General features: G+C 44.2%; 1 protein-coding gene across 1 annotated transcript; it reads left to right on the top strand.

The window, feature by feature from the left end:
* Window positions 1–62,180: 62,180 nt before the first annotated feature.
* On the top strand, window positions 62,181–278,066 carry MYO10 (myosin X). Its single transcript, XM_065874870.1, has 41 exons — window positions 62,181–62,404; window positions 109,402–109,500; window positions 158,875–159,033; window positions 173,846–174,033; window positions 183,455–183,589; window positions 185,008–185,132; window positions 185,618–185,631; window positions 185,751–185,835; window positions 186,625–186,728; window positions 195,056–195,185; window positions 196,534–196,652; window positions 197,603–197,749; window positions 198,807–198,907; window positions 199,019–199,085; window positions 199,604–199,696; window positions 200,115–200,183; window positions 201,123–201,205; window positions 203,344–203,452; window positions 205,817–205,897; window positions 241,282–241,406; window positions 241,499–241,613; window positions 247,292–247,398; window positions 248,461–248,694; window positions 249,058–249,103; window positions 249,845–250,711; window positions 251,999–252,122; window positions 255,609–255,852; window positions 258,827–258,922; window positions 261,696–261,789; window positions 262,499–262,554; window positions 264,153–264,295; window positions 264,551–264,745; window positions 265,779–265,936; window positions 267,976–268,099; window positions 268,525–268,822; window positions 269,458–269,665; window positions 270,354–270,490; window positions 271,916–272,036; window positions 272,455–272,907; window positions 274,993–275,184; window positions 276,594–278,066. The coding sequence occupies exons 1-41, from the start codon at window positions 62,384–62,386 to the stop codon at window positions 276,693–276,695; spliced, it is 6,168 nt and encodes a 2,055-aa protein (XP_065730942.1). The 5' UTR covers window positions 62,181–62,383; the 3' UTR covers window positions 276,696–278,066.
* Window positions 278,067–288,358: the final 10,292 nt, after the last annotated feature.

The raw sequence follows: 288,358 nt of genomic DNA, 5'->3' as shown, positions 1-288,358 counted from the left end.
CAACGAAGAGTAGCCCCTGCTCGCCGCAACTAGAGAAAGCCCGCGTGCAGCAACGAAGACCCAACGCAGCCAAAACAAAACAAAACAAAAACCTAAAGTGGGACAATTAGAGAGTAGTTCATTGTCCCTGTTTTTCATTAAATATGTGTTATACAGCTAAAGAAGAATTATGTGCACTGGAACCCTGTTTTTCACCCCCCGGGATGACGGTACACCCCTAAATGAGACATGGCTGATCCTCAGAACTTCAGGAAAAGTGACCGGGGGGAAATAATCAACCTCCCTGCAGAGGGTGATGCAGAAAAGAACAAGACATTTGAGCCAGCAGTCCTGTGATGCCCTCCTAGCCAAACTCCGTGTACTAATTCATAAAATTGGGGTAATAGTCTAGCAGATTTAACAACAAATGAGGAAGAGGGGTTGGAATTTATTTTCCATATGGAAAAAAAGAAACTTCTTTCTTTTTTCTTTCTTACTTTTTTCTTTCTTTCTTTCTCTCTCTTTCCTTTCTTCCTTCCCTCTCCCACCTTTAAATTTTTCTGTGACAACAAGACGAAAACACATATCCTTTGGAGTCTTTGGTTCCTCTGGGAGAATAAGAGATTCACTGGATAGTGGGAGATAATTCCTATGGTTCAATTTTTTTTCATTGCCACTGCTCTGTGATTTGGAGTTATTCTGTAGGCCAATGTTTGTCATTTAGTTTTGCCTCATGGTTTGATTGGACAGATTAAATAAAAGTAATTTAACATGGGAATTTGGTGTTGAGGGCTAATTCTTTTTCTCTTTTAATAAATTTATTTATTTGTTTGTTTTTGGCTGTGTTGGGTCTTCATTGCTGCACGTGGACTTTCTCTAGTTGCGGCAAGCAGGGGCTACTCTTCGTTGTGGTACGTGGCTTTCTCATTGCAGTGGCTTCTCTTGTTGCAGAACACGGGCTCTAGGCACGTAGGCTTCGGTAGTTGTGGCACGTGGGCTCAGTAGTTGTGGCGCACGGGCTTAGCCGCTCCACGGCATGTGGGATTTTCCTGGAGCAAGGCTCGAACCCATGTCCCCTGCATTGGCAGGTGGATTCTTAACCACTGCACCACCAGGGAAATCCCGTTTTCTTTTTTTTTTAATTGAAGTATTAGTTGATTTACAATGTGGTGTTAATTTCTGCCGTTCAGCAAAGTGATTCAGTTATACGTACGTTCTTTTTTTTAATATTCTTTTCATTATGGTTTATCATAGAAAGCTAATTTTAAATCTAGAATCAAGGCACTCAGATGCACTCAAAAAACTCAGTGCCCTGTCTTGCTCTATTTTAGAAGCTTCTCAGGGAGGCATCAAAGGGGCATCTTTTTGAAGGTCATCGGGGGTTAAGAGGTGGAACCTCCTGATTTCCTTGCTCTCAGGAGAAAACCCCGGGGCTAGGGAAGGGGGCCAGATGGGGCTATGTGAACCATGGGCCTTACACGATATTGCACTGATTTCTTCCCCCCCCCCCAACACACACACACACCCAGGGAGGTGGTATATCACAATACTGACTGTCAAGCCTAGTGAGTTATCAGGAAAAAGAACAAAAAACCAGAGGAAGCCGACCTACAGGTGAAGAAATTCAAGGCCCTCCCCCATCCTAAACCCTCTCCTCAAAATTTTTTCAAAAGAAAAACTGAAGTCTACAGGTACTAAAACAGAGCGTTCCCAACAACTACTTTGGGCAAGGGTGCGTTTAGGGTACAGTGTGATTTTTCCTGGCTTCACACTGTCAGATCACCGTGGTTTTAACATGTTTTTGGACTGTTCTGAAGAGTCGTCTTCTGATCTCTGCCACATAGACACTCAATGCTGTCCTGCAGAAGCCTGTACGGAGCAACTCATGAGGACTGAAGGCCGCAGGCTGTAGAGAATTAAGAATTCCAGTTCAAATATGCAGCACTGTCTACAGCTCCAGGACTGGCTTTTTTCAGGCTGTTGACTTTCACGGTTATTAAGGGCGTTGCCGTTTTAGAGATGTGGGAAGAGCCGAGGTTAATATAGCGGTCTTTTTCTTTCCCTTTAGTGTCAAGACCTAACAATTGCAGGAATTGGGATGAGACTTCTAGACTTCCTATTTCATTTTTAGTTTTTAAAATTCATACAGATTTAGCAATTGTAAATTTTTTTAAGCGTCTCACTGTTGTTCTCATTAGAAATGAGATAATTTAAACACACTATTGAGGGCTCTCTCTCTGCTGTTCTCCTGAGATATTCCACGACCTTGTTTAAAAAGGGAGCACTGTATTAAAAGATACCTTTTTGTGTATCACCTTCCCCGAAAGAATATAACTACAGACTCCAAATTAAGCATAACAAGAAGATCAATTAGGTTCGCTTCATCCCTTGAAAATGATTAATCAATTATTTTCACCACGACTTATTCCCAATTGGACTTTTCAATGTCAAAGAAGAATCCTTTGAGACTGTCATCCGTTTATCCTGTCATCCTTACTCACTGCAACGTACAAACCAAGTATGCTCATCCTCTGTGCCATGGATGGGACTATATGCCCCCAAATTATATGCAAAATGTTGTGTGTGGCATCTTTTTCTGGGAAAAGGGTCTATAGTTTCATAAGATACTAAAAAAGCACTGGTAAACCCAAAAAGTTAAGAATTAGTTTGACTGAGAATATCACCACTCACACATAGCCAGAAACAGTATCACTTCTTGGAATTTCCTTTTGGACCTCATCACTCCAAATGGAACAGGGATCAAGGTTTTCTGGGTGAATGATGGTGAGGCCAGCCTGCCAATGTGTCTTATCGGGTTTGAAGCAGGAGACAGATGAGCCCCGAGCTGAGCAGCTGGAGGTTGTCCCCTGTGGACAGATACTCTAAAATAGCAGGAGCGAGAGAAGAGCTGAGCCCCGCCCAGATAACAGACAGAGACCACATATTTCTCATCTCGAGGTCAAGACAACCCTCCTGACTACACACGCGCAAAAAGGCTCCTGGGACGTCAGAAGGGGAGTGACGTCAACCTACCCATAGACCTCTTCACTGGAATCCATCTTGGTTAAGAGACGTGCGCGCGTACATGGGAGGACCCTAAGATAAATCAAATATGGACTCAGAACCAGGTAAAGCAAGATGATTGGCCGAAGGAAACCCGGTAGAAATGCCGCACACAAGCGATTCAAACTACCATGTGGGCGCGACTCTTTTTCTGAGTCCACCTCTGTATCTAACCACACATACCCTTTTTCCTCCTAATAAACACTTTACTTGTTTCACTACTTTCCAGCTCTTTGTGGAAATGTATTTCTACAAGGCTGACAAGGCCTTGTCACTGGCACTGGTCCCTGGTAGTCTAGTGGCTAGGATTCAGCGCTCTCCCTGCTGCCGCCTGGCTTCAGCCTCTGGCCGGGGAACTGAAATCCTGCTTCAAGATGCTGCAGGCTGAGGCCACCCGAGATCAGGTTGGAGCCTCCCCTGAGCAACTTTATTGGTTGGATAACATTTCTCCGTTCAAGCAGCCCTTACTCCAACTAACGGGAAATGAATTGTTCAGAAAAATGAAGTCCCTTAAGACCCCTGACTTGACAGTTTCAGATATAATAAGTCCCATTTCGTGGAGGGTGGATGCCTCAATAAGAAACCACTTAACAGAAGACCGTTCCTTCTAGGAGTTAGGAGTCAGGTCTTAGGGATGAGCTAAGCTTCAATTTCCATCAATCCATGACCCGGACCCATTATTAGTGTGGTGGTATTCCCACCCACTTCTTTCACTATCATGGACCATCACCCTACCCACTCCCCACCCATTAGCCGTGAAAGCTTGGCAGACATCAAAGCCAATCTTGCAGGGGGAAAATGTTCCAAAAGGACCGCTGTAGAAACAGTGACTGAAAGGCAGGACTCAGCACTGGAGATCAGGAATTTGACATGGGTGGTGCGATAGACTGAATGTTTGTGACTCCCAAAATTCTAATGTTGAAACACTAATCCCCGGTGTGATGGTATTTGGGGAGGGGGACTTTGAGAGGTAAATTTGGTCATAAGGACAGAGCCCTCGTGATGAGATTAATGCTTTTATAATAGAATGAGAGTATGAGAGCTCGCTTTTCTCTCTTCACTCCACCACGTAAGGACACAGCAAGAGGACAGCCATCTCCAAACCAGGAAGAGAGTCTTCACCAGACTCAGCCAGGCTGGCACCCTGACCTTGAACTTTCCAGCCTTCAGAACTGTGAGAAATAAATATCTGTGTTTAAGCCACCCAATCTATAGTATTCTGTTATGGCAGCTCAAACTGACAAAGACAGTGGTTTAGAGAAGCACGGAAGTCTCTCTTTTATAGCATCAGCTACTGGAGTCCCAGACTCCAGACGCAGATGGATGGATCCAGGCATGGAGCCTGAGCAAAGGCGCTAAGGCTGGTGCCTCAGATTAAGCATTCCCACCACCTCCTACTCTTTCTTGCCTCTCTTTCTCCCTTTGAAATGTTATAAGTACCATGTGGACTTAAACCTTGGTTCTAATTCTTCTACTTACTGTCATTTAATTTTTCTGGGCCTTTTATTTCTTCAACAGGGAATAATAACATTCCCAGGTGCAATAAAAGATTAAGTGTGACAACGTTCATAAAGCTCTGAGCACACACCTTGGCACTTAGTAAGGGCTCACAAAGGCAATCTATTAAAATTAACTCCCAGCCAATTCAATGAAAATTGGGTACCAAGCTGTTCCTTCCATTTGGACAGCTCCACCCATCCGTCTTCCTACTGCCTTTTTCTTACCTAATTTCAACTCACTTTTCAGACCTGGGTTTACATGTAACTTCCTTGGGAAGCTCTTCTAGGAATTCTAGATAAGGTTGCTCGTGGCACTAATCTATGGCAATGTAATGTCTTGTCATGTTTCTTCTGTAGAACGATAAGAAAAATTATCTGTTGACTGCGGTAAACAAATTTGTTTACTCTCCCTTTCCTCTTCTCTACCATGAGCTCCATGAGGTCAGAGATTAAATCTTCTGAATTGTCTCCCCCGCCGTGAGCAGGGTGTCTAGCATTTATAGTTGATTAATAATCACTGGTTGTCAGAGTGACTGAAGGAATCAATGAATAAATGAATCAGTTCTTCGTGAGGACTTGGCAGTTGTGCGAGCCTTAGTGTATATATTCCAATTACTCCTCCCTTACATTCGCCTAGTGGTGTTGGGGGAAAACATTATTTTCCCATTCGGAGCTGAGAGAGTTTATGCTGAGCACACACCAAAAAATATCATCGCGTTCAACAGAACATTTGTTTCTCTTAAGTCGGTCACCTGTGTTTTATTTTCTTTGTCCTTAAAAAGGGTTGTGTCGGCCGTTATAAATAGGCACAGGTGACGACAGGAGACCTTTATGCGCTCGGTACATGCCATGCAGCTGGGAGCCCCAGGGGCTCGGATGCACCCTGGAGCGCGCCTGCAGGATGTTATGACCCCCATGCTTCCTCCAGGGTGGAGGTTTTTTCCTCCACTGTCTGTGAGCTTGTCTCCTCTCAATATGACCAAATGATCATCTTAGCTTGTGATGGGGGATTCTTCACGGGGTCCAACTCCCAGGGCTGGGACCAGTAGAGGGAAATGTACATGGCTCAAAGCAAACCAGAGCTCCATGTGTTCCATCAGCACGCGGCCCAGACAAGGCAGTAAGCAGACCTCTGCCCCTTTCTCTGTACCCACTTGTTTCTTTTCCCGTTTAAGAATGTACATATTTTTTCTACACAGAAATGTAGAAATACTATGCTAAATGAATTATCCAGCTCCTTACCCTTCCAGAAAGCATCTCCATTGATGATCAATCCACAAACCCCTCAAGAAACAGCCCTCCTCTTTCCTACACAGAGAAGTCATTTTGAAATTTTGCCAAGTAGTAGTTGACTAATTTTGTCCATACAGGTAGAAAGGATAATGTAGATATAAAGAAATCCATCTTGAGTAAGAAATCACTCAGGTTCACTATCATTAATAAAAGTAAACAAATATTCTCTAGCATCTTAGCAGCAAACTAGACGTGTAAGCTTACAAGGAAAAATATTTATTTTCTATTTCTTTGATTTGGTATCTATATGAGATTTTGGATGTTCACTAAAGTTACTGTGATAATCATTTCACGATGTACGTAAGTCAAATCATTATTTTGTACTCAAACTTATGTAGTGCTGAATGTCAATTATATCTCAATAAAGTTGGAAGAAAAAAAAACTAGATATGTAAGCTTAAATAAGGTTTACAACCCATTAAGTCTCAGTCTATCCACCCATAACCTGAGGACAATAATTTAATTAGCATAAAGCAACTTGGTTCAATCAATAATTGATACAAGTTGGCTATTATTATAATTGTCAACATGCTAATCATTGCTAAATACCTACAGCTCCAAGGCCACAGTGCAAACGAGGAATTTGGCTGTTATTTAATCCACAGCATAGAATGAACTTGCAGCTGCCTTAAGTTTTCAACTAAATAAACCACTGTCCATTATTAAATTCCACAAGCTCAAGCTGATCACAGTCTCTAGTGAGGAAATAATTTAACTAGTTGTGCAATATTTAACAAAAAGGCATGGATATTTGTGGGAAGGGGTAGGTGTAGGATTCCAAGAACAGCTCAACAAGTCAACACTTATGATATGAAAATAGCCCCCCAGATTGTCAGTGTTTCGTTCCAGCATAATTTTAGTTCTACAAATTTAGTGCTACAAATATTACCAGATGGTATAGGTTGACACGAAGCCCCCAAAGATCACATTTTTACAAAACATTTTTGAATTACCAGTGGAAGTCATGGCCACTTGAGGCATCTTCATTGACCTACATGGATTTGGTTGACGGCAGATAATAGGCATTTAGAAACTTCCTGTCCAAATGGGGCCGAGTACATCTAGGTTGGAGACAGCTGTCCCATGTTCTAAGTTCTATCAGGAGAAGAAAACAAAGATTTCACTTTGAACCTTATAGGACTTCTGTGATGGTTAATTTTATGTGTCAACTTGATGGACCATAGGGTGCCAGGTATTTCGTCAAACATTGTTCTGACTATTTCTGTGAAGGTATTTTGGGATGAGTTTAACATTTAAATTAGTAGACTGGTTAAAGGAGATTGCCCTCCTTCATGTGGGTAGGCCTCATCCAACCCACTGAAGGCCTGAATAGAATGAAAGTTACCCTGAATAGCACTCTGAATAAGAGGGAATTTCTCCTGTCTGACAGCCATTGAGCTGGGACACCAGTTTTTTCTTGCCTTTAGAACTGAAACACTGGCTCTTGAGAATGCTAGCATTTGGACTGGACCTACAGCATCAGTTCTTGTGGTTTTCAGGTCTTCAGATTTGAACTGGTACCATACCACTGGCTTTCCCAAATCTCTCGCTTACCTACTGAAGGTCTTGAGACTTCTAAGCTTCCATAACTGCACAAGTCAATTCCTTATAAGATACATACAGTATATAGGATATAAGATATATGATACCTTCTAAGATTGGTTTCTTTCTGTCTCTCTCTCTCTCTCTCTCTCTCTCTCTCTCTCTCACACACACACACACACACACACACACACACACACACACAGATCCTACTGGTTCTGTTTCTGTTTCTCTGGAGAACCCTGCCTAATACAACCTCATGCCCTGCTTATCCTATAACAAGACAATTGCTCAAACATGACATGTCAATTCACTGAACAGTCCATGCTCCATGTCTCTCTCTCTGCCTGCGGTGCCTTCCCCCATCTTCCTGTTCTAACAAACATGTACTGACCCTCCAAGACCCAGCTCAAGTGTAAACCCCTCCTACATGCCTTCCACAAGCCCCTCAGCCAAAATTAGTTGCTCCATTCTCATTTCTGTCAAACACTGTATAAATTCCTCTATTTTAAAACTCATGAGAGTTACGTGTATGCCTATCATAAAACTCTGGGCCAGGAGTGTGCTGGAAAATATTTATCACAGAGTTCACCACCCAGCACCCCTCTGTATTCCCAGAAGCTAGCACGGAGCTAGAAAATGGTAGATGCCCAAAACTTCTAGACTGCTCTCATTTTTTCCTAAAGTGGTCCCATTCAGGTTCAGCTTTTGGCCGGTTCATGAGGTAGAGAATAGGATTGTCTTCAGAAAATACTCTACTTTCCGTACTCCTTCTTTGCCTTGATGCTTTTACTCTTCCCAAAGCTCTTCTTGGCAGTAAAACTGATCCAATAAACTAATTCAAAGAAGACATTAATGAAAAGCTAGGTGTTAGCAGTTAAAAATGTACATTAGTGGGGCTTCCCTGGTGGCGCAGTGGTTGAGAGTCCGCCTGCTGATGCAGGGGACACAGGCTCGTGCCCCGTCAGGGAAGATCCCACATGCCGCGGAGCGGCTGGGCCCGTGAGCCATGGCCGCTGAGCCTGCGCGTCCGGAGCCTGTGCTCCACAACGGGAGAGGCCACAACAGTGAGTAGGCCTGCGTACCACAAAAAATAAAAAGAAGAGGGCAAATGAAGATGTTAAAGAGGGCTGTGGCGGGTTGGGACCCAGGCATACTGATCGTGATTGGAAGCTGAGAAAGAAAATAGTTTTATAGTTTCAAGCCTCGATTCCATTTACCCAATTTGGCTCCCTGTCTTAAAGGATCAGATATAAATGGATCCCAAATTGACACTACGGTCTCCCTGAAAGCTCTTCAAACTCTTCCTTTTACTCTCATTCAGCCTAATTGATAAATTACCATACTTTGGATATAGCACAGATGTTCAAAAATAACACAGCCCTGTCAATGCAGCTAAGCCTAAGAAAAGTTCATCAGGCAAGCCTTAAAAATGCAACTAAATGTGGAATATTCTTGTGTGGGAAAGGGTAAATTTAGCGTCTTTGCAAAGCTTGCCCTCTTGGCTGGAGTAGAAACAAGTAAACCAATATCAGCTCTTGAGAGTTCACGTCTTCTTAGTTTTGCCAGTGCTCCCACGAATCAGATAGCATGTACTATTATCCCCATTTGTCCAAATTGAAGTTTTACAGTTTTTCCAGCATCAAACACCAAGGGCCCCAAATTGGAGCCCAGCTGATCAGTAGGAACCAGGAGAAGTCTGGAAGTCTTTTTCTCCTTGATGTGTCTTTTCTTTCTTCTATGTATGTATGTATGTATGCATTATGTATATGTGTATGTATGTGGCTGTGTCGGGTCTTAGTTGCAGCATGCAGGATCTTCGTTGCAGCACGTGGGCTTCTCTCCAGTTGTGGCGCATGGGCTCCAGAGCGCCCGGGCTCAGTAGTTGCGGCACACAGAAACGCACGGACTTAGTTGTCCCACGGCATGTGGGATCTCAGTTCCCCGACCAGGGATCAAACTTGCGTCCCCTGCATTGGAAGGAGGATTCTTAACCACTGGACCACAAGGGGAGCCCTCTCCTTGATGTGTCTTTTCTTGATGACATGTTTATTTAAAAAAAAGTTTCTCTTCATATTTCTTCCTCTTTGATTATTGTCTTAGATGATATTTAGTACTGCAACCATTTTCTTTTAATTACCAAGTAGTACCCATTGCATGAATATATCACAGTTTGCTTATTTATTCTCCTATGGATGAACACCTAGACTGTCTCAAGATTTTGGTTATTATGAAAGGCACTGTGAATATACTTATATAAAATTTTTATAGACATATATTTTCACTTCTCTTGGATAAATATCTAGGCGTGGAATTTTGTTTGTAAATTAGATGTATGCTTAGTGTACAAGAAACTGTCAGATCTTTTCCCACAGTGCTTGTGTCATTTTACATTCCCTTCAACAATGTATGTGAGTTCCAGTTGCTCCACATTCTTTCCCCGACATCTGGCATTGTCAATCTTTTATATTTTAGCCATTGTGGTATATGTATAGTGGGACAGCTGATTTTTTCTTTTTTTTTTTTTTTTGCGGTACGCGGGCCTCTCACTGTTGTGGCCTCTCCCGTTGCGGAGCACAGGCTCCGGACGCGCAGGCTCAGCGGCCATGGCTCACGGGCCCAGCCGCTCTGCGGCATGTGGGATCTTCCCGGACCGGGGCACGAACCCGTGTCCCCCGCATCGGCAGGTGGACTCTCAACCCCTGCGCCACCAGGGAAGCCCTGGGACAGGTGATTTTTAAAAGTGCTCATTTCTGTACTTTTTGTGTGGACCTTATTAACTACCCCATCTTAGTTGCAGGTTTCTGTAAAATTATCACTGGAAACGCTGAACATGGGGAAGAATAGTCCCATTCGAAGACAAGCTCCATGAAAACAGGTATTTACACAGCTAGCACATAATAGGAGCTTAATAATATTTGTTGAGTGATATGAATGAATAAGTGAATGATTGTACATACCCAGACTTACTGAAATAGGGACACAGAAAGACTGTATCTGTGAGCACATCTGTGTAATCCCCTTCCAGGCTCTTCCATGTCATGCTGACAGCTGCTTTTCTTCTCCCTCTGGTGTATTTTTGTTACATCCAAAGGGTATAGTCTAGTGTAAAGACCATTCTCTTCTTTTTTTTTTATTGCCAGTGTCTGAACTGAAGTATCTAGGGGACCCTTCATCTACCTGGGTCTCATCCGCCTAATGTGTAAAACAAAGGGGAAGTTATCTTAAATTTTTCTATCACTAAGGTAGAGTAATTCTGATTCCTTCCTCACTCCATCTAAAGTCAAGATTCCCATGACAGCCTTGCTTGTTTTTTCACCCTTTCCTTTGAGGATCTACACAATAGGGACTGGGACTCAGGATTTGCTAAGAGGTTTCTGCACATTGGGAAATTTATGTTAGAAAATAAATAACATTGGGGACATTTCTAGCTACCAAATAACCTTAACTCATGTTTTCTTTTGAGCTAAGCTCTTTCCTTCTTCATCAAATTTCACAGTTGAATGAAGGATGCCGTTTACTCAATATAAAAGAGGGCTTCCCTGGTGGCGCAGAGGTTGAGAGTCCGTCTGCCGATGCGGGGGACACGGCTTCGTGCCCCGGTCCGGGAAGCGGAGCGGCTGGGCCCGTGAGCCATGGCCGCTGAGCCTGCGCGTCCAGAGCCTGTGCTCCGCAACGGGAGAGGCCACAACAGTGAGAGGCCCACGTACCGCAGAAAACAACAACAACAACAAATATATATATATAAAAGAAAATTACTTCTGGTTTTCTACTGCAATGAATAGATACTGTTATTTCTGGTAAGAGTTAATGGAATAGTAATAAACCTGACATTTATTTTAAATGTTCCCAACGCTCTGCTCATGTCCCACAATTTGCTGCCTAATTCTAACCAGGGCAAAGTTTACAAATCCAATGACCTCATAAACAACGTTCAATTTGTAAGTTATCAGAAACCATCACAAGGGTTAAGTAAAAAAATGTTTTAGGCTTGCAAGTTCAAAGGGTAATATGAAGCAATAAAAGGGGTAGGTGATGTTTTAAAAACTGTGAGAAAAATATTAAGTATGTGAATAACTGCCATAGGCAAATTATCTTCAAAATACGTAAAAATGCTGCTTTAAGATGCATTTTCTTTGCAAAGATGGCAACCCGTGTTCCTGGCAGTTGGTAACAGGATTATTGGAGCTTTGGTTTTGAATGAGAGCCCTCCTGTCTGAATGAGCAGAGCAGAGCCCAAGGGGTAATTCTTATCTTTAAAATCAGAGAATGTGGGCAGTATTATACTAATGCTGTGAAATGTATTAAACCTTGCTTTTGGGCCCAGAAAATGATCAGTTTTTGTAACTTTCCTCTGAGTGATGAAGCAGAATGGGTGGTTTTAATCTTTTTGTATCCATAGGTTCTATTTGTATCCATTGGTTCTATTTGTATCCATTAAAATCAAGCTTGTTAATTGGATTCTCAAATCTTTTTTATCTTTACTGATTCTTTTGTTGCTTGACCAATCAACAATTGTTGAGAGTTCTAATTATTTTATTTAATTATACTTTACTTAATTATAATTAATTTTTAATGTAATTTAATAATTATTGAATTTTTTTGGACAAATTATGGATACATACGTAAGATCCCTAAACATCCATCTTTGGGAAGATGGCTAATTATCTGCCCAAACCTGGGCTTCCTCTCTTCATAACTTTGTTGCTGGGAAGTACTCGGGAACCAGGGGCTAGGTGAAGCTGTACAAATTAGAGCTCACCGACAGAATGTGAGCAGAGATAATATAAGTTTCTTCCTGCCCAAATTGGTAAGAAGCAGTGGACCTTCTCCTACTGCCACCTTCCCAATCTTCCAGCTTGATGGAGCTACGCACAGGGAACTTGGAAGCCACATGATAAAGAAAGCAGAGCTGCAAGATGTAAGGAGTCTAGTTCCCTGAATCATCTTTGGGGGAGAGACATCCACCGATCAGGAACTCCCAATTTGAACTTGACACAAGTGAGGAAGAAACATATCATGACTGCGCCATAGCACATTTTGGAGTTTGTTTGTTATGACAGCTAGCATTATCCTTTCTAAAGCATTACTCCTATTTTAAGCCAAAATACATTACTGTCCCTAAAGGTACGAGCTTAATTTCTGATCCTAAAAGCAAATATTTCAGAACAGCAACAACAAAGCCATTTGTTAATTGCAAAAGTAATCATAAACAAATACATGTCTAATAAAAGAGTATTTATTTTTAAGATAATAACCACTCTGTCTTTCCTGTTGAGTCATCTGTGAGACTCCAGAATGTTCTTTGTTCCCTCAGATTATTTTAGCATGACTTAATCTCACTAGTCATTCAATTCTCTACCATCACCTTTTCCAATATTAATACTCATGCTAAAGATATTCCTAATATGTAGATCTCACAATTCCTCAATTTCCTCTTTAATAATGCTCATCTCCTTTCCATTTAAGATATTGGGTAAGACAGGTAACCACTCATTGCCAAGGGGGAAGGTGGTGGGGGAAGGATGGATTGGGAGTTTGGGATTAATAGATGCAAACTGTTATATATAGAATGGATAAACAGCAAGGTCCTACTGTATAGCACAGGGAACTATATTCAGTATCCTGTGATAAACCATAATGGAAAAGAATATGAAAAAGAATGTGTATATATGTATAAGTGAATCACTTTGTTGTACAGTAGAAATTAACAAAACATTATAAATCAACTATAGTTCAATAAAATAAACTTTTTTAAAAAGGCAGGCAACCACTCAAATCCATCAGTCACCAAGGTATTATACTCTAGTATTCTTTGCCTTCTCTTCTTCCCCTTCATCTTGTCCTGAGTATAGTATGTTCTATCATTATGAATTCTAGTCTTTCACCCCATCATTATTATCCACATCTATGTTTCCAATCATAAATGCCGAGCTTACAGCTCACCCCCATGGATATTTTACTAAATGCTAAGGATGAGATACTGAATACCCTGAGTCACAGGTCTCTAAAGGGGAAAGAGAGTTGCAATAAATATCCAGGATGAAGCAGTATTGGAGAAACGTTTCTATCCCCTTCTCCACCTCTTTCTTTCTTTCTTTCTACACGCAGGGAGGAGAAGTGCTTTATCCAGATGACCCCAAGTCCAGAGTCCTCTCCCCAGTCCTGTTCCCGTGCTGGGGGCATGTATGACTCAGAGCCACAGGCCTGTTGTCTTTCTGGAAACAGACCTGGAGGTCCATGCCCACAGCTCACTGTCTCCGCTATGGAATCAGCATTGCTCCAAATGGGTCTGAGGTCTAGACTCAGGGGGCTGTGTTTACGAAGATTTAGGGTAGGGGTAGTAGGGTTTACTGAATAATTTCCTGAGTCAAGGTGGATCTAGCCTAATGCCCCAACAATGTATACCAGAAGTCTTGTACATGGAGGTAGAAGGTCCCTGATTCTCATCTAAGTCCTTGTCTGCTCAGGACCCCAAGCACAAAGAAGGACAAAGTATAAAACACAGACCCTGGTCTGAATATATAGCCTAGAGCAGATACAGATATAAAAATCAGTAGTTATATTAGCGTGTGTGTGTGTCTGTGTGTTTGTGTTAGATGTGATCATAGCATATGTATTAATTGCTATGGAAACAAAGAAAAAAGAGAGTGGATGAGATAAAACTCCCTTTGCCCAGGGATGAGTGGGAAATAGGAAAGAAGCAAAGATCAAGAGAGATTTCCAAGATGAATAATGTCTGTGATGAATCTTTGGAACATGAAAAAGTTAGCCAGCAAAAAAGTGAGACGGCTTATCCGGCAGAAGAACAGTATGTGCAAAATATGGAACCAAGAGAAATCATAGCACTTTCAGGAATTTTAAGTAGTTTGGATATGACAAGGGCATTAGACAGGGAGTGGTTAAAAAAAAGATCAAGATGAAGCGACAGAGGCCAATTCAGAGAGACCTTTAGGTCTTCCCTGGTGGCACAGTGGTTGAGAGTCCACCTGCCGATGCGGGGGACACGGGTTCGTGCCCCGGTCCGGGAAGATCCCACATGCCGCAGAGCGGCTGGGCCGGTGAGCCATGGCCGCTGAGCCTGCGCGTCCGGAGCCTGTGCTCCGCAACGGGAGAGGCCACAACAGTGAGAGGCCCGCGTACCGCAAAAAAAAAAAAAAACAGAGAGGCCTTTAGAACTAAATTTTTTCAAGTTTTGGTCTTGGATCGTTATTGGACTGTGGAATCAGTTTGGTGAGTCATGACAGTTTTCAAATGGACAACATCAGAATATTTTTGCACTTAGTAAATTTAAATATTTTTTCGTGAAATTTGGGTAGGGAGGTTGGTACCTGTGAGTGTTTACTAACCCATTGTGTGAAATGCATTTGTCACCATACAGTTGTTGCTCTCCTCTGGGGGACCCCCCTCCCCAGTGAAAATGCCCACCGCAGTCCAGAAGTCCTGGTCCAAGACACACAGCTGCCAATCAGCTTGTTTGGTGCCTCATTGTATCTACCTAGCTAGCTAGTGTATAAAAATAGTAATCACTATAATCTCTAGGGTATTTTACATTTTAAAGATAAGCTTCTGTCCCTAATTCTGACTTATAACTCGGGGAGTATCTTTTAGTCACCAATAGATGAGCATCTCATCAATAATAATATCGTTCCTTTTCATAATTACAACCAATCAGTCAGTAGGTTAGCACAGGAAATTATTTAGATAGTGTTTTACTTAGGGACTTTAGTAATTTCTAAATCATTGTGTCTCACAATTGGACATAATTAAGTAGCCAAAGATCATCAGATTTTTGAAGAAAATCTCTAAGACAAAGGCCAATATCAACAAACAAAGGGAAGAAGAAACAGAGACAATCCTGAGAACAGAATGAATTCTGTAGGAAGAGAAGAGAAGCTATTGTAACAGAGAAGAACAAACATGACTCCATACTGGATCTCTAACCCTTGTTCTCTGTTGCCTGCACTTGGTCATTCTTTTGTTAAAGAATGTTGCCTAGAGGCTGAAATATACAGGATTGCTCATTTTCAAGGCTCTGGCCTTTAAAGGTATAACACTTTTCCATTCATGTAGAGATAAAAAGTTGCAGAACAGAGAATAACATTTGTCTTGTTGGAGGTTTATAGGAACATCGTGACCAGACCTATGTGGACAGCTGTAAGAATGAAGGATTCTGGCACCAAGAAGTCTGCAACAACCAGCCACACCCCCTACCCTTTTAGTATAAAAGAAGCCTGAATTCTAATTCAGGTAAAATGGTTCTTTGGGAAACTAGTCCCCAATCTTCTTGGTCTGCTGGCTTTCCAAATAAAGTTGCTATTCCTTGCCCCAGCACCTCATCTCTCAGTTTATTGACCCACCATGAAGCAGGCATTACGAGCTTGGACTCTGTAATGGTATCAATCCATTTTAAAAATAGAATCATTAGAGAAAGAAAAAGACATGTTGGAAATGAAAAAGAGATTGGTGAAAAAACACTCAGGAGATGGGTTGAAAGATAAAGTTAAAAAATATCCCTAAACAAGAGAAATATACCCAAAAGATTAACAATACTGAAACCACTACACATGTATAACTGGGATTGAACAATTAAATAAATGGGTGGCAGATGGTGGGAGCCAGGTTCCTCTCTGTTGGAGTGGGACGTTACAGACAAACAAGGGAAGGAGGCTAGAATAATCCATGTGGTACTGGATTAGAGCTGGAGGCATCAGTATGAACTCATGTTTAACTTCATATAAAGGTGGATACATGCAGAAATACTTATAGATGTACGTATATACAAGGGTTCAAAAATATGCACACACATTTCCTTGCTCTGTTGGCTGAGTGGACCACCTAGAAGCAATGACAGCCCAGTAGAACAAGCACACCTCACATTTCCAGTGCCAAGATAAAAAAAGAATTCTTCAATTTAAAAAAATCATGCCGCTTAGAGAAATGACTGATTCTACGACTAGTACAGGGAATGTACAGGATGAAACTGGAGCATCTTATAGTGCTGGAAAATAGAAAGTGCTTTAAAAAGAACATGAAAAGTGGGGACTTCCCTGGTGGCATAGTGGTTAAGAATCCGCCTGCCAATACAGGGGACACAGGTTTGAGCCCTGGTCCGGGAAGATCCCACATGCCGCAGAGCAACTAAGCCCGTGAGCCACAACTACTGAGCCTGTGCTCTAGAGCCCGAGAGCCACAACTACTGAGCCCACGAGCCACAACCACTGAAACCTGCGTGCCCAGTGCCTGTGCTCCGCAACAAAAGAAGCCACAGCAAAGAGAAGCCCGCGCACTGCAATGAAGAGTAGCCCCCACTCGCCGCAACTAGAGAAAGCCCGTGTGCAGCAACGAAGACCCAACACAGCCAAAAATAAATAAATAAAATTAATTTATTTTTAAAAAGAGAACATGAAAGGGGTATGCCAAAAGGACAGTAGCCAACTGAAAGAGGTCTCAATGACCAAAACTGAAACAATTCAAGTAACAAAATAAAGTAGTATTGGATTATAGTAAATAAATATCCATTAATACATACCGTTATAGATAGATAGATAGATAGATAGATAGATATAAATAGACAGTGGCTAAATCTCTCATGCAAAATTCCAAATAATTTATGTACATATTCCACCCCTTGGTATAGGTGGAGGAACATAATTACCCCTTAAGTTTAGGTGGCACAGAAGAACCTGCTTCCAGAGTATAATATGGAAGGGAGTACATTTTTGTCTGTAGAAATCTTACATAAAAATCCCTCTGGGGCTTCCGTGGTGGCGCAGTGATTGGGAGTCCGCCTGCCGATGCAGAGGACAAGGGTTCGTGCCCCGGTCCGGGAGGATCCCACATGCCGCAGAGCGGCTGGGCCCGTGAGCCATGGCTGCTGAGCCTGCGTGTCCGGAGCCTGTGCTCCGCAACGGGAGAGGCCACAGCAGTGAGAGGCCCGAGTACCACAAAAAAAAAAAAAAAACCCTCTGTCCTTCCTGTCTTGCATCTATGGGTTTCCAGAACATTCTGCCCTACCCCTAATCTGATAACACTATCTCAGCCAGGTGATTAAGGTTAATATCAAGAGTGATAAATCATGTCCCTTCCAAGAACTCATAACTCCAGTCAAATCATGAGAGAAACATCATATGGATCCCAACTAAAGGACATTCTACAAAATATTCGATCAGTCAAGAGTCCTTGAGTGTCAAGAATATCAAAACAAAATAAGAAAATCTGAGAAGCTGTCACAGCCAAAGAGGAGCCTGAGGAGACATGATTTAACGTGATGTGGTGTCCTGGGTGGGACAGAAAAGTAATATTAGATAAAAAGCTAAAAAAATGTGACTCAAGTATGAACTTTAGTTAGTAATACCGACAATATTGGTTAATTAATTTTGACAAATGTACTATACTAACGTAAGATGTTATTGATAGGGCGAACCGAGCATGGAGTCTTTGTAAACTCCTTAGTACTATCTTCAAAACTTTTATGTAAAGCTTAAAAAACCTTAAAATTAAAAGTTTATTTTTTAAAAACTCCTAGAATGGAGCACAAAATGGGAGAAAAACATCAAAGTAAATATTTAATGTTATTTCAAAAATTAAAATACACTGAATTTAAAAAAAGTTATTGGATGTCTTACCCAATGCTTATGTATAATTTAACATTTCCAGTGTCATATTTAAAATATGGGGTCCCTACTTCAGAATTCATATAAAAATTCTGCAATATATTCAGACAGAAGATTATGGGGGAAAAACATATAAAATTTATGAGTTTTTTAAAAATCTAGCTTCCTGCAGAGAAAGCATTAAAATTGAAAGCCTAGGAAAATATGACAACCAAACCCTCTGATCTAAATTAGGTGAGATGCATTAGACAAGGCTCAGGGCTTGGATTCTAGTTTGTGTGATCCTGGCTAACACTCTAGACACTTATAGACCTCAAGTTTCTCCAACAAAATAATGAGTAAGATTATCCTGAACAATCCCTAATGTCCCTTGGCCTTCTGATGGCCCACCAGTCTATCAAGTGTAATGGGAGAACCAAGAAGTACCTTGACCTAGCGCCCAAAGGATTTAGGCTAGAAAGTGAAAAATAATCTACCAACCGTAAGAGTTGATTTGCTTGAATGAGACAATTTTTAAATGTCTTCAGTAATAATCTAGACACTTTATGACTTTGTATCCAAATGTTTTATCGGAAACAGAGAGGATTGGCTGACTGCATACATTGTTTTGCCCCTAAAAGCCCCAAAAGGAAATACATAGCAGAATTTTAGAAGGTTTCCAAACACCCACCCAAACCTTCACTTCTCAAGCAGCATTTGGAATTAGTCTAAAAATATTTACCATTTTTGGGCTTCCCTGGTGGCGCAGTGGTTGAGAGTCCACCTGCCGATGCAAGGGACACGGGTTCATGTCCCGGTCCGGGAAGATCCCACATGCCGCGGAGCGGCTGGGCCCGTGAGCCATGGCCGCTGAGTCTGCGCGTCTGGAGCCTGTGCTCCGCAATGGGAGAGGCCACAACAGTGAGAGGCCCGCGTACCGCAAAAAAAAAAAAAAAAAAAAAAATTAGAAATAAATATAAAAATTAAAATATTTACCATTTTTCACAGTGCCTTTGGTCTTCAATGTAAAGTGACCTGTAATATGGCATCTGACCCCATTTTGATGTTTGACCCCTGACGGCTCTCACGCGCCACCACTCCCACTTTTCCTTCTTCCCCCACTTCCCATCTTGTCTAGCTGATGAGGAAGCCTAGGCGCTCCCCTTTCTGACACCAGTGGGAAGTTCAAACCACACAAGCTCTGGGACGCATGTGGAAATCCTCACCTCTGGCTATCTCCAAATATAGTAAAAAGCCAAGCTGGCCTCCTTCCCCTGCTCTCTGAAGCCCATTTATTTGTTTGTTTGTTTTTGTTTTGTTTTGTTTTTTGCGGTACGCGGGCCTCTCACTGTTGTGGCCTCTCCAGTCGTGGAGCACAGGCTCCGGACGCGCAGGCTCAGTGGCCATGGCTCAGGGGCCCAGCCGCTCCGCGGCATGTGGGATCCTCCCGGACCGGGGCACGAACCCGTGTCCCCTGCATCGGCAGGCGGACTCTCAACCACTGCGCCACCAGGGAAGCCCCTGAATCCCATTTTGAACCTGTTTGGGAGCCTGTCCTGCTCCCCGCAGAAAGCCTCACTATGTGAGTGATCCAACTTTTCCTACCCTCTTGGCGCTTGTGTGGTATCATCAGCTTTGGCCTCCCAACTAAATCTGGGGTGGGATTCCTTCAGGCCTCCACAGGATAAGCACAAGAGAGGGGGACTTTTTCTCTCTGTGCCATCTCACAAATCATCCTGACAGGACTGTGCCTAGAGGTAAAATACGATAGTTAAGTCACGTCTTTAGAAAGACGAGAAGCATCTGTTTGAAGTACCCAGTTGGGTTTTGCACAGGTTTATTTAGTTAGAACAAGAGTAAGATGGCAAGTCCATTTCTATCTGTTAATAAACAAACACTAGAAGGTTCCACAAGGCTTGTGGACAATCTGTTCATAAAGTAGCTTATGATTCGATACAACCCATCCGTCCTGAGTGAAAAAATGTCCAAGGGTCTGATCATTTGACAGAAACTCTGACAAAGAAAGGATTAGATGAGGCTTTAACCCTCAGGATTTTTAAAATAGAAAAGAGCACAGCTGGCTTTTAGATCATCAGAGGGTGTACATTATTTAGCAACTCCTTTTATAACCGTTTGCGCTACAGGTGCAATAAGAGAATGCTAATTTTATCTGCCAGGGTATTTCCATTTTGTATACGTGTGTGTCATATGATTCTTTCTTAAAAGCCTCGCTTGAAAGCTTCAGTCAAGATGGTTCTGACGAGGTAGAACTGGGGCAAAATGCTTTTATTCTATCCCGGCGCGAGTGGGGTGCTCTGCCACGGACAGTAGAGAATTTTCTCATTAATATTTCTAAGCTCTGTAACGCTTCCATTGTCAGCTGGATTAAAAATAAAAGACGTCCTAATAGCCCCAACAAAGTATTTTTATCAGGGTAAGAGTAGTAAGTGGCTGAGGTAGCTCCACTGGGATTACTGTATTACATTCATGGAAAACCACCAACGCAACCCAGGCGACATTCAAGTTTGCCGTTAAAAGTAATATATAGTTGTCTTGTGCTGAGGTCAGACTAATCTGGATAAGAAAGAAAAATGCTCTAAAAAAATAAAAGAAAGAGTGAAAAGAAAGACAATATTCCCCTTGTTGGCTTGTTCCTCAAGCTGGGGCCCGTTCAGTACGCACACCCCACTGCTTCCTGCTGGCATGGTGGGAATCAATCTGTTCTTTGTAGATGTTAAGAAATTGTGGAGGCATTAAAAGGGGAAACACTGAATAGATCTAATGTAGTTGGAGACAAAGGATTTAAGTGATTTGGAGGGAGAGGGCAAGAGGAAAACTGGTCAGGATCTGGGGTGACCGGTCTCCCATTGGAAGGAGTCTGGGACTTTGAGGTCACACAAGGGTCCACCCAACAGCTCAGAGGTTACCCCTGTTTCTGCTACTGTTAATGTTTCATGTCACCAACCAAATGCAAACAACTGATTTCACTTGGGACTAAGTTTAAAAGGGACTTTCGCAAAACACCTAAAATGCAATGCTTCTTAAATGTTTCGTTTTTAATTAGCCTTTGTGTGTGTCTGTCTAATTCACTCATCCTGCAGGCAGTCATGGGAATATATTTTTCCTTTCCCTTTTAGGAAACTCAGGCTCTGTATACATCAGTGCTAAGGTACACGTCTATTTTAGGTCTGAGGTACAAAATTGTTTTAATGATGACTTAACCGCGACTGTTTAAAAGTTTCATTCCATACTAGAGAATAAAACAGAGGATTTTCTTTTCTTTTTGAGTGAATGACCAAAGCATTATTTTGCTAAAGCCATAAACCTCAACTGTAAATCATGCCACGCAGTAAGTAGGTCACTGAAAACTAAAATGATATCAGATGTAGTCTAGGATTTCAGTTCAGCAAGATTATCTTTTTGTAATTGCTGTAAAAAAAAAAAAAAACCTACTTTTACTAAAAGCTTGGGGGAAAGTTAGAGTGTTTTTAAAGCTGTGTTATAAGCAGAAAGTTCTTCTTCTCATGCCAAGTATTTATAGAACCCCATCGGTTCACCTTCCTGCTTTAGTAAAGTTGTTTGCTGAATAGAATTTTACTGACATTAAGGGTTGTGGGTCTTATGGAACCACAGGGCCACTGTTAATATAGATTTTCAACCAGGCACTTGACTTGCCTTTCCTAGACCAACTCTATATACTATTAAGTAAGCAAATAATAAATGAAGGGAAATTACTCTCTGTGGGATTCCAGCCAAAGAAGGAAAGATAGAATTAGAATAGGACCACTTCACAACCTTTATGAATGAATAGCCCTAACCATTGACCATCAATGGCTGCAAACATCTCTAAAAGAGAGACCACCATCGGCCATGTGCCTTCGGAAGGATATGGCCCACACTCTCTGTGAAGTAATCTCGGCCCATCTACCACCCCCCGAAAAAAAAAACTGAACCTGAATCTGAAAAAGCCTTTAAATCTAACACGATATTTATAGGAAATAGAAGGAATAGAGGAAAATGAAGATGCAATTAGCAAAATCCCCCTATGCAATACTCTACAAGATAAACAACCCAGTTTTTTCAGCAAATAGATTATAAGGAATGAGAGAGAGAGAAATGGAGGGGGCACCTAATATAGATTAAGGGACAGTTAAGATTAAGAGACCCATTACAAGATACAACTTTTGCATTCTGATTCATTCAAACCAACTAAAGAATAATGTGACATGAAGAGGACTATTATAATCGACCATGTATTATACTATAGTTAAGCAACCATTATTATTATTTGTAGGGGTAATAACAGTATTTTGTTTATGAGAGAGAGAGAACCCTAACCTTTTAGAGACACAGGTTGAAACACTTACTGATTTTTTTTTTTTTTTTTTTTTTTTTGCGGTACGCGGGCCTTTCACTGCTGTGGCCTCTCCCGTTGCGGAGCATAGGCTCCAGACGCGCAGGCTCAGCGGCCATGGCTCACGGGCCCAGCCGCTCCGCGGCATGTGGGATCTTCCCGGACTGGGGCACGAACCCGTGTCCCCTGCATCGGCAAGTGGACTCTCAACCACTGTGCCACTAGGGAAGCCCTGATTTTTTTTTTTTAAATCAAGTTTTATTTGACCAAACACATACTTGGGGGATTACTTCCAGGAATTTCCCCTGACTATTCCTCCCCACTCTCCCCAGCCCCTCCATCACATCTCAGTGATACCTTGTACATATCTCTATCTTTGCACCTACATATTGCATAGTAATCTCTTCAGGTAAGTGTCTTTGCCACTGGACTGAGCATCACAATAAGTCAAGTGATAATTGACTTGGTATCCCCAATGCCCGGCACATGGTGAATCTATAAGTGAGTGAATGCAGGAATGGTTCATTAAAACCAGTATTTTATTTTTGGCTATACATGTGTATAGCAGCCGCGGAGAGTTTTTTTCCCTTCTTTTCCACTTTATTGAGGTGTAATTGACAATCAAAATTGTAATATATTTAACATGCACTTGATGATTTGATACAGTCACTGAGTTTTGAACTCTCCAATGCAGATACAAAAGGGTCTCTGAACCACAGGCAACAGACCTACCACACCAGCCTTCTCCCTCATTGTTTTAGCCATGTCTTCCTCTAAAGAAGCAATGATTAATGGTAATAACAACTAACTTTTACGGCCTAATTCCCACATGCCAGGCACTGTTCTGAGCACTTTACAGGTTTTAAATCATGTTTCACGGCAACCTATGATGTAAGATCTATTGCAGTCATCCTCCTTTTAGAGATGACAAACCCGAGGCTCAGAGATGTGGGCAAATGCTTGAAGTCTCATCTTGTAAAAGGCAGACACGGGATTATTGCCAGGAAGTCTGGCTCCAGAATATCTTTGCTTGAGTATACTCGGCAGCATCCTTAAGATGACCAGATTCCTGCTAATCTAGTACCACAACTTCACAGAAAACAGCAACTCTTAGCCATGGCAGTTTCAAGCACCTGATTCATAAGTTATCATTTTACCCCAACCAGAAAACACTCAGAAATAAATGCAACCTCAGGAAGATAAATAGTATAGATCCTTATCAGAATAATTTGACTTTCTTCAGGTATTTACTTGAGTCAGTCAAGTTGTTTTACACTTGAGTCCAGATATTTTGCCCAGCTAGTTAAAGAGCATCTTTGCTCAGGGTGAGATCAGAAGTAGCACTGACCGCATTTGTAAGACATCCATCATCTGGCTGGGATCAAAAACAGATTCCCGATTTAGCTCTTCCCTTTCCACCTCTTGCCCCCATAGGGCTTTGCCTCCTTGTTTGGAATAATATCACAGTTAGTCAAGGTTACAAAAACACTGAACATTCCTCCCTCGTTGAAGGAATTGGGGGTTGGTCAAAAAATCATTGTTGAATAAAATACACAAGATAGAGTGGGATAGAATTGACTTGACTCCCTTTTTTTTCCCCCAAGGAAGAAAGAGTCTAACTGACTCCAGGATTCTTGGCTCGGCCATTGCTCAAGCCCCAAAGACTTCAGTTATCCAATGAGTCAGCGGCCTTCACCACACTTTAAATAAAGGCCTTCTATCTGATATTTTTCACATGTGCTTTACTCCCAATTGTGTACCCTATAAATGCTAAGCTGTTGAAATTTCTTTCCTCATTTCTTTCTGCAGAGATAATGCCCCAACAGTAATTTCAGGAGGACAATTGCCTGTTCTCTGCTAAGGCTCAAACAACAAACGTTCCAGTTTATCCAACGGTAACATCCTGTAGCCAGTCCTAGAATTACTCCTTTTTTTTCCTTTCTTTTTTTGCCTTTATTTATTGTGGTAACGTATTCATACATAAAACGTGCCACTGTAGCCATTTTTAACTTTGCAGTTCAGTGGTACTAGTATACTCCCTTTGTTGTGCAACCATCACCAATATCCATCTCCAGAACTTTTCTTATCTTCCCAAATGGAAGCTCTGTGCGCATTAGACACCAACTCCCTACCCCCTGCCAAATCCCTAGCAATCACCAACCCACTTTCTGTCTCTATGAATTTGTCCTTTGCTTTTTTGATGGTTTCGGTAAATGTCATGATCATTGTAAGGGTAATGGGTTACTAGAGCAAGGAAGCCTCTATCTTTTTATACGTAATTTTCCATTTTTTTCAACCTACAATTATTAAATTTGTAAATGCTGTCAGTTCTGATTCTGTGTCAGGCCACTGCCCACCAGACTGCCTGAGGTGCATTTTTATAGTTCTTAATATAATCCAATATTGGACAGGAAAGGGAAAGGGGCTCTGCTTAAAAGTATCCTAGAGAAATAGGTTCCACCACTGGTTTCCCAAAATTTTTTAAATGATGTGTATCTCGATGGCATCTCTCCACATGGACACAGCCATGGAGAATTAAGACTTTTCTGGGAATTCCCTGGCAGTCCAGCGGTTAAGACTCAGTACTTTCACTGCCGTGGGCGGGGGCTCAATCCCCGGTCAAGGAAATAAGATCTCACGAACCACGTGCCCCCCCCCAAAAAAATAGAATTTTCTAAGTTTGAGACAGTTGACTGATTACTCACTTAACAGGTTTTAAATTAAATAACATTTTCTCTTTCTCACGTGTCTTTGAACTAATACATCAGAAAACGGGCAAAATAGTGAACCTCAGAAGGGAAGAATCAGGGAGAAGCCAGTCAGAAATAAGCAACAAGTAAAACAACTTCTCAGCCCCCGAGGGCAAACAGAGAAGCAGAAAAAGAAATCGATTGCTCTGTGTTAAAGGCCAAGTGAACGAACGGAAGGCGGCACCTGGATTCTAAGGCAGAGGGGGCGGGTCCCCGAGTCCATTGGCAGGTGAAGAGGTAGCCGGGTTAACATGTGTGACTTTGGGCTTGAAGAGCAAATTCCGTAAGAGTTATTTTTTTGTTCTCATACAAATAGGGGGTGAAAAAAAAGAGTCTAGATAGTCAAATCTATCCCAATCCCAAATCCCTCAACTCTGTAATAAAGTAGAAATAAAAAGGGGGTCAGGGGACTAGTGAGCAATGGGGAGGGTTCTTCAATGAGTTTTCAAGGCTCTAATTTATTTTTTTTAATTTCTGTTGAAATATAGTTGACTTACAATGTTGTGTTAGTTCCAGACATGCAGCAAAGTGAGTCGGTTATACATATACATATATATCTATTCTTTTTTCAGATTCTTTTCCATTATAGGTTATTGCAAGATATTGAATATAGTTCCCTGTGCTATACAGTAGGTGCTAGTTGGTTATCTATTTTATAGATAGTGGTCTGTATCTGTTAATCCCAAATTCCAAATTTATCCCTCCCACCCCCTTTCCTTTGTGGTAACCATAAGTTTGTTTTCTGTGTCTGTGAGTCTATTTCTGTTTTGTAAATAAGTGCATTTGTATCATTTTCTTAGGTTCCACGTATAAGCGATATCACATGATATTTGTCTTCCTCTGTCTGCCTAACTTCACTTGGTGTGATAATCTCTAGGTCCATCCAAATTGCTGCAGATGGCATTATTTCATTCTTTTTTATGGCTGAGTAATATTCCATTGTGTATATTTACCACATTCAAGGGTCTCATTTAATAAAATGCCTTTTATTATCATTAGTGTCTTGTTTTTGAAAATGTCTCTCACCCCCAAATATCATTGGAGTGATACTACACATATTTTAACATCTTTAAACAACCTTTCTATGTACTGTTTTATTAAACATATTCAATATCATTACATTCAGTATCACTTATACGTGGTGTGTGTGGGTATGAGTGTAGAGAGATCTAAAATGTGGATTAACAAATGAAACACTGCTTTTGGATATTACTCTCCCGGTAGGCAAAGTTATAAAGAAAAGGGATTTTTGCCTTGGTGAGATTCTCCTTAGGATAAAAGGCCAAATATGGATCATTCAGTGGTCCCACAGCCCCTTCAATTTAGTCCTGAGAACATTCCTGATGGGGTAATTACAGAGAACTTTGTATGAGCACAGTTTCTGCTCACCATTCTACACGCTAATTATCCGTCCAGGGAGCAGGGTTTTGCCCAGAGGTTCCTCCGTCTAGACCCCCAGTCACTTTCCCCTGAGGAAAACATTCATCTCTTCCTTCCAGCCCAGGCCTAAACTGTGTTGAATTGTTATGCTAGAGGCTCTTTTTTTTTTTTTTTTTTTTTTTAAACATCTTTATTGGGGTATAATTGCTTTACAATGGTGTGTTAGTTTCTGCTTTATAACAAAGTGAATCAGCTATACATATACATATGATCCCATATGTCTTCCCTCTTGCGTCTCCCTCCCTCCCACTCTCCCCATCCCACCCTTCCAGGCTGTCACAAAGCACCGAGCTAATATCCCTGTGCCTTGCGGCTGCTTCCCCCCAGCTATCTACCTTACTACGTTTGTTAGTGTGTATATGTCCATGACTCTCTCTCGCCCTGTCAAAACTCACCCTTCCCCCTCCCCATATCCTCAAGTCCGTTCTCCAGTAGGTCTGCGTCTTTATTCCTATCTTACCCCTAGGTTCTTCATGACATTTTTTTCCCTTAAATTCCATATATATGTGTTTATGCTAGAGGCTCTTGACGAGTCTACAAACAATTGTATTTGTGATGCGAGTTTATCCCTTGAAGGCAGAGAGAAGAGATTTTCAGAGCTTTCAAACTCCTTTCAGTGACAACCCCCAAAAGCCCTTGGTCTTCAAAAGTGATCAAAATCTCAAAGAGTTTTATAGTAATTCTATCACCCAGAACCACCAAACACTTGCTGAAATAAAGCAGAATCTTGAGAAAAAAACCTACCAAACTAAAGGGATAGAAAGATGTGATGGGGAGGTGAACAAAAGCCTAGAGCCCTTAATTTTTTTAGACAAAACAACTGTAAAGCTCACGTCAAACATTTCCATTTTTCTTACATAGACTGGACACAGCCAGGCTGTTTCTGTCTTCTGGAAGTGTTTTTTCCCTTGCTTATCCTAACATCTAAATGTAACCTCAAAGAGAACACAGTATCTCAAGTCCCAAACATTGTTTCTCTGTTGGATCCACTTCTCTCTCCAGCTGAGAAGTTCATCATATCCTAATTTAGTAGCTATTCTTTTTCAAGTTGCAGTAAACATCATCATAGACACAAACACAAGTGGCAGGTAGTGAGAACATCCCTGCCAATAATATCACAAGCACCCCGCTGGCAAACTTCCTTTCTCTGACTTCCTTCAGCATTTCAGGGATGTGTGAGCGTTTGCCATATGACAAAGCACACTGCCGTCTTTCATGGAGTAACATCCCTCTCGCTTTCCTGCTCCATCGACTGGGTCTGTGTCTGGAGGCTGTGAGCCAGTGACCTGGACCAACAATTGGTTCGGGGATGAGTGTCCATTAGGGGAGAGAAGAGGTCGTTTGTAAAGGAAATCTGCTGGGGTAAGTGCGTTGCTCAGCAAGATGTAATGAGTATCCAATTCACACAGAGATCAATTGTTGTAATAGTTTATTGGCGAACAGAGCATTAACAGCTTTGGAAGGGAGGAGAAAATACGTCCTTTCTCCCTCCCAGCTATCTGGCAGCGAGCATTCTGACTTCTGGTTGGAGAGGATGGGGCACAGCCAAGGATTGTCTCCCATTGTCCTGGGTGTCGCAAAGCCCCCAGCCTGGGCTACAAGACAGAAAAGGGATTTCTAAGCAACACGGTACAAATTTTAAACCTTTTAGATTTTGTTATTCCATTCAACTGAAGCTCTTTAATAAGTAAAATATAACTACTTTTTTAAAGTTCCCTTCATGTGTATCTCAGGACACACGTATAGCTAATTAAGTCTTCCCATATTTTAAAGTCTGATTTCTGCTCTTAACTGTAAATTCTTGGAGATAAGAGAATAAGACTAATTGGTCTGCACGGTCAGGGTCCTGGCAGAATCATTTGCACATAGTCGCCTCTGAATTAATCTATTTTTTGGTTTTGTTTGTTTGTTTGGGTTTGGGTTTTTTTTGGCCTCACGTTGTGGCTTGCGGGATCTTAGTTCCCCAACCAGGGATTGAACCACTGGACTGCCAGGGAATTCCCTTGTTCTTTTTTTGAAAAAGCACATTTGAACCTTTTCATTTTCTTGTCCACTTTGTTCATTCCATTAATTTCTTCTTCAATTCCATAGTTCTCTCCTACCTCTGTTTCCTGATTCCTTCCTCTTCGCACACTTCAACCCATCTCTCCCCTTTTCCTTCCAATATTCATTTCATAGGTGTCTGTCTTGTAGCATTAACTCAGGCTTTCAGAACAGGTCTTGAAGTTATGATAGAACTAGCAGGTGCTTATTGAAGAAATTGATGAATGAATGAAATGGCCATTCCTTCAGGTAATCTGGGTCTGCTCCAGAGACTCAACACAGAAGAGTGAGAGGGGAAATGTAGTGGAAAAGTGAAAGAGAAATGGATTCTGTTGGGAGAGAAGACTGACCACTTCCCCTCTCTCCTGTTCTTCTTGACTAATGGGAAGAAGGGGACAGACTTGTTGAAATAATTGACAAATCATGCCCAGCTGCAGGAAATGAGCAAACACATAAGAAAAAGTCCCTAAAAGAATAATGATGGGAAAAAAAATAGTCACATGCCAAGCAAAACTTACCAGCTCTCCAGGAAAAACTCATTCATAAATCGGAACAAATGAGTGTCTACCTACTTAACAAAATATAAGAGAAAGAGCCTTCCACGTGTAACCTGTACTACAAAGACCACAAACACTGCCATCAGACAAAAGACAGGGGAGGGAACATCTGTGAAACGCCACAGCTAAGCATCAAATCACTTCACACGGCCAAGAGGCCACCACCATACAGGCGCCTCCTGTATACATCCAACTCTCAGAACAACTATCAAAATATCCTATAATAAGAAACGTGAATGGTTCAACAAGGCAGCAGCATTCTATGCTGTACGAGGAAGAACATCTCTCTCCTTTTCCTTTACTTGTCTCATTTGAACACAATGAATTTAATTTCATCATGTTGTCTTCCTGTCCTGGGCAATTCCACGTGTGGACAACACCAATGTAGCAAGGTATCAAGGGTTAGCTCTGTCAGTGTTGCTACATGTTTCAGCACCACACCCCACATTAGTCGTAAAGCTCAACAGAACACAAATCTATGCAGAGGTGACAGGCAAGATTCATTCTACGAGGCTTGATTTTCCCTCCCACCAACCGTTAGCGTCATTGTGGTTCAACTGGCAGTAAGATCATTCCCTTCATCCACATTCCAAAAGAGGTCCATGTAGGGAGGAATGAGGGCAGAGATGGAAAAAGGAAGGGGGAAGGGAAAGAAAGATCATGTATCTCCATTTTTTTTAATGAAGAAACAAATAAGAAAACATAAAGTCCTTTTTTGAAATTCATCAATATAATTTCTTTCTTGGTAAAAAATTTAAAAATCAGTAACCATATGGCATTATACGTACTTTTTTTTTTTTTAACAACTTATTCTTCTGTCATGTCCAAGACTTTGAACCATGGGCTCCATGCAATTCTTCAATTTTTTTTTTTCTGTTTTTTTTCTTTCTTTAAATTTCTTAACCTAACTCAAATCACATCAGCTTCACAGGTTTTCAGCTGATGATATAACTTCCAAAAAACAAACGTTGGTGGAAGGAATACACTTTTATCCACTACATTCATACCCCGGTCTAGACTCTTTACTGCTCTTCTGTTTCCTAAACTGTTGAAAGTAAATCTTAAGAGAAAAGTAAATATTCTCCAGAGCGACCCTACTCAGTCATTGGCGGTTAACTCATACTTTCTAAAACCCAGGTTTCCAAAGAGAAACAAAAGATATTAGTCCCAAACCGTGTGGCTTTATTTTAAATAATTCCATTTTAGGCCGTATTAAGCCCACTCATGGATCATTTTCTCTTCTCAAAATATCAAAGCACTTTATAGAAATGTACTAATTTAGCCTCATAATCTTTTTTGAAGGTGAAAAAAATCACACTTGTTTACAGAAGGACAAAATTTCTGTTTTCTCCCTTTCTTTCTTTCCTTCCTCTTTCTTTCTTTCTTTCTTTCCCTTCCTTCCTTCCTTCATTCCCTCCTTCCTTCCTCCCCTCCCTCCCTCCCTTCCTTTTTTTCCAGTGGTAAAGCAAAGATGACAGCTCCAAACAGTGCGAAGTGTTGGAAACATGGTGATAAGACTACTCTTTACTCTCACTAGGAAATAGCCAGGCTGACCTATACCTTCTCTTCATGGAGAAAAGAGATACAGAAGGTTTCCCGTGAAAACCACTCTGGCGCAGTGGGAGCCCCAGAGACACTGGACTCGCAGACTGAAACTCAAGTCTGTTGGGTTCCCGCAGGACTTTCCTCTTTCTGTAATTGTCCAAATCTCAGCCTGCATTTGGCAATTTGGGGCCTTTCTTGCCATTGTGATTCTGGTAGACTCTATTTTCCTGCAAACTTCCAAGGCTTCCCATGCTTCCCAATTAAATGCAGTGTAACCAGATGGGGAGGGAGTGAATCTTTTAGAAAATAGATCAGTTCTCCCCTTATACCTTCTTTCTCTTTCCTCTACCTCTTGTCCTAAAATAATCCCATTTATTCTTTCGATGTTTTAGTGTCATTAAAATTAAAATGCTCTAATGAGGGGATGGGGGCGTGGGGAGTTGCTGTTCACCAGGTACCAAGTTTCTGTCACGCAGGGTGAAGTTCTAGAGATCGAATGAACGAGATGTGCATGCAGTGAACAGTACTACATGGACACAACAATTTGTTAAGAGACTAGATCTCATGTTATCTGTTCTCACCACAATAAAAGAAAAGAGAGAAATTAATATGAAATGACTCAAAAAAGTTTCAAACAGAAAAAAAAAAATCCTCTAAGAAGAGTTAATATGTTAAAGTGATTGGGGACCTTGGATAAAGGATCTAAGAAACAACAAAATAAGAGGAAATGCAAGCACATCTCATAAATTGTTTCAACATCTATGCTGAGAGATTAAAAGCAGGCAGAAAACAAAAGGCCTTTATGAAGGATTTAAGAGATAAATTGTATCCTGATCTACAACTGCAGTGTTGTTACAAAGGGTTCTTTAAATATTTCTGATGGGAACGAAGTGAATTATGGCTGACAAGTGGGGAAGGAGGAATGGAAAGGGCAGGAGGTTGGGTAAATAAAAACGGTGAATGTCCTTGTCAGCCAGCCATACCTGCCTCACCTCTTCAGTGAGGTTTTTCCTCTTTATTTAAGATTTGGGAGTTAATTATCCTTTGCATAATTTGTTTCTCACCTCAGTAGAATCTAGTTCAGAATTTCTTACGTTCTGATTACCCCTACATTCTAAGCATCGTATTTTGAAAGGTATGAAATTATATGGGATTCTCATATAATTCATTAAAAGACATTACCATCCTCTGAAGTTTATAAAAAGCTCTCACCACTCATCATTCATCCATCCAGTCATTAGATGAGTTTTGATTCGGAACCGAACACAGCACCAGGCAGTGTGCTGTGGGCTGAATTACGTTGTAGACGGAGTCCTTTGTAAGGAGACTTGGGCCGAGTAAAATCCACACTATGTGACTTCTTTCAGACATCAGTGTTGTTCATAACTAACATTTCATGAGAACTAGCTAACTGCCAGGCCTGCATTCTATCATTTAAGCTTCACAAGTCCTCTGGGCAAAGAGCGCCTGTTATTCTACACTAGGAAAGAGGAAACTGAGGCCCTAAGTTGCTGAGTAATTGACCTAGGGCGCCAGAGGAGACTCACCCGCTGTGTCTGGCAGCTGCCACCCACCTCTTGGCAGAAATAGTGGAGAAAGGCTGGATCCCAGTTCTTCAGTTCTGCAATCCAGCTTTTTTTAAAGGCACCAACAGTAAAATATATGTGTAGAAAATCTACTGGACACAAAGCCCCCCTCCCTGGTTCTGCTCCTACATGCTAATCCAGGGGTCAGAAAGCATTTTCTGTAAAGAGCTAACTAGGACCATTTGGGGTTGTCCAGGCTCTATGATCTCTGCTGAAACTATTCAACTCTGTCTTTGGAGCTCCAGAAAGCAGCCATAGACAGTTCATAAATGAACGGGCATGGTTGGGTTCCAGTACCTTTATTTTTAAAACGGCCCATGGGCCTGCTTTAATCCACCCTCTTCTGCCGAGTTGTACTTTCCTACAGGGTCTCCTTCAACGTCAAAATTCTTAACCTGGGGTCCTTAGGCTTCTAAACTCCCTGAAATCAGTGGCAAAAATGTGTTTATAAATCTTTTTGTTTGCATGGGGATTTTTCAGGGGTAGGCTCCATAGCTCTCATCAGATTCTCAAATGTCCTAAGACTCAGAAAAGGTTAAACCTAGGTCCTCAGTTCCAATACTCGCTTCCGCCTACAGGGCCGGCTTCATGGCCTGCGAGGACCCTTACAACCTGCTGTATTTTTACAGTTACTTTTCCCTTCGATTTCTGGGTACCACTCACACTAAACGATTACCTGGGTCCCCAAAACATGTGCACAACTTTCAAGTGTCTGAGCCTTTGCAAATGCTTTTCAATCTGTTGGATGTGGACTTCTGAGATAATTTGATTCAATTCATGAACACTTATTTATGAAGCAGTTTCACACAGCCAGGCCATATGTCCTGGGAATAGAGAAACAGATCTTATGATTGAGTCATTTAGAAAAGCAAACATGCAGTTACCAATTCAGAGTAAAAAGTTGCTGTCTGAACCCTCAAGAGGGGTGCCTACCCCAGATTTGAGGGCATCAGGCCACGTTTCCTGAAGGAAATGCTGGTTAACGGGGACCTAAAGAATGCTTAGGATCCTATCTCTGGAGTCAGAAGTTTTTTGAACAAAGAGAAAGAGGGTGAGTGGAAGAGAAGTTACATGCAAACATTTGTAGACAAAACACAGGTGAGTCTGTGAGAACAGAGTACAGGATGGTAAGGGAAAGATTAGACCAGAGAGGCTGGATCACAAAGGATCTTGTGTGCAGATTAAGTGTTTGTTCTTCCTTACCAAGAAAATGAGAGGCCCTGTGTGGTCGGCTGACCAGCAGCTTCACTGTAACCGGGAGCTGGTTAGACATGAAATCATGGCCCCAGCTCAGAACTACTGAATCAAAATCTGCATTTCAGCACAGCCCTGGGTGATTCCTATGCATACAGAAGTTTGAAAAGCTCTTCTTTATCGCGGGTGAATTCCGTTCCCCATTTCACCTGACCAGCTCCTACTCACCCAAGTTTCCCAAATGGCCCTCGGGTAACAATCCTTTGGTTGCTTTGTAATCAGATTCCTGGGCTTCTCCCTGGACCTTCTCGTTCTTCAGGTCTGGGCTGGAATCAAAGAATCTGTTTTTCCAGAAGTGTTTCAGGATGATTATTACTTTAGGAGAGTTTGGGACCACACGAGCCCTGACCCCAGCTCAGCAAAATGAATTACTTCCAGGTTCCTACGTTGCTTTATCCTCACTTGTATCACAGCATTAATGGGCTACTCTATAATTATTTTGTTTACGTCTCTATTTTCCTTGGTAGACTCTGAAGTCTTCCCTTCTGATTTCCTTTTGTGTTGCCACTTCCTGGCACAGGGCCTTCAACTCAATCACTGTCCAAGTGCATCCACAAATAACAATAACCCCACATGACCCGTCCTCTGGGCAGACCAAAGGTCAAAGGTGGCATTAAAACGAAAGTAGCTTCAGTTTTGTTTTTTTTTTTTTTCCGGTACGCGGGCCTCTCACCGTTGTGGCCTCTCCCGCCGTGGGGCACAGGCTCCGGACGCGCAGGCCCAGCGGCCGTGGCTCACGGGCCCAGCCGCTCCGCGGCATGTGGGATCCTCCCGGACCGGGGCACGAACCCGCGTCCCCTGCATCGGCAGGCGGACTCTCAACCACTGCGCCACCAGGGAAGCCCAGTAGCTTCAGTTTTAATGAGCGATGTATCAGCAGGATCTTGATCTGAATATTCAAACCAAGGTCAGGAGAGCGTTCCTGTTAACAGTTAAGTTGAAACTCTTCTTCGCCCTAAAACTGGACACCTCGTCTTCTCTTAACAAATGATGATCAGGGCAACCCTTGCCTGCCTTCCTCCAGACCCCTGCCCTTCCTGCAGCCATCACACCCTGGAAATGCCTTCCTTCCACTGGCCTTTCAGGTCATCTAACAACTGCATTTGACCATTTGACCTTCTGTGACATCAAATGCCTCTAGGCGACCACAACTGCATGAAGAAGTTATTTCTTTCTATTTGTTCTAAATTTCCTTCTTAGCCAGTTAGCCTAATTTAAGGAATAACTTTTAAAGAAGAAATTAATTCAATCCTTTTGTTGTGGTGGGGATAGGGAGAGGCCAGGAGATATAAATGTTTTTATTTTATTATTATTATCTTTTTTTTTTTTTTTTTTGCTGTGCCGCATGGCATGTGGGATCTTAATTCCCTGACCAGGGATCGAACCCGTGGCCCCTGCATTGGAAGCACGGAGTCTTAACCACTGGACCGCCAGAGAAGTCCCTAAATGTTTTAAAAATCCCCTCAGAATCCCTTATTTAGTTTTAAGTTATACACATATTTTTTTTCTGGGTATATAAATAATATGTGTCCATTTTGCAAATTTTGGAAAATAAAGAAAAATGTAAAGACTATAAATCTTACCACCTAGAATGTTACGGTTATATTATTTATTAATAGGGTTTAGTTTCAAATAGTCACATTAGCATTTTCTCATATGTAAATCATTTTGTCATCTAAGCCTCCTGTAGCTAGATTCAAACGCAGGTCCTTGCAATGCTTCTGACGCCTGAAATATTACTGCTTCCCAGGTAGAAAAGTGATGTGAGGAACCCATACAGCCAAGACAACCTGTGGCCCCAATGGAAGGGAAGAGATGGGAACTACGCTCCCATAAGGAATTCTGACTTTGGCAATGAAATTGCTAGGAGGATTTGTCACTCCAACTCTGGGATTAAGGTATAAGCAGAAACACAGGAAGGACAGTATGAAACATCCAACTCACTTCCCAGATGTGATTGTCCTTGAAACAAATCTGTGTAAGTACTTCTTGGGACCCTTTTTCAACCATTTTCCTCGTTAACCAGTTCTGACTCCGAATTTCTCAAGTCTCTGAAATGTATTGGATTAGGTAAGTGATAGTGTACTCTCTGTTTAGTCTGACAGGGAAGAAAGTTCACAGGGTGATTAATCACTTTAATTAGTCCATGGGAGAGCTAGTTTTTTTTTTTTTTTTTTTTTTTTTGCAGTACGCGGGCCTCTCACTGTCGTGGCCTCTCCCGTTGCGGAGCACAGGCTCCGGACGTGCAGGCTCAGCGGCCATGGCTCACGGGCCCAGCCGCTTCGCGGCATGTGGGATCTTCCCGGACCGGGGCACGAACCCGTGTCCCCTGCATCGGCAGGCAGACTCTCAACCACCGCGCCACCAGGGAAGCCCGAGAGCTAGTTTTTGATTGGCAAGCTGAAATCTCTTCCCTAAGAGGATCCTCGAGAAAAGCCCAAAATGGGCTTTCTCGAGATTGGGTTTCTTAGGGGCTTCTTTCTTTTTCTTTAAGTGTCTGTGACTTTATTGTTTTATTTTTTAAGGGCCTTCATTCATTACAAAACATCTAAGTGATGAAGAATACAAAGATTAAACTATGAAATCATCTAACACCCAACACCTAGGCTCTGCTCTCCTGTCTAAGTTTATATTAAATGTCTATGCCAAGGTTCACTCCATCGAGTCAGGGGTGTAGCCTATGTTCATGAAGGTTCCTGCAGGACTCAGCCCCACAGTTCAGTGATGAGCCCTGGAAAATGGAAAAGCTTGACATATCCTTTGCTCACTGCTACATTCTAGATCAGTAAGGTAGGGCCTTCGCTCCTGCTACCTTTCCCTTATCTTTCCCCTGGACCTACCCCCTCGGTCTTCTTCTCTCCAAATTGGGGAGGCTTGATGAGCATTTTTAGAGGCTGAACGAAACCACACCAGAGTCTTCTGTTCCCCTGCTTGGCATCCAACCCCATATTGTAGGTAATGACATGAGGCTATACCTTTTGCCTTGTTTGGCTACAGCTGAAGCTATAGCGTTGGTTGACATTATTATTCATTCATTTCACAAATATTTTATCTATCCACTACATGCCAGGTGATGAGCTAACAAGGGCATAAAAGAAGAAGGAAGAGATTATCAGGGCAGTATTTCAGAGAGTGTTAGTATTTAAGGTAGTGGATAACTAAGGAGCAAAGGATTCAGCTAGGGAGCTGGCTAAGAACTGAGATTCTCAGGCCCCACCTCCGTGACCCTGGCATTATTAACCAGTCCCCCTGGTGATTATGATGCGTGTGAGGGTCAGAGAAACATGATCTCAAAGGATGGCTGGAGGAGAAGGAGATAGTAAAAGAGACTGCAAAGGCATAGAGGAAAGAAGGAAGTCAGACTGTGAGAAGATCTAGCCTTAACTCTTAAGCTCTACAGTTGACCATGGGATTTAAAAATAGATGGGATAATTCACAGGGCTCACTCCAGAACTCACTGTCCTCCCCTTTGGACCACTTGAACCTCAGTTTACCTAAGGCAAAGTCTTATTCTCTAGGTCTTCTATTTCAGCTCCTCCTTCTAAGACCTCTGAATGGGCACCTTCTTGCCTCCAGACATCTGGATTGACTTCTTTTAATCTAAACTACACATGTTCCCTTTACCAACCAGTAGGCCAATAATGAGCCTCTTATTGGAGTAGTCCCAGGACCGCCCACGCCTGGGAACAACGCTGTGGTCACTCATCCACTAGCTATCAGGACTAGATGCAGGAGAAAAGACAATCATGGAAGGGACGGGAGACGTCATTTATCAAAATCTTCTACCCAAAGCAGGATTCTCTCCGACCACATCCTTGACCAGTGGGTGATCCAGCAGCTTGGAATCTCCATCCAGTGGTACCAAGACAACCTGTTCTAATGTCGAACAAGCTTCACTCGTGTCATGAGCCAAACCCTCTAACTCACTGATCAAGTTCTGGCTTCTGTGTCCTCATAGAGCAGCCCCCACCCATGTCTGCGAGACCACCCTTTTATATGAAAGCCTCTGCTGTATTTTCTTTTTCAGGTTAAACATCCTCAGCAGCTTCGGCCACTCTGAGTATGACGTGCTGTTGAACCTCTTTATTATTCTGATTGTTTCATCTGGAAACAAAGGAACTTTGCTTTAGATTCTGCATTAGTGTTATGGGAGGATGAAATTATATGGATAACCCAGGTAAAGTGCACAGAATAAAGTAAGTGCTCAATAAATGCTTTAATACTATGTAAGATTTCCCCTTGTATAGCAGGGCATGGAGATAAATAATCTATAAATTAATTTGCTGGTCAATAGTACATGAAAAGGGGGCACGTATTTTTTGCTAAACTCTTATGGGAGATAAGATAAACCATGATGAGTTAAGTATAGTCCAGATGTTGTCTAGTCCTTGGGGAATTTGATTGTGACTCCCTCAGACATGTGAGGTTGCGTGCCTTTGTATTTCTTTCTCCCAGACAGATGGCGTAGATTCAACATGACTTAGGTTGTAAAGATTAGACACATCTTGATTACTTTCTGTAGCATCACTTGGCTATCTTAATTGATAGGAGATTAAAAGCGGCAGATCATCAGAGAAACTCGGAGAAAATCACCACTTCTTTTAGTTTTCTCTATCGAGAAGACAAGTTTTCCATGCAAGGATGTATTTAGAATTTCCAAAAGGAAAAAAGAAAAAAAAACTTCTAAGTCACTAATCCAAAATATTTGATATTCTTTTTCGAGTAACTTTTAAAGACAACAAACTTTTAAAATCCGTCAAAGGAGAGCAGGACTGTTATTTCTGTTACTGATATTATGTCTGGTATTTGTTGGCTTACTTGAATTGCCATAAAATATTTATGTGAAAAATATCTAGGGGCTTCCCTGGTGGCGCAGTGGTTGAGAGTCCGCCTGCCGATGCAGGGGTCACAGGTTCGTGCCCTGGTCCGGGAAGATCCCACATGCCGCGGAGCGGCTGGGCCCGTGAGCCATGGCCGCTGAGCCTGCGCGTCCGGAGCCTGTGCTCCGCAACGGGAGAGGCCACAGCAGTGAGAGGCCCGCGTACCGCAAAAAAAAAAAAAAAAAAAATCTAAAAGGCTGAGGCATGACAATTGACTTTATTTTATTGATCAGTTTATCAAAATAAAGTCTTCGTAAATATCTATCAGACTGAAGTTTATACTGATTTTTTTTTTAATATTTATGTAGTTATTTATGGCTGCGTTGGGTCTTCCTTGCTGCACGTGGGCTTTCGCTACTTGCGGCGAACGGGGGCTACTCTTCGTTACGGTGCGCGGGCTTCTCATTGTGGTGGCTTCTCTTGTTGCGGAGCACAGGCACTAGGCACGCGGGCTTCAGTAGTTGTGGCTCGTGGGCTCTAGAGCGCAAGCTCAGTAGTTGTGGCCCACCGGCTTAGTTGCTCCGCGGCATGTGGGATCTTCCCGGACCAAGGCTTGAACCCGTGACCTCTGCGTTGGCAGGCAGATTCTTAACCACTTGCCACCAGGGAAGTCCCTATAATGATTTTTGAATGAACAAAAAAGTTATCTTTCATATGTCCTTCATAACATTATCGATGATATAGAGCCTATTATTATCCTTATTTTCATTTATAAGTCTTTTTTTGTGTGTGATATGTTATATTTAGTGAAAAAGGAAGCTCATCTGACTTGTCTGTCCATGTCTCTCCCTTCCCCCCTTCTCTCTTTCTTTAAAACAGAATATCTGTCATTCATTTGGTTTCGAGAATGCTGAGACAGTGTATAATGAAAGCCTGAGTATCCAGGCTCTTTCATCTGTGTGCTTATTTTCTGAAGTGCATTCCTTCATAAAATCACGGTCAGCTCCACCCTTCCTAAAATAACACCATGGTACTTCAAGCTCTACCTCACCCCTCCCCACTACCCTAATTGCACATAAAACTACTGTTGTAGCATTTGAGAATAGGGGCTGTCAGGGCTGGCTACATAATTTATGGGGCCCGGTGCAAAACAAAAATGCACGACCTTTTGTTCAAAAAGCAAGAAAAAAAGTGCCACTGAAAGCACTAAAATAAAAAGCTTTTTCCTTTCTGTATCTCTCTCTTGACTTGTCATGGTGGTTTTTTATTTGCTAGCTAATGTCATTTAAGTAAAGAAAATTTTTAAATGTACATTATTAGCAGGGATTTCACTGTCCCTCTTTTGACTGTACAATGCCAATCTTAAATAAAATATCAGAGCATTTGACTCATAAGCAGAATCACACAATTCATATTTCATTGCTTGTACGCACATCATATATATTTTATTCTTACAAGAATAGTGGAAATGCACAAAACTCACTGAACCGTTTTAATTTCACTTCTTGCTGCACACGTTTGACCACCACTTTCTGTCTTTGAATTAATGAGTAAGGAAAGTTGAAAGGAAAAGTAACCAGGCTCTGCCCTGTTTTTCCCTTTCCTTCTATACCATCACTCTTAGCATTCGTAGTTGGTGAATAAAGGAAATGACATGAATAAGAAAGGATATGATACAGTTCCTTGGTGGTTGGTTTCTGCGTTCAAAGCAAAAAGAAGTGAGGCCACTTGGGATATCAGCAGCCCCTCACCCATTTTACCCAGTCAGAGAAAGTGAACACACTTACCTGGTGCTCATTTGGAGACTCACTCAAGTCCCTTGCAACCTGGTCCTCCAGAATTCTGTGCTCCTGGGGCAATCCGAACACTTTGCAAATGGAGCAGCAAGGAATGGCTGAGAACAGGGATGCTGGGCATTTCTCCATTGTCCTATCGGTCTTCACTTACAAGACGCAAGTCCAAAGACAGAATCATTAAGAATTTCAAGATGGTGACAGCAGGGGCTTCCCTGGTGGCGCAGTGGTTGGGAGTCCGCCTGCCGATGCAGGAGACACGGGTTCGTGCCCCGGTCCGGGAAGATCCCACATGCCGCGGAGCGGCTGGGCCCGTGAGCCATGGCCGCTGAGCCTGCGCGTCCGGAGCCTGTGCTCCGCAACGGGAGAGGCCACAACAGTGGGAGGCCCGCGTACCGCAAAAAAAAAAAAAGATGGTGACAGCAGAGGATGAACCTACGCATGGATCCCTTCTCAGCACCAGGCCTTTCTGAGGGTGGGCTCCTGAGCATGGGGCCCTGTGAAATGGCACAGGTCATGTGCCCAAGAAGCTGGCTCTATGTGCTGTTATGTTGGAGCCCAGTGGCTGTTCTTGTGTAATAGGTAGCCTGTAGACAGTTAGCAGGGAGTTCAGCAGATGTTCGGAAGGCTAGACATAGAATTACCAAATGACCCAGAAAGTCTACTTCTGGGTCTCTATCCAAAAGAATTGAGAGTAGGGACTCAAACAGATACTTGTACGCCTATGTTCATTGAAGCACTGTTCACTTCAGTGAAAAGCTGGAAACAAACGTCCATTGACGAATGAGTGGCTAAACAAATGTGGTATATATGTACAATGGAATATTATTCAGCCATAAAAATAAAGGAAGTTCTGATATATCACAACATAGATGAAACCTTGAAAACATTATCCTAAGTGAAATAACCCAGTCACACAAGGACAAATAACGTATGATTCTATTTGGACGAAATATCTATAATAGGCAAATTCCTAGAGAAAGTAGCCTAGAGATTACAGGGGCTGGGGGAGGGGGAATGGAAGTTATTGGTTAATTGTTACAGAGTTTCTGTTGGGGAGTGATGAAAACATTTTGGAAACAGAAAATGGTGATAGCTGTACAACATTGTGAAGGTACTTGATGTCAATGAATCGTACACTTAAAACTAGCTAAAATGGCAAATGTTATGTTATATATATTTTTCCACAATAATTTTTTTAAATGAATAGGAGCAAACCCCCAAACAATCCAATAAAAATTAACGGGTGAAGGAACTGGATAATTCTTCTGAAGAAGACCTACAAATGGCCAATAGGCACATGAAGAGGTGCTGAACATCACTAATCACCAGGGAATGCAACTCAAAACAATAAGGTGGTCTCACCTCACAAGTGTGGGTGAGAATGTGGAAAAAAGGGAACCCTTGTGCACTGTTGGTGGGAATAAAAATTGGTGGAGCCATTATGGAAAATAGTATGGAAGTTCCTCAAAAAATTAAAAATAGAACTACTATATGATCCAGAAATTCCACTTCTGGGTATTTAGCCGAAGGAAATGAAAACACTATAGTAAAGAGACATCTGTACCCCCAAGTTCATTGCAGCATTTTTTACAATAGCTAAGATATGGAAACAACATCACTGTCCATTGACAGATGAATGGATAAAGAAGATGTGGCATAAATATATATATATACGTGAATATTACTCAGCCATGAGAAAGAAAGAAATCTGCCATCTGCAACAACATGGATGGATCTTGAGGGCATTATGCTAAGTGAAATAAGCCAGACAGAGAAAGACAAATACTACATGGTATCACTTACATGTGGCATCTTAAGAAAAAAAAAAGGCAAATAACAGAGAGTAGAAAAGTAGATGCCTGGGGTTGGGTGGGGGTGAGGGAACTCGGGAGAGTTTGGTAAAAGGGTACAAAATTTTACCAACAAGTTGGATACAAACCTTCACCTACAAGCTGGATCGTTCCGAGGGGCTAGCATAAAACTTGGTGACTGTTGTTGATAACACCGTATTGTACACTTAAAATTTGCTACAAGAATAGAACTTAAATGTTCTCACACACATGCAAAAAAGATAAATATGTGAGGTGATGGGTGTGTTATTAATTAAGTAGATGATGGGAATCCTTTCACAATATGTGTGTGTATATATATATAAAATGACCATGATGTACACTTTAAATATCTTATAAATATATCGATTATACCTCAATAAAGATGAAAAAACAGTAATAAAAATAAAATAAATACATAAAATTAAAATGAGTAGGAAATGAAGAGCCCAACATCTAACCTTTTTGGTCAATGCCTTTTGGTTTTTTGTTTTTGTTTTGGTTTTGGTCAATGCCTTTTGATCACAATCACCTTACCTCACAGGCTAATCTTCAGCTCTGTTACTACGTCACTCTGCTTGCTCCAAGTTAAACTTCATTCTCTTAATTATAGAGAGTGTGCAACAAATTTGTGAACCTGGATTGGAAGTCAATTTGGGGAGATCATTTCGATAGTTCACAGGATTCTCCGGAAAAGAGACCCAAGTGCCTAAAATAATGCTTTCTTAAATCTAGAGCAAGTTCACCTGTATCTACATACGAATCACCTGAGTAAACTGCTTAAATGTATTTTTAAAAAGCTCACCAGATAGTGCTGCCAAACAAGATACCAATATTGCAATGGGACCTACTCATACTAAAACATTATTTGTTTTTATCTGAAGTTCAAATTAACAGGGCGTCCTATGTTTTTATTTGCTAAATCTGGCAGCCTTATTCCTTGGTGATTTTGAGGCAGATGGGACACATCTGAACTGCCAGGTTTTCCCATGATGAAGCAGTTTTTAAGTCCTGAAAGCCTTTTGATGAGCAGGTGTGAGATTTTTGACAGTAGTGTCTCTCAAGTCCCTGAACATTCTATACTGCCAGTCACTCCCTGCTTGAGAGGGTCCTCTCTCTGACTTCCAAGAATCTTCCTGATTTCTTCCCGTCCTCAAGGCCTTCTCCTCCTCAGCCCTTCTCAGGGGAGGATCCTGGCTTTGTGGGACCCAGAGCTTATGCAACTTGCAGAACTCACTTCATAAAAAATAATACCCAATACGAGTACAACAGGAGGCCAAAAGTGAGAATTATGGAGAATGAACACAGAAATCACCACCAATTGCAAATTTAAAAAAACTTGTTATTAACGAACACTCATCTCTAAATAATGTTTTCCTACATTTTTTGTCGGCCTACCCTTTAATCACTTCTTCCAATGATACGTTGTTTGGTAATAATATTTTGTATAGAGAGACTAAGAAGGGTAATTCAGTCTTTCTCTAGCACGATGAATAGAATTTGCTTTTTATTATTGATAGTGTAGAAGAGTTTCTTTCCACTTCACAAAGAATAAATGGCAATGTCATGTACATTATTAGGATTATTGGAAATTTGGGCAGACACTGTTCAAATTTCTTTTATATCGAGCTGGGAGATTTGGAAGACTTTCCACAGACTTGCTTCATTTATTTCAAACTCAGTATTTCCTCTGCTTCTGGTCCTGGGCAGCATGGGGTCACAGTCACATCTTCATAACACCTCTGGTTTCACGTCCACAGGTTCCATCCCAGCAGAGTCAGCGATGTACAAGGCAGGAGTATTCTCTGAAGCGATTACTGCACTCAGCACGCATTCACTTAAAGACAAACAGAAAACATTCCCAAACACACAAAAATACATCTCATCTGTGATGGTTAATTTTAGGTGTCAACTTGGCTGAGCCATGGTGCCCAGATATTTGGTCAAACATTGTTCGGGGGCTTCCCTGGTGGCGCAGTGGTTGAGAGTCCGCCTGCCGATGCAGGGGACGCGGGTTCGTGCCCCGGTTCGGGACGATCCCACGTGCCGCGGAGCGGCTGGACCCGTGAGCCATGGCCGCTGAGCCTGCGCGTCTGGAGCCTGTGCTCTGCAACGGGAGAGGCCACAACAGTGGGAGGCCCGCGTACCACAAAAACAAAATGAAACAAAACCAAAAAAACGTTGTTCGGGATATTTCTGTGCAGGTGTTTTTTGATCAGATTAACATTTAAATTGGTAGACTGAGTAAATAGGTTACCTTCCATAATGTGGATGGGCAACTGCAACCTCTGAAGACCTTGATAGAATGAAGACTGAACTCCCCTGAGTAAGAAGCAGTTCTGCCAGCAGGCTGCCTTTGGACTCAGACTGCAAGCCTTCCCTGGGTTTCCAGCCTGTAGCCCACCCTGCAGATTTTGCACTTGCCAAGCCTCCACAATCATGTGAGCCAATTCCATAACATAAACCTCTCTCTCTCTCTCCTTGTCTCTTTCTCTCTTTCTCTCTCCCTCCATCTATATATGCACACACACACACACACATAAACACGTGTATGTGTGTGCGTGCGTGTACACATTCTACCGAATCTGTTTCTCCGGAGAACACTGACTAATACACCACTTAACTCCCCCTGACACGCGTTCCAAAAATGCTCCCACCACACCAGTGTCCCAGAATGTACAGCAGTGTGACAGAGTAGTCTCGGAGTGAAAACATACAACAGTCTTCAGGTTATAGCAGAATCGATTACGGTGAAAGTATCTCACGAAATGTTTACAAAACCCTGGAACCACAGGAACAGAGGGCCAAGGTCCCTCCCAGGCCTTAGAAGACACTGTACCAGGGAGAGGCCCTCGAGGTTAAGTTACGTGAGCTCCTTGTTCAATTCCCCCCGGTCCTACCTGCAAGGTGGGGCCTCCACCTCTTCTCTGCAGCCCTCCTTCCTACTCAGCTCTCACTGTACAGTCTGGGTACTAACTCTTCCCCTGCCACCAACGCAAAGACATCTCTCTGACTATACTTCCTCCCCTCTATCACCCTTTCCCTTTCAATGGGGCCATTCCCATCAGTATCCAACCCTGCATGGTTTCTCCATCTTAAAATAAAACCTCTCTTTTGTCTTTACTTTCCTCTCCAGGCACCTCTCCGTTTTTCTGCTTCCCTTTATAACAAAACTCCCAGCAGCTCTTTATTTAATGTCATCCTGTCTTCTTCGTCCACTGTCTCTTAAACCCATTCCAACTAGCTTTATAGAAAATAGAGGAACCAGAAGACCCCAAGAGCCTTGGAACCGCTGCACCAGCTGCAGACCGCTTACTATCTTATTTTAATGAGAGAAACAATAAGCTTCTGTCTTACCAAAGCCCTGATTGTTGGGATTTTCTTTTTTATCATGTGTCCATGTACAGCTGGTCTTCATCAGTGGCAATCCTGACTATGTTGGGATGAGAGTGAATTCTGACCCAGAAGGTTTGCCCTAAAAGGGCTCTACCTACTGTATGTGCTTAAAATGAATTTTTTGCTTGGCTTTTGCTGGGCACTTGGGTAATCTATTAGTTTGCTAGGGCCGCCACAACAAAGTTCCACAGACTGGATGGCTTAAACAACAATAATGGATTTTCTCGTAATTCTGGAAGCTAAAAGTCCATGATCAGGTTGTCACCAAGGTTGGTTTCTTCTGAAGCCTCTCTCCTTGACTTGCAGATGGATGTCTTCTTGCTGTGTCCTCACATGGTCTTTCTTCTGTGTGCCCACCTGTTACTGGTGTCTCGCTGTATCTCTAAGTTTCCTCTTCTTATAAAAACACAAGTCACATTGAATTAGGGCTCACCCTAAGACCTCATTTTACCCTAATCTCCTTTTTAAAGCCCTGTCTCCAAATACAGTCATATTTCAAGATACTGGCAGTTAGGACTTCAACATATGAATTGGTGGTGGGGATGGGTGTCAGTGTTATATAATTCTGCCCATAACAGGGAGCACACATTGAAAGTCTAAACCACCATAAGAGCTGTTTGTGTTTATGAGTTCCCACGAAAGTTCCTATTTTTCACCCCACGTCAAGGCCTTAATTGACACATTTTCTTGTCAGTACCTTTGAAGAGAGTTGGGAAGTTTCAAGGCTGTACATTTCTGAGGGTGTAGCCTTTGAGGAGTCATGTTTTATCCAAAAGTCTCAGCTGTGACTCAAGGCAGCCTTGTCTCCCATCCCTCTTTGGCATGGGGACTCACTTGCCATTGCGGTTTTTACCTTGCCTTTTTTGGACCTTTGTGGATTACCTGTACCTTTAAAATTTTCTTTTAAAAACACCCTTTGGGGTTGGGGGGGAATAATTTTAGATTTATGGAGAAGCTGCAAAGATAGTACAGATTGTTCCCTTTGTGTTAACATCCTATGTTACCTTGTACATTTGTCCAAAATGAAGAAACCAGCATTGGTACATTACTATTAACTAAACTTTAGACTCTCTTTGCATTTCAGTAGTTTTTCCACCAATGTCCCTTTTCTGTTCCAGGATCCCGCGTTACATTTAGTCCTCATGTCTCAGCCTCCTGGGTCTGTGACAGTTTCTGTCTTTCCTTGTTTTTGATGACAGTTTGAGGAATACTCGTCAAGTATTTTTGTAGGATGTCTCTCAGTCTGGATAGACATGAATTTTAAAGGCTGCGCATGGTGTTGTACCCAACATAATAACGTGTTCATGGTGAGAGGTGCTATCTCTTCAACATGGTGCTGAAAGAGGAAGCCTCTGCCCTCTGATCCTACCCTTTAATTCTACAAGCTACCCAATATCCTGCAAATAAATTCCTTTCCCTCTTAAGTTTGCCAGGGCTGGGTTTCTTGCTTAATTCAAAGAGCTCCATGACTAATTCACAAGCCATAATAGATCTCCCTGTCGCTGTTCTCACCCCTCCACCCCATGTTTTTTTCTGGCAACACCAAATTAATATATTTTTAACATATTGAGATTCCTGCAAAACTCTTCATGACTTTCTCCGTTTGCATCATTCTCTGCACTTATTCAGATGCCAGTGTCCAGACCACTGGCATTTCATTTCTTCTGAATATTGCGTTTGGTTGCAATTTCTCTGTTTGCTCTGAGGCAGTGATCCGCATGAGAAAGTAGAGGCAGAAGGCGTCTAAACAGAACTCTGTGTCCCAGAGGCAAAGCAGCTGAAGAGGTGGTGGGATCATCTCCAATCAGGTAAGTGGCCAGGGGCAGAAAGGAGAAAGGTGTCGGGCACAAGGGCTCACAGGTGCTCCAGGCCAGGTCAGGGCTGTCCCCGCTGTGAAAACACAGCTGCCACTGCCTGGACAGGCGGGACAGCGGGCTCAACACGCTCTGGTCCACTGCCAATTGTAAGGTCAAGTGTGGAGCGAATGAAACTTGTCCCATCTGTTGTCTGAAAAAAAAGAGGGAAGGAAGTTAACTTTTTTTTTTTTAAGGGCTTCAAATGCTTGGCTTTTTGTTTATTTATTTTCGGCTTTGTTGGGTTTTCATTTCTGTGCGACGGCTTTCTCTAGTTGTGGCAAGAGGGGGCCACTCTTCATCGCGGTGCACGGGCCTCTCACTATCGCAGCCTCTCTTGTTGCGGAGCACAGGCTCCAGACGCACAGGCTCAGTAGTTGTGGCTCACGGACCTAGTTGCTCCGCGGCATGTGGGATCTTCCCAGACCAGGGCTCGAACCCGTGTCCCCTGCATTAGCAGGCAGATTCTCAACCACTGCGCCACCAGGGAAGCCCGGAAGTTAACATTGTTGAGCACCCACTACGTGTCAGGCATCACTTTCTGCATCTTATTCAATCCCGGGAATTAGGGGGTAATTTCCCATCCTCACACTAAGCAAATTACCAAGTTCAAAGTTGTAGAGAGGTAGGGACTTCTCTACCTGGTGGTCTAGTGGTTAGGACTCTGTGCTTCCACTGCAGCGGGCATGGGTTCCATCCCTGGTGGGGGAACTAAGATCCTGCAGGCCACGTGATGCAGCCCCAAAAATCTAAAAATTAAGAAAAATAAAAATAAAACAAAGTTGTTGAGAGGTAAAGCCTGATTTTGAACTCAGTTCTGTCTTATTCTGAAGTTCATGGTCTTTCCAGGGTAGGACAGAAAAAAAGAGCATAAGCTTGAGAGACCTCACCCAGCTGTGTGCCACTGCTCAACAGTGGGAAGGTGGGCAATGGCTTGAATTCTGAGTCTCAATTTGTTCCTGTCTAAAATGGGTAGAATGAAAGCCCCCTTGCTGATTCGATAATGCAAGCAAAGCATTTAGAGCAGCGCTCTGCACAGACTAGCTCTTGTTAATCTACCTTAGCCCTTAGTGGTAATAAGAATGCTAGTAGCATCGGTGTTATGATTAGGGCGGGCCAATGTTAAAGTGCTTGTGATAACACTGCTATCACTCCTTCGTTATCACCTCTTCACTTATGCGACAGTGACAGACATTCCTCCGGTGCTTGAGATACAGCAGGAGATGAAATAAAGACACACCCCTGCTCTCAGGGAGCTGGCATTCTAACAGAGGAAGGCAGACAACAAAGACGTAAACACAGTAAACAAGGAAAGCAGGGATCAGCATATCTTTTTCTTTTCTTTTCTTTTTTTAAAATTTTCATTGGAGTAGAGTTGATTTACAATGTTGTGTTAGTTTCCGGTGTACAGCAAAGGGATTCAGTTATGCATATACATATATCCAATCTTCTTTTAGATCCTTTTCCCATATAGGCTATTACAGAGTATGGAGTAGAGTTCCCTGTGCTATACAGTAGGTCCTTATTAGTTATCTATGTTTTATATAGTAGTGTGTATATGTCAATCCCAATTTCCCAATTTATCCCTTCCCCCCTTATCCCCTGGTAACCATAAGTTTGTTTTCTACATCTTTTATAGCACTTACTATGTACTAGGCACAGTTCTTGAAAGGGCCAAATCTAAATATTTTAGGCTCTGTGGGCCATAAGGTCTCTTACAACTACTCAATTCTTAGTGCAGAAGCAGCCACGGACAATCTGTCAGTAAATGGAGGTGGCTGGTTCTAATAAAACTGCATTTCAAGAATAGGTTTTGTGCCACGTTTGGCCCATGGACCATAATTTGCTGACCCCTGAGGAAAACAAAGAAAATGTAAGATAATTTCAAAGAGTGATAAAACACTATGAAGCAAGTAGGTGGAGCAACGTGATACAGTGTGACAGGTGTGTCAGTGCACGATTAGATGGGCTGGTCAGAGGACACCTGAGCTGAGCCCTGAACAAGGAGACAAGGCAGCCATGCAGAGTGAATGGGGTGATGTGAAGGTGAAGAGATATTGAAGGTACAGGAAACACACATGCAAAGGCCCTGAGGCAGGATCAAGCTCCAGAAGCCCAGTGTGGTCGCAGGGTCAGTCCTGCAGGGTTTTATCAGCCTGAGAGGCACTGGTATTTGATGCTAGGTGAAAAGGAGTCCCTTGTAGAGTTTAAGTGCAACGTAGTGTAGATTTACATTCTAAGATATCACTCTAGCTTCTGTGGGGCAGAGAAATCACTGGTGACACTGACAGTGGAGAGGAGGGACAGTTGAGGGAGGAGGTGCAAGAAGTCAGTGGGGGGCCCCAGGAGAGAGAATGCCTTGGGTGTGTTTTGCTGTGAAGACCATGGGGTGGTAGCTGGAGGACGATGTGCCTTCACTGAAAGGTTTAGAGATGGGGCTACTAGAGCATGTTGTGAGCTGATCTGAAAGGCGTCGTAGGGAAGATGATGGTGGAGTGAGAAGGATGAGGAGGGTAAGGAAAGATGGGACCAGAGAGCATGAGGGGGAGGTGATGTTGTCTGGTGGGAGCAGAAGGTAAAGTGCAGGTAGAATGGTGGCCTCGAGAGAGAAGAAGGAGTCGTCCCCACCTGTTTGCAGCTGAGACCTCAGCGAGTGTGGGGTCCCCAGCCTAGTTCTTCTGCATCTTCTTCTCTTGATGCCTTCTCACTTGGACCTGACCCTGCGTCACCATGGAGACACTGTCTTTTCTCTCCTAAACCCTCTTGCCCTATGATTTACAGTTGACAGAATCCCTTCATTTCTTGCTCTCTGAAGGCTGCAATACTCTGGCTTTCAAGATAACAATGAGTTAACCCAGTACATTTATCAGATCAAAGGAGCAAATCTCCTGCTCTCCCAGTTTACTAAGGAGCTGAGCCCACGGAGGGCATCTGATTTGAAAACTCCATCCATCCTTCTTTCCATCGCACAATCTCCATCCTTCTTTATCTTCCTCTTGCATTCCCAAAATTCCCTTACCCCTCTTCTTTTTTTTTTTTTTTAATGTTGAGCCTTCTTTTAATTTATTTATTTTTCTTTTTTGCTGTGTTGGGTCTTCGTTTCTGTGCGAGGGCTTTCTCTAGTTGTGGCAAGCGGGGGCCACTCTTCAACGCGGTGCACAGGCCTCTCACTGTCCTGGCCTCTCTTGCTGCGGAGCACAGGCTCCAGACGCGCAGGCTCAGTAGTTGTGGCTCACAGGCCTAGTTGCTCCGCGGCATGTGGGATCTTCCCAGACCAGGGCTCGAACCCGTGTCCCCTGCATTAGCAGGCAGATTCTCAACCACTGCGCCACCAGGGAAGCCCTACCCCTCTTCTTGAAGATTCCAGTGAATACCCTCTCCTCTGTGATGGTTAACTACTGCTACAGCCATGGAGATTCCTCCTCCTGTCTCCCACAAACCTTTACCTTGTTAGCAATTATGCCAAGTTTTTGAACATGTGTGTGTCACCTCCTTAACCCGACGGAGATAATAAAAGCTGTTATGCATTACTTTAGTTTTTGAGTCTTAACACCCCCCCCCAAGGGAAGTGCAATAATTTATGAAATAGTAGATATAAACAGGGCTGTGCTTATCCTGACTCATGAGAGCAAATTGTTAAATTTTCAGAAATGTTGTGAGCCAGTTGTTAAACACAGCCATTAGTCAAAATTAAGTTATATGAACTTACAATTAAATAAATTATATTAAAACCCCAAAGAGTAAATACTCAACACTGACTGCTTACAAATTATTCTAGCACATTTTTACTCTTATCGATGCACTTGAAGTTAGTGATGTCTCTTGTATGGTGGAAATACTGAATAATGAGGCGCTTCTGTGGGGCTCTTCCCAGCTCCACATTCAGTGAATCCCTGAAATCAGACACGGTGTGAGCATTTACACCACAGAAATTGGCAAATGCTGTGGTGTAAATCAGGACTACCCTTTGCATAGATAGGACTAGTCAAACATGGACTAGCAAACTACTAGTTGTAAACTAACTTAGCTTAACAACTACTAAATAGCTGTAAACTAACTTTGCCTCCTATAGCTCTACACATGCACTCTCTGCCCTAACCATCCTTGGTACCCTTTGCTGAACATGCTTTTCATACCTCTGGGCTTTTCCCTTTGCCTGGAATGTGTTTTCCTCTCTTCCTTACCTGGTAGAAGCCTACTCATCCACTGAGCCCTGCTTCCAATGCAGCTCTCCAGGAATTTTCTCCTGATTCCCTGTATTAGTTTGCTAGGGCTGTCATAACAAAATATCGCAGACAGGGTGACTTAAACGACAGAACCGATTTTCTTGCAGTTCTGGAGGCTAGGAGTCCAGATCAGGGTGTTGGCAGGGTTGGTTTCTTCTGAGGCCTCTCTCCTAGACTTGTAGATGGCTGCCTTCTTGCTGTGGCCTCATGTGATCTTTCTTCTGTGCAAGCATCCCTGGTGGCTCTTTTTGTGTCCAAATTTCTTCTTCTCTGAAGACACCAGTCATGCTGAATTAGAGCCCAACCTAATGGCCTCATTTTTTATTAATCACCTTTAAAGGCCCTCTCCAAATATGGTCAAATGCTGAGGTACTGGGAGTTAGCACATCAACATATGAATCTGGGGAGGGGGACATGATTCCGCCCATAACACTCACCCCGGTTTCACTTTTTATTTTAAACGTCCCCTTTAAACTTTGTGTATGCTTCTACTATAGAAATTTCCAGTCATTTCAAAATTCTCTTTTAGTATCTCTCTGCAACTGGTCTATTGATTTCCTTAGAGACCCTGTCTTACTCATCTTTATATCTTCTAATACCTGACACACAGATAAAAAAATGAACATTTAAAAAAAATAATTGAACAGACATAGAAAACAGAATTATGGTTACCAATGGGGAAGGGTACAGGGAGGGATAAATTAGGAGTTTGGGATTAACATATACATACTACTATATATAAAATAGATAACCAACAAGGACCTACTGTATAGCACAGGGAACTATACTGGAGCACAGGGAACTATCTTGTAATAACCTATAATGGAAAAGAATGTAAAAACAGACAAAATAATTGAAAGAAAGGAAGCATAGCACAGGGAACTCTACTCAATATTCTGTGATAAGCTATATGAGAAAAGAACCTGAAAAAGAATGAATATATATATATATATATAACTGAATCACTTTGCTGTACATCTGAAACTAACACAACATTGTAAATCAACTATACTTCCATAAAATTTAAAAAAAAAGGAAGAATAAATGAAGTTCTGCTGTGATAAAAGAAATATACATTTTATTATTTTTCAAAATAAGAATAAATAACCTTATGATTATATAGGTATCAAAAAATTCAGAAAATATAGAAAAGGGTCAATAATAATTTTTGATTGCCCTGCCCTTGTTATCTAGAGATAACATCTATTAAACATTTTTGTTTTTTCTTTCTGTCCCCTAGTATCTATTCATTCCTTCTTCCAAGTAACAGCCCAGAGTAAATATCACATTTCTCAGTAGTCCTCACAGCTGGTAACTAAGTTCTGGCCAACAGTGAGCAGGTGTGCTGTGTGACAACTCCTGGGAATCTGTGTAAGAGATCGTGGGCCTGCTCTCTGCCCCCTCCATCAGTCACTGCCCCCCACGGCCTCTTGCAGCCTAGGAAGCTGAGGCTGCCTTCTTGAACTGCGAGGCTGTGAGCCACCACGGCCCACTTCAGAGAGAGAGCTGGAAGGAGTCGGTGTCCTTGGAGACTTTATGGAACACCCCAACCCTCTGGGCTTTGTTTATGAGAGAAAAACAAACACGTCTGCTTATAGCCACCGTTTGTTTTTCTTAAATTGCTATAGCCTACAGATGAAACATGTTATTTTGTAACTGTTACTTATTCCTATCACCACATCAATAAATACGGATATTATGGTGGATTAAAAATGGCCACAGAGGAGTACGCTTTGGTGGTTCCTAAAAAAGGGAAACCCAGAATTACCATACGGCCCAGCAATTCCATCTCTAGAGATATATCCAAAAGAACTGAAAACAGGTATACAAGTATTCATAGAGCCACTATTCACAATAGCTATAACACGAAAAAACCCAAATGTCCATCAAGTGACAAATGGATACACAAAACGTGGCCTATCCATACAATGGAATATTACTCAGCCATAAAAAGGCATGAAGTACTGGTACAGAGGCTACAACATAGATGAACCTTGACAACATGATGCTAGGCCAGTCACAAAAGGTACGCATGCTTCCATTCATATGAAATTTCCAGAATAGAAAATCCCTGGAGACAGACAGCAAATTAGTGATTGCCAGAAGCTGGGGATGGGTGCAAATCTGAGTGACTGCTTAATGGTGATGAAGTTTCTTTTTGAGGTGATGAAAATATTTTGGAACTAGATAGACAGCTGTAAACATTGTGAATGTATACTAAAAGCCACTGTATACTTTAAAATGGTGAATGTGGTGTTACGTATATTTTAACACTCTCCCCCCCTCCCCACTTCTCTCTCCAAAAAAGAAAAAAAAATAAAGATAAAAAGGCCACAGATGCTTTGCAGCTCCTTCCATCAAGAGAGCCTGGAATCTGGGATGGCCTTAGGTCAGGTTTGACCCAAAAGTGGCAGAAGCAATGTCATGTGACTTCTTTGCAAATCCTCAGAAGGTCTTACAGTTCTGTTCTTGCCTGAATGGAATTCTGAGTCCTCCACAGAGTGAAGAAAGACAAGGAAGAGAGCTGCCCGCTGTCGCAGCTGTCCCAGCGAGGCTCCTGCCCCAGGAGGAAGACCATGTCCCATCATGCAAATGGGCATGGTACCCATTTGCCTGCAGCTGCCTCTGAGAGCCCAGGTGACAGCGGCAGTCAAGCCCAGTCGGGCCAGAGAATTGTGAGAAATAATAAGTCATTGCTGTCTGAAGCCATTCAGTTTTAGGGGGCTTGTCGTGCAGAAGCAGATAACTCACGCCAACAAGATATGTTGCTGGGCATTTACCAAATTTACCATAATTTACTCAACCGATCTCCTGCCAAGGGGCATTTAAGTTGTGTCCAGCTTTGTAACTATTCTAAACAACTCTATCCTGGACTTTTTTTATATAACCAATTTTCTGCACTTATCTGCTTTTTTCCTAATACTCTCAGCAGCTGCATACTTGCATTTAATGGAAACTAAGAAAAATAAATTCCAAAAATATTCTTCACTCATTTAAGAAGCAAAAGCAATAGTGGTGATTTCAGGTGGGGAAATCAAAGCCATGCCAGGTTGCTAAAGAGAATTTATAGAGAGATGGCCCTGGGATGCATCCCATGAATTATACCCTCAAATTTCTCACTTGTAGGCCAGCCTTAGGCTGTTTTTGGTACTGCTCTTCCCTTAGGATGTGGGGACCCCTGTGTATATAAATAATTTGATTTAAAAACATATTACAAAATGCATGAGCCCATGTAATGCACAGTGATTCCTCCATGAAAATTGACAATAATGAATCTTTCAGTATTTGTTTATTCCTCTGAGTGTACATAAAGATTCTTCTAGGGTCCAGGCACCAGCTCTTCCAATTCACATCCAGGAAACATATCCTCACATTCTTGTTGTCAAATGTGCCATCCGTGGCTCATTTCTTATTTCTCATAACGAGAAAAGGATAGGGAAACTTCTTCACAGTGTCACGGCTGTTCAGAACCTGGTTGTTTTAAAACAATATAGAAATTCTGACCTCTGCAGCTTCTTCATGTCATTTATTTAGTGCTGTGGCATCATTGTTTATGACATTACATCATACATCCTGTGCCTGTGAAACTAGCTGCCAGTGACACTCTCAAAGGTCGTCACGGTGCTTTGTTGATGGTGGCCACAAATGCAAGTCCAACCCCAAGTATGCAAGAAAATGTGAATGATAATTCATCTTGGCGTCATGCTACAATAACCACTGAGGATTTTATACCAGAACCATTGAACAACACATCTTCCAATTAAATCTTCTCTTGAGCCCTTCAGGCTGCAATCAAGGCATTCTGAGCACACGGTCGATTTCAACGTTGACTGTACTTTGCTGTCCACACACCAACACCAACTGGGAGGCCAGGGAAGGGGACCATGAGTGCAGTGGGGAGAGTGGTTCCATTCATGCAAGAAATGTCCATCTCTCATCTGGCTCAAGTTAAGGTCCACCTACAGGAGTACAGCGACACCACACGGATTTGAGGCAAGTAAGGACATTGATAGCAAGGGCCGATTGACACTGCAGGGCAGCTGTCTAGAAAATCAAGGAGGAGATGGGTGCAGTTAACCCAGGAAGCCTGCCTGACATGAGAAGCAGCGCCAGCGGAAGGACTACAATGACCCTCCTGCGTGCCAGGGGTGGAACGCACACAGGGCAAAGACGGCTGCCACCTCCCCACTGCCCAACGATGCTGTAGGCTTGGGCAGTACCACTGCCGGTTGGAACACATAGGTGAGACCTGACCCAGGAGTCCACACACAGGCTAAGCCCAAGGTCACTGGGGGACTGTTGGCGAAGAGTACTGCAGTCCTCCTGTGTCCAAGGTGAATGAAAGTCACTCAAATCAGCTTGTCAGCATTATTCTGGTGGCCCAATTGCTCACAATCCTGTGGAAAACACATTGCATTGGCCAGCAGGAAAATCAAGGCGGCTGTCTTCCTGGGACTGAGGTCCAGCCATTAGCTCCACGAACAACCCCATAAATGCCAGCTCTGGACTTCTGGGTGACACCATGTGCATGGTAGAGGGCTGGTGAGTACCCCAAAGGGGAAAGGCAGAGACTGAAGACCACATAGGACCTGATCTGGGTCCTCTCTGGATGGCACTGCTGGCCTCAGCCAATCCCAGGTACCAAATGGGACTTAGACCATTTTGAGAAAAGCACCCCCAAGGACAGGACCCCACTTTCCTCAGTCTAAGGGTGTCACTCCTCCTAAGGTATTGGCAAGTGGTAGAAAACAAAATCCACTTCAGAGAATTTAAGCAAGAGGAGATTATTAAACAGTATTACACAGCTTGCCATATCATTGGAAGGGCTGAAGGAATGAGCTTTAGCCTAAGCTTCCAGAAATAATTCTTAGAACCACAGCACAGAGGAGGCCTGCCTGGTCACAGGCTGCTTCACCTACCAGCTTAAGAGCCCCACTAGGGCAGCCTAGGAGTGATGTCCCCACAGCTGACCACTAAAACATACCTTCTGCCCCCAGCTCTGCCACCAACACTGACGCTCTGAACCTCCCCTGTGTCCTCATGTAGTTTGTTCCCCAGGTTAAACCTTGAGTGGGTGCATCCAGTTGGTAGTACTGAAGTCACATGTTTGGCACAAAGGAAGCTTGAAGATTATCCATTGGGTTGGAGGGATTCCCAATGGGAGGACCCTCTAAGCATGTGGATAGGACCTTCAGAAGATACGGGTCAGCCCTGAATGATGGATATCAACTCCATCAAGATGACTGAATTAGGGTTATTCCATTCATATATATAGGGAAGTTGGTAAAAGTGAATGGAGGGTGAAGAAGGGTTAGTTTGGGAGCATGAGAGATGAGAAGGACCTCACCGGAAGAAATCGAACAGATGGTTGGAAACGTGGGGCTGGGACTTCTTTGAGCTTGAGTTATGGGTTTGGGAATCATTTATGAAGAGATGGCAGCTGAAGTACTGAGAATTAATGGCAAGAATGTGAGAGTGGAGAAGAGAATGCAGGCTTAGGATTGAGCATATTTTGGAGGAGGGAGAGAGGAGGGGAGCCTGTAAAAATGACAGAGGAAGAGGTCAAAGAGGTGGGAGAACCAAACAAATGCAGTGCTTTAAAGCTAGGTAGAACTGGCTACATAAAGCTAGGTAGAATGGGGCTCAATGCAAAATGAAAAAGCAGGGCCCCTGGTTCAAAAATCATTAGAATTTTAAGACAACACAACAGAGTATTAAACCAAGCCCTGGGCCCCTTCTGAGCTTAGGGTCTTGTGCAACTAACTCTATAGCTGCACCCCTGTGAAGCTGGCCCCAAAGCTGAGAAATGAGAATTTCAAAAGAGGGGTGATGTCAAGGAGGATGAAATTTGAGGCTGTGGAATTTGATTATTTCAAGGTCATGGTGATCTTCAAGAGAATGGGGTTATGATCTCCACTCATAAGAAGCTGAAGGGTAAATTGCTTGGGATGAAGTGTAGACAGTGAAAAGCTAGGGGTCTGAAGGGAGATGGCCCAGTAGTTCAGGGAGCAATTGGGTTAAGAAGCAGCCATTCTCAAGTGGAATAGACACAATCACATTTATTGGCTCAGATAATGTGAGCAGGAAAGATTGAAGATGCAGGAAGAGGGGAATATGTGAGGGCACAGGGTCTGGAAGTGGTAAACATGTGATTAACCACAGAGATGGAGAGATGGTAAACTTGAGAAAATCGTCCTGGGAGCTACTCTGTTCTAAGAGAGAGACTGTGAAGACAAAAAGAAATCAAAGAGAAAGGGAGGCGTCAAACGTACTCCAAGTGGGCAGAATATCATCATGGAGGGTTTCATGGATCTTTATACCATTTATTTATCACACCCAACAGGACCAGGACTCCACACTTTAAACGGAAATAGATTCATTTATGAAAACAACTCTGCGTTTGTGTGGGATATCAATTCAGAAAGCATTCTTGCTGTAGTGTGAAGTGATGGGGATTTACTTGGCATTGATTGTCCATTGAGGGCTCTCTGATTAGGTAAATTACATCTTAGCCGTAGCCCATTTTGTTTAGAAAAATGACTGCTAGCAAATCAGTTTTTCAGTATCTTATCCCTGCTTCATTTCGAAGTTTACTTTTTTGTACTTGTTTAATTCTACTACAATGTGAAACATATCAGGTATTTTTCCCCCCGGAGTTTTATTCTTTCACAACTGTTTTAAGTTTCACATGAAAAAACAAAACGAAACAAAACTTCCTCGAGGGTTTTTGAATTGTAAGTTATGAGAAATAAAAGGAACACTTGTTTAAAAATTTAAAGAACACGAAGATTCCCTTAATATTTGCTTGTTCAAAAGGCAAAAACACGTGGATTTTTAAACGTCCAAGACTATAAGTGAACCGAAAGGAACTGCTGTTTAGTTAAGCATGGAAAACAGGATTTTTAGGTGGTGTCAGTTATTATCTTCTAATCTGTGTGAAAGAAACTCCAGAACTTTCTCTTCCCGTAACTGGTTATTAAACCATTAATCTGACTGGAGCAATTAGAGCGAGTGTTTTATAAAAACAAAGGTAATGAAGAAGACTCTATACACTAAGACACATCCAGATTAGGAACTGCCAGGAGCAACACAACAACAACAACAAAGGAACTCAATTCGAAATCACAGAGGAAATTAAGACAAGCTGTGTCAACTGAAAACAGACAAACGTGGTGGAAGCAAAAATGGAAGAGGATCATAGTACTTATTCACATACATACCTGTGCAGAAATCTCCCTTAAAGTGGGGAAATGGTCCCATCTATATACAAATAAATTTCTGTCACTTATGGGTTAAGTTTTGCAGCTAAATAAGAGAATGTAACTTGAGCTTTTTTTGTTTTATTTTGCAAATGTAACACTCAGTGAGCATGTTTGAGAAATAAGTAGAATAATTAAGAAGGAACTTCGGGGCTTCCCTGGTGGCGCAGTGGTTAAGAATCCTCCTGCCAATGCAGGGGACACAGGTTTGAGCCCTTGTCCGGGAAGATCCCACATGCCGCGGAGCAACTAAGCCCGTACGCCACAGCTACTGAGCCCGCGTGTACAACTACTGAAGCCCGTGCTCCACAACAAGAGAAGCCACCGCAATGAGAAGCCCACACACCGCAACGAAGAGTAGCCCCCGCTCAACGTAACTAGAGAAAATCCTGAGCGCAGCAACGGAGACCCAACACAGCCAAAAATAAATAAATAAATTTTAAAAAAATTAAAAAAAGAAGGAACTTGGCTTCGGAGAGATGCGCCCATTCTCGCATTAACATTTGTGAGCCTCTGTCACTTCTCAGAGGGCATGGTTTAATGTTTTAGTCCAAACAGTTTTGACCATTGCGTAACACAGCTGCTTAAAAGGAAGCACTTAACTTTTCATTGCTTCCCCTTCTCTGTCCAATTTTGTCAAAGCCCTTGTAAATTTAACATATTCCTTTTAAACAACTGATTCCACCCCAAATACTTGAAAGTTTGATATCCTGTTTAGAATGCTTAAAACAACATGCGCTTTGCTGTCTGTTCAGCAAATAGAATCTTACTGCTACTGTTTATCTTTACAACTTTTCGAGACTGTACATTTATATGGAAAATCTGATGACTTCTGAAAACATAAAGTGATGACCCTCAAACATAGAACTGTCTACTTGGGTGATTACTAAAATGCAGATTCGTAGGCACCCAGCCCACCCTTGAGCTTCAGGGTCATGTGTTTTTGCTTTTGCTTTTTGACAATTGTCCTAGGGGATTTTGATAAAGTGGTGTAAACTTTTAAAAGAAATATAATTCAGTAAAATTCAACCCTTATGTATTGGATCTGCCTCACAATTCTTTTGAGGCGGGTTGGGGGTATGTAATTATTCACCATATCTTCTTAATCAATAGGGAAGTAACTTTCAAAAATAGTCTATTTTTTTGAGCAGTTCTAACTTTACAGAAAAATTGAGGGTAAAGTGTCCCTATATCCCAGTTCCCTTTATTATTAACATGTTGTATTAGCGTGGTACATTTGTTACAACTGATGAGCCAGTATTGGAAAGTGACTTTGAAATGACCATGGCCAAGGCTGCCAGTGGCTGGGCTGATGCTGGGAACCAAGCCACACCCACATCCCCATTTGAACCGGCTGCCTGTACTTTCTCTCTTGAAAGATGTTCTATACAGATTAACACCATCATGACTGTAATTGCTCTGCGCCAGTATCTGAACACAGATGGCAGCAGGACTCATTTGACCAAGCACTATGGTGCCTGGGATGGTTGGTATTTATCCTGGCTCCATCTTAACTTTCCACGCAACCTGGGACACAATCTTTAATGGCTTACATGTGTAAACCTGTGAAACAGGGCAATCACAGAGCACATCATGAATTAATTTAACCTTGACTCTTTCCAAAGGGGAGTGGAGTGGGTACAACGATATTAACGCTGAAGAACTGCTCTGAGATAGGTTACAAACATGCTTGAATTTTCACACAAGGATTAGGGGGATGATTCATTCATTCATTCATTCAGTCTCTGAAACAGGCTGGGGATACCAATTTGAAAGCACAGTTCCCTCTCAAAGAGCTTCTATTCTCCCAACTGAAGATGAGTAGGACACCAACAAAAAGACCCTTGCAGAATATAGTTTTACCCCAACAAGATATAGTTTCCTCGGTAGTTGTAGGAATAAGCCACGCCCGGTGGTTAGGTGGAGCTGGAAGTGGCATGAGTAGCTGGACATCTCTGGGCAGGCTTCCCATGGAAGAAGATGTGACTTTCTGACTTGAGTCTTAAAGGATGGGAGCAGTTGGCAAATCCCCTAGAGAGAACTTTTCAAACCATTTGTGGTGAAGAACCAGTTGTTTTTGTTTCCAATCTGCCAGGTACCAATAGGAAAACCCTGCTGTGCCAGGTATGAGTCACCACGAGTCTGACAACACCCAAACTGGTTTATACTCGGTTCAAAGAGTCCACAGATCATGTGCTTGTATGTCGTGGCATTTTATAAATTGCTACAAAAGTTTCTAAACCTTTGCTCTCAATTTCTCTACTTGTTACAGACAGGCTCCAAACAGTTTGCAGAACAGCACAAGGCCAGGTGCCATCCTTTGAAGGCACCTGAAACTTGCTGGAAATGCAGATTATCAGCGCTCATCCCACTCAATTCCAGTCTGCATTTTAACAAGATTCCCAGGTGATTCCTGTGCACGCGAAAGTTTGAGGACCTGCCCCAGAGAAACCAGGACTCAGTACCAGGGGGGTTTGATCCTTCATCCATCTCGCTTCCATTTGACTATCTGCTGCTTCCTTTAGGTCCAGGAAAAGTGCAATTGGCCACGTCCTCTTCCAGTTTACAAAACTACATTTTCCCACTGCGATGAAAACGTCTTTTATCCTGGGTGCAGGAGAGAAACTCCACACGGGTAGGCAGCTTCCAGAAATTCTGATTAGCCTCCCTTCTCCGCTTTCATCTGGCCCAACAGCCGGGGCAGCTCCACGGACCGCGCTTCCGTCCCCGGGGTCGCTCATCTGCCGAGCTGCATTAATGAGATCCGCGTTGAGCCGGTTCCAGGGCGTGCTAAAGATCAAAGGCACACACACACACAAATCCCCCAACCCCTCCTCCTTGGTGACTATTTGGTCTTTCTCACCAGAGGGAAGAGTCAACTCCCCCGCCCGCACCTAGGTGGGGAGGCGGGGAGGAGCTGGGAGCCGCTGGGGCCCCGCCTTCCCCGCCCGTCCCGGAGCCTGCGGCGGCGCGAGGCACAGAGTGGGCGGGGCCTGGGCGAAGATGGGGGCGGGGCGCGCCGGCCGCGCGAGGCCGAACCTTGCGGAAGCGCGGGGAGGGGTCGGCTTAGGGCTGGGCTCCTGCAGGGGGGGGCGTGGCGTAGGGGCCGGGTGGGCCGGCTGAGTGGGCGGGGCTAAGCCCTTGGAGGGGCGGGGCGAGGCGAGCGAGTGGGCGGGGCCGGATGAGCGGGCTGGGAGGGCCGTGCTCTCCTGTCCGCAAGTCTCCGTGTGGCCGTGAGCCGGTGAGCCTGGGCGTCCGAATACTCACCGGGGCGGCGCTCGAGCTGGGAGAGCCATTTCGGGCTCGCTTTGTGGCCGTTGTCCCCCTGCCTGCCCCGAGTGCCTCCGGCCGGAGCGCAGAGGGAGGGGGCGCACTCCCCAGCCCCCCGCCTCCCTCCCCCAGCCGGGGGGAAGAATGTGCCACCAGCTGTTCTCCGCTCGCGAGCGCGGCGCCCAGGAGTGAGGAACTTGGAGAAAGAGGAGACAAAGGCTGCAGTTGGGACGGATGAGTTAGAGACTTGGGTTTGGGCAAACAAAAGGTGCGAAAGACGAGAAGGGGAGAAGGAGATGGCAGCGGGGGAGCCCCGCGGGCTCGAGTTTCTGGGAGTCGCGCTGTGACACGCATGGTTTCCCCGGACCTTCTGCTGGGCTGACTTCCGCGAGCTGGGAGCCGGACTCGGGCGAGTTGGGGAGCGCACGGGAACAATGGACAACTTCTTCCCCGAGGTGAGTGCGCTCGGGGCCGGGAGGGCGGGCGCCGGCGTCCCGGGCCGGACTGCTTTCCGTGAGCCGGGCGCGGGCTCTTTTCCTGCCCGGAGGGAGGGAGGTGCTCACCGCGCCGCGCGCACACACGCTACCGCGCGCACTTAGCCCGAGAGGGTGAAACTTTCTGGGAGTCGCCAGAAACCAAGCCCCGGGGAGTCTCCGGCTGAGTAATCCCTGGCGGAATTTATTTTGTCCCGCGCTCCCACTTGGCCCCGGGATGCAGCGAAGGTGAGCGTCCTTTGGCGGGGGTGGCTGGCTCACCGGGTGTCCCCGCGGCGACCCGCGCGAGGTGAGCTGGCGGACGAGGGGCCCGGCGGGGAGATGTGCCTGCCCGGCTGCCTGGGTGCAGGAAGCCCAATAAAACGTTCATCGAGGACTTGCCTTTCTCCAAGAAAGGTCTGGTCTGGAATTTCCTTTGCAAAACGTGCCGGCTTCCTGTGAGAGGGGTGCAAACACTTCCAGAGGAGACGCTTAATGAAGTGTGAGAAGGGAGAGACGAGGGTTTAATCGTTCACTATGTTCTCGGCCTGTCGGACCTTTGGGGTCTAGGTTCTAGTGCTCACCAAGAAGTGCTCTTCTAGGATCTGAGATCATTCCAGAGGGTGAGATCAAAAGATCATGTATTTGTGCTGACTGTCCCTGGCAGATTTGGAATTCGAATTTAAAGAAAATCTTTTAAGAGCGAACATTGGTTAGTTTTGAAAGATTAAACTGATGCTCCTTTTAGGGTCATTGAGGGCGGGACACCACGGTTACTTGAAACCCTTGACTTGAGAACCCTTTTCTCTGGGATCGAGAGTTACCGTGGTTTCTTGGCTCCCTTTCCTTTCTTGGTTGTGTTTATTTAACAAATTCTATTTAAGTTTGAGGTTTGAAGTGGCTCAAAGTAAACTTAGTTGGCTTAATGAGTCTGATGTGTCTTTCATTGAAAGCCAGGGGATGTTTTGTAAATCCAGGACAGTTTTGGAACCTTCCAGCAAATTGGATTGGTGAGGGTTTGCCTCTCTGTTGGCTAACTTGCTTTCTCAGACTTAACTGGATTTATTATTTCAAGTCATTGTGCTTTCCGGATGCCCACTTACTTTAAATAGTCTGATGACTATTTATAGTGGCCAGAGTGGTATATTCTTGTGTAATAGTAATATCCCTTTTTTTTTTTTAAGCGGTGTCTCACAGGTGATATCCACATTCATGGTGAGAGGTGGACTGGAAAGGAATTAATCATTAATACATATTTCTCCTTTTTTAAAAAAAATGAGACCTATAATTGTGAGACTGGCATTTGCTAATCCATAGACCTTCGTTTTCATGCCTGTAAGAAGGCACCAGAACTTTCTGCAGGAGTTGCAGGTTAACCAGTGATAAAAGACCGGTGGGCTAGTTTAATTGCTTTCATCTGTAAGAAAACCTGAGGCTCTGCCTGCGGGACTCTAATTCTTAACTTTTTTTGGCGGGGGGAGGGAGGCCTTTATTTTTCTCTTGTGTTGTGAGTTCTTTAGGAAATTTGATGAGACATAGAATTTGTATTCGATTTGTTGGGGTCCTTGTCCCCATGAAGCCTGTCTGTAGACTGCAGGGGGCCAGTGACCTCCCCTTTGGAAGAACTCTGCCCCCTAGTGGAAGTGGGGAGAACTGCAGGATAACATGGGGCAGCTGCAACCTCCTGCCCTGGTATCCTCCCATTGGACTTCGAAGTACTGTTTCTCCTTACACTATGCCTTGGTTCAGTGTAAGGAGACCTAGTTGTTGGATTTTATATCCATGATTAATATAATATTGAAGTTGGCCTTCAGAGATCTTCTTCTCCATCCCCTGCCTTTCCTAGATGAAGAATCTTAATCCAAAGACGTTAAGTCACTTGCCCAAGGTTGAAGAGGTTGTTATAGAACTCACAGCCTTTCTGCTCTGTTGCTGGTGACTTTAGTATTGGGGGACATTTTTATTCAAAGTTATACTTTTACTCTTGTGATGTATTTCTATTACAATGTTAATTTCTAATCAGAAATTAACTTCTGATTAATTTATTTCTAGTCAGTAGTAATTTCTAAATCAGAGTTCCTCCCCTAACCATAATTACTTTGAATGGGAAGCCAGCAGGGCCAGAGAGGCTATACAGTGCTATCAATTGAAGACATACTCCTAACATAGATCCTGTCTCTATGGATCTCTCTATGGAGTAAGTGTGGAAGTGATATATTTCCAAGGACGGCAAAATTGTAAGGCCTCTTGTATCACGAAGTGGTGTCCTGTTCTTTGGTAACTTTTCCCATTGTGACTTAGGGATAATAACTAATTGCTTGTTGGACAGCAATTTGAAGCTAATGTTAACAATTGAAAAAAAATTGAATGAGGTGTCGCATGTATTAGCTTTATGTGTGAACGGCCAAATAAGAAGGAAATGAGAGCTCCTTGTGACTCGCAGCTGCTATTTAGAGCTAGACCAGAGTTTCTCAATATGGGTACCATTGACATTCTGGGTCAGTCAATTCTTTGGTGTGGGGGAACTGTCCTGTGTAGAGTGGGATGCTAAGCGGCATCCCTGGTCTCTACCCGCTGGATGCTACTGGCACCCCCAAGTTGTGACAACCAAAATGTCTGCAGACATTGCCAAATGGGCCACAGAGGACAAAATCATTCCCAGTTGAGACCCACTGAGTTAGACCCACAAAGCAGTTGCCTCGTGGAATTAATTCCCGTGCGTGTTGCAGGCACAGCTTTCTTGCCTACTTTACGTAGCATCAGGCATCTGACTGCCGATCACCTGGAAGCTTGTGAGGCTTGTGCCCGGAAGCTGATGGCTACTGACCTCAAAATGTACCCGGGGATTGGAGAAACTGAGCGCCCTACACTCCCCGAGTTTCAGTTTATTCACGGCCTTAAATCTTTATGACATCTCTCGAGTGAATTGTGTGCGCACTTCTTGGAAATTTGCTTTTTCAGCATTTAGAGGTAAGTTGTTAAAAAGTTACTTCACAAAGAACCTAAGGTTAGGTATGTCTGTAACCAGAAGCAATTTTTTTTTTTTTTTTGCGTTACGCGGGCCTCTCACTATTGTGGCCTCTCCCGTTGCGGGGCACAGGCTCCGGACGTGCAGGCTCAGCGGCCATGGCTCACGGGCCCAGCCACTCCGCGGCATGTGGGATCTTCCCAGACCGGGGCACGAACCCGTGTCTCCTGCATTGGCAGGTGGACTCGCAACCACTGCGCCACCAGGGAAGCCCGCCAGAAGCAATTTTTAAAACAAACTGAAAAGGCTCAACCAGCAAAGTGGCAAGACGGCTGTGCAAACGTGTTGATGTTTTGAAGTGGCCACTGTTTCCAAGTCCCCAGTGCTGGGTACAGTGCCTAGAATACTGGAGGGGCCAGTCAATGCCAGCTGGACACGTAAACGAGCGCGACTTCTCTGTCTTGTTTTAGGAACAGGAATGGCATGATGGCTGTTCAAGCGAAAGATCTTTTGAGGCTTATTAACTGGACATATATGAACACTTTGATTTTTCAGAAGTGTGTAAAATATACACAAGTAAGATACTCATAAACACATAAATACAAACATAAAGTAGGTATTAATGTTTTAAGCACTAAATTGTTAGTGGACAGCATTCCAGCTGTACCTGTTTCTTACAGCCTGGTTCACCCTGGGCTGGAACAAACGCACCTCTCCAGATGTTAAGTGGAAACACCTTCCTCATTTCCACTTAATTTGGGGTGGTGTCTTAATTTTGGTTGTTACCTGGAGTTCAAATAGTTTTTTAAGCTGGAACAAGTTCTTGAGCCTATTTTTCTCCCCTTTTTATAGTGTTTTGTTTGTTTCACATCTTACTGGTATGTTTTGTCTTGTTAAAAGAAATAAGACTGTTGCTTTTGGCAGCTCCTTCCTCCCCCTCCCCCCAATCATCTCTCAAGGGCAGAAGGCAAGCACTGAGGACTTCCTTGTCCCACCACATCCTGCAGGCCACCCCTTTGACGACTGTAAAATGGAATCATCAGAACATTCCCTGGTGTCCCCTTTTCCCACAGTGGAGTCACAGTGCCTTGCCCTTTCTGCACACCCCGCAAGGATTCCTGTTGTCACTTTTGGGCCCTGCCATGTTGGGTGCGGCAAAGGCACGGAAGCAGCTGGGAGCAGGGAGCCCTGGTCTTCTGGGCGCTCACCTCTCCCCAGATCAGGCCCAGAGCAGTGTGGGTAGAGCCAGCACTGTTTAACCAGAGCTGTGCAGGGAGAGTGCCGAGTGTTTGTTTTTCCAGCTCTGCTGGCTTTTAAGTGAGGTCACCTTTAAGGACACAAGCCTTGAATGCGCTCTTCTATGGAGTGATGGGAAATAGGGTACCTCCTTATAAATGCGTTTCAAAATTTCAGAATAACTTCTACGTAATTCAGTAAGTCCCCTACATAACGAACGAGTCCCGTTCCCAGAGCACGTTCGTTAAGTCCAATTTTGTTTTTAAGTCCAACAAAGTTAGCCTAGGTACCTAACACGATTGGCTCCATAGCACTGTACTGTAATAGGTTTATAATACTTTTCACACAAATAATACATAAAAAAACAAACACAAAAAATAAAGAAAACATGTTTAATCTTACAGTCCAGTACCTTGAAAAGTACAGTAGTACAGCACAGTACAACAGCTGGCATCCAGGGCTGGCATCGGGTGAACAGGCAGGAAGAGTTACTGACTGGAGGAGGGAGAGGAGGTGGGAGATGGTAGAGCTGAAGGATTGTCAGCAATCAGGGACGGAGGGCAAAGCTGCAGTTTCACTCGTGCCTGACATTGATGGAACACACATTGGCATCTTTGAACGTTCGCAACTTGAAGGTTCGTGTGTAGGGGACTTACAGTCTCAGGTCATTGATTTGCAGGGCACGCTCAGGCAGGAGCAGCCAGTGAAGTCTACAGGAAGCTGGGCCACACTTCCCTGGGCCTGAACGCCCCTGGGCGGATTGAGAGCCTCCTCCCTAAGAGTAGAAGAGATGTGGCCTCTGGGAGGCTGGCTGTACCCTCCACACCTGTGGGCTCTCAGCCAGGTTATCTGACTTTCCTGGGCTTCCTTTCTCTGTCTGTAAGCGAGCATAATAGTGTTGACCCTGCATGGTTATTAGAATTCGAGATAAGATTTACAAAGCTCTTGGCACCTGGTAAGTGAGTAATAAAAGGTTAGAGTAACTTAGAAATTAAGAACGAGTGGCCTTTGATGGTGACTGAAATCCCAGTACTCTGTGGTGCAGGGAAATCTTGGTCTTCGAGCTGTTGCCAGTATCATTTCTGGTGCTAGATTGCACTTATTAATTTTCTCCCTTTGGACCAATACACTTCTGGCTGATTTTCCAGAATTCTGTCTAAAGCATGTCTAGATTGCCTATAAAGTCAAGCTCACGTTCTTAGTCCGGTTTCCAAGGCCTCCTGATCTTGCACCTCTCTTTATTCTTTTTCCACGTGTGAATTCTATTCCAGAGGATCTATTACCAGCCCTCCTCCATACTTTCGCATGTGCCCTTCTCTCCGCTGATCGGATGTCCTGCCTGTCTAGCTCCTTTTTGAAACCATCCCCCACAAGTCTAGTCCATGGTCACTTCTCTCTTTCCTATGAACTTGACTCTAATTCTTTCTGTCCTGGTTGTGTTAGGAATTTACCCCTTTTAGCTCGAGGCTTTACTTATTTTGTTTTCCCTTCTCAGATGAACAGAGTCTTGAGAGGTTAAATAATCCGATTTATAAGTTTCATCACCTCGTTTGCACTCAGAGGTCCTTAAGGATGGGCTTCTATCCTTGTGTAGCTGTTATTTTCCTCTCGAGTACAGATTTTTTTGTGGTGGGAGGGGAGATGCTTCTAACTTTCCCCCTTGATTATGAAGCATTTTACAGTTCTTTGAAGACAGTAAAAAATATGTTTGCTGTTTATCGAGTGCTTATTGTGTGCAAGGCATGTTTCTGAGCACTTTCCATTCAGTAATTAAGTTATTTAACAACCCTATGAGTAAGGCTCCATCGATGAGGAAAGTGGGGCAGAGAGAGGTTAAATAACTGGCCCAAGGTCACACAGTTAGAAAGTGATGGCCAGGCTTTGAACCCACACAGGATGTCTCCAGAGGGCCTGTGCTCTTCACTGCCATGCTTTACTCTCCTGTTGGTGACATTTGTCTTATGCTTGCGTCACTGTGTCTTTGATGAAGTGCTTAAGACCTTAGGCAGCTAGTGAATGATTTTTGAGTTGAAAACTGCATGGGGGTTTGGGAAAACAAGTGGCCCACGCCCCAGAAACACTGCAAACCCAGCAGGAAAATGTTTGTCAGCTTTTGAACATGCCTCCAATTTTTATTTGCTGTGCCTTTTACTTAGGAAAGACAATTACCTTCTGTTTCCTTGTAAGATGTGGTGTCTAAGGCTGCCGGCCCCAGCCTCATGAGGATGGTAGGGAGATGTAGGTAATAAGGCACTTAGAAAACTAGATTTTTGAGAAGTAGTTATTTTATTAAAAGAAAGGATAGGACTCATTTGTCTCCCTATTCCAAGTCTCAATTATCAGAGTATTCCTCTTGGAGGTTTTCTGATGGAATCTTCTCTTTCGATTAAAGATTCTGGCTGCCTTTCCAGAGTTTCTCTATATCCGTTGTTTTACTTGTTAGCTTATTAATGCTTGTGGGTGATCTTTGACAGGAGAGCGGAACATTTCTCATAGAGCATTCCTTGAATAAAACATTTTGATACCTCACTAAAAGCTGTTTGGAAAATGTGTACGCCGGGCTTAATATATGAAACTTGAGTCCCCAGTTTAAATCTAGCCCCTCGTGTCACATGACATCACATCATCTGACTCTGCCAGTTACAGGAAAAAGTGTTAGAGTTCTTGTGGCAAAGCCATGCCACATCTCTTGAAGCACAGCCAGAGCAGGGGAGGACCAGATGGCAGTTCGGCATTTCATAGTTCTATCTTCTCCCCAGCTTCAGTATCTACTCTTCAGATTGAAAATTGCCTCTGTAGAAAGGCATTTAAAATTGTGGTAATTAAAAAAAAAAAAGAGAGAGATTTATATTAGAAAAGGTCGGCAATGTTGAATTTTTGTATTTTGTGGTAGGGATGTTTATCTTTATTACCTGTCAGTGATTAAAGGGCAAGGTAAAATGAGATTTGGACGTTGGAATAGAAAGTAGCTTTTTCACTTGGCCTCTTACCTAATACTGGGTCCCAAAAGAACTCCATAATTCTTTTAAGTGTCATTTTTGGGGGTCAGTTAATAACATGTAAGCAGTATCCATTGACAGTGATGTACATTGTGGAGAGAAGTGGACTTACCTCTGGGTAGAGTCTGTTCATGCTATCTACTTTGTGTGTTAAAAGTCTATTTAAAAGTTTTTCTGGTAGACTTCGTGCTCATGTGTGTGGCTACCATTGATTTTTGGGTTTTATCAGCTTCATAGATACTTAAATTGGGTTGCTAGGAATATATGTAGAATTAGGAGTGTTCTTGCTTAAAAACAAAAGCTTTGATAAACATAGATTTACAATATTACTTTTCCACGTCATTCTTACATTTTTTTCTTTCCTTAATCCTGCAAAGAGTATGTGGTAAGTTTAGAAAATTTAGAAAATGCCATAAGCAAAGGACAAAAACTTTCTCAGTCCTCCTCTTAATGTTTTGTGCTATATGCTTTCTTTGCCTCTGTATCTGTTTCTGTGAAAGCGCACCTGTAATGTTTTTCACTTAAGAGTTGCTTAAGAGGGCTTCCCTGGTGGCGCAGCGGTTAAGAATCCGCCTGCCAGTACAGGGGACACGGGTTCGAACCCTGGTCTGGGAAGAGCCCACATGCTGCGGAGCAGCTAAGCCCGTGCGCCACAACTACTGAGCCTGCGAGCCACAATTACTGAGCTCGCGTGCCCGTGTTCTGCAACAAGAGAAGCCACCGCAAGGAGAAGCCTGCATGCTGCAACTAGAGAAGGCCTGCGCTCAGCAACGAAGACCCAATGCAACCAAAAATAAAATAAATAAATTTAAAGGAGTTACTTGAGAAAAGCTTTAAATGGCAAGGATCTTGCATGTATACAGACGGCCCCTGTGATTTTCAGGGCCGGGGACAGGAGTACAAATGCAAGCCCCATATCACATCTGTAAAATATTTAAGTTATAAATCAAGCTTCCAAACCGGTAAATAAGTGTCTTCTATTCTCCTACCTTGATAAATATACCTTCATTAGGACACAATCGAAAAATGTCTAAAGCTATGGGTTTTATTGCCCAAAGTCAGACTATGAAAGATGAACGAAGATAATTATAGTTGCGCATGTGTGGGTGTCCTATTGATGGACCAGTGATGTCTGCGTGAGTAATAGACATATACTCCATAGTAAATTTTCCATAGGTCTACTTTTCTTGCCCATATTTCAGCAGAATCACTAATTATATATGGTTACAGTCAAGATTTTCACAATAATTTATGTGTTACTGACAGTAACGCTAAAGTAAAAAACCTTTCTGGAGTCATTGTGGTTCTTTAATTAATTTCAGTTTGGGGATGCTTTGCTAAGGCAGCCAGTAGTTATTGGCATTGTCAACAAAATTCATACAGCAATATTTAGATTAAAAAAAGGAATAAGATTACATATGATAGGTTATGGATACTGCAGGAAGCACAAAATATTTTAATTTTATTGTATAAGTCATATCATTAATATTGTGAATTTCCACTGTTTCTTAAAATATTCCTCAAACTTTTCAATCCTGTGTATATTATAAAGAAAACTGAAAACAGAAGTTAATTTGTTAAAAATCTGTTTTCAGATGAGACTAAACCTTAATGCATCTCAGCCAGAAAATAGTCGACATATAAAAATGTGTGAATCTTTTTCTTCCTAGTCATGCAGATGTTTTTATTGCCTTATATTTTCTTAAAATACCAATTTTGTTGCCTGTTTCACATGTAGCTCCTGTTTGAAGAAATTTTTCTCTAAAGTTTTTAAAAACACATTTTTTTAAAGTGAAGTGGCCAAATTAGGTTTTTGGGGGGGTTTTGGAAGCTTTTGCTAAGATTAATAGTTTATATCAAATAGTTGCTGCTACTGCAAGTTCAAAATTAATATAATATCATTTTCCACCAAAGACCGTGATTTACGCTTTATTTGAGGAACTTCTGTTTGTTTACCTTCTGTTTTCTTAGTGATGCACAGTGTACTGGTCTGAGTGGCCCTGCGTTCTTCCTGGACATGTATCCCTATTTATGTGTCCATTATAGGTGTTTCTAGGTGTTTGCTATTATAGAAAACAGGACACATACATTCTCGTACCCAGGTCATTGCTGGCTTCTCTGATTATTTCTCGGGGGTAAAATTTTCCAGGAGTGGGGCTGTTTGTTCAAAGGGTTCGCACATTTTTACTTAGACTATTTGGCAGCAAAAGTTTTCTGAGAGGTGTCGGTGCAGATTACAGCAGGCACAGCTGAGACACCCTGTCATGATGTATTTATGGTAGCAGGGATTTTGTAACTTCTTATTAGAGTCTCAATGACATGCATTGTTTCACAGAGGAAACACATAATACTAGATTTCTGTATCCACTTGTTAGGTTCTTCTCTGAACCAGAGTGGAGGAAGGAGGCATTTTTCTCGCTTAATTACGTTGATTGGCATCTGACCCCCAGAAATCCCAGTGCTGGTACCTGATGTTCATTTAAGGCCAAAGCCTACACAAGGGACCTTGCTGTATACTGCCTGGGGAGCCATTGGCCATTTGTTTGGGGAATCGTTTGTATGGATTTTTCTTTTAATTCTTATTCCTTTGCATTGTAAGTATCCCTGTGAGTTAACCCTGGGCTACAACAGTTACTTGGTGGTGGTTCTAACTGTAGGGATTTAGGTAACGTACAACACTGTTGATGGGTGTGTGTTTGTGTCTGTGTGTGACTGGAAGGCTTATTATTTCTATTAATTACCCCTGGGAGATCTTTCCATGGACTTTGAAGTAGAAGTGTTGAGTTCTGGGTGAAAATAACACTCCACCTTTTACAACGTATACCACTGTCATTTAGTACAGGTTTGCTTCTGTTTATCTCTGCCCACATTTTGTTTTTTTAATGATGTGCGCTAAGGGCCAAAGGGTATGTACAACCCTCCTGTACCTTTCAGCCTCAGATTTTCAGAGGTGGGTAAGGGTGCCCTCTTTCTTTTTCTTTTTTTTTTTTTTTCTTTTTGCAGTACGCGGGTCTCTCACTGTTGTGGCCTCTCCCGTCGCGGAGCACAGGCTCCGGACGCGCAGGCTCAGCGGCCATGGCTCACGGGCCTAGCCGCTCCGCGGCACGTGGGATCCTCCCGGACCGGGGCACGAACCCGCGTCCCCTGCATCGGCAGGCGGACTCTCAACCACTGCGCCACCAGGGAAGCCCCTGGTAGTCTTTTAATACCTGTGCTAACATCCATCATCATTCCGAGGCTAGCAGTTATTTGCGTAATACGCTACTCTGTCCCATGGCTGCTGAGAGGTCAGATTCTCGTGGCCCTCCTTGTGTACTTATTGCAGTGCTGCTGTCAAAGAATGTTTTGACTGCGGACTCTGTCTTAAGCAGTTTGAGGTCGATTCAGTCGAACCCGGTGCATTTGAACCCTTGCTCACCATCCTACTTACCAGCAGATTCCTACTCGTGGTCTCTTTCGCCGAGACGGAAGCTGTGTGATATCAGTGACTTTTGATGGCTAGGCTGTCGAGGTCAGAAACATGTGACAGCCCCACCTGGACCAGCCAGGCGGGCAGTGTTGGAGTTCGCTGCAGCCCAGACTTCTTGGGATGCGGAACAAGAATGCTACAGGAGGGCTTCCCTGGTGGCGCAGTGCTTGAGAGTCCGCCTGCCGATGCGGGGGACATGGGTCCGTGCCCCGGTCCGGGAAGATCCCACGTGCCGCGGAGCGGCTGGGCCCGTGAGCCATGGCCGCTGAGCCTGCGCGTCCGGAGCCTGTGCTCTGCAACGGGAGAGGCCACAGCAGTGAGAGGCCCGCGTACCGCAAAAAAAAAAAAAAAAAAAGAAAGAATGCTACAAGATATTCCAGTCATCCACCAGTATCTTGGCAGGCCGGGATGGAAGGGGGTTTCTTTGATGTAAGCCAAGACTTCCACGGCTAGGGAAAGTGTCCTGACTTGTCGGGTATGTGGTCGTGGCCACTGTGAGGGATCGTCTGGGTGGACGGTGGAACAGACAAGGCCCAGCCTCCACCCTGCAGGCTGGGAGCCACAGAGCACAGAGCAGGGACGCACCCTCACTCTGGTCCTGGGTCTGGCCAGTTCGGGAGGAGTGCCCAGTGCAGATGAACCCAGGAGAGAGGGGAGCATTTCCCAGTTATTTCTTACTGGGCTCCTTCTTACAGCCTACTTCTTACTGCTTCTGGTCCCATGATTTGAAAAAAGAGCTTATCAGGTACAGGGGAGCAACATGTAGAGAGGTAAATCCCGTGGAAAGGAACTCCTGTTTGTAATCTCCCCCCCCCCCCCGCAGTGAGGGGCCATGTGACAGCTCCCCCAGTCCAAGGACACGCAGCCTGAACTCCCCTGCCGCCTACTGCCAGCTTCTGAGCCAGCCCTCCACCTAGCTCTGCTGTCTCCACCCAGGACCCCTGACCTTGCTACCCTCTTCCTTTTGTAATTAAAACTTGAGCCGAGAATGAGCGCGAGGTCCTAGAGAGACGCCCTGTGCTCTGCTCTTCGCCACCTAGGTTGTCTGTCACAGGGTTTCTCCACATAGGAATTTTCTGTCATTGTAACTCCTGTTTTATATGAATAATGCCCACCTGCTCTTGTTTTTCTGCCAAGTATGTGTCTAGAGTATGACCAGTGAGTGTTTCAACAGCAAGTAGATGAGCTGTTGCTTCTCAAGTGTAAAAGAGGGATTTTGTTTGTTTAAACTGGTTTATATAAGACATTAATATATCATATATGTACCTGTGTACCTATGCGCATGTGTGAATATCTGTAATATAGATACACATATACGTATGTTACATATTCATATATAAAACATACATGTTCAGTGTAGCATCATGGTTGCTGACCGAGGCAGGCAGAACTGTTGGTGTGCGGACTGAAGTATCTTATACCAAGGTCCTGTTGCCTAAGGGTTTCTGTCCACACCTAGTAGATGTATTGTTTGCTCTCCAGAAGCAGAATCTTTAGGAGGCAGTGTTTATGAACTGCTTAGAGTTTTCTAAGAAGATGAAAGTTACAAGCAGCCTCCCCACTGTTTTAACACCCTACTTGCCTTATTAGAATGGGGTCATCAGAATACCGCCCTGTTAATCCTGATGAGTTTCCATAAATTTTTCATTCCTTTGGGGATTCTCACAAAAGTAGATGCCAAGTTCAACTTCAAGGATATGAAGTCAGGTGCCCACTGTAAATTCTGGCATTAATTTTCAGACCTTGAGAACCACTGAAATTCTTGGATGTCTCTCTTGGGAGTGTAGCTTTTTCAGCTGTAACAATTTCCTTCTTGCCTTTGGGTAGGTCTGGTGGGCTAGCTTACTGTATTTTGGGTTCGAAAACCACATTCACTTAAGGTTCTCTTTGAAAAGGCCAATGTGCCCTTTCTATAAATCTTTTAAAGATGGAATCACCTGTTTTTCAAAGTATATATCAGAATAAAAAACATCTGATAAAATGAGCTCTTGGCTGTGAAGTGAAGACGATTGGCTCTTGCCGTACAGTATTTTGGATAGCAAGTCAGGGACTCTTTGCATACACTGTGAAGGGTAAATTGTGCATCTGTATTTTCACCATAGTTATTATTTTTCAGTATTTTACCATAAAAATTAGAACACGAGTCATCAGTGTTAAGAGTAAAACAGGTAGCAAAAAGTGGTCTAGCTTGGCTGCCTTAGGCCTTGCCCTTTTGTGGATTGTATGCAGTGCTGAGAAAATGTGCTTCTGAAATTAAAATCTCTTTCAAGGAGTTCAGATGGCTCTCACCGGGAATGTAACTTTATATTTATTCACTATTGTCTTTGAGATATCAGGTAGATTCCTCTTCCCTGAGGCACGGAGAACTAGGTTCCTTTACCCAGGGTTTATCACCAAATGATGGGGTCAGAAATATGACTTAGGTTGTGTCCTTTTGAGTCTCTTAAAATCCCCCTGGGCTCTTAAACCTCCACCAGATCCCTAAATGGGGATCTTTAGAGTTGGCCTGTGCACTTGAAACAAGGAAACAGGATATGTCAGAAGAATAAAAGGTCCCTTGAGGGTGTTCTTTTGCATTATTATAAAATGTTTGATGAAGTTGAATAGCTGTTCCCTCAAGGAAAGTAAGTTTTTGGAAGCTAATTTTAAAAAATGTCTTTTTCACACCCAGCTTAGGACAAAATTACCTTTTAAAGAGAAGAAACATGTATATTCTAGCAGTGTATTCCAACTCAAGTCAGTGGTTCATTTGTCCAAGGAGGAAATACGATGTAGATTTAGGATTTAATATAGTGTGGGATTTTGGTGATAATTTGAATACATGGAATCTGCATCGTGGCGTAGCCCTTGTGCTCTTTCCAGCCTTCACGCCGTCTGCATTTTCTTTTGTCCAGTTGTTTAACTTGCAAAAGTGTATTGATCACTCACGTACCTTGGGCTGGGGCTGTGCTAAGTTCTTGACATGGATTAATTCATTTAATCTGCCCCGTAGCCTTATACGGTTGGTACCAGTCTCATCTCCATTTTACATATGAAAATAGAGAGTCTTAGAGAAGTGAAGTAATTTGTTTAAGTTCACACAGCTGGGAAGTGGTGGAACCAGGGTTTGGACCCAAAGATATTCAGCTGTGTATGGAACTAGACATGCAGCTGAACAGTAGTTTGTAGAGAAGGAGGTAAAGACAGAATCCATGTGGAGAGCTTTGGGAATGTGTATTTGCTTCTCCATAGAGAGCAGACCAAAGTCACGAGATACAAGCCCCAGAAGAATTACCTAATTTGCCAGCGACTGCAACAGGGGATAGAAATTTTCCTATAATCAAACAAACCAAAGACATAGTCCTTCCGATTGCTTTTGTGATGGCAGCAACTGAACATTCATCCTGAGTGACAGGCATAGTAGGAGTTGTGTTTGGAGAGAAGATTTCAAAGAATAGCTTCACTGAAATATTTGTAGGTTTCTGGAGAGCATCTCTATGGAAGGCGAAGGTCGCACTGAGTTTCCTGAGTCATTTTTCTTGGCTTTGGTCTGTTTCTGATAAACTCCAGATTCCCATGAAGCAATGTTGAGAGAAGGCGTATTTGCTGTGGAATCTGTGCGCAGTTTGTGAATCTCGCTTGTCATCTGTGGAGCTGATCACTTTGTCTGCCCTGTGTATGTAGGTGGCACTCAGCTGACTGGTCATGGTTTAGGACTGTTCACATCTTCCTCAGCAGAGATAGATGAAAATGCTATTTCATTCAAGTTTAAGGATGCATTTTTTTCTTTTTTTGCTAATAGAGACTTTCTTCTTTTAGAGCAGTTTTAGGTTCACAGCTAGTGCTAAAACTTTAAAAAAACATATTGGACATTGACCTTTCAACGGATGTGAGATTTTCTTTCTTTCTCTTTTTTTTTTTTTTTCCGGTACACGGGCCTCTCACTGTTGTGGCCTCTCCCGTTGTGGAGCACAGGCTCCGGACGCGCAGGCTCAGCGGCCATGGCTCACGGGCCCAGCCGCTCCGCGGCATGTGGGATCTTCCCGGACCGGGGCACGAACCCGTGTCCCCTGCATCGGCAGGCGGACTCTCAACCACTGCGCCACCAGGGAAGCCCATGATGTGAGATTTTTAAAAGATAATGGTTTACATCGAAATCAACTTTTCAAAGCTGTAATTCAGTTAAGGTGGTGATATGGTAGCTGCTAATGTTTTTCATTCCTAAGAAGATACAGATTTTGTAGTTTAAAAAAGAAAGTGCTAGCCTGGTTGAATCAGCAGATATGTTCTTGGTCATAAAGTGTACACTTTGGATGTTGCCAAGGGCTGGGTGCATCATTTGGGATGGAATTAGAAGTCTGTTTTATATAGAATAGTGATTCTTAACAGGGAGCGACTTTGGCTCCCCGGGGACATTTAGCAATGTTCGGAGACATTTTTGGTTGTTACCACTGATGGGAGGAGGGGGCTTACTGGCATCTAGTGGGTAGAAACCAGGGATGCTGCTAAACATCCTAGAAAGCACAGGACAGTCCCACACAACCCGAGTTGATTCAGTCCAAACGTCAACAGTGCCAAGGCTGGGAAATCCTGAGTTAGAAGATTGACTTGATTCTATAACCCTTTTTTATTTTATTTTAATTTTCTGTGTTTTCTAAGTAAAATTCTTCCTGCCAAAGCAGCTTCTGTAGTGTAATTTTTAGGGATATGTGTTTGTGTATGATGCATTCATCTGATTGTTATTTAATTTTCATATCTGAATTCTATTATAGCTTAGTAATCTATCTAGATCGATTGTTATAGCTTAGTTATATTTATTCCAAAATTTTCTAAATAAAACATTTATACATATATATAAATCTGTGTATTTATGTAGTGGGGTATAGAGTAATTTTTCTAGGTCTTCTGAACTATGAGCTTCCACTTATCCTAAAAAGCAAAGGAACAGGCCTTAGGACAAGTTTGGTCACAGAATATCAGGAAATGGTTGTGTATATTTCTGAGATGGAAGAAAGCTAACCAGGGTCAGCACTCAAGATCTGCCCTCTGGCTCTCTGACCTCTCCTGTCGTTTGTCAATTTCCAAGCACTTGGGGTAGCAACCCTGACAATGAAAGAGCCAGCTTCTTTGAACAGGATAAGTGAACCTTTACCAACAAATCCCACGCCACACCTTCTCTTTTCCCGCTTCTCCCAATTTTGATGAGTGTGATTTTTATTTTCTTTCTGCTTAATTTTCACCCAGTATGTTGTTCTGTTGCAAGCCATAGTAATGAATCACTGGAAGCTTGGTAAAGGTAGTTGAATCAGCAGGCAGAACTTTTATTTGCTGAAAATCAGTGGAAGAACACTCACTGCTTCTCACCAAGCCTTTACTGTTCTCACCAAACCTTCAGGCAGGAGGGAAATTAGGTTGGGTTCATCTTACAATTCTTGGATTTAATTTGTGGTGTGGGAGTGAGTTTTTTGTAAATTTTTGGCTTAACGAGGTGTAAATGACATATAAAATTGTAAGATATTTAAAGTGTACATCGTACTAGGAGTGAGTTCTTTCCATGATTCTTCTCACCTTTTTCTCCCCTCTAGCAGGTGGACCAAAAAAGGAAATATTTATTTTCTATTCCTTCGTTGCTTTTTAACCTGTCAATGAGACATCCTTCTAGATGAATTTTAGTGTCATGCATGCTTTCTTTGTTGATTGGGCATCATTTAAATAAAAGGACTCCTCAGGGCTCTAAATGGGATGTTTAATTTGTCAGAACAAGAGTCCATACCACTATCTGCTAACATAACATTAATTTACTAAGTGGATAATTGGTTGCACATTAACTGACCCTGATGTGGAATTAAGGACTCTGGACGTGGTTCAGGATGGAAATCTGAGCTTGATATTGGTAATGAGGTTTCAGCGATGACATCATCACGGAGGCTTGGACTCACCACTCTGGACCGAGCCGTGCCTGGTAAGAGACATGTACCAAGGACTTATTCACCAGCTCGGTTAGTTCAGATTAATGATAAACTCAAGGATGGTGAGTGATTTCTTTGCTTCGGGGATCACTGCTCATTAAAGACCAGTGTTGATGGAATTCAGCCTGATTCAGTTGTGCCAGCAAGCCTGTGACTGACCTGGGATGCTTGTGAGACCAAGGCTGTGCTAAAGCCGGCATCTGGCTGTGGGTGGGATTCCCACCCGTCCTTACTGAGACCAAGACTCAATGGAGAGGGCACCAGAGGACACCAAGGAAATACAGCTGACCAACTGATGCACCTTGAAAGGTCCCTCAGATTTATCTAGAAGCTATAAACCTCTAAAACTGACAATAAGAATAGAGGACATTTATGAGACACTTAGTTGGTGCCATGTGCTCCTCTGAGCCTCTTATATCCATCATCTCATTGAACGCTCTGCGGGTTAGGAACTATTGTTAATTCCACGCAGAGCTGAACAACCTGTGGCTTAGAGAGGTTAAGTAACTAGTCAAGTCACGCAGCTAGTAGATGGGATTCCAGGTCTCTTGTCTGACTCCAGAGCCTGTGTGTTCGTTTCTCCTCTTCCAAGTTGATGTCTTGTGAGCTTATTACAGCTCTCCCAGCCAGGTGGATATTGCCAGTCTGGAAGACTGACTGTGGATTTTATCAAACGTTTGGACTTTTCCCAGGGCAGTAGGATCCCGTGCTTGGCAGCAACTTTATTTCAAGGTTATTGTCATGGCTTGCGTATCTAGTTGAGGGTGTGTTTTGTCTAGGACTCCCTCAAATATAGGACAAGGCTGGGGCTCAGAACTCAATATTTGCAAATTGGCAAAATGAAAATAGTGGACTCGGCAGAAATAACGAGCCTACAGAATTAACAGTGACATAGTGGGCTTGTTGGGATATCACTGGTCCCAACGAGGAGATGGTCATGGACATTTCGATTTGCCCTTTTGCCAGCCACTGTCTGACAGCATAGCTTTACTGATGATGGATATTTAGGTTATCTCAAGAATGGGCCCTGCATGCTCCCTAGAGGATTCCAGCAGAAGCTCATGAAAGACCTTGGAAAGGTTGTCATGGGTCAGAATCACCTGGAGTGGCTGTGTGGCCAGCAGGTGGGATCAGTGGTGAGCCTTCTTGGCCAAGCTGCTCTCACGTTGGCATATTAAGGTCTTTATCCTTTATGTTGAGATCAGACAGAAGTTGCTAGTGTACCTTTGCCTTTCCTGACTTAGCTTACTGCCCATCGTGTTCCAAGGGACCTGCTTTTTTTCCGTAAGGAGCCCAGGCGAGCTGAGTGTGGTGTATTGTTTCTTGCCTTGACTGAGACGATATAAAAGTTTTCAGCCCTGAGGTGCAGAAAGTAACCCACATTATGGAGGTTACTCCTTCTCTGGTGTCTCTTCAGCAGCTGTGTCCCATGGCCTCCACTGCAGGTCTGGGCTTTGCTTTGCCTGTTGTATTTGGAGCTCTGCTTTTTCTGTCCTCATTTTTGAACTTTCATACATACACATGAATTGGAGCTCTAACTTGTCTTCACACACCTGCCCCTGGTTTGGCCACTGCTCAGGATTGATCGTGTTTCTGTGTGGGACCATCCCCTCCTGGTCTCCAGCCCTCGCTCTGACTCGTTGCCCTCTGGGGTGTCTCAGTGATGACAGGTCTCTTCTTCCTCCTTCACCTGGAGTATCCACCCTACAGGTGTGGTTTCTCAAGAGATGACTTCATTCACAGACTTGTAAAGAAGAAGGTTCTCTGACACCAGGGGTGAAACTTGAAATTAGTCATTCAATCTTGAGTTTCAGATGGCTGCGCGAGGAGAAGCAGAAAATCACAGTTTGAAATGTTCACAAGTAATTCATGGCACAAAGACCTGGAGTCCTTCCAGAGTTACCAAGCATACAGCTCCCTGCTCTCTTGCTAGTCAAAGAAGAGTTGATTGTTACCCAAGGTTTGGATCTTTTAAATTAATCGGCAGGAGTGTTAAGAAAATATTGATAACTGCTTGGACCTTTTAAAATTTGTTTTTAGCACCTTTCAATTCTGAATATGAAAACCGTTTGTTTTATAACTGGGAAGAGAGCAGTGACTTTTGAGATTTGGGTTAGGTTATCCAACAGAATGGAAGCACTGTGAGAAACGTAGGCTCCTTTTTGGTGAACTTTATGAAAACCAAAGGGAAGATAGAATCAGTTCTTTATTTTTTGAGGAATAAACAATTTTCTTCCATTCTAGTGTTCACTTGGCAGTTGGCCAGGAAGCGTGCCTACAGCTCAGGAATCATCCCAAACCTAACTAATGGAAAAAGTCTGACTTGCTGGAGGCTGAAATTCAATACTGAGGCGGTGACATGGGGAGGGTGTGTGTTAGTGGTGGGGCAGGGTGGTGGGTAAAAGACGTTGGAAGCCTTAACCCCTGGCAGCTATAAATGAATACTCACTCACTTGGGTGGCTAGAATTCATGCTTTTAAAAAGAGCTTTATTCTGCCATTTGGTCAGAATTAAGATATGATTTAATGTATTATGTCCAAGACTGGTCTAAAAACATACTCCTTTTCTTTTGATTTGAGCCAAGTTTAATTAAGAGCACTGCTCGACAAGCCCGTTAAATAATTGAAACATTTTCCTTCAAAATCTTACCCTTAATGGAGGCATTATGTGCAAAATAATGCGTTTTCTAAAATGTGTATCGAGACCCAGACTACAGGAGGCACTACGTGAAAGGATTGCAGATTAGGGGCCGGCAGGTAAGAAAGTGAGCTATAGGGAGCAGTGGGGACTGTGGTTAGCTGAGCTCACAGACCTGAAAGAATTAAAGCTCCATCTTGCTAGGTCTTCTAGTTTTGTTCTTTTTTTTGCCTTTTCATTTTTTTGAAAATAATTTTGTTGTCGTTGGGGTATAGTTGGTTTACAACGTTGTGTGAGTTTCTGCTGTACAGCCAAGTAGATTTCCCTGTGCCATACAGCAGGTTCTCATTAGTTATCTGTTTGATACATAGTAGTGTATGTATGTCAATCCCAATGTCCCAATTCATCCCAAACCTGCTTTCCCCCCTTGGTGTCCATACATTTGTTCTCTACATCTGTGTCTCTATTTCTGCCTTGCAAACTGGTTCATCTGTACCGTTTTCTAGATCCCACATATATGTGTTAATACACGATATTTGTTTTTCTCTTTCTGACTTACTTCACTCTGTATGACAGTCTCTGGGCCCATCCACGTCTCTACAAATGTAGGTCTTCTAGGTTTTTTTTTTCCATTTTTTTCATTTTATTTTTTTTGGCTGTGTTGGGTCTTAATTGTTGTGCGCTGGCTTTTTCTAGTTGCGGCGAGCGGGGGCTACTCTTCATTGTGGTGCATGGGCTTCTCATTGCAGTGGCTTGTCTTGCTGTGGAGCACAGGCTCTAGGCATGTAGGCTTCAGTAGTTGCAGGATGCAGGCTCAGTAGTTGCAGCATGGTGGCCGTAGAGCACAGGGGCTTCAGTAGTTGTGGTGCGCAGGCTCAGTAGTTGTGGCACACCGGCTTAGTTGCTCTGTGGTATGTGGGATCTTCCCAGACCAGGGATCGAACCCCTGTCCCCTGCATTGGCAGGCAGATACTTAACCACTGTACCACCATGGGGGGTCCAGTCTTCTAGTTTTTAAAGAGAGACCAGATATGTAGATTTCTGTGAATTGTCCCAGTTTGTAAAATGTTGACAAGTAATGCTGTACATTTTGGTTTTCACCGAGTGGGCCAAGCACGACTTGACTGGGGCTTGTGTCCTCTACATAGTGAGGCAGTGATGTTTCTTAACTTTGGAGCAAAAGAAAGGACTAGAATGGCCTCGATTTTCCTTTGGGTTAGTTTTAATTCGCTTCCAAAAAATATTTACTGTGTTGTGAAACCGTTTTGCAAGGGTGGTATCTAGGTTGAATTTCTGCATTTTCGGAATGGATCCCCACGTGATTCAGTGTTTTGGGACTATTCTTTGTTTTACTTGGCTAAGCCAGTGTTAGAAGCCGGATAATCTTGTCTTTTGGGGTAAAACTTTATTTTTCAATTTTAAAAGTTTACTATTCTTTTTTTTTTGCCGAGATGAGAGGTTTGGAGGGTTGGATGCCATACTAAGATTCTGCCCCATCCCTCTTCATCTTTGCATTCATTCACCAAGACTGAGCACCTCCCCACAGAACGTAGTATAGAGGGAAGGCCGTGGAAGCACACCGCCTCGGTTTGGACGCTGTCCTCCTGCTTGCTGGGCGTGTGACCTTGGGCAGGTGCCTCGTGTTCCCACGTATAAACTGGGTTTGACCATCACCATTCAGTGCCTCATGCTCCTATTTGTAAAACGGGTTTGACCATAACTCTACTGTCTTAGCTCGGGCTGCCATCACCAAATACCACAGACTGGGTGGCTTAAACAACAGGCTTTTATTTTCTTATGTTTCTGGAGGCTAGAAGTCCGAGATTAAGGTACTGGCAGGTTTGGTTTCTGGTGAGGACTCTGTTCCCGCCTTGCAGAGGACCACCTTCTGGTTGTGCCCTCACATGGATGTGGGGAGAGAGAAAAAGAGCATGTGGGCATGAGCGAGGTCTCATAGAAAGACACTGATCCTGTTGGCTTCACCCTTATGAGCTAATTTAACCCTCCAATAAAACCCGGAACCCATTAAACATTCATTCCCCGTTCACCCCTCCCCCAGTCCCTGGGAACCACCAATTTGCTTTCTATCTCTATGGATTTGCCTATTCTGGATATGTCATTTAAATGGTATTGTACAATATGTGACCTTTAGTGTCTGACTTTTTTCACTTAGCATGTTTTTGAGTTTCCATTCACTTGGTAGCATGTATCAGTACTTCATTCCATCTTACATCTGAATAATATTCTAGTGTTGGCTCTGGTTTTATATAAATAAATGTGTATAAAACACATTGTATGAAAATGTATATTTATTGATAAATTTTATATATATGTAATATGTATATGTCTATACTTATTTATGTTGCTTTCTGTCTGGCAGGAGGCCTGCATTTAGAGAGAAGGGAATGGATGTACTTCTGTGGCCTTGGAGCAGAGTGTCAGGGTGGCTTTAACACAGGTCCCACTTTGTCCCTCTATTTTCAATTGGTTTAACTAATAAACTTATTTTAAATGGTTTACCCATACCCCACACACCCCTGCCTACATACGCCAGAGGTAAAGGAGTCTTTAGAAAACATAATGGTAGCTTCATTCACAGGAGCCTGAGGCTCATACTTTGACCGTCAGTTTGCTCACATGTGTGATTTCACATGCATGATCACACAGTTGTATGTTGGTTTTATCATTCACCTTAAGTATTGCCAGCTGATAGGAATTTATAGCTTTTTTGCTTGAGATAATATTCAGAGGTGATTTTTGCTTTAGTTTTAAGAGATTCATCAATTTTTTACTCTTTAATAGTAGAGAGGTAAAGGTAAGATTTTATATTGCATTTTATTTATTTTTATTATTTTTAAAATTTATTTTATTTATTTATTTTTGGCTGTGTTGGGTCTTCGTTGCTGCATGCAGGCTTTCTCTAGCTGCAGCAAGTGGAGGCTACTCTTCGTTGCGGTGCACGGGCTTCTCATTGCAGTGGCCTCTCCCGTTGCAGAGCACAGGCTCCAGGCACACGGGCCTCAGTAGTTGCGTCACTTGGGCTCAGTAGCTGTGGCACGCGGGCTCTAGAGCGCAGGCTCAGTAGTTGTGGCGCACGGGCTTAGTTGCTCTGCAGCATGTGGGATCTTCCCAGACCAGGTATTGAACCCATGTCCCCTGCATTGGCAGGCGGATTCTCAATCACTGCGCCACCAGGGAAGCCCCTATATTACATTTTAAAGTAATATTTAAAGCTTAGACAGATGAAGTCACACGGATGTTTGCTGCATCTTCTCAGCAGCTAAGATCTGGAAATGCCAAAGAATGGATTTCCCATATTTCTCCCACGGTAGACGCATTAAAAAGCAAAACCATAGGTATACTTTGCTTGCCTTTATCTACACTGACGTTGTCTATTCTGTGGGTGTTTTTTTAAAAAAGAGGGAGGCTATATCTCCATCTGTAAGCGTTGCAGCATAAAAGTCTTTTGATATTGTCTGCAGAATCCTTTTCGACATAGTGGCAGCACTTGGGCCTTACTTAGGGATGGATGAAATTGTCCTGTGGGTTTTCATTTTTCAGGAAATCACTCTAAATGAAAATACCATCAGCAAGGATCAGATCATCAGGCTGAGTGATCAGTGGTCATTTCTTTAGTCCTCTCCGTAGCAGTTGATACTTTCTCCCTTGGTTTTCCCAGGCTGTTGTGTTTCCTGTGACCAACTCACTCTACTTCCATTTCCTCTGTTGACTCATTTTCTGTCTCCCACTGGAGAGGCAGTGTAGTATACAGTAAGCCCCCTACATACAGATGACTTCCATTCCGAGATTGCGTTCGTAAGTCCAGTTTTGTTTGTAAGTCCGGCAAGGTTTGGCTAGGTACCCAACTAACACAGTCAGCTATATAGGACTGTACTGTAATAGGTTTATAATACGTTTCATACAAATAATACATAAAAAACACACACACACAAAAGAACATGTTTAATCTTACAGTACCTTGAAAAGTACAGTACAACAGCTGGCATACAGGGACTGGCATGGAGTGAACAGGCAAGAAGAGTTACTGACTGGAGCTGGGGGAGAGGAGGTGGGAGAGGGTAGAGCTGAAGTGTCATCAGCAACAGGAGACAGAGGACAAGCTGCAATTTCACTCATACCTGATGTTGATGGAACACACATTCGCATCTTTGAAAGTTCGCAACTTGAAGGTTCGTATGTAGGGGACATCCTGTAATTACAAGAGCACGTGCCCTGGAATGACTTCTGTTTTGAATCCTGGCTCCACCATGTAATAAAGTTAAAAAGAGGCCAAGAGTAGAAGCAGAGGGAGTAAAGTTTAAGTGACTCTCAGAAATCATGATGGGTTCTTTTTTTTCTTTTTAATTAATATATTTATTTATTTTTGGCTGCGTTGAGTCTTCACTGCTGTGCACGGGCTTTCTCTAGTTGCGGCGAGTGGGGGCTACTCTTTGTTGTGGCGTGCCGGCTTCTCATTGCGGTGGCTTCTCTTGTTGTGGAGCACGGGCTCTAGGTGCGCAGGCTTCAGTAGTTGTGGCACAGAGGCTCAGTAGTTGTGGCGCACGGGCTTAGTTGTTCCGCGGCATGTGGGATCTTCCTGGACCAGGGTTCGAGCCCATGTCCCCTGCATCAGTAGGCGGATTCTTAGCCACTGCGCCACCAGGGAAGTACCTCATGGTGGGTTCTTGAATGTAGATAGTTTTCTCCACATTAGCCAAGGGGGTTGAGAGGGGAGGGGGTGAATCAGGAGACATGTCCGTGGAAGGCCTGGCAGGATCTGCAGCTTTCTGGCACTTCTTGGTTTGGGAGATGGGATGGGTGAGGATGTCAGCTTTGCACCTGGTGATGGTAGAGACCTTCAAGCTGGGGGCGGAGAAGGAGAAAGCCTGGAGAGATGATTTGAGGTGGATCGGGCCATGCTGGATTTTGATGTCCAGTCCTTGGTGGTTAACGAGTTAAAACCGCCGTCCGGTGGGATGTCAGTGGGCATTAAACAGTTTTCTTCCCTTTTGACCAGTGACTTTCAGTGGGGGTATTTTGGCCCCAGAGGACATTTGACAATGTTTACAGATCTTTGCTTGTTACAACTGGGGGTCGGGGTTATACAGCGAGTAGAGGCCAGTGATGTTGCTAAACTTCCTACCGTGCACAGGACAACCTCCCACAGTAAAGACTTGTCCGCCTCTGTTGTCAGTGTCGCTGACGTTGGGAAGCCTGCTTTAGGCCCCTCCTGAAGTAAGGGATGCCCGTTCCTTTAGTCCTCAGAGCAACCCGCCAGCTCTTCATCCAAGTCTGTAGTGGGAAGGGTTTGGGGGGGGGGTCCATTTGGGACCCTACCCCTCATTCCCACCAGGACGCCCTTTCAGAAGCCTGCCTGTGGCCCCGGGATGGGACAGCAGCGGTTCTGCCAGGCAGTGGGTACCCTCGGGGCCTGTAATGGATATGGGCCGTGTGTGAGAGACACTTAATCACTTCTGTGAAAAATGCCAAGATATCTCTGTTGCTTCTGACAGAGACCGCAGTTGAGGATGTGTCTGTCCTAATCTAAGGGGGCTTTTTTCCCTTTTTTTAAAATTTGCCATGGAAGATATGGAACAGGAAATCGGACTCGACAACGGCTGGATTGTTCTCCCTCCTCAGATGTCACTTTGTTAACAAGTTACTCTTCACTTCCCCCAGCTCTCACCCCGGACCCGTGCATTGTCTGCGTGTGGGTCAGTGCTCAGGGTGATTTGCGTGCGAACGCTCCAGCCGGCCAGTTAATATCTTTGAAATCAGGAGTTAAATTTCTTAGTTCCATCCAGAGAAGGGAGTTTATTCTCTAAAGCAAACAACAAATGATCACTTGGTGTCACTGGGTTCCTGGGAGCCATAAAACATATTTGAAAGTGGGTTGCGTCTAAAGTAATGCTGTCTTTTGCTGTGGGTGACCTCTGCAGAACTTTTGTGCTTGGTGGCCCTTGCCAATCAGTGGACCTGAAATAGGCCTGTGGCCCTGGCAGGTGGGGGGTTTTTGATTGTGGGAGAGCGGCTGGCCTTAGTGCGGGAGACCATTTCCTTTGTCAGCCCTCTTCCCCCTGCCCTCCCTCTCTGTTGAGAGCCCTGGGACTCTGGCTCCAAGGTCAGTAACAGTTTGGGAGAAGAGGGTTTCCAGGTCAGTAAGGGAGGTGATTATCCTCAGAAAACAACAGTGAGCTTTGCGGAATGAGACCAAGCACGTGTATGAGGCTGAATACACTAAATCCGTTCTTGCGAGTGTTTCTTTCGGAGGGTTTGGAAGCCAAGTGTGTGTTGGTTTGCCGAAAGAGTCAAAACCGTCTCTCGAAAAGGGGATTGAGACTGCCCTCCACAGCAAGCGTGATTCATTGCCTCATGTTGTATGTGTCAGATATGCAAGACTCATCTTGTTAACAGAGGCTCTGGGCCGTTCTCCCGGCAGTTTTGTGTTTTGAGTGATGGAGTGATGGTAAACTCAGCGTTCCCAGCTCGGCTGCTCTGTTGTAAATACTTCAGCTCCAGGAATACAGATCCTCCATTTAAACACACAATTCCCCTTTGTGTTTTTATCTGCCCTTCTTGTGTCATTTATCGCTCTCTGCATTTTATTATGGCTATTTTCTCTATTTACTAGTGTTGTTTCTGATTAGATTAAACTCTTGGAGAGCAGACTGTCTTTTATTCATTTTCAGGCTGTTGGGTCATTCTCTGAGCCAGGTACTGGGTGGGCTGCTTTTACTGATTCCCTTATTTAACCCCCTGTTTATCATTGGCATTTTGTAAAGTAGGAAACTGTGGCTCAGGAAAGCTAAGTGACGGGAGACACAGAATTATGTGGGATGCGAGGATGATGGACTTGCTTGGGTGTAAATCCTTTTATGGGACATAAGTTACATGTGAATAAAGCTGTTTTATCAAAAAAGAAAAAGCAAACCCGTTCCACCGCCTCTTAGCTCTGGGACCTCGGGCAGGTGTTTTTAATGGCTCTGTGCCTCGTTTCTCACATCTGTTAAATGAGGCATCATCCGTTGCTCGCTTATAGGGTCGTTGGAGTTAAACCAGTGGGCGCACGTGAAGTGCTTAGAATGGCGGCTGGCACGGGGTCAGGGTGTCCCGTTACTGTTTTTCTCCAAGGTTACGTGGTCAGTGGGGGGATTGGAGTCTGGTCTGCTGGATCCCGAAGCCCACGTCCCCGTCATTGAATCCTGTGACTTCCTGGCCCTGGCGTGGTGCCTTGTCAGCCAAGGGCTAGGTCAACATTTGCAGAGTGAATGAATGCATTTGGAATTTGGGTGGTGGTGGTGGTTCCCCAGGTACAATGAATTTGCTGAAAGGGGGAGAATCTACCTTGGGATTCATGAAGGAAATAGACCCCCAGGTCAGAGTTCTCGAAAGTCCTTTTGCACACCTTCTCCTGGACTGAAAAAGCAAATGGCCTCTCAAATCAGTCATTTTAAATGTGGGGAATATGGCTTCATGATGGTCTGGCTCTAGAAGCTTCCAGGGAGCCAAGACATTGGGCGATGGGAATTCCGAGTGCCCTTCTGTGTCTAGAAAAGGAGTCTGGCCAGCCCTGCGGGGTAGCACCATAGAACCGGTGGTGAACAGGCCAGGATGTGCTGTGTTTTTTAGGGTATAGCTATCACTTTTATTATTGGTTTCTACAAATGTGAACCCCAGAATCTGTATTACAAGCTTTCTCACCTATTTAAATGCTGTAGAGTTACGTTTAGGGCAACTAAGACACAGAAGGTCAAGGTCATCATTAATAAGGCAGGGCTGATAAAAGGCAAACATAACTCTCCTCGCCCAGCGTCAAGATGGGTGGAGTCTGTGCTGAAGTCCACCATGTTCTTGGTCACTGTTAGAAGTCTATGTCCTTCTGTCCTTCCTAGCACAGGTGGTGCCAGTCCTTCCATCTAGCAGGCAGGGCTGGGATCGTGAGTCATTGATTTCTGTACTGATTTCTCAGTCATGGGACAAAGGTGCAGCGAGCAGGCCAGGGCCTCCCAGGGTGGGTGAGGTTGATGCCCAGGCTAAAAGGGTGCATTGCTGGCAGGGCAGCGGGCAGAGACTCAGTGCAAGCTGGGTGGGACCTGAGAAGAATCCAGGCGAGGCTGAAGGGGGAGGAAGCGGCCAGAGTGTGCAATAGGCCATAGGTCGCAGGAGGGATTTTGTCAGCATGGAAGAGGCTTTAAGCAAGACAGGAAGGAGGGTTTGCCAGGATCACGCTGGTTCCAAGGCGGCTTGTAGATGGAAGAGGGCTAGGATTAGGTGTAGGGGACTAGGGCGGGGGTCGAGGTCAGGGTGGAGGTGGACTGGACGTGGGGAAGTAGTGAGAACAAATGGCTTGGCCGGGTTGGACCAATGGCTTGGCTGGAGCGACCCCCCTGGGGTTTGAACAGCCAGTTTGCCTCTCAGAGCTGCTCCCCTCCTTCTCTGCTGGGTATTTGGGGAAATCTGCCAGTTTTTCTGCAGTCAGCCTTCAGATCCCCGCACACTGGGCTCCAGGGTAGTTTTTACCGTTCCTCCAGTACATTCCACTTTCTAACCTATAGCTCATGGAAACCCCAATTAAAAACACAGTTGCTTTGGACAACTCTTATTACATCTGCAAGACATTTTCCTCTTTCTGTTACCACATTCAACGTATCTGGTCATGGATGGGAGCAGAAGAGGGTAGTTTCAGGGTGAAAAGCACATACTTTCTGCTGCTTAATGTATAATTAATTGTCTAGTTTTATTTGTCTTAACTCTAAGCCACCAATAACTCAGATAATGAGCCGACATGTGCAATTAGGAGTTCAAGAATTTAGAAAACGTAGCTGCTAAAATGGCTGTGGGTTTTGTATTACAGTAAACAGATATGTTTTTCTTCCTCCCTTTGGTTAAAAACAAGATGTCACGGGGCAATTTGTGTACCCAGTTCCCCCAAGCTGTTTTAATCATCTTGTATACTGGGTATGTGGAATTCACATTCTTAGAGCACTTCTGACTTATCACATTCTTTTATTGTTATTTCAGAGGTTAGAGACAACGATGGTTCTTTTATCTCCCCCAGGTGAATGTTGAACTAAGGTAGGTGAGGTTGGGGGCAGGTGAGGATGAGTAATTCATATTTACCTTTGCTGGTTGTCACTGGGACGTTGTATATATTCCCAAAAGTGAGAAAAAGCAAATAAAAAGAAGACATTGCGTTCATGCCTTTGTACACACACCACCATCTTAGCTCACAAAGTTACATCTGTAGAGTCTAACAGAACTTCCTGGTCCAGTGCTGTAGCCACTAGCACACGGGGCTAGTGGGCACGTGGAAAATGTTCTGAACGGAGATGTGCATTGAGTGTAAAATATTCACCACACTTTGAGAATTAGTGCAGAAAAAAAGAATATAAAATTCTCCATTTTTATATTGATTATATGTTGAAGTTAAAACATATAATCTCTCTGGGGTTAAGTAACAGATGTTATTTAACAGATATTATTAAAATCTCACCTGTTTCTTTTTCTTTCCCCAAAGGTTCGTGATTGCTAGAAAATTTTAAACCCTATATGTGGCTTGCATCACTTTTGTTGGGGAGCGCTGGGCTAAAGAGACACTTACCCAGGAGGCAAGTAGGGTCCCTAGGGAACTGCCCTCCAGGGAGCAGGGAGCTCCTGGATATCTCTCCCGGGAGTCCTGGGAGCTGATTCTAGCCACTGTTAGCTCCAAGGAGGACAGTACAACTTCCTCTGTGACTGCTCAGCTGCTCCAGACCTCCGCTGCCTGCCAGAAGTGCTTCTTGGAAGAATTCGGCTTATCTCCCAGTCTCTGATTGATGACAGCAAGAGGGCACACATACTTGCAGGTCAGCGCTTTCTTAGAACAACAAGAGTTCAAGGAGTTCTTGAGATGAATGGGGTCTGTGGAGTTGTAGTGACACCTCTTCAAATGCTCAATGGCGTTTGGTGGGTCACCCTGATCGGGCTGAATTCTCAGTTAGCCACCAGGCACCTTTTGTCCTCACTGGTTTTCTATGATCCACTTGCATTTTAAACAAACCTCTTTGGTGGTGGACGGGGCTCCTTTTGCTCTTTCCAGTCAAATGAAGGAGTCTTTGAACCCTTTTGGCTCTGCCCTTCTAAATGATTGGATTTTGGAGCCCAAATATGATGTCCCCAGGAGAGCCATCACCGTCGCCAGGATCAGGGCAGTGGAGATGAGTGGTGATTTCTCTAGATTTCCAGTGTCTGTTGACAAGCTGCTGTGGCATTTGTAGCGGGGACAAAGAAGTTTGGATTGTACGACGTAAGAGGCCTTCGAGTTTGCCTGGTGCTAGTAAGAGAGAGCAGTACCTAGGCATTCTGCGGAAGTCTGGAAGGAAGATGCATTGCCGTTGGTACAGCCGAGTTATGGTTAAACACGGATTTCCGTGGGTTTGTCCAGGATGCTGGTTTCACGCACCAGTATGGCACTTTCAGTAATCTTGGAGTAGGATACTATGGGTGTTTTATTGGTGGGCCAATACAACGGTGGTGGTACTGCAGAGTCCCTAATAATGCTAGTGAAGGACATTTGCTTACAAAGCGTCCATTTTTAGGTAATGTTTAGCAAGCCAGTTTTGTTAGAGGTGCAGTTTTGTGAGAACTTCTCCAATGATTTTTAAATAACATGTTTGGAAATGACGTTCGGCTAAATAATTTCAAGACAAACACTTGGCTTGCAATGAGCGTACATTATTGGGGTAAATAAGAGCGGCGGAGACATACTTCGCGTGCATAGTACATTACTCCTGAGCAGTGCATTCTGCTTTGCGGGCAGGCTGTTCACCTTGTTACCTAACTTCCTTCCTTTGCCTTCCTTTTCTTTTTCTTTCTTCCCTCCCTGCCTCTCTTCCTTCCTGGTTTCGCTTGGATCTAATGCTTTCCCCTCTTGGGGCAGCTGTTCAGGTCAGTGGTTTAAGCTAGGTGTTGGACTCGTTTAAGCTGGAGTTTGCTTTGTGCAGGGGTCTACAAAGGGCATCAGGTGTTTCCTAGGAGTCAGAGGAGGTGTGAGGATGTCTGAATTGGTGAACTTGCGACAGGGGGAGGAAGGAGCCCTCGTTTGTTTGGGTCCACCCCCCGCGGAAGGCCTGGGCCCAGAGTCAGGGTGCGGTCCCACCCTTCCAGCTCTGCCCATCTGGAGTTAGTCCCTGGGTGCTGTGCAAGCTCCCATGGGCATTTGGTTCTGCTGTAAGATCAGGGGACGAGAGCCTCCCTTCTGAACCCTTTCTGTCCCGTGATAGCTTATTGGATATTTGCTCGGCCTGACGTCTGAGTCCCGAGCTCCCTCTCCCGTAGTTGCGCTCCTGCCGGGAAGTAGAGGAGGGCTCCGTCTTGCAGAATGATGTGAGGCCAGGAGGAGGATGGCGGGAGGAGAGGCCGGGAGCTGGGCAGTGACCTGAAGCTGGCCTTAGGGGCAGAGTCCTGCCTCCGTGGAGCTGTTGCCTGGCCCCGCCTACCCCCATCCCGTGTCCACCCTGCTCCACAGGAGGGGCCCCTCTGTGTCAGGGGTTCACCCTAGTGGGTTTGCGTTGCACGCAGGCCCTCGCTGCCAGCCATGAATCGGGCTTTTTACTGAGCGGGGCAGTTGGTGTGTGTGTGTGTGTGGTGAGGCTTCAGGTGTGGCTACAGTGATCTGGGGAGGACGGAGTCGGGCGGGACGGAGGAAGACCGGGCTGCTGGACTCCACTCCTAGGAAATTCCCTTTCGCCCCTCGCTGGGCAAGCAGCTCTTGGCTGGACTGAGCCTGTTGTTCTCACCGCTGGCCTGCGGGTAGTGAGAGGTTTCCTGGGAACGAGAAAGGGGGGCACAGGGCCTTCGCATTGGGCCAGGGCCGCTTTGGTGCCGGTGGGGCCTGGCATCCAGGGGTCCGGGAGGAAGCTCCCTTAGCGTCAGGACTCAGAGCTTCGAGTTACCCGCCCCAGTAGCCCTGGGCCGATTTGTTTGCAGGCTCCAGACTTCACCCATTCCCCTGCCCCCGGGCTTGGCTTATTCTTGTGTCCGCCCCCAGAAGGGTCTTAACTACAGCCCTGGACCCTGCTTCCGCCCACCTATCAGTTCTGCTCGAGGAGATCTTGAGAATTTCCAAGCTTTGAGTGACTCAAGAGTCTTATGGACTGAGGTGGAATTAAAAGTTGATACCTCAAAGACTTGGCTGCTGGGGTTTTTTTTGTGTTTGTTTTCTAACAAATATAGTTGGGAAAAAGTGTACTGCATTGGAAAACAATGTAATTTGGCCCCCATTTTATTGGTAAGTGGGGAGGCTTCAGTGGTCTCTAGAGCCTGGTCGGTTAGAGTTTGAGACTTTTCTTTCTCGGACTAGAGGAAGGTGAATGCCTTCATTTTTCGGTGTGTGGAGCTGTTCATAGTTTACAGATGGTTTACAGAGCAGGTAGGCCAGTTGACAGTGTATCTTCGTCACCGGTCCTCAGCTAATTGGCAGGAAATTGGACCTTTCACCTTGAGACTCCCACTGGCCCGTGGCGGGGGGTCCTGTTCATCCTTCAGAATCCCGCTCCCGTGAGGCCTGGTTCCTTCGCCAGCGCCCCACACGCGGGTGCTCTGTGTGTGTCCCCAGGTGAGCCTCGTGGCGTCAGGTCTGGACCGCAGGTTTCAGGAAGTCAGGTTTGCCTGTTACGAATCTTTGTCCTGTGTCTCTGGCCCAGCGTCATTTTTTTTTTTTTGACATCTTTATTGGAGTATAATTGCTTTACAATGGTGTGTTAGTTTCTGCTTTATAACAAAGTGAATCAGCTATACATATACGTATGTTCCCATATCTCCTCCCTTTTGCGTCTCCCTCCCACCCTCCCTATCCCACCCCTCTAGGTGGTCACAAAGCACCGAGCTGATCTCCCTGTGCTATGCGGCTGCTTCCCACTAGCTATCTACCTTACATTTGGTAGTGCATATATGTCCATGCCTCTCTCTTGCTTTGTCACAGTTTACCCTTCCCCCTCCCCATATCCTCAAGTCCATTATCTAGTAGGTCTGTGTCTTTATTCCTGTCTTACCCCTAGGTTCTTCATGACATTTTCTTTTCTTAAATTCCATATATATGTGTTAGCATTTGTCTTTCTCTTTCTGACTTACTTCACTCTGTATGACAGACTCTAAGTCCATCCACCTCACTGCAAATAACTCAATTTCGTTTCTTTTTATGGCTGAGTAATATTCCATTGTATATATGTGCCACATCTTCTTTATCCATTCATCCGATGATGGACACTTAGGTTGTTTCCATCTCCGGGCTATTGTAAATAGAGCTGCAATGAACATTGTGGTACATGACTCTTTTTGAGTTATGGTTTTCTCGGGGTATATGCCCAGTAGTGGGATTGCTGTGGCCCAGCATCTGTGTTCAGTCAGTCGGTGACCGTGTCTCCCCGTGGAGAATTCCTGACTATCCCCTCACCTTCGTTCTCAGAGTTATAGCCTGTTTAATCTCCACAGTACCCTGGAGGGAGGGAGGGTTTATTTCTATTCTTCTGAAGATGAGGAAACCGAGGGCTGTGGAGGTTAATTTGTCCCAGGCCACGTGGCTAAGGGGCAGTAAAACCAGGATTCCCATTCAGGCAGTTTGACTCCTGGATTTGAACCATCATTGGAAACCACTACACTCCAGGGTAACCTAAGACAGTCCCTGATGGAGGGACATTCTGCGGAATACCTGACCTGTATTCCTCAAAACTGCCAAAGCCTTTAAACACTGTCACAGAGCAGAGAAGCCCTGAGGAGGCGTGAGGACTAAGTAGAATGTGCTGGATGGAATCCTGGGACAGGAAAAGGACGTCAGGGAAACACTGGTGTGAAATCCACATGAAGTGTTGGGTTGCATTCATAGTAATGCACCTGTGTTGGCTCCTTAGCTGTGATGAATGTTAACAGTTGGGGAAGCCCAAGTGGAAGTGTGTGGGGACTGTCTGTATTAGCTTTGCAACTTCTTTGTAAAATCTGGAGCTCTTCAGAAAATGAAAGGTTGACTTAACAACGGCAAAACCACCACAAACCCCACTGCCTTCTGCCGCCGCTCTGGCCTGTCGTGTGCCAGGTGCCTGTGTGTCCTCCTCCATGTCTTATACCTGCCCTCCAACGGAGAGGCCTGTGTCCTTGGAGAAGAATCTCAGATTTCAGCCCAAGTTAGTGATGGAGGCATAACCTGGCATTGCCACTGGGCTGTTGGATACGCTGCCTTTTTAAGACAGTGTCTTTCTCTACCAAGATTTCTCTGGAACCCAAGAAGAGATGGAATGGGTTTTGGCACAGGAGAGAAATAATTTTATTTAGATAAAATCATGGTAGATATCAAATGGAACAAACACAGGCACTTCGGTCACTTAGACTGTTTCCACCACCCTCAGCACCCCCATCAGCTTCCTGATGGGTGTAGCCTGTCTTTGCAAGTTATTTTTAAGTGCTTCGTAGCTGGAAAGCAACTGAAGTTGTAGTTTTGGTGGTTGGGAGGAGAGGTCAGTTCCCGTGGTTATTTAAACTAGGCCTGTGTGTTTTTAGGTTCTGTAGCTTGGCATTCAGAGGAAAGTGAAATGAAAGCCATACGATGGCTGAAAGCCCTCCTGGGTGTGACCTGGGAGGTGCTGGCAGCAAGACCCCAAATATAGATACTGCCACGCTGTGTCAAGGGCCCTGTGCCTTTGGAGCACTTTGGTAAGCTGTCTCGTGTGATCTTGTGCTTGTACAACAGACACGTTAGATGACTCCTCAGTTTGCATGGAGAAGTCTCAAGTAATTTACAGCTGTCCTGAGCTACAGGTAGTAGAGCTGGATTTGAGTCCACACCTTCTGGGGAAGCATCCAATGCGGTTTCTGTGGCCTCTTACTGACATCTTGAGTGACGCTGCATCTCTCTGTGAGCAGCACGGTTCCTGCAGATGCCACCATGTGTTCCCTGGGCAGTGCGCGGGGCCCTGAGATAGGATTTGGGATTCAGAGTGAATGAATACTTATCCCTCATCCAGTGTGTCTGGCCCTGTTCTAGGTGCTGGGAATTCACTGGCTAGTGAAACAAACCCACCACTGCCTCCTATAATACAGGTGATAAAATTCTAGTATAACATACATCACATCGTCAAAGCACTGAAATAACTCATTTTGACGTTCTAGGGAAAACATGTAAAACTTATGGTCGTTGACGTGGGTGAGTGAATTGCATTCTGGACGTCTTCTGAAAGTCATGACATTTGTCTGCTGCAAAAATAATAGCTGCTATTCCTTTGCTTGTAAATGATGGAGACTCAGTAAAAACCAGTGTAAACTGGAAAGAGGAATCTCTTGGACCTGCATAATGAGGGAGGTCAGGGATGAAGATGGCCTTTGGGATAACTGGATCCAGGGAGTGAATGAAGTCAGGTGTGAGCCTGATTTTCTTGTAGCTGTTTGTCTCTCTCCCCCTCTGCTCTTTTCCATTTGTGAGATAATTCACATATAGAAGTGAGCCTTTTAAAGTATCCAATTCAGTGGTTTTTAGTGTATTCACTAAGTATACTACTGGTAGAATATTCTCATATACGAATGCTCATATATACTAATAGCTGTGCAACCATCACCACTATCTAACTCCAGAACGTTTTCGTCACTCCATAAAGGGAACAGCACACCTGTTAGCAGTCACCCCCTGTTCCCAGTCCCTGCCTACACCTGCCCTAAGCTGCCAGCAATCTGCTTTCTGTCTCTTTGGCTTTACCTTCTAGACATTTCATGTACATGGAATCCTACAATATGTGGTCCTTGGTGACTGGCTGCTTTCACCTTGTGTAATGTTTTCAAGGCTCATCCATATTGTAATGTGTATCAGTTCTTCATCCTTTTTTATCGCCGAATAATACTCCATTCTCTGAATATACCACATTTTTTAAAAAGTCTGTTCCTCAGCTTGTTTGTTTCCCTGTTTGAGCTGTTGTGAATAATGCTGCTGGGAACATTTATGTGCCGGTTTTCATGTGGCCATATGTTTTCATTTCTCATGTATATAGCTGGGAGTGGAATTCCTGGGTCGTATAGTAACTATGTTTAACTTTTTGAGGACCTGTCAGACCGTTTCCCAGGGCAGCTGCCCTATTTTACATTCTCACCAGCAGGGTATGAGGGTTCTAGTTTTTTCATGTTCTCAACAACACGTTACCTGTCACTTTGGGGCTGGATGATTTCTCGTGCAACTCTCAATTCAGGAAGTAGGATTTTATGAAAAAGATTAAATGTTTTTGAATGCAATAAAATCCTGCAAAGGAATTAAGGAGGATGTACGCAGCTGAAATGAGAAATAGCCGTTTCAAGTTTATTTACTTCCTACTGTGTTCTTGGGTCATTCGTTTTTATGAAGTAACGACAAACTCCTGAGTAAGTTTGTGTATTTTTTCTAAAAACAGATGGTAGCCAGAATACAGCCAGGATTTCATTAAGATTATCTTACCAGTTTGTGTGTGTGTGTGTGTGTGTGTGTGTGTGTGTTTGAAAGAAAAGTATTCTTGTCAAGAATAGAAAAGGACAGAACTCTAGGAAATAAGAGGTAGAGGACGTCTGGTATTACGTTCCACGAGGAGTGAAAACATCTTGTGATGTTCTTTTATTGTCCCTTCTGTTCTATATCTCCTACTGTTTCCACTAAAAGGAAGAATGGAACGCAGTTCTGAAGCCTTTTGTTTTGTGTCCGTTAGAGAGGATTTCCAGTAGTTTTTGAGAGTTCTTAGAACAGTTGTATTCATTTTATAAAGTCTGCAAGGCCCATTCCCATTTACCTGCTTCTCTTCCTTCTCTTATTCTCCTGCTCTTCCTGTTACCTAATTCCTTTCTTCAGAAGAAAGACTATATAGGAAGAGAGTATTAGAACAGGCATAGTTTTACCTCTAACATATAAATGGTTTAGAGCAGGAACGGTTTTATATACTGGTGAATCTTTTCAGAGTGCCTGGTACGTACGTAGTAGGGGACTCAAAAGATGCTTGCGGAAAGCTGGCCGGGTGGGTGGGTGGATGGATTTATGGGTGAAGTGACTTATAGATTGAATAGATTTTAGGTGTGTTGGCTCATTCTTTGGGTCCATTTTCTGTTTTCTTTTAAACACATATGTGTTGGCTGTGTGATGATTGGTTAACTAAGAGATGGAATAATTTGGTTTTTTGTTCCTTGGATTGTCACATTCCTACACTGTCTGAGATTGTCTCAGAGGCTTGGAGATGTCTCGTTTCTTTCAGTGTCAAATTGTTTCTGGGATTATTTCTAGTCACTGTAGTTTGAAAGAATAACTGAAAAGCTGTTTGGAGGAGTTGTGAGGAAGGTAGGGAAAATTAGAATATAAAGCCGAGATGGAATCAGTTGGCAAGTTGGAACCCCATAATCAGGGGAATAAACTTTCTTTTAAAATTTATTTATTTATTTGTTTTTATTTACTTATTTTTGGCTGCGTTGGGTCTTCGTCGCTGCACGCGGGCTTTCTCTAGTTGTGGTGAGGGGGGGCTACTCTTTGCTGTGGCGCACGGGCTTCTCATTGCGGTGGCTTCTCTTGTTGCGGAGCATGGGCTCTGGGCGCGCGGGCTTCAGCAGTTGTGGCTCGCGGGCTCTAGAGCGCAGGCTCAGTAGTTGTGGCTCACGGGCTCAGTTGCTCCGCGGCATGTGGGATCTTCCCGGACTAGGGCTCAAACCCATGTCCCCTGCATTGGCAGGTGGATTCTTAACCACTGTGCCTCCAGGGAAGTCCGAATAAACTCTTTAAAGAATTACAAGTTCATAAATAAAGTGTCTTGCCCGTTAGCATAATTTGTTTTCGTTTTGATTGGGAGCGGGGGATACCAATGTGTCTTTGTATCTTCACCTGGGCAACAGTGAACAAAGATTAGTTTATTGTTGGCAAAATCTTTTACTGTTTTCTTTCTTCTTTTTTCTGCCTTTCCGTCTCCTACTGCTCATGTACTCTTCATGTTATTTTCTGCATGGAAGCTACAGCTCATAGTGGTGACAGAGTTTGACCTTACAGGCGGACAGCGGGAAAGAATATGGATGCCACACGATCCTTCTCACTGGGAACTCTCCAGGGGCACGGGACAGATTGTGAACTTTATAGTATTGAATGTAGGCAGGCTCAGTTTACAACCGTACTGTTTTTTATGTGTTGATGGTTAGGTGTTTGGGACATGACACATCTTCCTCTGGGAATAGTGCTATAAATGATCTTTAGGCCCATAGGCAGGCCCAAGAAATGATGTTGCCGCTGATGATGACGTAGCTGACAGCTACAAGCGCATTTCAGCTACAGAGAGCTGGAATATATTCCTTATATATATTAAAAAAAAACGGTGCCTTTAAAGACTTCTCTAGGCCAGTCTGGGGAGTTAACGCCACACTTCTCACACAGTCTTTGGGAGTGTTTGTGTGGGAGGGGTTATGCCTACGAGCTCTGAAGATGAGTGTCAGCAGTACATTTTCCCCTGGAATTTCATGGTGGCATCAGCTCTGATGGGTGTAGAACAGTTGTTCTTGGCGTTGCCTATTACAGAAAACAAACACCATCGCTGTTCCATAACCACAGTGAAATGGTACAAACTTGGGATCCTTACGCCGCGTGCTTCTGACATTCTGGGCTGTGTGCTCACAGCCTCCTGTCATTACTTTTCCCTCCTCAGCAGTTGGTGGTGGGCCCGCACTACCTGAATTCTGCATCCTTTGAGCACTGAGCCTGAAACCGCCCAAGTTCCACTGGACGCCAAGCAGTCCAGGGCTCTTTGGCATCTGAGACAGCTGTGCAGAAAGGAGTGCCAGCCTCAGGTCTGAAGCCTCACAGTCACGAGGAGGAAGTGAGTCAGGGGATCACTCGGCCTCGGCGGCCCCATGCTCTGCCTGCTGCGTGGTGAGGAATGCACAGACCACCCGCTGCAGTAGGGATGCTGGGGACGGTGGCTGCCCAGCTGCTTCACTTTTTCCAGGTCCCCTCTCGAGGGGTGGCTGTCTCTGCAGGGGAGATGCCTTGGGCTCCACCTTTTCCTTTCATTTCTAAGTTTGTCTCCAGCCAGCAATGCTCCTTTGTCCCCACTGCTCGTGTTCACGCTGTATTTTTCATACTCACTCTGTATGTGTGATGATGCTTCACTTTGTTCTCACCTGCACCGTTTCCAGACATTCTAACAAGTTGTGCATTGAGGTTTTGCAAGGACTTGGGGTTGAAATCTCCCCTGAGGTGAAAGAGCACAGGGTTTGGAGAGGTTTTGTCTCTGCAGTTCCAGCTGTCTGCATAAAAACATTGTTAGTTCTAAACATGAAAAGTACATTTCAAAAAACCCAAAACAGCACAGTGGAAAGAGAGGAGAAAAAGGAGAGAGTTCCCCTAGTACTGCCGTCCAGCCGTCTGCCTCGAGACCTCCTTCCTTCTGCTCGTCAGCTATTTTGAATCACATTGTACAGGCCCCTCCCTTCCCTGTGTAAGCACCCAGCCAAGGTCACCGGAAATTAGATCTGCCCCAGGTAGACCGTGTCTGGGCTGATCCTACTTTGGGAGGTTGTGGAAATTCCTAGAATTGAGACAGTGGAGTCTGCTTTCAGTTAATGGGTTTGAAAACTCCTTTAATTTGGCTGTGGCTCTAGAACTTTCTGTTACTCTAGACCAGTGGTTCCCAACTAGGACAGTCATCTCCGCTCAGCAAAAAACTACCTCACCCAAAATGTCAGTAGTGATGTGGCGGAAGAACCTGTGTTAGGACTCTGTATGTTATAAATGCCCTGTGTCCTTTGAGGTGGATTTGAGTGATAAGGATTGGAAAAAAATAGCATCGGTTCAGTTGATGAAAAGGTGTTCCTACTTCCAACAGCAACAAAAATGACTATAAAAGAGGAGAGATCTCACTTACATGGGAACATTTCCCCCACCAAAAAAACCCCCCTGAACTCATAGATGGAACAGATTGGTGGTTGCCAGACGTAGGGGGTGGGGGAATTGGGTGAAGGGGGTCAAATGGTACAAACTTACAGATACAAAATAAATCCTGGGGACCTAATGGACAGCATGGTGACTAGGGTTAATAATACCGTATGGTATATTTGCTACTCTCTTAGCAAAGAGAGTAGATCTTAAAAGTTCTCATAGGGCTTCCCCGGTGGCGCAGTGGTTGAGAGTCTGCCTGCCGATGCAGGGGACACGGGTTCGTGCCCCGGTCCGGGAAGATCCCACATGCCGTGGAGCGGCTGGACCCGTGAGCCATGGCCGCTGAGCCTGCGCTTCCGGAGCCTGTGCTCCACAATGGGAGAGGCCACAACAGTGAGAGGCCCGCGTACCGAAAAAAAAAAAAGTTCTGGTAAGAAAAAAAGAATTAACTATGTGCGGTGATGGATGTTGACTAGATTTACTGTGTTGATCACTTCTCAGTATATACAGATACCAAATCGTTATGTTGTACACCTGGAACTAATATGTTACATGTCAGTTACACCTCAGTTTTTAAAATACTGTTTAAATCCTTGTACTAACACATTTTACCCACATCTCGTTTCTGGAATTCAGTATCTTCAAGAGCAGGGACCCTCATGTCCCAGCCTGTTACATTATACATCTTCTAAGCCAGGTTACTTCTTTGCTAAGTCATTGCCGGTAAAAGAGGAGAACTTTCTTTTGGCTGATTAACTTACTGCAGGTTTAAATAACCATATAAATCTTTCCATTACAAATCTATTTGACCTCTTTGTCTTTAAAAAAAAAAAAGAGCAGATCTCATTTCAGGAACAGTTTGTTACTTTATGGTGTAGGTTGTTAGACTCCTGAACCATGGTACTCAATGTGGGCCAAGTAAGCAGTTGTGGGAGAAAAATAAGTGCGGTGCCCCGTTCTGGGTCTAAGACTGAGTTGTGTGTTTGGCTAAAGAATGTTCTCTTTTCTGTGAATCTGTAATTAGAACATGCCACACAGCATGGTATTTAAAGTCCATCATCATTATCTCTTTTTAGGGTTGTTTTCTTACCTTATTTTTAAACTCATTTTTTTCAAAGTTCAGGGAGGAGAATCATTCTTAAAATCAGAAGAGAAATGTAATAGTTTAAAAGAAAAAAACTATTTTTTAGAAATGGGGCAACAGTAAGTTGAAATCTATGGTAGAAGTTTTATCTTCTTAAATGAGGATCAGTAAACTTTCTGTGTAAAGGGTCAGAAGGTAAATATTTTAGGCTTTGCAGAGCTACGTCGTGTTTCCGTGGTAGCGGGGAGGAGATAGGTACAAACTTCTTGCCCAAGGAGGTACTGCAGTCACACACAGTTGGCCGGGGATTTATGATAATCTTCCAGGGAGGGGGGCCAGTGATTGAGACAGGGACGCCCTCTACCACAGCCTCACCTGGAGATGAGTTCAGACATGTCTCCTTGTAGCCTTGTAGTCTCCGAGGCCCCTTTGTCTACCTAATGAAGAGCGGAGAACTTGATGAACCCAACACCCATCTTCAGAGTTTTAACACAGCTCTTCCATGCAGTCATTATGGCTGTGCGTGTGTGTTTCTTGATACTGCAGTTGCTCAGTTATAGAGATATGATTGGGTTTTTCCCATTATGGAGCCGTTAAGAGTGTTCATGTACCATTGAGAAGTACATAGGCTGGGAGACAATTTTTTTAAATGATTTGCAATGACCAAGGTATAATTACATACAATAAAATTCACCCATTGTAGATTCACGGTTGAGTGGATTTTAGTGCATTTACACAGTTGTGCAGTCATCAGCACAGTCCAGTTTTAGAGTAGTTCCATCGACCCCCCAGAGTTCCTTTTTCCACGTGCAGGCAGCGTGCGCACCCCGACACCTAGCTCTGGGCATCTATTCATCTAGTTTCTGCATCGATGGATTTGCCTCTTCTCTACTTTTTTGTGTGTAGCTTCTTTCACTTAGCATAATGTTTTTGAGATTCATCCTTGTTGGTGATTCTGTGATTTGTTTCTTATTACTAAGACTTGTGTAGATTTATCGCCTTATGTTTCTGAACCAGTTGATGGACATCTGAGTGTGCGGACAAAAACATGTTGCCCTCCATTCCCGTAAAAAAGTGAACGTCCCCACCATCAGCCACTGCAGTCGCCCCCAACGGTGCCCTCTGAGGGGAATTCAGGATGGAGAAAAATAGGATCTTGACCCTAGATAGTTAAGATGGATATCTAAGGAATAATTTCAATGAGCCCAGACTCTTGCATCTTCCCACACATAGAAAAACACTAAAATCATTAACTTGAGATGTTGGGTTTTGTGCTTAGCAGTCATCTTTTGATGTTTGACCACTTTTTTTTTTTTTTTTTCCCAGCACAAACCCTATATATCCTGGCTCCTCCCTTACCTGTTTGCAACTGTTAACTCGGAACTGTCCGGGAGGCTGGCTCCCAGGCTGAAGTCCTCCATAAGGTCCCCGAATAAAACGTAACTCACAACTTTTAGGTTCTGCATTTTTTTTCTGTCGACAAGTGATTTCTAGTATATGGCTATTATGAATAATGCCGCTACGAATGTTTGCTTACAAGGCTTTTTAGAATTTTTTTTTTTTTTTTTTTTTTTTGAGAAGGTAGATATCTGGGAGTTGAATTCTTGGGACATACGGTGAGATTATGTTTTGATTTTTAAGAAACCACCAAACCGTTTTCCAAGGTGGACATAACATTTTACATCACCGCCAGTTTCTCCACATTGTCACCAGCACTTGGTATGGTCAGTCTTTTTTTTATTAGAGCCAGGAAATCCTTTGTTGGCAATGGAAACCTTATTTTTGAAGGGATGGTATTTCTCGCCGCCTTATAGGATTGCTCTAAAGATCAAAGAGATGGGAATTTTCTGTGCAAGTGCTTCGTCTTGTAAACCTATTACTGCTGATTATGTGCAGAAAAAGTTTTTAGAAGTTGAATTTAACACATATCTGTCTCAGATTAAGATGGAAACGTCCCAAGTTTTAATAAAACATCTATTTTATGATCAAACTTGTTCCACCTACTTTTAAAGGCATATCTTTGCTCCAATTGTGAGTTTTCTCCATCAGCTAGGAGCTTTCTCCATATGCCTGCATTGTACATTAAATTATCAGTCTTATTTAACAGTGAGAGAATATAATGGTTTGCATATGGTGGGCACATTTTTCTTCCCCACTCAAACTTGGATGGTCTGGTAAATGTCTTTCTGTGATTTCGTTTTCAGATGCTTGTGGGTGGCCTCTTTCCTGGACCTGGGCATATGTGTTCTATTCTAATGGAATGGAAGCAGAAAGTTTGGGGGGGTGAGAGAAACCACCCAGAACAATCTATGTAAAAATATCCATTTCACCAGTTTTACTTTGCAATTCTGATTCTATGAAAATTGCCTGTTTAAACTTTTTCAAAGAACAAAGGGAGTGTTTCGAATGCATTTCCCTTCCTATCTGGGGAAGATACCGCTGTAGGTTTAGGAAAACTGGCCAGTGGGGCTCTAGATTTGAAATCTGGGCCGGATTTTGTAAAACTTGTTTGTTAGCGGCTCTTCACACCTGTTGAGAAAGACCTTTGGACTAAGGAGGTTGAGCTGTGAGCTGTGTGTTTGATCATGTAGGAAGGACTGTGTCAACAAGGGCTTGGTCATACTTTCAAATGAGAAGGTGAAAAGAACCACAAGAAAACTCAAGTAAAAGAAACTGCATGCAGTGTACCCCCTGGGAGTTGGGAGGTTTATATTAATTCTGGTGACAGTTTATATTAATTCAGTAATGTTTCATAACATAATGTTTATTCATACTAAATAGACAGTTTTGATACTTGGTCAACAGGGACATGAAATCCTTTTTGATCAAAGCAAAGGAGATGATGGTCATAGCAAACAGAGCTTTGGATTCAGGATACTGGGATGGAGGTCCACTGTGAATTATTTTATGATTTTACCTAATGAGTAAAAGTTTTTACCTTATGAGTTTGAAAATTTCCATTTAAGTGAGTGTGTGTGTGTGTGTTTATGAGTGTACATGGAGGTATTTGAAAGCTTTCAACGTTGCAGTCTCTGACATGTGAATTTTAAAAAGGATGAAAAAGTAGTTCAGGCACTTGGAAGTCTCTTTCTAGAACATTACAAATACTGCAGTTTTGGTGTGGAATGATATTTGAAAGAGAGCAGTCTTAGAGATGCCTGTAGTAAACGTCCTTTTTGGAAAGGAGCTGTTTGCTAATAAAGAAATCGGGACTGACAAACAGTCGTGTCCTTCTTTCTGGACGTTACCTGTGTCTCAGCCCAAAGTGGGAATCGGAGGTCTGTGACTGACCTGTGCAGGCATGGCAACTCGGCCGTGTTGGTGTTACGTGTGTTCTTTAAATAAGACAGTTCAGGGTTTATAGAGAAACACTTCATACTCATTTTTGATGCTGTTTTCCATCTTTATCATGGAGGATTTCAACCCCTCTACGGAGGGAGGGTTGAAGAAGTTTGCAGTTAACAACTTAAAATTCCCACAATAAAGAGAAAGGGGATACCCATGTGGAGGTGCTTGTATAGAGTTGTAGCTGGGATGCTGGGAGAGTCACAGAACTCATAAGGGAAACAGGAGCCGGTGCCGTTTTAACCTTGGGCTCCAGCCACCTTGATCTTCTTGGCGGAAACGCTTGTGGAACCTCATGCACATGTGGCCCTGCCTCTGGGTCCCTCTCCTTCCAGAGCCCCAAGGTCTAGCTTGCTGACCCCAAATGCTTTCATTGAACTCAAGGGTGACTCACGAGGGATCCTGAGTCACAGTGGTGACAACAAACGATTTAGGTCCTGGCTGGTGTATTTTAAGCAGGATCATCATTGGCACTGAGAGAGTAACTTGTAAGTTGGATTTTTATATATTAAATTTTCCCTTTTAGAAGGAGTTGCGTGTGATAACTGAACACTTAAAGGGACCTTTGTGTGTTAGTTGTTGACTGACCTATTAGTGCATTTTATTTATTTCTGAATTACTTTAAGGAGTCAGTGTGATGTGTGCAAAGAGCATGGAATTAGGAATTGGGAAGATTTGAGACCTGGCTTGGTCACCAGCTGTGTGACATTAGGTAAGGACTTAAGCTCTGAACTTCAGTTTCGGGGCAGGGATTCCTTTCTTACCAAAGATTAGGTTAGTATTAGTATTATTGAGGCTCTTAGCATGTGACTGTGACACCTCATGGGCACTCCATTACTGGAAGCTACTATTTATGCTATTAGTAACACAACTTAAAGTAGCATTAAGTGATGAGTATATTTAGTTTACTTTTATATTGCTTTCCCCCTGCCATCTCTCTGTGTTGAGAGTGACAGTAGTCCCTTAAACTAGAAGTTGAATGTATAACCAGTATATTTTTAATATTTCACTTAACATTTCAAAACGAAACAGAAATTAGGGCCTCCCTGGTGGCGCAGTGGTTGGGAGTCCGCCTGCCGATGCAGGGGACATGGGTTCGCGCCCTGGTCCGGGAAGATCCCACATGCCGCGGAGCGGCTGGGCCCGTGAGCCATGGCCGCTGAGCCTGCGCGTCCGGAGCCTGTGCTCCACAACGGGAGAGGCCACAGCAGTGAGAGGCCCGCATACCGCAAAAAAAAAAAACAAAAAGAAAAAAAAACAGGAATTAAGCAGATCAATGAAATGAGGTTGAAAGTTCTAGAAAAGAAGTTTATGTGCTATTTCAAGTGATAATTTTGGTATTAAATTTCCACTCTTTCATTTTTGTTGGAGTTGATGAGATTGCTGAGCAGAGTAGAAATAACATAATGAGATACTAAAGTGATTTCAGCACATTGGGCATACATGAGTCATAAAGGTAATTCTCTTAAAAATAAGTATTTGTTTATTGAAGTGTAGTTGATTTAGAATATTGTGTTAGTTGCAGGTGTATAGCATAGTGATTTACTAGTTTTGCAGATTATATTCCATTATAGGTTAATGGATATTATGTAAGACAATGGATATGATTCCCTGTGCTATAGAGTGTATCCTTGTTGCTTATCTATTTTATGTATAATAGTTTGTATTTGTTAATCCCATACCCCTAATTTGTCCCTCTCCCCTCCCTTTGGTAACCACTAGTTTGTTTTCTGTATCTGCGAGTCTGTTCCTGTTTTGCGTATACATTCATTTGTGTTATTTTTTTAGATTCCACATATAAGTGATATCATACAGTATTTGTCTTTCTCTGTCTTACTTCACTAAGCATAATTTATCTAGGTCCATCCACGTTGCTGCAAATGGCAGTATTTCATTGTTGTTTATGGCTGAGTAATTTTCACATACACACACACACACATACACACATCTTCTTTATCCAGTTGTCTGTCGGTGGGCACTTGGGTTGCTTCCCTGTCTGGCTGTTGTAAATAGTGCTGCTGTGAACACTGGGGGTGAGTGTTTCTTTTGGAACTAATGTTTTTGTTTTTTCTGGATATATACCCAGGAGTAGAATTGCTAGATCATGTGGTAGTTCAACTTTTAGTTTTTTAAGGAACCTCCGTACTGTTTGCATAGAGGCTGCACCAATTTACATTCCCATCACCATGTACAAGAATTCCCATAAAGATAACTCTTTATAATTTGACCATTGAACACCCAATAATTTCTTCAAACTTTTTTTTTTATCACTTGTCCTTGAAAACAAACAGTTTTCATGTTGTGAAATCAAAGAAAGAGGAAATTCAGCATTGAAAGGCTAAGTATTATGGTTGTCATTTTATTTGCCCAGTGGAGAAATAAAAAAGGGAAATGAAATCAATGCCAAAAAATTGTGCCCCAGGTTAAAACAGTAGGATCTGGAAGTTGTTATCTGTTGGAATATCATTGCAGACTTTGCGGTGCATTTGGTGTCTGGTGGAATCCTACCAAAATTCACACCAGTGGATTGGGTTGTGATATTTACTAAGAAATCATCCCTCTCTTGGAGAGTCTAGTTGACACGTGGATTTGGTCCAAGTAGGAAGTCAGTGGAGTGTCCTGATGCCCTCCAAGTGGACAAGTGCATGGGGCTTGGACCCGGGAAGATGGAGCCTGAAGGTCCCAAAGAGTTCTTGACTTGGGGTGAAGCAGTGTGGTGACCTGGTTAAACTTGTGGTTTCTGGATGTGTGATGCTGGGCAAGTTTCTTTACCTCTAGGCCTCCACTTCTCCATCTGTAAAATGGGATGATAATGGTGCTCGCCTTAAAGCATGTATGTGAAGATATAATCCATATAAATCAATTGCATTTTAATTAATTAATTTTTTGGTTTTGGCTGTGTTGGGTCTTCATCGCTGCACGCGGGCTTCCTCTGTTTGCGGCGAGCGGGGGCTACTTTTCGTTGCAGTGCACGGGCTTCTCATTGCGGTGGCTTCTCTTGTTGCGGAGCACAGGCTCTAGGCACGCAGGCTCAGTAGTTGTGGCGCACGGGCTCAGTTGCTCCGCGGCATGTGGGATCTTCCCGGACCAGGGCTCGAACCCGTGTCCCCTGCATTGGCAGGTGGATTCTTAACTACTGCGCCACCAGGGAAGTCCCTCAGTTGCATTTTAGTACTATTTTCTCTGTCCTTTCTCTGTCTGGTGGGACTCTGTCTCAGTCACACTTGTACATGTGTAAGGCTGTGGGTGCTGCTTTCTTTGAAGATTCATTCCTTGCTTATTTGAGAAAGATGTTTGCTTTTCAAAAGGTGATTTTTAAGGAATGTAGTAGTCATAGTAATTTTAAGAGTGGTGTTTTGCCACAAAATGCAATCCAAACTCATAGTTAAATCCTGTTTGTTTTGTTTACAGGGAACACGGGTCTGGCTGAGAGAAAATGGCCAGCATTTTCCAAGTACCGTAAATTCCTGTGCAGAGGGCATCATTGTCTTCCGGACGGACTATGGTCAGGTGAGCAGAGTCCCTGCAGCTTCGTGACATCCGTGTTCTGCTTCCTTGGATGACCCTACATAAGGGCACGTGTGCTTATTCTCCTCGCCCTTCATACCTTAAACATCTTTTCTAAGTGATACACCAGAATCCCAAAAGGAATGTGTAATGCACACCTCGAGTGTGTGAGCGACACACTAAAAAATTCTCCCAAATCGAAATCAAAGTGTTCTAACTAGTACTGGACAGAAGAGCACTACACTTGGCTGGTTTCCTTCCTGGGGATCAAGAAGAATCAGAAGTATAGGGTGCAAGCAATTTGAGAAAAAATTCAGATATATCAATATTTCCCGATTGGTTTCATGACCACGTTCCCTTAAAATTCATCAACTTTCCTAGTGTTGGAAGTACTGACCTGCCAGTGAGACTGTAGCAGTGTCCTGGTCCCTGTAAGGACAAGATGCACCAAACCACCTAACCTGAGCCTCTTCACCTTGTGAAGCAACTGAAGAAGCTCTTTCTGTTTGTGGGAACCACTGCTCCAGGGTCCCTATTCTTCAGTGTAAAACAAGTGAAAAGCCATATCACTGAAAACAAATACCTGAATCCAGAAACTGGCCCACTGCTTATATTTGGACAGTGGTGAAAGGAGCCCAGTTTCTCCATTTTATAAGGAAACCAATTAAAAATTTTTTTAATTGAAATATAGTTAATTTACAATGTTGTGTTGGTTTCAGTTGTATAGCACAGTGATTCAGTTATATAGAATTTTTTTTTCAGATTCTTTTCCACTATAGGTTATTACAAGATATTGAGTAGAGTTCGCTGTGCTACACAGTAGGTCCTTGTTGGTTACTATATCTTATATATAGTCGTGTGTGTCTTTAATCCCAAGGAATTTTAATTTTAGAAATGGGTACCTCCCACAGAGACACATATTAAAATTGAAGACATAAAGGACTAAAATGACATCATATGCCAGTATTTCAAGCTCTCAGTTGCTGAATTTTGTTTGCAAGTTGTGTTGAGAACAAAATCTTCAAGGTCAGTGTTGTATAGTTGCGGCTGATGGGCTACTTGGTTATCAAAACCTTGAGCAGAGATGATCCTCTTGGTGGTACATTCCTCATTTCTTGACTTAATGAGCACTTATGTTTCTGGGCTATTTTGCAATTTCTCAGTTACTTTTTCATCCGAGAGTCTGGAATGGTGCTTCGGTATTTGTCTGGTGGTGAAGATATAGCTGTGATGTGCAATGGGCAGGGGGGTGGGTGGGTGCAGGGAGAGGGGAGCAAAGAGACCACTGGGAATCCAGTGTCTCCCAGTCACTGATGCCCAGTCTGGTCTCTTTCCCGTCAGCTTCTCGGGTAGTGTGATGTGACCTGTAAACTAAGGACCAAGTGACCCGGCCAGCATTTTTCTTTCTTGCCTTCACTCCTCCCCTCTTGCCGTCTCACTTTCCCCAGATGAGAATTGTTTCTTTCAGGCCTTGTCAAGATGACAATAAAAAAGGGAAAACAATATTTAAACCGTGTACCTGACTTGACAGAACTTAATGGGGAATTCTTTTCTTTTTTTGTCGACTTATTTTTTTGTTTGTTTTTGTCCTCATAACTTTTATTATATTACAATAATTAGGTCGACTTATGTTTTAATCCCAAAGATACTTTACTTTTTTTCCCTTTTTTCCTCTTAAGAAAAACTGTGATAACCACATAACGTTAAAATTCCCATCTTAACCACGTTGAAGTGTATATAGTTCAGTAGTGTTAAGTCCGTTCCCATTGTCGGCCAGTAGATCTCTAGAACTTTTTCGTCTTGTAATACTGAGACTCTGTACCTAGCAAACGCCTAATTCCCCATCTCACCTCCCCCAGCACTTGGTAACCACCTTTCTACTTTCTGTCTCTATGATTTTTGACTCCTTTAGATACTTGTATGAGTGGAATCATAACAGCATTTGTCCTTTTCTGTTACTGGCTTATTTGGCTTAACGGAGTGTCTTGGAGATTCTGAAGACGCTATCAAACTTCGCTTTGCTCCGCAGAGGCGTCACAGCAATTCTAGCAGCCTGTTAGTGCTACTTACTGTCGGTGTCGCGTGGTCAGCAGTCTGTGTCCTGTGACACCATTGCCAGCTGGTCAGTGGGCAGCCCTCCGTGAGGCATGGAAAGGGTTGGTCGGGTCAGCAATTCTCTTCCTTCTTGACGGTACTTATGGATTGTGGCTTTAGAAAGAACTAAACCAGAAAAGCCTATCCTTAAACGTGGAAACAACTCCCAAATTTGACTTCGAGTCTTCAATCGGTCATCAAATTCTTGGTCTTACACTGTCCGCTCTGTCATTCCCAAGTATGACAAGTATAATTAGCTTGGCGACCCATGTAGGAAATACAGGGTTTAAAATGTGACAAAAGTGAGGCAGGTTGGAAAGACATGGATCAGGAGCTGGCAGTGGCCAGAAGACTTTTGTTTCTCTCTTTTCTGACCTACTCCTTCCTCTCTTGACATTACAGATTCCCTGTGGAACATACAGGCGTCGCCACCAAGGGTTAGAAGTTCATTACCTGGTTCTGGTCCCCAGGACAGGCACACCTGCTGTTTATCTGATATAGATTTCTGAAGGAATCAGGGTCAGAGATGTAGAGCATTACCTTGTCCTGATCCAACCCGTGGTAACTTTTCAAAGTATGGGCTAATTTCAGCCCAATTTGGTATGTTGTTAAAGGGTGTTAGGATACTGGTGTTTCTACAGAAAGGGAGAATGGGGAGTTATTTAATGGGTCCAGAGTTTTAGTTTGGGAAGATGACAAAGCTCTGAAGATGCATCACGGTGATGCTTGCACAACGATGTGAGTGTGCTTTGATACCACTGAACTGTACCCTTAAAACTTGCCGTTGTCATCCTGTCATCCTTTTTATGTCAGCGTGTACATCTCACCACCATGGAAAACAGAAGGTATCAGTGTTTGAGGTCAAATGGTAACGGGTAAAAGCTGTCAAGTGGGTATTGTTCTGTATCTTTATAAACAGTTCTAGTACAATTTTTATGTTACCAAAATAGGACCGCTCAGAATCTGTGAACAGCTTCCAAACTAGTAGTTGAACTTCCCTTTGGTTTACTGTACAGGAGTCACCTGGGGGTCTTGTTTCGGATGCAGCTTCTGATCGGCAGGTCTGGGCTGGGGGCTGAGAGTCTGCGCTTCTCACCAGCTACCTGGTGGTATGGATGCTGCGGGTCCGTGTCTGAGTCGGAGAACTGCCTTAGGGTCCTAGTTACTCCAGTGAAGAGCAGGAAGTACTGTCAATCCCCTCCGTGGACCACCCGTGCTACTGTTTCGGACGAAGCAAACGTAAGGAAAAGAGCTTGAGGCAGCGGTGGAAAATTTTCCCTAGGCCCTGAGAAGCTTTCCCTTCCTCTGTGTGCATTCCATCCCTCCCCCCACCCCACCCCCAATTCCAGCAGTCATTTCACCTCAAGCGTGGCCAGGGATTGTGCTGACTGCGGCGAAATAGTGCTCAGGTGGATTAAAAAGCAGTTTTCGAAATCCTGTTTCGTGTCGGAAACCAAGCGGAGCCACAAGTAACTAAAATCCTAAAATGAGGTCACGAGGACAGGGGGTAGATAGGAGATAATGCGGTGTTGTTTTTTGGTGAGAGCCCTAAAGGGCCCATTTTCTTATTTCATTCGGTCTCTGAGGGTTTTGCACATTTGCTCAGCTATTCTTTTTTCGCCAAGGAGATAGTTTTATATTAATCTAAAATTCCATCCCACACCAAAATTTAAACTGCTGTAGGTTGGTCCCAGGAGTGCAGGGGACCAAAACGTTCCCATTTGACTCATAACTTACATTATACTCGCTGTGAAGTATTTGCCGATGGGAAAAGAGAAGTGCGAGTGACATGCTAACACACTTTGAAAAAATGCATAGTTGTGGCTTCTGGAGCACGAAGCACGTGGGTAGGTCAGCACGTGCTCTGCAAGTTAGAAATGACTTGTCTTCTTGCACGTGAAGCCTTGGACAGAGTTGTAGAAGAGCACCATGCTTTTGTGGCTCTGCAGGGTCCATATTTGGCTAAAAGATCGACTCTGGTGAAAAGGGTAGGATGGAAGTTGGCACTGAATGTTTTTGTCTTTTCTAAAACGTTCACCAGGCACGTGGGTGATCACTGAAGCACCCTTTTGGAACATTGTAGAATTGACTAATGAGTTTTAAATTAGATTTTTAACTTTGAGAGTCAACTGTTTTATTATCCTTCCTGAAAAGAGCCTTATTTGCTCGCTCTGAAATAGCTTAGAGTGATATCAATTTACCTAGTGTTATTTTAAGGGGTAGTTTTTTAACTTACCACAGTCTTACTCTCTGCAACCATCCTCTTGGGTTTTCTGTTTGCATTGTCCCTCTGTGGGGTCTTCTGAAATATTTTACTGGCTGGAGAATTAATCATCCCAATCTACAAGTAAATGCCCTCCTCCGTGCCCTTCTCTTATTTGCACCAAGTATAATTAGACTCGGTTTTCAAAGTTATTCTTCTCATTTTATTAATCCACAAGAAGGCCGTTAGATTGCCTGGTTCTTTCAAGTCATCGCCACCCTCCAAGATAGTCAGAATTCCTCAGGCCACACAGGAAACATAACCCTCATTATTTATAATCACATCTCCCATTTAAAGCCATCTCTAACCTTTTGGGTTTGACCTTCACTTTGACTTGTTGGAATTAATACTGTGGCCCCAATTTTGTCGAACTTGATGATGGGTTAGTGTAGTGATTTTTCATTGCATTTTTGGTTATTTTTCATACACTTTCTGCTCTGTCCAGCTGCTTTTCTTTGCTTTTTTTACCCCTTCACTTTGCCCCCATTGATTGGTGTCTTTTTGTGTCCCTTGAATGTCATATGGATGTGGCAGCTTTTTGACCTCTCCGCATCCCGTACGGGTCCACTCCTGGGTCACACAGAAATCTCCCGCAAGCCTGTTGAGTGCTGGAAAATTGACCGTGGCACAGCCCAGAATGTCTCCCATTTCAGAGCTCCGAATGTTACCCTGCAACCCCCCTGATGGTCAGGAATCAGACAACTAGAACTGAGTGATTTCATCTTGCGTTGGGAACAGGTCAGATCTGACTTCTCAAGGGAAGTGTGGAGCCTGGAGCTTTTAACGGAGTTGAGAATGTCATCTGAGAGGAAGCTGACTGCGCACGCTGGCCCCCGAGAGCCCAGGAATGCCAGCCCTTTTCAGCAGCCACAGAAGCTGCCTTCCTGGCTTCACTGCCAAAGCCAGCTGTTGGCAGAGACAGGTGCCGGCGTAAAGAGGTCTCCCCCGCCAGCTCCTTCTCTGTGAGCGGATGCGGAGTGAGCGAGCAGCGGTAGGCATGGCCCCCCAAGTCGTGTAGGGCCCCCCCAGGGCAGCTCCCGTGAATGGTGGTGGCAGGCAGGGGGAAACCAGCAGGGAGACGGCTAAACTTGCAAAGATGGAGGGAAGGAGTTTGAGGGGACGACGTTAATGATGCAGGAGTGGTGTCATTAGGATACTGTGACTCTCAGAGCCCAATTCTTGAACAACAGGACAGAGTCTTTGTAGTCAACTGGCCTGCACATAATTCCCTTGCTTTTATGTTGTTTAAAAAACAAAAAGCAGGGCTTCCCTAGTGGCGCAGTGGTTAAGAATCCGCCTACCAATGGAGGGGACACGGGTTCGAGCCCTGGTCCGGGAAGATCCCATATGCCGCAGAGCAACTGGGCCCGTGTGCCACAACTACTGAAGCCCACGTGCCGCAACTACTGAAGCCCGTGTTCTACAGCTGCTGAAGCCCGCGTGGCTGGAGCCCGTGCTCCGCAACAAGAGAAGCCACCGCAATGAGAAGCCTGTGCACTGCAGCGAAGAGTAGCCCCCGCTCGCCGCAACTAGAGAAAGCCCGCACGCAGCAACGAAGACCCAATGCAGCCAGAAATAAATAAATAAAATAAATAAATTTAAAACAAACAAACAAAAAACCAAAAAGTATATTCTGTCCCCTTTTCAATCTTTCTTCTCCTTTTTGGTAAAGAGAAACAGTCTTATATTAATGCACTTATTTGGGGGAAACTTTACCCATTTTTTCCTCAAAAGGAGAGAAACAAATTATATTTTCGCTCCCTGTAGCCTCTCAAGTGTCAGGTATCCCTGGTGTTGCAGTCGGTGCTTCCAGCCAAATTAACCTCTGGGTTCCGTTGAACCATAGGAAGGTGCCATCTCTGTAGGATGGGGGAGCTGAAAAGGCAGTTTCCTGTGGTTATGCCTAAGAGTATGTTAATGGCCCTCTATTTTAATTGTGTGTTTTAGCTTATCGATATGTGTTTGATTTAAAGGTAGAAGTTTTGGCATACAGTAAAGTTTAACAAAGTAGTTTTTTTTGCAGTCCAGTTGAGAGGCAAAGCATATCCCTAAAATAGTATATACAGCCCTGGCTTTTGGGGTACCACTGCCATATTAAATTCTGTTGTGTGTATGTCTGTGTGTGTGTTAACAGCTATGACATTGTATTCCTTTTGGGGTTTTTAACTTTTTGGATGGGTGTGTAAAATATTTGCTATGATTGATCTCTCCTGCAAAGGTCCAAAAATTTTTTTTAAATTTTAACCATTTTTGGAATGGAAGTATATAGTTAATTTACAATGTTGTGTTAGTTTCAGGTATATAGCAAAGTGATTCAGTTATACATATGTATAAATATCTATTCTTTTTCGGATTCTTTTCCATTATAGGTTATTACAAGATATTGAATGTAGTTCCCTGTGCTATACAGTAGGTCCTTGTTGTCTTTTTTTTTGCGGTACGCGGGCCTCTCACTGTTGTGGCCTCTCCCGTTGCGGAGCACAGGTTCCGGACGTGCAGGCTCAGCGGCCATGGCTCACGGGCCCAGCCGCTCCGCGACATGTGGGATCTTCCCGGACCGGGGCACGAACCCGTGTCCCCTGCATCGGCAGGCGGACTCCCAACCACTGCGCCACCAGGGAAGCCCTCCTTGCTGTCTATTTTATATATAGTACTTTGTTAATGCAAAGCTCCTAATTTATCCCTCTCCTCGCTCCCTTTCCCTTTGGTAACTATAAATTTGTTTTCTATGTCTGTGAGTCTATTTCTGTTTTGTAAATAAGTTCATTTGTGTCATTTTTTTGATTCCACATGTAAGTGATATCACATGATTTTTGTCTTTCTCTGTCTGACTTACTTCAACAAATGTCCAAATTTGAGTTGAAAGAAAAATGAATGGATAAATATACAATTTATCTTTTTGAACTGGAATTTGGACTTTCTTGTGTGTGTTTATTTGTAGTAAATATAAATTACATAGAATTGACTACTTTAAATGTTTTTGAGTGTACAATTCAGTGGCATTAATTACATTCATAATGTGTGCAGCCATCACCACTATTTCCAAAACTTTTTCATCACTCCAAACAGAAACTCTGTAAGCATTAAGCGCTAACTCCCTATGCAATTTGTTGTTAAACTACTTTCTTCTTGGATACCTTTTGTTGTGCTGCTTCTAGGTATACAAGCACGTTAGAAACTCTGGTTTGTATTCTTTGTTAAGGAATAGACACTGTCAAGAAAGAAGTGGTGTAGACCTAGCTCAAGAGTCCAAGGATGGAGAATTGAATGTTGACTTAGATCTGCTGACCACCGATGGGCATTTGGCGCTGACCTTGTGATGTGTGCATGGGGGTGGATGGTGCTGCCCCTGTGGGTGGGTGAAGGGCCCTTCTCAAGAGGAAGGTGGCTGCACAGCCATCCAGAAAGCCAGAGGAAAGAGGGATATGCTTTTGACAAGTGGCAGATAATTTTTAAAAAGATCAGATGTATGCGATTTCCTTTGTTAACTTCAGTATGGGTCCATCTGTTATTCTTGGAATTCACTTCTGTCAAAACAGTGCAGCTGTATTAAGCTGGGAAACTCTTAAATTCCTGTGCTTTTCTCACATTTTGCTATTTCATCCTGGAAACGCCCGTCTCTGAAATGGATATTAAACACCAGCCCGTGGAGTTGCTTAGAGTCAGAAGTCTATACTCTAGAGACTGAACATCACTGGGGCTTTGTCTTGCTATAAAGACCAAGTAGACTGCAGTTTGTCCAACTTCCTTGGTTTAGAGTGAAAAAATTGTTTGTAGGCCTGAAAGCCACGTGATTGACTATCTAGATCTCTTCCAGGAATCTGGTTTGGCATCTAGTGGCTCAAAGATGGAAAGTCAAATAATTTTCACTCTGGGAGTATAGGAAAAAAACAGTCTGATTGTCGGTGCACTAAGCTCCAGGCAAAAACATGTGCATATTTGTAAATCTGCATGTGCGGACACTTGCTTATTGTAACTTGGGAAGAGGTGGTCACTCTAGCCAACTGAGGGCTTGTCTTTCCCTTTCGAGAACTTGGGTCCTGCAGAGATGTGCCTGGCCTTCCCCACCTTCATTCAGGGATGAGTGCCTGGATGAAGACCTTTTCACAGAGGCCTTTTCAACCTCTCCATCCAAGAGGGCCACTACCTTGACATTGTTTCATGTGTAATTATTTGATTTTTTTTTTTTTTTTTTTCCCTGTGTCTCCTCACCAAGCTCTCTGAGAATGGACACATTGCTGTGTCCTTAGCTCCTAGAAGCAGAGCCTGGCCCGTGAAGGCACTTAAATGCTGAATGCGTGGTGAAGCTCCATTTGTAGTCAGCACGGAGCCAAGCAAGTTCTTAGAATGATGTGTACTCTGTTGAGACTGTTATCATATAACGTCTTAATAAAGAAATCACAAGTCTGAACGGACCACAAGGGACAGAAGAAAAAGCTTCCTGTCACAGGAGTCCTGTTGCGAGTTTCGCTGTGTTATTTCTATCCAAACCACCCTTAGGCCATAAGACCAGAGCAAAATAAAGAGCATTGAAGATAATTAAAGGGAATTTCTTTTTCAAAGGAATGATTTCACTTGATAGACTCCAAAAACATACAAACTGCACTTTCATTTTTCAAGGGGGAGTAGGTGGGTGTTGAGTTTGGTGCAGAATATTTTTCCAAAGTTTGGCATTTTGAAACCTGAGATGATAATTCTATATACTTCAACATCTACACTGAAACAGGAAGCAGTTTACAGTGACAAACCCGACAAGATCCACTGGTGTTCTGAGGAGCGTGGGCTGTGTCAGGTGTTGCTGACCTTAGCTTGCCAAGGGTGCACACCACTTCTGTCACCTGCCCTATTCCCAGCACCTCTGAAAAATTCACCGGTGAGACCTTAAGACTCCCCTGTCTCTGGGGCCTGTCTCCCTGCTCCTTTAAGTAAATCCAGCTTAAGTGGATTGGGAATCCAGTTTATTTCTGACCCTTGCTTTCAGGACAGGCTTTTGCCTTCCCACCAAGCCTTTGGACTGGTCAGCTGGGCCCCTCCCTGTCTGGCATCCCCCTGGGCGGGTGGATGGGAGGGAGGGGTTGGATCTCTGTTCACAGTATTTACTGGCCCCAGTGAGCCTCTAGCTGACCACACACACAGTGATTATGCAGGAGAGAACAGATGACTTCTGCCCTGGGTCATGACCTTCTGGGGCTTCCTGCCCTTGGTTGGGCCAACTTGTTGACTTTCTCCTTTGTGGATATGTCTCGACTTTGGCCTCCTCTTTCCTTCCTGGGTCCATTGAATGAGCCTCCTCTTTCCATCCCTTAGGCGTGCCTATTTATTTGGATCCCAGCCTGCCTTTGGCCTGCCTGTGCGTCCCATCTTCAGTCCACTGCTGGATTCCAGGCTCTGGGTAGCTCAGCCGACTTTTGCCTCTGGGAGCCTGTGGTATACCCAGCCTCTTCCTGCAACCCCCAGGAATCCTGGTCCTGCATTGCTAGTGTCCGGGCACAAAGAGAAGGGCTGATGTTTTGTTCCTTTGGACCCGTGGTTGCTTTCAGTTTTGTAGTTAGTTTAGCAAATCCAATTGCTCATACTTGAAGGTAAGCAGGAGACTACCTTGCATTCTCGATACCCGTGAATACTGAAAACAGTCAGTACATTAATGCTGGATACCAAGCTCAGACCAGGTGGTAACTTACTACTGGGGGAGGTGATGCCGAAAACTGATTAAATCAAGACTCAATTTTTCTTTCTTTTTTTTTAAGGCTTTACTACTATACCTTTATTATAAGTGTCATTTTGTGAAAAATGTATGTGAAGACTTTGAAGACAAAAACAGTCCAGAAAATTATCTGTGGGAATCAGACGTGGCACCACTGAATGCTGTGTGCAATTTCAGTAGAAAATGCCGAGGCAATTTATTAGAACAGATTCAGGCAGTCGTTGGGTGTGACTGAGATTCAGCCCATTTCAGAAGTTCAGTTACAGGCCTGTTATTTGGAACCAGTTTTCTGGAAGACTCAGTGATATGCACCGGGAATTGGTTACCCAGTCTGTCTACAAAGACCTATTGGGGTCCCCGCACTGCAAGACTTGGGATGGTGGGAAAGTCCTGTCTTGCCTGATTCCAACTTTAGCTGTATGTTGAGTTCCACCCAGGCTGCCACTATGATGAGACTAGGGAACCACTCTCCCACGGTCACCTCCCTGGGAGCTGTGGGAAAGGGGGGCACCCCATTTCTAAGCTGTGTCTTCCTCACGAGGGTTGGCGTTTAGGATGGGTAAAGGGAAGAGAGTGCCGTTTGCTGGTGACATCTCTGTTCGAGGCACCATGTTGAACCATATTCCTTCCGTTTGTCCTATTTAATCCTCAACTCCCCTAGGAAGGCGTGGTCAGCCGTACTTATTGACACAGAGATTGATCTTCCGTGAAATAGCATTTCCAAGAGCCCACACTTGGTCAGTGATGAGTTAGTAGAGGTGGGGTTTGGATCCAGATTTGATCGACTTTTCACTTGATCATGTTACTTCCTCCAGAGAAGTGTGAGGTAGGACAGGGTGAGGCCAGTGATGGGGGTCGTTGCCTGTTTACCTTCTCAGGCCCGGTGACTGCCCGTCCTGACTGTTTCCCTGAGTTCATTTCTCTTCCCTCTTCAGGCCCCTGGGATTGAGTGTCCTTGTCTCCTTTCTGGTCACGACCTTTGTGCTTTCTCTTGAAGTTACTCTTGAAGATCGGTGGGTTGCACGGGGGGTACCACCTTCCCAGTTTCCTCTTCCTTTGTGATGGCTTTTTGCTTTTATTATGTTTTACTGCTCCAGGGAAATAGATGGATCGGCGAAAATCCCCCTTTTTAAAATTTTAATGTTTCATCGTTTTGTGTTCACCATCTCGTTTCCATGCTGCTGCTTCTGCCGGGGTTAGTTCTCAACCCTGGCTGCACATGAAATTCACTGGGAAGCTTTTACCAAGAGCCTTGGCCCTGCCCCCAGACAATGAAATCAGAATCTCAGCTGGGACTCAGGCCCTGTGTGTTTTTAGAAAGCTTCCTGGGTACCACTTAATAAGCAGTCAAGTTCAGAACTATTTCGTAGACCGAATGAGCATCCTATTGAAATAGTCCATTAAAAGTTGTTGAAAAAGCACAACTTTGGCACACTGGGCTTGGAAAACGCTCATGTTACCCATGATTTCTAGGCCTTCACTTTTTCTTACATAGCTTCTTTTCTGGACACTTAGATGGTTCTGTGGAACATCTCCAATGCCCACAGTATCTTGGAGAACTCAGTTCCCTCTGTCCGTCCAGCTGTCCACTGGGGCCTTGTCTCCAAGGGACCCTGGAGTGCCCCCATCTCCCTCTTTCTCCAGGGAGTTGACCTGTTCTTGGTCTTTCCATCTCCACCTCTCCAGTCCCACCCTCTCTAGTTGGATACTCTGTTTGAGTGGGACATTTGGGTTCAAACGTCCCAAACGCTAGTGCGGTGTTGGTCCGTGTGTGATTCTCCGACTGGCTGCTTCATAATTAGTCATCAGGGCCCTCGTGAAAGATGCAGCTTCCTTGGTCCTCCTTCCCATCTGCCAAGTCCACGTCTCTGTGCAGGTGGTCCAGGGGGCTGTAGTTTAACAAGGTTCCCAGGTGATGCCTTTCATGGTGAAATTGGAGAACCACAGACTCAGCGTGTACTGTGACATGAGATAAATTCTCCCCGTCTCATTTGCTGTTTACTTCAAATTGTGCTGCCCCCTGCCCTGTGAGGCCCGGGGCTCTGGGGAGGACCTGTCCTTCCTGACGCTGTGACCCTGCAGACAGGTTCCGTTCTTTCCTTGTCCGCATCTTCCTCATGCCTGCAGTCCTGCCTCCTTTCCTTTCTGTGTCTGGAACAGAACCTGGTGTTTGGGCACCTCTCCTGGCTGTGAGGCACTGTGAAGGTTTCTCTAATTTGTACTGGGAGAAATCCCAGCGCTAAAGCAGTTTCCTGGAATCCCTCCACTGAGCTCCACGCACGGAGGCTGTCAGTGATGGTCTTTGTGTTCCAACAATTCAGTGAAGTTATATTGGTTTCTGAGGGAACCTTATCTGTTTCTACCTCAAGGCAAGAGGGAGGCGGTTGGGGTCTGAAGGAAGGATAAGGCCCTGGGGTGAAAGCAAGGCCTGGGGAGGGGGAGGGGCGGGGATGTAAAGGCAGAGGCAGTAAGGGGCCTGTTTCCTGCACCCCTCCAGCCCTGCACTCGCCCTGTGGCTTGGACAGCCCCACGTGGGCTGGATGAGATGCAGAGCCAAGGAGGGATGGGTGAGTGGCAAGCAGCTGCCCCACACTGGAGAGGACAGGGGCTTATTTCCAACCAGTGGGTGCCTGCCTTCTGCTAACTTCTGCCTAAGGAGTGTCTGTTACTCAGACCTGCAGCGAAAGCGTGACTGACTTCCAGCTTTTATTTCAGACTGATTGCACTGCCTTTTTAAGGTAAGGATTCAAACTACACAGGCACGTGGGAGGCATGGTGCCCGGGGAGGGGGGCCCCGTGACCTTTCCAAGGTGATGGGTACATTCAGTATACTGCTCTGTGTGGGTCGTCAGGCTGTCTGTTTGTGCTGTGTGCAAATGAAACCTCGGTGTTTTTCTAAAAAGTAGCATCTAGCTTGTTTGAAGGCAGCTGTTTGTATTGAAGTTACATATGTCGTCAACACAGCATGACTGAACTCAGTAAAGCTGATGTAATTACTCCAGTGTTGAACTGAAGCAGCAGTGGCAAACCATGGCCTGTGCCCAATGCCTGTTTCCATACAGCTTACAAGCCAAGGATGGTTTTTCCGTTTTTAAATGTTTGGAGAAACATCAAAAGAATGATATTTTATGACACATGAAAATGATAAGAAAGTCAAATTTAAGGAAGTTTTATTGGACACAGCCATGCCCGTTCATTGGTTAATCTGAGACTGAGTTCAAGCTACAGTGGCACAGTCAGGAGCCAGAAAGCCTCAAGTTAACCATCTGGCCCTTTGCAGAAAATGTTTGCTAAACCTGATCTAAAGGATCATTTTCCCCAGTTACTTCTGATGTGATGTTTAGTGCTGCAGGGGCCCTCCCAGTGCTTCCCAGTCCTGGCTACACATCGGAGTCACTGGAGGGGTTACTAATTGGGATGCTTCGGCCCCTACACCCAGCCCAGTGGTACAGCCTCTCCGGAGGTGAGCCCGGGCCCCAGTGGTACGGCCTCTCCGGAGGTGAGCCCGGGCCCCAGCGGTACGGCCTCTCCGGAGGTGAGCCCGGGCCCCAGCGGTACGGCCTCTCCGGAGGTGAGCCTGGGCCCCAGCGGTACGGCCTCTCCGGAGGTGAGCCCAGGAATCTGTACTTGCTACCAGTGCAGCCAGCCACAGGATTCTGTGCTGTGAACCCCCAGCTAGTAGATGGATTCGTTGCAAAGCTCCATCATTTTGTTTTCCCTAGGAGGGGAAATACCTCCCCCCAGAGGACAAAGATTGACAGTGGCAAAACCCATGTGTCCTGCTTCCAGGAACCCTACCTGTAGGGTAGTGGCCCTCAGAATGGAACAGGCATCAGAATCCCCTGGAGGGGCTTGTTAAACCACTGACTCCTGGGCCTCAACCCAGAGGTTCCGGTTCATCGAGTCTCAGGTGGGGCCTGACCATTTGCATTTCTACAAGCTCCCAGGTGCTACTGATGCTGCTTGGTGTGGTATGCACACTCTGAGGACCAGCGTGTAGGGCTTGGCAGGCTGTACGTGGGGGGTTTCCTTTAAAATCCATGTTCTAAATACAAGCATCTTATACACAGTCTTCCCCCCAAAGCATGTTCTGGAGAAACACAGACGGTCGCAGTCCAAGTACCTTTTTTCGACTGCTGCAGCCATAAAGGACTCATTCTTGAAGTGTCCCGTCAGCAACTGTCTGGTGATCTTAGTTTTAAATACTAACACCTGTCAGTGGTTTAATCTGTAATTGTATTTTTTTCTGTGTCAGTGGAGAGCCACGCCCAGGCACAGCAAAAATAAGAAAAGCCTGTGTTTTGTGTTAGTTACGTCTCATCACATATCTAAGGAAGGTTGACTCACAGAAATATTTCCAAGGATGAAGTGATGGTGCTTACACACTTCCGGAGGTTGCTGTGTAAAGGTGGACACTTAATGCTTATTTTTAATACTGAAGAGTAGTTAAATTGTTAACTTAGTGTTTGCCATGCTAGGCAATCATGTCGCCCTCATTTTCTAAGTGAGGTGTCAAAGCTGGAGAAGGAAGGAGAGCAATTTTCATGTTTAGGAGCTGCTGTTAGAACTCCCAAGCTCTTGATTATTCTTAGGTTTAATATACTGTTTTCTCCCATTGCCTGTGCCATCCTGGACTGACATTGGACTGGTAACCAGAGAGGGGGCCAGGACTAGGGTAAGGCGAGTGGGGTACGGAGGGTACAGATGTAGAGAAGCACCACGCAGGGTCATTGCAGGCGCTGAAGCTGATTTGCACGAGCCCCAGGATTGGTGCATCCTTGAATTGTACATGCCAGGCACCTGCCTCACCCTAGTCCCAGCCCTGATCAGAACCTAGGAGTTTAAGCAAGGCTCCCTAAGAAAGAGGCCCATCTGTAGAATCAAATGCCCTTCTTCCCCTCCCTTTGCTTAAATGATTCATTGATACTTTTAAAATATTCTGAGAAAAGACTCATTTTGAACGGTCCTTTCTTTGATATTTGTTTGCAGACATCTGCGTCCGTACATCTTCGTGAACTGGTTTAAGGTTAAATTACTGCAATACGGACTGCTGTGTGGACTATGATGGTTTTGATCATTCACGTGAATTTTTGAGGGAAAAAATGTCCCCAAAGGGTTTCCTAGATGAAGCCTTTATAGCAGACTTGTGCAGTCTCCCATAAAATTCTAACATTACATTTGTAAATTCAGCACATGGCCTGTATTAGAAGTTCCACATGCAGTGGCTTCATTTCAGAGGTTTGAGTCTGTCATTAATCTAGCTGCTCTTTGGGTGTTCCAAATGGCTCTTGTAATAATTTTGAAATAATTAATAGTATTTCTAAATCTTCCAGTGAGGGTAAGCGAGTAGCTAGCCCTTGAGAACTGAGCAAGTATTTTTGTCTTCTGGAGCGATCCTCTGTTCTGAAATGCATCCATCTTCCTGCCCTGTCAGAGTTCACAGTGGGCTTGCTCTAAGCATCTGCTTTTGCTCTTGCAAAGGGAGATGATGACATGTTTACTGGGTGATGCCGAGAACCCCTCTCTCCTGTGACAATGGGCTAGAGCATATGCTGTCCCCAGTTTCAGGAAGCTTTTGTTAACAGAGGACTCAAAACAGATCAGGCCACCGGGGAATGTTGCCAGCATGCCTTTGTGGAGGGTAAATCCTGTCCGAATAACCTAATTTCCTTTTCTGAGCAGCAGTAAACCAGGGAGATGAAAATTGCAGATTTTTCAACCTTAGCGATTATTTTTTTCTGATTTAAAAACATCCAAAATTTAAAGATTGTTTATTTCAAACATTCAAGGAACTTTATTTTTTTTCCCCCTTCACCAAAGGACCTTAACTTGGCTTAGAAAATAGTACCATGGGTCTCATAAACATTCACTAGAGACAGCACTAGAGAGAGTAGGTGTCAGCACCCCAATCCCCATACTTCTTTTGGATGCCTCTCATTTGGGACACTCTCTGAAATGATAAGATGATGTAAATACCATAGAGAAAGTAATTTCTGCCTTTTGAGGAAAGTCATACTCAGAGATATCCATTATTGGCTCATTGCTGTCTTTGATGGAGATTTTAAAACAGTTCGCAGATGTTACTTTAGCTACAAGAGCAAAAGAGGCTGTAGTCACATTTTAGCACCTAGACTATGATTAGTTAATAACTTTCAGAAGTTTGAGCTGTGGTCTGAAATGGAAAGAATAGACTTTTTTTCTTTTAACAGCTGAATAGGGATAATTCACATCCCATACAATTCACTCACTTAGAGTATACAATTCAGTGCCTTTTATTATATTTATAGAGTTGTTTAACCAACACCACAAACAATTTTGGAACATTTTTATTACCCAGAAAAGAAACCCTGCACCCCTTAGCTGTCGCCCCTAAACCTTCCCACCCCACGTTACCCCCCCACCCAACCCCCTGGCCCTAAGCAACTACAACTACTCTGTCTCTATTATCTGCCTATTCTATACATTTCATTTCAGTGGAATCATGCAATCTTTTATGGCTGGCGTCTTGCACTTAGCGTAATGTTTTCAAGGTTCATGTATGTCATAGCAAATACTTCATTCCTTTTTACTGCTGAATAATATTCCGTGGTATATGGTTATGCCACATTTTATTTAAAAGGAATAGTTTTTTAAAGCTAACTAGAAAAGAAAAATATAAAAGAAAAAGAATGGCTAGCCATATATAGCCACTTTTTGTAGGGTTCATAATGGGTCACATATGAATATTTCTGAAGGTGATATTTTGATGTGTAAGCCCGAAGTCAGAATAATCGTTCAGAGCAGTGAGATAAAAAGGAGAAGTGTTTAAAAAAAAAGTTTAGATGTTGGTACTATTCCTACTTATCGTCTCATATGTGAAAACGGGCACCTCTTTTTCCCCATAGTTGGGAGAAGATGGAAAGATGATTAAAGCTTAGAGAACAGGATTCAGAGAAACAGCCCGGGAAGTGGGTTGTTTAACCCGGAGGAGGCTGGGATCCTTAGGTAGTGTGGACCAGCTTTTCTCTCTCCCCGGCAAGAACGGACCTCAGTTTGGAAGGGAGGACTGATGGCACAGGGACGGACATCCTGAAACTGAGGACCTCAAGGACAGGACGGTCTGCCCCGCAGAAGGTGGCTCACTTAGCCTTTGAGAAAAAAGTGTTGGCCTCTTGTCTGTTTGGAAAAATAGTAATGCCATAGGTCTTGGACCTCGGATTGCCAGGGGTCATTTCCTCCTGCCTCTACCGTCCAAGCAGGTGAGAGATTGTCATGACTGTTTCCTTGTACAGGTGAGACGGTGTCATCATCCTGACCTCAGAGGGGTGGACAGCGGTCACTGCAGGTTGCTCAACATTCAACAGCATCGTCCAAGTGTAGCAGTTTTTCAAGAGAGAAGATGTAACTTTAAGAAATGACTTAGGGCTTCCCTGGTGGCGCAGTGATTCAGAGTCCGCCTGCCGATGCAGGGGACGCGGGTTCGTGCCCCGGTCCAGGAAGATCCCACATGCTGCGGAGCGGCTGGGCCCGTGAGCCATGGCCGCTGAGCCTGCGCATCCGGAGCCTGTGCTCCGCAGCGGGAGAGGCCACAACAGTGAGAGGCCCGCGTACCGCAAAAAAAAAAAAAAAAAAAAAAAAGAAATGACTTAAATAGTGAATCATTTATAATGAGTTTTTGAGATTCCCTTTAAGTGGCATCTCCAGTCATCCCCATTTCATTTCGAGTTCTCCCCTCACTGGTCCCCATGGGTACCATTGTTGTTCTTCAGCTCCTCAGTGGTTGCCTGGCAAAGGCTTTGGAGGAATTCCTGGAAGAAATTCCTAGGGGGCTTACACAGGTCATTTTAACCCAAGCATTTATTGGGTGCCTGCTGAACACGGGAAACTGGGGGAAGGAAAGGACTTAGGGGATCCTCTTGTTTTGGCTGTCATTTTCCGTGTGAGTAGACTTGGCCCAGAGTGCTTTGGATCAAGGTCACCTGAGAGGGAAACAGAAAGCACTGGCAGCAAAGAGGGCCTCTCAGATGTGGTCCAGGCCTCACTTGGTTCTGCGGGCCTGTCTGCTGCTTGAGGGTGGTGAGGCCTGGAGAGCAACAGAACCTGAGGGGTGATGCTAACCGTTCAATAGTTGGCCAGCTGGAATCACAACAGGGATTCACAGACCATTAAGAAATTCGATTAGTGTCTGAAAGCCAGAGGCGAAAAAGTGATTTGATTATTTTTGATACCTGCTGCCCAGTAATGCCTTCTGAATGAATGTATTTAGGATAAACCTGAAAATCAGACCCTAACGAATGAGTTAATTTACATATGCGTGGAGTGAAGGACGGTTTCTGTACATCCATGATTAAGCCAGTGTGCATAGTCATTTGTGGACAGCCGTAAATAAATATCACGTGTGACCTAGAATCTGTATTTTTTGTTACCTGGTGACTTTTAAAATCTATACCCTCAACTGTATTGCCCTTTTAATATGCCTAAAGTTATATGTAGACTTCGTTTATTTTCCTTTTTTTAAATTGAAATATAGTTGATTTACAGTGTCATGTTAGTTTCAGGTGTACAGCTATGTGATTCAGTTATACATATGTGTGTATGTATACGTTCTTTTTCAGATTCTTTTCCCTTACAGCTCATTACAAAATATTGAGTATAGTTCCCTGTGCTATGTAGTAGGTCCTTGATGATTCTCTATTTTTTTTATAAATTTATTTATTTTATTTATTTATTTTTGGCTGCGTTGGGTCTTCGTTGCTGTGCGTGGGCTTTCTCTAGCTGCAGAGAGCAGGGGCTACTCTTCGTTGCGGTGCACGGGCTTCTCATTGCGGTGGCTTCTCTTGTTCCAGAGCACAGACTCTAGGCACGCGGGCTTCAGTAGTTGTGGCTCGTGGGCTGTAGAGCACAGACTCAGTAGTTGTGGTGCACGGGCTTAGTTGCTCCGCGACATGTGCAATCTTCCTGGACCAGGGCTTGAACCCGTGTCCCCTGCATTGGCAGGCGGATTCTTAACGACTGCACCACCGGGGAAGCCCCTGACTCTCTATTTTATATATAGTAGTGTGTATATGTTAATCCCAACCTTCTAGTTTTTCCCTACCCCGACTTCTCCCTTTGGTAACCATAAGTTTGTTTTCTATGTCTGTGGGTTATGTAGACTTTATAGAGCTTGTTCAGTGCATCTATATGCGTGTCTCTGTCCATCCATCCATTCTAACCAACAATTAGCAAATCTTTTCTATTTCCACAACCAAATTAACCAGTAATATCATGTTTATATATTAATTGATACTTCTAATTTTTTCCCTAAGTTCACATTATTTGGTGTGACCTTCCCAGAGGACCCAATTCAGCAAATAGAAGAAAAATCATGATCACAGGTTGCAAATCTGAACAGTCTCTAAAGGTCACTATCTCACATTATTACTGTGAGCACTAAATAATGTGTGGCAGTGTTCTGTAAGATTGATATTTATATAATTCTCTACAGTTTGAATCCTAACTCAATTTGATCCTAACAACCATGTGACCCAGATTTCTAATTTTTAAAGTATCATTCATAAAGATATGTTTGTTGTCACTTCTCTGTTACGTAGACAGAAGCAATTTCGGGGCTTGTCAGTTCCTGGGACCTGAGTTTCCAATACAGAAAGAAGCTAGGCGACTGGAGGTGAGATTCCTAAGGGGCCACCGCCTCTGGGTTTAAGTATATAACTTTTTCTTAAAAAATACGAAGTCATACGGGGAAACAGAAAATCGCCGGGACATAATGACTACTTTTTTATCCTCTCCCTGAAAGACTTCAAGTTCAGAAATGTAAAATTGACCCCAGGGTAGAGATAAAGTTTTTATGCTGTCTACTGTTTAGTGAAAAGCCATTTTTACACGGCAGGAAAAACCCACGGTGAATTATTTACCACCTCACTTCCTTCCAGCAGCTTTTAGAGCGCTTGCTAGAAGGTGTCAGAGTTGCTATTAGGTTGAGCTTACCGATATGGGGCCTTTTCCTCATCTTTCTCCCTGCCAATGTCCATTCCCGTTCTTAGGCTCTTTAACTGAGAATTTATTTTATTTTGCTTTCTAAAATTCTTTAAAAGCAAAAAAACCCCAAAAAACTTAAGCAGCTGGGGGTTGGAGTGTCAGATTTAATACTTCAAGCCAGTACAAATAAGAAATAGCAGAATGAATTCACGCCGCTCTTTGATAAAAACATCTTTCCTACAATTGCTGGGCTAGGCAGAACGGACTCATGCAGAAGGGATATCAGCAGAGAACAATTTTTTACTTGCCTAAAAGCATTTCTCTTTGTCTTATAGAAATTCCGGGTCTAAAATTGCCGTTAGGATCCGACTTGCTGAATAAATAGTTTAAATGTCAGTCTTCTCGGTTACTCTGTATAAAGAGAGTCTGAGCCATCTGGGCTTCTTGTGCTTTTATTATGCTGGCTGTAAAGACAGAGCAAAATGGCTTTTTGTTTTTAGGTTAAGGCAGATGTACACAGCCTGCCATCTTGATTTCTTTTGTATGGGTTGGCATATATTTTAGACGCTTTGAAATGTTGGAAAGATTTCAGACCAAGTTGGGGAAGAAAAAAAATATATTTTTTTTTTTCCCATGACCAAGTTTGCTAGTTCAAATATTTTGTGAACAAGTGTCTTCTGAAGTAGGTACATTTATCTAACACCACTGGATGTTTCTCTAAATTTGCTGTTCATCTGTTTTTTTTTTTGCCAGATGTTTAACTTATGTCTGAAACATGCAACCAGGATTTGGTTTCAGTGTAGACAAGAAAAGGAAGCCAGAACCTGAAATACTTTGGTCTTGTACCAATGTGCCGTGGGATAACGTTTTCCCTCCCAACCACAAACCCTGCAACAGTCTCTAAATGTAGCCTCAAAATTCAGCCTTTTTTCTTTACGGACTTGTGCTTTTATAGGGGTGTGCTTTTTTCTGGTGGCATAGAAAAAGACACTCTTTAATGATACAAATTTAGTTGTAACTGACTTTTCTATGAATGTTTTTCTTAAGACTAGTCTTAAACTTAGAAGCTGTCTTTTGAATTTATTTTAGTTACCCGTGGAAAAGCCATTGTGTTTAAAAAAAAATAGGTGGGGCAGCGGATTGTATCTCTACTGTTGTCCAGCAGCAGATAAGGTTGTAGCAATCAGTAAAGGCACATAATGTGAAGATTATGGCCTGAAGCTATTTTTCAGTTATCAGAATGGAAGGAGAAAACTGCTTTAGAGGTAATGCAAAGACTTTAAGGACTGCAAATAGTTGCTATTTTAACCTTCCTGAGTAATAATCATATTTCTAAATGTAGTTGGAAAACCTCATATGCCTCTAAGATATGCTGATGGCCTAGGCACAACTGAAGAAGAGCCATGGTCTCTACCCTCGAGGACTTACACCTATTTACCTAGTTGCCAAGGTAACTGTGACCGGTAATGTTGGTGATGATGCTGATGTAGACTGGCCTCTTGGGTTGTCTGGAGGAGAGACTGGTCCTTATGTACATAGCTGGTAGGTATCAACTCCTATCAGCAGTATTAGCTACTAGTGTTTCCCAAAGACTTAACTAGGGAACACCAGTCATAAATGATATTGGGAGAAGCAGGTGGGTGGGGGGAGGTTAAAGGTTTGGAAAGGTGACATTATTTTTCAGAAATGAACAGCATGCATTTAATTTTAATTTCTGTAGTAAAGAAATTAAGTGCAGAAAGAAATAAAGACATTAAGAAAGTGTTTCATTCTTTTTTTTTTAATAAATTAATTTTATTTATTTTTTGGCTGCATTGGGCCTTTGTTGCTGTGCGCGAGCTTTCTCTAGTTGCGGCGAGCGGGGGCTGCTCTTTGTTGCGGTGCGTGGGCTTCTCGTTGCGGTGGCTTCTCTTGTTGCGGAGCACGGGCTCTAGGCGCGCAGGCTCAGTAGTTGTGGCTCGCGGGCTCTAGAGCGCAGGCTCATAGTTGTGGCGCACGGGCTTAGTAGCTCCGCGGCATGTGGGATCTTCCTGGACCAGGGCTCGAACTCGTGTCCCCTGCACTGGCAGGTGGATTCTTAACCACTGCGTCACCAGGGAAGCCCCATGAAGACGTGTATTTTAGATTGACTACAAACTTGGTGACAAAGAGCAGAGTTGCAGCTATGACTCTGCCACCAACTGAATGACTTTGGACAGTTAGTAAAATCGTAACACTTAACCTTTCAGGGTTGGTTTGAGGAATAGAGAGGGAGCGTGCGAGTGTTAGGGATGTGCTGACATCATATGTACTTAGTACCTGTCACGTATTAATGAAGCATCACTACAAAGGCAACCCTACACAGTGAAGATGATCTTCCCCACCTTTTAATACCACTGGCTAATTATAAACCTCTTTGTGGCCACCCAACTTCTTGTCATCCTGTTTTAGCTACTTTTGACAGCAAAGAACCAGGATAATACAGGCATGAGAAGATGATCAGTGAAACCTGTGCTCTTTTGTGATGATCAAAATCTGGGAGGGTTTCTTTTTATGATAATGGACTCTCTGGAGCCAGGTGTTAGCCTTTATGGTGAGGTGTGGGAGGGAAGGAAGAAAAGAGACTTGACAGGTCCATCCAGCACATTTTGTCTCACACCCAGAAATGACCATCATCCTTCCATGATTTCAAGGTGGTTTTCAGAGTTGCAAAAAACTTGGTGTGTAGGAAGCTTCATCCAAATCCGGTTGAATCTTATGACACCGCAACTAATGTTATAATTAGTCCTCTAAAAGCCTGACTTTCTGTTTGGCCTCATTTTACTTGGAAAACAAAATCCATATACGACCCACGAAGACTTTGCTATGATTGGTCTGCGTTCTATGTTTCCCAGTGGCCAGATCCAGTAGCTTAGTGGTTCTCAGGCCTTTGGAGTCCTGCATCCAGATATTCTAGGAGACCAGCAAAGAGTTATCCCATCTTTTATATTGTCAGGTAAGGGCACTTAATAACTCTTCGCCCATCATTTTAATTTTGAAAGACAATTTTAACACACCGAAAGCAGGAAGGACAAAATTTCAGGCTAAAAGACAGCAGCTTTTTAAATGGAAGAAATTAAGCTTTATGAAAAACTCATTCCGTTGTCTTATATATCTCACTTGGCTGTTGAAAATTAGCAGCCTCAGTTAAGCGTTTGACATTCCCCACTACAATTAATTCAACAATAGGGGTCTTTCACCTACTGGGAGGAGCTGTACTCCCAACTCCAGGTTTGTAATTTCTGGGCTTTGTCTCAGTGAGAGGTTTAGTGTTGTAGCAGGCACTTTAAATCATTCCCATCCCTTTTGCTTAAAGATGAGGTTTTTGATCATTTTAACATACCTAGTTAAGTCTTCAGTTCTAAGTTTTGTAGGATAATTAATTCAAAGAAGGAAATATATATATATATATATATATATATATATATATATATATATATGGTCCTCTGTTTTGGATGAAAACTTACTGGAGAATTTACAAATTTTACAGACTATGTGAGGAGGGGTCTGCCCCCAATTTCTTAACTGTGGTTTCTGCGAAACTTTCAGAGTTGTGCAGACCTTGATTTAAGAACCATTGATTGAGAGTAACGTAGTCAGTATAACACGTGTTCTTAATGTCGTTATAACTTTCACCTGATTTCACAGTTGGGTTGACATTAGTTTTAAGGACAAAAACTAATACACAAGGTGAAACAGAATTAATGATTGAGTGTGGATTAGATTCTAGGATCCTGTTTATACCGGTTTTGTGTTCTAATAACGCTGTAAGACCACGCATCCTTTTCTTTTCAAAAAAACAACTCGACATTTAGTTCTGGTAGATTAATTTAACCAGCAGAAAGATAAACTGAGTAAATTTTCTTGTTTCATTTTTTAATATTCTGCATTTCATATCATAATTACTTTCATAACTACACATTTGCCTGTTTTGATTGGCTCTTTTTTTTGTAGCACAATTAGACAGAGTTGTTGGAAAAGATGTGTGGATAAGTCTTGGAGTCATTGGATATAATCTTTATTTTCAGGAATCATTTTCTGTTCACTTACATTTTCTGTTCACTTACTCTGAGCACTTACTGTTCACTAAGGTGCTCTGAGACTGGAGAAACAAAACTATGACATTTAAAGATCTGTGTTAATATGTGATGGGGATCTGATAGGAATGAAATGTGTGTTTCTTCAATTTATGTAAAATACTCAGGGCCCAATTGACCAACCCTGAATCAGATAAAGAATTATTCAAATGAAAAAAGTGGATAAAAGTTGCTGGGAAGAAAATGGTTTTCTGGTAATATGATACGAACGAGTCATTTTAAGGATTCAGGGGGAAACCTGGGTGGAAACATGGAACACAGTGGTTTTTTCTTTGAGGGGAGGAGGGAACAGAAAAGTGAGTGGATTGTGATTTGTGACTAGTTTAGTAGCTGATTCATCGAGTGACTTAGGACAACGCACTTTTTCCCTGTTGTGTGTGAGGCTTTTTGTTTGTTGGGATAAATTACAATGAAGTAATATGGGTTATTTGAAGCTCTTATGTAACCAGGTAATTATTATTTACTGGTGTCCTCACTTAACCTTCCTAGCTTAACTTGTTCAAACAAGTTTTGATGCTTTAAATGAACCTCAGAAGACCTAGAAGCTTTTTGGTTAAGTGTTTAACTTCCTATTTCCCGTGACCATTTCACTCCTTTAAAAGAAGAAAATCTGTAATTTTACCCACCACTACGTACTTGATGTGCCAAGTCCAAGTACTTTGCATGGACGTTTTTAAAATACTGTTTCTTTTAAACTTGGTTTTTAGCAATGGGCAGGCGACAGTGACTTTTAATATTATTTAGAAAGTTAGATAAAGGAGTTCTAGGACCTTAGGGAAACAAACGAAACAACATATTTTGAAACAGGAAATTATAACATGCACTGAGGGTACACGAGCCTTACTTGTTTCATAGTCTGACATATTCTGATAGGTGGACCTTCGGCTACCAGCCCTGCCCGTCACATACTAACTGCGTGACTTTAGCCAAGTTAATTGGGATCTCTGGGTCTCAGTTTTCTCATTTATAAAATTGGGGGTAGAATAGCACCTTCCCAGAGGACTGACTGCCAGACAGAATATAAGTACCTGCCTGGTCATCTAGTTAAGAATTGCTGTAATTGTATATGCACGTGTGTATGTGTATTCATGCATATACGTGTGTATAGATGTGCACACACAGGTTGTGGAAATGTTGGGGCTAGGTCATTGCCTTAGAAATTTAAAAGGGGAGGGTGGAGTGGGGAGCACGCTTTAAGCTGGAGCACGGGGGAGGTTTTGTGATGTGTGGAGGTGGGTGCTGCCCTGGGCCAGCTGTGTGTGGTTTCAGCCCACTGCCGGGACTGGAGGCACTGGCCTCATAAATGAGTAGCCGTGGGCTCAGGGTACAAGCGGGACAGGAGGAAGCGGGACAGCGGAACCAGAGTCCACAGCAGGATTTCCAAAGAAACAAGCCTTTGACAGTGCAGGGCTGAGCCGACGGGAGCAGTCAGGATCATCTATTGGCAGCAGTGATGCCTAAGCTCCCAGGTCCTTTCGACCTGTGCGTGGTAGCCACCTGTCTGATGCTCACACAGCCCTATAACAGAGGAGGGGGTGTTTTTACCGACTTTGGACAGATTAGGAAGGTAATGGATTGACTCACGTCAGGTCATATCACCGAAGTGACAGGATCCCTGTGAGGAGGTGATTTCCCTGGTGGAGTTCCTCTCCCTCTGCCTGGAGCCCCTGCACCTTTTAAAGGCACTTTCAGGATAATTTTCCCCACCTGCCCCTTCCCGTGACTGGCTCTCGGCACCCTTTCTCATCCGTCTTTTATCTCCTCGGCTTCCTGCATGGGGCCAGGCATGGAGGCAATGCACTTTGAACAAAAGAGCTTTTTGCAAAAGGCAGGTGAGCAGACGCCTTAGACCCCCATCTCAGTCAACACATGGCATCAGAAACGACGCTTATGGGGTGTCCCTGGTGGCACAGTGGTTAAGAATCCACCTGCCAATGCAGGGGACACAGGTTCGAGCCCTGGTCCAGAAGATCCCACGTGCCGTGGAGCAACTAAGCCCATGCAGCACAACTACTGAGCCCACGAGCCACAACTACTGAAGCCTGCATGCCTAGAGCCCATGCTCCGCAGCAAGAGAAGCCACCGCAATGAGAAGCCCGTGCACCGCAACGAAGAGTAGCCCCTGCTCGCCGCAACTAGAGAAAGCCCGTGTGCAGCAACGAAGACCCAATAAAGCCAAAAATAAATAAATAAAATAAATTTTAAAAAAAGAAAAAGAAATGACACTTATTTACACTTTGACAGGTGTGGGGACACATTTTCGAAAGGGTACAGATACTTGTGAAGGATTTTCTGTAAGACGCTGTTTTCTAAGGGCTTACTTTATACTGTGAAACCAAGAATGTACTGGCCACCTGATCTTCTGTTTATCACGTAGTAATACTGCTACATAGCAATCCGCCAAAAGATTAGTCTCATGGCTTCTCTGATTCAGTCTGCTTTGTCTAGTTATCAGATACTGTGCTCATCTCAGCAGGAAACGTTACGGCTGAGCCTGGGTGTGAACTAATATGTACTGGACCAGTGAAAAACCTCCAAGCCCGAGCCCGCCGGACTCTGGAATAATGAGGCCAGGACAAAGAGATCATGGGCTTTAATTATTAGACACACTTATGAAAAGCTTATTAATGAAAAATAGTTTGTGCGAAGAGTTGGCATAGGATTCAGCTCCCATTGTTAAAAGTTCAAATAGAGCGTGGCTTTGTTGGAGAGTCTGAATTAATGATTAAGTGTCTCAGACCACAAAGCCTCCTCCGTTTCAATGGTCTGTGGAGCTGGTGAATTGTAACTGTCCTTTCTATCTTGGAGAAATCTGAAAATTTAAAATATTTTCCAATGGAAATGAACCTTCAGCTCTGCTATTTCATGCTTACTCACACAGCCCTCAGTGTCAGTAGAAGGAAGGACATTTTAAGCCATTTTTCTAAAATCTGGAAAATCTGTCTTGACTGTTGAGTTTTAACTCGCTTAACAGAACTGTTCACGTTGCTAATAATTTGTTCCTACCTTTTGCACAGAAATATTGTCTCCATTTTAATAGGCTTAGCTCAACCCACAAAATAATTACCCATAATAATTCTCCTAACACACAATGAAAAGACATTAACAACTTTAAAACTGAATTCATTTGAAAACTTGCATTGTTTCTTAATAATATTTTTTTTGCGGGGGTGAGGGGCTGTTTTTAGGGATATGTAAGCACCTTCTAAACATTTTTAAATCACCTCTTTTATTTTTTAAACAAAGATAGCTCTCCCTATGTTGAAACTCTTTCCCCCCCGCCCCCACCCCATATATTGGTTTTAAGTTTATTTGTAGCAGCCAGATCTTTAAAATAAGGGCTTAGAGCCTATTTTTTGTTGTACCATATTGGCAACTTATAACACCTCCTCTGAAGACATGTAAACACTATACATTTGATGTAGTTTACAGTGTGTCAGGAGCAGCTGTCAGGAGCAGCTCTGTCCCTGGAGTGGTAAGTACTAGACCACAGCCTTTTCCACAAGGGCTTCTATGAACAGAAGCAAATGTTGCCAGTGAAACGTAAAGCAAAGGGTCTCTTAGGGCAGGTGCGCTTGCTTAGGCTCTTCTGTTTTAATTTTTCTTTTTAATCACTGGGCCACAGCCTGTCAGTAGGAATCCTGCCCAGAGATTGCCAGAGCTTGCTAGATTGTTCACCCCAGGTCCTTCTCATCTCCTTCATGCATGCACACGTCTGCCCATCTTTTACCTGGCCACCCGGGCTCCTACCTTCTTCCTTCCTTTCCCACTACACTTGGAATTAAAGTACACAGATCACCTCTTGTGACTGTAATGAAGTGGGTTGCCAAAGTGAAGGGCATGGGGGAACAGAGACATGAACCTTGGTCTTACAGGTAATGTTGAACGTGGGGGGTTGTTTGTTTATGTATTTATTTTTTACTACGTAGGTGCTGAATTGCTACCAGCATCTCTGAAATCTTCCTCCTCACATTTAAAAACAAATAAAATTATTTATTTATTCTTGGCTGCATTGGGTCTTTGTTGCTGAGCGCGGGCTTTCTCTTGTTGCAGCAAGCGGAGGCTCACTAGTTGTGGCTCACAGGCCCTAGAGTGCGTGGGCTTCAGTAGTTGTGGCACGTGGGCTCAGTAGTTGTGGCGCACGGGCTTAGTTACTCCGCAGCATGTGGGATCTTTCCGGAGCAGGGCTCGAACCTGTGTCCCCTGTATTAGCAGGTGGATTCTTAACTACTGTGCCACTAGGGAAGTCCCCTCCTCACTTTTTTATTTCCCTAAAGTGTCCTACTAAATCACCCAAGCATGTAAATCCTGAAACCCTTCTTCTTCCCTAATATTCAGCTGGTTAATATCCTATAGATTCTGTCCTGCTGACAGTGCCCTGTCTGTTCATGGTGACTGTTTCATGGGCCCTTTTCCTGGGTTCTCTCTCCCCACCCAGTCACCTGGGGGTGCCTCAGTAGAACATCAGTAATAATGATGTTCAGCACGTGTGGACCATGGCTGGGTGCTGCACCAAGCTCTTTTTAACTGTTATTTCAGTGTCCCAGGAGCCTTCTGGTCCAGGGATCTCCAGGGTCGCGTCAGACACGTGGCATGAGCTTTCAGACTGTGCTCCAGGGTCGAGGAGAGACCGTGGTCTCAGGTGCTCTTCAGTGGTTCTCACTTGTCACCCGTGTGGTTCTCTTCGTAAGCCGATTGCAGAAACCTCCACTGCAAACCTCTACCCAGGCAGACTGTCTGGGGCAGGAGCCAGGTGTACCTGTATCCACCACATACACCTGTATATGCCCCATGTGGCCACAGTGAAGATGCCCATGCTTTATGGAGCTTGAGTGTCTTCCTGACGGGGGCGTTATGGCATTTGGAAGTGTGTGGAGTTCTGTCCTGTTAGCACTGAAACCGAGGCCAGAGGCATTTAGGGGCCGGGGCCTGGGGGACCCAGAATGTGAACAGCAAAGGGCTCTCCTGTCTGAATGGTGGACAGGCACTTTACCTTGGATGAGGTGTGCATGGCAAGGCCCCTTGTTAGTGTTGCAGTGCTCTTACATGAGCAGGTGTAAAACCAGAGAGGGACGGGTTGGTGGCAAGGTGATGATGTGCCTGGAGAACAGCTGGCAGGGAACAGGGGGTGGGAAGGAGCAGGGCGCACCCAGGGACAGTGGCCAGGCCAGTCCGGTGTGAGGGGGACGTGGGCGTCCTCAGCCTGTTCCTTCCTGGCTCCGTCCCTTCCCTCCTCTGCTCTCTTCCTGGCCCTGCTCCTCCAGACTGCCTGGGGCTCAGCTGCGCTGCTCCGTGCTCAGCTCTGAGCCTCTGATTTTTATGGGTTGGGTCCACTTGTCGTGCTCGGGCTGACCTTCCTCATTCCGGGACTGCTGGTTTTACCGAGTTCCAGCCCTTGGTTCCCATTTGGTGCTGGTGGTCAGCATGGTGTCAGAGGGGCTCCAGCTGGTGAGTTTCAGCGTTTGAGGGGGGCTCGGTGTGCCCACGAGGGAAGGGCATCGGTGTATATGGAGTGTCTGCATGTGTCACCGTCGGGGCCAAGTGCTTAACTCAAGTATTTTTTTTTACTTTTTTATTTTTATCTTTATTTTTTAAAATATATAGCTCTATGCTCTTTATGCTTTAAAACACCTCTGTGTGTGATGTATATGCATAGAAAAAAAATCAGGAAAGAGAAAGCTTTCATATTTTATTTTCTTAACTTTTTTGGAAATAATTTCAATCTTAAAGAAAGTTGCAAGAATAACAATAGTACAACGAACACCCACATATCCTTTACATAGCTTCACACGTTAGCATTTTACTCTATTTGCTTTACTGTTTGCTGTTTCTCCTCCATATACATCTAGATCTTCATGTATTCACACAGACACACACAAATGATATATATACATAACATTTTTCTGAACAATTCAAGAGTAAGTTACTTGCATAAAGCCCTTCACCCCCAAATATTTCAGTGAGGATTTCCTCTAAATAATAATATTCTCTTACATTTACACAGTAGTGTTTTCAACTTTAGGAAATTTAATATACAATATTTTTATCCAAACAAACAGCCATAAGCAAATTTTTTAGTTGACCTGATAATTTCCTAGGTAGCATTAATTCTTTTTTTTTTTGAATTCTATTTAATTATTTTTTTATACAGCAGGTTCTTATTAGTTATCCATTTTATACATATTGGTGTATATATGTCAATCCCAATCTCCTAATTCATCTCACCACCACCCTCCCCCTGCTTTCCCCCCTTGGTGTCCATACGTTTGTTCTCTACATCTGTGTCTCAATTTCTGCCCTGCAAACTGTTCATCTGTACCCTTTTTCTATATTCCACATATATATGTTAATATACGATATTTGTTTTTCTCTTTCTGACTGACTTCACTCTGTATGACAGTCTCTAGATCCATCCAGGTCTCTACAAATGACCCAGTTTTGTTCCTTTTTATGGCTGAGTAATATTCCATTGTATGTATGTACCACATCTTCTTTATCCATTCGTCTGTTGATGGACATTTAGGTTGCTTCCATGACCTGGCTATTGTAAATTGTGCTGCAATGAACATTGGGGTGCATGTGTCTTTTTGAATTATGGTTTTCTCAGGCTATATGCCCAGTAGTGGGATTGCTGGGTCGTATGATGGTTCTGTTTTTACCTTTTTAAGGAACCTCCATACTGTTTTCCATAGTGGCTGTATCAATTTATATTCCCACCAACAGTGCAGGAGGGTTCCCTTTTCTCCACACCCTCTCCAGCATTTGTTGTTTGTAGATTCTCTGATGATGCCCATTCTAACTGGTGTGAGGTGATACCTCATTGTAGTTTTGATTTGCATTTCTCTAATAATTACTGATGTTGAGCAGCTTTTCATATGCCTCTTGGCCATCTGTATATCTTCTTTGGAGAAATGTCTACTTAGGTCTTCTGCCCATTTTTGGATTGGGTTGCTTGTTTTTTTAATGTTGAGCTGCATTAGCTGTTTATATATTTTGGAGATTAATCCCTTGTCCGTTGATTCGTTGGCAAATATTTTCTCCCATTCTGAGGGTTGCCTTGTCGTCTTGCTTGTGATTTCCTTTGCTGTGCAAAGGTCTGAAGTTTCATTAGGTCCCATTTGTTTATTTTTGTTTTTATTTCCACTACTTTAGGAGGTGGATCAAAAAAGATCTTGCTGTGATTTATGTCAGAGTGTTCTTCCTGTGTTTTCCTCTAAGAGTTTTATAGTATCCGGTCTTATATTTAGGTCTCTAATACATTTTGAGTTTATTTTTGTGTATGGTGTTAGGGAGTGTTCTAATTTCATTCTTTTACATGTAGCTGTCCAGTTTTCCCAGCACCACTTATTGAAGACACTGTCTTTTCTCCGTTGTATATCCTTGCCTCCTTTGTCATAGATTAGTTGACCATAGGTGCGTGGGTTTCTCTCTGGGCTTTGTATCCTGTTCCATTGATCTATATTTCTGTTTTTGTGCCAGTACCATACTGTCTTGATTACTGTAGCTTTGTAGTATAGTCTGAAGTCTGGGAGCTTGATTGCTCCAGCTCCGTTTTTTTCCCTCAAGATTGCTTTGGCTATTTGGGGTCTTTTGTGTCTCCATACAAATTTTAAGATTTTTTTGTTCTAGTTCTGTAAAAAATGCCATTGGTAATTTGACAGGGATTGCATTGAATCTGTAGATTGTTTTGGGTAGTATAGTCATTTTCACAATGTTGATTCTTCCAATCCAAGAACATGGTATATCTCTCCATCTGTCGGTATCATCTTTAATTTCTTTCATCAGTGTGTTACAGTTTTCTGCATACAGGTCTTTTGTCTCCCTAGGTAGGTTTATTCCTAGGTATTTTATTCTTTTTGTTGCAGTGGCACATGGGGGAGTTTCCTTAATTTCTTTCAGATGTTTCATTATTAGTGTATAGGAATGCAAGAGATTTCTGTGCATTAATTTTGTATCTTGCAGCTTTACCAGATTCATTGATTAGCTCTAGTAGTTTTCTGGTGGCACCTTTAGGATTCTCTATGTATAGTATCATGTCATCTGCAAACAGTGAGAGTTTTACTTCTTCTTTTCCCATTTGTATTCCTTATTTCTTTTTCTTCTCTGATTGTTGTGGCTAGGACTTCCAAAACTATGTTGAATAATAGTGGTGAGAGTGGACATTCTTGTCTTGCTCCTGATCTTAGAAGAAATGCTTTCAATTTTTCACCATTGAGAATGATGTTTGCTGTGGGTTTGTCATATATGGCCTTTGTTATGTTGAGATAGGCTCTCTCTGTGCCCACTTTCTGGAGCGTTTTTATCATAAATGGGTGTTGAATTTTGTCAAAAGCTTTTTCTGCCTCTATTGATATGATCATGTGGTTTTTATTCTTCAGTTTGTTAATATGGTGTATCACATTGATTGATTTGCATATATTGAAGAATGCTTGCATCTCTGGGATAAATCCCACTTGATCATGATCCTTTAAACGTGTTGTCGGATTCTGTTTGCTCTTATTTCCCTGCGGATTTTTGCATCTATATTCATCAGTGATATTGGTCTGTAATTTTCTTTTTTTGTAGTATCTTTGTCTGGTTTTGGTATTAGGGTGATGGTGGCCTCATAGAATGAGTTTGGGAGTGTTCCTTCCTCTGTAATTTTTTGGAAGAGTTTGAGAAGGATGGGTGTTAGCTCGTCTCTAAATGTTTGATAGAATTCACCTGTGAAGCCATCTGGTCCTGGACTTGTTGGAAAATTTTAAATCACAGTTTCAATCTCATTACTTGTGATTGGCCTGTTCATACTTTCTATTTCTTCCTGGTTCAGTCTTGGAAGTTTACACCTTTCTAAGAATTCGTCCATTTCTTCCAGGTTGTCCATTTTATTGGCATGGAGTTGCTTGTAGTAGTCTCTTAGGATGCTTTGTATTTCTGCGATGTCTTTTGTAACTTCTCCTTGTTCATTTCTAATTTTATTGATTTAAGTCCTCTCCCTCTTTTTCTTGATGAGTCTGGCTAATGGTTTATCAATTTTGTTTATCTTCTCAAAGAACCAGCTTTTAATTTTATTGACCTTTGCTATTGTTTTCTTTGTTTCTATTTCATTTATTTCTGCTCTGATCTTTATGATTTCTTTCCTTCTACTAACTTTGGGTTTTGTTTGTCTTCTTTCTCTAGTTCCTTTAGACGTAGCGTTAGATTGTTTATTTGAGATTTTTCTTGTTTCTTGAGGTAGGCTTGTATTGCTCTAAACTTCCCTCTTAGAACTGCTTTTGCTGCATCCCATAGGTTTTGGATTGTGTTTTCATTGTCATTTGTCTCTAGGTATTTTTTGATTTCCTCTTTGATTTCTTCAGTGACCTCTTGGTTATTTAGTAACGTATTGTTTAGCCTCCATGTGTTTGTGTTTTTTACATTTTTTTTCCCTGTAATTGATTTCTAATCTCATAGCATTGTGGTCAGAAAAGGTGCTTGATATGATTTCAGTTTTCTTAAATTTACTGAGACTTGATTTGTGACCCAAGATATGATCTATCCTGGAGAATGCTCCATGCGCACTAGAGAAGAAAGTGTAATCTGCTGTTTTTATCTATCCTGGAGAATGCTCCATGCGCACTAGAGAAGAAAGTGTAATCTGCTGTTTTTGGATGGAATGTCCTATAAATATCAATTAAATCTATCTGGTCTGTTGTGTTATTTAAAGCTTGTATTTCCTTATTAATTTTCTGTTTGAATGATCTGTCCATTGGTGTAAGTGAGGTGTAAAGTCCCCCACTATTATTGTGTTACTGTCAATTTCCTCTTTTATAGCTGTTAGCAGTTGCCTTTTGTATTGAGGTGCTTCTATGTTGGGTGCATATGTATTTATAATTGTTATATCTTCTTCATGGATTGATCCCTTGATCATTATGTAGTGTCCTTCCTTGTCTCTTGTAACATTCTTTATTTTAAAGTCTATTTTACATGATATGAGTATTGCTACTCAGCTTTCTTTTGATTTCCATTTGCATGGAATATCTTTTTCCATCCCCTCACTTTCAGTCTGTGTGTGTCCCTGGGTCTGAAGTGGGTCTCTTGTGGAGAGCATATATATGGGTCTTGTTTTTGTATCCGTTCAGCGAGCCTGTCTCTTTTGGTTGGAGCATTTAATCCATTCACGTTTAAGGTAATTATCGATACGTATATTCCTGTTACCATTTTCTTAATTGTTATGGGTTTGTTTTTGTAGGTCCTTCTCTTGTGTTTCCCACATAGAGAAGTTCCTTTAGCATTTGTTGTAGAGCTGGTTTGGTGGTGCTGAATTCTCTTAGCCTTAGCTTGTCTTTAAAGCTTTTGATTCTCCATCGAATCTGAATGGGATCCTTGCTGGGTAGAGTAATCTTGGTTGCAGGTTCTTCCCTTTCATCACTTTAAGTATGTCCTGCCACTCCCTTCTGGCTTGTAGAGTTTCTGCTGAGAAATCAGCTGTTTACCTTATGGGAGTTCCCTTGTGTGGTTTTTGTTGTTTTTCCCTTGCTGCTTTCAGTAATTTTCCTTTGTCTTTAATTTTTGCCAACTTGATTACTATGTGTCTCAGTGTGTTTCTCCTTTGGTTTATCCTGCCTGGGACTCTGTGCGCTTCATGGACTTGGGTGGCTATTTCCTTTCTCATATTAGGGAAGTTTTCAACTATAATCTCTTCAAATATTTTCTCTGGTCTTTTCTCTCTCTCTTCTCCTGGCACCCCTATAATATGAATGTTGTTGCGTTTAATGTTGTCCCGGTGGACTCTTAGGCTGTCTTCATTTCTTTTCATTCTTTTTTCTTTTTCTGTTCCATAGCAGTGAATTCCACCATTCTTTCTTCCAGGTCACTTATCCGTTCTTCTGCCTCAGTTATTCTGCTATTGATTCCTTCTAGTGTAGTTTTCATTTCAGTTATTGTATTGTTCATCTCTGTTCTTCAGTTCTTCTAGGTCTTTGTTAAACATTTCTTGCATCTTCTCAGTCTTTGCCTCCATTCTTTTTCTGATGTCCTGGATCATCTTCACTCTCATTATTCTGAATTCTTTTTCTGGAAGGTTGCATATCTCCATTTAGTTGTTTTTCTGGGGTTTTATCTTGTTCCTTCATCTGCTACATAGCCCTCTGCCTTTTCATCTTGTCTGTCTTTCTGTGAATGTGGTTTTTGTTCCACAGGCTACAAGATTGTAGTTCTTCTTGCTTCTGCTGTCTGCCCTCTGGTGGATTAGGCTATCTAAGAGGCTTGTGCAGGTTTCCTGTTTGGAGAGACTGGTGGTGGGTAGAGCTGGCTGTTGCTCTGGTGGGCAGAGCTCAGTAAAACTTTAATCCGCTTGTCTGCTGATGGGTGCGGCTGGGTTCCCTCCCTGTTGGTTGGTTGGCCTGATGTGACCCAGCACTGGAAGCTACCTGGGCTCTTTGGTGGGGCTAATGGCAGACTCTGGGAGGGCTCATGCCAAGGAGTACTCCCCAGAACTTCAGCTGCCAGTGTCCTTGTCCCCACGGTGAGACACAGCCACCCCCCACCTCTGCAGGAGACCCACCAACACTAGCAGGTAGGTCTGGCTCAGTCTCCTGTGGGATCACTGCTCCTTCCCCTGGGTCCCAATGTGCAAACTACTTTGTGTGTGCCCTCCAAGAGTGGAGTCTGTGTTTCCCCCAGTCCTGTTGAAGTCCTGTAATCAAATCCCGGTAGCCTTCAAAGTCTGATTCTCTAGGAATTTCTCTTCCTGTTGCCAGATCCCCAGGTTGGGAAGCCTGACATGGGGCTCAGAACCTTCACTCCAGTGCGTGGAGTTCTGTTTTATAACTGTTCTCCAGTTTGTCAAGTATTTTTTTTTTAAAAAACAACAATTTGAGGTATGATTCACCTCCCGTAGATGATACCCATTTAAAGCGTACAGTTCACTGGTTTTAAGTAGATTCCCAGGGTTGTACAGTCATCACCACAATCAGTTTTAGAACATTTTTACCACCCAGAAGGAAACCTCAGACCCATGAGCGGTCACTCCCCATTTCCCCTCCCATCCTCCCCAGTGCCTGGCAACCACTACTCTACTTCCTGTCTCGGGATTTGCTTATTCTGGACATTTGCTATAAATGGGATCATATAACGTGTGGCCTTTTGGGTCTGACCTCTTTCACTTGGCAAAATGCTTTCAAGGTTCACCCGTGTTTGCATTTATCAGTACTTCATCCCTTTTTCTTGCTGAATAGTATTCCATTGTATAGGTATACCACATGGTGTTTACCCACCCATCTGTTGATAAGACATTGGATTGTTTTCACTTTTTGGCGTATAGAAGTAATGCTGCTAGGAACATTTGCGTATAACTTTTTTCCGTGGACATTTGTTTTCATTTCTCTTGGGCCTCTACCTAGGTGTGGAATTGGTGGGACAGGTGGTAACTTTGTCTGCCCTATTGGACAACTCCGAAGCAGCTGTGCCACTTTACACTCCCTCCAGCAGTGTGTTATCTCACACACTTTGAACAGGAGCATATACAGCTATCAAGTCATTTCTAGGGCAAATCTTGGGGCCTTTGAGGGAATTGGCTGCTCTGAGTTTGATGCACCTTCTCAGTTCTCAGATGTCCATGAGGTGAGAGGCTGTCACTTGGTGAATTTTCGTCATCATGTTCTTATCGGTTTCCATCTGCTCTTCTCCACTATCTTAGCCCCTGGAAAGTAGATGAAGGTGGATTGGCATGGATGGGTGAAGCCTGAGTATCGTAGGCGTGTTGTAGTGAAAGGGGGAGTGGGGGTCAAGCTTGCAGTGTTGGGGTCTCTGCATCTGTGAGAAGGAGCTGCTCGCTGATGGGAATATGGACCATTTGGGAGTGAGTGAGACGGGGTGGGGGCCCCTTTGTCTTTGTACTGTGTTTTGAATCTGTAACGTTCTAAAATTGAAACTTGAAGAGATACTAGCTTTTATAAGGATACTGCCAAGGTTTTGTAAGGATATTGCCAGAAAGGAAGGGTGTCCAAACTCTTTTTGGGAGAGCTCAGTGGCGGATGGGAAGCTATACAGAGAGTGATGATATTGACAGAAACATGGCTATGTTTCTCCCGCATAACCTTTGCTCTTCAGATTAAGATTTCAACCAGATTCCCATCATTTTCTGTAAGCCTCAGGTGCTCCGGCTTTTTAGATATTCAGACCACATTTCTAGCAGAAGATGTGCAGGGCTTTTATACCTTTTTGCATTCACAGACATTTACAGAGAAACAAGAATGCCTTGTTGATACTTTTCAGAGGAAGACAAACAAGCACTATTCTTTTTAGCCCCTTATTTTGTTCATGTATTTTAGTACATGGAAAAACACCTCAGTACCTAGTATTAATTTTTCTTATTAATTACACTTTTTAAAAGAGATCCTTGCCATCTTAGTGACCTATATTTTATTCAGTCTTTTTCTGGCCTCTGCCTCTTTGTAATCCTTTCAGTAATTCAAGTAGCATTTTGCTGACATTTCTAGAGATTTCCTTGGTGGTGGTGGGGTTTGGCACAGAGGGAAAGCGTGGGAGTTCACTATTCCATGTTCTAAGCTGTTGTGCTTTGTTTCTGGCCTTTCCTGTTATCTCCTGGATGGTGTGTTTTCTCCTAGTTTTGTACCATCAGTTTGAGCCAAGCTGACCTCTCGCCGCTTCGTAGATATTTTACCAAACCAGCAGCCAAAAATGACTTCTGGTTTCAGTCTAGAACCTGGAGTCATTCCGATTCTATTTTTGTTCACTGGATTAACAAATCCTTTGCATGGTATCTCTTAATTCTTACTTGACACTAGGAAATGAGCGGCACACAAAAAAACAGAATGCTTAAAGACAGGATTCGTAAAATTGATGCTGACTGTGTTTTGAAACTCCAAGATGTATGGGTATTTGGCTCAAATAGGCTTTTTTCATTTCACTTAAGAGCAGCCAAGGAATTACTGTCATATTATTTAGTTTAAAGGCAGTTTCAAGACAGCCAATAAGTGAAAAACGTTCACTTACAACTCAGCATTTGGAGTTAGGTTTTAGGTGACAGACGCAAGGTGCTCAGTATATGACCTCAGCATCCTAGAAGGGCAGCTGGTACTCATCCCTTTAATGGACAGTTAGTAAGTAGCCACTGGTGCCAGATGTTTGACTAGGCAGTGAGGACCCAGAGGTTTTCATGAGGCCCAGTCCAGGTCCAGTACAAGGATGGCAGCTCACTCCCAGCTGCTGTACACATCACGATTTGCCCTCCTTCACTGGCCCATCTGCAGCCCCAGATCCTCAGCATGTTAGCCCAGGAAATCAGTCACTTCCACCCAGGAGCTGAAAGTTTGGCTATGCCCGGTTCCTAGGCAGAGGTAGGAGAGGGGAGATTACAGCATAAAGTGGTGACAGGAGAGGGTTCTGTCCAAGGTGCTGTGGAAGAGAAGGACACTGCAGTCAGGTGGGGCACGGTGGCTGAGGTTGGGAGGAGGGGTGACCTGGAGGAATGCAGGACAGACCCCAAGAGAATTGTCCGCGGTGTGGAAAGCAGGGAAAGGGGGCCAGAGACTGATGCGGCTGGAGAAGCAGCAGGAGCCCCTCAGGAAAGGCATTGTAGGGAAACCACATTAAGATTCTTGCTTATCCTGGAAGTGACTGGGGACAAACCGTGAGAGAGTTTCAATCAGGGTGCGATCAGATTACATCACTGGTAACAGTACCTAACAGCGGAAATATCCAATGCCCATATCCTTTATGGGCATTGTCTGACTCCTTTTTCTCCCGAACACTCTATGAGATGTAGGTATTATTATTATCCTCGTTTTGTAGCTGGTACAGCTGAGGGTGAGAAAGCAGAGTCACCGGAGCAAGTTGAGATTGCTCGGCCAATCGACAGCAGAGTAGGGCTCAAATCCATCCACGTCTATGCTGTTCAGACCTGAGTGGCGTTCCCTTCAAGGTCCTAGTCGATCCCCCAGTTTGGGAAACACCGGCCAAAGAAACCAAAGTTTCATCTCTGGAAGTTTCTTTCCATTCTGAGTTATCAGTGCCTGGAAAAATTGTCATTAAAAGTAGTAAAAACATTTTTTTAATCATTAAAGTTAAAACTCAAAACTTTTCTTAGCCTCCAAATTGAGAACCGCTGGATTCAAACCACGGGAGTCTGGAGGCAGAGAAACTAGTTAGGAAGCAGTTACTGGGGTCCAGGTGGAACGTGAGTGGTGAGAGCTGAGGCAGGAGGAGGGAGTGGAGAGACGATGGAATCCAGGTGGTCTCAGTCAATTGCCAGGACTTGGAAGGTAGGCATGGTGGCCAGCGAAGGGGAGGGATTTTAGGTGGACTTCGGTTTCTCGCTTGGGAGGCCGGCAATGAGAGTGTCATTCCTGACGTGGAGGAGGTCTGTTTATGTTTTGGGGTTTTTTTGAGGTGCTTTTGACACATCAGGGTGGTTTGGAGTTACAGGAATGGAGATTCTATACCAGAGTTCAAGTTAGGGGTCTGGACTTGTAACTGGGGAAAAGGGATCAGAAAGGGGCTCTTGAATTAGAACAAGGACTAGGACATTAGGACAGAAGTAAAGGAACTTCAGAAGCGAGAGCTGGTCAACCATTTGTCTCAAGAATTGGGGTTCCTGGGCTTTCCTCCCTTCCCTGCTTCTTGCTTTGTAGAGTTTCTCTGGGCTGAAACTGACTATGTGTAAAATAGGTGGGTTAGGAAAGCCCTTTCTAATAGCTGGTGACCCTTGGGGGAGGTTGATGATTTCATTTTGGTTTTTGTTGTTGTTTTGAAAGCAGTTCTACAATATTCATTTTTAAAAGATTCATCGAATTAATTATATGTGTCCAGATATGCTCATTGATAATGATTTTGATGGGACTGATTTCTCTTTAAGCCTAGAAATGTTTAAAAACTTTAGAAAACAGGGAAAGTCATAGAAAAGTACAAAAAAACACCTACAAGCTTGTGACCCATTATTGGAGTTCTGATATATTTTCTTCTAGGCTTTTTGCATGTATTTTAAAACTTTTTTTTTTAATTAAGCTTTTTGTTTTGAGACCACTGTAGATCCACGTGCATTTGTAAGCACTAGTTCAGACAGATCCCATGTTACCCTTTTACCTGGTTTCCCTCGATGATAACATGTTGGAAACCTGGACCACAGTATCGCAACCAGGGTATCAGATAGTTGAGGTACAGAGCCTTTGGATCCAGCAGGCTACCCCACGCCCCACCCACCCGTCTTAGCCTCCAGCCGCACCAGTCTGGCCTTCATTTGCTCTAATCGGCTCATTTCAAGAATGCCAACCTGGGATTGGCTTTTTCAGCTTTTGCCTGTTACAGATAAAGCTGCCCTGAACATTCACGTGTAAATTTTTTGTGCCGACGTAAGCTTTCATTTATTCAGAACAAATGCCAAGAGTCCAGTTGCTGGTGTGTGTGTGTGGGTATGTGTATGCCTCTGTGCTTGCCCTCGTGTGTGTTTAAAAAAATAAACCTAGGATTATACCGTACGTGTGAACAGTATAATTTCATCATAAATTTACCTTAGTATACCTCTATCATGAAAACACATTAGAAAATAGTTATCTTTTTCTTAACACTGAATTCAGCGTGGAAAGGCTAGCTTGAGGAACGTGAAGACCGTCCTTTTCAGGGTAGGTTGGGCCCGCCTGGTGGTGGCAACAACGAGAGAGCTTTAGAAGACATAACCTAGCACAGCTGGAACAAGCGTGATTTCACTTTGCACAGAAGATTTTCCTAAACTTTTCTGTTACGGAAAAAAAAAAGTAATAGAGTTTAGCATTTAAAAGAAATCTGTACAGGGACTTCCCTGGCGGCCCAGTGGTTAAGACTCTGCACTGTCAGTGCAGGGGGCATGGGTTCGAGCCCTGGTCGGGGCACTAAGATCCCACATGCTGCATGGTGTAGCCAATAAATAAATGAAATAAATCTGTACATGATTCTTCTATAAAATCACAATTCCTAATGTGTATACGTGCCAATTTGAGATCTTACTTTCCCTAATATGCAGATACTCTAGGATGTTCTTTTGTGTGTGCGTGTTTGTGTACTAGTCATTCCTTCCAACCATGCCAGCTCACTATGACCGTTAACCTTTTTCTTTGCGGTTCGCCAAGGAGGGGTCAGGGCCAGTGTATCGTCTGGGCCTTCCTTCGGGGCTGGTACAAGTGAGCGGGCCGCTTTTCGCACTGCTGGTGGTGTAGTAAGGCCCTGCGGGTCCATGGGCAGATGCGCCGTCCACAGGTTAGCTTCCGGGGTGTCTTAGGCTTCTTGGACCCTTAATCCTCTCCGTCTGCCTGCATGCTCTGCAGTGTCCTCGGGGAGTTCAGGCTCAGTGCTTAAGACTGACCGTTAGTGACTGTTAGCCGGAGCCTCCTGACTTTGTTGGGTTGGACGTATCAGCGCTGATGCTTTTGGCGGTGGTATTTGTGCACGTGAAAGCAGGAAGACACCCTCCATTTGGGGGACGGCAGTGTGTGGAGCGATCGCTCCCAGTGGTGATTCAGACACTGCTTTCAAGTGGCGTTGCTAGAAAGTTGGCCTCCTTGAGTTGCATTTTGTAGTGAGATTGTTCTTTAATCTTCGTCTCTCGAACAGCAGTCTCAGTGTCGCATTTGGTACTGACTTGTCCGTGATGATGCATAGGTACAAGGGTCTGCCCCCCTTAGCTGCTTACGTAGCCCTCGGTCCCTTAGGTCCGAGGCCAAGTGCCACTGCCGCGCACAGAGCCCCCGCCTCAGCCGCCCTCTGCTACGCGGATGCCCTGTGCTGTGTCTCAGCTTTGTATCCGCTCTTGCCTGGCTGTGGTCTGTCCCACGTGGCCAGTTCCCATCCGACCCTGGGACTCTCCTCTGTGACAGACCCCGCCGTGTGGTTAGGATCGTCTGTTGATTTTTCTGATCCCTCGTTGGTCAGTAAGCTGTTTGAAGGAGGCCATTTGACTCATCATTGTATTCCTGGGCTCCAGCTCACAGCCTGGCACGAATAACCGAGGGAGCTGGACAGAGTAAATCAATGAAAAATCACAGAATAAGTGAGGGATTAAACCCAGCACGCTGGGAGGGCGGTACACAGTGTGCTTCCCCCTCCCCCTCTCCACTCCTGCTCTCCTTCAAAGGGCCAGGGTCCTTAACCATTGACTCCATTGCACGTGCCAGGGATTGCCAACCAGTTAGTGGCAGAGCTGGCATTCAAAAGGCTGCCTCTGACCTAGCGTCCCCCTAAAGTGGGATGCACCTTTTCCATGATCCCAAGGAACTGAATGCTAGCTGTGCTGTGTGCTATGGGGTAGGTTTCCTAACTTCTCTGAATCTTCTTGAATTGATTCTTTAAGAAATGAGCAAGGGCGTTTCCTCCCCTGCTGAGGATCAAATGTACCTGACGCATGCAGCCAGTGCTCAATGAGTACCAGTGCCCTCTGTCCACCCCTCTTTGCTATTTTGGTGTTATACCCGAATGTCATGCCATACTGGGCATTGAAAACCCACTGACAATTTAAATGACTTAATCTCACAACCCGTTTGAGTCTCTGAAAAAGAAAATAATCTTTGTTTTATCTATAATTAGAAGTCAGTTATCTCACAAACTCAAGGGGGAGGTTAACGTCACAGAACCTTTATTTATATAATGATCATTTTACCCCCCTGTGCCATGTAATTAAGATGACAAATTTGAGCTGAAAGCAAAGCACTGGTGCCATTTCCCCCCACACACACACTAGGAGAGTACACGTGTAGCATTTTGCCTTTGATTAGATTCTAATGGAAATTTCTAGTGGACTTCACATTTTTGTGTTCCAGATACTTTCTCCAGTCTGCTGGGGCAGCAGCAAAACAGGCCAAGGCAGAGTTTCAGTGAAGTAGGTGGCTTCCTTCTGCAGCCTGTCCTAAGAGTATAGCCAATGAGGGTTGGAGTCCGTGAAGCTTGACATGAGGAAGCTTGTTTTTGGTTTACACGATCGCTCACTTTGGCCACACGTCAGGAGGCAAAGGTCTTAACCCTTCTCGTCGATCACGCTTTAATTTATGAGCCAGTAAACGAAAGAAAGATGGAAAGAAAACTAAGAGAGTCCTCCGCCCTGAAACAATGTGGAGTTCCGGAGAAAATCTAAACAAGACCAGCTAGGTTTGTGCAAAGGGATTAAAATGGAAGAAGAAAGCATCGTGTCAAACAGTTTTCAGCAGATACCGTGCTGATCTTCGTAAAGAACGTAGAACTGAATGAGCCGCTCCCCCTGCCCGCCCTCTCCTGCCCCTCACAGCTGGTGTTCAGGCCCTTGTTTGAAGAGCAGGGGTCCCTCTGTCTCTAAGACTCTGGATTCTTTGCTTAGAGAATGTTCTGCGTCGTTCCTTACACCATGACCCCCTTACAGGAATTGCTCCCTTTTACTAAGCCCTTGTTGGTGCCAATTGCTGTGACTTTTACTTACATTATGTTCTGTAGCTTTCACAGTAATTCTGTGAGTAAGGATTATTATCATCATTTTTCTTTATTAGTGGGGAAAATCATGGGCCAGGGAAGTCAAGCCCATGAGCTTGACTGAGCTATAAAAGCATAGATCTAGGAGAACGGAGTCCAGCCAGGTCTGACTCCAAGGCCATGTTTTGGTCATTACCCGACTCTGCTTCTCCTTGTGTGTATACCCATTTTGAAGGCCAGGATCTTTCATTCAGTATTTACTGAGTCTGTATCGTGGACCGAGGCTGGGCACTGAGGAACAAGATAGGCCTGCTTCCTGCCTTTGTAGAGTTTTCAAACTGAGTTTTCACGATAGTGAGGTGTGAAGTCAGTTCAGAGGGCCACAACTGACATTTAAAAGAAATAGAAAATATTGGGATGCACCAAACATTGTGGTGTCTTACGAAACTCGTATGAAACTCTGCGTATGGTAGTTTACGGTGTAAAACAAATTTTCCTCGGTAGGTTGTGGTCCAAAGAGTTGAAAGATACTGACCAGAGGTCTCAGAGTTGGGAGGGGAGATGGTTTTGAAACGAGGAAGATAATAGGTTAGATGAGTGACTACAAACTGGCATAGGAGCTATGAAGACAGCACACGTGATAGAATAAGGAGGAAGGTGGCAGGGTGTCCTTCAGACCAGACCCCTGGTGCCTTCTGAGAGGGTAACGTTTGGGTGGAGACGTCCAGGAGGAGAGTAATGGGATGTTAGTGGCCCAGAACAGCAGGTACAAGAACCCTGGGTCAGGGAGACAGAGGTGGAAATAGTGTGGACCATATTGTCTGACTATAATGTAGTACAATTAGAAAATAATGACATCTGTAACTCTATAAAACAGAAATAGAGTTGCAGATGTAGAAAATAAACGTACGGTTACCAGAGGGTAAGGGGGGGAGGGGTAAATTGGAGGATCGGGATTGACATATACACACTACTATATATAGAATAAATAACTGATAAGAACCTACTGTATAGCACAGGGAACACTACTCAATACTCTGTAATGGCCTATATGGGAAAAGAATCTAAAAAAGAGTGGATAACAGATTTACTTTGCTATACACCTGAAACTAATATAGCATTGTAAATCAACTATACTCCAATAAAAATTTAAGAGAGAAGAAAATAATAAAAAATATAAGCAAACCCCATTGTCTAGTAACCATCATCATCTTTATCACCATCACCCTTCCTAACTTGGGTCAAATACGAATCAAAAACTAAATTATATAATATTGTCGTGCTGACCTTTGATTTACCTCTATTAATAATGTTTTTATTTTTAAAATTGTTTCCAAAAGATTCATCTTTATTTTATGAAAGGTTTTGCTTATGGCACTGGCTGACTCATCAATTTTTCCTGGTATGTACCTAGACATCTGGTTGGATGGCATACCAGGGCATTCCTAGACTGGGGTATCTCCACCTTGGCTTCCTGACATTTGGGCTGGATAATTCTTTGATGTTTATAGCAGCATTCCTGGCTTTTACTGACTGGATGCCAGCATCCTTTCCCCTCTCCCACAGTTGTGACAACCAAAAATGTTTACAAAACTTGCCAACTGTGCCCTGGGGGGCAAAGTTGAGAACTGCTCTAGAAGAAATGCCAGGCTCGCGGGAGATGAAGTTGCCCAGATTGAGAACACCCTCTATCCCATCCGTCCATCAGGAGAGGACATGATGAGGGTTTTTGGTGTTTTTTTTTTCGTTCTCTTTAATCAGAAAAGTTACATTTTTATGACTGGGGGTTCCTAACGAATTGTAATATGGGAAATCTGTGTGTATCACTATAGACAATAAAAACTCTCATGTGAGCGTGATAGGGGTTTCCTGCCATATTTGTACTATCCTAAGATTAGAATAAAAGGGAAGGGCTTCCCTGGTGGCGCAGCGGTTGAGAGTCCGCCTGGCGATGCAGGGGACATGGGTTCGCGCCCTGGTCCGGGAAGATCCCACATGCCGTGGAGCGGCTGGGCCCGTGAGCCATGGCCGCTGAGCCTGCGCGTCTGGAGACTGTGCTCCGCAACGGGAGAGGCCACGACAGTGAGAGGCCCGCGTACCGCAAAAAAAAATAAAAGGAGATTGATAATGGCTCAGCTGTTTTTTTAATCTAATTAATTGACTTCATGCCTTTTCATTTTTTCATACAGAAGTGGACCCAGCATTGGGCAGACCTTCTCTCAGTTGTTTTTCCAGTCGTGTTGATTGGTGGCCCTTGTTCTGCTGCCAGACTTAATCCAGTCTGTCTTGTGACCAGTGGCTTGTACTTCTATAACAGGAGCTATTTGTTCTGAGGCCCCATTTTTTTCTAAACTGATTTCCTGTCTATTAATCGCCTATATTTTGCTCCTTTGCTTAACCGTACCACCGTTCTTCTAGTATATGTCCCGTCAAAGTCACTCAGTTTATTTTGAGGTGGGCTTTGAGGAATTCATTTTGTTACTGTTTTTGGCTGTTGTTTGTTTCCAAAAATTTCCTGTAAAAAGAATTCCATTCTTTAAACCTAGAAGTTTCTTTTTCGCTGTTTGGGAATTCTCTTGTGCAGCTAGTACGCTGTTCGTCATTGCCTAGGAGTGACTGTTGGTAGTTCGGGGGGCTCTCCTGAAAAATTCTTGAATAAGATTGTGAGTCTTATTAATCCTTTGAAATATTTCCAAATTAGGTGTTTATTCAACCAATATGCTTTAACACAGTGAATGCAGGGGGCTGTCTCCATTCCTTACTTCCTTAGTGTTCCTACTTTGATGTTACGTGATCAGTGAGGTGTCCTCAAACACTTAACATAAAGTAACCCCTCTGGGTGCTTAATCACCTTCCACTCATATATGTCTTCGTAGCTATTCATCACCATCTGCATGATGCTATATATTGTCCATTTCTGATTTTTCCTTCCCTTTACTGGAATGTAAGCTGTATTCCCGATGCTTCGAACATACCAGTAAATAGTTGCTTGAATGTATGGATTTTCTTCGTTAATTTACTGGACGCTTATCAATGTGCCAGGCACCACTGTGAAATCTTTACAGATACTAACCCATCACTGAATGCGTGGTTCTCCCTGCCTTTGCTTCACAAATACATTTTCTCTGCTATCCCATTTTTCTTTGAAATAATCAGTTTCGAGCAGCTGCAGGCCTCTGTCTTGGCATGATGGTTCTATCTTTTCTGTTCCCAGCCTCTTGTTTTTGTAACTGTTATCTTCCGTCATGATTCTGTCTCCCTGAGGTCAGAAGGAATAGTGCAAGTTCTCTTGATTTTCCCATCCCTGGAATGGCCATGTGCCCACATCTGTGTGTGCCTAGAAACATACGAGGAAGTCAAATGTACAAAGGTGGGGACTCTATTTACAGTTTTAGCCATTTTTGCAGAGACCAGGTGCCCAGCTCTGAGTTGCTTACTTGGACTCATGCATTGCCTTGCTGTTCCCAGAGCGTTAAAAAAGACAATGAGGGCTTCCCTGGTGGCGCAGCGGTTGGGAGTCCGCCTGCCGATGCAGGGGACACGGGTTCGTGCCCCGGTCCGCGAAGATCCCACATGCTGCGGAGCGGCTGGGCCCGTGAGCCGTGGCCGCTGAACCTGCGCGTCTGGAGCCTGTGCTCTGCAGCGGGAGAGGCCACAACAGTGAGAGGCCCGGGTACTGCAAAAAAAAAAAAAGAGAGAGACAATGAAATGTTTACATATGACATAAGTATTTAGTCATTATGTAAATCTTTAGTGGCAGTTGTAGGGTGTGTATGGTTATTTCCAAAAAGCAGAATCACTAGAAATACAAACAACAATTGTAATATTCTAAATTATTTCTATCCTCCAATTCTGGAATTCTCAGTATACTCAGAGACAGTGAGTAGGAAAAGCGTTCACGATGGGAAGGACTTGTTGATGTGGAGTGAGTCTGCAGGGGCTTGAGCAGGAGGTAGTTGTGCTGGTGCCCTGTCGTCTTCCCTACAAGAAAATTGTCCTGGGGAACTTGTGGAACTGCCTTGCCCTCGTGTTGGCAGGAGTGCTGAGCCGGCAGGGTGAGGAGGTCCCCCCTGGTGCTGAGTGCAGAGGGTGACACGACACTGCTCTGCACCCCTCAGCTGGCCACGGGCTAGCCTCACGGTCACCGTAGGGGAAAAACCCAAGTACACTGCTCAGTTGTGGTGTTTCTGGAAAACCTGCCCGGATTGGCCCCATAGGCATAGAGCGAGCTGGGGAAGGGCAGAGAGTTTCAGCCGTTCACTTCTGGCAGTTTCCAGGCTACTCTCAGCCTAAATCTGTTTCTTTAATTTTCTTCCATGGTGTTGATGAGTTAAAGTGAAGGGCTGGTGTCCTAAGTGTTCCTACACTCTGGAATTTCCTGCACATTTTTCTTTAATACCTGGTTATCCTGGCTGTGGCACAGCCCACGTTGCACGCACTCCCTCAGTGGCCACAGGCCTGTCCTACCCTGTGGGGCGCTTACGTGGCACAGTGGCCCCCTTGCCGGGAGGCGGGAACCACACATCTCCTGGCGGATGTCTGTGCCCTGGAGGCAGCTGGGGAAAGCGGCTGGGCCTCAGAAGAGATGTCTGGGGTCTGCCCTGGCCTCAAGCAGTTTCTCAGGACTGGTTTTGACTGACTCTTGTGGTTCATGTGGCAGAAACGCCACGGCTGAAGTTTTCATTTTTCTCTGGAAAAATAAAACATGCCACTTTTTGTGGCTTGTGGAAACCATTGGGTTGGTACTTCTGCCTTTCTTAGCGTGTCATTCCCTTTTTCAGTAACATACCGTTTGTTGCCATGAAGGCAACTGGTTGATATTTTAAAATAGAGCTCCCCGACCTGCAGATGGTATTCAAAAAAGTTGTGTTGTGTGTATGTGGACACGTGAGCACGTGTGCTTATGGAGACTGCATTTTTCGTGTTATTTACATCTTGGTGTTTGTATTTCAAGGATGAATATAGTAAAAGTATACAATGAATAAATAGGAGGTAGCCTCCATCACTGAATGATTGTTTTATGTACAGGAGTTTGTAAAACTGGTCAAACTGGTCAGTGGATGGAGCTGACTGGATGTGATTAATCCTCGACCCAACCAGTGGTGATAAAAGAGCCCCGTGTAGATTTTAGAAACACGTGCACATTCTGTGATCAGTCCTACAGTATCAGAGTTGTCTTGTGTACACGCTACGACACGTATGCAACACTCACCACTGGTGTCTGGAATTTAAAGGAATACAGGCTGTTAAATAGGCAAACCGATTGTATTTTACATTTGAGAGGATTTGTTTTGCCTGAAGATCACGTGAATGCTGTATATCTCAGTTGAGAGGGGATCACGTCCAAGGATATTTTTCAGACATTCCTGAGGAGATGTGTTTCAATGTCCGAACACATGTACAGACTATATGGTGAATTTATGTAACACTTAAATTGAAGGGCTTTATTAAGAAGCTTTGAAATATAGCACATGGTCCTTTGAATATATTATATAGTGAAATCAAATTACTTTCTGAAAGCGTGGTCAGCCAGCTTCTTAACTGTTACTGCTTTATGTCAGTGGTACAAAAGTGAACTGAAAATTTATCATTTCTGTGATTCCCGAAGGATGTTTAGTACTTGAACTATTCACGTCTTTTAGGAACATCTAATGTCAATTTTCAAAATAACTGCTACCTTTAAAGATAGGTAGGTGGCATAAAGGAAGTGAAAGAGTTCTCTGCAGTCTGTTTTTTGCTGGTGGATTCTGGATCTTTTTGCTGGTACTGTACTGAGGTCGTATTGTAAGTTGGGCGAAACGTCGTGGAAACTGTTCATCGCTGATAACTAAACCGTTGAATTCCTTCCCCCCCACCAGGTCTTCACATACAAGCAGAGCACAATTACACACCAGAAGGTGATGGCTATGGACCCCATGGATGAGCAGGGCGTGGATGACATGGCCACCTTGACCGAGCTCCACGGGGGTGCCATCATGCATAACCTGTACCAGCGCTACAAGAGAAACCAAATCTATGTAAGTTCCACTTGCATGTCCTTAAAAAATCCCTCCAGTTCGGTTTTTTTTTTTGTTTTTTGGTCCTGCAATGCGGCATGTGGGATCTCAGTTCCCCCAGTTCCCCGACCAGGGATCGAGCCCACACCCCCTGCAGTGGAAGCGTGGAGTCTTAACCACTGGACCACCAGGGAAGTTACCCAGATCCCTCCAGTTTGAGTCAATGTTTATTTTTGTCTTCAGAAAGTATTTTCTTTAGAGAACCTCTAGTTAATCTAAGTAAAATTATGTTTTCAGGTGTTTTGCCAAATTAGAGGCTGGATCCATAAATCATGTTCTCATGTTGATTGCCTTGATTTTATGAGGGAGATAACTTTATGTCAGAGGGTAATGTGACCCCCTTCTTCTTGTGAGTGCATTCTCTCCGTAAGTGTTCTGTTTCATAAAGACGTCACGCAGACTGGTTTGACTTCCTCAATTAAGGGCTGGGGGAAAATGTGGCTTTGCAAACAAGCAGAGCTCAAGCTTTTTTTCTCATTTTCTTGATTTCTGTCCCTTTATGGATTTTCACTTTTTTTTTCTGGCTCTGGAGCCCATCTGGGGGATATTTATTTATTATTTTTATACAGTTTTTAAAGGTTTCTTTCCATTTACGGTTATCACAAAATACTGGCTGTGTTCCCCGTGTTGTACAGTACATCCTTGAGCCTACCTTACACCCAATAGTTTGTACCTTCCACTCCCCCCACCCCTATATTGCCTCTTACCCCCTCCTCACTGGTAACCACTAGTGCTCTATATCTGTGAGTCTGCTTCTTGTATGTTATATTCACTAGTTTGTCGTATTTTTTAGATTCCACATATAAGTGATATCACACAGTATTTGTCTTTCTCTGTCTTATTTCACTTAGCATAATGCCTTCCAAGTCCGTCCATGTTGCTGCAAATGGTAAAATTTCATTCTATTTTATGGCTGAGTAGTATTCCATTGTATGTATGTATGTACCACATCCTCTTTATCCATTCATCTGTTGATGGACACTTAGGTTGCCTCCATATCTTGGCAGTTGTAAATAATGCTATGAACATTGGGGTGCATGTATCTTTTTGAATTAGTGTTTTTGTTTTTTGGGGATTATATACCCAGGAATGGAATTGCTGGGTCATGTGGAAGTTCTGCTTTTAGTTTGTTTTTTTTTTTGAGAAACCACCGTACTGTTTTCCACAGTGGCTGCACCAATTTACATTCCCATCAACAGTGTATGAAGGTTCCGGGCTTCCCTGGTGGCGCAGTGGTTAAGAATCTTCCTGCCAGTGCAGGGGACATGGGTTCGAGCCCTGGTCTGGGAGGATCCCACATGCCGCAGAGCAGCTGGGCCCATGTGCCACGACTGCAGAGCCTGCGCTATAGAGACTGCGAGCCACAACTACCGAGGCCCGTGTGCCTAGAGCCCGTGCTCCGCAGCAAGAGAAGCCACCGCAGTGAGAAGCCCGTGCACAGCGGTGAGGAGTGGCCCCTGCTCACCGCAGCTGGAGAGGGCCCGCTAGCAGCAATGAAGACCCATTGCAGCCAAAAATAAATAAATAAATAAAACAAAACCAAAAAAACCCAGTGTATGAAGGTTCCATCTAGGGGGATATTTGGGTTCAAGGGAACCCGTCTTATTTGTGGGATTGCTATTTTGATTGGAGGCATGTCCTTGTATAAAAGGCAGTCGTGCACATGTTCCCCTTAATTGTTATGAAATGTGACTGTGCTTATCTTATAAAAGTAATACCTAAAAATCACTTCTATGATAATCCCTTTTTGACATTAAAATACATAAATTACTTTATCTGTCAAGAATGATTGACCAACAGATTTTCTCTTTTCCATCTGCCTGTTAGTCTTTATAGTAACCTGGGCAACTGCTTATAGGTGTTTATTTTTCAAGTCACGTTCAAATTCATACAGTTTTTTTTTAAAAAAACACCAAATTTTTATACTGTAAAAACCCTTGATGTTTTAGTAATTTTTGTTCTTCAGGAGTTAATGTTTAATTTTGGCAGTATGCCTGTGATTATGATGAATAACGATATCACCCTTTGCAATAGCTAGCAGGTGCTGAGGCTCAAGGCCCTCTCCGTATCGGGGTTCCTCTCATTTATCCTCCCTTAGACCAGGAGAGGAGAATTGGGAAAGAGGAGGAATTTGATATTTGTGGGTTTAATGTGAAATTTTCCTCAGCTTTAAAGAAAGGATGTTTATTTGCCTTGTTTTTAGATTGGAAAAGTGTCATTTTTGCCAGAGTGACCTAATGTTTGCCAAATGTCTTCAAACAGCCCTGCCTAGAGAAATTCAGTCGCGTTCTAGTCCTCTGACTGGCTGCGCTTATGTTAAGTCCGTATATTACAGCATTTTCCATATGCTCTTCAGAAAAGGTAGCATTCATACACGTTTACGTAAAAATGGCTGTGTATTCCATTCTGCACACGTGCTCACAGAACACACGTGCATTTACTCCCCTCTGTCTGCATCTCAGAAGCCTCCTCCTTTCCACCTCTACCGGTGTCCAGAGATCCGTGTACCGTGCCTGCGTTATTAGCATTAAGTATTTGACACTGCCCTGTAACTTTGTTTACGCAGCAGTTTCCTTGCTTGGTTGGTCAAGGACCTGTTTTGTCTTTTTTGAGCCAAGGACAGTGCAAGGCACCTGGCAGTGGTGCGATAAATGTTTGTAAAACAAATGCCACTCCTAGTAGAAATAACATAGTTGATGATAAAGGTGAAGCTAGATTTAAATTTTCTTTATTGGTATCTGTCCTTTACAAGTGAATATTTCAGAACGCATATTCTTCTGTCTTTAGATGCAAGTTATTGTTACACATTTAGTAGTCAAGAAAAAGTAAGTCAGTTAGCGGGAAAAAAAACTACCGAAGAGGCTTAAAAGGTAGAGAGCCCTTTAAAAGTCTGTTCCCCAGCCCCACCATGATGATGTCGTAAACCTGACAGCTTAAACTGCCCAGTAAACCACGTGAATAGGATCTTGGTCTTTTTTCCTGGGATGAAGACCTTTTCCCTCCCCTTTGAGGGAAAAACACAGGATTTTTTTGTACATTCAGTTTACAGCTAAGTTCAGTTCGTTATACCCTTATATGCCTTCCTTTCAGGACCTAGATAATTGTATTATTATCCATATAGCAGCCACCTCGATTTTCATTGCTGAAGCTGTTTGCAGTGGGTGCTGGTACCTACCAGACTCTGCCCCAACGAGACAAAACTACCACCTTTGAGGAAAGCACAGCCTTTTCACCTCTTATCCCAGCTCTGAGTGGTGCTTGTCCGTATCTTTAAAAGAGGGAAAAAATGACTTATAACAGAGGTGCTGTATTAGTTTTCTTTTGCTGGCTTAACAAATTACCATAACTGTCTTGCAGTTCTGTAGGTCAGTCTGAAGGGGTCTCACCAGACTAAAATCCAGGTGTTCCTTTCTGGAGCCCCTAGGGGAGGGTCTGTTTCCTGCTCTTACCTGGTGTTGGCAGAGTTCAGCTCCTTGTGGTTGTAGGACTGAGGTCCTCATTTTCTTGTTGGCTTTCTGCTGATTGCGAGCTGCTAGAGGCCCCCTTCCTTCACATTCAAAGGCAGCAACCCTGGATCTAGTCCTCATGCTTCAAATCTCTTCCTCCTTTCTCCTCATCTCTGACTGCAGCCAAGAAAGGTTCTCAGGTTTTAAAGATTCGTACGATTAGATTGGGTTCACCTGGATAATCCCCAGTCTCAGAGCTTACAACTTGAACGTATCTTCAGAGTCCCTTTGCCTGCAACATCACGTAGTCTCAGGTTCTGGGAATTAGGTGGACATCTTGGTGGGGCGGAGAGTGGTGCGTTACTCTGCCTGCCATAGGCGCCCTCCTTTGAGTCCTGTTATTGACAAGGGACTCCTGGTCTCTCCCCCGCCACCCTGGATCTTGCATTATTTGTTGGCTTTCTGGTCCGAGCAGCACGGGTTGCTGGTAAGCAGACCCATCTCCAGGTAGAGGAGTCTGTTGTTTTGTGCTGAGAAGGACCATTAACTCTTTTTCTCCTTGAGGGCCACCCTTGTCTGAGGACACTACCGGACCCCAGTAAAATATTTCTTCTAGCCTTTAGCATCCTCCGTTCAAATGTGGGTAGAGAGCTATGAAGGGGTAAAGCACTCAGTAGACAAACCAAAGTTGAGCCCACTTTTCTCTTCTCACCTCCTCTTGGGCTCTATAGTAAGCATTTAATTTTTCTATGGCAATTAAAGAAAAGTTTTTTAAAGGTCAGATATCATAACCACCCCACCCCACCCCCATCTGACAGGGCTGTTTTACAATAAAACGGCAAGTGAAAGCACTTGGGGAACTTAGATGAGAAAGATGGGGAGAGAGGTACAAAGGTCAGCAAATACCACCAGGTCTTTATTTGGAAAGTTCCTGCCTGGGACTTGGCGCTGCTCCTTCCAGGCAGAGGCTGTGCAGACCTCCGTGTCTGTAGATCTCCATGACTCCAGCCTTGCCGCTGGTCCTGTTTGGCTCTCACACCCGGGTTAGAGCAGCTCTGCTCTTTGCCTTGCATGAGCCCCTGCCTCATGCCCTAAATACTGGATTCCCTTCCTAGAACGCCAGGCTCTCATGTCTAACACTCCACCTCGTCAGCTTTTCTCATCCTCTGGCGACTTCCCAGATGAGAACCCTGCTCAACACTTCAGCTCCCGACCTGGGACCCCAGCCCAGACTTCCACCCTGAGCCTCTTATCTGTGAGCTTCCTGGCACCTTGGAGAGGGTCCCGTGAGTCCCACCCTCCTGTGTCTCTTCCCACCATTGATGAGACCTGGTGGAGACAAGTACCCACACCTGTAAGTCCCTAAAGGCTCGGAGAGGAGGGGTATGTGTCGTACAGAGAGATAAGAGATGGGGAGAGGAAACAAATACGTGGGTGAGAAAGCCGGAGCTGGCCGTGCAGAGCCCTGTGGAGGGGGCGGCAATAATGACACTGCAAAGGAGGGATGAGAGTTGATCAGTAGGAAAGGCTGGTGAGACGCCATCCATGAAGGTGGAGAGATGAGGGTGCATTTGGTGCGATGGCCTCACTAAACTGGGAGAAGGTTCCTTTGCTGATGGAATCTGGTGTGTGTTGGGGGAACATGAAATAATTAGTGGGATAGGTAGGCTGGAGTCAGGACACCTTTAAAAGCAGTGGTTCTCAACCAGGTGATGTGACCCCCAGGGGATATTTGGCACTCTCTGGAGGCATTTCCAGTTGCCGTAGTAGAGATGCCGATGGCACCTAGTAGGTAGAGGCCAGGCATCTGCTAAACATCCCAAGGTGCACAGGACGGCCCCACCACAAAGAGTTATCTGGCCCAAGATGTCAGTCATGCCGAGAAACCCTACCTTACTTAAAGCTAGGCAGCAGCGTTTGGGCTTGGTGGTAAAGAGGCTACACTGTCCTTGTTAAAGGCTTTTGAAGAGAGAATTTCCTGAGAAAAAATGTAGAAGGGTTGATAGGGAAGTGATGTGGTATAGTCTATAGAGGGTAGGTTGGCTGAGAGAGTGTGGCAATAGTTCAGAGGTGTAGAGACAAGGGTTTTGGACCAGGGTAGAGATGGCGGTGAGCGAGAGGAAGTTAGATATGAGACGTGTGGCGGAGGAGGTGAAGTAGCAGGGCTGGCGGTGATGACGCCCAGCCTTGTCAAGCCCTGATGGCCCTGAGCGCAGTGCTGGCAGCTCCGGCAGGAGAGGAGAGTGGGAGAGATGAGCTGGCTTCTGGGTGCCTGTTGCATTGTATTCTCTGGAGCCCGGATCATTTCAGATTCTGTACCCAGCATCTATGCACCACGTCGACCAGAGCAGCTGAGGTTTCTGTTGTATTGACTGTCAGCTCCAGGTCCACAGTGGGGGAACAGCCAAGCTGGCTCCGTGGTGTGGCAGTTTTGTTTCCTGCCCAGTGGAAGAGAAACACGTTGTCTCCGTCATAAGGTTCATCCTGCTGTGGGTCAGTTGCATGGGCGAGCCTCCTGTCCCAGCCTCTAAGGAATGGCTGGAAACACATCAGGGTGAGGCCGCAGGGAGCCTTGGGGCTCGGCTGCAATTATGGTCTGGGGGGGGGGCTCCAGAGGAAGCCCTGCTCTGTTCCACCCACCTCATGTGTTCATTTGTTGGTCTTGCCGAACAAACGGGGCAGAGCTGAGAGTCATAAGGGCCCATTTGAAGAAGTGGGGCTGTGTCTAAAGATAACTGCTGGTGTAAAGCACAGAAGATGCTTCACAGCTCATGTATTTTTAGGTGTTTCAAAAATACACTCCTCTGGTTAGGTGGCCTTCCAGACCGAATCTGTAAATGTGTTTGACGTTGTTCCTGAATTAACTTCGAAGCCTGCGAAAGGTGTTGGCAGGCAGCAGCCAGCTGGAGACGACGTGTGGATTGCAAGTGAGTTCACCTGGGCTGCCTGCGGTGTTCACGCCGGGCAGGGCAGGCTGTGGAGTTCACTGTTGCAGGCCTGCAAGTCTAAAGCTGAGATTCATTTCCTTGAGTTCAGTCTTCCCAGAGAAGAGTTTTGGGGGTTGTTTTCCATCCCTTTCCAAAGCCAGTGTCAAGTAACAGCGCGCCTCTCATAGATGGCCCAAAGACCGGATGGCCAGCAGGCTTGGCATTTGTCTCATACCAGGAACAGCGGAATACAGTGTGGTTTGTCAGGGTGTTTTTTTTTCACATGAAATCAAGACTGGTGTTGCCAAAAGATGATTGTAACCATCTGTCTGACTCTGTGTATTTTTAAACTTGACCAAACATTTATGCTGTTGAGTTGCCATTTCTACATCGGCACATGATGGTGGCAATTAGGAACTCTGTTTTTGTTCATTTTTTTTTCCCCTTTCCTGCCTCTTTTGGGTCAGATTCCTTTCAACAAGGAGGGAATATGAGTCAGAAATTCACTCAGATTAAATGGAAATGTCATTTCTAAATATAAGAGCTTGAATTTAGTAACATCTTGAGTTATCGGTTGTGATCAAGTTTTCTTTTCAACCAACTTGCACGCTTAACGGTTTTAATTGTTTCAGCGGACAGGGATGGCAAGTAATTTTGTTAGGGAGAAGGTGGCTGTAGAGCACGAGAATGCAGTTAAAACAGGAACCTGTTGGGTGGATTGGTCGCGAATTTGTGTGCCCCGAATGTATCTATGTTCATTCAGCCCTGCCTGTGTGCCAGGCTGTGTGAGAGATTCCAAGGATGCAAAATTCATCTTGCTTGTGCTAATTGTTCCTTGAAAGATTGAATAAATGAAAGGCACTGTCCCACCAGGATCTCCTAGCTTATTGATGAATGCAGACACAGCAAATCTTTGACAATAGCCCGGGGTGACGATGAGTGTGATAAAAGTGCGGGGAACACAAAGCATGAGCGTCGCAGGAAGAGGTACGAGGGGGTCAGAAAATAATTTCCAGCTGAGGCACTAACCGTGCCGAGTTTTGAAGGAATTCCTAGAGGAATTCATCCAAGGGGGAGGGTGGCTCATTCCTGGCAGAAGCTCAGCACGAGCACAGATTTCAGATAACGTGGTGCATTTGTCCAGCTGCCGGACATCCGAGATGCTGCAGTGAGGGTTGCGTGCAGCTGGCTGGCAAGATGGTCAAGAGCAGGTGGAGAAGGGCACTGTGTGTGAGTCAGTGACCTTGAATTCATTTATGAAGGCTGGTAGGGGACAGTGGCAAAGGTGAGTTTGGGGAAAACTCAGTCTGGCTGCAGGTGACGGATGAGTCCAGCAGGTGTAACCGGTCTAGGAGGAGAGGTGACCGGCAAACCAGATGGGAAATGATGGGATTCCAAACCAATCCTGGGGGAGCTGGAGTACGAAACATACTAAGAGGTAGAATCTAGGTGTTTGATTGGGATTGGGGGCGGGCAGCAGGCTGACGTTTATAGGATGTCTGCTAGGTTTCTGGATCAACCATTTGGGTAGACCGCGGTGCCATCTGCGAAGATGCGACTGTGTGAGAAGAGGCAGGTGTTTGGGGGAGCTCAGCCTTGTCCATGTTGAGTTTGAGCTTAGGGGCATCCAAGTGGAGATGCCCAAGCAGGCCGCTGAGTATACACATCTGCAATTTAAAACTGAAACTGCATTCAAGGTAGAGACCTGGGGAAGTAAGTCATGGCTGTGTTTAGCTGTGATGATCGAGAAAGAAGGAAAAGAGGAGAATGGTGGGTGGGGAGTAAATCTGGCTAGCGGTTCCCGCTTTTTTTTGTTTTTAATTTATTTATTTTATTTTTGGCCGTGTTGGGTCTTCGTTGCTGCACGTGGACTTTTCTCTGGTCGTGGCGAGCGGGGGCTACTCTTCGTTGCGGCGCACAGGCTTCTCATTGCGGTGGCTTCTCTAGTTGAGGAGCACGGGCTCTAGGCGTGCGGGCTTCAGTAGTTGTGGCACACGGGCTCAGTAGTTGTGGCTCACGGGCTCTAGAGCATAGGCTCGGTAGTTGTGGTGCACGGGCTTAGTTGCTCCACGGCACGTGGGATCTTCCTGGCCCAGGGTTCGAACCCGTGTCCCCTGCATTGGCAGGTGGATTCTTAACCACTGTGCCACCAGGGAAGCCTGGTTCCCACTTCTTAACAAGTCCTTCCCTTTAGAAGAGTTGTGGCACTGACTTGAACCAGTTTCCCTAGAGCCTTTCAGATTACTTGATCTCCATCCAGCTTTTCAGACCCACATGACGAAAAGCCATCGTAGTCTTGTTTTCGTTAACAAAAACTGTAATACGTGCCTGTGACTTACGTAATACTTTCACATGGTGATGAGGTGGGGTAACAGAGGACGTGCTATTATTACTGATTGGAATCTCGAGCCTAGAGCGGTTAAGCAGTGTGCCAGGGAAGGTAGGTCCAGGGTGAGGACTTCAAGTCTTCTAACTTGACCAAATCTTGCTGTCTCCATCATTTCTTCCTGTGTTGGAATAGTGACTTCCCAACGGTAACATGGATCCTCCGTTTCTACCAGCAGAGTGCATCTGAGGCCACTGGGTCACTGTTAGTGTTCTTCGTTATACTCAGTTGTTTTTGGTGGGGGACTAGATATAGGTATTATATGCTTATGCCTTTTGAAAACCTTGAATCGGTAGATTCTGCACTGAAGCAATGCAGCGCATTTCTCCCAGTGTTTCATAGCAATAGGCACTGCAGCTGTTCCAGGTTATTAAAATGGGCAAGGAAGTGTATTTTTTTGGTGAGTTATGTGGAACTTTTCTGACTAGAAAAAAATTTTTACGTGCTTCAAAATAGAATATACTTTCTATTTCTGAAAAGCCGTTAAGATGACCAGGAGATTTCTTCTCATGGAATTTGGAATCCGGTGTAAGGAAACCAGCACCCAGCCCCTCCTGGTGTTTGAGAGTTGCACGTATCCAGGGTTCCAAAGTGCATGGCGTTATCGTGGTGGTTTGGGGGGCAGTAATAAAAAATACCTTTTTAGAGAGTGACCAATGGTACGAGCATGGAACACACTGTTGTTGTCTCACAACTCTTAGGATTCCTTACTGCATTGTATCTTTGCCTCACTTGGTACTTAACTTACAGCTCGGCTCTTCTACACCCTCCATTCCCAGTTTCCATACTTACTTACATCACATGTTGAACTTTCCTTATTATTCCGCACGTCTCTTACCCATGCAGCCTTTGTTTTAATGACAAAATAATCCACGCAGAGTGGTATGTTCAGGGGAGGGGGAGAAAAGATAGAGGTGCCCCAGCTGTAATTATTTTTGCTGATAGACCTCAACCATTTCAACTCATCTGAATAAACCATTAGGAACTGTGACTCTTGCTGCCACGTTGTTTTACACATTCCTTTTGGGGAGATTCAGAAGTACCATTTGGCACGAATATGGGCACAAGCAGTGAAAACTCAGTGAGTTAAGGAGCTGAAGCGGTCCCCACTCCTGGAGCTGTTCGGAGAATAATTCATCAGGACTTGAGTGCTCCCTGAAGACTGTGGGAGCTATTTGAAGAGTTTTACGCAGGAGAGTTTTTGTTTTCAGATGTTCATTTGTCACATGTGAAGCTGGGATTGAACATGCAAGACCGAGTGGGAGATCAGTGGGAAAGGAGGCTTTCGGGGACATCTGAGCAAGTGAGGCCAGGGCGGTGGAGATGGAGGAAAAGGGGGTTGATTCTAGAGTTAATTGAAAGTGGGGTGTACAGCACATGGAGACAGTGGCCACTGTCAGCGTGGCTGGAGAGTCTGGGACGATTCCATGCTGTACATAGGTGAGTGGGGAAGGGCGTCATCACAGACCCGAGGGCAGCACCCCGCAACCAGGATCCAGGATCCTGCCCTCACCTTCACTCACTGGCTCTGTTCCTTCCTCTGTCAGATGAGGCAGAAGCGTGGCCTCTGCGCTGCCCACGGGTCAACGTTATGTCGGAGCAAGTGAGGGTGTGCGACAGTGTGTCTGCATAGGTCAGATTGTCCTCTGTGTCCCACAGTTCTGAAATGTCAGTAAAGCTGTTTTGGAAACCTGTAGACTTAATTGTCATTTAAAATCTGGTGACAAGCCTGTTAAGAAACGACTCAGGTCATTAGTGAGAAGGTGAAACAGTAAAACGTGTGCCTTCGTGTTCTAAGAGCCTAATTTTATGTCTGGAACTAAGTGGAGGTGCTTACAGTAGGAGACATTTTTAACTCTAAATGAGGCAAGGTTTCCTATAATCTTAAAAAATAACTATTAAAAAATTGGATTATTTCTCCATACCAGCCAAACACACATTTTATGTATTCTTTAGTTGTTTTTTCTTTTTTAAAGGAGAGATATCAGGTTATTGAGTTTGGGCTCAAATTCAGTCCGGTTTTTTGCTGTCCCTGTTGGCACATGTGAGTCCATTGGTTGAAGTTACTGTCAGCTACAAATTATATAAGATGGCGACTCAACAGTGGAACAGTCTTTAGACGTGTTGGAATGATTTTTGAGCCAGAAACCCTTGCTGGGCATCAGCTCACAGGCCACCAGCTCCCACTGCGCGGCAGTGACCGGGCTCGGGCTGGGAAGGTACGTGATGCGTTAGCGGGTCCACCCGGCGCGACCGCCGGCAGAATCCTTGCCACTCTAGGGGCTGCCTTAGTGCTGACCGTCAGCTGTTCAGAGAGGCCAGCTTCATTCCTCTGGAAGCCCCGGGGAGTGGGTGCGAGGCAGACGTGTGTCATCTGTAACTGCCACGCCACCGACCACATCGTCCTTCTGAAACACCTTCCAGCTACTTCATTGGGCCAAGTGCGATGTGAATTACTCAAAAGCGAAACTAGGCATTAAGACCGTTGTGGATGTTCTGTCTTCATCTTTGCTAACAAGCCTTGAGTGTCCTGCCCCCATACGAAATCCACGTCATGCACGCTGTCAGGGTGAGTGGTACCTTAATAAGCCAGCAGTCCCTCACCTTTTTGGCACCGGGGACCGGTTTCGTGGAAGACAGTTTTTCCCCGGACAGGGATGGGGTGGGGGGTGATGGTGCAGGCGGTAATGTGAGTGATGGGGGTGGTAGATGAAGTTTCACCTGGCACTCACCTCCTGCCGTGTGGCCTGGTTCTTAACAGGCTGCAGACCGGTTTCGGTCCACGGCCCGGGGCTGTGGGACCCCTGCCCTAAGCCATGCTGGGAGACTAGTCCCCCAAACAGGAAGGGGTAGCATGCTTACAAGGTTTTGACCAAAATAATCACTTTCAAAGGAAAGCTTTTAGTAAAAGGTTATGATGTTTTTCATGAGTGAATCAATACATTTTTTAAAAGTCTCATCTCAGAATTTTACAACCACCATACACATAGGTTATGAATGAGGAGTGCAAAACTTTTCACGATTTAGGCATGTTATTTTCTTAAAAAGATATGTTCGTGATGGATTACTCTTCTAACATTATTTAAATTTAATAGTCAAGTTGATGCCCTGACGGGCTTTTCTGTTTTACTTGTAGCTGAGAAAGGAGATCGGCAGCACGCCTACCTATCTGTATAAAGACGGACGGCACTGACTGTCTTGACTTCTGCCAAAGTAGGAAAAAGAACATGTTTCACAGGAAAATGGACAGTCTTGATATTTCACAGAGTAACAATAATATGCATACAACTACTGGAAAGGTAGAAATAGGCCTGACGTTTTAGACCAACCAGAGGAAGTGGCCAGACACCCAGAGCCTCAAGCATCACGTACCTGCCTGCCTCACCTGTGCAAACAGTCGATGTAAAAGAAGCCACGAGCACCTGTGGCCAAGGTGTTGATGGAGGGTGTCTGGCATCCTCCAGGGAACCATGTGGTTCTCTGCTCTCCTTTAGAAGTAGGACCCTTTCCTTCCCCAGAGGAAATAGCTTCCACCTTTCTTTCTGGCCACATCCTCCCCATGGTGCTATGACAGGGAAAAGTGGCCCCTCTAGAGAGTGGAGGTTTCCAAAGACCTGAACATTCATACATGAAAGCTCCACGTCTTTTAATTTTTTTTAAATTGAAGTGGAATTTATATAACAGAAAACTAAACACTTTAAAGTAAATTCAGTGGCATTTAGTACATTCCGTGTTGTACAACCAGCCCCTCTGTCTAGTTCCAAAATGTTCTCATCACCCAAATGGAAACCTTGTACCTGCAAAGCAGTCACCCCCGAGTCCTGCCTCGCCCCACCCTCCCCTCTGCCCATGGTAACTACCACCAAGCTTTCTGTCTCTGTGGATTTACCTGTTCTGGAGGTGTGAACATCTGTATCTCGCTTCTTTGACTTAGTGTCGTGTTTTCAAGGTTCATCTACATTGTAGCCTGTATCAGTACTTCATTTCCTTTGCACAACTGACTAATACTCCATTGTGTGGATGTGCACCGCATCTTGTTTACCCATCTGTCTGATGACGTGCATTTGGGTTGTGTCCACCTTCAGGCTCTTGGGAATGATGCTGCTGTGTATTTGTTGGAGGACCAGTTTTTAATTCTTTTGGGTGTATACCTAGGAGTAGAATTGTTGGGTCATATAGTAATAACTCTTTAACCTTTTTAACCTTGTTTTGGTTCAAAATATTTCCAAAACATGTTATAGACCTCCTTACATTTGAAAACAGTTAAGACGGGACACACGATACTTGATGTTCCTGGCAGTCACTGTGAATATAAATGATTACAAATTGCTATAATGTGGTACAGATGCACTCAGGATGTTTAGACTTTCTGTCCAGTGTTTCTTGCTTTTCTTGTGCTGTGCTGTGTTGCCACCCCCTGCCAGTGAATGTGAAGAGAAGGCTCTGGAATTAGGTTGCCTGCATTCACATCTCACCTCTACCACTTACTGGCTATGTGGCCGAATGCAAAATTTTATCACTCTGCCTCAAATTCCTCCTCTGAAAAGTAGGTGTAATAACACTGTGAACCTCCTAGGGTTATTGTGAGTGGTGAAAGGGTCAGGCCCTGTTTGTTAGTCCGCTCGGGCTGCCATGACAAAAGACCACCGACTGGCTGGCTGAAACAACAGACATTTATTTTCTCACAGGTCTGGAGGCTCAAAAGTTTGAGATCAAGATGTCAGCGGGGTTGGTTTCTCCTGAGGGCTCCTTCCTTGGCTTGCAGACGGCCTCCTTCTTCCTGTTTCTTCACATAGTCTTCCTGTGCACATACATACGTCCCCAGTGTTTCCTGGTGTATCCAAATGCCGTCTTCATATGAGGACGAGATTAGGGCCCACCTGAACAGCCTCATTTTAATTTAATCGTCTCTTTAAAGGTCCTGTCTACAGGTATACTTGCATTTGGAGGTACTGGGGGTTAGGGCTTCAATGTGTGAATTGGGGGAGGGGGCTGAATCAGCCCATAGCTCTCCATCAAGCCCATGGTGCAGTGTATACACCACAGAAGCTGGCAGGTAGGTGGTGGCGGCTGCAGGGTCCTACCCCCACCCCTTCTCATCTGCTGCTTCACTTGTGTCTGACAAGCAAACTTCGTTAGCCTTTCTTGAAGAAGGACAAGTGAGTAGTTTATGTCCATATGGAGGAGGCAGGAGGCATTTTGCTTTACTAACTCTGTAGCCTCTGTTTCGCTGCTCTGAAGATTTTGCTTAATTTCTGGCCTGGATTTGGTTCCAGAAAAGATAAGATTTCCAGTGAGCTATTTTCCAGATAAGTTACATGGCACTTCACGCGGTGTTTGAGATTACTGAAAGAATACCTAGTGCTTCCAAAGTGGTCTTGTTGCTTTTTAAAAGTTGAAGATATGTAACATAGAATTTACCATCGTGACCGTTTTTCAGTGTACCGTTCAAATACATTTGCAATGTTGTGCAACCATAACCACCGTCTACGTCCAGAGCTTTCTCACTGTCCCAAACGGAAACCCTGTACCCATTAAGCAGTAACTCTTCATCCACCACCCCGCCCTGTTTCTCTTATTTCTTTAATCCTGCCATTTCCTAATAGCCACTAGATGAGAATTGGAGTCAGGAGATCACTGGGGAATAGGGATTTGGACCTCACTGTGTCAACCATCCTCTCTCTTGTTTACCTTTCACTGCAGTGCTCTTTGAAATGGCTTCATTTCTTTGCAAAAGATTTGTCCCCAAAGGTAAAGGAAAAACGTGTGAGTGGGGCTCAGGAGTCACCAGTCCCCTCAACGTACACTCGGCGGATTCTGGTAAAGCTCGGACGGCGGCTCTGGTGTGAGAGGTGGCATCTCTTCCCCTCCAGGCGTGGACCACGCTGAGCTGCTTCTGTCTCTGCCCAGTGTGGGTGGGGGTGAGATCCTGTGCCCACCCACTCCCCACCCCCCCCAGCCCCGAGTGCCACCTGTAACCCGGGTCCCTGTGTCTCCACCCCCTGTCCTCGCAGACCTACATCGGCTCCATCATCGCCTCTGTGAACCCCTACAAGACCATCGCCGGCCTGTACTCACGGGACGCCATGGAGCGCTACAGCAGGTGCCACCTGGGCGAGCTGCCCCCGCACGTCTTCGCCATTGCCAACGAGTGCTACCGCTGCCTGTGGAAGCGCCACGACAACCAGTGCGTCCTCATCAGGTAACCCAGCCAGCAGCCACCACAGCCACGGAGGCTGCTTATTAGCGCATCAACCCCCAGATTTCTCAGATGGAGTTTTCCCTTTTGAATAGGCCGACAACTACAGCTTCCAAAAGACACGAGTTATTCTTTGGTTTATTTCAGTGGTCAGACATGGTCCTTCTATTGACTTATGGAAACATTGCATAGTTCTTCCAAATTTTAAGTATTTTATATATTCTAGAGCACTCATCAGAATGCTTGTCTGTTGCAGCAAGGACTTGGTTTTGGCCAGTATGAGAAGATTACCCTAGAATCTCCCAAATTTAAGAATTTTTAATGATTTTAATTGGGTGTTCCTAAAGTTGACCTTTGAATTAGCCACAGAAGTGGCACTTACTATGTTATATGTTGAGGGAATGATAGAAAGGCATTCTTCTCAATCACTGTGCCACCAGGGAAGCCCCTGTGTTCTTCTTATTGGCAATATTTACCCATTACTCTTGTTCGGGGGTCCTTCGTTTGTAATCAATCAGAATTATATGAATATGGAAGGCAGAACACGTTCATATTGTCTCTCCCTGCCTCCCTCTATCACCTACTTTCTTTAAGGGAAGGGAAGCACCTGGGCAGATACATTCTCTCCTCTTTATTACCTTAACGGTGCTCATGCACTGGGCTGTAGAAACAACTTGGGTAGAGGGACTGTCCATTTATGCATTTCAGTAAATATGAATCATTGTAACTTGCAGTTAATCAAAAATGAAGCTAACGCTCAGTATAAAAGCAGAGTTTTTAAGAGTCACCTTCCCGGGCTTCCCTGGTGGCGCAGTGGTTGAGAGTCCGCCTGCCGATGCAGGGGACGCGGGTTCGTGCCCCGGTCCAGGAAGATCCCACATGCCGCAGAGCGGCTGGGTCCGTGAGCCACGGCCACTGAGCCTGCGCGTCCGGAGCCTGTGCTCCGCAACGGGAGAGGCCACAACGGTGAGAGGCCCGCGTACCGCAAAAAAAAAAGAGTCACCTTCCCAATTAACTTGCCTTATGACTAGAGCACTATTTGTGGGCTCTTTTAGATGACTTCACTGAAGTTCAGGAGTTAGAATTTAAGATCACTATTTCAGCATACAGAATATAGTTTGATAAGATTAACAGAAAGAGTTTAATCTATTTTAGGAAGATCAAGTTGTTTTCCACACTTAGGTACCTAAATATTTGCCATCGATAATTGGCTGTGTTTATTACTTACAGTGGAAAAAATGAGAAGCATGACTCATATATCACTTGCTAGACAGAGCAGTTTGGGAAGAAAGTGAAAAATCAAATGAGATCATTGTGCATATATGTGTGTGTGTGTGATAATACGGAAAGGGGTTGGCATGTTCCTGCCAAAGACTATGGCATTTAAAAAGAAGGCGGGGCTAGCCGGGAGTGAGAAGGAAGAGGGGACCCCAAACAAAAAGCTCTCACTGTGTAATGCTGATGTGAAAAGAGTAACTGTATTTATGTAAAGTAACTCAGGAAACAGCGTCTTTAAGAATAGATTTCTCCTTAAAATGTGTTTTGGTTTTTAATAGACCTCTTGCAGTTTTTTTTTAGTGGGGCTTGGGGCTGCGGGAATTAAGAGAAAATTGAGTATAAAAATAGAAATTGTAGGGTACAGTAGCCCTATTGAGATTTCCTCAGGCATGATCTGCCCCCTGGTGGTACCACATGTTACTGCTTCCAAAACTTTCACGCTAATTACCTATGAAACCAGAAAATAAGCCTATTTGGAATTAGGCAGGGACCCCATAGATCAGTTTTTCTCTCACTTTACGAGCCTGTGTCACTGCTAGTCTCGTGGATTCTAGTCCAAGCGTTTTTTGTTGGTCTCACTTTCAAGAGTTTCTCTCTCTTAAGCTCTTGATTTTACCCTTCTTGTGTACGTTTAAGGCAATGCTTATGCTGTTATAGTTTCTAAAATATAAATATATGTTTAAAACTTCCATGAGCTTTTTTAAAATCTAACTGACAAGGTCAGATTTTGATCTAGTACATTTTAAGTGAATATCAATTTGGGGCAGGCAGAGTTTAGTCTATTTTGTTTAGTCTGTTTTTCTCTTTTCAGTATGTATGAACTTTTAATGTAGTGTCGGCAAGGCCTGTGATGAATTCATCTGTGCAACTCATTGCCCAGGACAGTGTCTGATAGGAGGGCCAGCATCCAACAGCTGTCAGTCAAAGGATGGGTGGGCGGAACAGCTGTTGGTTTAGGACCTCTGCTTGCTTTGCAGAAGTTTTGGTTTTCCAAAATTGGAGTGATTTTTTTCCTCAACTATGTCTTTTATATTCTGGAATAATAATTGGGTGTTTGGTCTTTTTCTATCCTAGTAGTATTTTAGAAATAATTGAATGGGAATAGTGAACAGAACTTGCATCCTGTGTCAGAAGGGCACCAGCCAGAATAAGGCATGGGGCCTGCCTCACGCTCATATCAAATGGTAGTTTACCTTGTTAAAAAAGAAAAGACCCAATCACTGCCCTTTAGGAACTTTTGTTCTGATGGGAATAAACTGATATAAATAAGTAATTTCAATACAGCCTGCCTAATGCTAAAATAGAAATGTGTACATGGTTGTTCAGAGAAGATGGCAATAGATGCTCAGCAAGGAATCGAAAATATATCTCAGAGAAAGTGACATGTGATCATGAGTCCATTGGTACGTGGGAACAGCAGCAGGCACAGAGGGGACCCTGGAAGGGCACAGAAGCACTTGCAAAAACGTGTGGAAGATCAAGGAACGTATGCAAATAGAAGGTACGCCTGTAAGGTATGGGATCTGCTAAGGACATGAAGGAACCGGTGTTCTTAAGGCAAGGAGGGAACTGCCATTCATTGAGAAAGACCAGAAGCCTTTTCTGGGGGAGCCGAGGCTCGGAGCTGTTGAGGGACCTGCCAAGGAGACTGAGCGTGAGCTACAGGCACAGGACATGAACTTCTGTCTCCCTGTGTTAGTTTCGGAACAGAGTCCCACTTCCTGGTGCAGGGGCTCACCTTATGGGCTTTTTCCTGGTGCAGGGGCTCATCTTATGGGCTTTGCCCTGCTTGCTAAGACCTGCGGACCGAATCCTCTAGGCAGTAGAGAAGTTTCCAAAGTCTTGTAGCAAGCAGTGGAGTGATTAGTATATATTTTGAGAAAATCACGTGAATCAGGGCACTCTGATTCACAGGATGGAGAATGTCAGGTGTCAGCAGAGGTATCCTGTAAAGGGCCAGGGAGGACATACATATTTTCGGCTCCGTGGCTGAGATCGGCTCCATTACAACTACTCGACTCTGCCCTTGGAGTGCGGAAGTGCTCGTAGATAGAGCGCACATGAACCGCCAGGCTGTGTTCCAATAAAACTTTATTTATAAAAACACACAGAAGGGCAGACTTGGGGGCCACAGTTGGCCGCTACCTGCACTGGAGGGGAGACTAGCCTGCGGGGTGGATAAAGGGTCCTGTTGCCATTGGAGGCCCTTTCCTTCAGGTGTGTTTTGATCCTTCCTGCTTTCCTGGGCACTTTGCTCCATCTTTGAGCCTCACTGCCCCCGATTCTTGGCCTCTTCTTTTCTACTGGATCATTGGCATTATCACTCAAAAATTTCTAGTATGCGTCTGCGTGACTCCCCAGACTTCAGTGCCTCCCCTGCCGACTTCTCCTCTGAGTTCCACACGTGTGTCCAGGCACCCTGAGGCATCATCGCGGAGGTGTCTGATGGGCATCTCGGGGGTGGCACCTCGTCAGTCCATCCTGAGTTTCTCCCAGAAACATGTTCCTCCTCTCATGCTTCTCATTCTTAGCAAGTGGACTCTCCATCCTACCAGGTCCGAAGCCTGAGATCCGGAAGTCATTCTTGGATCTAGAAGGGTCACCCTGCCCCCAACAATTAAGGTCAAATTACCTACGGTAAACTGTACCAATCTCATATATCCAGTTCGATGAGTGTTGATAAACGTGAACCGCTGTGTTACCAGCGCCCATGCAGGGGACCTGGGTTCTGTCCCTGGTCCAGGAAGATCCCACATGCAAGCTTCCTGGGCTCTCCCGAGTCATCCCCCCCGCTTCCCTGTCACTTACCAACCACCCAGACCAGGGCTGTCAGCCGTCCCCTCCCTCCGCCGTCCACCATCTGTTTGGGGGCTGCTGGCTTCTCCTCTTTGCTGCCCCCTCCCCTTACCCTCTGCCCTCACTTCCTGCTTCCTCTCTTGTCTCCCTCGATCCACCCTCCTCACTCCATACTCCTCACTGGGTGATTTGATTCTTTAAAACCTTGACCCCGATCATGACGCTCTCCTGCTTAAAAACTGTCTTGAGACTTTTCCATTCTGCCTACGAAAAATTCTCAGAACTTTTAATATGGCCTCTGAAGCCTCATATCAGTGCTTTGATTATTTTTCTTTCCCTTTTTCATTTTCACGATTTAAAAAGTTTTTTTTTTTTTAACGGTATCAACTCATTTTGGTTCATCTGGGTGAACATGTTTTCTCTGAAGCCCACGTTTGTGTTTGTGGTCATGTTGGCGCCAAGGGTTAAGACTGTAACTTCCACAGGCTAATGAGAAAAATGCAGGACTGGATATGTAGGTGGTGTGTTCACTGTAAGTGAAGGTGAATTAACATCATGATTGCTGTACGAGTTAATGTTTTATCGAGGCTGGAATAAAGGAACCAGGTGGAGTACGTGACTCATCACAGCGCCCGCGGTGGAAGAGCCTACCAGGCTCACAAGAGAAGCAGTGGACAGTCACAGTGCAAGGAGCGCTTCAGTTTGAGCAAAACAGCATTAACCAGGGGGTTAGGTTAGTCTTGTTAATTTGGATTTTATTGGAGTTTTATTTTGTTTGTATTTAATTATGTAATTTATTCTGGCTCTATAGTTCTGTGATATGGTAAGCAAAGGAGCATATACTTAGTCATTATATCATTATAATGCTATAACATACATGCTGTATTATCACGTAGCGTGTATAATCAGGCTCACCAAGCAGTCAACTCAGTTCTGTCACTGTCCACCAGGAGACAGCGTCAGATCCCCCAGGTTGTTAAGGGCTCAGTCCTACAGGACTGCCATTCCCTCCACTTCAGATGCCAGTCGTGTTGTCACCTGTGCTTCTGACCGACCAGCTCTAGGTTGGAGCTTCCAATGACCCCCTCCTTGGGTTTGATTAATCTGCTAGGGCACCACACAGAACTCAAACATTTTTACTTCCTAGATCACCGCTGTACTATAAAAGAATATAACTCAGGAACCACCGGAGGGAAGAGATGCACACGGCATGGTGTGGGAAGGGTGGGGGAGCTTCCCTGCCCCCTCCAGGGAGCCGCTGTTTACCTCCACGTGCGCACCAACCCAGAAGCTCTCTGAACCCTGTCCTTTTGGGGTTTCTGGAGGCTTCATTACCTAGGCTTGACCGATTGATGAAATCACTGGCCATTGGCAATGAAACTCCCTCTGCAGCCTCTCTCCCCTCCCCTGTTGAAAAGAACCAGTTCCATACTTGACTGGAGAACAGTGGCCTCTGAGTGGGACCCCAGCCCCTTCCCTTTCCTTCCCGAATGGCTGTGCAGGCTGCTCTCCCTTCCCCCAAGGCTCCAAGCCCTTTCCTCAAGCAGGAAAGGGAGGGTCTCCCTCCCCTCCCGCCTCCTTTCCCCATCCTTCGGTTTTCACCCACTTAACTCCTGTGCGTGTCTCTGCATTTCAGTCTAAATGTCATTCCCCCAGAAAGGCGTTCGCTGAACCTGAGCCCTCCATCTAAATTATGAATCCTCCCATCTCCTGAGATTTATACTTGACAGCATCAACTGTCATTTGTGATTCTTTGATGTCTCCTGCTGCTGCTGCTGGGTCATAAATACTGTCCGTGACCATTTGTTTCAGGAGTGTGTTCCCAGCCCTCAGTGCAGCCTGACACATAGTAGGCACACGGATACTTAGGGAAGGAAGGAATACCTGCAGAGATGCTCTTTCTTCATTGCTTTAAAGATCACGTTTTGTGACCCTCAGTATATGTTTTCATGAGGAATGTTAAAGTCGCAGGCAGGGGAGGGGAGGAAGAAGAGGAGAGTTAAATAAAAGTGAGGCCTGTTACCTTGACGTTAATGTCTGGGGACATCTGGCATATTTCTGGGTTTTAACGATTTGTGAGTTATTTATATTCTTTGCCTTATTCATGCCACACTTCCACAACCTCGTATATGCAGTCACCTTTTTCATCTCCTGGTGCAGTCCTATCTGAATTATGTGACATTGCTTTCAGGAGTAGTACTTCCCAACCCTGGCCTCATAGTAGAATCATCTGGAAATTTTTAAAAAATACTGATGACTGAATTCTACCCTTACAGGTTCGGATCAGGGAGACAGTGGGTAATTCTCATGTCCAGCCAAGTTTGAGAACTACTGTTGTACAAATCCGAGTTTCATTTTTGTTTCAAGTTTTACTTACGTATCAAAAAAGATGTACTTAAAGAAGATGCTTGGAGGAAATTTGCTACAATGAGAAAAAAAAGTGGGCTGAAGCTGGTGGTGGATCAGTCTCCTTGACGGGTGAAAGACAATGCGAATCTTGGGTTTTCTTCTCCTTGACGAGTCTGTGCTGTCCAATTTGAACAGCTTTTTCTCCACGGCTGTATAATTACCGTGTTCGTCAGAGTAGACTAATTGCTGTGCTAATTGCTGTAACATCCCCCAAATCTCAGAGGCATGACACAGGAGTGGCTTATTTCTTGCTATCTCACAGCCCCACGTGGGAAGGTGATTTTTTTATGCCACACATCGCTTTGTTTTGGAGATGTGCCACCCTGAGGGCACCCAAACGGCAGGCCTGAAAGGCAGGGAGCCCAGAGGACCATGAAGGTGTTTAGCCACCCGACGTGGAAATAGCAGATACCCCCCTTGCTCGGTTAAGCCGCCTTCTGGTTGAGTTGGCCACGTTCGGTCCTGGTTACCGATCGCTGCCCTTCCTGTAAGGGAGGTTGAAATGCCATCCACCTCTGAGTGCTGGAGGATACAGAGGTGTGTTTGGGGACCGTGTAAACCATGACTTCTGCCTCACACGGTATAACTAGAGAACGTCTCCCTTTCAGTTTTGTTTGTTTTAACAAAATTTAACTGCTAGGTAGATGGGATATATATTTTTAAGTATCGAGAGTTATTTAAATCTCTCCTTGCAACTTTCTCTTAGCTTCTGCTACTCATTCAGTGCCCCCTTGCTGAATGTCTCCTCTGCGCCAGCTCCCAGGCTAGGCCGGTGCCAGCTACACAGAGGTGAATGCTCAGCCCTGCCCTGGGAAGATTCTGGTTGCTGATAACAGAAAAGCTCACCAGAGCTGGCGTCACTTGCGTGGGCCTTCATTATCTCAGACGGCAAGGCAGGGGCGGGGTCAGGGCTGTGGGTTCAGCCACTCCCACTGGGCGCTTCTCTGATTGTCTTGCCTTTTGCTTTCCAATCTCAAGGTAGCTGTGGATTCCCAAGTATTTGTCGTCTGCAGCCAGAGGGACGTTCTATCTGGTCTCTTTGTGTGTGTGTGTGTGTGTGTGTGTGTGTGTGTGTGTGTGTGTGTGTGTGCACGCGCGCATACCTCCCCAGGAGCTTCAGCACACTTGACGTTAAGTCTCTTTGGCTGGCATCCTGACACCTGCCCACGGCCAACCACCTTATCACCTGCGCAGGGAATGGAATTACCGTGATTGGCCTCGATCAGTGGAGATTCCCCTGGGCCTGCAGTGGACGGTGTCACCTCTGAGTCATTTCCTCTCCTTTATTACATGTGCTTAATCATTCACCGTGTTATCTGCACAATTCCTCTTTCATAACCTCCTAGCTCTTGACACTCAACGGGGGTGCTGTGTTAGAACTTGTGGAGGCCTCATCTGTTTATCTCCCCACCTTGAGCAGTTATGAACCTGTTACCCTGCGATAGTGTTGGTTTTCACGTACCGTTACTTATGCCGTGGGTTTACTTTTCTCGTAAGTTATTTGCCCTTTTACTACTTCTGTTCTCCCTGTGGTACCGAGCGGGGTGCCTTACACAAAACTGATTGGGTCTCTCCTTCCAGATCTCTCATCTCCATCTCTCCCCTTTCATCTCCAGCCTGGTTGTATTTGCCCACGGCCTGACCACCACATGCCTAGATCATCACAGCAGCTGGTCTCCCTGAGGGACCCGCAGTCCTGGAGCACGACTTCAGAGCTGTGTTCCTCACGGGTGACCTTGATGGGCTTGGCCTTCGCCTTCTGTCTCCTGTGGTGGCCTCAGAACCATCGACCTCGATCCTTTTGCCCTTTCTCTGCCCACTCTGGTCTCGGTCCAGTTGACCAAACCAGAATCCCACCCCTGTAGACCTCCCGCAGCTCCTCTGGCCTCTCTGCTTTCGTTCCCAGGGTCATCTGACCCCGAATCCTTCCGCTTTCCTCTTTGCCCAGCTGACGTTTGCCGGTCCTTTGTGACACAACTCAGATCCCATTAACTCCTCTCATTTGCCCTGCCCCCCACTCTCCCCAGCTCCAGGGCCTCGAGGTTGCTTTGTTCACTTTTCGTTAATCATCGCTGAAGCAGCATCTCTGCAGGACGCTGGATTGCTGACAGACCTGCTGTTCAATTCTGACCCGGGCCCTTAGCCGCTGCCTGCCTCATGGGATTTTTATGGGAATAAAGTGCCCAAGTGTGGGTCGAGTACCTGCAGGTTCATTCCCTTGTCCCCTCAATATTTACGAATGATTGCCTTTTTGTGCGTATTTACCAGAAAGTTACCACTAACATGTTCATTCATTTAACAGATGCTTACTGAGTGTCTGCCACCGGCCAGGCACTGTTGAGGGGTCTGTGACACTTTAGTAAACAAAACCCCAATCCCGGCCTTTGCAGAGCTTACCTGCCACGAAAGGCACCGTCCCCCTTCGTGAAGGTGGTACTTCTGTTTAGCTTGTAGGCTGAGGGAGTCATTGGCAACACAGAGGCCGTGCAGCTGCCAGGAGGAGGGACTCTTCTCTGTAACTCAGCACTTTGAGCTCTTTCCCACTGTTCAGGAGCTGTACAGGGTGAAGTACGTCAGAAAGAGAAAAACAAATAGCGTATAGTAATGCATACATGTGGAACCTAGAAAAATGGCACAGGTGAACCGGTTTGCAGGGCAGAAATAGAGACACAGATGCAGAGAAGAAACGTATGGACACCAAGGGGGGAATGCGGAGGGGGCTGGTGGTGGTGGGATGAACTGGGAGATTGGGATTGACATGTATACACTAATATGTATAAAATGGATAACTAGTAAGAACCTGCTGTGTAAAAAATAAAATAAAATTCAAAAAAATAAAGTTGCCCTGTGGACAAATTGGACTGACACTGGCCAAGCTGGGGTTTTTTGTTGTTGTTGTTGTTTTAATTAGAAGCACAAATTTCTGCATGTTGTCTTTCAGTGGTGAAAGCGGGGCAGGTAAGACCGAAAGCACTAAGTTGATCCTCAAGTTTTTATCAGCCATCAGTCAGCAGTCTCTGGACTTGTCCTCGAAGGAGAAGACATCGTGTGTTGAACAAGCCATTCTTGAGAGCAGGTATTTGGCCATCGCGTTTCTCGTTTCCAACTAATAGGCTTCACTTTCCTCACTGTTTGGCTTATTTAAGGAAGAGTTGAAACTCGGGGCGCTCTCTTCTCTTTTTCTTGACTGGGCTTTCACAATTCCTCAAGGAAAAGTCTCCACACACACACACACACACACAGCGATTTCTAATGACCTGAGCCCCCATCGCTGCACCGTGTTTGAGCTGTTGGCTGAGTGAGTGAGGCACATTCGGCTGCCTCTTACCTGGCAGCCCTTGGCTGGCTGTTGGGAGGCCTCGTTATCGGCAGAAATTCCAGCCTCCGTCCACCACATCACAGAGGGCTTAGCGGTCAAATCTTTGGAGGCATCTTATGAGCACAATGGCACTGTATAGCCTCTCATGTTGCAGAACAATGCCACATCGATGGCAGTGACCTCAGAGCTTTGAAAGAGGGCCATGGTGCAGTAGCGTCTGAAATTCTAATGAAAACGTGTAATTGCCCTGTGCCTGATTGGTGCCTTGTAAGGTTTTAGAACCAGTAGGGACTTTTCAGCTCCTATTACTTAGAAATTAGTCCAGGAGTCAGCAAACTTCAGCCTGACGCTGGTATCCTGCAGCCTGTTTGGGTTTTGTTTTTTTTAGCCTTCAAAATTTATTTTTTAAATTGTGCTAAAATGCACATAACAAAAAATGTATAGCTTTCAATAGTTTTCGGTGCACGGCTTAGTGGCGTGAAGTACACTCACACTGGTGTGTGGCAATCGCCACCATCCGTCTCTAGACCGTTTTCATCTTCCTCCTGCGGCCCATTTTGATAAATAAAACTTTATAGGAACACAGTTACCCTCGTTTGCGTATTGTTTACAGCTGCTTTCGAGCTGTAGCGGCAGAGCTGAGTAGCTGCATCAGAGGCCGCATGGCCCACAAAACCAAAAGTGTTTACTATCTGATCCTCTGCAGAAAAAGATGGCTGACCCCTGACCTAGTCTGACCACATTTTACAGTCGGAGGAGACCCAAGGGAGTTGTATGTTCCCCCCGGGACGTACAACAAATGGGTGAAATTTCCAGGGCTGGGACTTTTTCACTTCCTAGAATTCAAGCGGGGGCTTTTCCTGTGCAACCCCTGGCTCGCATATATAAGCTGATCTGTATGGGGACCAGCCATCGTGGTCTCCTTGACTCTCTGTAGCATCCCCTGCCCGCACACCCAGCTGCGAGTTCTCTGCCCCGAGATGGATGCTCGTTATAAACCCATTTCAGCAAGTGCTGGGAAAATCTGGCTCTTCTGAAATAAACATGATCGCCAGAGGTCCCTTTGATTTCAGATTTTTCTTGCAGTTGTCTGCTTTGCCGTCGGTGAGGACTGTCGTTGCCAGTTTTAGATGGACCCTAATTAACACCGGCTGCTGTCCTGGCTTCTTTCACAGCCCCATCATGGAAGCCTTCGGCAACGCCAAGACTGTGTATAACAACAACTCCAGTCGCTTCGGGAAGTTTGTTCAGCTGAACATCTGCCAGAAGGGAAATATCCAGGGCGGGAGAATCGTAGATTGTATCCTGTTTCGTTTAGCTTTTGGTCTATAGTACTATGACTCTCTAGTGGAAACTGTTCTTGCTTCTCCTGAGGACAGATAACAGGATATGAAACGTTTCTTTCTGGTTCTACCTAGTCACTGCTCCAGTATTACTGTTCCTGACCTGTTAATTATCCTAGGAGATAAGGAACCATCTTTCTTTGGGGAAGTTCTGATATCATGTCCCTAATCTGCAAATTTGGACTCCTAACCAGACATCATATATTCGTTGTTTGAAATCAATGCTTTAACTAGTGTGATACTTCCTGGGTACATGTGTCATGTCTGAAATTGGATTTTGATGAAACAGTCCATATCGTTTGCTTACCTTTTGCACCAGAAGTCTCAATGTCCAAGACACAGGAAATTGTAATTACTTGGGCAACAAAGAATAGAAAACAAAAGACTGAGCCTCGTGTATCCTTGTTTTGTTCCTTGACTTACCATTGCTTATCACATGAAGATTTATTAGAAAAAGTAAGTAAACGTGATTTAATTCACATTATCTCTCACAGTAACTGTTTTCGGCAATTACCGGCTCATGGTCATTAAGCAGAGGAAACATCTCTGAACAGCAATCTGATTTCTCTTCACAGAACCGAGTAGTAAGGCAAAATCCCGGGGAAAGGAATTATCACATATTCTATGCACTGCTGGCAGGGCTAGAGCGTGAAGAGAAAGGTGAGTGATGGGACAGCTGCAGAGACATATGTGCTCACAGCTCATTTTGCCTTTAAACCCATCTGTGGATGAGGAGACATCTGTTTGGACTTTGTTGTTCTTCCACCAATTGAAACGAAAAGTGTGAGATGACCAAAGACACTGAGTTCATTTAGAGCCAGATAACGTAGGGAGAAAATCATCAATAGAGAAATCGGGAATTTTTTTGGTTTGTTTTGGAATCTTAGTTCTTTTCTGATTTAAAGAATATTTGTGAAAAATACATAATGTGGGCTTCCCTGGTGGTACAGTGGTTGGGAGTCTGCCTGCCAATGCAGGGGACGCGGGTTCGTGCCCCAGTCCGGGAGGATACCACATGCAGTGGAGCCGCTGAGCCTGTGCGCCCGGAGCCTGTGCTCCGCAACGGGAGAGGCCACAAGGGTGAGAGGCCCACATACCGAAAAAAAAAAAAAAAAAAAACCATAATGTATTACAACTGGTTTTACTTTTAAGTCACACCCAAATAACGGTAATTTCTAAACATTTGATTTTTAAAAAACCAATCAACACAGGATCCTCATCAGTTACTTTTTTCAGTAACATTTTCTTCCATCCCATAGAATTTAATAATTCTGATTTCCCTAGATGATGATTGAGAGGGAATGTTTTAATCTTAATAGTGGACCATTAGGAGCATAGAATTATTTTTGTACTTTAAAAAATAAAGTTGCAAAGTGAAAACTCTTTTAAATTATGTCTTACCCTGGCCAGTCAAATACTGATGTTGTGTTTTTCTTTTTCTTTTTGTAGAAGAATTTTATTTATCTGTGCCAGAAAACTACCACTACTTGAATCAATCTGGATGTGTAGGAGACAAGACAATCAGTGACCAGGAATCCTTTAGGGAAGTTATTGTAAGTTACTTTCCTATTTTCCTTTATTAAAGGTGACAGAAAAAGTGACAGCTTTCATTTCTGCTTCAGGAACATTTTTTTAATAAAAAAAAGAAATCACATTTGTACCGCTGTGCGAGAATAGGTCCTTTCTTCTTGTTCCAAGTCATGGAAGGGAATCCTCTCTCTTTAGAAGGTGGGTGAATGTCTGACATTCAGGACAGATGGGTGGTTGGCTTGGAATAGCGGTCAGAAAAGCAAAACAAAAAAATCACAGGTTTGGGACTGGAGCAAGCAGATCCTCTGTTTCAGGGCTTACAATTAAAAATTTTTTTGAATAATTGGTTCTACAGTTAAAAAGAAATCTGTCAACAGTTAGACCAGGTGACTGTTTGGGTCTCATCCTGTTCTCATAGCCTCATCCTGGTAACCGATTCTGATCACACAGAAGTAGTCATTTTAAGACTCTGCAGTGTGGACCTGTGCGGTTTCCTGCAGTTCTCAGATTTCCTGGGACTTTGTTATAAAGTGACTGCATTTAGGAAGCCTGGTCATCGAGCATTATTAACAGCCCCACCTGATTGAGTGGGGCTGGTAGATTTCATCAGCGTGGTCTCAGTTCCTTTGCCAGAGTCATTAGTTCAGCATTTGGAGTCAGCGGATCTAGACTTGATCCATCATAAATGCAGCTAACACCGACTGAGGGCCTACTCTGCAGACTTACCATCTCCCTGCTTCTAACGACCCTGTGAGGGTAGAACTATGATTGTGTATGTTCTGTGACTCAGAGAGGTTGGTGACCAGTCTAACCACACACAGCACCTAATAGAGCCTGTATCTAGGCAAAGTCTAACTAACTCCAAATCCCACACTCTAACCAGGAGGCAGGTAGGTAGTCACTGCTTTACGTGCACCCCGATTTGTCTTTCTAGTTGTTGTCGACAACTTGGTTCTATATCCCTATTTACTTTTCTAGATTGTTCATAAGAATGCCTCGTGGAATGGAATCAAAGTATATTTTTAAATGGATATATATCACACATCATTTCCCCACATCTAATGTATGTATCCTTAAACTGAAAATGAAATTAAAAACAGATGAGGCTATAATGTCGTGATCATCTTCCCCTCAGCCTTTCTTTTAAAGATGTCCCATTCTGCCATTTATAACGTAGAGCGGTGTCTCTGTCATCTCTCATTCCTTCATCCTATTAACAAAAAGCCTCCTGCTGACAGCGCCTTTTGCTGTGTACCTACCCTAGGCAGCATGGGATTTGACCCTGCAAATTGGACTTTAAGAGATGTTTAAGTATTTAAAATTTTCTTTCTCAATTTTATTTTGGCATCCTGGACTTCTTTAACTACACGAGCTTTCTCCATTTACTTTGTGATGGAAGGTGTTTTTTTGCAGTGGTAGACAGACTCCCAGTTATTCAAGTTGCAGTGTCGCTGCAGGGCCATACTGACTAGCTCACTGGCCCCAGTGAGCCAGTGGGCAGCGAGGCCCTCCCTCATCCTGGGAGTGACTGGAGAGAGGGTACTCTGATGGCTTCCTCCTGGGGCATTGTCTTCTGATCCAGAATTGTTTGCTCTTTCTGGTAGCTACAGAAAGGAAGCTTGTGGAGCTTGGCCTGTTTTCAGTGATTGCTAACTTTTATTTTTAAATTGAAATGATAGGTTTTGGCGTTTGAAATTTGGTCCTACCATGAAAAGGCGTGTCATCTAGAAAGGAAGAAAAATTTACACATGAAGTTGACATAGTGAATGTACACACCAGACTTATAAGAATTCTATTTATAGATACTTAAATATTTACTTTGCAATTACTTTTTAGTGTCCATATATATAATCCCTACATTCTGCTGAAGAAATAAAGACGATTGAAATAGATTATGCTATGTTGTTTTATCATGTAATTTGTCATTATTTTCTTCCAAAATCAAATACCATTTAAATTTGTATCTTCATACTTTAATTCCATAAAGCTCCTTTTCCCAGAGGTTTTGAGATTAAAGGAAGGGAAGGGACCACATCCTATTGGGACTCAAGGACATTTGTTTGAAGAATGTGTTAAAATGTTAACAGAGAGAGATTATTTCTGTGAATTACATATGAAAATGTCACCTCTGGTATTTTCAGCTACTAAAAAAAAAAATTATTCCTTTTTATCAACTTTAATGTCAGTATACAATGGCAATAGGACCTTTTAAGAATTTTGCTTATTTCATTAAGAATTCGTGTATTTTTAGAATTCCTTATTGATACCAACTGACATTAATATAAATATGTACCTGTGAGGGATCCTGAGCCATTTTAAGCAACCTAGTTTTTCCTGGGGCAGAGATGGTGAACGTATGCTAAATTTCATAGCCATTTTTTTGCAGCCTTCCAAGTTCCGCTATAAACTGTTGAGTCAGGATGAAGCTATTTCAAGTCAGTAACAAGGAATTTATTTTTACTGCCCGTGTTTGACCCACCAGAATGATGGCTGATGAAGTGCGTGGGGGAGTAACAAGAGTCTTTGATGAGTGATAATCTCTTCATTCTTTGACTCCACAAATATTGAATGTTAATGGTGTGCCTGGCCGTGGACCAGGACTGGGGTTTCCTTTTAGATCTTACTGGGTGTCCATTTAGGTCTTACTGGGTGTACCCATCTGGGTCTTACTGGGTGTACCCATGGATTTTTGATGGTGTGAGCCCATGCATCCATAAGTTGACTCCTCGTGAGTCAGATATTATAAAGATTTAAAGGGCTGTCAGCCATAAGAAAGGAACAATATAATGCCATTCGCAGCAACATGGATGGACCTAGAGGTTGTCATACTGAGTGAAGTAAGTCAGACAGAGAAAGACAAATACCACATGATATCGCTTATATGTGGAATCTTTAAAAAGGCTGCAAGTGAACTTATCTACAAAACAGAAATAGAGTTACAGATGTAGAAAATAAACTTATGGTTACCAGGGCGTGTTGGGGGGAGGGATAAATTGGGAGATTGGGATTGACATATACACACCACTATATATAAAATAGATAACTAATAAGGACCTACTGTATAGCACAGGGAACTCTACTCAATACTCTGTCATGGCCTATATGGGAAAAGAATCTAAAAAAGAGTGGGTATATGTATATGTATAACTGATTCACTTTGCTGTACACCTAAACTAACACAACATTGTAAATCAACTATACCCCGGTAAAAATTAAAAATAAATAAATAAAGGGCTGACTTTATACCTCAGTTTTGCCACAGTTAAAAACTTCAGTCTCGGGCTTCCCTGGTGGTGCGGTGGTTAAGAATCCACCTTTGGTGCTTTCCTGGCGGCACAGTGGTTGAGAATCTGCCTGCCAATACAGGGGACATGGATTTGAGCCCTGGTCCAGGAAGATCCCACATGCCGCGGAGCAACTAAGCCCGTGCACCACAATTACTGAGCCTGTGCTCTAGAGCCCACGAGCCACAACTACTGAGCCCATGTGCCACAACCACTGAAGCCTGCGCACCTAGAGCCCATGCTCCACAACAGAGAAGCCACCGCAATGAGAAGCCCGTGTACCGCAACAAAGAGTAGTCCCCGCTCACCTAGAGAAAGTCTGCGTGGAGCAACGAAGACCCAATGCAGCCTAATATAAAATAAATAAAATAAATTTAAAAGATAATAATAAAATTAAAAAAATTTTAAAACCTCAGTCTCGTTCAGTGTTGGAAAATATGAGAGTAGAAGCAAATTTTATATTATAAAATAACATCATCTTGCCTAATATAAAATTACACAATGAATTACCAGAGAACTTAACTTGTGATTTACTGTGCCCAGAACAAGCCTCCTCTCCCCCCATTTTATTCATTTCACTTGTTCGTGACTCACCTGAGGTCCCTTGACTCCCTTGGATGACGATCCCCACCTCACCGCTGAGACCCTGAGTGGATGTACCTTTTGTACCTGAAATCCGTCCCTCTTCCCTGTTTGTTTCTAGCGTCAAAAGCCTGGCTTCCTTTCTTTCATCCTTAGCGGTTGGGATTGTATCATGTATTTGTCGTCACCACCCCACCACACACACAGTCACCTGTTTTCTATGTGCTTAATGCTTAATAAAGACATTATTGAAAACATTTTGTATAACTTTGTGCCAGTTTTATAGCTAAATTGCCATTTAGCGCTTCCGAACTGTGCTGAGAATTTCCCAGGGTTATTTTTTTTTGAGTCTTGAGCCATATTGTTGAGAAAACATAATTATAAGGAGGCTTAACAACAGTGTAAACCAACTATATTTCAATAAAAATTTTTTTTAAAAAAGAAGGCTTAAAGGGGCTACTCTTGCCAAAGGGGTGGAGACTGCTACTAAAAAGACTGTAAAATAGGACAGTAGGAGACAATGAAAGGAGACTCTTGCTGGCGCTGGTGATAATTGTTTGCAGCCATTAAATTACCCCATGGTCTGATTAATGCAGTTGCCACTTGTCACCACACTCCTGACTAATTAACTAATTCACTTAGAGTTAAACTTGAAAGCGAAGAAGTTACACATTGGTTCATACAGTGAGCCCATTTTATTCACTTGCTTTCATATCTCCGTATGAAATCTTTGTATGTATTTTCAGAACTTAACCAAGAATTTTTTTCACAGATTATCGTTTGATATTTTTCATTCTACAGTTTGAAATTGTCTACTACTGGGAACTTATTTTTTGAAGATCTTTTTTTTTTTTTTAACACATATAGAGGAGATTTTTTTTTTTTTAGTTGAAGTGTAGTTGATTTACAATGTTGTGTTAGTTTCTGGTGTACAGCAAAGTGATTCAGTTGTACATATATATTGTTTTTTGTGTTTTCCATTATGGTTTATTACAGGATATTGAAGATGGTTCCCTGTGCTGTACAGTAGGACCTTGTTTATCTATTAGTTTGTATCTACTAATCCCAAGCTCCCACTCCAACCCTCCCCCATGCCCTCCCCCCTTCCCCCGACCCGTGGCAACCACGAGTCTATGGAAGGTCTTACTTCTTTAGTGTTATATAGAGTCCAGGCAGGTGACTTAACAGTGAAAATTTTCATTTCTGTGGTCATCCTAAAATGAGCTTAGAAAATTTTTATAAATTAGTGTTGAATACGTCTTGTGATACATGAGGAAAACTTTAGTCATAGAAAGGGAAAAATATTAACTTTTTCACAGCATAGGTGCTTTATAATTATTTTGCTGAGGTCTGATTTGGTCCTTACCAGTGTTTTAAAAGTCTTGAGCATAATAAATAATCTGTATTTCTTAGCCATATTTCTTTGCTTTTAGAATAAGTAAAATTTTTTTTTTCTTGCGTTACGCGGGCCTCTCACTGCTGTGGCCTCTCCCGTTGCGGAACACAGGCTCCAGATGCGCAGGCTCAGCGGCCATGGCTCACGGGCCCAGCTGCTCCGCGGCACGTGGGATCCTCCCGGACCGGGGCACGAACCCGTGTCCCCTGCATCAGCAGGCGGACTCTCAACCACTGCGCCACCAGGGAAGCCCAGAATAAGTAAATTTGAATAATTCTTTTCCCGTAGGCTTTTAAAGATTGATGCACTAGGCTAATAGTTCCTCTTTGTGTCAGTTTCTGTCTGAACCCATGAAAATGATAGTCTTCTCTACCTTGGTTAAACAATTCATTGTCTTTTAATTTTTTTGTAGGCAATTTTATTGCATTATAATGTACCTATAATAAAATGCCCTCATGGAAAGTGTATAAAGTGAATTTTTAATTTATGCACCCATATACCCACAACCACAGTCAAACCGAAGGACAGTTTTACACCCTAAAAGTTGCTTGTCCCCCTTCCTAGACAATCCCAGCCCCAGCCCCTGCCCTAGGAAACCTAGGAAAGTGTGTCTTTTCTAGAGTTTCCTGTAAATGAAATCATACAGAATCTATTCTCCTGTGTCTAGCTTCTTTCACTCATCCAAACCACACATCACTCAATTATTCTTTTTCTGGTGAGTAGTATTCCGCTGAATAGACAGCAATCTATTTACCCATTGATCCATTAAGAGACTCGGTTGTTACAGTAAAAACATGTCAACAACATTAAAAGACATCATCGAATGCAGTGTCCATTAACCTACCAGCAGTAACATGGCAACCATTTTTAATTTTGTAGATTTTCTTCCCAGATGATTTTCTTGAAAAAATTAGTCACAAAAATAATTTTTTACTTTTTGCATACAGCTATCATAAATATCATTTCTATATAATGTTCATAATTTCCTTTAAAAACTATATCCTGTTCTAACAAGTTCATTGGCTATATTGGACTTGTCTGATTATAGGAGAGCTAGATTTTTTTTTCTCTCTGAAAGTGTTGTTAAGAAAACACCGTAGTGAATATTTTACAAAACTTTCTTTCCTGTTGAGATTTTCCTCAGAACAAATCCCCAGTGTTGCAGTGAAGGGAGATTACACAGGAGATGGGCTTTCTAAGGACGTGAAAAGAAAAAAAGCATAGAGCTGGATAGACAGTAAGTTCCTAGACTTTGGGTTCATCAGGCCTGACTTTGAATCTTGGTTGTGTAACCCTGAGAAAGTTAAGTAACTTCTCTGAACATTATGAGATTATGCACATATGTGGCCCAGCACAATGCTGCCCCATAATCTTGTTTTCCAAAAAGATTATACTAATTTATACTACCAGTGACCAGTGCATATATATATACCTCACTTTCACCCATTTTATCATTCAGAAAAATTTTTGCTAATTTAATAGAAGTTATCTCATTTTCTTCAATTTGTGCATATTGGATTTCTAGGAAGGAAAACATTTCTCTGTGGATTTGCATTTCCTCTTACGAGAAGTGCCTATTTTATTTTCATTGCTCATGTGTCTCTTAATATAGCTATTGCTCCTTGCCTTACAATTTTTTTCTTTTAATTCTGTTTCCCTGTCTGTTGTTTTTACCCTTTGTTTCTGGCTTTGTTTTTTTCCTTGTAAAGAAATTAAACTCTTCACAGTTTAAAATCTCCAGTCATTTCCTTTTGCAGTTTCTATGGCTTCAAAGTGCTGTGTGGCTTCCTTCTTCACATCTCCTGTGGTCATTGTAACAATTATGGGTCCGAGTTCTCTTTGTAGCTTATGTTCATCAGTATAGCCAGCGATTCTGTCCTCAGTTGTGTGTGCCCTCGTGTGTGCGGTGTGTGTGTGTTGGAGGGGGCTATTTAGCTCTTTTTCTGATGGCTCCCAAGTCATAAGAGAAAATGAGCAAATCTTAGATCTGATTCAGAAGATGCCTGGCTTCAGCTTAGATACTTGTTGGGGATCAAAACCCCTGTAGGTGCCTGTTTATTTTTATTTTTCCCAAATCGGCATTATGTTAACTTCCATTTAGTATCCAGAGGCCAAAATAAGACTTGAAAAATCCTTTGGAGAAATGGAAAATAGCGATGTGATGACTTTCCAGGGAAGACAGATCTAGATCCACTCAGGTTTTCCATCAGCATCTCTTATAAAAGGAACAGTAGACTCTCCTATCTGTCCAGCCCCTGATAGAGAATTTCATTCCACCTACTGGCGTCCCTGCTCATTTAAAATTAAGACAAGTCCCCAAAGTTTACACTAGAGGAGTCTCATGAAGTATCCCCCCCACCGTTTTTTATGTGTAGGAAAATAATAAATGTTCCATTACATTTTGATACATATAGAAAAAGTATTTCTTTGTCACCATCATTACTGTGACTCTCTGGGGTAATTCTTTTGTGGCATAAATAGGAGTCTTGTATGTAAGGCAGGTATTTACTTTTATCTTACTGATTGGGTTATTTCTAAGTATTCTACAATTCTTTCTTAATGTCATGCTTTTCTTTTATGTGTACCTGTGTAAAGTCATTTATCATTTAAAAGTGAGGAGGCGGGACTTCCCTGGTGGCGCAGTGGTTAAGAATCCGCCTGCCAATGCAGGGGACACAGGTTCGAGCCCTGGTCCAGGAAGATCTCACGTGCCGCGGAGCAACTAAGCCTGTGCACCACAACTACTGAGCCTGCGCTGTAGAGCCCGCGAGCCACAACTACTGAGCCTGCGTGCCACAACTACTGAAGCCCATGTGCCTAGCTCCCATGCTCCGCAACAAGAGAAGCCACTGCAATGAGAAGCCTGCTTGCTGCAACTAGAGAAAGCCCACGTGCAGCGACAAAGACCCAACGCAGCCAAAAATGAATGAATTAATAAATTTTTTAAAAATCTTAAAAAAAATGAGGGGGCATTCATCTATTTCTTGCTTTCTTGCCTTGAGAATAATACTTAATAACTTTACTGAGAAAGGAGCATTTTTCATTTTCTTTAGTATGAAAACATTAAAAATTAAATATTTTCTTCTAGATGGCAATGGAGGTAATGCAGTTTAGCAAGGAAGAAGTTCGGGAAGTTTTGAGGTTGCTTGCTGGTATATTGCATCTTGGGAACATAGAATTTATCACTGCTGGTGGAGCACAAGTTTCCTTCAAAGCAGGTAAGATTGTTCCTCCCTCCTTTACTTCCTTGACTTTTGCCTCATAGGAAACATAGATCTAAAATCCTTACTATCTGGTCTTTAACAGAAAAAATTTTTCGAGCCCTTGAATAAGAGCTACAGAGCTTTGTATCTGATGTGAACGGTCAGCTAATAAAGGGTCAAAGCATCTGACAAGTGATTACTGGCTGTGTTCTCATGTTTACTAAGAAAGAAGGACAGTGGGCCCAATAAGAGGAAATAGGAGCGACAAGAATTGGATGTAGGAGAAATGTTATGAATCAGGCATAAGTGTTGCCATAGCTGTTCATGGTTATTGAAGGCTGCCATAGTGGAATGGTTAAGACCATTAGTTTTCAAGCCAGAATGATTGGTTCGTAGCCCAGCTCTGCCACAAGCTGTTTCCTTGGGTTACTTACCCCTTCAGTACTTGTGACTTCTCATCTGTGAAGTGCACGACAGAGATGTGTTGTCAAGATTGAGTTAATAGACACATAACAATATCAGTTATCATTTTCCTGGAGTGATTTATTTTTTAAACTTTTCTGATAGATGTAATGGATAAGGGCATGGAGGCTGGGAATTGGATGAGTTGAAGTTGAAAGTAGCCCTAGAGTTGCCCAGGGCTGCAGGCCTGTTGTTCTCAGACGTTTGCTCCCAATGCCTCTTAATAACTTTAAAATCACGGAGAATTCCGAAGAGCTTTTGTTCCTGTGGGTCATATCTGTTGATGTTTACTGCATTAGAAATTAAAACAGAGGCAGTTTAAAAAAAATTAATTTGCTCTAAAATAACCATAATAAACCCATTGCATATAATACAATAAATATCATCATTTTCTTTGAAAGACCATCTTCCAAAACAAACCAAAACAAATCGGTGAAGAGTGACATTGTCTAACGATTTTGTAAATTTTTACAATATCTGATGTAACAGAGGACAAGCTGGATTCTCCTGCTTCTGCCTTCAGTTTGTTGGGCTACCTCATGTCATGTAGCCTCTGGAATATTCTTCTGTATACTGGTGAGGGAATGAGAGTGAAAAATCAAATAACATCTTAGTCTTATTATTGAAATAGTTATGACCTTGCAAACCTCTTGGAGGTCTTGGGGAACCCGCCTCGGGGTCTTTGGACCATACTCGGTCCAAGCACCAGGTTCTTTGCTGTAAACCTAAGACTTATTAAAGGAGTGAATAACCTACCAGAAGAACGTGTGTCCTATAGGTCTTGCCTGAGGGACTTAGGAATATTCTCTGCTTTACTGTGTCGCTCTGTGGAGCTGGCTTTGCACCCATTTGGGGGTCCCATGGCCTGTGTGTCCACATTTGCCTTGTCCTTCCTCCCCAGCCTTGGGCAGGTCTGCAGAGTTACTTGGGCTGGACCCGGCACAGCTCACAGACGCCTTGACCCAGAGATCCATGTCCCTCCGGGGGGAGGAGATCCTGACGCCTCTCAACGTTCAACAGGTAGGCGTGTGGCCCTCAAAGCAACTTTTAAAGATGCTCCTGGGTCTGCAGATCTGTGGCTTTGATTCGAATAAGTAGCTGCAGTGAACCGTTTGAATGAGTTTGGCTCAGGATCAAAATAAAGAAGACATCCACACTGAGGGGGGTACACAAAGTGGTTCAGTTGTCTTCTTAGAGACGGTGTAGCAGAGTCGTTAGGAGAAAGGGGCCTGATGGACATTTCCCGAGTTTGTGTCTTGCCTCTTCAGCTTATTATATTTTGTTCTTGGGAAATTTATTCACTGTGCCTCAGTTTCCTTCTCTGTAAGACAAGGGTAATTGTACCGAATTCATAGGATTCTAGTAAGGATGATAATAAAAATATATATGCTAAATGCCTCATGCCTGGTGCAGAGTAAGAATTACATAAACATTAGCTGTAATAATAATAATAATTATTATTATTAATGAAAACAGTGCAACAGTATGTTGTATTACTTATTTTTGCTTCTGCTACTGCCTTGAGCCTCTTATATGCGCTAGCCCATCTCACAGCTGTTTCTTGACTGGGTAGGTAGAAACGCTAAGCATGCCGTGAAGAAAACTTTTATGTGTACAGAGTGAAATATGAGAAGATGATAATGAGAGAGGTCAGGTCTTAATTATCGTTTGAAACCTGATAAAATTTGTAGCTGTGGGTTCAGATCCTTTCTTACAACTCAGTCTATAAAGTTGAATTCGAAAGCCTGACTTCAAGGACTTCTTGGTGAATCGTGCTGTAAAGTGAATAAGCAGGCTCCAGGTTACCCTTTCTTTAGACAGCTGTGTTATCCTAGACGGTATTGACTTACTTGACGTGGGGTGCACAGATGTTGAGTGAGTGTGTCTCCCGAGTGGGACAGGGATGGACTTGCCTGTCTGGGCTGCCCGGGGTCATCTGGGCACCGTGGCCCTGTCTCCTCTCCCCACAGGCAGCAGACAGCAGGGACTCCTTGGCCATGGCGCTTTACGCACGCTGCTTCGAGTGGGTGATCAAGAAGATCAACGGCAGGATCAAAGGCAAAGATGACTTCAAATCTGTCGGCATCCTTGACATCTTTGGATTTGAAAACTTTGAGGTATGCTTCCAGCGAGTGGGATAATCTTAAGCAAGCCTCTTGAAACGAACATTGATATGTTTCTCTGCAGATTTTTTTTTTTTTTTTCCGGTACGCGCGCCTCTCACTGTTGTGGCCTCTTCCGCTGCGGAGCACAGGCTCCGGACGCGCAGGCTCAGCAGCCATGGCTCACGGGCCCAGCCGCTCCGCGGCACGGAGGATCTTCCCGGACCGGGGCACGAACCCGTGTCCCCTGCATCGACAGGCGGACTCCCAACCACTGCGCCACCAGGGAAGCCCTTTTTTTGCCTTTTTAAAAAAAATGTTTTATTGGAGTATAGTCGATTTACAATGTTTTGTTAGTTTCTGCTGTACAGCAAAGTGAATCAGTTATACATATACATCTATCCACTCTTTCTTAGATTCTTTTCCCATATAGGTCATTACAGAGTGTTGAGTGGTGTTCCCTGTGCTCTACAGTAGGTCCTTACTAGTTGTCTGTTTTATATATAGTAGTGTGTATATGTCAATCCCAATCTCCCAATTTATCCTTCCCCCCCTTTCCCCCATGGTTACCATAAGATTGTTTTCTACATCTATGACTATTTCTGTTTTGTAGATAAGTTCATTTGTACCACTTTTTTTTTAGATTCCACATATAAGTAATATCATGATATTTGTCTTTCTCTGTCTGACTTACTTCACTCAGTATGACAACCTCTAGGTCCATCCATGTTGCTGCAGATGGCATTATTTCTTTTTTTTTATGGCTGAGTAATATTCCGTTGTATATATGTACCACATCTTCTTTATCCATTCCTCTGTTGATGGACGCGTAGGTTGCTTCCATGTCCCGGCTATTATACGTAGTGCTGCAGTGAACATTGGGGTGTGTGTATCTTTTTGAATTACGGTCTTCTCTGGATATGTGCACAGGAGTGGGACTGCAGGATTGTATGGTAGCTCTATTTTTAGTTTTTTAAGGAACATCCATACCTTTCTCCATCGTGGCTTGTTTGGCCTTTTTATGTAATAGTCAGGGCTCTAAAGACACTTGTTGAATGGTTTCCTCCCTTAGGTGAATCACTTTGAGCAGTTCAATATAAACTATGCAAACGAGAAACTTCAGGAGTATTTCAACAAGCATATCTTTTCTTTAGAACAACTGGAATATAGCAGGTAAGCACTCATCAAATTCCATTTCAAATTTTTTAAGAAAATGAGCCCTTCCATTGGATAGTTTTGAAGCTATATTTGACTACAACCTGGCCCTTTTTAATCTTTGCACAGAGAAGGCTTAGTGTGGGAAGACATTGACTGGATAGACAATGGAGAATGCCTGGACTTGATTGAGAAGGTAACACACTGTTGAAGAATTGGTAACAGTCCCAAGGGTGTCCAGCTGGGCTGATTCATATTTATGGGAACAAAACAGCTTGTACTAACACGCACATCAAAGATGTGAATGTTTAGAGCACAGTGGACCGTTTGGAAACATACATGTAAATGTGCAAGGTTGCATTTAAATACTTGGCTGCTTCAAACCCATTGTCTCGTTGAAGTCAATATTTTAAGAATCAACAGTGTGCAAACTGGCTTCCCATAGATTTTAAGTCGTCATCAAAAACTTTGCAGTTCCGATAGTGGATTGGCCAGTTGTAAAAGTTTTGTCCACCAAATTGCAGGGGGTTCAGTTTTTTTAGTGTGGAATGAACTAGATTTCTTAATAGTGTGTCTTTCTGAATTTTTCAATCTGAGAAGTTATTATGCCCTTTTGACCACTTACTTGATAGAGAGTAGAGAGGAAAGGAGCTGTAAAAATAAACAGAGCCAAAAACTTCTAATTCATATTTAACCTTTTTTCCCCTCTTCTAGAAACTTGGTCTCCTAGCCCTTATCAATGAAGAAAGCCATTTTCCTCAAGCCACAGACGGCACCTTATTGGAGAAGTTACACACTCAGCATGCTGTATGTCCAAACCTGCCAATTCCTCCTTGTGTCTGAATTAGCACATCTGTGGATTAAGATGTGACACATGACAGATTTCGGTGCTGTTGACCCTACTGTGCCTCCCACAGTGAATTTTTTTCCCTCAAACGAAAGCTTTTCTCTGCTATAACTAAGTGGAAATAAGCCAAAGGCATAGATTGTAGGCTGCTTGCCAGAATATGCCCATGTTTAGCTAGTGTATAAAATTTAACATTTTTAACCTAATGTAATGACACAGACCAGAATTGCCTGGTTTCGATGAAGTGCATCACACGATGTGTCCTAAACCTCTGATAGGTCATGGGTTTTGCAATTGTTTTCACTGTCAGTTATAGTTATACTGTCAGGAAATCAGTGAGTGAAATTAGGCATTTCTATTTGTTTTGTTTTTTTTTAGAATAACCACTTTTACGTGAAGCCCAGAGTTGCAGTCAACAATTTTGGAGTGAAACACTATGCTGGAGAGGTAACTCCCTTTTTTTTTTTAATTTATTTTATTGATGGATAATTGATTTACAATGTTGTGTTAATTTCCGCTGTACAGCAAAGTGATTCAGTTATTATATTCTTTTTCCTTTATGGTTTATCACAGGATATTGAATATAGTTCTCTGTGCTATACAGTAGGACCTTGTTTATTCATTCTATATATAATAGTTTGCATCTGCTAATCCCAAACTTCCAATGCAACCCTCTCCCCCTGCCCCCCTCCGCTCCCCCTTGGCAACCACAAGTCTGTTCTCTAAGTCTGTGAGTCTGTTTCTGTTCCGTAGATAAGTTCATTTGTGTCATATTTTAGATTCCACATATAAGTGATATCATATGGTATTTGTCTTTCTCTTTGTGACCTCACTTAGTATGATAATCTCTAGGTCCATCCATGTTGCTGCAAGTGGCATTATTTCATTCTTTTACTACAAATAGTTGAGTAGTATTCCATTGTATACATGTACCACATCTTCTTTATCCATTCCTCTGTCAATGAATGTCTAGTTTGCTTGCGTGTCTTGGCTATCGTAAATAGTGCTGCTGTGAACATAGGGGGTGCGTGTATCTTTTGAACTAGAGTTTTGTCCGGATGTGTGCCCAGGAGTGGGATTGCTGGATCACATGGCAACTCTCTTGTTAGTTTTTTGAGGAACCTCCATACTGTTTTGTATAGTGGCTACATCAGCTTAGTGTAGGAGGGTTCCCTTTTCTCCACACCCTTGGAGAGGTAACTTCCTAATCAAGATCCTCGCTGATACTTGCCCATTTGGTATTTAGAGAATAGTAATTTCAGAAGCCAATCATAAATATATTGAGCTAACATCTTGTCGTGGACCCAGCTTTTAAAGGGGATGCTTATGGCCCGAAGTGATTCTTTTGATCCGTTCCGCCTTCTCTTGTTTATTTTGGAAAACCAGGTGCAGTATGACGTGCGGGGCATCTTGGAGAAGAACAGAGATACCTTCAGGGATGATCTTCTCAACTTGCTGAGGGAAAGCCGGTGCGTCAGTCTTCTCCCCGAGATGTCAGACTGATGTTTGTCAGATGCTTCTAATTCACAAATACAGAAAAAATTAATGTGTGGGCAATTGGTTTATCATCTTCTTCCCCGGGCAGTATTTCATCAAGAAAGTGATCCGAGAGATAGAAAATGGTACCAGCGGTAGTGACTACCATTTAATGAGGTAGCGTTGGAATAGTAAATCCATCATGTTATGCAGGTGAGGAAATTAAGACTTAACAGTGATTAAGTGACTTGCCCGAGATCCCTCAACTAGATTTGATCTGGTCTGCTTGGCCCAGGGACCTAAGATTTTAACCAGTAGGACCTACTGTCTTCATAGCAAGCTTAGAGCTGTGCGTTAAATTGACTTCAGCCTCGGGTGTGTAGGACCCTATGTCTCTCATTAGTGTAAGGGGTATCGAGAGAAATAAACAAGTATTATTCAGCTAAAATGATAGATTAATTACCCATTCATTTATTCATTCATGAATTGTAAATTCACATCATTAAATCAGTAGTTAAGGAAAACATGCTGAAAGTTTTAGTGATTAGTTTAGCTATTTGTATGTATTAAACCAGGAGCCTTCCTATTTTTAAGAGCCTTTGTGAGAGAGAAAGGAGGAAAACAACCCTTGCCTTAAAGTTGTCAATACCTGTATCAGATCCAGCGTGAGTCTCTAACACACATATTTAATATCTAAGGAGGGAAAGCACAATTACTAAAAAGCTGGAATACTTTTAGAATGAAAGTATTAGGTGACCACCCTGTCACTTAGAATTGGGGTGAAGGGAACCCCTCTAAAGTGTCAGCTTAGAAGCTCAGGGTGGAAGTGTTTGATCTTTCAACTTGTTTTAACCCTCTTTTATGAGGATTCCCTAATTACAGCCTGGTCAGCTATTTTTATTTTTAGGTAAGTTTTCAGGCCTGTAAAAATGGCGACGTTTTAAAAATACCATAGCAGGTTACCTATCTCTCAAAGCAGATTTAAAGTGATACATTTAAATAAAAGCAGTGTCTTGAGGTTACCTGGAACATTTTGTTGTGAAAAAGAGCACAGGTCTGGAGACCCGCGAGATGGCCTTTCCCTGGTTGCCGCTGTCATGACGTCAAGTGGTTGTGGAAGTGGGGTGAAGAACGTTGTTTCAGCCCCAGGTTTCTCTCTGTAGAAGGAGGGGCTTGGCCTATTTGCTGCACCTGCTCTCTTTTGCCTTTGGCATCTGTGACGTTTTAATGGGTAAAACTCCAAAGCACTCAAAGCACCGAGAAGTTCAAAGAGCGAGAGTGAAACATCACCCTGGGATGCAAGTGAGATAGGGTCAAGCAGAAGAGAAGTGATGAGGGAAGTGCTGGCGTTGTCCCCCTGAGGGGCGTGGATGCCCGACCGCCTCATCCCTGGTCCCCGCGAAGGCACCCCCCCACACACACACCCCACCCCGGTTTTATAGCCCAGAGCATCTTCCGTGCAAGGAAGATAAAAAAAAACTTCTGAGAAGCCTTTTACTGTCAGTAGTGGCAGTAGATTTTACAGAACTTTTAAATAATAATAACAACAAACATCAGCACTTAGGATGTGCCAGGCACCACGCTCAGCCTTTTGCCTTCGTTTCCTCATTTCCTTCTCACCCCAGCTGTACAGAATAAATCCTAAAGTGGCCCCCATTTTCCAGATGAAAAAAACAGGCCTAGAGAGAGGCAAGCATCGTGTCTAAGTCACACAACTAGGAAGTGGCGGTGGGAGGGGGGGCTCACTCCCGAGTTAGCATCTTTCCACCTGTTACCTGGTCGCATCTTCGCCACCCTGCGGTGCACGAGACAAACCCCTCCCTTCCACAGGGCGTGGAGGCTGCAGAAGCTCTGCAGAGCTCAGCGGTCCTAGGTGGCTTGTCGCCCTGAGTCATCTTCATCCCAATCCCCTTCTCTTCTGCAAGACTCTGGTGCTCCGAAGCGGCCACGTCTGTTTTCAGTGCCTAAAGCTCTTTGGGAGTGGTTGGTGTGAAATCTTTGGACACTGTCTTAGCTCTTCCAGGCCTTGGTGTGTTATTTTCAGTGGGGAAATGCATTGTGATTACAGTAATCCAGCACCTAATAACTGGGTGTGCACCCCTCACGGCCCTCCTGCTCTCCGCTCTCACAGATTCGACTTCATCTACGACCTCTTTGAACACGTTTCAAGCCGCACGAACCAGGATACCTTGAAATGTGGAAGCAAACATCGGCGGCCCACGGTCAGCTCGCAATTCAAGGTTAGTCTACGCTACTGGCCTGGACGGATCCATCTTTATTGTGATTTTAAGAATTGAAAATAGGAAATGGGTATCTGTGAGGTCTATGAAAGTGTTTATTATTATTATTTTTTCTATCATCCTTTTAAACCAGTCAGGGTTCTAGGAAGAAAATATACTTTTCTTTTTTTCTGAGCCAGATGAAAAAAAAAATGTAGATTTTTTTTTTTTTTTTTTTTTTGTCAAAAATAAATAGCTACTTATTCTAAGCTTACGAAATAGTAAGTCTTCATAAGAAGGACTGTTTGGTCATTTGGGATCACTCTGATTTGTATTTAAAGACTCATGTGCATATAAAGTATCTTTCTTCCTGTGTCTGGATTGTTTTTATTTTTCCCAGGTATGTTTACAGTATCATAACTAAGAAGAATAACCAAGTGCATGGTTAAACAAGATCAGTGTCATTTACCTTGTCCAGATGTCTAGAATTCAGGGAAAATAAGAAACATTCTTACGTGCATTTTAAGTATGTAAGCCTTTTAGGTAGTTTAGAGGCAGATAACATGAAGACCATTTCTCTAACTTAACTGTTCTGCTTTACCCCCAAATCTTAGCATGAGGGGGAGCTGGAGGCATGTCAGTCAACAGACCTTTATTAAATTTGCCCTCTGGGAGGCTCTCTTCCATTTAGTTAATCAAAGTTGGATGCTTTCGAGGTGGTGGGCGAGTTCTGCGTTAAGGTCTGTTTACAGCATGATTGGGGATGAGCTGGACCCACAGCACCACGGCTGACAGTGCTGGGCAGGTGTGACCCTTACAGGATACAATAATAATAATAGCTGTCGTTTATTATACACCCTCTATGTTCCAGTCATTGGGCTAATCACTTTATATATGCTACCTTGTTCACTTCTCCCATATTCTTAGAAGTACGTATTACTGTCCCCACTTTATAGATGAGGAAGCTGAGGTTTAGAGAATGGAGGCTTGCTCGGTCCCTCTGAGGACTGAAGCTAGGATTTGAATTGAACCTGGGTCGGTCTGACTCTAAACCCTAGGCTCTTAATCGTCCAGCGGCGTTGTTACATTGTCTTTTTCTAGGTCATTGTTGCCTGGAGTTGTCTTGGAAGGCTTTGTGGATGTTTGGGACTTAAATTGGACTAGGAATCAAGGAAATGGAAGAGAGTGGGCAGGGCTTCCAGGCAGAGACAAAGGCAAGAGGCGGACTCCTGAGTCCGGAATGTGAGACCTGTTCCCAGAGGACGGGATACCTTGTAGGAAGTTAAATGGGTACCATACCAGAGTATGAAGGGCCATGAATTCCAGGACATTCTGTCATCTGTGAGAAATCCTAAAGCTTTCTGAGCACAGAAGTAACTAATCAGTGTAGTAGACAACCTAGTTTCTTCAACAGTAAAATTGTAAGAAGAAAGAAACAGACAAATGGAGACGGAGGGAAAACCAACGGATTAAAATAGACTGAATAGATCTAGCAACCAACTACACTACGCCGGGGACCTTATTTGCATTCTGATTTCAAAGAATACGCTATTTTTAACTTATGAAATTCGAGACAGTTGAGTATTTTAAAATGAAACTTGAGCTAGTTGCACCTTTTCACATTGATATTAAGGAATTTGTGTTAAATCTTTTCAGGAATGATATTATGGTTACCTCTGTATGTTTTAAAGTTTTTAGCTTTTGATAATACATAGTGAAATATTGAGGAATGAAATAACACAGTGTCTGGGATTTGCTTCTCTACTAGAAGTGGGCATAATGTGTACGGGGACAGGGATGAGATGAGGTGAGATGAGCCGGCGGCCGAAGCTGATAATGGGTACCCATTACATGCTCTGTCTGCTTTGGTAAATGTTAAAAAATCTTCACAATTAAAAAAAAACCTAAAGAAAAGACAGTAGTGTTACAGAAGATTGATCTGCCTGGTGATTTGAAGGAAGAATGAGAGATTTTAGCTCAAAGACCAGTGAGATACTGGTAGAAGCTGTCATTTTGATGGAAATAATTAATTAAGAGGAACAACCAGTGGAGAGTGGATACTTCTCAGGTTTTCTGTATAAACATTGAAATATCCCAAGGTGGTTTTTTTGCTGGTTAACAGAACAGATTTTTTTCTTTCTTTTTTTTTTTTTAATGATACTGTGTCAAGGAAGTAATAAATGAGTTTTGTATATGTAAAATAACTTCTATGACAATTATAATACCTTTGTTTTATTAGAATGACAGGATTAAAAATGAAAATGCTATTATTCCTCAGATTTATATTGTTTTCTTTTTCTTCTTCCTGATGAGTGCCTAGGGTGCTGAGAAATTTAAAGACATAATAAGAGACTAAATCAACATATACTTTTTCCTTTCTAATAGGACTCCCTGCATTCCTTGATGGCAACGCTAAGCTCCTCTAATCCTTTCTTTGTTCGCTGTATCAAGCCAAACATGCAGAAGGTAAGATACAACCAGACTGACACTGTCTTATTTAAGGACACTGCCTCCTGGTGTGGTGACTCAGAGATTCGGTTTCTCCAAAGTCCTTTCATTATAGATGGTTGGAAATGTATATGACATTATTATAACATAATATTCACTGGAAAAAAAATCCCTTTGTCTTTTGGGCCTATTTGTCTGCTTTTGAATGATGCCATTATGCTTTAGAGAAATCTGGTTTAAAAGAAAACATTGTGAAGCCTTCGCATTTTTATTTTAAGCATTGGTTTGAAATTCTTGGGCAAGCTCCAGAATGGGACATGCCTTCTTTGGAAGGAATGATTGGTGTGTTTTTTGTTGTGGTAGAGCTCTTTTTCATTTTATTTTCTTTTGCTTTATTGTTAAACGTGACAGAGTGTCTGTATTCTAAGTAGTAATGATGGATTTTAAGGACTTTTACTCGTTGTTTGTAACTAACTGGAAGACTCCTGTCGTCGGAGGAAGTTTTTGTGTCTAGGCTCTTGGTTTTAGCTTTTTAATGCCATATCCCGATCAGAAACCATGTGAGTTTTATACAGAGAATCTATCTGAACAAAAAAGATTTAGTATTAGGTGAATGCAGCTGTTGAGTCTAAGGCTAAATGGGCGACTTGCCGTGAAGTGCTGTTAAAAAACTGAAATTATTTCGATTTGGCAAACATCTGCTCTTAGTTACCCCTGTGAAGAAAGGAAATCCCCCAACAAAATAATAATGTCAAGGGCCTCTCATGTGGAAGAACTAGATGCTATCCTCATAAGGATTAAGATAAGTAGTCTGACCTGAACTGTTTCCCATGAGACTGTTAGGTTCCACAATGCCGCTGTCAATAACTTTGCTGATGCTAAATCTTATTTTTATTTTGTTTACCAGTTACCTCTGACTTAATATTACAGCGATTCCTCACTTAGAGTTTAAGGGTTTTTAAATAAGAACCACAGTGTTGAATTCTGTCTTCTAGAAAGGCAAAACTCAATGAGGGGAGTATAATCCGTTTGGTTTGTTACCTCACTCTGAGGTGCGATGGGGAGAGTTTGGCATCTGTGTGGCGTAAAGTAGCTGAGACTGGGGTTCTGTAGATCTGTGATGACTCGGTGTGCATCGGTTCTGGTAGTTGACATAGTAACTCATCATTCCATTTCTCAAATTTATAGTAAAATGTTTTAGGTTATCACAAAAAAACAGCAACTAAGTTAACAATACATAGCTTGTGTTGACATAATGTTGGAGATTAATAGTTAAATCATAACCATGTACTACGTCAGCTGGCTTATATCCACCTGCTGTGCTTTATAAAACCCCAATGGGCAGGATCTACAAGATGATATAAATGGGCTTTGCGTTTGGGGTCTCCATTCACAGGAGCTGTGTAACCTCTGCCAGTGTTTCTTCTTTTTACAACAGGGGTAATAATACCATCACTTAAAGATGCATGTTTTCCCCCAATTTAAGGTCTTGGGTATTGAGATGCATCTTGCAGCTTTTTGGCGAACCACAGTTTAAGTGGGAACTCTCTTCTCTCTTCTTAGTGGTTCAGTAATTGTGCAGTTTTACAGCCACTGGCACCTTAGATTCAAAGAAATGGAGGGGACCTGCCGGTGCTTATTTATAAGGATAGAAATTTGAATTTTAAAATCTCAGCCCTCCATGTTTTTGTTTTCTCTCTTGGATGGCACGGACTTAGTTTTTCCTTTAAATCGTAATCACTTTTGAAATTAGGCCTGCTTGAAAACGCATCAACAGCCAGGATGTTGAAGAAATTGCCTCTTTTTGATGTTTGTTTTTCCTTGCTGGGACTTGGTTGTGCCTAATTGCTTTGGTGTTTGCATTTTAAAAAATGACCCAAGCCCATCTCTGGTTCCATTTGTGTCGGCTCACAGCCCTTTTCACCTCCTGACCCGTGACAGGCACTGATTAATAACCTGCCGGCAGATGGGCTGAAGAAGACTTTGGAAAACGTCTTGGTGCCATTTTCAAGGCACCCAGCAAGTCAGACATGAGAACTGACTTGTCTGAGGCCTAAGATGTAGGTGTGGTATTAAGTGCGAAGGGTCTGATTAGACTATAGAAATAGTGGATTACAACTCGCTTAGCAGTCATTTAGCTCCATTGCAAATACTGGAGTGTTACTGGTGATGGTATATGAAATATATGTAAACAACCCTCATTTAGAGTTTCTTACGACATTTCTTTTGTCCAAAGATAGATGCTTCTAGAAATCTCACAGGGAAAATCTTGCTTGCCTTTACCCAGAGATGGGGAATGTGTATTTCCAGTCTGCACCTCATGCCCTCGTCAGGTCAGATGTTCATCACGGGGGCTTGAGAGGATGTATTCAGATGTACATATATGGAGGTGTTTTGTACATCATTCAGGCATGTAGATCATGGATCTGGGCAGCTTCTAGAGGTTTCTTTTGGCAGTTCTGTGACCCAAAAGGCATAAGAATAAGGGCTGTAAAGCCTGTGGCCTGGAGAACTGGGGCCTTAGAAAAAGTGGAGTAGCGGCTTGGTGCTTTTAGGAGCCTGTACAGCACATCCAAGGCTCCCGTGGTGGCCTGGCGAGTGTGTGCACACGGCCCCCTGGGCCCCAGGCCTGTGGTACAGGCTGCCTCCTCTCCTTGGCGAGTGTGTGAGACTCAGGATGGGCACTCGGGCCCCAAGCATCTAGAAATCCTTTTGTGGGAATATTATGGGTTTTCGTTATTTGGGACTTGTATAATTGCTTTGAAAAGCTGATGTAAGCGGGGAGAACATAACTGACATGCTGGAACAGTTATGTCAATTCAACTGTTATAGTATGTGGACTTTTTCTTTTTGTGAACGATTTGTAGCTAATCTTGAGCGTTGCGAAGAAGACACTTTCACTAACGTTGCTGAGAAGTCCTCCTGGCACTAAGTTATGAAGAAAATAAAGGCATACCTCTTGGTAGGGGCCGGCCTGCAGCCAGTTCTTTGCCTCAGATGGCACTGAAGGATACAGTCCTCCCCTCGGCTTAGAACTTCCAGTTTACAAAGGGCAAGCTTCTCCATCAGACGGTTTTTGGTGGGTGACGTGGCCTCATAACTTTTTTCTGTTGTGGTTTGCTTTAGGCAGTAGTGTTTCTGGCCAGAAGTGCCCAAACCAACCCCAGGAGATTTCTATATCGAAGAAAACCTGCTTTGCCTCCTGAGAATCTCTCCCCAAGGGTGTCCCGTGATCTCTGCCTTCTCTCCCTGCCTGGTGCAAATAACTTCTAGTCAGAGAAGTCTGTTATTAACATTCCTCAGAAAACCCCTGAGGAGCTGCAGGACAGAATGAAAGAAGGGGACAGACGGATAAGTATCAGCAGAGCCGTCGGGGCGTGAGAACTGGTTGCGCTTCCCGGCCCCGAGTGCGAGGCCGGGCCCACTTGCTGCAGGGGCAGAGCAGGGCTGTCGTGTGCAGCTTGCCTGGCTGGCTCTCCTCTCTCTTCTTCTGTGGGTTGGATGTGAGAAGCTCTCGGGTTCTAGGGGGAAGCATCCTTGACTCCTGCAGGGTCATCTTTGAGCTTTGACCCAGCATAAGTGCATCCTCAAAGATTCTGTGAGGTCTTCTCCAAAAAGGCAGGATCTGGGTCCCCTGAGTGGCCCTGACCCTGGGAGCTGCTGGGGGAAGGCTTCTAGCAGAGGTGGCTGCAGGGGGTCAGGTTTATCTAAGGGAAGAGTGAGGAAGAGGGGTGTCCGTGCCGAGGGGAGAGCGGAGACCAGGCCTCCCAGGAGGGAAGCCGTGCGGTCTGTGCGCCGGACTGCAGTGGTGTTTGCCGGAAAATGGAACATCGAGCTTGAGACACAGGACTGGCCTGGCTGTGGGCGTCTTGTCTTAAAGCACTGCCTCCAGGCCCCGAGATGTGAGGGCTGTGAAGCATGTCACACCGAAGTCGTCTTTAAGAGACTTCAGAGGAGGCCAGTGCTTTCCTCTTAAATGACTCCTGCTGACCTGTGTCCGTCTCTTTCATGGGGCCACTGCTGACACCAGACTAGGTCCCTCTTTTACACAACACTCAGGACCACACATGAAGTGAGGACGCTGTGCTGGCATTACGGAAACACGAGCCTTTTGTTTCCAGCGGCATCGTGATTTGATTAATGGCTTCACGAATCGAGCACGTTTAATCCCAGGGACTCATGTTGTGTGCGATCCAGGTGCTGCCTGCCACTTTTTTCCCTGTTTCTTTTTTTTTTTTTAACAGAGGCCAAACATTTCTTTAAGTAATTCTGATGATACTGTAGCATATTTCCTACCTTGAATTATTTTTGTCCGATTTTATTCTTCCTAGATCTTTTTCTCTCATTTAATTCATCTTATTTCTCTTGAGCCTTACTGAAACTTTATTCCAATGACCCTTTACGTTTCTTTTTAGGCTTTGGTGTCTCTACCTCAGTGCTGTTTTCTGAATAAGGTATTCCACAAATACGGAAGACCTTGACCAAGTACAACTTTGCAGGGCCTGCCTCTGCCATCTTTGTGCCCCGCTGTGTAGCTCAGCCGGCATCCAGGCTGTCATATGTGCTCAGTAAACGTTGAATCAAATTGCTCGTAAAAGGACACCATGGAGTTGCTCATGGTGTGTGAGTACTTGACTTTGCCAAAGATGAAGACTTAACGCACTATCTTGAATCCTTACTGCTATGCGTTCCATTTTGGTCTGTTTAATTGTTTTTGGATCATCTTCGATTTGTATAGCTGGAAGTTACCCTAGGGATACACCACTAGGTCAGTATTAGAGTGATGTCCTTACTGTGATCCAGTCTTTCTATGTTAATGTGTTATCTCTCCCTCTCCCAGCTGACCCCCTTCTCAGACATGGTGCCTCCCCCAGCCCCCCGCCAAACCTCCAGGGTTTGGAGCCCTTTTGGAACGGCCAAGCACAGCACTGGAGACTCATTCACAAACACTTTGAGCTGGGCTGGGTGCTTCATACTCAAGCACTCAGATCTCTAAGTGGGGTACCCCTAGGGAATGTGTTCGCTGCCATGATTGGGCAAGGAGGTCTGGATGTGCAAATCTGCCAGATAGCAAGGGTTTAACCTAGAAGGTTAAAGTGGATTTTAGCACTTTGATTGACCTTTCTGGAATTGTACATCATTCAGTCCAAGCATCTATTACTGTATTGAATCGAAGACTCCCATGGTTGTAAAGGGCACCGTTATTTATACATCCCTGTGGAAGCAGAAGCTCTACCTAGTTAACCAGGGCACGATGCTGTCTTATCTCCAGGCACTTGCTTTTTAATTTGCAAGAATGAAGTGGAGGTCATTCGTCCACCACAAATCCTTGCTTCACTGGTAACCCAGTTACACCTTGTCACCCTGTTTCCAGGCCTTTCTGCAGGTAAAATAACTTTCTGTTTCACCGATGACTCTAGAGAGGAGTATTTAGACTACATTTAAAGGACAGCTGGACTCAGTGCAAGTACTTCCAATAGTGCCTGTGATTTTCAAAGACAATGAAAAGCTGTGATGAAATCCATGCACATCCGTGTATGGAATTACAGCATGGTGGTCAGCAAGTCACAGACACATTCAGGCAATTTGAGAGGGGAACATATTTGCGTTAAGAATTGATGAAATATGGTCGGTTTATCCCCTTTCAATGAGACACAAAAGGATCATCCTCCCTCTTCCTAAATAATTCCCAGGAACAGAGAATATACTCTTTCCTTACACCTAAAGGCACCCTGTTGTCTTTTTTAAAGCTCTTACTATTTATGGGAAAGGTTGTACTTGTACTGAATGAAATCTGCATTTCCGCATCTTCCATTCACTGGTTTTCATCAGTGCATAGGTGGCCCTGCGCCACTCCCGCTGAGACATGGGGTGCAAGGTACCCTGGGTCTAGCGAGCTCTGATACACAGAGGCCCCGCCCATGTGGGAAGGCTGTTGCTCAGGTGCAGGGCCCCTGAAGCATTGGGATGAAATCGAAATAGATCAAAGGTGTGTGACTGGGTATCTGTCCAGCCTGTTGTCGCTGAGCAGTTGTGTGACCTTGGGATCGTTTCCTTTTCTCCAAAGTATGTAAAGTCATGGTGCCTGTTGAGGGGAGCAGTTGTAGGTATTAAATGAGGTAACGGGGACATGAAACAGCTACGCTGCAGTGTATGAAGCAGTCCATCCTTGCGTTACGTGTTCGGGTTGGAAAATATGCTCACTTCATCCTCACAAGGTTAACCCCCAGTTTAAGCTGAATCAAGGAAAAGCTAAGACTACTGCCAGACCTTTTCCTTTTTGAGTTTAGTTTTAAATCTCATACCCTTGGCAGATTGTTGTAACGAGGTGCTGCTTTTTTTAATTTCCTTTAGTCTTTTTTTTTTTTTTTTTTCGGTACGCGGGCCTCTCACTGTTGTGGCCATGGCTCATGGGCCCAGCTGCTCCGCGGCATGTGGGATCTTCCCGGACCGGGGCACGAACCCGTGTCCCCTGCATTGGCAGGCAGACTCTCAACCACTGCGCCACCAGGGAAGCCCTCCTTTAGTCTTTGACATGGTTATGGGATGAACATTTTAATTTCATTTTTTAAAAAAACTAATAGACCTTCTTTTTTAGAATATTTTAAAATTTACAGAAAATTTGAGCATAGAGTACAGAGAGTTCCCGTATCACTCTCCCCTCCAACACACACTCACACTTTCCCCTATTATTCACATCTTGCGTTAGTGTGGTACATTTGTTATCATTAGTGAACCAGTATTGATCTATTATTATTAAAATCCGAAGTTAACGTTAAAGTTCACCGTGTCGTATGATTGAGTTTTGACAAATGATACCGTTGTGATGTGTCAAAGTGCTAAACGTTCATAATCTGTTCACAACACAGTGAACGTTTTTTTCAAGTAAAAATTTTTAAGAATAGGATAGTTTCTGATTGCCTGGCCAAAGGGTGAAGATTGAGAATGAAGTTTCCGTGGCACACAACCTGAATGACACTGCTTTATAGAGAAGAGACTGGTGAAAAAGTGGGGGAGGAGAGAGCGCATAGGAGAACCGGGAGCGAGGAGTTTTTAGAACTGTCTGGACTGTCAGACTCTCAGTCCTCCCCAAATATACTTAGTCTTAACAGCCTTTGGAGATGATTCCACTTGCTCTGCATCCTTGCTGGAAAATGCCCACTTGGCATTCAGTAACCTTCCATAATTCTTCCTGGCTTTCTGACTGCCACTCCTGTTGCCTCTTCTCCTGTAACTGGAGCATTCTTTGCCAGCTTCTTTGACTTTTGAGAACATCACCTACCCACAACCTAAAAAAAAGGCAGCTCTGCCTTTCCAGGAAATTTTAGTAGAGGAAGCATTAAAGCTACCATTCTTCTCGCTAAACAAAACAATCCGCTAAACCCCTCAGTGGTCACTTGAATCCTGTTTACCGAGTTGTCATGGCAACTATTCAGGAGCGCTATGCAAAGACCAGGATAAATAGCCAGAAATGAAACTGGGCTCAAGGGAGGGGTGTTGTTCTCAGGGTGGACTTTCCAAGATCACAACTAAATGGCTTGGTTTTGTCCTGGGGCGTTCTTCCTTTTTAATATTAGTCATCTTTGAAAATTCAGGGTCTTTGCACCTTCAAATGACTTTGCACGTTTGTTGGTGCATGCAAGGTGATTCGTTTGCTCCGACGGTCAAAAGTATCTTCGGCAGTTGCCATCCCGCCAGCCTCACCAGGCTGGACTTCTTTCAGAAGAATCAGGAATTAAGCAAGCAGAGCCCAAGACACCACATAAAAGACTGGGAACAGCAGTGAGCTGAAGAAAGCCCGTTTTTGTGTCTGTCGGCTCAGATGCTTGTAGCCCGGACTGCTAAAGATGCAGCCATTTACAGTGGACAAAAGCTGAAGGGGGCAAAAGAAACCCAAGGTAGGGGTTTTTCTCTTATTTGCACTGCTTAAAAGTTTCACAGTGATCGCAGTACTGTAGACTTTTGTAGAGGAGTTTTTTAAGCCTGAGGAAAACAGGTTTTTGCCGTCTCTCTGAGTACCGGAAGTGTTTAGTTTCTAAACAAATGGGTAAGTGCTGATTTTGATTGCATGTACAAGTTTGAACTACTAATGCTTTGTAAAAACAAAAGACATAACCTCTTGGATAAGGCATTGATAACGCAATATCTTTTTTGGTACGGAATTCATCTTGTGTAGGGAAAATCATGCTTAATATTAGGTTGCACGGGGAAATGGTGAGTGGTCGTTTCTTTTGTTTGAATTTGTCATGTCAAAGAATTTCCCTTTAAAAAATGATATGCTACAGTTTTGCAGCTTTTTCTTGCCCTGTGCTTTATACCAACCTTTAAAGAAATCTGCACAAGAATCGCCATCTTTATAAGTTGTATTATAAACTGTTTGATACACAAGTATGGAACTGGGAAAAGTTACAGGAATTGAATGGTGATTTGTTTAATATCATGTGCTTGTTTCACACAAGCATAAACTTGCCGATATTTTGCAATCTGCCCAGGAGAAACCTGATGAGACACATTTTGCTGAGATCCTCTGGTTCCCCAGAGTAGAAGTCCCTGAAGAAAGAACATAATAAAGAGCGTCTGAAATGCTAATCTCTGCTTCTACTGCCACTTGAATGTGTTCAGCTGATTTCTATTCAGTTGCTAAAAGTGCCCTTTAAGGGAATCAGTGTTTTAAATGTGAAGGTGGTCTTTCATATTAAATTGAGTTACATTTAAAAGAAACGAATAATAATGTGGCTGGCTGCCACTTAGCCAGATCTGCTTTCCCCGAAATAAATTTCTAGGGCCAAGGGAAAACCGAATGTTAGAACATTTTATTTTTACCATCAGTTTTTTCAATCTTAAGGGTAATTAATCTGACATAAAATTAATAGCCATCATAAGAGAAAGATGAAGTGTAAGTCATCTTCAGGAAAGTGCCACGTATTTCTGACTCTTTCATCGTGCGGTACTTCTGGGTTTTCTCAACTGTATTTCTGTGCTTAAACATATAGATCCCCAGTTCCAGAATCCTCTTGTTCTTTGCAATGAGGGAATACATCCACTCTCAGATGAGTAATATTTCACTCTCTCTGATGAGCACCATGGCATGGTGAAGGGTATGTTTGCAAAGGCACCCCAGACTGCCCTGCTTGCTTCCCACCTGGGAGGTGGCATCTGCCAAGATGGGTAAATGTTTTCCCTGCACCCACTGTGAAGGGTAGCCACACCACCTCCCTGCAGCCCTCTGGCTGTACGTTTTTTGGCTCACCTTGATGAACTTCTAGAACAGCATCCAGTCAGAACAGCAGCCCAGTCCAACATTTGAGCCATTCCCAGTCCCAGACCACCTATCAGTCATAGGCAAACTGCGATCTTGTGTGTGTGTGTGTGTGTTTTCTAGCCTAAGTGGCTCCGTATTAATGTTTTTGCCGGCAGCCCCCTTAATGTGAGATTTCTGTTTGTGACTTTGCTGTAAAACTCACCACTGCTCACCCAGCATCTGTATGAAGGATCGATTCTAAAAGCTGCGTTTCACCTCAATGACTGGAGCAAAGGGTCCGGGTTTTGGAGACCAGAGAATGGGTACTGGGGGAAGATTGCAGTGTGGTGCTTGGGCTCAGAGTCTGAACGTCCCTGGCTTTTCTCAGACTTGGAGAAAGCTCTCTGCCTTCACCCGCTCCCCAGCATTTCCCTGTGTTGGCCTTTGACCCTGGGGAGTTCCCCTGTTCCTTCCTCAGGCCAGCTCTTTCCCTTGTACTCAAAAATACTACTACAGTGAATAGTAGCTATTTATTAAACATCATTATAATAGTTACTAGGTTTTGCCTGCATCCCTCCCCAGTATAAAGGCAATACTTACTGCTTATAAAAGATTTGGAAAATATGCAAAATACAAAGAAAAAAAACTCTTTAATTTACAGTTACCTATAATTTTACTACCAAGAGACAATCCTGCTTACATTTTGTTGTATATATACCTTTTCCTTTAAATTGGGATCGTAGTCTACCTCAATTATGTAACTTACCTTTTTTTAATCAATATTTTTTATTGAAGTATAGTTGATTTACAGTGTTGTATTAATTTCTGCTGTACAGCAAAGTGATTCAGTTATACACATATATACATTCTGTTTCACATTCTTTTCCATTATGGTTTATCACAGGATATAGAATATAGTTCCCTGTGCTTTACAGTAGGACCCTGTTTATGCATTCTATATATAAAAGCTTACATCTGCTAACCCCAACTTCCCACTCCACCCTTCCCCAAACCCCCTCCCCGTTGGCAAACACCAGTCTGTTCTCTACGTCTGTGATTCTGTTTCTGTTTCATAGAAAGGTTCATTTGTGTCGTATCTTCGATTCCACATAAAAGTGATATGGTATTTGTCTTTCTGTTTCTGCTTTACTTCACTTAGTATGATAATCTCTAGTTGCATCCATGTTGCTGCGAATGGCATTATTTTGTTCTTTTTATGGCTGAGTAGTATTCCATTGTATATATACACTGCATCTTCTTCATTCATTCATCTGTCAACGGACATTTAAGTTGTTCCTGTGTCTTAGCCATTGTTAACAGTGCTGCTATTAACGTAGGGGTAATAGCAGCAGAACGTAGGGGTGCGTGTATCTTTTTGAATTATAGTTTTGTCTGGACATATGCCCGGGAGCGGAATTGCTGGATCATATGGTAATTCTGTTTTTATTAACATATCTTAAAGCATTCCCGTGCTTTTTTTCATGACTGTATACGCTTGTCAGTGGCTGTGCTTTAAGTCAAATTTCTATTATTGTGTTATTTCCTTTATTATTGTAAACAGTGATGCTTACTGTATTATTCATGTGTGTAAATATTTGTGCTCATTGAAGGCTGTTTCCTTAAGGTAAGTTCTCAGAAGTTTATTTGCTAAAATCAGAGTATGCACATTGTTACGACTTTGATGTATACATACACACATGGACAGCTTGGCCTTCATTAAGGCCAACAACAGGAAAAGTTTTTGCAATGTATAACAGGGGATTCAGAGCCTTACTATATAAAGAGCCCTCACAAATCAATAAGGAAATAACAAATATTTTAGTAGAAAAATGGGAAAAACACTTGAACAAGAAATTTGCAAAAGGTGTAATACAAATGAAAAATAACCTGACAACGTCAATAGTATAATCAAAGAAATAAAACTTAAAATAGTGAGATAGTCTTGCCAATGTGAAGATTGGATGAGTTTTTGGTTTTCCGTTTTCAATAACATGTTTCAGGGGTCTGTGAATATTTGAAGAATCTCCCATTCATGTACTTTGCCACTGGGAGTTTAAATTGTTGCAGCCTTTCTGAAGGACAGTCTCATCCTGTCTTCCTGATTTAACTTTTCTTGCCTCCCCTGGGACCATAGTCCATCAGTTCTTCTCTCTTGGGCTGCAAAGGGTTCCTTCTCCCAGGATCCTATCTCCTTGCTGATACTTTCATTGTATTTAAATATATGTATTTATTTATTTATGTAAAAGAAAGGGGAGGTGGGAGTGAATAGGAGCTTGACCGGGTTCCCCTTAGAGCAGTCTTCCTTTCACTGCTGAACATTTCTAAAAAGAGTCCGTACCTGTTTTCTTATTTCTGAGGCTATGCCATCCAAGCTGCCTCTGCCTCTCTCCTGCTGAAAGCTTCCAGGTAGAGTTTTTCTTTGCCCTGCCCTCCTAATCTCCACCTCCCACCCCCAGGGCTGTGGCATCACCTGCCACCTCCTCCTTCCTGGCACTTCTCTGACCAAGCCTCCTCCCCCCTCCCTTTGCCCTCCCCCTCCCTCTCTTGACTGGTTCCCTGGGTGCTGCCCTCACCTCCTCACCTGTGCTGTTCCCAAAGAAACGCTCACTTCTCTCCTACTGCTCTCAGCCCAGGTGAGTACCTTTCTGCTGTGTTCTCCCAGCCTGAAACCCTCCTCTAAGCTTTGGCCTCATAGCCCAGCTTTGTAACCTACTTTTTTCCTGGGTCTGTGCTTGGCCAGCACTTCAAACTGAAATGTGTCCATGAGTAAATTTCACATCCTTTTCCTTCCACCTCCTTGTTTAACTTTTTTAAAATTTATCGGGTTAGGGCAGAGTGTCTCAACCTTGGCACTGTTGACGTTTTGGGCAGGACATTTCTTTGCTGAGGGGCACTGTCCTGTGCATTATAGGGCGTGTAGCAACAGCCCTGCCTTCTCCCCATAGATGCCAGTCCCACCCCCCTCCCCCAAATGTTTATAGACACCTCCAGATGTCCCCCAGAGGGCGAAATTGCCCCTGGTTGGAAATCACTGGGTTAAGGTGTCAACGCTGATTATTTCTTGGGCTTATCCTTATTTTTCCGTTGCTCTTGGTAAAAAATGGCATCTACAACTTAATTTTTATTATAGCACTTGTTACGGCTTTGAACTTTGTTTTAACTGATAAATATACAGTGAAAATAATATCCTTTAACATTTTTCACAGGTATTGAATCATTAAATGAAACATATATTACTGTTTTCTTTCCTAGTAAGTAGTATTAGAAAATTTAAAATTTGGGGGGGTGGGTGGAGTGCCCTGGATATCAGCATATCCTGCAGGATTACGTAATCGCTCTGTGCTATCCACTTTCTCAGATGAATGGATGTCCTAGTTTCAGCCACTGTGAAAGGATAAAACAGCTCATTAAAGTGTGCCAGATGCTTCGTTTGCCAGTATTTCACTAAAAAGGGAATACTGTTTAGCTTTAAGAATTCTGTAATAGACTCAAAAAGTTTGCCATTACGAAATGAAAGTGTCCCTGTTAAAAATGTGTGAAAATTTCACCAGTGAACAATGTTTTAGATACTATTTAACGTTTTTTTCAAAAGTCTCTTTAGATACAAGAAAATGAACTTTGAACATGCACAGTAAGTTTGAGTTACTGAGATTTCAGCCTCTGAGGCACAGGACCAGGGTTTGCATATGAAGTCTGTCAGGCATCCCTTGATGTTGTTTTCAGTGGGACAGTTTAAATAAGGTTGTTACATATATAAGTAGCAGACAGTTTAAATAAGGTTGTTACACTATGTAAGTAGAGGACTGAGGCCAATTTTGCTGAGCTGGAAAGACAAACCCCACCAGATTATTCGAGCCACATGTAAAGAATCTTGAATATGTTGATTGCAGCTTGAGAAATGGCAGAAGGGAAATTAGCCTGACTTGACTTCTTTTCTTTTTTTTCTCTTTTCCTTTTTCTTTTGTTTTGCTATTAACCCTGAAAAGTTGGCCTCTGTATTTGATTCAGTGCCTTCATTACATCAATTCCAATAAAGCTTGGACTGTTCAGTTTACATTGAACCGTGGGTACACACAGTGGCAGCCCTGAGAGCCATTTGGTCGGAGGCACCTTGCAAATTAGGGAAATGAGGTCCTGTGTGGAGGTGGAAGGGCAGGTCGGACCTGGTGGTGGTGTCACGTGATTGGGATTTCCCGGGTTCAGACGCAACCTGTTAGTGCCGGGGCTGGGTATCAAAGGTGCAAAAAGGTACAAAAAACTGCAAATCTCTGTGGAACTGACCATCTCTTGGACCAGCCATTGTCTGTAGCCTCGTTGCATCAGCAGATGGGCCACTTCTGCTCAGGAACGCCTGCTGTGTCTGGAGCTGTGCTCGGGGCATTTCCTGGTTTACACAAACCTGGAGCTCTGCCAGTGTTGACAGAGTTAAAGCCTTTCCCTTCTCGTGATCGATTAAAAAAAAAAAAATTAACTACAATACAATTGCCACTTGTTCTGCATTACTCACCTTGCCTGCTCAGAGCACATCCACTCTCCCTGTTACAACATGTTGGGATAAAGTATTTTAACGATTGAGAAAGCGGTTTGGGAATATTCGAAGGGCCTTTAGCCACTGGCTTGGGTACTCAGGCTTTTCTGTTCTTGGTTCTGCTTTGATAAACTAGCCTAAAACCCGGACTGCACTCTTTTGGGGACTGTAAACTGCCAAGGATGCAGAGCCAGAGAGGGTGTAGGCAGAGACGAACAGACCTAACTGACATATAGGGATAGATGAAGCAACACTCTTTGGTTGACCATTAACTATATTCAGGGCTTGGGTGCAAAAATATAGGAAGAAATGAACTGATGAATAGGTCGTGCCTAAATCATTTCCGTTTCAGTTAATAAATCACGGACTGGCCTCGGATCAGAGTTGACGATGCCAAAACGTTGGTGGGAGGAAAAGGTGGAGACAGACCCAGGAGGACTTTTGAGACCGTTCACCAGTGTACAATGTATCACAGTAGTGTTTCTAAACAACACTGATCCCACCTGGCCTGGTCCCATGGTCTTGTGGCCTAAAGCACAGAATTTAACCTCTAATGCACACCTCATCCCAGCAGCCCAGTGACTCTGTAGCAGTCATTTAACCCGGGCTTGTTTTTCTACATATTCCAAGGCTAATGGCATAAGGTTTCATAGTTCTCAAAGGACAAATTGATTGTATTGCTGTTTGTTAGCGAATACGGCAATCTGTCCTTCAGACACTATATAGTAAACAGATTGATAAAGCAGGTTAATCTTTTCACCATTTCTGGATTAAAATGATTAGCGAAGATGTGTCAGGAGGCCGCGTACTGTGGTGGACTGAGGGGAGTCTTATAGGAAATGCTGGGCTCACTGTCATTCGCCAGCCACATGACATTGGTCTACCAACTCAAGTTCGCTTATTGATGGAGTGAGGACAGAAGTCACCCATTTTTAGCGTGGTTATGAGGCTAACTGTGATCATGTCTGTAAAACTTCTGGCTCAGACTCTGGCGCACACCTGCCACTGATGGTGGTGGTGGCTGATAAGTAATAATGAACATGTTTGTCGCCCTGGAAAGAGGCAGCGTATGTGCGTTGGTGTGGCCCTTCCATTACTGACTGTGACGGTCCCAGCATAAAGAGGCGTTCGTTTCTTCTTGAACTTATTCACCACTTACTAACTCAGCACCACATCCTCCAATAGAATTTATGAAGCATATGCATCCATTTGGGGGTAGATGTGTTTAAAAACAAATTCTTGGAAAATGTATTATCAGAACCCTGAAAAGTATGCTTTAAATCTAAGAATGGGAGACACGGTAAGTGTTAATAAGTAAATTGGATTACTAAAGGATGTGCAGGAAATAATGTTAGTCTAAAGACAGATGAGAAAGAGTGTATTATTGTCATATTTATGTTTTCTGTTTCCTGTGTCTTCCTTGGATCTTCTCATTGGGTCCTTTCCCCAAGTAGAAGACCAAGAGGGGCATCCAGATTTAAGCATCTTGAGTCACATGACTCAGAAGGCTGTGGTCTGCCTCTGCGATGCTGGGGCTCCAGCATGAACCAGTCCTGTCCAGGCCCCAGGGATGGGAATAACCTGGCCTTTGGGCATCGCCTGACCTCCCGTTTCCTAGCAACTTCCAACCGCTCAGCGGAATATTTTGTGGGTTCCTAATTTATACTTAACAGATATTGGCTGTGTCTAAGGCTGGCTAATTTCCCATTATGACTTGTAGACAACCAGTTTAATACATGAATAAGCAAGAGAAAGGACTCCTAGGAAGCTGCACTCCCCATGTCCCCTTCTCACCAGACCCTCATTTTCCTTTGGGAAAGTAGAATTTACCAAGGACATGCCAATACGATGCCACTTCTCTCAGAGAAGACCGTGTGGAACAGTTTTCAAGTAAAGTTCTCCATTTGACTTTTTTCTGTTAGCCCAGCCTGTATTGATGAATATTTATAAATCAGCTACATCCATTATCAAAGAGGTGGCTCTTTGCTTAGTGAATTCTTTTAAGCAAACGTAGACTGGTAGCTTCTGCTCAGTCTCTTCCTGTAGAAATGGGGTGGTGAGATGGGGTGATTTCTCAAACTCCTTCCAGCTCTCAACTAGCATGAATTGGTGAAATCATATTTTTTCTAATATTTGACATTTCTGGGCTTAGGCTCAAATTTTCCCGAGGTGCCATTTTTATTTTCCTACTTTTTATGACAGTTCAAACTCTTTGGTCCCAATATGGCTTTTTATTTATTTGCCTCTAAAAACCATTGTTCTCCTCTGCATCCTCATTTTTTCAAAAGAACAGGTTTTTTTGGAACTAAGTATGGTGAATGACCTCTGGTTTCCAGGGGGTCAGAAGTTTTTTTGTCTCAGAAGTTCAAATACCTTAAAGCAAGAAACCATAGAAGTATATGCTCTGGATTATTATCTGTACACTGAGTAACGCTGCCATGATGGCATGTCTTAGTACCTACTGATGTAGCATTGTAAAAGTCGTAACTCTGGCCGAGTATTACAGCTCTCAGTGTGACACATTTTCCTGGACGTAGGTGACTGTCTGCTTACTGGACACCATCCTCTCTTTCTTTCCTCCTCACCCCCCTGCCGTACATTTTCGTCCTTAGCGTCCTTGTCACATCGACATGACCTTGGTGATGGTATAAACCACTGGGTAAGTTTCACAGCTATTTTAGCATTTTCATGACTGATTTGAGCCTCCTTGCCAGCATCTACAGAGAGCAACAGCTGCCTCCCTAATTTGTATTTCTCAGCATGGTTTTTCACAGCGAGTCTGAATAAAAGGGGACTGTGACCTGTTCAGTAATGGTGGATGGAGAAGTAGAAATAGAACAGCAGTGAATAGAGAGAGATTCAAGTTTAGTTTAGCAAGATAAAAAGCGTTTAATTACATTCGTTAGATAAAATGGCAACAGATTATACCCAAGAGGGAGGCTGTTCTGTGAGGATTTCCAGACGGGGTTTACGCTAAGGTTTGGACCTTCTGTTGTTGGCTTTACCACGGTTTGTGGTCTGATTTAGGACAAACCTTTAGTCCTTCCCTCCCTCCCCACTTTTTCAGTGTTTTTCTGAGGTTGTCTTTCAACACATATTAACTGACAGGGTGATCTTTTTTTTTTTTTTTTTTTTTTTGTGGTACGTGGCCCTCTCACTGCTGTGGCCTCTCCCGTTGCGGAGCACAGGCTCCGGACGCGCAGGCTCAGCGGCCATGGCTCACGGGCCCAGCCGCTCCGCGGCATGTGGGATCTTCCCAGACCGGGGCACGAACCTGCATCGGCAGGCAGACTCTCAACCACTGCACCACCAGGGAAGCCCTCAATTTTTTTTTTAAATCTTGATCTACGAACCCCTAATTTTACATGTATGTGGCTTATTCAGAATTTAAATTTGCCCTCCAACCGGCCGTCTCGTCCGTCCATTATTTTTACTCCCTTGTCGAGTGAACATGTTGCTTTTCTTCGCATAGACCTCAGTCCCTTAGTTTCTCTTGATCGTGAAATCGTGTTGGGATTTCATTATCTTCTTGCCTCAGTTGGATTCGTTGGTGGGCCTTTCGTTGGTGGGCCCACATATTTTAAAGAGTGCTCAAACCATCACATGGCCAGCTTCGAATGATCACAAGCTGAGCCCGGACACAAAACAATGTCCCAGGTCTGGCAGGAGGCGTGAGCCATTTAGTCATGAACTTGTGGCGTCTGTAAGGTCCCTTGGCTCGCCGACCTCGCCTCCCTTCAGATGGACAGCCTCATATTGGGTGATGCTCTTGTCCTCCTCTTTCTCAGACTCCATGGTTTGCCGGACAGTATTGAGAAGAGTGCTCCGGTGGATTCTAGGGCATGTTTGCGCCGGCCTCGGAGGAGGAGACCTCCCTGCTCTCGCCTCCCTCCCTCGAAGCCTTCCCACACCCCTAGCGTGATGTCAGCTTCCCACTTCTGCACGTGACCTCACCTTGAGAACCAGCTGGGGCCTGAGAACATCGGCTCTTAGCCAGCTTGCCCGCCCTCCTCCTCCGCAGCATCCTGTCTCCCCCACTTTGTCAGGTCTTTGCTACATTTTGAGAACCACCTTCCTGGCACCACCCTGTCCCGGGCCTCCTGCCTATTTGGCCGCTTCCAATGAGGCCGCCACCTAGCGGTTCTCACCGTGGCCATGGAACCTGAGTCCATGCATTCTGTCTTTGATTCTGTCTTCCCTGACCTAGATTTGAACTTGACCACAACCCTGGGATGTCTGTCTGGCTTTGACACAACACACCAGCTCATGTCGCCACTGCTGACCACTGCTCCCTTGCTCATTTGCCTTCTGAGTGTTTTTGCGGCTGACGGTATTAACCGCTGTAGAGTATTAAGCCATACATCAGCCTCGCGTTTTCACCATGGATCTTGATCTCTCTGGAGTCTGAGCCCGTTCCTCGCTGGCGCCCCCTCCTTCCTAGGGGTGATCCTTCCCTTCCTCCACAGGACCTCGTCCAACTACCAAGAGACCACACAGGTGTGTCACACACACACACACACATGATACCCTTGATGTCCCTTTGGGCAGACCCCAACTCTTCAGTGACAGGACACAAAATAACTCGGCCAACAGTGACCTACACAGCATACAAATACATAAGGATCACATTTTAGAAGAAGCGTTTGTTTAGAGGCTTCACAATATTACGGCTTCACAGCGATGCATCTGCAATTCCCTTGGTCCTTCCTCAAGGTTGCAAAATGGCTGCCACAGTGGCAGCCATCACATCCTCACAGAACGTCCTTATTCAGTTCTTTCAACAGATGGTTTTTGAGGATCTGTTGTACTCTTGGGATGCGTCTCTGAATAAAGCAAACAAAGGCTTTGGCCTCTCAGAGTAAGCATTACCTCTGAAAGGAATCAGGGCTGGGCCAAAAGGAATGGCTCTCCTTTTATTAGGAAGAAGAAAAAAAATAAATCTCAGTAGATTTACCTCACATCTCCCTGGTGCTGGCTTCTCTGCTTGGTTCTAGGGCCAGCCTGGGGCCTGTGGCTGAGCCTCACTACACGGGAAGTTAAGAGTGAATATCTGGCAAAGGTGAATGGGTTTGCAGAGTTGACTTAGAATGATCTCACTCCCAGGACAGCTGCCCTGAGTACAGTGGGAGTTCCGTTAACAAGGGAGGCTTCACGGGCCCCACTGGAGAATAAAACTTGAGACGAGGAGTGGAGGGGATGAAGCTGGAAATGCAGAAAGACAAATGTTTGGATTTTATCTTGTGTACAGTTCCGAGAACTTTTGTAACAGAGATGTGATATCAGATTTTCTGAATAGGTACTTTATGCTTGTAACAGTTTTGAGAAAGGATTTAGGTAAGTACACTTCCCTTATCTGTTGCGCCTGATTTAATGTTAAACAATAGAAAGGGGAATAAGTCTAGTCCTTCATGCAAAATTGATAAAACTGTAATAACGGCAGGTTTGTGTACATGATTATCAAGAAGTTTCTTAGGATTACCCAAAATTGACATTGGTACCTCCTAAAGCAGCACCTCTCAAATTATATATAGCAAGAGAGAACTTCTCTTTATTCTTGCCAATTCGTTGTGGACTGGTGCCTTTTTTTTTTTTTTTTTTTTTTAAATACCACGCCACGTGGCATGCAGGATCTCAGTTCCCTAGCAGGGATCAAACCCATGCCCCCTGCAGTAGAAATGCAGCATCCCACCCACTGGACCGCCAGGGAAGTCCAGACTGGTACTTTTGAAAAATAGAATAAAAATGATGTGGCCGTGTCATCTTGCTGTAGAAGTTCTTAAATGCTTACTCCCACTTTCCGTGTCCATCTCCTCATGGCCTGGCACCTGTCACAGGCCACACTTGGAGTCATGCCCACCTGGTTTTCCTACAAGAAGGAAGAGCCCAGAATCTAGACAGAGGTCCTAGTGCTCGCCAGTCACGTGACCTTGGGCACAGCACACAAGTTGTATCCGATTCACCTCCTCCATGCATGTGATGGAATAATCTTCCTGGCTTGCCCGCTTGCCTTAATAGGGTTCTTTCAGATTCAATTAAGGTAACGAAGATCCTTTGTACAGAGTCACCCATATTTAAATAATAGATACCATTGTTTGCTGCTTCTCGAGTTTAATTTAGGAGGGAAACCATCTCTTCTTTTCAATGGTGAGAATTGAACGCCAGCTCCACTGTTAGCGATCCAGGGGGGTCTCATTTTTGCAGGAACACACTGCTTTCTGTCTTCCCCACGTGAGTGGCAGAGGGCACCGGGGGGCCTCATCCCCATGAGGGGTCTGATGTGCAGGCACGAAGACCAGGAACTTCCTGCAGGGTTTGCTGGGAATTCATGGCCCAGAGCGAGGCAGAGCGGGGGTGTCTGCCTGCTTCCCTTGTATGCAGGGGAGGAGAGGAAACCCAGCAGTGAGCAATATTCAACATGCACAGCCAGCGGGAGGAAGGGCGGTCAGAGCAGCAGGTGCAGGGCCGGTTGTTAAAGGCAGGAAACCGGAAAGGCATAAGAATGGAAGAAAGAAGCCATGGAGGAGGCCTGTATTCTTGTAACTCAAGGAAGCGCTCGACCAAATGTTAATACGTGTGGTTTTCAGGACATTTATGCGGTTTGGAAACAAGTTTGTGACATGGCCACAATGGCAGCTAAGATTCAAAAGAGGAAGTGTCCCACGGACCCACTTAAGGTGCTCGGGCCAAACATTGGGAGCTGTTAGGCATATAGCCTTTGTAAGCATTTACTTGCCAAGTTTGGGGGAAAAAACATCACAATGTCTGTGTTCCCATTCTGGCCTGTTCAATCTAACTGTTACAACTTCCCCCAGTGGTGCTCTGTTTCTGGGTGCTGAAGATTCTGGGTTCACTGACTTGTTAAAAATAAAACAGGGCTTCCCTGGTGGCGCAGTGGTTGGGAGTCCGCCTGCCGATGCAGGAGACATGGGTTCGCGCCCTGGTCTGGGAAGATCCCACATGCTGCGGAGTGGCTGGGCCCGTGAGCCATGGCCGCTGAGCCTGCGCGTCCGGAGCCTGTGCTCCGCAACGGGAGAGGCCACGACAGTGAGAGGCCAATTAAATAAAACAAATGTGATGCCCCCGGAATATTCTGGAGTGACTTTGGAAACAAAACATAAATTCATTCGGAAAATGAAATTAACATATTTTGTTTGAGAGTCATCGTGTTGATATTTCACACTTTATTTGAAGTTAATGGAAATTCTTTGCATCTCATTTCTTTGTTTAGAGTCATTGGCCTCAGGAAAACTCTTCATGAGGTCTCTTCTGTTTCATGTTATTTGTGGGAGTGTTGGTTTTCACCTTTGAACAATGGGTAATGTTTTCAATGAGAAGAAGTATGTGTTATTTGTCTCTTTAAGCCGTGTATTAAAATAGTCCGACAGTTTGTTTATGTAAAAGATGCTTCAAGTTTCAAACAAATGCAAGTAGAATATGGTATCAAGCTGTCCAAGTCCTTATAGAGCAGAGGTTCAGCCTAATTTATTAGGGCAGCACTACCCAGTAGAAGTAAGATGTGAGTCATGTATGTAATTAAAATTTTTCCAGTAGCCACCCTTAAAAATTTTTTTTGTGAAATTAGGCTTTAGCCCAACAAATCCGAAATGTTATTTCAACAGGTAATAAATTTCACAATTATTGACATATTTTTTATTTTATTTCCATATTGATTTCTCGAAATCTGGTGTATAAAATTACCTTTGGAACACAGTTCAGTTTGTACTATTTGAGTGCGCCATTTCCCTGGCTTTCACTCTCCAGCTCAGGTTGGCAAACTTCTTCTGTAATTGACAAGATAGGAAATATTTTAGGCTTTGCCACTGTCCTGTGAAAGCAGTTACAATGCATGGCAGTGTTCCAATAAAACTTTATTTACAAAACAGATGGCAGCCCAGATGTGGCTCCAAGGCTGTTCTTTGCCAGCCCCTACTCTAACTGAATGTATTGTCTCATTTGTGTTTTAATCTTCAGAAGTTGATTTCTGTTTTGGCTTAAAGTCTGCTACCAAGATAGCTATTGTGATGAATTTCATTCAGGAATATTTAGGGCAAATGTATCAGGAAACAAACTCCATTGTTAAACAATGAATACTCTGGAGCTACAGGAACTTCCCACCCCGCCTCCTGAACTTGCACCTTGCAGAGGAGCAGTGTAGCTAGTGGCTTTAATGCAGACTCAACCCTCACTCTCCCCTGGCTCTGTCTCAGAGGAGCTTCGTGACCCTAGATGAGTTAATTAACCTCTCTGTGCCTCAGGTTATGCATCAGTAAAACGGGAATGAGGATGATCGCTACCTCAGAGTTGCCAAAGTTCAAGAAAAGCTAGCATTACAAAGTAAGCATGGTGCGTGGCACTTAGTCCTTGGCACATGTGAGCCTTCATTCTTACTGCTGCCATGACTGCTGCTGCTACTAGTCTGTTACTACTAATAGCAGTAGTTCTGCTACTACTACCACCACCACCACCCTAGAGATCCATAAACAGTCTAATCCGGGCACCAGAACAGACGCACATCAGCCACCCACAGACGCTCACAGCATCTACTCACACGAAGTCTCTTTGGACTTGAACTTGTGGATAAGTAAAGGAGTTACAGCATTCTAGGGAAGCTTTGGCAGAAGCTGCAGAGATTCTGATGTTGGGAGAAGTAAGTACCTGTTGTTCCTCTGTCTTGGTAACTGCGGTGTGATGTGGCTCAGATCACTCATTCTTTGGACCTGTTTAATGAAGATGCTGATAGCTGCCCTGCCCACCTCACAGGGCGGCAGAGATGAACACACGACATCTGGTCTATACAGTGCTGTGCAAATGTCAGCTGGAACGCAATAGAAAATTGGCAAATTTAAATTTCAAGTTATTCTTCTCGTCAGTAATTAGTTTCTGACTGGTTGATTGAAATGTCAAACCGATGTTGACACAATATAAGCAGGGAGTCCACAGTGTCACCCTTTCATAGAACAAGAGCCTGTCTCACATATAAGGCATCTCAGTCATCACCTTTCCTTAGAGGTAGAGGCTGGGCAGAGATAGAGGAGGTTATAAAGCTTCACACTGCGGTGATCACCTTCCTATTCTGTGGGGGGGCTCCTAACCGTTGGCACCAAAAGTACAGAACTGCATCCACCATGAAACAGAGGGGGTCAGGGATGGAGCCAGGGATGGAAGTGTTGACAGGAAATTTCCTGGTGTGGGGACTCCAGGGTTCCACTTTATTTCCTTTCATTCAGTAAAAGCTGAATAGAAAACAGCAAAGGGTAGAACCAACCTAAATGTCCCTCCCTAGGGAGCTGATTAGACACATTCTAGTAATGACAGTGTGCTGCTGTGAAAAAACACAGGAGATCTGTGTGTCCTCACAGGGAGTTCTCCAGGATGATCTTAGGCAAATAGAGCAAAACGTCAAACATGTCTTTGCTTTTTTTTTAAAAAAAAAAAAATGAAGCTTGTATTTATTTGTATGTGCATGCATGCATCTGTATACATGCACACACAGTCCTACATTTATACATGCATAGAATACGTCTGGAAGAAAACACAGGAAACTGGCAAGGGTGGTTTTCTCCAGGAGAGCTGTGGGGTTTTCATTACATATATTCTCTATATTTTTGATTAAAAAAAAAAAAAACCTTTGCATGCATTATTCTTTCATTTAATGATAATGGAGAAAACAAGGCTTTACTTGTATCTCCCAATGTCTTTTACATCTGTCCTCATTAAATACTATGCTGAAAAGTGCCTTCAGTGCATCTTGACCTGAACTCTTTCCCATAGAAACACATCCCAGTTGTGTCATATGAACAACTGAAAAAAATAGGCGGGTATTGAGCTGTGTTTTCGGCTTGTTCTCTAGAAACACATTCTGAGGACTGCTTGGACCTTGTGACTGGTATGCTTTAGAGTTGAGGCTAAGCCAGCATTAGAGTTGGGTTTTTCTGCTGCTGTTCTCATCAAAGTAAATCAACTCTAGTTGGGTAGAATTAGTTTCCTTAAGGTTTTCTTCCACCATCCATCTATTTAATTGTTCCATTCCAGTATAAACATATAGTGGTATCAGGATCGCGACTCCTTTTGCCTCTAAGTCTTAGACTGAATAGAATCCATGTCCAAAGCTACTTTAGTTGCAGGTTTTCCCCCCAGTCCTTCTCTGTGATGTTGTTTCATACATTTGTAATACATTTAGATTCTTTTGTGACAATCTGAGTTATTTCCTGGCATGATCCTACAGGGTTCATTCTTTTGCTGTAAAGTTGTGCGGATTTTGACAAATGTGTCATGTCACGGAGCCACCGTTATAGTATCATATGGAATAGTTTCCCCAACCTAGAATTTTCCTCTTCTTTATTCAGCCCTCCCCCAGGTCCTGGCAACCACTCATTTTTCTACCATCTCTATAGCTTTGCCTTATTCAGAGTATCATGCAATTGGAATCACATACGTACACTTAGCACTATGTATGTAAGGTTCCTCTGTGTCTTTTGAGGGCTTGACAGCTTTTTTTTTTTTTTAAATCTGAATAATATTCAGTTGAATGAATGTACCCCAGTTTCTTTTTCATTCACCTATGGAAGGACATGATGATTGCTTCCAGCTTTTAATGGCTATGAATAAACCTGTTATAAACATTCACGTGTATGTTTTTGTGTGAATATAAGTGTTCAACTCAGTTGGGTAAATACAGTCAGCCCTCCCGATCCAAGGGTTTCACGTCCGGGAATTCAACCAAGCTCAGATCAAAAATATTCAGGAGAAAAAATTCCAGAAAGTTCCAAAAAGAAAAACATGAATTTGTCACATGCCGGCAACTCTTTACATAGCAGTTACATTATATTTATATAGCTATCTAGGTAGCATTTACATTGTATTAGGTATTATAAGTAACCTAGAAACGAAGTATACAGGAGGATGTGCATAGGTTATATGCATATACTACACCATTTAATATAAGGGACTTGAACATATGTGGATTTTGGTATACATGGAGGGTGGGGTCCTGGATCCAATCCCCTGTAGGTACAGAGGAATGACTGTACCTAGGAGTGTGATTGCTGGATTATATGTTAAGACTATGTCTAGCTTTGTAAGAAACTATCTTCCAAACGGGCTGCATCGTTTTGCATTCAGCCAGCTGTGAGTTAAGGTTCCTGTTGTTCCATATCCTTGTCAGCACTTGGTATTAGTCAGTTTTCTGGATTTTACCATTCTAATAGGTGTGCAGTGGCATGTCATTGTTTTCATTTGCAGTTTCCTGAGATATCTGATGTTGAGTGTGTTTCCATATGCTTCTTAGTCATCCCTATAGATTCTTTGATGGTGTCTCTGATCAGATCTTCTACCTTTTTAAAAAATTGGGTTGTGTTTTTGTATTGTCAACTTGTAAGTGTTCTTTGTGTATTTTGATTACAGTCTTTTTCAGCTATGTATTTTTCAAACATTTTCCCAGTGTATTTCTTGTCTTTTCATTGTCTTAACAATGTCTTTCACAGAGAAGTTGATTTTAATGAAATCTAACTTAGCAGCTTTTCCTTTCTTGTACTGTGCTTTTGATATTGTTTCTAAGTTATCACCAAACAAGTACATTGAAACAGCTGTAAACAGGACCACCCTTTCATTTATGCAATACAGTAGGATAAGTGGGTACCTATCTGAGGTGTCGAGTCCAGTGGTTAGCAATTTAGTGAGAAATTCCTAAGATTCAGCTCCTGCCCAAAGGAATTTATACTCTTATGAAGGTTCTCATGGATACGTCTAATGGATATTTTAAAAAAATTGTGAGAAATAGATTCACAGACATAGGAAACAAACTTATGGTTACTAAAGGGGAAAAGGGAGGGGGATGAATTAGGAGTTTGGGATTAGCCAATACACATGATTATATATAAAATAACGAGGACCTACTGCATAGCATAGGGAACTATATTCAGTGTCTAGTAATAACCTATAATAGAAAAGAATCTGAAAAAGAAATATATATGTAAATATATATATGTAAAACTGAATCACTTCCCTATACAGCTGAAACTAACACAACAGTGTAAATCAACTATACTTCAATTTAAAAAAAAATGTGACACGAGGAACAGCATGGTCAAGGTCACAGATTGCACCAGTTGGATACATCCAGAACAATTTTATTGAGGAGGGAGTATTTGAGAAACCCCTAAAATATCCATGAAACTCAACAGTTAGAGACAACGGGAGGGCATTTCAGGTGGAGAAGTTGGCTTTAGCCAGATGAGACAGGAAGTGAAGGTTTTAGTCAGAAAACAGCTAGAGTTATCTCTAATTTGACTAAAACGTGGAGGGTGTGTGTGGGTGTATTGACTGGAGAGGTAGATTGGAGCTTACTGGGGGGGGGGGCTCCCATGTGAAATTGAAGCCCTTGTCTTAATTTGGGGTGCGCTGTAAGTTCAGGAGCAGGGAGGGGGTATAATAGGGCTAAGGCTGTGCCTTAGGAAGGTTTCATGTACGCATATTTATGTTCAAAGTTTTCTTCCCATTAAGTAGTTGGGGTTTGTGTGGACCTGAGGTGTGGACCACAGTTTCCACCTATAACAGCTTGAAGTTCCTTGCTTTTCAACTGTGCTCGTCTGGGAAGGGTGTGGTTTGAAGGCTGTACTGGGTGAGTGAGAAATTTCCACGCTCTGTAATCTGACCCCCCGGGACTGACCAATAGCTTTAACCAGTTGCGTAACCATGATGCTTCCCCTTCCTCGCCTGGGAGGGGGATGCGTTTGCCTCTTTTCTCAAAACGTGGAACTTAGCTAGTGGCAACAGCTGTGTCGAATGTTGAACTGCCCCAGAGAGAAATGACTGATGTGAGACAAAGACCCTTTGTCTCTAGTTTAATTGGCTTTTGTTTACTTCCTTTTCAAGGTCAGGAAAGTTATACTGCTGCTTTAGTAACCATGCTTTTGAAAACCGTTCAAAGCATGATAAACTCATGCTATTTATTAACTGCTTTTGAGAATTTGATGTAACACAGACAGCAAATAAAGATGGAGAGGCCTCACGTCTTAATTTTTTGTTAAGTTAATTAGTAGGGAGTGAGGACAGGAGTCTTGTCGCCACTCAGTGTAAGGTTGGGCATGATATCTTGTAAGTGTAACATAACTGACTTGGTAAACTCTAATGTAATTTTTAATTCTTAAAGTTGATGAAGGGTTATCAGGCTTCTAAAGGTGTGTTTGCTTGTTTGTGTTTAAAGCTGAATTAGGGTAAAGGCATATCCCATGATCCTAATGCAAATACAAATATTCCTAATATATTAAATAGTCTCTGTAATCCTGGCATCTCTCACTCCACAATGTTTACTTAGCAAAATGAAGAATCATGTAATGGTTTTACCCAGAATCAACTTATTTTACATTTCTTGGGATGCTGGATACTAATCCTCCACGATACGGACTGTGTAATAAGTCCCTCCAATGCAGAGCTAGTATGTAGGTAGATAAAAGTTTACGGTATTTCACAGAGGAAGACAGTCAGGGGCCATTAAAAAACACAATGAGAAAAGTAGAACTCTTTCATTTTAATTAATTTTAGAATGTTATACCACTCACTTTGAGAAACAATCTACCAGTGTTGGGTTGGAGGTAAATCTTATCGATATAAAGTTCTAAAAAATTATTTTTGTATTAGGCTACTAAGGTAGGGCAATAAAACAAGTGTTGGCATAATGCTTAGATCCCATGTCTGGTTACTCTGTGCTCTGAGGACCCGTATGTCCAGGCCCAGGGCTTGCTTCCATATTGCATTCCAAGCAGATTGGAGCCAAAGAGAACCTGCATTTGTCGGGTCAGAGCAGGGGCTGGGTTTGCTCTGGGTCATCCCATACAGTTGCCTCTGGTTGCTCAGTTCATGGAAGGTTCTTCATAAATACTTTTGATTGATGAAAACAGTAAGTAATGTTTACTTTTACCTCATCTCTAAGACATTGAGATCCTATCAAGTGGCTGGTTTTTAGACTTTGAATAAATTAAGCGTCTTCTTAAAAGGGAGAGAAGGACCACTTCTGGAAATAAATTGTAGCCTGTGTTCAGAAGCGCCCGCATGAATTATCAAGTTGCATTTATTATTAAAGCAAAAGCAGTCATCATTAAATACGTTGTCACCTGCGGGCTCCTTCCACGGGATGGAGTTCAACGTGTCTGAGTGTGTTCTTCTGTCCACTGTGGTGTATCGGCTCTTCTCGAGCGCCTGTCCTTGGCAGGTGGTATCCAGGGAGGAGAGGCAGGTGGAGTTGCAACCACAAGTGAGTCAAGGAACATTTGAATTCTGTCAGTCCTCTGACGCTGAGACACAAAGTAACGGTGCTGTCAGCCTTTCGTTGTCTGTGTTAATGGGACCAGTGACTGGAGACGGATTTGCACAGAGTTTGCTATTTGATTTCCCAAAAGGTGTCCTCTGTCCACTAGTTGTTTCTGTGTATAGATATTTGGCTGAACTCAGTGCAGTGTGCCGGTTTCTGTTCTACATTGCCGTGGCCCTTAGAATTGTGATTTTTTATATCACCTGTATTTACACCAGGTCAGCACCTGACAGGTTGTCCCTAAGGCCCCCTCCTTAGTGTTAAAATTTTTAGAAAATGTCTCCATGTGCCCAAAAGACCGAGTGTTCTGGAAATGCTACAGTATAGGGTGCGTTCTCTGCCCGGATTTCATTGCAGTCTTTTCCCGAAAGAAGTTTCTAGCTCACTCCTTTGAGAATTATATCCTCTGGAAATATGCCTCCGGTTTTATAACATGTCAGTAGAAAAATATGGTTCGTATCAAGTTTGATTCACATACTAGTTTTCAGGAATGCAAAGTTCTTTGAGCTTTAATTGTTTGATTTAAGCAAATATTAACTGGTTTGAACAAGTCATTTAGCCTTGCTCACTTCCAGTTTCCTTATCCGCAAAATGCAATAATATTACTCATCTAACCCACCCATCGGGTTTCTGCCTTCGAGTGCTGTATGAGTTGAAGGATTGCTGTGGGCACCTCGCACGTACAAACAAGAGGACTTGGTTCCTGCAAGGCTGCTAAACGAGCATTTGAAATTCTACAAACAAGAGGACTTGGTTCCTGCAAGGCTGCTAAACGAGCATTTGAAATTCTATGTGTATGATCATCAGTAGATCTTTGAGGTTAGAATAATAAAATTCTTCTTTTTAAAAATTATTAATGTTTTTAAGATTATGTATTTTATGGTTGCCGTCTTAGACTATAAAATAATATAGGCTCCTTAAAGGAATTGAGAATCTGTTGATTAACATCTATGAAAAATGATTCAAAAATTAAGGCAAAATAAAATACCTGGTTGACAGAAGTTAGTATTGAGAAGGAAACTTAACTTTGAGCTTCCTGTCAGCCAAGGCAAAAAGGGTAATACAATGCATTTTCTACTGTGTGTTCTCTTTTAATCACTGTATCTATTTTCAGTTTATTTTGTCTTGCCTTAATTCCTCTTTGGCACAAGGTGCGTAAGTAAGTTACCGTGAGTTATAATAGTCATCAGTTTATGAATGTAGAGTCAGACTAAGCATGTTATTTCTTCTAGAGAGAACAGTTTTCTCCCCTGATATCAAATTTTTAAAAAAATTGCTCTCATAGATCCATGTTAAGTGATATTACATAACAGTGGATGACAGCAGAGTGAAATAAGAGTCACTTCTGTGCCAGTCCTGCGTCCTTGTCCAGCTTGTGTCTCTTCTCTTCAGGAGACTCTGAGGCATGGAGAGGGTCTGACCTCAGCAGTAGAGCCGGATTTCCCACCACCCGCTGACTCGGTTTCTAGTCGATGTAATGCTTAATCAGAGTGTGTCTGACTTTGGCCGTCAGAGGATAGCTCCTTCTCTCTGCAGTCCTGGCTGGCCCCTGCCAGTACCCCCTGACCTCGGCGTGGCAGGCTGCATTCCCACCCCACCCCCTGTCCCTGGACTCTTCTCAGGGCTTCTCCATTGGTTTCTGTGAGACCTCAAATGCTGAAAAGCATTAGAACTTAAAGGGTCCACAGGTAATTAACTATTCTATTTCCTTTAATTAAACAAACACAGATTGAATGTCCTCTTACCGTGGACAGGTGACTATTTCCAAGTCCACCATCACACTTCTTATTGTCTCTATGCAGTACTTTTTTTTTTTTTTTTTTTTTTTTTTGCGGTACACGGGCCTCTCACCGCTGCGGCCTCTCCCGCTGCGGAGCACAGGCTCCGGACGCGCAGGCCCAGCGGCCATGGCTCACGGGCCCAGCTGCTCCGCGGCATGTGGGATCCTCCCGGACTGGGGCACGAACCCGCATTCCCTGCATCGGCAGGTGGACTCTCAACCACTGTGGCCACCAGGGAAGCCCTCTATGCAGTATTTTTGAAATTATGGAAGGCTAGGTAATGTTTGGGGTAATCATATTCATTAACACATAAATGCATTTTTCTTTTCTTTGTTGTTGTAAAACACCTCCCCTGTCTTGTGTCCCTGTTTGCCAGCACGTCTGTTGCCCTTTATTTAGATTTTTAGCTGCAGAAGCTTGGGCTTACCCTAATTGATTTTTGTGGAGGGCTTAGCATGCTCTGTTACCAGTCATTTGTTTTGTCTAGGCATTCTGAAATCTTATTTTTTCAGATTGTAGAGGAGAAAGTTCTAATTTTTTTTTTTTTAGAATTAAATTACCTGAAGCTAAAAATATTTAACCCTGTCTCCAGGATACAAACTCTCTTGCATCCGTCTCTCTTCGTCCATTTTAAATGTCTCCATGTCAGTCTGGCTTTTACAATACCTTTTTTCCTAAGCTTTATTGAGCTATAAATCACATACCATGCAACTGACTCATTTGAAGTGTACAATTCAATGGTTTTTCATAGATTCACAGAGATGTGCAACCATCACCACAGACACTTAAAACATTTTCATTACCTCAAAAAGAAATCTCCTTAGGGGACTTCCCTGGTGGCACAGTGGTTGGGAATCCGCCTGCCAATGCAGGGAACACGGTTTGATCCCTGGTCCGAGAAGATCCCACATGCCGTGGAGCAACTAAGCCCGTGCGCCACAACTACTGATCCTGTGCTCTAGAGCCCGCGTGTCACAACTACTGAAGCCCGCATGCCTAGAGCCCATGCTCTGCAACAAGAGAAGCCACCGCAACAAGAAGCCCATGCACCACAGCAAAGAGTAGTCCCCGCTCGCTGCAACTTGAGAAAGCCCACGCAGCAACGAAGACCCAACGCAGCCAAAAATAAAGAAATAAAATAAATAAATTTATAAAAAAAGAAATGCCCTACTTCTTGGCTGTCCCCGCTCTGTCTCCCCATCCCCTCCACCACCCCTTAGCAGCCACCACTCTACCTTCTGTCTCTGTAGATTTCCTGTCCTGGACGTCTCACATGAATGGAATCACGTAACACGTGGTATTTCGTAACTGGCTTCGTTCACTTAGTATAATGTTCTCAAGGCTCATCCATGTTGCAGCATGTAGCAGCGCTTTATTTTTTTACGGCCAGTAATATTCCGTTTTATGGATAGACCATTTTGTTTGTCTTCTCATCGGTTGATGGACATTTGGGTCGTTTGCACTTTAAGGTTCCCTTACAGCAGCTTCGCCCCTGATCTCCCTGCTTCTCTGCCTCTGTGTCCACGCTGTTCAAAGTAGGACCTCTACAATCCATTCTGTACCTGATTTTTTTTTTTTTTTACTTTGTAAAAAAAAAAAAAAAAAGTGTCTTCAAAGATATATAGCCAAATAGAAATTTTTCATATTGTACATACGTGATTATTTCCTTCTTTTAGTGCCGTCTCATTTTCCCCCCTTTTTTCTCAGCTGTCTCTTCTTCCCACCACCCATAGTAGTGCTCCCCACTCAGTAACAGCCTGGCATGTCTCCTCCTATCCTTTTCTGCACATTGTGTATCTAAATGTGTATATTCACACACATGTACATACATAGAGCAGGTGTTTTATTTGATGGGGTCATTGTTATACATACTTTTCTGCATCTTCTTTTTCTCACCTTTCAAAAAGGCTTGAGAGTTAACTGGGGCATCTTTAATTTGGTCTTATTTTGTAATGGCCGCCTAACACTTCATGATGGGCATGATATCAAAATAGACCCAGCCATGCCTCTGGTCTTGTTTCCAGTTTTGCTGCTACCAACACGGGGATCCTTCTACAGCACAGGTCTGCCCCCGGCGGGCAGATCGCGATCCTGGAAACAGTGGCATCAAACTTGAGTGCCGTGTCCACCAACAGCTCAGGTCCCCGTCCACCTCCGCGTTCCATCCTGGACTGAACTATGAACATGCCAGGTTCTCTTTCCACCTCTTGGCTTTGGTTTGTGCTGTGTTCTCTGTGTAGAATGTCCCTTCCCCTCCAGCAGTGAGTGGGAGTTGTGAGAGCCCAAACTCTGGGTCAGACCTGGGTTCAAATTCACGTGACACCCATGCCCCCTCAGTACTTCTCTTTGTCCCGTGTTCCCAAGGAACGTAACTTTAATTTTTAGTATGGTTTTGTAGTAGGCCATCTACCAAATAAGTAGTGATGTTTGGCATACCTGTCACCCTCCTAAATTTCAGGGTCCTTGGAAACAGAATCAGCCCTGTGAGGCTATGCAAGTGAGGGTCAGAGGGTATAAGGGAAATCTCTGTACCTTCCTCTCAATTTTGCTGTGAACCTAAAACCGCTCTTTAAAAAAATTAGTCTTAAAAAAAAAAGCTGTGGAGACAGTAAAAAGATTAGTGGTTGCCAGCTGTTGGGGAGAGGTAGAAGTGAATAGATGAAGCACAGGATTTTTAGGACAGCAAGACCACTCTGTGCGATGCTCTGATGATGGACACGTGTCATTACATAGTCATCAAAACCCATAGAATGTACAGCACCAAGAGTGAACCCTGATGTCAGATATGCACTTGGGGTGATTAGGATGTGTCATGTGGGTTCATCAGTTGTAATGAATGTCCTACTCTGGTGATGGGTTTTGATTTAAGACAAAAAAGAATCCAGCCCCCGCCTTTTGTTTCCCCCGAAAGCATGAATCACAAAACCTTGGCGCATAGTAGGTGTTTAATCATTTAGATTCAGTAAACGGATCAAGACCAGACTCCTGGGACTATAATTGCCCCGGTTTATGACTGTTACTTCCCAAATCCTGCCTTGCTGTCGGTCATCAAAACTTCACAGTTAGGACACTGCCGGCAGTCTTTGGAGGGAGGACCTCCAGTTCTGGAAAAGAGTTACCAGTACAGACTGGAGTGCATTAGCTGAAGTTTTGAAAGGCCACATGCCTTTGAGTTGTGACTTGTCCACCCTCCAGCTGTGTCATCTTTGAACATTAAATTCACCAGAAAGAAAAGGAAGTTGAGACCCACCAATGGAAATACAGGTCTACTCCCCTCGTGATTGCCCTGTGTGTTGCCCAGGGCGACAATCTGCGAACAGATCCCCCTTCCCCCGGTTAAATTTCTGTGAAGGGGCAGAAACACAATCACAATGGGAGCCTGGAAAGAGTGGCCACTCCTGGTGGCTCCCTCCCACCCTCCCTCCCCTCCCGAGGCTGTATGAAATCCTACAACCACACCACACTAATTAGCCCGAGAATGGAAGGGGTTGTCATGGCGACCGAGCACTTTTTAAAGCACAGGAATGGTGTTCATTATTGTTCAGTGTCTTTAGCTGTGGCGAAAAGGTCAGTGTGGCAGTTGTTTTCCATATGAATTTTGGCCTGAGAGCCAAACCGAAGGTGGAATGTTCCTCGGAGGGACTGGAAGATGGTAAGTGCCGCTGGACTTTTTGGATGGGGTGTCCCTTTAGTAATATTTTTCAGAGTGTTTTAATAACTAGTGCCAAACTAAGGAATTGTACGGACTTTGTTAAGTAGAGATTGAAAGAAAAGGAGCAAGGAAAAAAGTATGGGTCAGGAACAGTGAAAGTTTGAGAGAGATTTAGAGAGTTTTTTTTTTTTTTAATTTAACAAGTCTTTGAGCATCAAATGAATAAATATGAAATTCGTAGCTTTCTCTATGAATTAACAAAGTTAACTAAGTCTCATGCCTTATTCAGTGTTTGTTTTATATTAGCTCTACAGGTCGTTGTGGATCGCTACTGTTCAGATTATATTCCCAAATAAATCTAACAGAAGCATTTTAACCAAATACCCTCAGAACAGTTGCCTCTCTCTCTGTGTTTCAATCCGAAGATAAGGGAAAGGAGTTATCAAGGCTAATTTTTTCATGCTTTTATTTTATTCTTTCTTGTCTAGGGATATTTGAAATAATTAAGACCAGAAACCAGTGAGCCCCAGTTCTTTGGATATTCGCCCTTATTTATTGGCTAGACTCCGGTAGAATACTGCTGAGTAGACATCTGACCCCAGTGTTTGTAGGAGAAATTAAATATGAGACGAGTCATCCTGCTGGATATGATGGCAGCTTTTCCATCAAACGCTGCAAGGGAGATTTACAGAGCATTCTTCAGATTTATTTTTTTGCTAGCTTGGAAAGCGTACAGAATAACATGGCTTTCAGCCTGATTTTGTGTTAATGACTGGCTGTGTTTTTAAGGCTCGCAAATTTAAGCCACTTACCGTCTTTGCACTTTTTAACAATGTACTTGTGTTCTATGGCACTATTTTTCAGTCATTTTGTACACAGTTGTGTAAGATAAGAAAATACGAATTAATTAAAGGGAATGGGGTATTTGGATTAAAACACAAATCACTGCCCAAAAAGCTGTGAGTGGGAAATGGCATACTTTTGGGCTTTACCCTGAAAGACTATTGTCCTGTCAGCAACACCAGTTTGTTTGGCAACTGAACAGATAAGAGAATATGGTTCAGAATGTTATGTCTTGGCTTGATTTCCTCTGTCTTTTGTTTGTATGTTCTGGGATTAATTTATTTAGTGACCATAGCATGGAGCTCGATAAATGGGGTTTCTGACTAGAAATTGAGAAAATTAATTTTTTTTCATTTTTGTCTGTTTTCTCCACTTACAAACTCTCCTTTTCCTCCCCAGCCCCTAACCCCGCCCCCAGCCCTCACTAGATCACTGCATTCTTCAGCTAAAAAAAATGCCTGGAAATTGAATTTTGAAAAGTAAATAAAGTGATATTTGCATGACACTTAAGATTCTTTGGAAAACATAGCATTAAAAATGGTGGTCCATTTATGAAATTTGTAAAATAATCAGAAATTTGAACCTGGATATTAATATCAGGGAATTATTGGTATCTTTTAAGATAGTGTTGTGGTTCTATTTTAAAAAATGATACTGGAACACTTCCCTGGCGGTCCAGTGGTCCACACTTCCACTGCAGGGGGCACGGGTTCCATCCCTGGTCAGGGAACTGATCTCACATGCCGCAAAGCACAGCCCAAAAATTAAAAAATAAAAGTGATACTGATATATTTACAAATGAGAGTGTGTACTATCTGGGACTTCAAAAAAAATCCAAGGTCAGGGAGTAAGTGGGCTAAGGATGGGGGTGCAGCATTGACATGGGTGCTGGCTGTTACAGCTAGGCTATGGGTATGTGGGGTGGGGTTTGTTTTCTGTTTTGTATATTTGTGTAGGTTCAAAATGTGTGTGTTTAAAACCATGGCGGGGGGGGGGGGGGTGTGTGCGGTCTTGTTAACGTCATCTTCTCACCTCTTGGCATGTTTTAGATGCCCGACCAGTTTGAACAGGCAGTTGTGGTCAACCAGCTGCGGTACTCCGGGATGCTGGAGACAGTCAGGATCCGGAAAGCTGGGTATGCTGTCCGAAGACCCTTCCAGGATTTTTACAAAAGGCAAGACAGAGCTGCAGAGACCCTCTTTCTTTGCAGAGGGGCTGGGGAACGGATTTTAGCGCAAGGTGACGCTGGGCATTCTTCTTTTGCAGATATAAGGTGCTGGCGAGGAACGTGGCTCTGCCTGAGGACGTGAGGGGCAAGTGCACGGCCCTGCTGCAGCTCTATGACGCCTCCAACAGCGAGTGGCAGCTGGGGAAGACGAAGGTAAAATTTCGGAGAAAGAACGACCGTCCCATCAACCCCCTGAGAGATGTTTGAGTTCGGTGTTCTGTGATGACTGCTAGCCAACTGTTTTTCCAATGTTGGGAAGATACGCATGGTATCATGCTAGCCATACTCTTTGTCCTCCCAACATGAGTCTTTTATCTGAAGTCCTTGATTTTCAGGGACTGTGTTCTTGGGGACACATTGAAGCATCGGATCCTAAGTGCGTGTGTTTTCATTCAGTCAGTCAACAAATGTTGGCTGATGGGCAACTCAGTGCCAGGGAAGAACTGGGCAGCCTCTGGCATCTAAGAAGTGATACCCCAGACCCTTCTAACTTTGCATTATAAGAATAGAATACTGAATGTTCTCCCTGCATCACAGGAGCTGTTGTGTGGGAGACCAGCAAGTAGTCCAAAATCCGGCAGGTTACCCAAAGTCCAGTCTGGAAAGCCAAGTTGAAATCCATTTTTTTAAACATGCAGGTGTGACTGAGGCCTTTACCCCTTAGCTGAGTGATAAGCAGTCTGGCCTCAACAGCAAAACTTAGCCATAAAATTGGCAGTATGACCTCTTCTCCCTGTATCAGGAACTTCCAGAGCTCTCATTTGGGGTTCCATTCTCCTTCTGCCACCTACCTCCAGGGTCTTATCACACAGGAGAGGCAGAAATGCAGGCAGCTGGGGGTTGGCCTTTGAGTGTATGGTTGTCTTCAAAAGTAAGAAGTGTTCCTCAAGCTTCATCCTCCTGACTCTACAAGTAGGAATGGAGCAGCAGAGAAATATTTTAAAGTTTCTGCTTACATTATGTTTTTAACCTAGGAGTTTCTTTGTTTAAAAAAAAGAAAGAGGAGGAAGAGGGAAACAGAGACACATATCTTGCAGTTTGACTGTCTTCATCTCAGAGCTTCTCTGACAAAATACCATAGACAGGGTGGCTTAAGCACAGACATTTATTTCACACAGTTCTGGAGGCTGGAATTCTGAGATCAGGGTGCCAGCATGGTCAGGTTCTGGTGAAGGTCTCCTTCCCGGTTTATAGACAGCTGCCTTCTTACTGTGTCCTGACACGGTGGAGAGTGAGTTCTGGTCTCTCTTCCTCCTCTTATAAGGGCACTAATCCTATCATGGGGCCCCACCCTCCTAAACGTAATTACTTCCTAAAGGCCTGACTTTCAAATACCATCACATTGGGGGTTAGGGCTGCAGCATAAGAATTCAGTCTATAACATTGATGTGAGATTAATGACAAGTATTTAGGCATCACCTGGAGCCCACTTAGCAAAGGAAAGTGTATAATGAACATACTCTTCTGCTCTTGAAGGATTTCAGCTGGCCAGGTATTTAAGATGCAAACATCTAGCAAGGTAGAGATGGCATGCAGAGGTATTGTATTAGTTATCTATTGCTGTGTAACAGACAGCCATAAACTTAGCAGCTTTAACAACACACACCAATTACCTCAATGACCTCTATGGGTCAGGGGTCCAGGCACAGCTTAGCTGGTCCTCTGTCAGGGTGTCAGAGTGTCAGCTGGGGCTGCATTCCCTTCTGGAGCTTGGGGTCCTCTTCCAATCTCACGTGGCTCTAGAATGCCCTTCTTTGCAGTTGTAGGACTGAGGCTGCAGTCCCACTGGACCCTCTTTTCCTGCTGGCTGCCCCCTGGGGCCACTCTCAGCTTCTAGAGGTCCCCCCACAGTTTTTAACCACCTGACCCCCTCCCACGCCCTCCCACTTCTTCAGGGCCAGCAGGAGACACTCCTGCCCCAGTCTCCTAAGGTGGAGTCTTATATGATGTAACATATCCATAAGAGTGATAGCCCATCACCGTTGCCATGTTCTAGAAGAAAGTCACGGGTTCCACCCACACTAATAGGATTAAACAAGGGTGTAACTCATTGGGGGTCACCTTGGGGTGTGTCCTCCCAGGTGTATAGGTCTCTTTACCTGGAATTCTCCACCCTCCCCTCCACCCCGTTTAGCCAACTCCTCCTTCAAGTCTCTGCTTAGATGCAGGCTTTGACAGGAACCCTATTTGACATTCTTCACTGCACCCTGAACCAAAACTCATCCCTAAACTGGGCTAAGCCCCCTTCTCTGTCATTGACATCTTTCTGTTTTCTGCCCTGTTATAACACTTAACATGCTGTCATGTTTTCTTGGTATTACCTGGTGACTTGTCTACAATCACCCAATAGAGAACGTAGAGTTCATTGTTCGTTCTTCTACACAACACAATGCACGTAGTAGGAGTTCACATAGTAGGAGCTCAGTCAGTGTCTGTTAAATGCTAAAAAACTATAAAGTGATGGCACAAGATGTTGTATGTTGAGTCACTCAAAGGACTTTCTAAAGAAGTTGGTTCAAGTGGAGCTCTTGGCAGTATAATATAGTCTGATCTGATTTTTTTAATTAAAAAGGTATTACATTCTCTATAAACTGATATCCGCCTCCTGTCTCACTGCCTTATACCATGGAATAACATCAAAGATTATTGACTCACCCAGCCAATACCGGTCTCTTTTCTGAGCTCTGAAAAAATCAATCCAACTTCATTTACAATTTACGGTGGAAATCAGGCCCCAGCAAGACTTAGAACTGGGTGTAGCACAGGGATACGGAGACATAAAGACATGGGCATTGCCCCCGGTTTACTAAGTTTCTGGGAGATAAGTCATCCCATACAACTGATAAATTATGCAGTGTGATCTCTGGAAGGAATAAGGACACACCTCCAGGAGAGAGCGCACTGTGAATTGACATGATCAGAAGAGTATTCAAGAAAAGGAAATCTTTAAAGAGGAGTTAAATTTTAATTGGTGACACATTGGAAGCAGAAGTGGGATGGAAGCTTATCATTTCACATAAATATTAGGAAATAAATGGAAACATGAGAGCATTTGAATTGTATCCACTAAATAGCCTTGACCTTGACCAACATTTGACTTAATTATACACTTAATTATACTCTAGCAGTGTTTCAGTCAGTGTTGCTGCCAGAGGTCTTTGCATTTAAAACCCTGAACCTCTAACAAATATCTAGATCTTCTGGTAAAGAAGTTTCTGTCAACACTTACATGACAGAGGGAAATGTGGGCAGCGCTGTAGTCAGCAAATTAAACATGGCGCCAGGTCTGAATTCACTGGCTTAAAACACATCTGGTCTTTGGAAGGCAAGGACTCTTATCTGCTGGGGAAGCATCCCTAAAGAAGCTAGGAGGCCTGTCCAAGCCTCTGGAACAGCCCAAGCAGGAGATCCTGCTGTACGCCCCTGCTGAGAAGCCAAGTTTAGGGAGACGGAGGTGAACAGCTGCTCCCCTCTTTCTTCCTGGTTTTGCCTTTCCCCTCTACCTTGTGACTCTGGCACGTTTTACTTTTCTGGTCCGTGGACTACATTGCCAGACCTTATTTCTTCTCTGGCAATAAATCCTGCACGAGGTATTCTATAAAGACATTTTACTGGAATAATCCATAGGCTCTTGAGCTCTCTAAGCAAATGATAGGAAAAGCCATGAGAAACTATTCGTATTGGATATTGAGTCAAGGTTAGCCGAGCAGCCCCCTGAGTGGGCACTGCCCCTTCCTAAGCTGCTTGATGATGCCTGACGAGGCCGGTGCCTCCGCTCACAGCAGCTGGGTCCTGCTGACTCGATCTTGGCTGCATCCTGGGAACATGGCAACGTGGCAGCGGACATCACTGGGCTGGAAGATCTGGCATCACTTTCTGTGTGTTGCATAAATTCAGGGTGGATGTTCTTAATGAAGCCAAGTCAGGTCTCTAAAGCATTTTACTCCGTTTGCCCTTCGGGTTATGGAAGGAATCTATCGATAGATAAAGATGTGGAAGTAAATCTAATAGGCAGAGCATAGAGCTCTCTTTGCTGGGCATGAAACTAAGGCAGGTATTTCTCTGACTCTGATTCCAACCAAGACAGTCCCTTGACTTCTGATAAGGTGTGAAACGCTCTTTCCTTCATAAAGCTTCCTATTTGTTCGTCTGATAAATGTACTGCTCGTTGGCATCGATGCTTTTGTGTTACGATGTCACCACCACCATCACCACTCTTGTTCAAGATTTGACTTCATTACTTTTTCTTTTAAACACTAACCAGAGCAACAGCGTTAGACTAAGATCCTTAATATCAAAAAATCGTCTCAAAGAGAAGTTTAAATATTTCTTTGAAGTCCAGTCTTGATGAAAACTGCTTCCTATTTCTGAAAACTTTTTCTCAATGCTGAACTAACAAGCTTTATGCTCGTAGCTGCTGTTTCTTACATTAAACTTTTTTTTTTTTTGCTCAAGCTGCAGTCTCTTTATGTATCAGCAGAGCATATTAATTGCAGTTATAGGAAGAGCATTGTATGAAAAGCTTTTCCGAGAGAATTATTTGGTGGGAGAGTTTGACAAATGCTCAGGAACCCACAGCAGGAGTAGGTAAGGCTTCTGTGAGTCACATGAAGGTGGGATTCTTTATTTGCTTTTCTGCCCAAATGTCTTGGAAGAGCCAGGGCAGAGAGTCTGGAAAAATGTGCCATCAGGAGGACCTAATGCATCATCATAGGCCAGAGTGACTCACAGAAGCATAAACTGAGAAATCATGAGTGAGGGCGTGTGTCGTTTAACCAGCCCCCGACCAGTGCCTCCAGCTGACTGTTAACAGAAAAGCATAAGAAAAAATTTGTTTGTTTTCAGGAGATAATTCAGAACTTCCTTAGGCATCACATTGGAAATTACAAAATTAAAAGCTACCACGATTGAGGGAGGGTCTCAGTATTTTCATACCTTTTCAAATATTAGGAATTCTGATACGAATGCCAATTACCAGACACACTTAGGCTTAGATAAATGGTAAGCCCAGGATTGAGGTGCCCACGGGCAGAAACAGACCAGCAAATAGTTACAATCTCTTTGTCCCGATTCTACTGATACTTTTCTTGCCGTGGCTGAACCGAGGTAACTTAAATGAGTCAGTTCTAATTGCAAACGGTTTATAGAATTACGTTCTTAAATGTCAGGTTTTTTATGTGCATTATTTTTTGAGGCCAAGACGCTTTGATCGTAATCATTTGACAGGCATGAAGGGAACGTTTCCACGTGACGGCAAAGTAACATTTTACAAATTTCTTGGATTTTTTCCCCCTCCCTTTCTTTCTTTTGTCCTTGCTTTTCTTCTCCTCCTCCTCCCTCTCTTCCCCCCCTTCCCCCCTCCTTCTCCTTCTTAAGGTAGGGAGTCTCTCTAGATATCTTCTTACTTAGACTTACTGTAGTACTGGTGCTGGCCCATGAACTATTTGTCCCAGCCCACAGTGAGATAAGGATTTATAAACGTGATGGCAATTTCACAGCCCTCTTATGCCTGTTGAACTAGTAATTGAAAAAACGGGACTTGGATTTTATATACCCCTTTGGTTTTTTCTTTCCAGTAATCTATTGTTTACTATATTTTACAAAGGTCTTAGTCTGTGACAGATGGGAAGTTTAAAAAAAAAAAATAAAGAAAAAATCCTCTCCCCACCAGGAATTTGAGATTCCCTGTGCTGGACACCATGGCTGTTTGTGTTTGGAGCAAATCAGAGAAAGAAAAAAGCCTTACCCACCAAAGACACAGCTGACTCAGCAGTGCCTTACCGCTGCCTGCCGCATTCTGTGGATGTGACATGTTGCTCTCTCCTGGGCAGGTCTTCCTTCGCGAGTCCTTGGAGCAGAAACTGGAGAAGCGGCGAGAGGAGGAGCTGACGCGGGCGGCCATGGTGATCCGGGCCCACGTCTTGGGCTACTTGGCACGGTAAGAAGTGCGTGGACGGGCTTCCCTGGTGACGCAGTGGTTGAGAGTCCGCCTGCCGATGCAGGGGACACGGGTTCATGCCCCGGTCCGGGAAGATCCCACATGCCGCGGAGCGGCTGGGCCCGTGAGCCATGGCCGCTGAGCCTGCGCGTCCGGAGCCTGTGCTCCGCAACGGGAGAGGCCACAACAGCGACAGGCCCGCGTACCGCAAAAAAAAAGTGCACGGACGGGAGGGGGCGTCCCCCGTGTGTGTCACCAGGTGGGGTGGCCCTGGCCACATGCTTTCATTTAAAATAGACCTGGATGGGTTCGGGTCAGGACCAGGCTAAGGAGAGTCCCAGGGCAGTGCTCGTAACTAGCATTGCCAGCACCAAGTTAGCTTGACCTGGGCAGGAAATGGGAAAAGGGGCTCCTGATGTCTCAGGGCAGCGACATCAGGGGACTGGGCGACATATTTAAACATTTCCCTAGTTCCTCTGGGTCACATACTGAAGCCACAGACAGCTCGCCTGTCGACTTTGGTGTCATCCCATTGGGTCCACAGTGGCCCCCTCTCCAGGGTGTGCCGAATGAGGCGGGTTCTTTTCCTGTGCGTCTGAGTTCTTTCCTCCTCTGCGGACCTGCGGGCCACCCGAACCCTTGCTCGTCACAGTACGTTACATTTTCTCAAGTACACAGCCGTCCTGCTGTGGCAAATCCTTTGCTTTTTTTCCTCATAAGGACAGGAAAATATATCACATCTCTTGGTTCTGTTTACAACCCAACTTCCTGCCAGGACTTTTCAAAGTCAGTATTAGGAGTGATGTGTTTATTTAGCCAACGTGATGATAGGGTCTTGCTTGAGTTTCGTTTGTTGTTATTCTTTTGTTTTTCTTCTGTTTTGTTTTGCCCACAAGGGCCTCCTTGTCGGCTCCCTATAATGAGTCTCTGTTATGAGCGGATCAGCCCCAAACGAGGTCCTGCTGTCTAGTCTTGTAACATTAACGTAAACTCATGTAAAGAGCTGGAAGCCTCATTACCTCCACAGTTATTCTGTTGTGCTGTTTCTGTTCTCATTTTCAGAAAGCAATACAAGAAGGTCCTTTATTGTGTAGTGATTATACAGAAGAATTACAGAGCATTCCTTCTGAGGAGGAGGTTTTTGCACCTGAAAAAGGCGGCCGTGGTTTTCCAGAAGCAACTCCGAGGTCAGATTGCCCGCAGAGTTTACAAACAGCTGCTGGCAGAGAAACGGGCAGAGGAGGAAAAGAAGAAACGGGCGGAAGAAGAAAAGAGGAAGCGGGAGGAGGAGGAAAGGTATGGGACCTTTCTTGGCTTGGATGAAACAGACAGGAGGACACCTCTGGCGTTTTTATGCTCTATATCCAGCTTCGCAGCAGGAATTCCCAGTGGATGCTATGGAACCTGCTGTTTGAAACAGTAACGCTTGGTGGCTCAGATAAAATTTCTTAGCAGCATTGAAGACCCAGTTTTGTGGTATTTTTATTCATGCAGAGAATAGGTATATTGCCAAAGGAAGAGACCCTATCCCTCCTTCACACTTCTAAGTTGTCTTTTGCAAAGCTTCTGTTAAAAAGTTCGCTCTCTGGAAAGCGGGTGTCGGATTTTTTTCATTGCTTTCGTTTATTTTCACTGTCTTTTTTTCTTGACTGTTTTCAGAGAAAGAGAGAGGGAACGAAGAGAAGCTGAGCTCCGCGCCCAACAGGTGAAGAATGCCGCGACAACATGACATCTTGTCTGTTACCTTCCCAGTTCAAACACTTTGCCTCAATGATTTGAAACTAAAGTAAAGATGTAGGGAGAAGGATTCAAAGCTAAAATAAACATACAGGAGGAAGAATTTTAGAGGAGATGTTTATGCTGCAATTTCTAACCCATTACAATTGGGTAAAAGTGTGTGAATGTCTTAAGGTTTCAGTGTGAATCACGACAGCATGATAGCTCTAGACCAGTATAATCACTGTATTAGTTTGCTCGGGCTGCTCTAACAAAAGTAGCACAGCCTGGGCAGATTAAACAACAGAAATTGATTGTCTCACAATTCTGGAGGCTAAAGGTTCAAGATCAAGGTGTTGGCAGGGTTGGTTTCTTCTTAAGCCTCTCTCTGTAACTTGCTGTGTCCTCACGTGGTCTTGCACCTGCGTACCTGCTTCCCCAGTGCCCCGTGTGTATGTCCCAATCCCCTCTTCTTTATAAGGACACCAGTCAGTTGGGTTAGAGCCCTACCTCACGGCTTCATTGTAACTTCATCACCTCTTTAAAGGCCCTGCTCCAAATCCAGACATATCCCGAGGGGACTGGGGGTTGGGGCCACACATAGCGATTTGGGGGAGGGAGGGATGCAGTTCAGCCCCCGGCAAGCACATCTCATCCCAAAGGAGGGTCGCTGCCCGCACTCTCCATAGTGTCACTTCCTGACCTGACCCCTTCCTTCCTCTGTGTCCAGGAGGAAGCAGCGAGGAAGCAGCGGGAACAGGAAGCCTTGCAGAAGAGTCAGAGGGAGGCCGAGCTGACCCGGGAGCTGGAGAAGCAGAAGGAGAACAAGCAGGTAGAAGAGATCCTGCGCCTGGAGAAGGAAATCGAGGACCTGCAGCGCGTGAAGGAACGCCAGGAGCTGTCCTTGACCGAGGCCTCCCTGCAGAAGCTGCAGCAGCTGCGGGACGAGGAGCTGCGGCGGCTGGAGGACGAAGCCTGCCGCGCTGCCCAGGAGTTCCTGGAGTCGCTCAACTTCGACGAGATCGACGAGTGCGTCCGCAACATCGAGCGCTCCCTGTCGGTGGGTAGCGGGTCTGTGGGTGTGCGGGCCGACCTGGCGGAGGGTGCCTGCGGCGAGAAGCCCAGCTTCAACTTCAGCCAGCCCTACCCAGAGGAGGAGGTGGACGAGGGCTTCGAGGCCGACGACGACGCTTTCAAGGACTCGCCCAACCCCAGCGAGCACGGCCACTCGGACCAGCGCACCAGTGGCATCCGGACCAGCGACGAATCCTCGGAGGAGGACCCCTACATGAACGACACCGTGGTGCCCACCAGCCCCGACCCCGACAGCACCGTGCTGCTGGCCCCCTCGGAGCACGACTCCTCCTCCGGGGAGCCCACCTACTGCATGCCCCAGACCCCTGGGGGCCTGCCCTCCCCGGACGGCGACTACAACTACGACCAGGACGACTACGAGGACGGGGCTGTCACCTCCGGCAGCAGCGTGACCTTCTCCAACTCCTACAGCAGCCAGTGGTCCCCAGACTACCGATGCTCCGTGGGCACCTACAACAGCTCGGGGGCCTACCGGTTCAGCTCGGAGGGGGCCCAGTCCTCGGTGAGTATCTGCTGTCCTCCCGGGGCCCCGATTTGCCCGCATTGCGGTGGAAGTTGTCTACCATCCTCGCCCCCGTTGCACTATCCCTTGGATGAAGACATCCCGCCTAGAACGGGCCAGGATTCCAAAGTCAGGCTCTTAAGGCTGGCCTTAAACCCCTCTCTCTTGCCGAAAGCGATCGTCACACAAGTAAGTGGAACTTGGTGCCTGTTGGAGGTTGAACGCAAAACCCAGAACTGCGTCTTGCCCAAAGCCTAAGAAAACTGGCATTTTCAGTGGAGGCTCTGGCTGTGTCTGTGCTGGCTTTGCAGCAGGTTGGGAAATGAGACCCGCCCTAAACGGGAACGAGACTTGCCAGGGGCACTTCAGAGACCTTTCCTGACGGTAGCTTCACCCGCCCGCTGCAGGACGTGATGTATATTTTTCTGGTTGTAAGGGAGGAACCTTTAAGGGCTTGAACGTGCTCTTTCCAGCTTCTGGATTTATTTATAGTTTACTTTTATTTCTTCCCGTTGTCCGTGTGTTAAATACTCCCTTGCCTTTCTAAGGCTTGAAGATATTTGTATTTATTTGTTTATTTATTTAAGGATTTTTTTTTTAACTAATTTATTTAATTTTGGCTGTCTTGGGTCTTCGTTGCTACACGCGGGCTTTCTCTAGTTGTGGCGAGCGGGGTCTACTCTTCGTTGCGGTGCACAGGCTTCTCATCGCAGTGGCTTCTCTTATTGCAGAGCACAGGCTCTAGGCGCACAGGCTTCAGTAGTTGTGGCACACAGTCTCAGTAGTTGTGGCTCACGGGCTCTAGAGCGCAGGCTCAGTAGTTGTGGCGCGCGAGCTTAGTTGCTCCGCAGCCTGTGGGATCTTCCCGGACCAGGGCTCGAACCCGTGTCCCGTACGTTGGCAGGGAGATTCTTACCCGCTTCGCTGCCAGGGAAGTCCTTGAAGACATTTTTAGCACAGTAACTTAAAGGGAATTAACTCTTGGATGGTTTGATTAAAATTGTACGCTTAAACAGCAGCGTTGTACTTTGAATACATAGCCTTGGGATTAAAATATGTCTCACGTGTTACGTATCAAGTCAACTGACGGTTTGACACCAGAAGGCAGTATTTTGTAATTCGGAATTCTTTTGATGACCACACCTCCGTTGCACTGTGACGAAGCAGTGTGTTACTTCTTTGTCTGTTGTTTTTACTTTTTCAGTGTTGACCTGTGCTGGGCATTTCCTTTGCTTGTTTTCTGTCCTTTTTGCTCACTGTTGGCTCTCTCTGTCTCTCCTGGTCCAGTTTGAAGATAGTGAAGAGGACTTCGACTCTCGGTTTGATACGGACGATGAACTTTCATACCGGCGGGACTCTGTGTACAGCTGTGTCACGCTGCCTTACTTCCACAGCTTCCTGTACATGAAAGGTATGACCTGCAGCCACCCTGGTGACTGGGTTAGGGGGTGAAGTGATGGGAAGCTGAGGCTGAAGGAGGGGGGCTGAGAAAGTTATCCCACATACCCCTTACCTGGTGTGAGGTCCTCTTAGGTGGATGGAGGATGCCGTGGTGGTGTGATGTGGGGGACCCTACTGGACCGTATGCAGCATTAGGACAAAGGGTCTGCAACCACTGTCACCGCTTTCAGTCCCTCTCTCCCTGTTGCCTCCATGTGTCTCTCATATCTGTGCTCTTTTCCTTCCTTCTTCCTTCCTTCCTTCCTCCCTCCCTCCCTCCCTCCCTCCCTCCCTTCCTTCCCACATCGTTTCCTCTCTCTCTTTCTCACACATACATACAAACACACATGTATGTTGCTGCTGGGGTTAGTGCAGCCCATTACCATGATGAAGCTGCATTCTTCCCTCCCACAGGAGTATTAGACACCCTTATACATGGGAAAGGAAAGATCTGAGAGAGGATCACCCCTGGCTTAAACTGCCTGTGACGCCTACTGTCTATCTCTTGCTCATGATAAGAATTTTTAATTATATTTTTGCATTGCTGGGAAACTTCGAATGTACTGTACTGAACCTTAATACTTGGGGACCTTGAAGCATCCTCCTTCTGGAAAAGTACTTAATCAGGACCTTGTACCCATGCCTTATTCATGTTCTTGACCTTGACTTCCAAATCAGGGACAGGAATCATGAGAAACCATAATCAGCGCCAATTTTTGGTAGGAGTTTTATGCGGGTCATCTAAAGAGCGGATTGGTTTCTCACACGGCCCTCGACTCCATGAGGGGAAAGAGGCCAAATCTTGGGGATGGGGCAGAGATAACAAGATCCATTGTCCCCAGATGGTTCAAGTTTTTTATGTTTTCTCTGAGCCTTTTCTTCACTTTCTTTTCTGCTGCCATCTTTCTTTCTTCCCTTTTCCTTTTCTTCTTCCCCCATGAAAACCTTTTTATTCTGGGTTCCCTTTCCCTGTTTCTTCTGTTCTTGGCCTTTGCTTCTCTCTTCTGTTGGCATATTTATCTTTTCTCGTATCTCTTTTGCCCTCCTTAACATTGTTTTCTCTTCATCTATGTCTTCTCCTTTTCATTTTTTTTTCTCCTTTTCATTTTTTTCCCCCCGTCTTCAATGTCTGTCTAACTGCTAACATCATTCATTTGCTTTTCAAAGTTCTGCTGTTCTCAGCCTCAGATCCCCCAGGTGCTCACAGAAACCCCTCCAGGTTTATTTTTAGGGGAGAGCTTCCTATTGGCCAGAGTCACTGGTTGATGGGAATTCTTGTAGGAGCGTTGGAATGAAAAAGATTGAGAAATTCTAACCGAATAATCGAGTGTTCATTGGATGAAGGAAAAAATGTAATCACAGATCAGAACCTAATAACCCAATAAGTATCTAATCGTAGCATTTTAAGATTTTCTCATGCATTTCTCAGAATAAAGCTTTTTATTATTCATATATTTTCCTCTCCCCCTAGTTAATCTAGTTCCCTAATTTAGCTCAAAAATTCCCTGTAAATCACTCTTATTTATAATATATGGCATTCTTTTATTGTATAATTGTCTGATTAAAACAAATAAGATTAGGAAAAAGTAAAGATACATTCAGAGCGCTAAAATCCCAAGATTAAAGCATTAAGAGCTCAAGAAGGTAAGCAAGTGAGGTTTTGGCACACTCATCTCTTAATGAAACAAAGAGTTATTGTGTAACTGCGTCACCACTTAATCTCTGATACATTACCGTTTATTGTTTAATAAAGCCTTAAAGTTGTGACCAAAAGTTTCAAAGAAACCAATGATAAGGAAAATCTAACCAACCACCAGATTCTGTTTTGTGAGCGTAGATGAGTTTGCACCAGCCTAGTACTACTAAAGGTGTTTACAGTCACGAAACTAAGAGCGTTGATCAAATTCTCTAGATGAAATACGAAGGGAACACCCGGAATTGGGGGGGGGGCAGGGCTGGGAGTGAGTCCCATCAATAACGTAAGAGCAGCAGAGTGACTGGTGGGTGAGGGCTCTTGGGATGACTGTTGTAATCTGTGTCTTTGAAACAGCTGTGAATAACCTTTATCATCCAAAGACGATAAGATAATAGGATAACTTTGTACTACAGTTTCCTCTTGGCTTGTGTTGAGAAACCGAGATTAAAGCCACAAATCAAGAAAGAAAAAAAAAACAGTTTCCTTCTGGTACCCCCTGGCAAGTTTGCTGTTTGTTAGGAAACAGCTCTGGTACTTGGTGTGATCACAAAGGCTTCTCAGCTAGGTGAGCAGGAAGTGCTGTAGATACGAGAAAGGGCAGCGGTCTGTAAAGGCCAGCAAAGCAAGTGCGCCTTGCACTGCAAAGAGAAACCAGTGTTGTCTTTGCGTCTTCTGTTCCACTGTGAAGTTGAGATCTGTAATCATTGAAGCAACCACTGAAAAAATTAATCTTAGAAGGTCTGTTTTAAATTTATTTCTAATCTGTAAAAGGAAGGCATTTTCTTTATACTTACTTTCAGTATCCACGTTTAAATGTTCTTTATTTTTATTATTGGCTGATCAAAAAAATAACTTGTGGACACTTGATAATTAGTGAAGTAGGTGCAGTATTCTTCAGTGGGTTCGTTGAAGCAGATTTTTGAATCATGGTTGTAAGATGTCACTCTTTGAGCATCCTTGGGGAATCTAGAATAACAAATAAAATTATCCTGCTAGAAGAGTATTAGAGATATATTCTGTATAGAAATAATGTCTGTATAGCCTTGTCTAATCTGTCTCCACCAAAAAAAGTTTTCCACTAAATAAATTACAGCTAAATTCTCATTTTTAAGGTACTGTCACAGTTTGGTTTGGAGTCTTACTTTGTTTCATATTCTAAATTTATATTTATACAAATACAAATTTGTATGATTTATACAAATTTATACCTTATACAAAGAAGCCATTTTCAGATGATAACGCTTTTCTTTTCCGATGTAAGTTAGGGTTTATTGCTAAACTCTGGAGTCACTGATAAATTTTGTTCCTCACACTGACTAAACAAGGAAGGAATGTGTCAACTTTGACACATTTTAAACTCATTTCCCCTTCCTACGGTGTTTGGACAGAAGCATGATCCATCCATATGGAAGCGGTTCTCCCCCGCCTCCCGTCCGTGGTCCTGCCTCAACCCGGGGTTAGAGTATCAGTCCCTGACTGGTCTTGCTTTTAAGCCCCTCACCAGGATTTCTCAGCTAAGTGAGTAGGAGCTGCTTTGGAGAAAAGGAAGCGTTCTTGTGTAATCCAGCCAAGCCAGTGTGACACCTGCCCAGTGCCCCCTGAACACGACCCAGCAGTGCGCTCACCCGTCATCGGTGGGTGTCTGAGGGCGGGTCATTTGGTGCAAAGTTAAGGATGGGCTGGACCTGAAGACCTACTGATCTTATGATCCAATATGACGGATTTTCTTAAACCCCTTCCTACCCAACCCTGGGGAGACAGGTGGCCTCATGAACACCTGGAAACGCCGCTGGTGCGTCCTCAAGGACGAAACCTTCCTGTGGTTCCGCTCCAAGCAGGAGGCCCTCAAGCAAGGCTGGCTGCACAAGAAGGGTGGCGGCTCCTCCACGCTGTCCAGGAGAAACTGGAAGAAGCGCTGGTTCGTCCTCCGCCAGGCCAAGCTGATGTACTTTGAGAATGACAGCGAGGAAAAGCTCAAGGGCACCGTGGAAGTCCGGACAGCCAAGTATGTTGATGAGCCCTGGCCAGGGCTGCTGACCGGGGCTCAGGGCTGCTTCATCAATTAAGTCCCTGCCTAAAAGCTGTCTGGGGCGAGTTCTTTGAAGCAGTAGATTGTAAGAGGTACTCGGTGCGTCCTCATCATTCCTTTCAGTGAGCTGAATTATTAGGAAATCAGGGAAATAAAACTTCGTCTGTGAAATTCACTTTTTGTGAATTTTCAGACATTCAGCTCTGGGTTATAAGATGCTAGCTGGACATAAAACTAGCTCTTTGGAAATGTCATTGGCGGTACACAGGAATCGTGGTGTGGGTATTGAGCCACTGGTTGAGCATCTTGTCATCCTTTTATGGGTCAATCGATCACTTTTAATTCTTCTCCAAGCCCAGCTGTAGCCAACAGATGGCTAAATTGGGAGCAGACAGCCAGTCGGGAGGTGTGTGAAATGAATCATTTGTCTTCCACCTTTGTTGGGTATACTAGCCTCTTCATACCCAACAATGAGAGCAACAGAGCTGGTGTTTGAATCCAACACACCCCCTTTCTCTGCCACTTTTTTTTTTTTTGGCCATGCCGCTCAGCTTGTGGGATCTTAGGTCCGTGGCCTCAGATTGAACCCAGGCCCACGGCAGTGAAAGTGCTGAGTCCTAACCACTGGACCTCTGGGGAATTCCATTCTGCCACCTTCTTATAGAACCAAAGGATTGAACCACTGAGGGCCTATTTGTTAAAAATGGAGTAAGGTTTTCAGAAAATGTTGGGAATTGAGGGGCAGCTTGTTTTCTTGGGTAATTAGATACTAGGCATAGAATTTATTTTGGTGTAGCCACACTCCACTTAAACTGAACAGCCGTACATTTTCAGCACACGGGTTAAAATAAGCTTTGAGAGACCAAGTTAACTCCTGAAGTCGTAGACCTGAAAACGACATACGGTTCCTGCTCAACCAGCATTAGAAACTGTAGAAAATGATGCATTGGAAAGTGGAAAGTTTACTCAAGGGAAGAAAGTCGTCTTTGTATTTAATTTGAAGGCCAAATTGTAAAGTGCAGACAGCAGAGTATTAGACTTTTCAAGGCTGCCCCTCTGAGGTTCCTTAGGAAACCATGCTCAGATGAGTTTGTGGGAGTTTGCATCTGAGCCCTACAAGTTTCAGCAGCATGGCATAGCTCTGAACCTCCTGCAGTCCTCCCCTGGCCCTGCATACCGTGTTGGTCCTCTCTTCACCCTGGAGGAGGGGGGCCACAGATGCCAGGAGGCTGAGAGAGAGAATTGTGATGGTGAATTTCACCCGTGTATTTTTGGATGTCCCTTTTGCTACTCACTCTGTAGCAAACACATGCTTAATGAAGCCCTATTCTCCAGGTGTTCTGTGAAAATTACAGAGGTAAGGAAGTGTTAACCCTTCCTCAGCTGTTGGTCACATTCTGTAGAGAAAAGGCAATGAGTTGTTAAGGTTTCACTGTCGTTAAGAGTTTTTTATTTATTTTATATTTTGAAGTTTATTATAGAAAAAAATATATATTTTTATTATAGAAAATTTCAGTCATAGGCAAGCGTCGGTAGGAGACTGGAATGAGATCTGTGTGTCCATTTCCCATCTTTCAGCGGTTGCCCACCGATGGCCAGTGGTGTTTCATCTGTGACCCTACCCAGCACCGCCCCCCTACAAGCTACATTTTTTAAAGCAAGTCCTGACGTCATATAATCTCACTTGTAAATATTTAGTACACACTGAAGGATCAAGACCTTTTTTAATATATAGTCACAATATCATGATCACATTTAAAAAGGAACATGAGCTCCTTCTACCGTCCAAACTCTGGTCACTGTTCAAATTTCCCCAGTTATCTTACACATGGCGGTGACAGTGTTCTTGTTGGTTTGGGTTGGTTTCTTTTTTCAAATCAGAATCCAAATAAGGTTCATAATTTTTAATTGGATGACAGATTGCTCAAGTCTCTTTCAATTTATACACCACCCCCTTCATCTTTCCTTTCACTCACCATCTATTGTTAAAGCTCCCACCTCCTTTATCCTGTCATTTCCAGACTCTTCGGCGCCCTGGTAGTATCATCACTCCCCCATTTCCAGGGAAGCTTTTTATAAATGCGAGTCCCTGGGCTCCACCCTAGGAAGCCCCACCTGGGTTTTCTGAACGTTTCCCAGGATTCTGATGGACCGCTGCGGTTCAGAGCCACGACACCCCGTCGTTTTACACGCAAGGTAGCTGAGTTCTCAGGAGGCGGAGTGGCTGGTCCAGGATGACGTGGTCTGGACAGTTTTCCCCTGGGGATTATTGTCCTACTCCAGAGGCTCCCGTGCTTATCACCCACCCCCACCGCCAATCGGGGCCACCTCTCTCCTTCCATTCCCAGGAAACATCACAGACTCCTCTCTGAATTTTGATCTTCTTGGTTTTTTAAAAAATATTTTATCTCATCTCAGTGATTCTAGCTAAAAAGTCAGACAATCTTTTTTTTTTTCTAACCAGACTGCTTAATATCGCAGTTGTAAAATAAATGTTTTGCTGTGAACAGCTGTATACTTCAGCTAACAAAGCAAGCTGGCTGTATCCCCAGCACATTTCTTCACAAAATAGATCACCACCTCTGGTCCCATCCGAACAGCTGCTTGTGTTTTACCCTGATCTTAACCTGGTCCCCTGAGTTTAAACCTCCAGTGTTGTTTAGAGAGTGTTAGGATGAGATCAAGATGGGATTGAGATCTAGAAACAGACACGCACACACACACACACACACACACACACACACACACACACAGGGCAGATCGCCTTTCTGGAGAGAGAAAAGCCTGCCTCCCCCTAGAGGCCACAGGGGTCTTCATCGTTTCTAAAAGCAGAAAATCAAGGCGGAAGTGTTGGTATCTGATCTTTCAGTTACGGTGAAATTTCTTTTCTTGCCTCTTATTAAGAATTCTGTGTTCCTGATTTGCGTTTGGTGCTTGTGTCCCTTTGCAGGGAGATCATAGATAACACCAGCAAAGAAAACGGGATTGACATCATTATGACTGATAGGACCTTCCACCTGATCGCTGAATCCCCAGAAGACGCCAGGTGAGGCGCTGTGCTGTCGACTTGGTCATAACTACATCCTCGCTCCTGTGCAGGCCCGGACGTCACAGGGATCACTCTTGAGCCTACTGGTGCTGAAAAGATTTTAGTTGATTTTCTAGTTGGGTTTTTCTCTTAGGATGGTTGAAGAACTGAGAGTCGGAAGAGATGGATGTACTTGTCTCCTGGGGACTCTTTCACTGGGCACTGTGTTCCATACAGTAAGCACACAGATTTCCAGCTTCATGTGCCACTGGAGAGACCCCTTGTTATTTACACTCAGGCTTTTATTGTCACCAGCAGCATATGTAAGTTGTGCTGCTACACACAGTTGAAAGCCACCCTCTGGAAGCTTCTGAGCTTTGAAAGGGAGCAGCTTCTGTTTGCTTAAGGGTTGAAAAAACAGGAACATTAACCCTTGGCCGTTCAAATAAATGCTAGGACTGTGGCGTTGGGAGGGTGCTTAAGGCCTTGATAGTGAAGAATTCCGTCGGCTGGAAGAGATAGTTAACACTTAGGGAACTTACTATATTGCAGGCAGCGTTCCAAAATGCTTCACGTATGTTAACTCATTTCATTCTCACAACAACCCTATAGGGGGTATCGCCGTTATCCAGTTTTACAGAATAGGAGACTGAGGTACAGAGAAAAGGTAGTATAATGTGTAAAGTAACGCACGGTCAATTCTATTGAGTGGAGGCACGAAGCTTCTTAAGGAGCTTAGATTTTTGACTGAGCTCGGAGGACAGTGGTATCCCTCATTGGCTGGGGCAAGTTGTCCGACTTTTCTGGACCTTGGTTTCCATCGTAGTGCTGAGATGTGGTACAAAATTAAGAAGAGCTGGTGTGTGCTTCTCTGTGTGATGCGTGGCAGGGTTACGCAGTGGAGCATCTGTCTCTGTTCCTGCTGCCCTGGGGGTGTATAGGGTCACGTTGGAGATGCCTGTCATCCATTCTGAGCAACGCCAGAAAATACCTTCTGATTTCTGAGGCTGAGATCCTTTGGCCTGTCTTCATCACTTTGCAGCTCAGAAAAATCACTAGAATCTTCTAGTGAGTTCTCGGGGCCTTTACGACCGACCCCTTGCCCTTTGAATGTTTCTGTGTTGATATAACACCATGGTAGCAGCATTAAGGGCAAAGAAAATAATTCTTCCCCTGGGAAAAAACTAAAACCCCACTTGGAACCATAAATTATGACACAAGCTGGAAAAACAAGCAGACCTGGAATTAGAGCCCCGTCATTCCATCTGGGACTCCTAGAGACCACGTGTGGTTTTTTGTGGTCCAGGGAATGCCCACAGCTTTTACTGCTGAATTATAGGCCCAGCTGTCCTGTCTGTTTTGTGCCATAAGGAACCTGCTAGATTTAACATTTGGAATATTTTAGCCAAGGACTTTTTGCCCTGACCAGTGGAACACATTTTTTAAAATTCCTTTTCAGATTTCAAGTTGCACTTGATTTAAGGGGCGAGATTTGTATTAAGGAGGTCACCTGTATAGATGGAAAGCACAGCAGATTTTATGTAGCTGTGTGTGTGTGTCTGATCCCATGTGGCCTGCATTTTGAAGGTTTGTGTTGTTCAGTATCTGATTTTGGATATTTTTGAGCTCTGTAAAGCGATGACTGAAGTCTTGCCTTTGGGTTAACCAGAAGTGATGCACCAATTCACATTAAGATGTTTCCCTTGGTCTCCCTACGAGTCCGTATATGTTGAGTATTTTCAAGCTCTTGGTTACATCTTGCTCCTTCAGGAATCACAGGAGATAGATTTTAGTGCTTTGCTGTAAGTATCTTACGTGACTTACCTTTAAATATAGGTATTAATTTTTTACTTAAATATCCCATTGGGTACCAAGTACTTTCTCCTGTGCCTTAGTTACAGGAGTGTGTGTATGTGTCTGATTAGCCCCCTCCAGGAGAAGGATGTCCTAGCATCTCTCTCACATTTGGTACCTCTCACTTTAGTTGCTTAATAAACGATGGATGGATGAACTGACACAGACGGATGGATATTCATGGTCATTTTCCTCAAGCACGTATTGTGTTTCTAGTTACATCACGACTTTTGTTCTGCTTGACTTTTCTGGAGTTGACATGTTCGCTTTTATTATCTGATTCTAACGCGGCTGCAAGTGAGAAAACTCATTTGAAATGAAGATAGAAGAGTTCTCTGGTCAAAATAATTTTCTACCTTCTACTCCAGGCAGTTGTTTTCTATTTCCAGCTCTCCTGTGGTTTTATTCACTTAAGTGGAAATCCTGTCAGGTGGTTGGAAACCCCACCTGGAAATGAGCAGGGGAAATAGACATCCAGTGGCCACCCCTGAGATGGTGCTCTTACGTTGGGCTTACCTCGGAATTTAAAATTGAGAAGGCACTTGAATGTTCCCTAGGTTATAAATAATATCTTCAGTAAAGACCCTTGATCTAAGTGCGTGGGTAGAACTGAGGATTTCATTTTTTGCTGCCAATTTCTCTAGGAACTTACCATCATCATCATTAAATGTCTACGAAGGTCCTTGGGGCCAGAGGGAACGGGTCTTCCCACTGATCTGAAGTTGCATCAGATGGTACTTAAAGGCACCTGGGCTCTTTCTTCTAACTTCGCTCCTCGGTGTTATGAAACCCACACGTACCCGTGAGGAGTAGACATATTAAAAGAAAGTTGCTCAGAGGGGATGTCGTTTTCCCAGAGGATGTGGAGAAGGGTGTCACTACTGTATTGCATGCAGAGGTTGGCCACCCCTTCACTGTTGCTCTCTCCTCCCCACAGCCAGTGGTTTAGCGTGCTGAGTCAGGTCCACGCATCCACGGACCAGGAGATTCGGGAGATGCACGATGAACAGGCAAATCCGCAGAATGCCGTGGTGCGTGAGCCTGGGTGGGGTGTGGAGGGAGGCGTCCTGCCAGAGGGGACTGGGAATTTGTAGACAGTCTTTTTTTTTTTTTTTTTTTAAATAAGAAATAGTATAATAATTAAAGAGAGAAACGGGAACATCTTGGTTAAAAATCATATAGAAAAACAGAGTAAATTATAGAAGATTGTAAGTAGTAAGAGATTACTATTCTCCCACCTCAAAAAAAATTCCAGTTTTTATGAAACCATGGAAGCCCCGTGACACTTTTCCCCAAAGGCTATAGTGAATTCCAAATTGTATTCTTTCTGACATCACTCTATCCCAGGCACGTAAACAGAGCCACAAAATCATATTTCAGAGATAGTTTGATTTTCTCACAATTATAAAATTTGATGATAGATCATAGTGTAAATCAGAAAAGTTGTATGATTGAAAGAAGTTTGTAAACACCCTTCACTGAAAGTATTTTAGGAACAAGGCAGAAAGATTCGTTTACACTTTATTTAATGAATGGACTGTAGATTTTGCCCTGTCTAGAGGCTGTCTGCGCCGAACGAAGGGGGACGTTTCCTTAGATAACTACTATTTTGCAGTGAACACACAAAGAAGGAGGCTTTTTTGTTCGCCTGTTTAGAGAGTCATCATCTAGGGGTGTTATCATGATGTGTGCTCTACTTGAATGGTTCTCTCAGTGTCTCTGCTTTTCACTTCTTTCCAGGGCACTCTGGATGTGGGGCTAATTGATTCTGTGTGCGCCTCGGACAGCCCTGACAGGTAAGCTCAGGTGTGACTCTTAACAAAAGTAACTGCTGGATACCTGCGTGCGCCCACAGGCTCTATGCTCTGGGCTGGGGAATGACTCTAGGCTGTGTGTTCCCACCTGGTCAACCCCAGCAATCAGAGACTTCCTTCTTGGTACCCAGTTTGACCTCATCCGCAGTCTTCCTCTCTGGGTGTCTTTGGAGTGCGGCGGGTTGGAGGGGTCAGGAGTAGGGGAGACCTTGGAAACCTAATTTAGACAGTCATACAGGGACAGACTTGGGACTCATGCAGGATGAAAATGCCTGTATCCCAGCACAGGGGTGGGTGTAGTTCCCCTTTTTAAAATTTAATAATGAATTTGAAAAGGATTTTGATGGTAATTTATATGTGGAATATTAATAAATTAAACCACAAACATTTATTTTCCTTGACATGCCTACCTTACGTGTGCCCTTAAAATAGCATGTGTTTGGTTCTGTTTTTTGAAGGCAGATCATCCTCGGTGACGGTCTTGGGGGTCTCTGTACCCAGTGACCTTCGTCTTTCCCATCTCTATTTTGCTTTGCAGCTTGGGAATTCTGAGTACGGATCAAAATTGACTTCTGCCTTCAATGACATAGCTTTAGAGAGAGAATAGAAATGTATTCAAATTGACAACAAAAATAGTGTCTCCTGGGCTGAGTGAGAATTCCGGGATGTCCATCGCCCCACCGTTGACAAAGGCTCTCCTGAACCATAGATTCTTTGTTTCTACTAGTCACCCTACACCTTCTCATACCTGGCTCAGGAACCTTTAACACGTGTGTGTCACGTCAGTAATTAAAGCCCAGATGCTTGTTCTGACAGTCAGGTTCTGATCTGCGTCTCTCTCCTCCTAAACCCCTACGTCAGGCGGGCTGGGCACGTGACAATCCATGCGCGAACCTTCCATCCCTACCCAGGCTTTTCTCTCTTCCTCAAGTGCTCACCTTTTTTTCCTTCCCAACTACAGAAAAATCTTGTTTAAGAGCCTATGAGAGACTCAGGGCATTGCCAGCTAAAAAGAGATGCAGGAGGAAGTAAATTTCCATTATTAGGTTATCCCTGCCTGGGAAATGCACCCTTGTCAGACTGCATTGAAGGCATGGACCCAGGTGGCTCTTTGTACCAGGCATAATCAAGCGGATGAGATGTTCCACTTACACCTATTTACTGACCTCCTGTTACTGGTATCTGACATTGCATTACCCACCCACAGAAATATTATCCAAAGCCGTACCCAGAGGCAGGAAGAAATTTACTTTGGAGAGGCATCCAAAAAAAATTTTCCCTCGCGGTCACCTTAGTTAGCCTTCCTGGAACTGAATTTCATCTGGAAAGTTCAGCATTAAGAAATGTTTTCCCTTCCAGGACCTTCAGAATGTGTTGCTCCAGGTTTAAAGGTTAATGAGGCATAAAATAAATCCTACAGAAATGAGCAAGGTTTGCCTTAACGTAAAATACACATAGCACTGCCGTTTTTATCCCTGTGACCCATAAGCTGGGAAAAAGGCATTTTGTCTTGGGTCAGACGGAGGTGGTGATTTCAGTGGAGCTAAGAGGTTTTGCTTCCTTCTCGCCCCACTGCTCAGACCCAACTCATTTGTGATCATCACGGCCAACCGGGTGCTTCACTGCAACGCAGACACGCCGGAGGAGATGCACCACTGGATAACCCTGCTGCAGAGATCCAAGGGGGACACCAGAGTGGAGGGCCAGGAATTTATAGTGAGAGGTGATGCCACCGACACTCTTACTTGGAGTCCTGTTTTCATTTACACGGATATCTGCCACGTTTCCATTTTGAGCCACTTTTCTGAGTAATTTTGCCTCTTGACATGGTTAAAAATCATCCAATAAGAAATGATCGTGGCCGTTTGTAGCAGATATATAGAAATCTGACCCATTTGTAAGCCGGGTGCAAATGGTTACCTGGTTTGTGAAGTTTCTCTTCCTAGTTTTGAGCTGACACTTCATTCTTTCTTTCCAGGGTGGTTGCACAAAGAAGTGAAAAACAGTCCGAAGATGTCTTCACTGAAACTGAAGAAACGGTGGTTTGTGCTAACCCACAACTCCTTGGATTACTACAAGAGCTCGGAGAAGAATGCTCTGAAGTTGGGCACCCTGGTCCTCAACAGCCTCTGTTCAGTCGTCCCGCCCGACGAGAAGATCTTCAAAGAGACAGGTAAGCGGTGTGGTGTGCTCAGGACTGGCTGGGCCTGAGACACGGCCTGTCCAGTCATAGGAGGTGTGGGTTTGCTCGGAGCGAAGGAGTGAGCTTCCTACCTGGGGTGTTTACGTTCCCCGCCCCCCCAAAAAAGTCTCTTTTGCTGATTTATCTTTTGAGGCTGTCCGTGGTTAGCTATGTGAACACTTGATATGTAAACCATAGTAAAGGGGTCCTGATTTATTGGGTTGCAGAAAGATGCTTCTAAGGGCAAGGAGATGTAAACAGACAGAAGTTCTCCTACAGGAAGGCTTATTTTTCTATGCCTGTGTTTTTGTCTTTCTCACCGTTGTACCGTGAGAGTCATAATGCAGCCTAAAAAAGGTAAACCCTGACTGTCGGTGAACATAACCTAGCATAATAAAAAGCGGTCACGTAAGATTTTCTTTTCCCTTTCGGTATTACAAAAGGTGTTTCTAGGTTGTTTACTTTGATTTTTTGTTGCTAGTCGTGATTTTGTGCTTTTGAAATACAGTTCGTCCATGCAAAAAAATACGCATGTATATATTTTTACTGTAGTCACTGCATTCCACTTTCGGCTGGTGTCTGAACACCTGGACTGCTTGCTTGACACAATGGTTTCTTTTGAAGGGAGAATCTAAAGGAAAGGAAGACAAGGAACAGGAAGGGAAAAAGAAAGTCAGCAATCTGAGGGGAGAGTTTTCGCTCTTGTTCCGGAGCCTTGAACTGGACTTTAGTTTACGCCTGTTCCTTCTTTGAGAGCAGGCGTTACTAATTATATATTTATCATAATTCTGGGCTTATCATTTTAATGTTTGTCTTCCCTTCGTAACTGTAAATTCCACGTGTCTTTGGGTACCTAGTGCAGGGCAGGGCACGTGGAGGAAATCAGCAAGTAGCTATTGAATTAATAAAGGGGCTCAGGTGGAGATGGCCTGGGTGCTGGACTTCTGGGACTCCGGTACGGGGACAGTACCCTGGTCCCCCAGGTTCATGCTGCCATGTGCACGCACGCGCGTTGCTGTTGCAGGCTACTGGAACGTCACCGTGTACGGACGCAAGCACTGCTATCGCCTCTATACCAAGCTGCTCAACGAGGCCACCAGGTGGTCCAGCGCCATTCAAAACGTGACGGACACCAAGGCCCCGATCGACACCCCAACCCAGCAACTGATTCAGGATATCAAGGTGAGAGCGAGGGAGCCCAGCTCATAGTGAGTCACACTAGCTCACAGATTCTCACCACGGGAACATCTCTTAGTTAATTTCGTGTTCGTGTGTATCCTGGCTTTTAAAAATCTAAATGCTAGACTGCATTTAGAAAATGCAAAAATTGACGTCAAATTGAAATTTGACACTAAAATTATCTTGTCTCTGGGGCGGTGTTACGGATCGCCACTGAGGCAAACCTGATTGTAGAGCTGTGTAGGCGGAGGGACAGTGGTCTGTAATTTGGGGTGTGGGGCTCCCCAGTCACAGGGACGTGGTGTGATCTGTGTTGGGGACAACCTGCATGTCACAGGTTCCACTTGAGCCCAGGTTGGGAACCTTCTAGAAGTAACACAATAATTCTACTTCCACTGCAGTTTCTAGATCACACAAGTGGATTCACTAAGAGGCCACATGGGTCTAGAAAGCTTGGAATCCTTATCAGGTGCCTCCAGACTCACAGAAGAAGCTCCCAGGTCTCTGGACCAGCACTGAACTTGTTCAGTTGTAACTCCCTGTTTATAAAGATTAGTGGCTGTGAGTGTATATCGAATGAATGAACAAGCAAACGAATGAACCTTAAATGGCAGCCACGAACAAGGACCACGGCGCTCATTTTCCAGGCATGGGAACGGAGACACAGGATACTCTGGTTGCATCGCTCACTTAGCTGGTCAGCCCCTGATGCAGACGCAGGTCAAGGGAATTATTTTTATTCTGTTCCTCCAAGTTATCCATGTAGGCAGGCTCCCTATGCAAAGGAAAGAGCCAGAGCTGTGACAGAAAAGATGCCAGAATGATAGTGAGGCGGGTATTTATTTACTGATGTACATCAAAGGAAGTAAGCTAATTAGATCCAGGAGGCAAACTGCGTCTTTTGTAAAGGTGGGAGAGGGTCTAATACATCGGTAGTATATTATTAACCACCAAATTCAAGTCAGCCTCTTGATTCCAAAATGACATGTTTTCTGGGTGTTTGGAGCCAAATTCCTGCAGGTCAGTTATCCTACAAACTGCAGAGCTGTCCATGGAGCCCGAGGAGCTTGAAACTAATAATGTCATTTCTAGTCTTAAAAAAATGAATCTGTTGAAGCTTTCTTGTGAAAAAGGAGAGAAAAAAAAGCACGTATCAGCTGAACTTCCTCTTCAAAGCTATATCTTATTTACCCGTAGATTTACTAAGTCATTGGAAATCAGACACTAAAGAGTAAATAGAATTTTTGGATATGAAGCAATGCTTCTTAAGAAATGAGACAGGTTGCCCTAAATAAGTCCATACCAGTTTTTTAAGTGATTAAAACGTATTTCTTTCTGGCTTTCAATTGGGTATTATTGAAAAAGTTTCATAGCAGAAATGAACTTGCCATGTTAGAATGATTCATTGCCTCTCCTCCAACTTTTCTGTTGATTTAAAGTTCTAAAAGTAACTTTGGCTTTTTCAGATCCCAAATTAATGCTTTAGGAACATAAATACATGATGAAATTCTCTGAGAGGAGCTCTTAAATTTCAGGAGTGAGAAAGGAGGCCCAAGGAGGAACAGTCTCGCTGATAATGTATTAACGTGTCATTTTCAGGGGGAGGATACAAAAGACCAATGAGAGAGCTAGCAAAATGTATTTTTAAAATGAATTATAGACAAGGGTGACATGATTTGGCCAAATGATTTATGGCTAAATAAATAGCAAGAAAAGTTTAATTTTTTCCAGTATATATAATTTCCAGAGAGAAGATTTTTCAATAACATGGGAAAATGTGCAAATCAAAGAAAGAGAATGAGCTGTGTAAGAAAAATGTGTGTGTGTGTGTGTGAGTGATTTGTCATCAAACGTGGCTTGCGGGTATCTTCGTGCTTGAGATGATTAATGCTGGATTCCCACCTCCATCCCTAGACTACAGGTGTTTTGTGACTTGTGAAAAACATTCTCGTTCAGGAGGATGCAGATGGCTTTGTCCTTTTACATGTACGTTTCTTACGATAAGCTCATGGGCTTTCCCTAACGGCTCTGTTCTTCTCAAGGAGAACTGCCTGAACGCGGACGTGGTGGAGCAGATCTATAAGCGGAACCCTATCCTGCGCCACACCCACCGGCCCCTGCACTCCCCACTCCTGCCCCTGCCCTACGGAGACATCAACCTCAACCGTGAGTCCCGAATTCCTCCTGGGCCCGGGACACCGTGCTGTGGTTTCCCTGTTAACTCTTTAGCTCTGTCATATTAGTGTTAGCTGGTTATACTGATGTCCGTGTTGTTGTATTAAAAAACATGCCAGCACGCCCCAGGAGCGCAGAGTACCCTTAATCTATTGGAGAACCAGATCCTAAACAGTTGTCGTGCATGTCAAATGCGGAACCTGCTTGGCAGCAGACCAGCTTTTCAGTAAGCATTATCACGCAGTAAAATAGTTCAGTTACTTGTGCGCCTCTGTCTGGCTGTTCGAGTGTCCAGAGCAGGTGGTGGGCACTGCATCCTGAAGTAGCTCTGGTCCCCGTGCCTGCCTCTTGTCTGCTGCTCAGACTGTACCTTCTCCAAAGCCTCGTGTGACTCGTGTTTGTTGTGCTTCTCCTAGTGCTCAAAGACAAAGGCTACACGACCCTTCAGGATGAAGCCATCAAGATATTCAATTCCCTGCAGCAGCTGGAGTCCATGTCTGACCCTACTCCCATCATCCAGGGCATCCTGCAGACGGGGCACGACCTCCGCCCTCTGCGAGACGAGCTCTACTGTCAGCTCATCAAACAGACCAACAAGGTGCCCCATCCGGGCAGCGTGGGCAACCTGTGCAGCTGGCAGATCCTAGCCTGCCTGAGCTGTACCTTCCTGCCCAGCCGGGGGATCCTCAAGTACCTCAAGTTCCACCTGAGAAGGTACGAGTGGCCCGGGCGGCGCTGCTCACGTCGGGAGTGCGGTGGACACAGTTCAGACAAGTTGGGCCTGGAACAGAAGACACCTTGTGTGGCTCGGGCTCCTAGGTCACCCGAGCTGACTTACGGGGCACAGACGACCTTTTTCCCTCTAAGGCACACGGGGCTGATCCGGGGACAGGTCCCTTTGGGCGTAGTGTCCTGAAGCGTAGGACGTTGATAAATGTAATTACTACTACTCTGTATGAACAGGGAAAAAAGAAAAGAACCTTGGATGTTTGTTCCAGATCGAACAGGTAGAGGCTGTCTGATTCAGCTTTGATTAACTGTGGAAGAAGAATTTTCATGCAGTAGTATGAGGCACGTGGCCCTTTCAAATCTAATAGCTCTGCAGAGGTCAGCTAGTAGCAGAAGTTGCTCCCGGGCCTACTTGGGCTCTTTGGTCTTTGGATTTTCTCTCTGTCTCCTTTTTCTTTTTGGTCCTGAAACAGCACAGGATGAGCTAGGGAAGCGGCCAGCGTTTGCTCTGCGCTGGGACCCCATTCACCGTGTTGGTCTGCAGCACGTTGAAGCCGCCCGGTTCCCCGTAGCCAGCCGTCCTCAGATCTTGCAATTAACAGTTAGTGTTTGGCTCCTAGGATACGGGAACAGTTTCCAGGAACCGAGATGGAAAAATACGCCCTCTTCATTTACGAATCTCTCAAGAAAACCAAATGCAGAGAGTTTGTGCCTTCCCGAGATGAAATCGAAGCGCTGATCCATCGGCAGGAGATGACGTCCACAGTGTATTGCCACGGCGGTGGCTCCTGCAAGATCACCATCAGCTCCCACACCACAGCCGGGGAGGTGAGGGAGAGGCCCAGCTGCCCACGTGCTTACTTACGTCAGGAAAACTGGGCGCAGTTAGGCTGACTGTCGAGCACAGTTGCGGCTGGCATGGTGCAGCTGTTCAGTAACCAAGGAAACAGACGTAATCCTGCTAATCCAAGAAGCAGTCGATACCTAGTAGAGATTGTGGACCTGACTCAGATACGTCTGCTCTGACAAGGGTTTAGCCTCTCACTTCTGCAGTGTTTTTCTGTTTGCCATACAAATATCTAGCACGTTGGGTGAACATGTTTTCATTCTTCCTTCTTTTTTCAATTTAAACTTAGTACCATAAAACCAATTGGCTAAAAGGAGTAGTGAAGTAAAACCCGGAAAAGCTGGTGTAGCAGAGATGTCAGTGGAAATTGCTGTGAGTTTGTGAATCTATCAGGCAAACGGGCTTTAGTTTTCACGCGCTTACGGGTTTGCAAGAAACCGGCCGGCATCTGCCCCTAGCTGTGGGCAAAATAACCTGTGTTCTCTTTGGCAAGGAAGAGAGAGAACTGATTTCGAGAGAACCAGGGAAAACAGCGCCTTGGAGATTCCGTACACGACAGTGTTGGGAGGTTGCTTGGACCCTCACTTTCGCTGGCAGCTCCCCCTGGGTTCTGATGATGGCATATTCTAGAAGCACAGCTTCGGAAGCTGAAGTCCCCGTGTCTTCCAGGTGGTGGAGAAGCTGATCCGAGGCCTGGCCATGGAGGACAGCAGAAACATGTTTGCGCTCTTTGAGTACAACGGACACGTCGATAAAGCCGTCGAAAGCCGGACCATTGTAGCAGATGTATTAGCAAAGTTTGAAAAGTAAGTTCCTTCTCCCTGAAGTGCCAGCCGATTAGAGGCAGGAGGGTTTGAACTTTGATTCCATTTTTGGCTTCAGGGTACCTTTGAGTTCATCTCATTTTTCCTGTGTGAAAGCATATTTGAGGAAAGACGTTAAGAGCAGGAGGGTTTGAACTTTGATTCCATTTTTGGCTTCAGGGTACCTTTGAGTTCATCTCATTTTACCTGTGTTAAAGCATATATTTAATTTCTCATCTCTCTCTGCTGCCTATTTCCCTTGATTCCTAGATAGAGCTACTGTCTCAAATAGGATTCACCCCGTCATTGATCCTCTACCCCATTCTTCTCTCCGTGTCCTGCTGTCACCCTCATCTTGGAATTTTCTGATTCTCAGATTTTAACTTGTCATTAGCTTTGAAGCTGGACGAGTGGACAGAAGCCAACTTATAAACTCTTCAAACTGCATTTTGTATCTCTTGGACCCACAATATTCACATCCCCCGAGTAACACAAAAGATGTTCCTCCTTTAGCATGATGCCAGTACCAATGACGAGACTCCAGCAGGGCAGGGCCCTGCCCCTCCCCAGCTGCATAAGGGGGCAGGAGTAGCTTTAACTAAGAAATTGGGCTTGCCTGGTGGCGCAGTGTTTGAGAGTCCGCCTGCCGATGCAGGGGACCTGGGTTCGTGCCCCGGTCCGGGAAGATCCCACATGCCGCGGAGCGGCTGGGCCCGTGAGCCATGGCCGCTGAGCCTGCGCGTCTGGAGCCTGTGCTCCGCAACGGGAGAGGCCACAACAGTGAGAGGCCCGCGTACCGCAAAAAAAAAAAAAAAAAAAAAAAAAAAGAAAAGAAAGAAATGTGTCAGGGGACCAAGAGGTTTAGAACAGCCCCAAACTTCCAAGTCCCAGAGGAAGTGACCTCCTCTCCTCAAGGTGGGCCTGGTCTAAGGGCTTTGTTGGAAATAAACCAAAATGCGATGCAGGGGGAGAGGGATATTCCTACTTTCTGTAAACATAGCCTACCAAACGTTCATGTCAATTTTTATAAATATTATTATAGTTTGCGAGTCGGCAAAGGGAATGAAGGAATAGGCTTTGTTTCTTTGCTTTCTGTGTGTAGCTAGGACTAACCAGACTGGGACACTTGGGGAAATACTTGTTAGCTCGGTTTACCTGAAGGCTGCCTGTTTGTTGTCTTAAAGTAAAACTAGGATGAAAGTGTGTTTTTCACCTCGGGAAATAAAATTAGCAGGGAACTCTGGTAAGCTTCACTCTGGCTCTATTTTCTCTCCCACCATCCCCATCTCCACCCTCTCTGCTATCTGAGCACAGACAGGATGTCTGAATCCTTGCCGAGAATACACCATATGCAGTGAACTCCCTGTGGGTCACCCATGGCCCATTTCTCATTTTGCTTTCTGAGTCTCTCTCAACTTCCGTCCGTAGGCTGGCTGCCACGTCAGAGGTGGGTGACCAGCCCTGGAAATTCTACTTCAAACTTTACTGCTTCCTGGACACAGACAACGTGCCAGAAGACAGCGTGGAATTCGCGTTCATGTTTGAACAGGTACACGGAGCTCTTAGGCTCCTTTGCAGACGAGCAGGGGTGAAACCCGTTCGTACCCCTCGTACGTTAACTGCTAGTTCTTGGAAATCACACGTGGCAGTAGAATTCCCAGCGTGGACAGGTTCAGCTGCTCTTTCATTCATTTGTAGAAGGAAACTTCTACACGTATTATATGAACTCCTGGGCCAGGAACTGTTCTAGTTGGGACAGGGGAGAGGGTACGGGGGGAGCAATAAGAAATAAGATAGATATACGTGTTCAGTGGTATCCATGCGACGGAGAACCTTAAGGCGGCACGGGAGGGTTAGGGTACAATTTTAAGGAAGGTGGCCTTTGGTGGAACAAGGGAGCAAGCCAGGCGGGCGTGGTGTCGCACAGCCATGCCTGGCCCATAGCGCCACTGACCGCCTTGTTACAGGCCCACGAAGCCGTCGTCCACGGCCACTACCCGGCCCCCGAGGAAAACCTGCAGGTCCTGGCTGCCCTGCGGCTGCAGTACCTGCAGGGGGATTACACGCCCCACGCCCCAGTGCCGCCCCTGGAGGAGGTCTACTCGCTGCAGAGACTCAAGGCCCGCATCAGCCAGTCCACCAAGAGCTTCACACCGTGTGAGCGGCTGGAGAAGCGCCGCACGAGCTTCTTGGAGGGGACGCTGCGCCGGAGCTTCCGGACGGGGGCGGCGGTGCGGCAGAGGGCAGAGGAGGGGCAGATGCTGGACATGTGGGTCAAGGAGGAGGTCTCGTCTGCGCGGGCCAGCATCGTCGGCAAGTGGAAGAAGTTTCAGGGGATGAGCCAGGAGCAGGCCATGGCCAAGTACATGGCCTTGATCAAGGAGTGGCCTGGATACGGGTCGACGCTCTTTGATGTGGAGGTGAGAGCTGCCTGCCGCTTCTCGGACCGGGTTGCACTGGGGTCTGTGCAACCACCACGGTCAGGCTCCTGGGGAAGGGAGGACCTGGTGGAACACTTGGCTCTCTCACCCTCTCTTTTTAGAGCCCCCAGATTTTACCCTTCACACCCGCCACACACCCAAAGTTTTCTTCCTCCTTTACAGTAAATGCTCTCGTAATGTTAGAAGTGAGTGGAAAATTAAGGTGTCATCTATTCTTAAATAATTTCTGATTCTTTCTTATTCAAGCTATAGCCTCAACGAAAAAGTGCTGGTAAAAATCTGCATTAAAGTTTAAAAAAAAATTTTTTTTAGAACTGTGTCCATAAAATTAGAAATTTTGGATATCCTTGGATTTTACATTTATATCTTTTTCCCATGACTGAAGGGAAGAATTTCTATTTCACAATTTGAATTTGCCTAAACTCACATCAACCCAGTACTGATTCATATCCTTTTTTTTTTTTTAACATCTTTATTAGAGTATAATTGCTTTACAATGGTGTGTTAGTTTCTGCTTTATAACAAAGTGAATCAGCTATACATATACGTATGTTCCCGTATCTCCTCCCTTTTGCGTCTCCCTCCCTCCCACCCTCCCTATCCCACCCCTCTAGGTGGTCACAAAGCACCGAGCTGATCTCCCTGTGCTATGCGGCTGCTTCCAACTAGTTATCTATTTTACGTTTGGTAGTGTATATATGTCCATGCCACTCTCTCACTTCGTCCCAGCTTACCCTTCCCCCTCCCCATATCCTCAAGTCCATGCTCTAGAGTGAAGTAAGTCAGAAAGAGAAAAACATATACCATATGCTAACACATATATATGGAATGTAAGAAGAAAAAAAACGGTCATGAAGAACCTAGGGGTAAAAGGGGAATAAAGACACAGACCTTTTTTTTTTTTTAAGTAGACCATTTACGGAAAGAAAATCTTACTAATGATTGAGATCAAGGCTTGGCAAACTGCAGCCCGTGGGCCAAATCCTGCCTGCCTCCTTTTTTGTAAAAAAAAGTTCTATTGCCACACAGCAGGGCTCACTCCTTTACATGTTTTTCTCTGGCTGCTTTTACACTGAAACGGCAGAGCTGAGTACGTGTGACGGAGACCACAAAGCCTAAAGCATTCACTGTCTGTCCTCTAACAGATAAGCTTGCCAGCGCTTGGTGTAGATAAACCAGCCCTTGGTCTGTTTTTCTGATGATCATAATCATTCAGCATGTTATCTGATGACTTTTAAATGAAGCTCTATAAAAATCTAAATGTTGATCATATATTCCAAGATCCTTTCATGACTTTTCATTGGATGCTATCTTTGGGTCGGTTGGCTGGTTGATTGATTCAGTTACATTTGTTTTTAAGTATAAATCAGATGCTTTGTACAGGTACCTCCTCTTTTTGTGTCACCGGTGTGTATCCCTCCTGATCCCCCTGGCCCTGTGTTGTCATCCCCTACAGCCAGCCCGGCTCTTATTTTCCTCCACTGATCCATGCAGGAAGGTCTGTTGTGAAACCAGTGAGATCGACCACCATACACACTTAAGGTCGTTGCGGCTCCTTGTCACGAGACGTGTTTTTCAAGAGGAGCCCAAACCGCTCAGCACAGATTGGGAGAATTTCCCTCTGTGATCCTAGGTTTTGTATTTGAAGAATAATCATCCGAAACAGGAAGGGGAGGCAGAACTAGAGATGGAAGAGAGCAGCCCTGGCTCGGGCTGCTTGATTCGCTGGGGAGTCGCTGTCAAGTTCCACGGCTACGGCCACCTCCGCGTAGCTAATCCAGATGGCCAGGAGAGTGATGATGTTGAGAGGTGGAGAGTCCAAGCAAGGTGTTGGATTTATCAAGTAGGATTCCCCAAATGCACAGGATTGATCAGCTGGTCAGAAATCCATCAAGGCCGCCAACGAGCCACCGTTTCTCGTATCTTGTATTTCAATGCCCCCAGCATAAGGACACGCTGCGTGCACTCAGCCTTCTTTGCAGAGTGCTGGACTCAAAGCCTCTCTTGTGGTTTCTATGTTCTGTTTCTAACTTATGATCTCTTGCACTAACTCTTGCCCCGCAGTGCAAGGAAGGAGGCTTTCCCCAGGACCTCTGGCTGGGCGTCAGCGCAGACGCCGTGTCTGTCTACAAGCGCGGGGAGGGGAGACCGTTGGAAGTCTTCCAGTACGAGCACATTCTGTCCTTCGGGGCCCCCCTGGCCAACACGTACAAGATCGTCGTCGATGAGAGGGAGCTGCTCTTTGAAACCAGTGAGGTAAGAGGCAAATCTTTCATCCGTGGCCTTGACAAAATAGGAAAACCGCACCCCGTTTCCTGATGCCTTTGACCAAGTAATTTTATTTGGATGTTTCGCTTTTAAGATATAGGAAGATACAGCATGGTGCGCCTTCCCCAGCTGCAGGTTTCTCACAGGCCAAAATCTGACAGCCCCACATTTGTTCTGTGTACCTCTGCAACAGAGAAATCTGGTTCCCTTGTACCCTTGTAGGAAAAGAAGAGAAAGGGAAGTGATGTAGAGGTCCTATATATATATATAGCTTGGCAATAAAGCCTTGTGAAACTTACTAGACGAGGTGGCAGTGGATCACAGCTGTGAGACGTGGGTATGGCAGTGTCCACGGAGCCGGAGGGAGTGAACGGTAGAGCGTCCTGGACAGAGCTAATTCTAGCTGACAGAAAACACCTCTATATATGTGTGCCATCCCGCTCCAAAGCGTAAAATGTAGTGATGATAATAACGATCATCCAAGAAGCCTGTGGAGGCCTCCACCTAGGGAGCTGCTGACAAGCAAAGGTGGGAAATGGGCAGGAGTCACACGCTGCCCGTTTGGCTGTTGGTGTACAGTGATGGAGAGAAGGTGCTGTGCAGGAGGGTGGAAAGAGGTGGGGCTTTGACTGGAGGGCCCCAGGCGCCAGGCTGCCGGGTTTGCACAACTCCGGTAAACAGCGCAGAACTGCCATGGGCTCTTGGTGTGTGATGTGTAACAACAGTGCTTTTACAAACAGTGTGGGGTGGGATTGGAAGGGAAGAGAGATCAGGGAAACGGGAGCCAATTAGGATGCCTTCACAGGGGCTCAGGCCAGCCATCAGGAGGGACAGGCCAGAAGGGGAGGCAGTGAACGCACCATGAAATAGCTACTGCTGGACTCTCAGAGCTGGCAGGGAACAGAACGGGCACACGAGGCTCTGCCAGCGCCTCGGGCCTCAGCTCTGTGTCTCCAGCTGCGTCACGAGGTTTTGACCAGCACGATAGGATGCAATCTGTAAAAGCTGTGACTGTGGGCTCTGTCATGTACCTGTGCCTTCAGTGGGGATGGTGACCCCAGCCCTGATCCTACCCACACACTGTAGTGTCATCTGCTGGGGGGCTTTCTGTCTTGCAAAATCTGACGGTTTTACGTCAGGCAACCACCAGGTGGCACACGTCATACGTGGAAAGGCCACGAGTCCCCCTTCTACCCAACAAGGAATAGGGAAAAGCAGCTCTAACTCTTGGCTTCCTACACAGCCTGCACCGTGGATTCGCACGGCAGGCTGGTGGCTTTTGCTGGGAGGACGGGCCCCCGCCTGCCCGCACTGGGCAGAGGATGTCTGGTTGTTAGCCTGGGTCCCCTGGCCCTTCAGAAACTTGTGACCGTGGGCCAATTCTGCTCTCCCGGCAGGTGGTAGACGTGGCCAAGCTCATGAAAGCCTACATCAGCATGATCGTGAAGAAGCGCTACAGCACCTCACGCTCTGTGAGCAGCCAGGGCAGCTCCAGGTGAAGGTGGCCGTGGGTCCACGTGAATTGAGCATCTCCACGTGCCGCCCCCTCGGCCCCAGCCGGCTCCTGCACCTGCAGCCCAAGGCGAGGCTGCCCAGGCTTTCCAGAAGCCCCTCGTCGGAGGGCGGTGTCTCGGGGGACCTTTCATCCTGTCCACTCCAGTGATCAGTGTCTCAAGCTGTCGACCCAGTTTCCAAAGCTTTACTTCTTTTAGACGACACATGCCTTAAAAAGAGAGGAAATGAAACCCACGCTGCCACCAAAGCAGCCAGAAGTGCCTTAACTTGTGGAACCGACACTAATCCACCTTAACTGTGCTACTGAAGAGAAATGCTTTCCCTCCCTTTTAGGGGAGACTTGCTAAGCTTGAGGCGGGTGGGGGGGGTGGGCGTTGATCCATCTATTCTGCACTAACCTCCCAGCCTGATTTCCCCCGGGAGGGAAGGTGAGGGAGTGGGGAGGGGGGACGGAGGGAGAGCAAGAGGACGACGGTCTATTTTAGTTGGAGCGCTGCTGGCAGCCTTCCTCATTGGACGTATATTAACTTTTTCTGTTTCATCTTTTAAGTGCATGCACCTGCCCGTGCACGCATGTGTCCATAAACCCATCACTTTCATCATTGTTCATGAGCATTGAAAGCAAAGGGAAAGAGGATGTGCAATGGCGTAACGTCTGTATATTTTAATAGTTCAGAGTGAGAGTCGTCAGCTGTTACTTTACAAGGTGGTTTTATTAACAACCCGGAATCCTGGAGTTTCCTGTCTTTGCTGGATTCCGAAAGCCACATTTTGACTCCAGTTTTGTTTCACGTGTAGCAAAGTCTGCAATCTGTGTCTGCTGTGTTACAAACAGATATGCAGCCTACAGATAACTGTATTTATAAACCACTCTTAAACAGCTGGCTCCAAGGCTGTTTTTAGAACCATGTGAAGGCATTTTGGAGTCATTAGTTTCTATGAGATTTAAGTTAAAAAATGTTTCTTGGAAGGTTAGCTCGTATCACTCTGGGTAGGTTGCAACATAACCATGTTGGAATATGGGGGAAAGATGCTACCTTCCTTGAAAGCATAACACATGAGTGGATCTTTAAAGGACCCTGACGTTCAATGCTGAGGTTTTAATAAAATACACACCTATTTTATCCCACGTGTATAATGGTGGTCTGAACAAGGCCCCTGTAAATAAATCAGCATTTATGACCAGAAGAAAAATAATCTGGTCTTGGACTTCTATTTTTATACAGAGAAGTTGTAAAGACTTAGGCCAACTAAGTCTACCCACAAAGAAAAAGGAAAGTTGCCTTACCCCTATGGACAGCCATGCGGAATCATTGTTTGTTGGCTCAAGAAAGTCTGACAATAAAAGATATTAGTTAACATGCAGTGTAATTTCTTCATGGGGCAGCTCTAAATACCATATGGACTTTGTTTTTGCTGGGTTTTGGTTTTAATGCTTTGGGCTTCAAAGGGTTGAAGCTGTATGTTTCATGCACTTGATCACCAGGTCTAAAAGCAAACACGTATAGATATCTCAGCGGCTTTTTTAGACACAGAGCATGACTCCAAGAAAGCTGAGAAGGTAAAAGACCAGGTTCGATGAAATCACAGAAATCTAAGGACTTGAATTGTGGGTGTCGGAGCGCCCCCTGTAGCTGAGCCCCAAGATGCCTGATGGCGAAATCATGGTCCTGCATCCACTGGCAGCCCTGATCGCTGTGAGCACAATACAGGGGGAGCTTGTTTAGCGACCCATTTACCCAAAGAACTAGCCGGGGACGTGGGTCTCACCTGCACGGGCTCCTCGGCCGGACACAGCACGTGAACAGTCCCCTCTGTCCCTCTCTAAGCGCTGTGTGTCCGTGTGTCTGTGTGTCCGGGAGACCCCTCTTCCCACTCCACAGGGACTGGGAGACGAGCTGAAGCCAGGGGCTGCCCCAGCACCTGTGGCCTCGAGGTGACGAGAGGGAAGGTGAGCTAAGACTCAGATATTTTCTTGTCCTTGTTTTCGTTTCAGGCCCTGCGAGCAGCTGGCAGAAGTGCCTTTCCCACTGCCCACCACTCAGGATTCCCTCTGTAACTTCTCACACCCCGCAAGGCTGCCCCGCACCCCCGATTACAGATGAGGAATTAGGCAGAGAAAAGCAAAGCAACTCCACTAAGGCGTTGCAGCAGCGCCAGAGCTAGGACCCAGGTCTCTTTACACAAAGGCCTTCCCTCGTCAGTAGCTTCATTGTAACATTTAGGAACAATTATAGATTCACAGGAAGTTGCTGTGAAAGTAAAGAGAGGCCTGTACACCCTTCACCGGGTGTGTCCCCAGTGGTAACATCTTACACAACCGCAGAAACTACCACAACTAAGAAACGAACACTGACTTTTCTTCCATCCACAGAGTTGATTCTGATTTCACCAGATTGACACGTACTCGTTTGTGGGTGAGATTAATAGGTTTGAACCGGGTCCGTGGAACAATTTTGAGCCCGCTTATCGCAGAGAAAGGCATCAATAAGAAACATGGCATTGCTGCAGACTTAGAAACCTAGTTGTTTTTTCATTTGTCTTCATTTTTAATTCTTTTGAAAGAGGATACACATAGGTGAGGGTTTTTTTAATTCAAACAGTGGGAGTAAAGTGACCTTTCCTCCCAGCCACGATCCCCGGTTTACCCATTTTCCTTCCCCAGAAACAGCTATTTTTACCATTTTCTGGAATATCGTTCCAGAAATGTTTCGAGCATACACTCACATAAATATTCCCATCCCCTTCCCTTTTAAAAAATACATAAAAGCATAAATTCTTTTGCACCTTGCTTTTTTCCCCAGAATATTTTAGATGTGATTCCACGTGATACCTCTAGAGGCGCCTAATCCTTTTTGTGTGCTAGACAGCTTTGGAGAGAGGAAAGAAAAAAGAGGCCCCTTGATTTCTCTCTTAAAATAGTTCAGAAATGTAAGAAAGCAAACTCTTATTTATAAGACTTTATACTCAGCACCTTGAGATCACATATACACTTATAGTAAAATTCTGTATTTAATCTATCTCATCCATTGGGATCTTTGATATATTCTAGAAGTACGTGTATGTCTACTGGGTATAAAATTACGTGCTTTAGAGAGCATGAAAATCCTCACCCACCAAAGCTTACTATCTAATAGGGACCAAAACAAGTGCACGGAAAACTAAACTTAACCAGCACCTTTATGCCTGTTTTGTACAATTGACCAGAGAAGCATCATTGACACGAGGGGAAATATTGGACCTGGATTCGAGATTTGGCATTGCGATTTTTGGAGTATATAATTTTGATCTTTTAGGTCAGGGGTCAGGAAACTACAGCCCAAAGGCCAACCAGCTTTTTTTTTTTTTTTTTTTTTTTTTGCCGTACACGGGCCTCTCACTGCTGTGGCCTCTCCTGTTGCGGAGCACAGGCTCCGGACGCGCAGGCTCAGCGGCCATGGCTCACGGGCCCAGCCTCTCCGCGGCATGTGGGATCTTCCCAGACCGGGGCACGAACCCGTGTCCCCTGCATCGCAGGCGGACCCTCAACCACTGCGCCACCAGGGAAGCCCCCCAACCAGCTTTTTAAATAAAGTTTTATTGGAACAGATCTCTACCTGTTGATTTGTGCAGTGTCTAGAGGTGTGATTGCCCTACAACAGCAGAGTTGACCATTTGTGACAGGACCTCCTGCAAAGCTGAACGTATTTACTCTCTGGGCCTTTGTAGAGTTTGTAGACCCCTGTTTTAGATGATTATACAAGTATACTATCTCCTTTATAACCAATCGTTGGCTCTAAAATTTTGATTCCACACGTTAGGCAAGGAATATAGTCTGCAGGTTGGAGATGGTTGCTTTGTGTTTCTTGTCAACTATATTGAATGACCTCCCTGATTTCCCTCCCTGCATTTCTCATCATAGATTGGCTTAGCATCACCTCTTGTTTCTACTTGATCAGTTCCCAGATTTTGACTAGAGCTTCTCCAGGACAGAAACTGTCTTCCCCACACACACCCCAAGAAAGCCAGCGTGGTGCCCGCCGGGAGCATCGCGGGCTGAGCTTAGCCAGACATAGTGAACGAGTCCCAGCCTCAGCTCTCGAGAAGTTCTGGAGATCAGACAAATGCAGGTGAAAACGCTAAATGCCCACCCAAGGTCACACAGCAGGGGGCAGGCGAATTTCAGGAAGTAGTGTTCCAGGGGCCCAAAGCAGGTAGGTGGATGTGGCTGGGATGGGGGGTGGGGGAACCCGAGGGGAAGAGGTGGGGCACCTTGAGCTGGTCTTGCCCTGCGGCAGGGGGTAAGGATTCCTGGGAGCATGAGCCCGGGCTGGAGGTGTCAGGGCAAGGGTCGGAAGCCATGCCACGGCCCCCTTTGCCCCAGCCCCAGATGGCATCTTTACTGGCCTCTAGGCTTCCACCCTCGGTACCCTTCACCTCCCTCCCTGACCTGTGTAGGCTGTTCTCCACAGACCAGATGCCCAGAGGTGTCTTTATCAAACATAAGTCCAAAATATCCCTCTTCTACTTAAAACTCTCCTGTAACCTTCTAACCAAAAGATGCATCTCTACTATACGCCCTGTGTTTTCTGCCCCACTTGTCTCCGGCCTCGTCTCATGCACGCTCTACCTCACCCATGTTTCAGCCCATAAGCTGGCTCTGACTTAGCAGCACGTATCTCGGCCCTGCTTTCATTTTGCCCCCCTTTTGTCAGTCCCCCAACTTAGAGCATCTGCTGGTCAGCAGTGGGAAGGCGACCCTGACATTTCCTGCTGAGACCCAGTGTCTGTGCTCAGGACGACAAGAGCTGTAATTCCCAGGCACCCGGAGCTCTGGTAGCAGTTGGTTTACGGGCTCCCCAGGGGAAAACAGTCCCACTTGGTAATGTTTGCTGATTCTCATGGTGGCAATATTCCCACCATGGCTGACTTCAAGCTCCAAGGTGACGTCACTGAACGCAGAGTTGAAACGACACGCACGGTCGGCTCTCCAAAGCTGGCAGAAGCTGGGTCCTGCGCCCCATGGAAAGGACACATCAATAATAACGTTTCAGTAAAAATCAACATCTTATTCAGAGGAAAACCTCTGAAGGAAGTAAAAATGAAGGCGCTTAGAAAGCCTGAAGCATTTTGAGTGAGGGAAGATTACGTGGGAAAAGTAAATATGTTTTCGGAGGATGTAATCGTTGCCTATCTTTAGTTTTCCCAAGAACTTTTATTTTCTCTTTCAAGTAATGACAGGATCGAGTTGATTAGCAGTTTGCGACACAAACAGGGTCTACTGCCTCTGAGGCATCCAGACGTTTGCTCGGTGGGAACCAATTGCTAGTTCTCACCGTTCCCTCCTGACACGCCAGGAAAGAAAATGAATAATTCCTATAACTCTGATCTCTTGGCGGAATTGTTCTTTGTAAGTTTACTTAGTGACTTGACACTGAGGAAATTTAATAGGCCTCTTGATTAGAGATAAGAAAACCCCAAGGATCGACACCAACCAGAACATAATTTAATTAACTTTAATTTACTAAGTATTTACTAAATTCTTTCTGTTTGAATAAAAAAAGCAAAACACCATCTCAGTGGAGTTTGCAAAGGAAACCCAAGAACTGTCTTAAGTTGCTTGGAGCCCAGCTGGAGATAAAATATATAAATATATGAAATAGGAAGTCGATTTGCATCAGAGCAAGAGTATATGGACCATTGCATATGTGTTGAAAGGTCCAGAAAACAAGAATGCTAGGAGGAGGGTTTTCAAAGGTGGATATCGAGCCGAAAAATGCATGTTCGTGATGTGTAGTCCGAACCCATGCCCGTGGAACAACAAATGAAGAAACTCCATGAGGCAGAAGGGAGCAAAGTGTGGATTTCTAAGTAATTCCTTCTTATGCTCTCCTTTCACCGTGTTTTTCCCTCTACCATCTCTCTGATGTGACCGGCATTAGTTACATTTGCTCAGCACGTATTATGGTGCCTGGTACACCACGACCATCATCTTATTGTGTCCTCCCAGTGACCAGGATGTAGGTGTTGGCAAACCTATTGTACGTTGAGGATATTGGGATTTAGAAAGTAATTTATTTAACTAGCTGTAACAGCTTTGCTGTGTTAACAAGTCACTCCAAAATCCAGTGGCTGAAACAACAGTCCTTTATTGAGGGCATGATTCTATAGGTGGGCAGTTTGAGCTGGGTTCAGCTGGGCAGTTCCCTGCTGGGCTCACTCATGACTCTGCAGGCCAGCTGCACAAAGATCACCTTTGTTGATCTTACCTTGGCTTCCTCCTGTGTCTGGGGCCTCAGGTGGGATGGCTGAGCTCTGCTCCGTGGGATCTCTCATCCCCCGCTTAGCTGGCATTGGCGGATTCACATGGCATTTGGCAAGGTCTCAAGAAAGCTAGGAGGGACAGGCAAAGTCTCGTGAGGCTTAGGTTTAAAACAGGCACATGGTTAATTCTGCCACATTCCATTGGCTAAAGCAAGACCCAGTGCCAGACAAGAACCAAGAGATGGGGAAACAGACTCCATGGCTTAATGGAAGCTCTGCAGAGTCACTCAACCAGAGGCTGGAGAACTGTGGCTATTTTTGTAACCTGCCACACTGGCTGAAAAATCACAAAACTACAGTGGACAGAGAATTCAAAGCCGGGTTCGTCTGACTCTGAAATCTCGCTCTTATCACAAAGCTATGTTAAAATCCAAATACTTCCTCTCTGTTTCTTTATAGGGCCACACGCATCCTCTGTGGCCTAGTTTACCAGCATCCCACTACCGGCTTCCTCTAATTAGACATGCACTGTTAATGTAAACAGACACATGCCCATACTACTCCCTTTTCCAAATGTCTTCTATTTTTCTCTCGCCTGAGATGACCTTTCTCCCCGCTCATACTTTCTTCATCGGTGGCAACCTAGATTTTAATTCCTCCACAAAGCTCCCTGTTGCAGAGACAGCTAACAATTCCCCACTCATCTGTCCATTCTCTCCTTTTACTGTCGGATGCTAAGCTACAGAACACATTTCCCAGCCGCTGGCTTTAAATCACCCTTCATGCAAAAACCCACTCCCTCCCTCTCAAGACTCATCAGCCTTATCTACCGAGGCATCAGGTTCAGGCTGGAGGCCCAGGACCTTGTCATCGAAATCAGGCTCTGGTGTGAATGAGGCTCCGTGGGTGTGGTCCCAAGTACAGCTCGTTGATTAAATTCTTGCTTACTAGAAGACCTGTGCACTAAAGAGACAAGTCTTCTGTTCTTTACATACAATAAAGGGACTGGCATACAATGACAGCTATGGACACTAATTTTAAAAAGAGGGAAATGGGGCTTCCCTGGTGGCGCAGTGGTTGAGGGTCCGCCTGATGATGCAGGGGACACGGGTTCGTGCCCCGGTCCGGGAAGATCCCACATGCCGCGGATGTGGCTGGGCCCGTGAGCCATGGCCGCTGAGCCTGTGCGTCCGGAGCCTGTGCTCCGCAACGGGAGAGGCCACAACAATGAGAGGCCCGCGTACCGCAAAAAAAAAAAAAAGAGGGAAACGGGAGGCACATAATAGGCACTAAGCATGGCATTTATGGAAAAAGAAGGATGACTCGGAGGGTATACCCAAGAACACATGGAGAATGATTCCTAGTTAGTGGAACTGGCCACATACGTTCAGCTGGATTTCAGAAATGCATGAAGGAGAAATGTCGATAATTGGGGCCAGAGGACCAATCATGGTGGCTTTAAACGCATCCACAAATTCTCTGATAACCCTCCCATGAGAAGGTGGAGTCTGATTCTCCTCTCTTTCTAACAAATAGAATGTGACAGAAGGGACAGCGTTCAACTTCCAAAGCCAAGTCATGAAAATGGACACAACGGCTTTTGTTTGACTCTCTCGGAACATGTGCTTTTGGAGCCCCGACAGTCACCGTGCTGGAGAGACCAATGTGTGGAGAAGCTTGGGGAGAAAGATGCCTGCGGCACCAAGCGTCAGCTGATTCTACAAACAAAAATATGTTGGAGATAGGAGGAAACTGGTTTATAACCCAATTTATTATACAGGTGAGGAAGGTAGATTCATCACTTTTAATTTCATGGCCCTTCCTCTTCAATGATGCTTAGTGTAAAGAAAAATCTAATTACTAAAATGAAACAAGATACATCCTTTGACGACAAAGAAAGTCCCATTTATCGGTTAGTAGGAAGCCTCTGCTGAAATGTTTATTTTGTCTTTTAAACCGTCTGGCCTTCTGTTGCTTGGTAGAACCATGAATTTTTTAAAAGTAAATTTCTGCTGCTGTTCATCCAGGGCATGCTACCTAGAATCATCCATGTGAGATGGCAAGTTGATACCTGCCATTAAGGTCACCCCTCCTTCCCCAGCTTCTGCACAAATGACTCTTTGTCATTCAGGCCTCGGTTTAAGTGTCAACTCCCTAGAAAAGCCTTTCTTCACCACCAAATATAAGATGGCTAGACTTTATTGCATCACTGGCCACTAAATGATATTTTCTTGTTTAATTGTCTATTGTCTGTCTTCCCCAGTTAGAATGTAAGCTCCGTGAGAGCAGAAATCTTTTCGTATTTATTACTGTGACTCTGTTAACTGGAACCATGTCTGAACATAGTAGATGCTCAGTAATTATTTCTTGAATAAATGAAGGAATAAATGTTGACGTTCAATGGGGGAGGAGGCACCCCAGCTGAGATTCCCTAGAGAACAGAGCCCAAGGCAGAGATTAACTGCCGATGCTTGGGAAGTGCAATCCCAGGGCAGCAAAGATAAGCCAGTGAGGCAGAGAAGGACGGGGAGCAACGCAAAGGACCGTATCACGTGCCCACTGTAGTTTCCCATGAGCCACCAAGAGACCCAGCCAGGCGTTCAGCAGGAACCTCTCTGCGGCCACATGGGGCGTCTCTGCACAGGCTCTCCAGGGAATTCCTGCCCCAGAGCACTCCTCCAGGGAGAGAGAAAAAAAAAAAAAATGTCTCTTCCTGGCTAGGTCCTGCCTTTTTGTTCCCATGTGTTGAATTTCACTATGTGGGGAGTCAGCTCCCTCACCTTTCCATGTCATCTGGTGCCTTTTTCTTTTTTAATATTTCTTTATTTATTATTTAATTTGTTTGCACTGGGACTTAGTTGCAGCACACGGGATCTTTTAGTTGCAGCATGCGGACTCCTTAGCTGCGGCATGCCTGCGGGATCTAGTTCCCTGACCTGGGATCGAACCCGGGGCCCCTGCATTGGGAGTGTGGAGTCTCACTCACTAGACCACCAGGGAAGTCCCTTTTTCTTTTTTTTTTTTTTTAATCTGATGCCTTTAAAAGCCACGTGGGAATCCACATCCCCCATGGTGGCAGGCTGAACAATGGGCCCCAAAGGTATCCTCATCCTAACCCCTCCGACCTGTTCGGTTACCTTGTACAGCAAAAAAGACTCGGCAGATGTGATGAAATTGAGGATTTTGAGATTATTCTGGGTTATCCGCGTGGGTCCAATGTAATCACATGTCATGAGGAGGCAGGAGATCAGATTCAGCTGTAGCAGATGAGAGGGAAGCAAGAGGTCGTAGTGAGGCAAACAAGGGGTCACAAGCCAAGGAATGCCAGCAGCCTCTGGAAGCTGGGAGAGGCATGGAGTGGATTCTCCCTTGGAGCCCTCAGAAGGAAGCAGCCCTGCCGACACCTTGATGTAGCCCCGTGAGCCTCATTCCAGATGTCTGCCCTCCAGAACTGTGAGAAGATAAACGTGTGTTGTTTTAAACTACTGATTTTGCGGTAACTTGTTCTAGCAGCGATAGGAAACTAACACACATGCACTATAGGGGGGGCACTTCCTCTAAATCTGTGTCAGGAGGATCCAAAGGCCTCAGACACACAGCCCGTCAGCCTCAAGGGGTGGAAAAGTGTGGGCCTGCAGGGTGACTGTCAGCCAGCTCGATGCTGAGAGCCCGGGTGATGGGCAAGGCCAGGGCACCTGAGGAGGTACATGACACAAACACAATACAGGGATAGGTATTTAAAATGACGGCTTATATTAAGACGTTGAGGACAGAGGAAAGATGTACATGCTGATTGCATTTTATTATACTTCATTTCCAGTTACGGTGAAGAATAGCTGCCTAGCTCTGTAAAACACCCCTGGGCCTCTCAGAGGGAATTTGATACTGTCCCGTAATCTGTATCTGAGTCACACCATCACAAACATACCTTCAAATCTGGTAAAAATCTACTGAGGCAGAAACAATTTTATTTAATGTAGATTTGGTATAGAATTTAGAGAGAGCATGTGTTAGGGTAACTTTAGCAAACAAACTCCTACATTTGTTTTTGGTTTTTTTTGCGGTACGCGGGCCTCTCGCTGTTGTGGCCTCTCCCGTTGCGGAGCACAGGCTCCGGACGCGCAGGCTCAGCGGCCACGGCTCACGGGCCCAGTCGCTCCGCAGCATGTGGGATCTTCCCAGACCGGGGCACGAACCTGTGTCCCCTGCATCGGCACGTGGACTCTCAACCACTGCGCCACCAGGGAGGCCCCGAACTCCTACATTTGGACTAACACTATTAAAGGTGATTTCTTGCTTATGTAACAGTCCAATATGGGCATCACGTTAGGAAGTTCTGCTCCTGTGGTTATTCCAGGGTCCAGGCTGACGCAGGCTATGCCTTCTTCCACATTTACCTTCCAAGGTCACCTTCGGCAGAAACAGATGGCACAGAAGGAGCAGTTGATTGGATAAGGTCGTACACCTCTTAACCTATTCGGCCTAGACGTGTTATCACTTCCGCTTATAATCCTCTAGCAAGATCTAGCCACGTAGCATTACTTCTCTGCAGGGGATGCCGGGAAATGTAGTTCCAGGCTTTTCAGTAACCACTGTATTTTATATAAGGGGAGACTGAAACTTTGGTGGACAGCTGCCCCTCTGGACAAGAACTATTCATGAAGACTCTTTCCCCCGGAATATGGAAAACTCTTCCCCCAGCCAAAAAAAGAACACTCAAGGGAATTAACTCAAAATCCGATTAGTTACTGAATCCCCAGGAGCAAGACAGATGGGTAGCCAATGAGAGATTGCTCAACTGAGCAATGAAAATAAGTCAAGGAGGTGCGATCAGAAGGCCAAGAGGCTACCATCCCAATAAAAAGTCATCATCACTTGCCCAACTTCCGGACCTGAGCCAGTGTTTGGACCCAGTTCCACTGATTGAAGAAAAGACTGTGTCCGCAGGAGGCAAGCCACAAGTGTATGTGGTCCTGGGTCTCCTAATCCTTCAGCAAAGGATTTCTTGGGCAACTGAACTCTGAAGGTTATGCAAGTATTTTGATGACTACTGGGCAAGGTGTTTTAGTAGACATTAATACCTAGAGACACTAATCACCATCACTGGCCTCTGATAGAGCACAGGAATATTGGGTCTGGCCTAGAAATGGAGACCTGGGCCAGATCCAACTTAGAGTGGGTCCACTGTGTCTGTGGCCCCAGCTGGTGGTCATTTTCCGAGACCCCAAATGCTTGGTAGTTGTACAACTTCACACTGGTCCCTTGGCTTAGGGGAGGACTACCAGAGTGCAGAGGGCCAAGGAGAATTCTCTGAAATGAGTCCCTCCGTGACCAGGATAGCAAGTCAAAACTGACATGGCGTCTCGGGGAAAATGGCAGAAATCACTGTCATCCCTAAAGGACT

Source organism: Phocoena phocoena, chromosome 3 (assembly GCF_963924675.1).
Source record: "Phocoena phocoena chromosome 3, mPhoPho1.1, whole genome shotgun sequence".
Classification (NCBI taxonomy): domain Eukaryota; kingdom Metazoa; phylum Chordata; class Mammalia; order Artiodactyla; family Phocoenidae; genus Phocoena; species Phocoena phocoena.
The sequence above is the reverse complement of the archived record's forward strand: the minus strand, read 5'-3'. Positions and strand labels throughout refer to the sequence as shown.

What these genes read in the sequence shown, in the direction of transcription:
- MYO10 (XM_065874870.1), top strand. Translation starts at nt 62,384, where the DNA reads ATGGACAACTTCTTCCCCGAG. An exon ending in GAACAACTGGAATATAGCAG is followed by an intron (nt 198,908 to 199,018) that starts GTAAGCACTCAT and finishes ATCTTTGCACAG; the next exon opens with AGAAGGCTTAGTGTGGGAAG. An exon ending in GCCTCGGACAGCCCTGACAG is followed by an intron (nt 262,555 to 264,152) that starts GTAAGCTCAGGT and finishes CCCACTGCTCAG; the next exon opens with ACCCAACTCATTTGTGATCA.